Source organism: Vairimorpha necatrix, chromosome 6, assembly GCF_036630325.1.
Source record: "Vairimorpha necatrix chromosome 6, complete sequence".
In the NCBI taxonomy this organism is placed as follows: domain Eukaryota; kingdom Fungi; phylum Microsporidia; family Nosematidae; genus Vairimorpha; species Vairimorpha necatrix.
Window position 1 is genome coordinate 878,012 of NC_088821.1, and position 288,358 is coordinate 1,166,369.

At 27.2% G+C, this 288,358-nt stretch overlaps 68 protein-coding genes and 1 non-coding gene across 75 annotated transcripts in view; 36 read left to right on the forward strand and 33 right to left on the reverse strand.

Moving 5' to 3' along the window:
* Positions 1 to 30,082: 30,082 nt before the first annotated feature.
* VNE69_06153 (uncharacterized protein) lies at positions 30,083 to 30,904 on the reverse strand (the record flags this gene model as incomplete). Its single annotated transcript, XM_065473907.1, has 1 exon — positions 30,083 to 30,904. The coding sequence occupies one exon, from the start codon at positions 30,902 to 30,904 to the stop codon at positions 30,083 to 30,085; it is 822 nt and encodes a 273-aa protein (XP_065329979.1).
* Positions 30,905 to 32,190: 1,286 nt separating this feature from the next.
* Positions 32,191 to 33,027, reverse strand: VNE69_06154 (uncharacterized protein; the record flags this gene model as incomplete). Its single annotated transcript, XM_065473908.1, has 1 exon — positions 32,191 to 33,027. The coding sequence occupies one exon, from the start codon at positions 33,025 to 33,027 to the stop codon at positions 32,191 to 32,193; it is 837 nt and encodes a 278-aa protein (XP_065329980.1).
* A 6,410-nt stretch (positions 33,028 to 39,437) lies between these two features.
* Positions 39,438 to 39,848, reverse strand: VNE69_06155 (uncharacterized protein; the record flags this gene model as incomplete). Its single annotated transcript, XM_065473909.1, has 1 exon — positions 39,438 to 39,848. One exon carries the CDS (start codon positions 39,846 to 39,848, stop codon positions 39,438 to 39,440), a length of 411 nt encoding a protein of 136 aa, XP_065329981.1.
* Positions 39,849 to 43,863: 4,015 nt separating this feature from the next.
* VNE69_06905 lies at positions 43,864 to 43,935 on the reverse strand. Its single transcript has one exon. It is a non-coding gene; the product is annotated as a tRNA-Cys (tRNA).
* Positions 43,936 to 44,226: 291 nt separating this feature from the next.
* On the forward strand, positions 44,227 to 45,528 carry VNE69_06156 (translation initiation factor 2 subunit gamma; the record flags this gene model as incomplete). Its single annotated transcript, XM_065473910.1, has 1 exon — positions 44,227 to 45,528. One exon carries the CDS (start codon positions 44,227 to 44,229, stop codon positions 45,526 to 45,528), a length of 1,302 nt encoding a protein of 433 aa, XP_065329982.1.
* Positions 45,529 to 45,618: 90 nt separating this feature from the next.
* VNE69_06157 (uncharacterized protein) lies at positions 45,619 to 46,353 on the forward strand (the record flags this gene model as incomplete). Its single annotated transcript, XM_065473911.1, has 1 exon — positions 45,619 to 46,353. One exon carries the CDS (start codon positions 45,619 to 45,621, stop codon positions 46,351 to 46,353), a length of 735 nt encoding a protein of 244 aa, XP_065329983.1.
* Positions 46,354 to 46,635: 282 nt separating this feature from the next.
* On the forward strand, positions 46,636 to 47,160 carry VNE69_06158 (ADP-ribosylation factor-like protein; the record flags this gene model as incomplete). Its single annotated transcript, XM_065473912.1, has 1 exon — positions 46,636 to 47,160. The coding sequence occupies one exon, from the start codon at positions 46,636 to 46,638 to the stop codon at positions 47,158 to 47,160; it is 525 nt and encodes a 174-aa protein (XP_065329984.1).
* Positions 47,161 to 55,743: 8,583 nt separating this feature from the next.
* Positions 55,744 to 56,337, forward strand: VNE69_06159 (reverse transcriptase; the record flags this gene model as incomplete). Its single annotated transcript, XM_065473913.1, has 1 exon — positions 55,744 to 56,337. The coding sequence occupies one exon, from the start codon at positions 55,744 to 55,746 to the stop codon at positions 56,335 to 56,337; it is 594 nt and encodes a 197-aa protein (XP_065329985.1).
* Positions 56,338 to 57,073: 736 nt separating this feature from the next.
* On the forward strand, positions 57,074 to 58,327 carry VNE69_06160 (general transcription and DNA repair factor IIH subunit TFB2; the record flags this gene model as incomplete). The annotated part of the gene is made up of 1 exon (XM_065473914.1): positions 57,074 to 58,327. One exon carries the CDS (start codon positions 57,074 to 57,076, stop codon positions 58,325 to 58,327), a length of 1,254 nt encoding a protein of 417 aa, XP_065329986.1.
* A 722-nt stretch (positions 58,328 to 59,049) lies between these two features.
* On the reverse strand, positions 59,050 to 59,313 carry VNE69_06161 (thioredoxin reductase; the record flags this gene model as incomplete). Its single annotated transcript, XM_065473915.1, has 1 exon — positions 59,050 to 59,313. One exon carries the CDS (start codon positions 59,311 to 59,313, stop codon positions 59,050 to 59,052), a length of 264 nt encoding a protein of 87 aa, XP_065329987.1.
* Positions 59,314 to 67,056: 7,743 nt separating this feature from the next.
* On the reverse strand, positions 67,057 to 67,848 carry VNE69_06162 (uncharacterized protein; the record flags this gene model as incomplete). Its single annotated transcript, XM_065473916.1, has 1 exon — positions 67,057 to 67,848. The coding sequence occupies one exon, from the start codon at positions 67,846 to 67,848 to the stop codon at positions 67,057 to 67,059; it is 792 nt and encodes a 263-aa protein (XP_065329988.1).
* Positions 67,849 to 73,320: 5,472 nt separating this feature from the next.
* On the reverse strand, positions 73,321 to 74,112 carry VNE69_06163 (uncharacterized protein; the record flags this gene model as incomplete). The annotated part of the gene is made up of 1 exon (XM_065473917.1): positions 73,321 to 74,112. The coding sequence occupies one exon, from the start codon at positions 74,110 to 74,112 to the stop codon at positions 73,321 to 73,323; it is 792 nt and encodes a 263-aa protein (XP_065329989.1).
* A 4,858-nt stretch (positions 74,113 to 78,970) lies between these two features.
* VNE69_06164 (uncharacterized protein) lies at positions 78,971 to 79,762 on the reverse strand (the record flags this gene model as incomplete). The annotated part of the gene is made up of 1 exon (XM_065473918.1): positions 78,971 to 79,762. One exon carries the CDS (start codon positions 79,760 to 79,762, stop codon positions 78,971 to 78,973), a length of 792 nt encoding a protein of 263 aa, XP_065329990.1.
* Positions 79,763 to 83,429: 3,667 nt separating this feature from the next.
* VNE69_06165 (uncharacterized protein) lies at positions 83,430 to 84,221 on the reverse strand (the record flags this gene model as incomplete). Its single annotated transcript, XM_065473919.1, has 1 exon — positions 83,430 to 84,221. One exon carries the CDS (start codon positions 84,219 to 84,221, stop codon positions 83,430 to 83,432), a length of 792 nt encoding a protein of 263 aa, XP_065329991.1.
* Positions 84,222 to 89,321: 5,100 nt separating this feature from the next.
* Positions 89,322 to 89,822, reverse strand: VNE69_06166 (thioredoxin reductase; the record flags this gene model as incomplete). Its single annotated transcript, XM_065473920.1, has 1 exon — positions 89,322 to 89,822. One exon carries the CDS (start codon positions 89,820 to 89,822, stop codon positions 89,322 to 89,324), a length of 501 nt encoding a protein of 166 aa, XP_065329992.1.
* Positions 89,823 to 89,920: 98 nt separating this feature from the next.
* Positions 89,921 to 90,367, reverse strand: VNE69_06167 (thioredoxin; the record flags this gene model as incomplete). The annotated part of the gene is made up of 1 exon (XM_065473921.1): positions 89,921 to 90,367. One exon carries the CDS (start codon positions 90,365 to 90,367, stop codon positions 89,921 to 89,923), a length of 447 nt encoding a protein of 148 aa, XP_065329993.1.
* Positions 90,368 to 91,573: 1,206 nt separating this feature from the next.
* Positions 91,574 to 91,882, reverse strand: VNE69_06168 (putative leptin receptor; the record flags this gene model as incomplete). Its single annotated transcript, XM_065473922.1, has 1 exon — positions 91,574 to 91,882. One exon carries the CDS (start codon positions 91,880 to 91,882, stop codon positions 91,574 to 91,576), a length of 309 nt encoding a protein of 102 aa, XP_065329994.1.
* A 473-nt stretch (positions 91,883 to 92,355) lies between these two features.
* VNE69_06169 (putative SP-containing protein) lies at positions 92,356 to 92,592 on the reverse strand (the record flags this gene model as incomplete). Its single annotated transcript, XM_065473923.1, has 1 exon — positions 92,356 to 92,592. One exon carries the CDS (start codon positions 92,590 to 92,592, stop codon positions 92,356 to 92,358), a length of 237 nt encoding a protein of 78 aa, XP_065329995.1.
* An 888-nt stretch (positions 92,593 to 93,480) lies between these two features.
* Positions 93,481 to 93,927, forward strand: VNE69_06170 (putative SP-containing membrane protein; the record flags this gene model as incomplete). The annotated part of the gene is made up of 1 exon (XM_065473924.1): positions 93,481 to 93,927. The coding sequence occupies one exon, from the start codon at positions 93,481 to 93,483 to the stop codon at positions 93,925 to 93,927; it is 447 nt and encodes a 148-aa protein (XP_065329996.1).
* Positions 93,928 to 94,400: 473 nt separating this feature from the next.
* On the forward strand, positions 94,401 to 96,491 carry VNE69_06171 (cleavage and polyadenylation specificity factor subunit; the record flags this gene model as incomplete). The annotated part of the gene is made up of 1 exon (XM_065473925.1): positions 94,401 to 96,491. The coding sequence occupies one exon, from the start codon at positions 94,401 to 94,403 to the stop codon at positions 96,489 to 96,491; it is 2,091 nt and encodes a 696-aa protein (XP_065329997.1).
* A 557-nt stretch (positions 96,492 to 97,048) lies between these two features.
* On the forward strand, positions 97,049 to 97,480 carry VNE69_06172 (uncharacterized protein; the record flags this gene model as incomplete). The annotated part of the gene is made up of 1 exon (XM_065473926.1): positions 97,049 to 97,480. The coding sequence occupies one exon, from the start codon at positions 97,049 to 97,051 to the stop codon at positions 97,478 to 97,480; it is 432 nt and encodes a 143-aa protein (XP_065329998.1).
* Positions 97,481 to 97,643: 163 nt separating this feature from the next.
* Positions 97,644 to 98,564, reverse strand: VNE69_06173 (uncharacterized protein; the record flags this gene model as incomplete). Its single annotated transcript, XM_065473927.1, has 1 exon — positions 97,644 to 98,564. One exon carries the CDS (start codon positions 98,562 to 98,564, stop codon positions 97,644 to 97,646), a length of 921 nt encoding a protein of 306 aa, XP_065329999.1.
* Positions 98,565 to 103,303: 4,739 nt separating this feature from the next.
* Positions 103,304 to 105,475, reverse strand: VNE69_06174 (uncharacterized protein; the record flags this gene model as incomplete). Of its 3 annotated transcripts, none has more annotated exons than XM_065473930.1 (2): positions 103,396 to 103,400; positions 103,432 to 105,475. In XM_065473930.1, the coding sequence occupies 2 exons, from the start codon at positions 105,473 to 105,475 to the stop codon at positions 103,396 to 103,398; spliced, it is 2,049 nt and encodes a 682-aa protein (XP_065330001.1). The 3 variants fall into 3 exon arrangements, with proteins under 3 accessions (XP_065330000.1, XP_065330001.1, XP_065330002.1); XM_065473929.1 differs by lacking the exon at positions 103,396 to 103,400 and having other exon boundaries at positions 103,479 to 103,505; positions 103,577 to 105,475; XM_065473928.1 differs by having other exon boundaries at positions 103,304 to 105,475.
* Positions 105,476 to 106,838: 1,363 nt separating this feature from the next.
* VNE69_06175 (MULE domain-containing protein) lies at positions 106,839 to 107,414 on the reverse strand (the record flags this gene model as incomplete). Its single annotated transcript, XM_065473931.1, has 1 exon — positions 106,839 to 107,414. The coding sequence occupies one exon, from the start codon at positions 107,412 to 107,414 to the stop codon at positions 106,839 to 106,841; it is 576 nt and encodes a 191-aa protein (XP_065330003.1).
* An 89-nt stretch (positions 107,415 to 107,503) lies between these two features.
* On the reverse strand, positions 107,504 to 107,818 carry VNE69_06176 (FLYWCH-type domain-containing protein; the record flags this gene model as incomplete). The annotated part of the gene is made up of 1 exon (XM_065473932.1): positions 107,504 to 107,818. One exon carries the CDS (start codon positions 107,816 to 107,818, stop codon positions 107,504 to 107,506), a length of 315 nt encoding a protein of 104 aa, XP_065330004.1.
* A 2,540-nt stretch (positions 107,819 to 110,358) lies between these two features.
* Positions 110,359 to 111,413, reverse strand: VNE69_06177 (uncharacterized protein; the record flags this gene model as incomplete). Its single annotated transcript, XM_065473933.1, has 2 exons — positions 110,359 to 110,494; positions 111,376 to 111,413. The coding sequence occupies 2 exons, from the start codon at positions 111,411 to 111,413 to the stop codon at positions 110,359 to 110,361; spliced, it is 174 nt and encodes a 57-aa protein (XP_065330005.1).
* A 2,723-nt stretch (positions 111,414 to 114,136) lies between these two features.
* Positions 114,137 to 116,020, forward strand: VNE69_06178 (uncharacterized protein; the record flags this gene model as incomplete). Its single annotated transcript, XM_065473934.1, has 2 exons — positions 114,137 to 115,052; positions 115,347 to 116,020. 2 exons carry the CDS (start codon positions 114,137 to 114,139, stop codon positions 116,018 to 116,020), a joined length of 1,590 nt encoding a protein of 529 aa, XP_065330006.1.
* A 2,530-nt stretch (positions 116,021 to 118,550) lies between these two features.
* Positions 118,551 to 119,039, forward strand: VNE69_06179 (uncharacterized protein; the record flags this gene model as incomplete). Its single annotated transcript, XM_065473935.1, has 1 exon — positions 118,551 to 119,039. The coding sequence occupies one exon, from the start codon at positions 118,551 to 118,553 to the stop codon at positions 119,037 to 119,039; it is 489 nt and encodes a 162-aa protein (XP_065330007.1).
* A 3,521-nt stretch (positions 119,040 to 122,560) lies between these two features.
* Positions 122,561 to 129,493, forward strand: VNE69_06180 (uncharacterized protein; the record flags this gene model as incomplete). Of its 3 annotated transcripts, XM_065473938.1 has the most annotated exons (2): positions 122,561 to 125,357; positions 126,255 to 129,493. In XM_065473938.1, 2 exons carry the CDS (start codon positions 122,561 to 122,563, stop codon positions 129,491 to 129,493), a joined length of 6,036 nt encoding a protein of 2,011 aa, XP_065330008.1. The 3 variants fall into 3 exon arrangements, with proteins under 3 accessions (XP_065330008.1, XP_065330009.1, XP_065330010.1); XM_065473937.1 differs by lacking the exon at positions 122,561 to 125,357 and having other exon boundaries at positions 126,308 to 129,493; XM_065473936.1 differs by lacking the exon at positions 122,561 to 125,357 and having other exon boundaries at positions 126,458 to 129,493.
* A 35-nt stretch (positions 129,494 to 129,528) lies between these two features.
* Positions 129,529 to 129,756, forward strand: VNE69_06181 (uncharacterized protein; the record flags this gene model as incomplete). Its single annotated transcript, XM_065473939.1, has 1 exon — positions 129,529 to 129,756. One exon carries the CDS (start codon positions 129,529 to 129,531, stop codon positions 129,754 to 129,756), a length of 228 nt encoding a protein of 75 aa, XP_065330011.1.
* A 99-nt stretch (positions 129,757 to 129,855) lies between these two features.
* VNE69_06182 (putative SP-containing membrane protein) lies at positions 129,856 to 130,356 on the reverse strand (the record flags this gene model as incomplete). The annotated part of the gene is made up of 1 exon (XM_065473940.1): positions 129,856 to 130,356. The coding sequence occupies one exon, from the start codon at positions 130,354 to 130,356 to the stop codon at positions 129,856 to 129,858; it is 501 nt and encodes a 166-aa protein (XP_065330012.1).
* A 2,892-nt stretch (positions 130,357 to 133,248) lies between these two features.
* On the forward strand, positions 133,249 to 133,788 carry VNE69_06183 (putative SP-containing membrane protein; the record flags this gene model as incomplete). The annotated part of the gene is made up of 1 exon (XM_065473941.1): positions 133,249 to 133,788. One exon carries the CDS (start codon positions 133,249 to 133,251, stop codon positions 133,786 to 133,788), a length of 540 nt encoding a protein of 179 aa, XP_065330013.1.
* Positions 133,789 to 134,118: 330 nt separating this feature from the next.
* Positions 134,119 to 134,610, forward strand: VNE69_06184 (ribosomal RNA small subunit methyltransferase (EMG1); the record flags this gene model as incomplete). The annotated part of the gene is made up of 1 exon (XM_065473942.1): positions 134,119 to 134,610. The coding sequence occupies one exon, from the start codon at positions 134,119 to 134,121 to the stop codon at positions 134,608 to 134,610; it is 492 nt and encodes a 163-aa protein (XP_065330014.1).
* Positions 134,611 to 138,852: 4,242 nt separating this feature from the next.
* VNE69_06185 (uncharacterized protein) lies at positions 138,853 to 139,752 on the reverse strand (the record flags this gene model as incomplete). Its single annotated transcript, XM_065473943.1, has 1 exon — positions 138,853 to 139,752. The coding sequence occupies one exon, from the start codon at positions 139,750 to 139,752 to the stop codon at positions 138,853 to 138,855; it is 900 nt and encodes a 299-aa protein (XP_065330015.1).
* A 984-nt stretch (positions 139,753 to 140,736) lies between these two features.
* On the forward strand, positions 140,737 to 144,187 carry VNE69_06186 (uncharacterized protein; the record flags this gene model as incomplete). 2 transcript variants are annotated; one of them, XM_065473945.1, is made up of 8 exons in its annotated part: positions 140,737 to 140,997; positions 141,048 to 141,182; positions 141,222 to 141,323; positions 141,531 to 141,746; positions 141,793 to 142,178; positions 142,241 to 142,755; positions 143,130 to 143,421; positions 143,674 to 144,187. In XM_065473945.1, 8 exons carry the CDS (start codon positions 140,737 to 140,739, stop codon positions 144,185 to 144,187), a joined length of 2,421 nt encoding a protein of 806 aa, XP_065330016.1. The 2 variants fall into 2 exon arrangements, with proteins under 2 accessions (XP_065330016.1, XP_065330017.1); XM_065473944.1 differs by lacking the exons at positions 141,222 to 141,323; positions 141,531 to 141,746; positions 141,793 to 142,178; ... (1 more) ...; positions 143,130 to 143,421; positions 143,674 to 144,187 and having other exon boundaries at positions 141,048 to 141,209.
* A 468-nt stretch (positions 144,188 to 144,655) lies between these two features.
* Positions 144,656 to 145,534, reverse strand: VNE69_06187 (uncharacterized protein; the record flags this gene model as incomplete). 2 transcript variants are annotated; one of them, XM_065473947.1, is made up of 1 exon in its annotated part: positions 144,656 to 145,534. In XM_065473947.1, the coding sequence occupies one exon, from the start codon at positions 145,532 to 145,534 to the stop codon at positions 144,656 to 144,658; it is 879 nt and encodes a 292-aa protein (XP_065330018.1). The 2 variants fall into 2 exon arrangements, with proteins under 2 accessions (XP_065330018.1, XP_065330019.1); XM_065473946.1 differs by having other exon boundaries at positions 144,656 to 145,417.
* An 8,025-nt stretch (positions 145,535 to 153,559) lies between these two features.
* On the forward strand, positions 153,560 to 154,819 carry VNE69_06188 (putative SP-containing membrane protein; the record flags this gene model as incomplete). The annotated part of the gene is made up of 1 exon (XM_065473948.1): positions 153,560 to 154,819. The coding sequence occupies one exon, from the start codon at positions 153,560 to 153,562 to the stop codon at positions 154,817 to 154,819; it is 1,260 nt and encodes a 419-aa protein (XP_065330020.1).
* Positions 154,820 to 156,095: 1,276 nt separating this feature from the next.
* Positions 156,096 to 156,989, reverse strand: VNE69_06189 (uncharacterized protein; the record flags this gene model as incomplete). The annotated part of the gene is made up of 1 exon (XM_065473949.1): positions 156,096 to 156,989. The coding sequence occupies one exon, from the start codon at positions 156,987 to 156,989 to the stop codon at positions 156,096 to 156,098; it is 894 nt and encodes a 297-aa protein (XP_065330021.1).
* Positions 156,990 to 161,804: 4,815 nt separating this feature from the next.
* VNE69_06190 (forkhead box protein) lies at positions 161,805 to 162,395 on the reverse strand (the record flags this gene model as incomplete). Its single annotated transcript, XM_065473950.1, has 1 exon — positions 161,805 to 162,395. One exon carries the CDS (start codon positions 162,393 to 162,395, stop codon positions 161,805 to 161,807), a length of 591 nt encoding a protein of 196 aa, XP_065330022.1.
* A 910-nt stretch (positions 162,396 to 163,305) lies between these two features.
* Positions 163,306 to 164,433, reverse strand: VNE69_06191 (actin; the record flags this gene model as incomplete). Its single annotated transcript, XM_065473951.1, has 1 exon — positions 163,306 to 164,433. One exon carries the CDS (start codon positions 164,431 to 164,433, stop codon positions 163,306 to 163,308), a length of 1,128 nt encoding a protein of 375 aa, XP_065330023.1.
* A 3,195-nt stretch (positions 164,434 to 167,628) lies between these two features.
* Positions 167,629 to 168,129, forward strand: VNE69_06192 (putative SP-containing membrane protein; the record flags this gene model as incomplete). Its single annotated transcript, XM_065473952.1, has 1 exon — positions 167,629 to 168,129. The coding sequence occupies one exon, from the start codon at positions 167,629 to 167,631 to the stop codon at positions 168,127 to 168,129; it is 501 nt and encodes a 166-aa protein (XP_065330024.1).
* A 167-nt stretch (positions 168,130 to 168,296) lies between these two features.
* VNE69_06193 (putative SP-containing protein) lies at positions 168,297 to 169,154 on the forward strand (the record flags this gene model as incomplete). Its single annotated transcript, XM_065473953.1, has 1 exon — positions 168,297 to 169,154. The coding sequence occupies one exon, from the start codon at positions 168,297 to 168,299 to the stop codon at positions 169,152 to 169,154; it is 858 nt and encodes a 285-aa protein (XP_065330025.1).
* A 178-nt stretch (positions 169,155 to 169,332) lies between these two features.
* On the forward strand, positions 169,333 to 169,740 carry VNE69_06194 (uncharacterized protein; the record flags this gene model as incomplete). Its single annotated transcript, XM_065473954.1, has 1 exon — positions 169,333 to 169,740. One exon carries the CDS (start codon positions 169,333 to 169,335, stop codon positions 169,738 to 169,740), a length of 408 nt encoding a protein of 135 aa, XP_065330026.1.
* A 105-nt stretch (positions 169,741 to 169,845) lies between these two features.
* On the forward strand, positions 169,846 to 170,682 carry VNE69_06195 (cell differentiation protein RCD1-like protein; the record flags this gene model as incomplete). The annotated part of the gene is made up of 1 exon (XM_065473955.1): positions 169,846 to 170,682. The coding sequence occupies one exon, from the start codon at positions 169,846 to 169,848 to the stop codon at positions 170,680 to 170,682; it is 837 nt and encodes a 278-aa protein (XP_065330027.1).
* A 183-nt stretch (positions 170,683 to 170,865) lies between these two features.
* Positions 170,866 to 171,732, forward strand: VNE69_06196 (zuotin (ZUO1); the record flags this gene model as incomplete). Its single annotated transcript, XM_065473956.1, has 1 exon — positions 170,866 to 171,732. One exon carries the CDS (start codon positions 170,866 to 170,868, stop codon positions 171,730 to 171,732), a length of 867 nt encoding a protein of 288 aa, XP_065330028.1.
* Positions 171,733 to 171,894: 162 nt separating this feature from the next.
* Positions 171,895 to 172,368, reverse strand: VNE69_06197 (cleavage and polyadenylation specificity factor subunit 4 (CPFS4); the record flags this gene model as incomplete). The annotated part of the gene is made up of 1 exon (XM_065473957.1): positions 171,895 to 172,368. The coding sequence occupies one exon, from the start codon at positions 172,366 to 172,368 to the stop codon at positions 171,895 to 171,897; it is 474 nt and encodes a 157-aa protein (XP_065330029.1).
* Positions 172,369 to 172,629: 261 nt separating this feature from the next.
* On the forward strand, positions 172,630 to 173,070 carry VNE69_06198 (putative SP-containing protein; the record flags this gene model as incomplete). Its single annotated transcript, XM_065473958.1, has 1 exon — positions 172,630 to 173,070. The coding sequence occupies one exon, from the start codon at positions 172,630 to 172,632 to the stop codon at positions 173,068 to 173,070; it is 441 nt and encodes a 146-aa protein (XP_065330030.1).
* A 12,430-nt stretch (positions 173,071 to 185,500) lies between these two features.
* On the reverse strand, positions 185,501 to 186,457 carry VNE69_06199 (uncharacterized protein; the record flags this gene model as incomplete). The annotated part of the gene is made up of 1 exon (XM_065473959.1): positions 185,501 to 186,457. The coding sequence occupies one exon, from the start codon at positions 186,455 to 186,457 to the stop codon at positions 185,501 to 185,503; it is 957 nt and encodes a 318-aa protein (XP_065330031.1).
* Positions 186,458 to 192,857: 6,400 nt separating this feature from the next.
* Positions 192,858 to 193,959, reverse strand: VNE69_06200 (uncharacterized protein; the record flags this gene model as incomplete). The annotated part of the gene is made up of 2 exons (XM_065473960.1): positions 192,858 to 192,874; positions 193,524 to 193,959. The coding sequence occupies 2 exons, from the start codon at positions 193,957 to 193,959 to the stop codon at positions 192,858 to 192,860; spliced, it is 453 nt and encodes a 150-aa protein (XP_065330032.1).
* A 9,022-nt stretch (positions 193,960 to 202,981) lies between these two features.
* Positions 202,982 to 203,950, reverse strand: VNE69_06201 (uncharacterized protein; the record flags this gene model as incomplete). Its single annotated transcript, XM_065473961.1, has 1 exon — positions 202,982 to 203,950. One exon carries the CDS (start codon positions 203,948 to 203,950, stop codon positions 202,982 to 202,984), a length of 969 nt encoding a protein of 322 aa, XP_065330033.1.
* A 5,033-nt stretch (positions 203,951 to 208,983) lies between these two features.
* On the reverse strand, positions 208,984 to 209,949 carry VNE69_06202 (uncharacterized protein; the record flags this gene model as incomplete). Its single annotated transcript, XM_065473962.1, has 1 exon — positions 208,984 to 209,949. The coding sequence occupies one exon, from the start codon at positions 209,947 to 209,949 to the stop codon at positions 208,984 to 208,986; it is 966 nt and encodes a 321-aa protein (XP_065330034.1).
* Positions 209,950 to 213,973: 4,024 nt separating this feature from the next.
* On the forward strand, positions 213,974 to 214,555 carry VNE69_06203 (putative SP-containing protein; the record flags this gene model as incomplete). Its single annotated transcript, XM_065473963.1, has 1 exon — positions 213,974 to 214,555. The coding sequence occupies one exon, from the start codon at positions 213,974 to 213,976 to the stop codon at positions 214,553 to 214,555; it is 582 nt and encodes a 193-aa protein (XP_065330035.1).
* Positions 214,556 to 219,441: 4,886 nt separating this feature from the next.
* On the forward strand, positions 219,442 to 220,587 carry VNE69_06204 (putative SP-containing membrane protein; the record flags this gene model as incomplete). Its single annotated transcript, XM_065473964.1, has 2 exons — positions 219,442 to 220,370; positions 220,575 to 220,587. The coding sequence occupies 2 exons, from the start codon at positions 219,442 to 219,444 to the stop codon at positions 220,585 to 220,587; spliced, it is 942 nt and encodes a 313-aa protein (XP_065330036.1).
* A 3,503-nt stretch (positions 220,588 to 224,090) lies between these two features.
* Positions 224,091 to 224,663, forward strand: VNE69_06205 (uncharacterized protein; the record flags this gene model as incomplete). Its single annotated transcript, XM_065473965.1, has 1 exon — positions 224,091 to 224,663. One exon carries the CDS (start codon positions 224,091 to 224,093, stop codon positions 224,661 to 224,663), a length of 573 nt encoding a protein of 190 aa, XP_065330037.1.
* Positions 224,664 to 225,463: 800 nt separating this feature from the next.
* On the reverse strand, positions 225,464 to 228,277 carry VNE69_06206 (putative guanine nucleotide exchange factor; the record flags this gene model as incomplete). The annotated part of the gene is made up of 1 exon (XM_065473966.1): positions 225,464 to 228,277. One exon carries the CDS (start codon positions 228,275 to 228,277, stop codon positions 225,464 to 225,466), a length of 2,814 nt encoding a protein of 937 aa, XP_065330038.1.
* Positions 228,278 to 228,697: 420 nt separating this feature from the next.
* Positions 228,698 to 229,114, forward strand: VNE69_06207 (iron-sulfur cluster assembly protein 1 (ISU1); the record flags this gene model as incomplete). Its single annotated transcript, XM_065473967.1, has 1 exon — positions 228,698 to 229,114. The coding sequence occupies one exon, from the start codon at positions 228,698 to 228,700 to the stop codon at positions 229,112 to 229,114; it is 417 nt and encodes a 138-aa protein (XP_065330039.1).
* Positions 229,115 to 229,318: 204 nt separating this feature from the next.
* Positions 229,319 to 229,816, forward strand: VNE69_06208 (mediator of RNA polymerase II transcription subunit 6 (MED6); the record flags this gene model as incomplete). The annotated part of the gene is made up of 1 exon (XM_065473968.1): positions 229,319 to 229,816. The coding sequence occupies one exon, from the start codon at positions 229,319 to 229,321 to the stop codon at positions 229,814 to 229,816; it is 498 nt and encodes a 165-aa protein (XP_065330040.1).
* Positions 229,817 to 236,357: 6,541 nt separating this feature from the next.
* On the reverse strand, positions 236,358 to 237,617 carry VNE69_06209 (uncharacterized protein; the record flags this gene model as incomplete). The annotated part of the gene is made up of 1 exon (XM_065473969.1): positions 236,358 to 237,617. One exon carries the CDS (start codon positions 237,615 to 237,617, stop codon positions 236,358 to 236,360), a length of 1,260 nt encoding a protein of 419 aa, XP_065330041.1.
* A 7,597-nt stretch (positions 237,618 to 245,214) lies between these two features.
* Positions 245,215 to 246,477, reverse strand: VNE69_06210 (uncharacterized protein; the record flags this gene model as incomplete). The annotated part of the gene is made up of 1 exon (XM_065473970.1): positions 245,215 to 246,477. One exon carries the CDS (start codon positions 246,475 to 246,477, stop codon positions 245,215 to 245,217), a length of 1,263 nt encoding a protein of 420 aa, XP_065330042.1.
* A 5,225-nt stretch (positions 246,478 to 251,702) lies between these two features.
* On the forward strand, positions 251,703 to 252,803 carry VNE69_06211 (uncharacterized protein; the record flags this gene model as incomplete). Its single annotated transcript, XM_065473971.1, has 1 exon — positions 251,703 to 252,803. The coding sequence occupies one exon, from the start codon at positions 251,703 to 251,705 to the stop codon at positions 252,801 to 252,803; it is 1,101 nt and encodes a 366-aa protein (XP_065330043.1).
* A 994-nt stretch (positions 252,804 to 253,797) lies between these two features.
* On the forward strand, positions 253,798 to 255,897 carry VNE69_06212 (coiled-coil domain-containing protein; the record flags this gene model as incomplete). The annotated part of the gene is made up of 1 exon (XM_065473972.1): positions 253,798 to 255,897. One exon carries the CDS (start codon positions 253,798 to 253,800, stop codon positions 255,895 to 255,897), a length of 2,100 nt encoding a protein of 699 aa, XP_065330044.1.
* A 78-nt stretch (positions 255,898 to 255,975) lies between these two features.
* Positions 255,976 to 256,665, forward strand: VNE69_06213 (spore wall protein 12 (SWP12); the record flags this gene model as incomplete). The annotated part of the gene is made up of 1 exon (XM_065473973.1): positions 255,976 to 256,665. The coding sequence occupies one exon, from the start codon at positions 255,976 to 255,978 to the stop codon at positions 256,663 to 256,665; it is 690 nt and encodes a 229-aa protein (XP_065330045.1).
* A 251-nt stretch (positions 256,666 to 256,916) lies between these two features.
* On the forward strand, positions 256,917 to 257,522 carry VNE69_06214 (ribosome biogenesis protein BRX1; the record flags this gene model as incomplete). Its single annotated transcript, XM_065473974.1, has 1 exon — positions 256,917 to 257,522. One exon carries the CDS (start codon positions 256,917 to 256,919, stop codon positions 257,520 to 257,522), a length of 606 nt encoding a protein of 201 aa, XP_065330046.1.
* Positions 257,523 to 257,958: 436 nt separating this feature from the next.
* On the forward strand, positions 257,959 to 261,777 carry VNE69_06215 (chromatin-remodeling complex ATPase-like protein; the record flags this gene model as incomplete). Its single annotated transcript, XM_065473975.1, has 1 exon — positions 257,959 to 261,777. The coding sequence occupies one exon, from the start codon at positions 257,959 to 257,961 to the stop codon at positions 261,775 to 261,777; it is 3,819 nt and encodes a 1,272-aa protein (XP_065330047.1).
* Positions 261,778 to 264,755: 2,978 nt separating this feature from the next.
* On the forward strand, positions 264,756 to 265,742 carry VNE69_06216 (uncharacterized protein; the record flags this gene model as incomplete). The annotated part of the gene is made up of 1 exon (XM_065473976.1): positions 264,756 to 265,742. One exon carries the CDS (start codon positions 264,756 to 264,758, stop codon positions 265,740 to 265,742), a length of 987 nt encoding a protein of 328 aa, XP_065330048.1.
* Positions 265,743 to 267,854: 2,112 nt separating this feature from the next.
* VNE69_06217 (uncharacterized protein) lies at positions 267,855 to 268,508 on the forward strand (the record flags this gene model as incomplete). The annotated part of the gene is made up of 1 exon (XM_065473977.1): positions 267,855 to 268,508. The coding sequence occupies one exon, from the start codon at positions 267,855 to 267,857 to the stop codon at positions 268,506 to 268,508; it is 654 nt and encodes a 217-aa protein (XP_065330049.1).
* Positions 268,509 to 270,172: 1,664 nt separating this feature from the next.
* VNE69_06218 (uncharacterized protein) lies at positions 270,173 to 271,168 on the forward strand (the record flags this gene model as incomplete). Its single annotated transcript, XM_065473978.1, has 1 exon — positions 270,173 to 271,168. The coding sequence occupies one exon, from the start codon at positions 270,173 to 270,175 to the stop codon at positions 271,166 to 271,168; it is 996 nt and encodes a 331-aa protein (XP_065330050.1).
* A 10,586-nt stretch (positions 271,169 to 281,754) lies between these two features.
* Positions 281,755 to 282,585, forward strand: VNE69_06219 (uncharacterized protein; the record flags this gene model as incomplete). Its single annotated transcript, XM_065473979.1, has 1 exon — positions 281,755 to 282,585. The coding sequence occupies one exon, from the start codon at positions 281,755 to 281,757 to the stop codon at positions 282,583 to 282,585; it is 831 nt and encodes a 276-aa protein (XP_065330051.1).
* Positions 282,586 to 287,926: 5,341 nt separating this feature from the next.
* Positions 287,927 to 288,358, reverse strand: part of VNE69_06220 (uncharacterized protein) — a gene marked incomplete at both ends in the record, with an annotated part of 1,184 nt that continues 752 nt past the window's right edge. The window contains one exon of the mRNA XM_065473980.1: positions 287,927 to 288,358. This exon is cut by the window's right edge and continues 45 nt beyond it. Within this exon, the coding sequence (XP_065330052.1) occupies positions 287,927 to 288,358 (432 nt within the window).

The window sequence follows — 288,358 nt, forward strand, 5'->3', positions numbered from 1 at the left end:
TAGACAATAATCAAAGTACTAGAAGGCTTCCTCTATACGAACATTTGGATGTCGATGTATATATTGTAATGGATATACTTCAATTTAATAAAGTAAAGTTATCTAAAGAAGCTGATCCATTGGTTATTATAGAAGAAATTTACACTAGAGATCTAAGATTGCTTGATAACGAATAAATTTTTTAAAAAGTTGTTTATTTTATTTTTTTATTTCTTTTCCCTCCAAATTTATATAAAATTACTCGAAATATACCCCATAATATAATTAGGACAAATTTAGAACCGTCTCAAAAAAGTCGTTCATTGTGATTGTATTCCTTCGAGAAGTCCCAAGTTCGATTCCCACGGGGGTCTTTTTTAATAAATTTTTTTAGGGTTCCCTCTACTAACTGGTTCCACCAACTAACTGTGACAAACAATAATTACAGACAGTCGTCTAGAAATATATCTAATCCCCTTCCCCTGAGGATAATGTTAAAAGTATTTATTAAGAAACAGCAGGCCCAGAAACGATAGAAGCGACGAGGAATGAAAAAAGATTGATAATTATATATATAAAATGAATTAGAACTTTATAGAAAAATAAAAAAGATATCCTATTAATGTGATGCAACAATAAAATAAGCATAATAGAAATACTTATTTGAGAAAAACAATTTTCTTCCTAGATCTTATTTTTATATATTCAATTTATATAGAAAATTTGACATCGTATCTATATTGCTAAGTATTTTAACCGAACTGACCTGTAATGTTCAAAACTATGATTTTTGACATGTATAAATTAGAATATAATCTAACAATGCATTTATTAAATCTTTGGCGCTATTAGGAAAATCGCCCCCTTAAAAAAATAATTATTTTTTATTTAGAAAATTTTATTTGATAACTATGCATTTTTGTTATTGTTGAGCAAATGCACGAGGAATTGAATATTTTTTCTATATTGGCAATGTCTCTTACGCCAAAAAAATTCTTCCAAAAATTTAGCGATACGGTCATGATTTAATCCACTTCTTTTTCTATAATCGTGTTTATAGTGGGACCATAAATTGTCAATCTGATTTATATGTCCTCCCTCGTTGTTTACAAACCCAATGCTATGATTTACTATCTCATGCTCAGATCCAAAATTGGCCACTGCTTTGGGGTATGATGGGTATCCATCAGTAACAAGAATAGTTCCAGGAAGTAAATGTTTTAAAACGCTTCTAGTAAAGTTTCATGCTTTCTGTTAGGAATTAATGAAACAAAAAAATTAGTTCCATAACCTTCTACAACTCCTCCAAGTATCCACTGTATATTAGGAGTATCGTCGTGTAGAGATGACGGAATATCAATCACCAAGCCATTGCATATTGCAGTTTCATCGACTTGTACCCTTATATTTTCTCTCCTATCTGTGCTATATCGAAAGGAGTCTCGCTTATAATGTCCATTAGAATGTTTTTAAATTCAATGTATGGGGATTCGGCTATTTTACAAAAATTGATAGCTTGATAATTTGAGTAAGAAAAGATCCAACAATATAAACACCTCAAATGTTATTTATATTCTATAGTCAATTTTATTAAATTTTGTGCTTTTTTTCAAACTATATTTTCTTTTGCACCTTTTTATTGTACATCTGTACCCCTTCCCATCAATAAAGGAAGAAACACTAGCAATTGACATGTTTCCATGACATGATTTTGAGACACATGGAATGGTAGGCTTTATTATTCCCAATTCTACCAGAAGGGCAATTGCGAGATCATTATCTTGGAATATAGGATTCCAAGGGTCAAGTTCTCCTACCTTTTCCAGTATTCTTCCTAACATGAAGAGCAAGAAAAATGTGAAAGAAAAGTGAAAAAAGACCATTGCTTTGAAAATCGCACCCCTAGTAAAAAATTTGCAAGAAAGTACAAAATCGAGAGATTTTTTTTATTTTAAAGAAATAATAATTTTTTTTTCTATGCATGTTTTAGTAAGGGGGGATGCGATTTTCCTAGTAACGCCAAAAAGTTAAAGTTTTTTATGAAAATTTAATCGTGTTGAATTAGACTTTGACCGAAGATAGACTTTTTGATACGTTCAGAATGTACAAATAAATTAAAGTCAATGTTTCATTTTTAATAACGTAAAAAAACCGTAGGTATTTCATGACTAAATTAATCATTGATGTTCATTGAATCAAGCAAAGCAGAGAGAATTGGGGACCTCGGTATATTTTTAGAGAGATGGAGAACACAAATGTTCTTTTGAATATTTTATCCAATCGTCTACGTGTTTGGGTGGAATATACCTAGTTTACATTATTAGTTATTGATTTGGAAATATTTATTATATAAAGTAACTTTTCGATATAGATAGAGGCTTCTTTTTATGCTAAATATTTGAATAGAGATGTAATTTTTGGATTAAGAAGAATGCTTAAAGTTAATAATTTCTTTTAAGTAAATTATAGTACAGATATGATCCGATCCATTCTATATATTGCATAGTTTATTGTACTGTATTTATCAAAACAAAAACGTTGATCAAATTAGATACTTTTATTTATAAAATAAGACCCAAATTTGAAACGATTTATAAATTGCGCAGATTTTAAATAAAGAACCAAAATTTTATTCTTTTTTTTTATGGGGGGCTTAAAAATATTTTTATATTTATTAGTTTGCATCATTTACTTTTCGTTGTCTGTCTATGTATATGAGGCTTAATATATCTACTCGTGAATATTCACGAATTAATAAAATTGATGTTAATTCTCGTTAAAGCAAACTTATCACAAAATTAAAGTATATATTTATACGAGTTAAAAATAAATATTTACTGAATGTGTAGACCTTTAGCTGAGCATTTCAAAAAAGAATAAAATCTGATGATTTATATTTACAAGATGATCGAAAGTATAAATATAGATTATAAGCCACCGTATATTATAAATGCTTATACAACTGCGGATGTTCCATGAGTATTTCTGCGTTTGTTTATTTTTCTAATTATATTTGTTCTTATTAAGAAAAATATAACTATAAAAGTATAACTAACTTCTAATAGAAATATCAGAATCAATTGATATACCTTATAAAAGCACACCAATACGATTAACATGGACAATCCAAAGATCCACATAGATACTATCACAACATAAGAAAAAATATAAATATTTTCTCTTTTAAAATGGCTCTTAGAAACAAAATAATTAATTGTTAAACATGTCAAATTTATGATGTGATATGTATAATATTCGAGCTCTTCTTTTGTAAAAATATCTTGCAATGCATAGAAAAATTCCCAAATTAACGTTACTTTTACACTTGTATCAATCAGTTCCTCGACAATATATAGCTTAAATTCTAAATAATCGATACTGGCCCGTTTATTGTACAAATGGAAGACTTCATCATTATCTTCATTCATTGTAAGTGCTAAAAAAATCATTGTTATACAATCAATCACAATTCCAATTATAACCTCTGCGTTCCATTCATTTATTATACCCAAACAAATAACAAATAACAAAGAAATCCCTCTACAAAGCAAAACTTGCAATCTAAAAGCAATACTTTTTATAAAGTAAAATCCGGAATAAAATGCCATTTCCAAAATAAATAAAATTTTTGTGAATATTAATAGGTATTTTGACAATAATATCTCAGAATTGTTATGTAATTGAGTATGATTTAGAATGTAATTGCTGATAAACATGTCTAAAATTATGCTCGCAAAATATAGAGTCAGATAAATCATATGCTCTAAAAATTTCATTTTTGGGGATATTCCAAGTGAAATTATTTGTTAGTAATATAAACAAAAAAAGCAGACCATTATGCATTTAATTCAATTAATTTAATGATTATTTTATAAAATACGATTCGTTTATATTATACGCCTACTACAGAATCAACTCAGCTAAATGTTATTTTGGGTCATATTGATATTAAAAGTTTAGAAAACGTGAGATAATTTTTACAAATGGTCTATGACGCAACGCCGATACATTTACGTTGAAAGAAGTGACATTTCTCGCGTAAATTATAGGATAAGCGTTTGTAACATTAAATGATTTTTAGTGAATTTTTTTTTATGCAAACTGAACTTCATTTTCACATGGGCGAATATTAGTTGCAAATCTAAAATAATTAATATCTTTTTCATAAAATTTTACTTTATAATTTACACATGCTGTTGACCCTATTTTTTCAAGACTTAGTTCTAAGATATTTCAATGCTTAAAATTCGTCTAATTGATTCTTGTGCGTATCATGTCAATTATGTAAGCATGAACTATTTAATATTAAGAAACATTGACAAAAATTATAAGTTTTAATTTACTACAACTTATAGAATCTTATTATAGATATCTGTTGATTATTTGTACATAATTTTTTAATGTAAAAATAAAGTTGTTGAAAACTCCTTTCTCAATTAATGTTATATTTTACACCATTGTTTATGTATCTTTAACTATAGTCTGTCCATAAAAGTGATTTTTATTTCTATTTCTAAGTATTTTGAAATTTTATTTTTTTTTATTATCATTGCGTAAATGTAAGGTGATGAGTTCTTGGTATGAATATATATATGCCACAAATTAATAAGCGTTAGTTTGTTTGAAATTTTACGATGCTTATTTTCAAATCTTATAACGATTAGTATTTTAGTGTATTATGTGTACAAAATTATCATAATTTTCATTGTGATTGGTTAATTTTAAATCTTAAATTAGCATCATTATTTTCATTTATCGAAGTAGAAAATAAGAATTATAAGGTGAGAGAAGAGTTTCAAAAGAGCACAAATAGCTAATACAAAAAAGATAAACACCGCGTTGTAAAAATAACAACCTACTAAAAATTCTTAAATATTGTTTATAATCATAATTGTTAAAGGCAATTGTAAGTTAAGGGGTAAATTTATTAAATCTATATTCTCAACACTCCCGCGCTAAATTTAGAATTAAGCGATAAAATTATCTACTACTTCCTACGCCTACTACTTGGCTCTCAAAATAAAAGTGCAAAATTATGTAAACTGACCATGGGCTGCGCTTTACTTTACCGCGTCTTACAATACCTTCTAGTACTGGTCTGCGAGGTACTTTCATTCCCTGTTTTAAAACATAAAGTCCATGGGCATGTGATTATTCTTTACACATGTCTTTCCAACAATGAAATCGGTTTTTTCCGTCTATCTCATTCTTCGACTATAACACAGTTTCTTTTTTATTTTCTTCTCTTTTTATATCTCTCTGTATTTTTGAACACTATTTGTTCAGCTATCTTGCCACGATAGCCTATATGTGAATAGTGGAATTACCACTATACTCAATCTCGACAAACCTTATGCCAGATCTTATTACAGTCAATACTGTTTCTCCATAGCTCTTCATAGCTACTTAAGTCTTCACCTATCCGAATCCATAGACTGATGCAAGCCATCAACTTCTTTTCTGTTAAACAACCAACCATTTCCTTTCTAACCTAGACTGCATTTTTTACGTCTTATGCCTCGACAGAACTTACGACCTCTTCTTTTGTTTTTATTTGGGTTCAATAATTTTTTTTCTCCACCATGTTAAAGACAATTGTAAGTTAAGGGTTAAATTTATTAAATATATATTCTCAACAATAATAATGAACTTAATTGATAAAATATAAATAAATTGGATAGTGTGATTTTTTTTAACTTTAAATAATATCATATTTTGTCTAAAACTATTATTTATATAACAGAAAAAAATTAGAATAATTAATTGACAACACAACTATATATAAATTAGAAATCTATATTTAAAACTAACATTCACTTGGCATTTGAAGAGAACTATTAATCTCATTACGTTCTTTTATTTGAGTAGTTATGTTTAATCTGATTAAAAAAATACTGCTATCAATGTGAAACAAAATTCCAATAAAAACACAATGATCAAACTTATTACATTAAAAAAAATAAAAATAATATCAATGCTGACACCCTAGTAATCCATATGACACAAAAATAATATAAGAAAAGTAAAAAATGTTTTTTCTATCAATTCTGCTATTACAAAGAAAATAATCTTGTCAAGACCTATAAAATTAAAAATATGAAATAATTGTAGTTCGTTTTGTTCATGTAAACAAATATCACGCATTATTAAAAATGTTGCACATATCAAGCTTGCTTTTTTGCCTGTGTCTATCATTTTGTCAATAATGTATAGCTTAAATTTTTTTAATCTACACCTGCTCTATTGTTATAAAAAGCACGTCATTGGCTTGATTCATTGAAAGCATCAAAAAAATCAAAGTAACACAATGTAATATTATGGAAATTACGATTTTCGAAAAGGCTTTGATTAAGATACCAATAAAAATTACAACTATCAATGAAAACACCTACAGACCATAATTTGAAGTCTGTATGTAATTTTTCTTATAAATAAAATTTCGAACAAAGGCAATCTCCAAAGTAAATAAAATTTTTGTTAATGACAATAGATACTTAGACATTAAAAATCTACATTCTTTGTTTTTACATAGCAGAAATTGAGTAAGTGCGGAAGTTGTTATTGACATATCCAAAAATAAATTCGCAAAATGCAAGCCAATATAAATAATATGTTTTGAATACTTCATTTATGGGTATTAAAAAATCGGTTTTATATTTGTTTTGTTGATATTAAATGTATGTTTGTATTGATAAAATATTTTTAAAAACAATTATTAATTTAAAAATAATAAGAATAAATTTTACATATAAACAAAAAGTTTTAGGGTATATATATAATTTTTTCTCAAAACAAAAGTTTAAGGAGTTTGTTCAGTATTTTTTTTAGTATTGATCTATAAATATTATGAAAATATATTATTTTCCTGTAAAAACTGTTATAATTTGATCATGCATGATTGACAGGTAATAGAAGTAACATTAAGAACAAACAATTAAACATTGAAATATTTTTTTGACAGAAAAATTTATAGCCTTAGAGTATGAGGTGTAAAAGATTATTAAGAAATATGTAAATAGTTAGTACAAACCGATTAATAATTATTTAAAGGCTTTACACATAATTTGCATCTATATGTTTCGAAATGCAGACGCTTTATGAATAGGAAGAAGTATGTTTCGAAAAAAACAAAACTTATAAAACTTATAGTCTGTGTGTAGTTTGTGATTGGAGAATAAAAATTAGTTAAACATTAAATTGTGACATAGTTTATAATATTAAACAAGAAAGAGACTTTCATAAGCAACATGTATACAATAAATAATGACTTATGAGGTTGGAGAGAATTATTTAACACATATCAAAATAAATTCGTCTTACTAAATTTTAAAAAAATTAGGAAAACAATTAATATGTGTATTTAGGGGACCAAGAAAAATCTTTTCTTTTTTTATGGCATAAATGCTCGAATTTAACAAAAAAACAAAATTATTATGAATATAGCTAAAGGATAGCAAAGTAAAATTCTAAGAATTTTTTATAAGAATAATTAAAAAACCCGACAAAATCACATACTTTAATTTCGTTAGTATGAATATAGTTTGTATTGTTACTGTTTATTGGTTTTTTCATCTTCACATCCTTCGGGGCATGTTTCCACATGTGTATGTAATTTGGGGAGTCGCGTATATTTCTTTAAAACATAGCAGGCAAAAATGGAGAATACATATTTACAGTGTTTTCTAGTCTCCAGTGCAATCTTAATACCGTTAGAGATATTTTTCTTAACAATATATATTTGAAAAATTTATTTCTAAAAGTGATAATTCTTACAACATTTATTTTTTCTTTTTTTATTCAGACGAGTTTAAACTAAAATTGGCCATAATTTATAATTGAAATTGATTTAAATATTTAAGTAATTGATTGAATAAAAACAAAAAAAAATTTAAGCATAAACTTAAACAAAATATTAGTTTAACATTAAAAACTAAATACAATAATAATAATGCGATGCATTTTCAATTGTCAACTAAGTAATTCACTTTTTTTATAAATATTATATATCCATTCACTTCAAGACAATATAAATAGCAGAAAATTATCATAAAAACATAAAAACACCATAATAAATTATCTTTTCATTAATTCGTTTAACATAAATTTCATTAGTCAATTTTTCGATTAAATGTTTAAAAATAACGTTATATTTTTTTTGTAGAATTTTTGTAATATATCATTTTGCTGGTTTTTATAAAGTAATCTCCAAGTTTATCATTTCTGTTTAATATATTCTATACTTTGACAATTAATTAATAAATTTTCACCTCTTCATAAATTCGTTGATTTATAAAGTGAACTGTTTCGTAAGTACAATAATTTTGTAATATTCAATTTTAACTGTTTTTTAAAATTTTTTTTTATTTTTGTGGTACTTTGATTCTATGCAATCACATGTAAGTATATATCGAATAATCTCAGTATTGCAATCAAGGCTTAAACTGAGGTGATATATAAATACTTTTTGTCTGTAAATTTTTTAAATATTAATTGTATGTTTTTGTATCTACAATTATATCTATAAAATTCTTATGTCTTTTTGCTAGTTTTATTTTCACTATAGCATTTTTGTGGTGCACAGATTTAATCAAAGCACATCTTGGCTTTTATAAAAACCAATACAAAATATAATTTTTTATACCAATCTAAAACGTTCACAAAGTCTATAGCTACCAAAACTACATTTATGCAAATTAAAGACTATTAAAGTATAGATACCTTAAGGATATCAATGTAAAGAGTACTATAGACAAAATTTCGTACCGTTGGAAAAAGAACTAAAATACGGAAAAAAGCTACGAAAAAGTTTGCAGGTCTAACTTGTTTTTCATAGTTTAAACTTGTGTTATCCATTAATAAACTGAAAAAGACAGTAAAATTCGAAAAAATATTAAATTCACTTAAGATGATTGAAAATATATTTTTTAATTTTCTTAATAAATGTTTATAAAAAAGTACTCAAAATTATTAAAAAAACAAAACAAGTTTACTTAAAATTACTAGAATGATTAGATTCTTTAGGTACTATTAATACGCCATCAATCTTGTTTACACATTTTTCTTCCATTTGAATGGATCCTCTATTATTACAACATGCATCAAAAAATAATAAGCCAAGTTTTAACGTTAGAATTACTGTAAATATAAATGGTGACCGGAATTTTCGTCCCGGTGGTAGGGGTTAAAAAAATAAAAAAATAAAAAATCTCGGTTTTTTTATTTTTTTATTTTTTTAACCCCTACCACCGGGACGAAAATTCCGAAAAAAATTTAAAAATAAAACTTTAATATTTCAATAATTTCAAAGACAAAATCTAAACCAAACCCTTCATCCACAGTTTTATTCAAAAAATCAGCTAGCCGAATCTCTTTTTCAATGTATTTTTGTTTACGTTCAAAAACATGATTTAAAATTGTTTGTTGGATTATCTTGATTCGCACTATATCTTCTTCATCCTTTAATTTGCTCACTAATAGATAAAAACTGTATCTACTTGTACCAAATGTGTTTTTAAAGGTATTATGCCAACCTTCAATCGCATTATTAGTTCTTGGAAAATCTATATCCATATTATTTCTCGTATGCCACAAATTCGGCGGAAAACGACATCCTAAATCAATATAATTTGTAAAGAAATAGGCATATAACTCAGTCAAGCATTCAGGGAAATTTCTGTCTTGTTTTAATTCCAAAAAAGTAGACAATATTTCGTCATATTCAACATATGCAAGTGCCGTAAGAGACAAAACAAATTTTTTCACCATAGGTGAACATGTGTAAACAGAAGAAAGTCCTGAACTTTTAACACGTCTATCAATAGCCTTGGCCAAGTGAAAAAGACAACCCGAAATTTGACAATCCGGGAAAATTATTGAAAATGCTCTTATCGCAGCATACTCAAAATCGGTTTTTATCAACCTTGGGTTGAGCTCTGGAAACCTTCTCTTTAACATTTGAAACAAAAAAAAATAGGTTTCGAAACTTTTATCTTTTAAAATTGCAAATATAATCGGAAATACATGCGCTTCACGGATAAAACTAATTGTGTAAAGTTGATAATATGGAATTGGAACCACCGTAAAGGTCCCATCCATCGCCCACATGTCATATAGAGCCAGTTTTTCCATGGCCGAATCTGTATAAAAAACTATTATACTGTCATTGGGTTTATCACTCCCGTAATTTTCAGGCCCATATCGATACCATTGTTCGCCTGTATGACTGATTAATAAATCAGCACATAAACCCAATGTTTGGTTGGCGTATGGTTTTGGATTAAAGAAATTTAGCCTAGCTTTCCTTAATATTCTCGTAATAGGCTCAATAGGGCCTATTGCGGCGATTGTTTCTTCACCAGCTCCTCTTAAGGAAGAAAAAAAAATGTTTCTAGGAGAATCTTTGCCAGAGATAATTTCCCGTTTCATTTTATCTATTTTATTCTTCCTACAGACCTGTTCAGGATTTGGTTCATGATTATGAGGCGAAGAAATAATAAAGGATTCGAGATTATTGACGTAAACAATACTACTAATGGCCTTGGCATTACAGCTTCGTACAATGCAGCGCCACTTTATAGTAGTATTGTTGATTCTTTTTTTCTCGTAAATATATAGATTTTCATCTATTATTTGGTCCATATTTCTTTTGCTTTTGATTATCCTTTTTGTCCCGGTCATAGGGGTAAAAAATTAAAAAATAAAAAAGTTCGTTTTTTTTATTTTTTAATTTTTTTAACCCCTATGACCGGGACGAAAAGACCGGGTACCGTGCTAGCACAAATAATTTGTATAAAGGACGATATAATGCATGATTTATATATACTCCACGATATATTACTTTTCAATATAGTAAATATTTTGATATGATGTCTAATATAAATATAAGTTGATATTTATCCTTATTAAAACAAAAAAATAAATCTTGTTCTCAATAATTATAAAATAAGATTTAATTTATTAAAATATTAAAATTTCCGCGTTAATTCAGACTTGAGTATTGTAATTGTCTTTTTATTTTCTACACCTACTTATTGGCTCATAAAATAAAAGTGCAACTCTTATGTTACTGACCATGAGCTGCGCTTTATTCTTTCGCGACTATATATCCCTTCTTGTATTAGTCTGCGGTGCATTCAGACCCAGTTCTAATACAAAAAGTCTATGAGAATGGGAATTTCTTTACACATGTCTTCCCAACAATTAAACCGGATTTTATAGGTCTATCTTATTTAAAAACTACAACACAATTTCTTTTTGATTGTATCTCTTTTTAAATCTCTCTGAATTTTGTATACTTGTGGTTAAGATATATTGCCACGATAGCATAGATGTAAATAGTGGATTCTACCCCCAAACTCTATCTGCACATCTCTTGTGCCAGATCTTATTATATTGAATACTGTTTCTTTGCTACTCTCCATAGCTCCTAAACGTCTTCACCTATCCGTGATTTTGACCGATGCAATCCTTACCATCTCTTCTATAAGAGTATTAACCATCCCAATTCTAACCTATACTGGATTTTTTTTCCATCTCATGTCTCAACAGAACTTACAACTCTTCTTTTGTTTATGTTTAAGTTCGATCATTTTTTACTTTCAACCATGTATAAGATAATGGTAAGTTATGAGTTAAATTCATAAAATGTATATTCTCAACAACAGTAATTTGTAATCTATCATATTATTGACATAAAAATGGAGCAATTTTTTAAACGTACACTAAGTCTTTGATTTACATAAAAATTTTACAATTTTTTTATATTCATTAGTCAAAAAATATATTCAGATCCTCTGTATCAACTTCAGACAATCTAAATTCGTCACGATTTTTTATTTTGTTAATATTTTTGATTTTACTATATAAAATAATACTATTAAAGAATAACAAGCTTTCAAAACAAATAACAGACTCTTACAAATGAAATCATAGAAGAAGGAAATGACGACTATTGCAGACAATCCTTAACACCACATAAATATGAATATTTTAAAGGAATAGAAGTTATAATTTTTCTTTATTGATTTTCATATTATAAAAAATATAATCCAAAGACAACACTAGAAAATTTAAAAGATACAAAATAAAACTCTTGCTTATTTTGTGCGCATATATCGTTGACAGCTAAAAAACATAACCATATCAATGTTGTTTTTGCTCGTACTTATCATTTCATCAAAAATAAAACGATTAATTTTTAAAAATATAAGTTATGTTCTTTTATTATATGCATAATGCAATATATCTTTATGCTGATTTGTAGTTATCGATATAAAAACTAATTTTATACAATGTAATATAATAGATTATACAATTTTTATAATAGATTAACACATCAATCCCATAAAAACTATAAATATAAGAGAAAAAGGCTAAAAATTCTATAATTGGAACGATGTTATTTCTTTTTATAAAATAAAATTACATTTTCATGATGTAAAATTTTTTGTGAATGTCAATAAATATTTTGACATTTCCAATTTGCTTTCAGCTCTTTCACATGGGTATAATTTGCCTATTAAGATTTTGTAATCAATATACTTAAAATTAAACTTAAGGTATAAAATGAAATATATGTTTATTTGTAAATTTTTCTGCCGTGTTTACCGGAGATCTTGCCAGTTTCAAGAAAGCATTCAGTTTGCTACGGTTTGGGGTGCCGTGTTTACCGAAGTTTAGATAGATAGAAGGAATAAATTGTTCTTGTTATAAATAAAATTTGGTTTATTTGAATCATAGAAGGAAATGTTTGTTAGTGTTCGGATGCTGTACCATATCGTTGATGTATTTTCTTTATTTATATTACATAGTAACTAATAGAAGGAAATTAGATGGTCAACCACAACCGATCGTTCCGAAGAACAACAGCATTTTGTTTTTATGGTTATTTATAGATCACGTGGGATGATCCATTATACCGCAATATTATTTTTGGGATAATAAAAAAAAGTTTATCAGTGTAAATTGAAATCATTAATAGTAAAGAAAATCATAATTGATTTAAAATATATTATTCACAATCAGAGTGATATGCCCCTATATTAAACAAAGACGATATATAAACAAAGAAAATCATATTTATTATAAACACAGAATGATAAAATAAATAAATCATAACAAATTGATAAATTTCAAGTTATTAAAAGTTTTAAATATCGGTCTAATATTAAATGAGCACAGTTTCACATTAAAGTCACGATTTTCAAAGCTTTTGCATATCTCGTATTTGATTATCACCCTTAATGCCGTAAGAGGTGCCCTTAGATCAGTGGTAGAAGGCAATGCTTCCATTTAGCAATGGCTGGGTTCGATTCTCAGGGGCACCAAAATTGTTTCTACTTTCTATGGTGCAGTTGGAACAACTCAGATGATAAAAATGTCCACGATAATCATTAAGTTAATTCAATGAACCTCATGTGTGTACAGCCACAAAGGGATTAGCATCTAATGTAGAAACGCACCTCAAAGTTAAAAAGCAGTATAACCCTTGTGGGTTACTTAATGATACATAAAAGTATCTAATGGGTACTGCCTAGTTGGAACCCATGGCTGGTGCTCTCTGGGGTGGAATCTCAGAGCTAACTATGAGCCTAGACGAAGCAGGGCAATGGAAGGTCAAGTGGTCCCTATCCTATAAGATTCTGTAAAGCGCTGGCCGAAACTAGTGGGAGACTGTGGTCAACGCAACCCAACAAAAACGCCGGGCTGATGATGTGGTCGTGTAAGGTATCGTGTGTGCAATAAAGATGATTGTAGGGACCTTTGAGACAGTACGATGATGTCTCTCCTCGGGTTTTTTATAACCATGCCCGTTAAGTATATCCGCTGTGAGTTCACCCTGGACGCGATTTGAGGTATAAATGGGAAGTGTTCTCCTGGAGCCAAAGTCTAATTAAAACGGCGGAGCTTGGTGCGCCGGTAAGTTGTATGGAGGGAGTTAAAGTGAGTAAGAATCTCACAGTGCCAGTTGGATGAGGCTCACACAAATCCCTCTGGTCCCTATGTAAGGTTTCTCCCTACCTCTTACTTGCAAGAAAAAAACACTTTATGCCGTGGGCTTCTATATGTTTTTTTTGCTTCAACTATTTTTTATTTCAAAATTTACATTTTTTAAGCATCAGTGTTAGTAGTTATATAATTTCCAGTTTTTATATAATATTTTGATACAAGCATCTAACAGGCTATGTCTTCAGAATTTATAAAAATAAAACTAGAATTGTTCTAAAATATACATAGATTACCTTATATGACAAAAAAATCTTCTAATTTTTATTATTTATATACTAATTAATTATTTTTAATGAATTTCATATTTAATTGTTTTAATATAAATTTACAAAAAATCAATTTCTATGTAAAATTGGTCATGACCTATTAAACCGCTTTGAAAATTTGAAAGGACTCCTAAAAAATGACAATGTTGGTAAGAAAAAAATTTGTCCCAAATAAAAAACTTTTTTATAAACAAATTTAAGTTCATTTTAGAAAAAAAAAATAAATAATGCATAACAATTGTGTGCCTTACTTGTTCTGTGTTTAGTAGAAATGCGGCAATTCTCCTTGAGGAATTACAATATGTATCACTAGTTCTAAGGTAATCATTATCATTGGTTGCATATGATGCTGCACTAGACAAGTCACCGGTAAGAGTACAGGATTGTAAGTCACGTCATCAACGTAGTGACTATCACGATCCTAGATAACAATACCATACAAATTATAAGAATTAGGGTTCTTTCCAAGAAAATTATCGGCCCAGACATGAAACAAGCCAGGACAACACAATGAGTACCCTTTAATGTTCCTCTTGTCTTTTTAAATTTATGAAAATCGACCCATATATCATCATCTTTATTTATCTAAAATAAAATACCAAGTTTTTTTTTACAATTTTTTATAAGATTGATGATTATCTAAACCCGTTCCAAACGGTCATGTATCGTAAAATTCTATATTTGCTTAAGATAATTGATTCGAAGCATTGTTATTCACCAAAAACCTTTTAAAGTTAACTAGAAAGGGGCCATTGGTACGACGTATTTGGAGCTATTATTACTTAAAAAACTAATGTGATCAGATTAAACAATGTTTGAACCTTGAGTCTTTTATTTATTATAATTATAAAAATAATTACATATAAACTTTACAAAAATCTAAATTTAAAAAATCTACATTTCTAATATATAAATTTCAAAAAATTTGTTAAAACCATAATTTATTTTTAAAGGTTTAATATTAGTAATTGTAACGGACTAGCGTTGACCCCCTATGATTTCGTCCCCCCAAGCAGGATTGATACTCTAGGAATTTTATTCACTTGCAACATTGATACTTTAAGTATTTCAAGACCATGCAAGCACGACCCCTAGGAATTTTCATTCCAGTGCAGGCATTGAACTTCAAGTTTTAATTAAAAAGAACCAACTGCATCAAAATATAATAAAATATGAAAATCATACAAACTGAATTAGAACTAACGAGCTAAGCGCAGGGAACTCATGGGCACACCACTTCAATATGCATACTAAAAAGATTAATCTATATCTAAAGAAATATTTGCATGCTGAATTAAATAGATAAAATGATTTTACCTTTCAAAAATCTATTTGATCACAATAATTTAGCATTAATTAAAAACCTTGGGCTTACGTAATTATTTAAGAAAAGCAACAAAAAAAGTTAAAAATTCTAGCAATTATCTTCGTATGTAGATTACAATATATTAAATAATTAACCCAATGTAAAAAACAAAGGGTTTTCATAGTGAACAGCTTACGTCAACGGAGGTTGAATGTGGAGCTTTATCAACCTCATAATAGAGTATTAACAGCTTTGAATAATCAGGCAATAGTCCTCCTTAAAATCTTTGGACACTTAAGAAATGTCGTCTCCGAATGAATCACATATTATAATCGCAACCTTTTAAAAATGTACACAGTCAGTATTTCGGTTTTTAAAGTTGGAGCAAATTTTAAATGGTTAAATTATTATACGCGTATAAAAGTTTAAAATTGAGTTTAAAGGATTTTAACAATCATAAATGTGCATTCTAATTTCGTTTGAGCCTTTTTATAAAAAATTAAAACAGGAGAGAGGCTACAAAAAACCTAAAATTTTTATTTACAATATAAAAGGTCCCCATACATCTTCAAATGTTTGATAAATAACATTTAATCCAAGTATAAATATTCATGTGTATAATTTGTTGTTGTTAAACATAGTAGACCGCGTCATCCTCGGTATACAGACAAATATTAAGATTTTAAGAAACTTTAACCTGAACAATACAAAAACTTTTCTCTAAAGAAATTAAATATTAGCCTTTAAATTTTTGAACCGAATTTGAAAATGAACAGCATTTTACTTCTTTATACAAATTTTTAAACTGTAATTGTTCCAAACATTATGCGACAAAGAGGTAATATTTAACTTATTTTTTAAAATATAATGATCATATTTTGTTTTTACAGTATATAAGGATAATTCTTAATTGAATATATGAAAAAATTAAAATTATACTTGAAAAAAAAATTTGTTGCGTCGATTAGTGTTTTTAAGAAAAAACTTTTTCTGATATTGTTGATTATAATTACCTTGCAAGAATAGATTGCCATTCTTTAGTCAATGTTTCATGTTTTACTTTTAAAATTGGTGACGGTTTCATTAAGCTACAGATTTTATTAATAATATTAAAAGAATTAAACTAAATCTTCTATTTTAGTATATCTGTTCGATCACAGAAATTCTCTCAATATAGTGAAATGTAAAACTGAAAAAACAAAACATAATTTCTCTATGTCTAGGCTAAATAACCTTTAAGATTTAAGAGCAAATTATAAAAATTAGGTTGTATTCCTTTATTTTGCATTTTTTACGATAAAGAAATTGGATGCAACGTTTTCGCGCCACAATTATTACTTACATTATTTCTAAGCATAATTTAGAGATTTTTTTATTTAAATTACAAAATTTAGATCGTAATTATATTTTTTTTGTTATTTTGAAGATAAATGCACAGAAATCATCATTGTATAAGTTTAAAAAGAGCATATTTTAAAATATGTTAACTTCGCAATAAAATTTAACCTATATATTGACGAACAGATTATCAAATTTGTTTTGTATAACAACCAAACAACTTTATAACTTTGTACAATTGTTTTAAGACTTAATCTCTGTTCTAGTGAATGTCTCACTTGTTTTATTCAAAAAAAAAATTTGAAATTGTTTTTTATGCCTCAATAATTCTATCGACAAAATACATACTAGTAATAAAACAATCAAACTTAAAAAAATAAACAGACAAATATTTTTTGATTGTATCATCTAAAATTCAATTGTCCAAAATTATGAGCATACAAATTTAAAGTCTAACAACTAATTTAAAAATCTATTTTTATTATAAGAATTAATAACATTTTATTTAGTTAAAGATGATTAGAAAAGAATTACACTATTATATTCTCTAAATATCTGGGATTTACTATTTATATTCAGGTTAATATCTCTCCTTTGAAAGATCTCGATCACTTAATTGCAACATCTGAGCATTAACCGCGGAGAATGCTATAACATTGCTAAGTAAACTTCTATTGGATAAGCCACATCTATTATAATCTATTTTTGGCAACCATATAAAAGTTTATTATCTTCAATTTACCTCAACTGCCGTGCACTATTAGAGGTCACTTACGATCTAGCTAACTCTACTATGTTCTTAGTTCCAAGCCTTCCTCGGCGAGTCCCTGTCATTGTCCAAAGAAGATGCTCTCTTGTGTCTTCTTTATAATTCATATTTGTATGTAATCTTTGGCAATAGTCGATAGGCCGATAGCATTTATATAATTGTTATGGTAATGTCTTAATTGGATAAGCCACAAATATATATATAACACTTGTGAATACTAGCTACCCCCCTTATGACGATTTTTGTTCGTAGGATTATGAAGCTTTTTATTTTGTGGTTTTTAACACTAACAGCCCACTTAAAATGTTAAACCAAATACAATTTGTCAAAATCAAAAATCGGCCTGTAGATGTAATTTTAATAAAAGTCAGTAATAAACATTGTAATACTTCAAGTAATAGACATTTTGTATTTAATCTTGAGCTACAATTTTAAATCGCAACTCTTAGTCAAAAAATCATCGATAGGTGTCATATAACTGTATAGTCAGTTAAAAATCGTTCTTTATCTAACGATACAGCATCTATTTAATAACCATGCATCTTTGTTGGGATTGATCATAGTATAAACGACAAATTTTGAACCTCTTACGTATTTTAAAACAAATATTTCTTTTCGTAGACAGAATGGAAATCTTTTTATTTCGTCGTTCTTAAATCTTTCAATTTCTATTTTTTTCATTCAAAGTAAACATGAAAGAAACAGCTTACACTTATAAAGACTTTATCTATGTAATGATGAATATTGTCTATACGTGTTTTGTTCTTACAGTAAAAAATATTCAAAGCATAATTTAGACGTATATGTAGAAAAATACACTCAAAAATCATATTTGACATATCAAAGTTAAGGATTATTTTTTTATTTATCATTTTTATGAGTTAAATAATCAAATAGATGTTCTGATGCATTGTGAGTATATTATAGCAAGTTGTTCTAAAACACTCTGTAGAACAATTTTTACGTTTTCCTGGAGCTTATGATGCCGATTTGAAGTGATTAAACTATTTTTAAGACATAAAACATAATAAATAAAAATAATTATCTGGTTATTCACTAAAATATAATATTGACGATACCAGGAAAAAAATGAAGATTCTTTAAAATATATACGTCCCTGTTCCCGTGACTAAGTAAAAAATTTTGACACATTCTGCTCTGTGGATACTCAATTACTTTTCGGTCCTCAAAAATTGCTTATAATTGCTAATTTACATATTTAATTTTCAAAATATTGTTTTTTTTTGATTTTTCAATAAAAAAATTCTTAAGAGCTTAAAGGGGGTTTAATTTCCAAAGCGCCCTTTATAAAATATTACATTTGAGTCCAATTATATTTTTTGTTATATGTTCTAAAAAGTTTTTTACGTATTGTATCATATTATCTACTACACATCATTGGTTGTTTGCTGGTTAAATTTTATTGCAACAAATTCGATAATTTAACAAGATAATAAATTTCTTTTTCAAAAATTTGAATATTATAAATCTTAAAACACACCTTATATAACTTTATATCAAGATGAATTAATTTTAAAGAAAAAAAGACTTTTAATCAAAAAATACATTAAGTCTTTCTGTATTTACGCGCGATATATCAAATTTATCGCGATTTTTGATTTTATGTGTTATTATAACTCTAACTACATAAAACAGTATTAATAATGAGTAGCAAGCTTCGAGTATTAACAACAGACTAGCAAGAAGAAAACTATAAATGAATGTAAATACTATTATGGCAGCTAATCCTAAGCACCACAAAACCAACAATAAAATAAAAGAGATATTATCATATTTACCTTTAAAGTGTGTCATACTAGAAAAGATATGGTCTAAAAATAAGGCTAAAAAATTTATAAAATTATAAATGCTAAAATATTTCTTATTTTTTGCAAATAAATCTTCTATAACTAGAAAGCCTAACCATACCAAAGTGCCCTTTTTACCCGAACTTATCATTTCGTCAAATACATAACGATTAATAAATAAAAAATCAAGACCAACTCTTCTATTGTACAAATGATACAATACATCGTTATTTTGATTAGTTGTAATCAACAAAAACACTAAAGTTATACAATGTATTATAATAGAGATTATTACTTTAGTATTAAACTCATCTATAATACCTATGTAGATTATGAAAACTAACGAAAAAATTTTAACGATTCTGAGAGTAGTTCTGTAGCCCAAGCCTTTTATAAAGTAAAATCCAGTGTAAAATACGATTTCCATAATAAGTAAAATTTTTGAAAATGTTAACAAATATTTTGCAATTAATAATTTATGGTCTGTTTTTTCAAGTGCTTTAAAACGACTCAGTACGGATCTCGTAACCAGAATGTCTATGATCAAACTTGAGAAATACAGTAGCATAAAAATAAGATGTTGTAAATTTTTCATTTTAGGGACCTAAAAAATAAAGTTTATCTTGAAATTATTGATTCATATAACCATTATATGAGTCAAACATAAGATTTATTATATTTTACTCAAGAGAAGCTTATATTTTTTGATACATTTTTAATATGACGAAAATAATTCACTTTTGAATACACAATACTACTTACTATTTAATTGTTTTTCCAATAATTTTGAAGATAAAAGGTAAAAAAGAAGTAGATAAAGATCTTATATTTTATTTAACTTTATGTACAACCAATAATTCCAAAAAATTTCTCTATGTAAAATCTATGACATATATTTTGACAGAAATGACTCAATTTTTTTTAAAAAAATATTAAGTCAAGAAGGTATGCAAAAAATATAAATAAGAAATAAACAAATATAATAATTAAATATACAAAACTTACAAAATATTTATTTTTGGATAAAAAGTAATATAGTACGTAATAAAAATGGTGCGTATAACCCCCCAGAAAATTTTGATAAATCCCACATTTTATTACTATCATTGTTCATGTTATTGTTTTTCAGTAGTGTAAAGATTACTGCGACTAAATACAACACTATATTTTTTCTCATTCCTAAATGATGTTTTAACGGAAGTATATTATTTTTTCGACCAAAAACTTAAAAGTATTAATTTAAATTTGTATAAAGAAGATAGATAAATATATGGTTAGCGAAAACTATTCATAGGTAGTTAGACACTCATCAGTCTACAGCAATGATAGATATGTAAAGATTGAAAGTTATTCGCACAAATGTATCAAAAAGATGAAGTATCATGACGGAAAATTATGTCTTAAAGCAAGAATAGATTAAGCTCCCCTATATTCTTAAAAGAGTAATACATGCATAGAAATTTTTATCATCGTAGTAAGTTTCAAATAAGCTATTTTCGTTTATTTTGCATAAAGTTGTAAAAAAACAAATTAGCATCAAAAACATTATTATCTAATCGACTTTTAACTTATATAAAGCGTATTTTTTAGTAATTAGGTTTGTCTTACTCTTGTATCAATTTTTCTTCAAAATGTCTAAACTTGCACTAAATCATAGTCAATGTAAACATTTGAGTTTGAGAAAACTTATTTTACAGCAATTAATGTTCATGAAAATAATTTTTTTCCATTTTTTTAATCTCAGCTGTAAATCTGAAATAAAAATAAGATTTTAAATCGATTTTGCAAAATCTAACAACAAAAAATGCTTTTATTATGCATTATTTTTAATAAATGAAATAATTCTGCTAAAAATGTTACTTTAATTTGTGCATATATAAATATAAATTTTACGTTCTATAGTCTGAGAACGGAATTCTAGGATTACGAAAAATGCAAACGTTGTTTGTTATTTCTAATATAGTCTGTTCATTACACTGATACACAAAAATTATAATTTGTACCTGAAAATTTGATTTTACAATAAATATATTTGTTTTTCTTATTTTGTAAGTATAAAATTATAAGTTAAACAAATTGAATTCTTACGAACGAACGAGGCTTAATATATTGCATCTTACCCGAAAAATTTTATAGTAATCACTAGGGAGGTATGATGAAAAGTTTCACAAATCATATACCACAAGACATGAAATCATTATAAAGTCAGAAGAGTACATCTAGATTATCTCGCTGAAGAAGAGTAAAAAACATATCTCTTGATTGCCGAAGGCTAGAAGACGAAGACAATCTGTAAAGAACTATGGAGCGTAGAAGCTACCTACAAGCAAGAGTCGCTAAGCAGAATCTAACCTTGTTAAGCTAGAAATATAAACTACATTAGGCATGCACCAATTAAATTAATTTTTATTGATACATATACAACAATCATGTAATTCTTTCGTGGCGCTAGCGGGAAAATCGCCTCCCTCTCAAAAGCGTATAAAAATAAAATATTACATCTTTAAAATCAAAAAATCTCTCGATGTTCGTCTACCTTGTATGTTTTTTTTAGGGGGGAGGGTTTTCCAAGCCAAAGACCTTTTGTCTTTTCTTCCATATTTGTCTTACCTTTCATGCTAGGAATTATGGAAAAGGTAGGAGAACTTATCCATGGAATCCTTATTTCAAGACGATGATCTCGCAATTACACTTTTGGCAGAACTAGGTGTAATAAAGCCTACTATTCCATGTGTCCAAAGTCAAGCCATGGGAACATGTATATCGCTAGAGTTTCTCCCTTATTGATGGGAAAGTGTACAGTTGTGCCGTAAAAAAATGCGAAAAAAAATGTAGTATATAAAACAATAAAAATATTATAAAATGACCATCGAATTAAAAAAGATTTGAGGTGTTATTATTGTTAGATCTTTTTTTATTCAAATTATCAAGCTATCAATTTTTGCAGAATGGCTGAATCCACATACATTGAATTTAAAAATATTTAATGGACATTGCAAGCGAGAAACCTTCGGCTATAGAAAAGATATGGGGAGGAAATTTAAGGGGTCAAGTCGACGAAACTGCCATATTCAATGTCTAAGTAATTAATATTCCGTCATCTTTACACGACGATACTCCTAATATACAATAAATACTTGGAGGAGTTGTAAAAAGTGGTGGAACGAATTTTTTTTGTTTATTTAATTTTTAATAGAAAACATGAAGCTTTGAAGAAGAATTTAAAAAACATTTAATCCCTTATAACAATTATTATTACCGATGGATAAATATCTTACACTAAAGCTGTGACTAATTTTGGATCTGAGCATGAGATAGTAAATCATATAAAAGGATTTGTAAACATCGAGGGTGGACACACAATACAGATTATAATCTTTGGTCTTACCTAAAACACGATTATAGAAAAATAAGTGTATTAAGCCATGACCGCATTGCTAAATTTTTAGAATAATTTTCTTGGCGTAAAAATCATTGCCAATATAGAAAAAAAAACTCCATTTCTCATGCTTTGTGTGGTATCTTTGTGCAGCACAGATCCACAAGAAGAATTGTTTGTTTGTTTACACAACAAACATATAAAACTATAAATATAATTTCAGCCCTTACCCATACATAAACAACAACAACGATGAACACCAGACGAACTAAACAGAAAACAATCACAGGGAAGAACCCTATATCTAACAACATAAATAAAAAAATTGTAAATAAAAATATTTTAGAGACATACTTCGAATTAGGATATGTCACTTTGCTTTACTTTTACGAAAATACGAGGTTATTTAATAAATATTTCAAAAATTTTAGTAATTTTTTTTTCGAGGGGGTGCGATTTTTATAGTAGCGCCTAATTCATTGGAAATATTATCAAACGATGTGTTTTGTAGCGTTTCTGCATTTTTTTGTAGAAATAATTTTAATAAGTACTCTGATGTTTCTTATAAATGATAAAACTTTTTATTTTGCAATCAAAACAATGAATTTATAGTATTTATTTTAAATTTTGCAAAAACAAAGGTCTGCTTTGTGATAATTATTTCATATTTTTCATTGCATAATAAATAATAAAAGAATGTGACTTATAACAACTTTTAGGAATTAAAGAATTAGAAAAAATGAATAGAAGCGTACTTATAAATACGATAAAATATATTAACAACTTTTGAACATATTGTAAATTACTATCATCTGACATTTTGCTTGATTTTGATACTGAATGTTACATGAATAAAATTGACCTCAATAATGAGACAATGTATGCTATTAACAATATATAATAAATCTTATTTAAAAAAAGTTTTTTAAATGCTTTAATTTTAATTAGGTAAAAAAAATTTATTATATTTATTTACCAAGAAATAATTAACCATCATATCGATATCTTGTAAATTATATAATGATATATACTGAAAATACTAAGAAAATAATATCAATGTATACAGGACAGAATTAAATAAAGTCGATGATATTTTCATTAATAAAAATCAAATGATTTAATGTTAGAAAACAATGATAATAAATTAGAAAGGGTTAATAAAATCATCAAAATGTAATTAGCGTTAATTGTTGTAAAAATAACGTAAAAAAATAACAACTAGATTGTTTAAATGATAAATACAAAGATAAAAAAATAAATTACATTAATTACTTAAAAAATATTTTAAGGCAAAAATTTTAGAAAACTCCAGAAAATAAACAGCATCTTTTTTATAAAAGCTTTGAAAAAATTTACAGTGGAAACACATAATAAACATTTAAGAATTTGTAATAAAAAAATGCTAACTAAATTCTTAAATAAGAAGATGGATTGAGGAATAAATTAGGCAAATTATTTTTGACTATTACATTGAGCTGAAAGAGTTAGAATATATGGTGAATATTATAGACGAAAATTTAATGGCAAGTACAAAAGTAGAGAGATAATACATTTCGCTATTTTAAAAAAATGAATGCGAAGGAAAATGTTATGAATAATAAAAAATGATATTGAACATATGCTGTAGAGTATATACCCAAAAGTGAGTTTCGAATTAGTGTAATCATTAAAAATAAATGAAAAATATTCCTTAATATTCAAATTATGTTTGACTGTATTGAATTTAGTGAAGTTTTAAACAAAGAACTAAGAGTAAATATTCATGACGAAAACATACAAAATTTATGAAACTAAATATATTAAAAAATAAATAAATAACAACTTTAATTTACATAATATATCATATTATCAGCATCTTCTAATTTAGAATATTTTTATTTGCTTTATCATAATAACAATCTGATATTACTTCAATATAAATTATAAGCTAGGACGAATTTCAATTATTTGCAAAATAAAAACAATAATGTTTGATTAAGGTAAAGTATGCTTGTCTTAATTTAAAGTATAATTCTAAAATTTTTTATACCTTTATAGATAAACTTTAAAATCTTGTAGAATAAAAATTGCAACTTAAAATATATAAAAGACAAGTTTATTTTCACAATAAAGATACTTATGCATTGTTTTAATTTTTTTAATGATTCGGATATACAAATCTTCAACCGTCAATTCTAAACAAACTGAAAGCATCAACAGATATTTTACTGTAAAAAAAAACATTATGTTTTTGATTATTATACATTCGCCATGAAATAGATAAAACATGTCTGTTGATGACTTAATGAAGATTGCAGCGATGCCGAAAGGCTTATAAAGTTAGAGATAGAACGCAGTGTCTTTTGATTTGTCCTAACAAAAAGCCTTAATTTAGCTGTGTTAAGTGATTTTTTACTTATAATTTCTTTCCGAAGGTATGAATTACGTATTACTTATAAATATATATATTACGTTATAAATGTAATAAACATAAAATGAAACGTTTTATACTGATTAATATCCAATTATAAAATTTTTTTGCAGGATTTTATTTAATTGTTAATTACTATCATGCATGAAAAATATTTTTTTTTCATTAATTTTGCATTAAAAAAAATTTACTTATACAATATGTGGTATCAGTAGCTTAAAATACTGAAACAACATTGTTTATGTTGGTGTTGAAAAAAATTAAAGAAAAAAAATTTCTAATAATACGAGGTAATAATAAAAATGTATTTATAAGGGAGCTTTATTAATATATTATGTTGAAGGAGTTTACAAGCATATGGGGGTTTTTTATTAAATATTATAAAGATACCAACAAATTATAATATATAAAGATCCGAAAATTTTGACAAAATTGTTTTAGTTACATAGCTTTTGAAAAAAAATTTAAAATATCAATGAAGATAGGAATTAGCAAACTTAACTAAGTATAATAATGATAGCAAATAAAGCTTAAACTGTACACCATGTAAATTAAGATAATCTCTTTGAGCAAAAACCTACTAAAAAGTAATTCTATGCATAAAACGTTTATGTTTAAACAAAACAATGTTTTAATAAGAAGTTTTAGCGAAAGAATATGGGCCAAATGTACAATGTATTTGAAAACCTTAAGAAAATAATAAGAAACAAAAAAATACTGTCATTAAAGTATTTTAACCCTTGTTAGTCTGATGTAATTGTTATTGCTCTAATTATAAATTTTTACCTAAAATCGACCATAAGGAACATGGAAATTTCAAAATTTTTTTCATATAATTTTTAACGTAGTTATTTAAGATTTAAACCGAAGATAAAATTTCTATAGTATGAAATTTTTAAAACAAATATAAGTCAACCTTAATTTTTATTAGCTTGAAATCTTTGTAGGTATTATATGACTAAATTAATAATTGATGCATATAGAACCGAGCAAAGAAGGGGTAAAATGAGGTCTCGGTTTATTTTTAAAGAATCAAAATACATAAATCAATTTTAAAGTTTATTAATACAATCGTCGTCGTGTTTGTGAAAAGTATGGCTAATGTTACATTACAAGTTTTCACTTTCGGAATACAAATTTATATAGTGATTTTCAAAATTTTAAACTTCTATAATACAATAATTTAGTATAGAAAAACTTTTAGAATAAAAAAAGAACGTTCGCGTAAATTTACAATTTTATAGAATGTAGGGTTTAGAACCCTTAATAAATAAATGGTTAACATGGCGAACACAAGGATGAACAGGGAAACAAGAGAGTCCCGTAGTCAAGAGACTAGAACATTAGAGAAAGAAACAATTAGGATAGATAAGAGACTAAAGTTAATATTGAAAGTTGAGTGGAAAGATGTTATGGATTTGGCATCTGCGAACTTGCAGGATTATATTTTTGAAAATTTTTGTGACGGAAGGAGCAGTTGGGAGGAAATTTATAAAGGCTTACAAAAATGAGCAGAATTTGAGAGAGAGTCAGAAGAAAGACAAGAAATGATTAAAGAGATTATGGATAAAGTGTTGAAAGAGTTTAGGGAAGAAAGAAAAGAAAATCTTAGGATGTATAGGAAAAGAAGAGAAATCAGAGAAACTACAAAATGTTTTATATGTAAGAAAGAAGGGCATTACGCTAGAGAATGTCATGAAAGTGTAGCTGGTAGGGAAAAATATAAAATTAAAAAGGAACAAGTTTTACAGAAAGAACCAATTATCAACAATGAAGGGAAAAGATGTAAAACAGTAAATAAGTTAGAAAATTTAATTGAAAAGTATCCGGAAGTTTTTAAAGAATCAGAAGAAAAGATAAAATATCTCACAGGAGAGAAGTGTCCAATAAATACTAAGCAAGGTGAAAAGGTTGTGAAAAGAGGGCAGAATGTGCCATACTACCTTAGGGTGAAATTTGAGGAGTACTTGAATAAGTTGGAAAATAGAGGGGTTATAAGACGTTCCAAAAGTGAGTGGAGGAGTCCAATAAGAGCACTTGAAAAACCAAATGGGGACGTAAGATTGGTAAGCAATTTGATGGCGTTAAACGATTTGGTTGACAAGGACCCGTACTCACTACCGTTAATTAAGGATATTATGAGAGCCACACAGGGGTCAAAAGTATTTACGGTTATCGACTTAAAAGAAGGGTTTTATCATATTGAGATTGAGGAGCACCATAAGCACAAAACAGCATTGGAAGTGAATGGTCGAGTATACGAATGGAATAGTATGGTTATGGGGTTTAAGAATTCGCCTCATATAATGCAGAGAGTAATGAACAGAGTTTTAGATGAATTCAGAGGTAAAGGCGTGGAAGTATATATGGATGATATAGTTATTCATGGTAAAGACGTAAGAGTGCATGACGAGTTACTAGAGAGGGTAATTAAAAAGTTTAAAGAGTGTGGGTTGAGAATAAACCAAACAAAGATACAATACAAAAAAGATGAGGTGATGTTGCTGGGAGTAACAATTAATGGGGAGGTCATGGGACCGAATGAGATTAAAAAGCAGGAGACATTGGAATATAGAAAACCTGAGAATGTTAGAGAGTTAAGAAGATTTTTAGGACTAACTGGTTGGTTTAGAGACTTTATTCCCAACTATGCGTATAGAACAGTAAGGCTTACTGAGGCTTTAAAGAAAGATGTTAAGTGGAATTGGACGGAGGATATGGAAAGAGCTTTTGAGGATATGAAGCAAGGCTTGAGAGATATGAAAAAGTTGAAGATTCCGGACGGAAAAAAGCTATTTAGAGTAAGAACTGATGCGTGTGATACGGGGATCGGAGCAATTCTATTACAAGAAAATAAAGAGGGTGAGTGGATTCCGATACAATGGGCATCGAAAATGTTGACTCCTACCGAGCGAAGATATACGATAAGTGAGAAGGAGATGTTGGCGGTGTTTTTTTGGAATAAAGAAGTTTGAAAGTGATTTGAGAGGAAGGAAATTTCATTTGATGACGGATCATAAAGCATTAGCAGAGATCAGAAATAAGCCATACTTCAATAATAACAGAATAAACAGATGGGTAGAACAGATACAAGAGTTTGACTTTACAATAGAGTATGTGAAAGGGGAGTTGATGACAGATGCAGATGCGTTAAGTAGGCAGTATGATCAGGTAGAAGTTTCGGATGAACAAAAAGAAAAGGACAACAAGAGAAAAGAAGTGATCGAAAAACAAATTTTGGGAAAAAAGCAGAAACATATTAAAGAAAAGGACGGTAAACAGTATTGGGAATTTTCCACAGGTGAGGTGAAAGAGATATTGAGCCTAGATAGTAGAGAACATGAAATAACAAGAGTACATGAGGAGTTAAACCATAGAGGTGTCAAAGGCACTTATTATAACATTAAACAAAGATGGTATTGGCCTGGTATGAAAGATCATATTAATAAGGTAATTAAGAATTGTGAAATATGTGGGATTAACAATAGGAAAAACACAGGAGGATGTGATTTCGTAGTAACTAGAAAGAAATTGGAGAAAGTGGCGTTGGATTTAATGGACATAGGTGGAGAGAATAGGTATGTGTTACTGGGTATTGATTACTTTACTAGAAGGTTATGGGGTTCGAATTTGAGATGTAAAGAGAGTAGTGAAGTTATAGAGGTATTACAAAAGTGGATAAGGGAAGATGGATTTCCAGAGGAATATGTGACAGACAACGGAAAAGAGTTTGTAAGTAATAGATTTAAAGAATGGTGTAGTATTAATGATATTAAACATAGGAAAGTGGGCTTAGAAGCTCATAGGAGTAATGGTAGAATCGAGAGATGCATCAGAACTATAAGAGAGACATTGATAAAGCAAAATGATGGGAATATTTCTGAAAAGATAGAAAGAGCAATCAAAGGATATAATAATACACTACATACAGCAATAAAATGTACGCCGATGGAAGCGTGGAGAGATCAAACTGCTGAAGTTATAATTGAAAATGATGAAAATGGAAAATATGCTGGTCGGTTCAAGAGAAGACACAGAGAGACATTTACAGTAGGCCAAGAGGTAAGAATCGCTAGGAGAGAAAATTTAGGTACACGTGCGAAAACAGACAAGGGAAGATTCACGGGTCGCGGAAGGATCGTAGCTATAAGTGAAAATGATTCATATATTGTGAGACTACTGGATGGTAAAATTGTATAAAGAGGCATTATGATTTGAAAGAGATAAGGAAGAGTTGTTTAGAAGATGGAGAGACTACCCGTCTGGAGGGGGAATGTAGGGTTTAGAACCCTTAATAAATAAATGGTTAACATAGAATAAGATATAGTAAAAAATTTAATCTGAACCATTTAATATATTGTAAATGTTCCCAGCGGACTATATTTTTTAATACAAAAACGTATCAAATTAGATACTATATACGTTGCAAAATAAGCCTCAAATCCCGAAACTATAGATAAATTGTGCAGATTTTAATAAAGAAACCAAGTTTGTGTTAAATAAATATGGCGTAAAAAAAATGTTTCTATTTACTAGTTTATACCTTTCATTTTTCGTTGCCAGTCTATGTATAAAGACTAAAATATTCTTTTAGTGAAGATATACAACATTACAAAAATCGTGAAATTTAATTCTTTTTATGAACAAACCAATAACGAATAATACAGTATAAGTATATAGAATCAATTTATAAAAATGTACTTAATGTAAAGATCTTTAATTTTTTCGTTTCAAAAAAAAAAATAAAATCTAATGATTTTTATTTACAAAATGATCGAAAGTATAAATATAAATTTTAAGCCACCGTATATTCTGAATGCTTATACAACTTCGGATGTTCCATTAATTATTCTGCGTTTTTTTATTTTTCTGATAATATTTGTTCTAATTAAGAAAAATATTACTATTAAAGTATAACTAACTTCTAATAGATAAATTAGAATCAATCGGTATACCTTATAAAAGCATAATAATACGATAATCGTAGACAATCCAAAGATCCACACAGATGCTATCACAATATAGGAAAAAATAAAAGAATTTTCTCTTTTGATATGGCTCTTTGAAACAAAATAATCAATTGTTAAGAATGCCAAATTTATAATATGAAATGTATAAAATTCTAGCTCTTCTTTTGTAAAAAAATCTTGCATCGCATAGAAAAATTCCCAAATTAACGTTACTTTCTTGCTTGTATTAATCAACTCTTCGACAATATATAGTTTAAATTCTAAATAATCAGTACTAGCTCGTTTATTATACAAATGAAAAACTACATCATTATCTTCATTCATTGTAAGTGCCAAAAAAACAATTGTTATACAATCAACCACGATTCCTAATATAATTTCTGCGTTCCATTCATTTATTATACCTAAACAAATAACAAATAACAGGGAAAATCCTCTACAAAGCAAAATTTGCAATCTAAAAGCAATACTTTTTATAAAGTAAAATCCCGAATAAAATGCCATTTCAAAAATAAATAAAATTTTCGTGAAAATTAATAAGTATTTTGACAATAATATCTCAGAACCGTTTTGTTGTTGAGTATGATTTAACGAATAATTGGTGATAAACATGTCTAAAATAATGCTCGTAAAATACAGTGTCAGATAAATCATATGCTCTATAAATTTCATTTTTGGGGATATTTTAAAATAAATCGTTTGTAAGTAATATAAACAAAATAAAATGGCCATTATGCTTTCAATTCTATTTATTCAACGATTTTTTCATAATATACAATTCGTTTATAATATTTAATTTCTACACAATCATACCAGCGTAATATTAATTTGGGCCAAGTTTACAAATAAAAAATTTAAAAAGTGAGATGATCTTTACAAATGGTCCATGACGACACGCCGACGTGTTGCGCGTTGAAATAAGTGACATTTCCGAACAAAATTTAGAATCAGCCTTGAAAACATTCTATGGATTCAGGAGTCTTATTTTGAATTTATATGAACATGTATTACTATTGGGAAATTTTCAGGTGTTTACTTTCTCAAAATGTTTTCTCTTTCAGAAATTGTACTTTATAATTTACACATAACGTTTACCCCATATTTTTTCAAAACTTATATCGAATGTGATTCCAATGCATTAAATTCGTCTAATTGATTCTTGTGCATATTATTTCAATTTCTAAAAATTAACTATAAAATATTCGGAAGCATTGATAAAAATTTAGTCGTATAAATTTACTTGAGCGTATAGAATTTCAAATAACTATATTTGTTTATTATTTGTATATAATTTTTTGTAAACAGAAAAAAATCATAATTAAAAAATTTTTTCTATAAAATATTTAAATTTTATATTATTGTTTATCAATCTCAACTTTTGCCTGTACATGAAAAATAATCTACATTGCTTTTCGCTAGGAGTGTTAAGTTTATTTATATTATTGATTGTAGTTCGCGTGAAAATGTAAGAGAATAAGTTTTTTATGTGGTATATTAATGCCACAAATTAATAGGCATTGATTTATCTGTAATATTACAAGCAGTTATATTTTAATATAATAATATTAGTAATTTGATATAATGCAGTGTACAAAATTTCCATAATTTATTTTTAGATTTAAAAATTTCAAATCTCATTTGAGTTTCTTTAAATAAAAAATTAGAATTTCAATAATAATTAGAAGATAAAATAGAAGAGTTTTAAAAAGGCACAAATAGCTAATACGAAAAAAAATAAGCACATACATGTAAAAATAAAAACTTACTAAAAATCCCTAGAATATTGTTCAAAATCATAATATTGTTCTTGACAAGTATAATATAACTAAATTTAATTAGTTATATTTTTTTACGTTTTTAATGTCATATATTGTCTAAAACTTTTATTTACGTATAAAAAAATTTATAAAGATGAGTTGACAACACAATTATATATCTATTATAATATGTATTTAATATTAACATTCACTCGGCATTTGAAGAGAATTGTTAATCTCATTACGTTCTTTTATTTGAGTAGTTATATTTAATCTGATTAAAAAAAATACCATTATCAATGTAAAACAAAATTCCATTAAAAACACAATTATCAAACTTATTACATTAAAAAAAAATAAAAATAATATCAATGCTGACACCCCAGTAATCCATATGACACCTAAAATAATATAAGAAAAGTAATAAATGTTTTTTCTATCTATTCTACTATTACAAAGAAAATAATCTACAACTAGACCTATAAAATTAAAAATATGAAATAATTGTAGTTCGTTTTGTTCATGTAAACAAATATCACGCATAATTAAAAATGTTGCACATATCAAGCTTGTTTTTTTGCCTGTGTTTATCATTTCGTCAATAATGTATAGCTTGAATTCTAGAAAATCTACTCCTGCTCTTTTGTTATATAAATGATAAAGCACGTCATTGGCTTGATTCATTGAAAGCATCAAAAAAATCAAAGTAACACAATGTAATATTATTGAAATTACGATTTTCGTAACGTCTTTGATTAAGATACCAATAAAAATTACAAATATCAATGAAAAACACCTACAGACCATAATTTGAAGTCTGTATGTAATTTTTCTTATAAAATAAAATCCCGAATAAAAGCCAATCTCCATAATTAATAAAATTTTTGTTAATGACAATAGATACTTAGACATTAAAAATCTACATTCTTTGTTTTTACATGGCCGAAATTGAGTAAGTGCGGATTTTGTTATTGACATATCCAAAAATAAATTCGCAAAATACAAGCCAATATAAATAATATGCTTTGAATACTTCATTTATGGGTATTGAAAAATCGGTTTTTATAAATGTTTGTGTTTATATTGAATGTATGTTTGATTGAAAAAATATTTTTTAAAACAATTATTATTAATTTAAAAATAATAAGAATAAATTTTACAGATAAACAAAAAGTATTAGAATTAATATATAATTTTTTCTCAAAGCAAAAGCTTAAGGAGTTTGTTTAGAATATATATTAGTATTAATCAATAAATATTGTGAAAATATATTATTTTCCTGTAAAAACTTTTATAATTTGATCATGCATGATTGACAGGTGATAGAAGTAACATATACAACAAACAATTAAATATTGAACTATTTTTTTGACAGAAAAATTTATAGCTTGTGAGTATGACGCATAAAAGACTATTAAGAAATTTGTAAATAATTAGTACAAACCGATTGATAATTATTTTAAGGCTTTACACATAATTTGCATCTATATGTTTTCAAAATGCAAACGCTTTATGCAATAGGAAGAAGTATGTTTACAAAATACAATAGCTCTTAAAACTTATAGTCTGTGTGAGTTTGTGATTGGAGAATAAAAATTAGTTAAACATTAAATTGCGACAAAGTTTATAATATTAAACAAGAAAGAGACTTTTTTAAGCAATATGTTCATATTAAATAAAGACTTGTGGGTTGGCGAGAATTTAAAAACATATATCAAAATGAATTTTGTCATACAAAAATTATAAAAAGTTTATGAAACAATTAATAAGAGTATTTAGAAGATAAAGGGAAATCTTTTCTTTTTTATGGCATAAATGCTTGAATTCAACTTAAAAACTAGGGCATTATGAAAATAGCTACAGGTCAGCAAAGTGAAATGTCAAGAATTTTTATATAAGAAATAATTAGAAAAATTTGTTATATCGTGGAATTTGGTTTCATTAGTCTGAAAAGAGTCTGAGATATACATAGCATTTAAATTTCTTCATCTTCATATCCTTAGTGGCATATTATCTCATGTGTATGTAATTGAGAAAGTCCAGTATATTTCCCTAAAACATAGCAGGCAAAAGAGGAGAATATTTATTTACAGTGTTTTCTAGTCTCCGGGGCAATCTTAATACCGTTAGAGATCTTTTCTTCAACAATATATATTTGAAAGCTTTATTTTAAAAAGTGATAAATCTTACAACATTTATTTTTTTTAATTCAAACGAGTTTTAACTATAATTGGCCATAATTCGAAATTGATATTGAATAAAATATTTAATTAATTGATTGAATAAAAACACAAAATATTTAAGCATAAACTTAAACAAAATATTAGTTTAACATTAAAAACTAAATACAATAATAATAATGCGATTCATTTCCGGTTGTTAATTATGTAATTCACTTTTTGTATGAATATTATATATCTCTATCACTTCTTGACAGTGATAAATATTAGAATACTATCATAAAAAACAAAAACACCATTAAAAGATTATCTTTTCGTTGATTCCTTAAACATAAACTTATTTAATCAATTTTTTTATGAATGCATAAAAACAATGCTAAACTTTTTTTGTAGAACTTTTGTTTATAATAATTTTTCTGGTTTTTTTAAAGTTATCTATAAGTTTATCATTTTTCTTTATAATATTCTCTACTTTAGCGATATGCATTTATAAAAGTTCACCTCTTCATAAATTCATTTTTTTATAAAGTGAACAGTTTTGTAAGTAAACAAATTTTTGTAAGATTAAATTTTAACTGTTGTTTGAGAAGTTTTTTTTATTTTTGTGGTCTTTTGATTCTATGAAATCACATGTAATATATATTGAATACTCTCAGTCTTGCAACCATGGCTTAAACAGAGGTAATACTCAAAACTATTTTTTCTATTTTAAAATATTTATTGTAATATAAAGAAGATCTACTATTATAACTATAATTGTTTAATGACTTCAGATCTATAAAAAATATATCTTTTGCAAAGTCTATCTAATTAAAGTCTTATTGTGGTACACAGACGTACATCAAAGTACATATTGCCTATTATAAAAAGCAAGTTAAATTTATAATTTTGTTATACCAATCTAAAACGTTTCAGAGTCTATAGTTACATTGATCAGTTATGTATTTCTCTTTAGATCAAAGAAAAGGATAAGACCTTGAAATATAATTTGAAGAAAGCAATATTAAAAATAAACTGTTTTGTCATTAAATAAAAGTAAAAGACGAAAAATAAAGAAGAAAGCTTGTTTTTTACTGGTCTATTACGTGATTCGAAGTTTAAAACTAGTGATGGCCCACTGAGATTTAAAAGAAGTAAACTCAAAAAAAAAAATATGAAATGCACTTTCTGTTTGATTACATACATTTTTATTGTCTTTTAAATGTTTATAAATAGTACTCAAAAATATCAAAAAAACAAAACAAGTTTACTTAAAATTAATTGATTCATTAGTTTCTTTAGGTACTATTAATAACACGTCAATCTTGGTGTCACATTTTTCTTCCATTTAAATGGATTCTCTCTCATTGTAATATTCATCAAAAAATAATAGGCCAAGTTTGAATGTAAAAAATGTTAAGATTATAAACACTAAAATGTTTAAAATAAGAAAGACAGAATCTAAAAACTCATTATAATTTTGAATAGGCTGTAGGTATGTATAATTTTTCGGATCACTCATACCCCTGAAAACTTATTTTTTTTATATAGCATAAATTTTAATTAAAAGTAAAACTAGTCTGTAAAGCATTTAGTATAACTTTATTCGTCTCTGATAAAATTAAGATGTCCTGTATTTTATTTCAATTTTGACATGCATCACAAAATATTTTTTAAAAAACTTTGAAAAAAAATTTACAATAAAAAATGCTTTTCCTCTAAAGTGATAAAAACAAGACTTCTTATCGCCTGAATAATAAGTATTACGTTCTTTGGCCGTCCATGAGACAACATGCTAGCTTTTTCTTGATTAGCAAGTATTATAGTTTTTGTAATAGTACACAAAGTTTTGAATTTTATAATATTAGTAAAATCGAAGTAATTTAAAAAGCTTCTTTATTTGAATACCTAGTCTACATAACATTTTTATAGATTCATAAACTCCTAAAAAAATATCTATTCTAGTCTTTATTGACACAAAAATGCGGACATAAAACAAAAACATATATTAAAGATCGCATAATGACATATAGGTGGATGCTGAAGCATTAGAAAGAACCTTGTTACCACTTGCATATGCACAATTAATTTGTATATAAGGAGATATAACGCATTATTAATACATACTTCGTAAAAAATCTTGATTAATCAAGTAAATGTATTAATTTTATACTCAATATAAGTATAAGCTAGTATTTATACTTTTTAGAAAAAAATTACATTAATTTGTAATTTATCATATTATTGAAAAAATAGCAATTTTTTTAAAACGTACACTAACCTTTGATTTTACATAAAAATTTGGCTAAAGTAAACATTAGCTACAAAAATCGATATAAGGGGTTTTTTGTTATTTTTTTGATCCTTTTTTCGAAAATGGAGGAAAGAAAATGTTAAGGAAAAATTAAAAATAAAAAAAATTAAATAAATATGTATCAATACAACATACGGTAAAAAAGAATTTTTATAAACATCTTATACTCCATAAACATTCTGTTTTATATTTTCTAAATGACAATAGTAGTACTTAGTTCAATATTTTCGAACGTTTAGTAAAATATCTTATTTGATTAGAGAAGAAAATAAATATAAATCATTTGAATATTATTAAAATTCTATTTAATTCACAACTATACCAAAAGTGATAAACCAGTCAAAATTTAAGGTGTTTGTTAATTCTGTATAAATAATCATAACCCTTAAAAAAGTGCAATTATCAAATTAAATATTGTACACTTTGTTACGTTTTAGACTAAAGAATTATTTAATTGGAGTTTTCTAATTCTTCTCTTTTCCAAATTTTTTCCTCCGTTTTTATTAAAAGCGGCAAAAAAGAACAACTAAACCCATATATCGATTTTTTATAGCTTATGTTTACTTTAGCCAAAAATTTAAATAAAATTTTTATTCATTAGTCAAAAAATATGTTCAGTCCCTCTGTATCAACTTGAGACAATTTAAATTCGTCACGATTTTTAATTTTGTTGGTTATTTTGATTTTTACTATATAAAATAATACTATTAATGAATAACAAGCTTCCAAAATAAACAACAAACTCGTACAAATGAAATCATAGAAGAAGGAAAAGACGATTATAGCAGACAATCCTAAACACCACATGAATATGAATATTATAAAAGAATAAAAGTTATATTTTTCTTTGTTGATTTTCATATTACAAAAAATATAATCCAAAGACAATACTATAAAATTTAAAAGATGAAAAATATAAAATTCTTGCTTGTTTTGTGCAAATATATCTTTGACAACTAAAAAACTTAACCATATCAATGTTGCCTTTTTGCCTGTACTTATCATTTCATCAAAAATAAAACGATTAATTTCTAAAAAATCAAGACCGGCTCTTTTATTATATGCATGATACAATATATCGTTATTCTGATTTGTAGTTATCGATATAAAAACTAAAGTTACACAATGTAATATAATAGATAAATTAATTTTTATGGTGAATTTACAAATTAATCCCATAAAAACTATAAAAACAAGAGAAAATGTTTTACAAATTCTAAGATTGGAACGATATCCTATTCTTTTTATGAAATGAAATCCTGAATAAAATCCCATTTCCATGATATAAAAAATTTTTGTGAATGTTAATAAATATTTTGACATTAACAACTTGCATTCAGCTCTCCCACATGGATGTAATTTGCCTATTGAGGATTTTGTGATTAACATATCTAAAATTAAACTAAATGTATATAATGAAATATAAATTAAATGTTGTATATATTTCATTTTAGGGATACGTAAAAATCTATTTTATTAATATAAATTAAAATTAATTTTAATATTGATAAATTTGTGTTAATTTCTAAATATATTATATCTATAATCAGAGTGATATGGACATATCAAAAACAAAAACGTCATATGTAAACAAAGATAGTCATATTTATTATATACGCGATATGATTAAACAAAAAAATAATATCAAATTGATAAATATTCATTTAATAAATCGTAAAAAATATTGTTCTAACGTAAATTAAAGTGCAAATAAACATTAAAGGAACTGTCTACAAAGCTTTTAGACTATTTGTATCTGATTGTTACCATTTATGCTGTGATCTGCGTAGTTGTCCTATATTTTTTGTTTCAAATAGGTTTTTGTTCCAGATCTATAATCAATAACTATTCCTATTTTAAATTAGATTTTCTAATGTGTTTTATTAACATCATTGTATTCAAGCATTCTACCAGACAATGTTCCTGCATTTTTGATTAATAAAATCAAAATTGTATAAAATATGTAAAAATTGCTTATATGAAAAAAATAATTTTATTTATATTTTAGTCGTTTTAAAATGATTATATATTTTTTAGAATTTTTATATCTAATCGTAGATAAATTTCTTAAAAGACGGAAATTTTTTATGAAAAAGTCTAGATATTCGCTTAAGCAAAGTTTATTGAAAGTATAATAATGCATCAAAAAAAATTTCTAAAGAGTTACAAGAAAGCACCATCAGTATAACGTATTTAAAAAGCTTATATTTACTTGAAAAAATATGGAATTAGATAAAGCACTGGTTTAGACCTTGGGTCTAACCATTTTATGAATTTACTTGTAAATAACCACATAAAGACTTTAAATATCTCAATTCTAAAAAAATAAATCTAAAAAATCAAAAAACATTCTATAACTCTTATAAAAACTAAAGTTTATACTTTTGAAATTTGAAATGCAAAAATATGATGAAAAAGTTTAGTTTATAAATATTGGTGAAAACTTCAGCATTTTTTAAAGTATCGTTCAAACTATAATCATTTTTTTAATAAAAACTCAGCAAATATATTTTTTTTCCTTAGAATAGATATGATACAACGAATTCGAGTGTTCATTAATTTTTTTCGTTAAAAATTCATTGCTTACGTCGGACATCGTTAAATAATAGTCTAAAAATATGTTACAACAAAATAAAAAAACATTTAAGTTTTTCAAAATGATATTTGACTTCATTTCTTTTTTTTTAATATTAAATGATTATTTTGGTGTTTTTTTGTATGTAATCATTTAATATTTTCATATATCGGTGAAAAAATTGCTACATCTATTGCCTTTTAATTATAAATCTATAAGAGTTTTGTTGTAATGGAGTATTATGATTTAAGCTCTAGTGGCCCATCTAAGGCTTTTTTTATAGCGCTATTCTTAAACATTCATTTTTTTAGAAACATAGCTTATATTAATCATTAATTTTATTTATAAAATTTTTTTAAGTATTTTTCTAATATTAAATATGTTATTTATTTGTCTAACCTCACATTCCATATTTATCGCATCCATCTAAATACTTCTCCCAAGTTTTTTTTATATCTTTTTTAATTTCAATTATCTTTTTTATATAAACATCACTTCTCAATTTTTCACCAGCATTCTTCATTTTATTCATAAAATATTCAATACTTTTTTTATGTGGTAGTTTTAACTCTTTAGCCAATTTCTTCACATTAGATTTATTAAATTTCAATCCTCTTAAGATAAATTCTCTTTCTAATAGTTCGACTTCATCTTTAGCTAAGGTTGAATATTTTGGTTTTTTTTGTACATGTGGCACGGGTTTGTGCATTGTGTTATTATAAGTTTCTAGTAAAAAATCTAGATTTTGTTCGTTTTGGATGTCATCATCTGAGTCATATAGAGCATTTTTGTAGAAAGGGAAAGTGTCCATGGGATTATCAAAACAATGTTATGATTTATTTATGTTTCATGAGTCATAGATAAGAAAATAAAATAAAGTATATTAATTAAATTGTAAAGTTTATAATACAAATATGTTAATGAGTAATTTATATTTACTTAAATTATTTATTAGATGTTTAATATAATTAAGATGCTTATTATTAATATTATAAATTAAAAAATGAAAATAAGGTAAGCTTAAAACTAAAAAAAGATTGTTTTATAAAATCTTTGATTAAAATCAGAATGTTTTAAGAAATAATTGGGGATTGTTTTTAACATGATTAAATTTCAAATTATAAAAAATTCAATCTATCTAAAATGATTTAATCAATAAACGAATTAGTTATTAATAAACTTAAAAAATGGGTTTATATAAGGGAAACGCACAAATTACTCGTCTAACAAGCATTAAAAAGTGTTATAAGATTATGATAAACCTTATAATTTCTTTTAATTAACAAATCATTTGAAAACTTAAGAAAGATGCTGCATATTAATTTAGCCCCTTAAAAAGAGAAGATAATTTTTCAATTTTTGCCCCGATTTGTAGTAGTCAAAATGGAAAAAAGTGAAGCAAAAAAAACTTTTTTAGGTTATATGACAGAGTAATCGAAAACAGATGTTTTATTTTTTTTTCGATTTTTAATTATTTCCTTCGTCTTATTGCTTGATTTTATCATTATACTTCATAGAAAAGCTAATAAAGATATATCTCTGTATAATGAGTCCATTTTAAGATTATAAAGATATTTTGTAAGAAATAAAAAAGAACTTTTAACTTTAAAGGTAAAAATGCCATAGATTATGAGATTGATGTCTTATATGATTTAAGAATGTTATATAAAACTTTTGTATTATGACATTTGTCTTTGAAGACTAATGCAATTCTAAAAAAGACAAATTTATTTAGAGATTGTAAAGTATAATTTGTAAAGCAAAAAAAGTATGAAAAAATGTTAAAAATAGCAAAATTAATTTTTTTACGAAACAAAAAAAAATATTGCGTTTTTCGTAATATGGTCTAATTAGATAATAATGCAACTGTTTCAAACTATTAAGATCTTTGTCTTTATTCTACATTTTTTACGAGGCTTTAGGCCAGTGGTCGAAAACAGAGCTTGCGATTGAGCATGACTGGGTTCTCATGCAGGGCCGCCAAGTTTTGTATTTTCTAATTTCCAGTTTAAGAGTTCAGATGATGAAAATGTTCACGATAATCATTAAATTGTTTAATAAACTTGTGTGGATTCAACCATAAGGGTTGATTAGTATCTAGTATAAAACGCATATATATTTAAAATAATATATCCTCCGTGGAGAATTTTCGGTGCATTAAACTTAATCATAGTCGAAAAATACTTTGGGCGAGATCCCTGCGTTTATAAAGAGACAGAAACAATATTTATGATATAAGATCTCGTGGACCATATCCTATAGGATTCTGCGCCATGATGGCAGAAATAAGTTGGAGACATAGTGATCGACGCAGTTCATTTGCCGATGGTTTGGCGGTATAAGGAGCCGTGTGTGCGACACAGATGATTGTAGGGACCTTTGGACTAGCACAAGTATGTCTTTTCTTAGGACATTTAAACCTTGTTTGTTGTTTTTATCTCTTATGTGATTATTCTAGGTTTTATTTGAGAAATAGATGTCAAAATGTTATCCCTTAGCCAAAGTCCAATGGTAAATAGGAACTTGCTGCACGGCGAGTTCCATAGAGGGAGTTTATAAATGTGTTAATCTCATTAACCAGTTGAACAAGTATCACACCCAAATCCACGCGGTTTCAATGTAAGGTTTCTCCTTAACTCTTCCTTACAAAGAAACCTTTCTACATTTTAAATTTTTGGTTATAAATTGGATATATAAAATTCTGTTATTATATTTTCTGGGTATGTAAAGTGAAATTTTTAGAAATCAAAAACTGAATTTTAGATTCAAGTAATCCACCTTGTATTATTATGTTTAAATTTTTTAGTAAATTGTTTTCTTGGGCTTTATAAAACTCAAAGTGCTAACATGTATTAATTTCTGCTGTGGATGATATATACTGGATGGTACCCGGTCTTTTCGTCCCGGTCATAGGGGTTAAAAAAATTAAAAAATAAAAAAAACGAACTTTTTTATTTTTTAATTTTTTACCCCTATGACCGGGACAAAAAGGATAATCAAAAGCAAAAGAAATATGGACCAAATAATAGATGAAAATCTATATATTTACGAGAAAAAAAGAATCAACAATACTACTATAAAGTGGCGCTGCATTGTACGAAGCTGTAATGCCAAGGCCATTAGTAGTATTGTTTACGTCAATAATCTCGAATCCTTTATTATTTCTTCGCCTCATAATCATGAACCAAATCCTGAACAGGTCTGTAGGAAGAATAAAATAGATAAAATGAAACGGGAAATTATCTCTGGCAAAGATTCTCCTAGAAACATTTTTTTTTCTTCCTTAAGAGGAGCTGGTGAAGAAACAATCGCCGCAATAGGCCCTATTGAGCCTATTACGAGAATATTAAGGAAAGCTAGGCTAAATTTCTTTAATCCAAAACCATACGCCAACCAAACATTGGGTTTATGTGCTGATTTATTAATCAGTCATACAGGCGAACAATGGTATCGATATGGGCCTGAAAATTACGGGAGTGATAAACCCAATGACAGTATAATAGTTTTTTATACAGATTCGGCCATGGAAAAACTGGCTCTATATGACATGTGGGCGATGGATGGGACCTTTACGGTGGTTCCAATTCCATATTATCAACTTTACACAATTAGTTTTATCCGTGAAGCGCATGTATTTCCGATTATATTTGCAATTTTAAAAGATAAAAGTTTCGAAACCTATTTTTTTTTGTTTCAAATGTTAAAGAGAAGGTTTCCAGAGCTCAACCCAAGGTTGATAAAAACCGATTTTGAGTATGCTGCGATAAGAGCATTTTCAATAATTTTCCCGGATTGTCAAATTTCGGGTTGTCTTTTTCACTTGGCCCAGGCTATTGATAGACGTGTTAAAAGTTCAGGACTTTCTTCTGTTTACACATGTTCACCTATGGTGAAAAAATTTGTTTTGTCTCTTACGGCACTTGCATATGTTGAATATGACGAAATATTGTCTACTTTTTTGGAATTAAAACAAGACAGAAATTTCCCTGAATGCTTGACTGAGTTATATGCCTATTTCTTTACAAATTATATTGATTTAGGATGTCGTTTTCCGCCGAATTTGTGGCATACGAGAAATAATATGGATATAGATTTTCCAAGAACTAATAATGCGATTGAAGGTTGGCATAATACCTTTAAAAACACATTTGGTACAAGTAGATACAGTTTTTATCTATTAGTGAGCAAATTAAAGGATGAAGAAGATATAGTGCGAATCAAGATAATCCAACAAACAATTTTAAATCATGTTTTTGAACGTAAACAAAAATACATTGAAAAAGAGATTCGGCTAGCTGATTTTTTGAATAAAACTGTGGATGAAGGGTTTGGTTTAGATTTTGTCTTTGAAATTATTGAAATATTAAAGTTTTATTTTTAAATTTTTTTCGGAATTTTCGTCCCGGTGGTAGGGGTTAAAAAAATAAAAAAATAAAAAAACCGAGATTTTTTATTTTTTTATTTTTTTAACCCCTACCACCGGGACGAAAATTCCGGTCACCATACTGGATTATACGAGTATAACTTAATAATGTACATTTTAAACTAAAAGTAATTGCACAAAAAAATATACAATTTTATAAAATGATAATTCATATCGCTATGAGTTTTTTTGCTTATTTTCTTGTATACTTATATATAATTTGATAATTTCGTCTCTAGGTTTCCTTTTTATAATAATGTCAAAATCTGTATACTTCTGGCTTTGCTCCAGTCAAATTTCTTGTAATTCTTGCTATTCCGCTCATGCATTTTGTTAAATAAGCACTTTCTCCTTGCCTGCATGCCATTTCAATGAGAACAAATATCTCGATTTTCATAAAAATAGGGCCCAGCAGGGATTGAACCTGCGACCTACCGCTTTGCAGGCGACTGTTCTACCACTGAACTATGGACCCTTAAAAGATGAAATTTATTTGTTCTATTATGTTTATCTAAAATATTTATGGCTCATTTATGTCTATTTCCTTGAAAGTGGATTTTTATTTCACAGAATGCAATTTCTATTTACAGAGTTAATTGCTGTGTGATATAAATTTGTAAGATAAAAATAAAGACAGTGTATGTCAATAATTACTTAATATCAAAATTTATTTCTATAAGTAATAAAAATATATCTTAAATTCTGACAAATTATAAAAACAATTCCCTTTTCATTTCTCCTTATAAAATATTTTAAATCTCCCCCTATGAAAAATGATCTTGAAATTATTAAAAATCAAGCTACTATAAATATTGGCACTATTGGTCATGTGGCCCATGGTAAATCCACTATAGTAAGAGCTATTAGTGGTATTAGTACTATAAAATTCAAGGCCGAATTAGAAAGGAATATTACTATAAAACTGGGCTACGCTAATGCCAAGATTTATAAATGTCAAGGCACTTGTAAAAGGCCTGACTGTTATCAAGCTTTTAATTCTAGTACTCCTCCTGAATTAAAATGTACTATTTGTCATGGCAATTTGCTTTTAATTCGTCATGTGTCATTTGTAGATTGTCCTGGACATGATGTCCTCATGGCCACTATGCTAAGTGGTACTGCCATTATGGACGCGGCTCTGCTTCTCATTGCTGCTAATGAGCCCTGTCCCCAGCCCCAGACTACTGAGCACTTGTGCGCAGTGGAAGTTATGAATCTTAAGAAAATTATAGTTGTACAGAATAAAATAGACTTGATTTCTAGAGAACAAGCTTTAGAACAATATGACCAGATACAAGACTTCTTAAAGAAATCTAATGCTTCTGGGCCTATCATCCCGACTGCCGCCCAATTAGGGGTAAATATAAATGCAATATTAGATTATATAGTAAATTACATACCAGTACCAGAAAGAGAAGAAGATATAAAACCGAAAATGATAATAATAAGGAGTTTTGATATAAACAGGCCTGGTGCGACTTTGGATAGTCTTAGTGGTGGGGTTATAGGAGGAAGTTTAATACAAGGCAATATTAAAAATGGAGATGAAGTAGAAGTCAGGCCTGGTTTGATAATAAAAAAAGGAAATAAGTTCGTCTGTCGTCCATTTGTGACTAAAGTGAAATCTCTTAAGGCCGAAAATAACATCTTAGAAAAAGCTTACCCTGGGGGATTAATAGGAGTAGGCACAGAAATAGACCCAAGTTTCTGTAAATCTGATCGACTAGTCGGCCAAGTCATGGGCCTAAAAGGCTCTTTGCCTCCAATTCGTCTAAATATTTCTATAAATTACGAGTTATTTCAGAAGACGATCGCCCACGATAAACAAGACTTGAAAATTAAAGAACATGTCCAATTGAATATTGGCAGTACAATAACAGGAGGACAAATTAAGAATGTAGTACGAGATCAAGTATTTATAGAATTAATTAAGCCTACATGCTGTGATATAAATGAGAGAATAGCTATAAGTAGAAAAATTAATAATCATTGGAGATTAATAGGGCATGGGTTAATAATAGAAGGGGATGAGATTGAGCCGACATATTTTAAAAATTTTTTATTTTAATAAATATAAAACTCTTTTAGCTTTGCTTTTTTACTCTTTTATATATGATAATACATACATTTGTAATATTCTTTTTTGTTGATCGCCCTTATGTTTGATCATAAAAAAATCCAAGCTGTAATTTTTCCTGATACAAAAGGCCTAGAAGATCCAATTTCTTCTTCAAATATAAATACATTTTTAGACTATTTAAATCTACCAAATCTCAACTTAGAAGGCGACGAGACGGAAATACTCAAAAAAATCAAAGAAATAATGAAAGACGAGTCACTTTCCTTACCAAATAGTCAAATTACAGAAATAGATGAATTAATAGAAGAAAATAAAAATATAAAAAAATTTAAAGATCTAGAAAAAGAATCCGACATTTTAGAAATCTCCCTTACAAATTACAAAGTCGAATTATCAGAAATCCAAGATTTAAAATCCAGGAATTTAGAAGAAGATCTCAATCTTCTAAATATTGATTTTAATGATAAACAGTTTGAAATACAAAATGAATATTTGTTAAATCAAGCTTATGATTTTTTAGACCAAAAACCGGTCAGTAAAAATTTTTTAAATATTTTTCAATATTTGAAAAAAATGAAAAATTTTGATTTATTTTTGGAGAAAGAGAAATTAGTAGAAGAAATAAGTAAGAATGAGAATATATTAGGTAAGATATTTATAGATTTGATGGAGAATAATCAAATTAATGTACAGGAGTTAGAAAAGAAATATGGACTTGAGAGGGTTTTAGTATTGAAGATTGTGTATGGGATGATTAATAATGGGATAGTAACATTTGATAAAGAACGAGGAAACATAAGCATGAGGAAATAAAAAATAGATAAATAATATTTTTATATAAACTTAGTTAAAAGTTTATATAAAAACTTAGTAGTTATTTGATTTTAAACTTATAAAAATAAATAATTTTAGTTATTTGATTTTATTTTATTGCTTATTATTGCATTATTAAGAAACATATGACTTTTTATTATAAATGTACATTTTCGCTTTTTTTATTTATAAATGTATATTTTTGCTCTTTTTTTATAAATATTATGATTTTTATTAAATATTTTTTTTTTGTTAAGTTTGTTTATTTTTTTCTACCCTAAAATGGGAAATATTTGTTCGTGTTGTTCTTCTGACATGCCTAAATTTATAATCTCTGTGGTCGGCTTAGAAGAAGACATAAAAAATGTCTTAAAATACATCGTCCCAGACTTCAATGATACCCAGAAACTTATGAATTTCACTGAATACATCTTCTCTTACTATAATGCTGAACTTATCATCCATGCACACATTATTACTGAGCTTAATAAAAATCTAATAAGTTTACATTCTACTGTGGAATCAGCAGTCATTTATTCTGTAGAAGCAGACAGGCCGGAATCAATCAAATTTGTAAAAGAATTAGTAGAAGAAAGTAATGTAAAAAATAATATTGATATAGTGACAGTATTGTGTAGAGGGAAATATTTAGACCACCCTGAACTTGATGAACTAAAGATCTTGTTAAATGAAAATATTCATAATCATTTCGAGTTTGTAAAGTTTAATCCTGAGGAATCAGAAAATCAAGCGAGGAAAGCAATTGAGAAGATTTATAAAATATTACTAGGAAGAATAAATAACTGATTAGTAATTTGAAATAAAAAAAAATAAGTAAAAAAAAATATAAAAAATTTTATATGTTATTACATTTTATTTGTGCAACTCTAAGCAATTTACTAATTATTTAATTTAAAAAATATATTAATTTGTACTAATAGTGCAAGTTTGGGCTAAAAACAGTGTGTATGAAATATTTACTGCCTATTAGTATATATTGAAGCTATAATAATTGGTACTATTATTTTAGTATATAGAAATTTGATACATACTAAAAAAACCTTTTTCAAGACTTAATGAACATTTTTATAGGCCAGGAATGTAAACTTGCCTAATTACACGATGATATAAAAAACAATGAAGATATTATGAAATCTGAATCTAAAAAAAATTTATTGAAATTTTTATTACAAGATATTAGAATTTGTCCTATGTAATCACATAATATTTTGAACTTTATATTTAAAACACAGCAGAAATGTCTTATAAATATTTTAAATTAGTAATAAAAATCTAGAGGAATATCATTAAGATTGAGAATATTCATATTATATATGGAAGGGATAAGTTAAAACATTCATGTCTTACGAATATATAAAATTTGCATCAAGAAATTACACTATTTATTTGGTCTTTATCTTTTACATAAATGACCATTCGTCGCGCAAAGCGATTTTGACTCAATAAATATTTTTAAAAATATTAAAAAAATGTCGAAAACATAATGTATGAGCAGCGTATTAATTAAATTTTTTTCTGTATAAGTTCAAAATATGAATTATATCTTCAGCTGAAACATGATCTCGAAAGATACATTATATTTTAATAAGACAATAAAAAAATATTTCAACCTATAACTCATAATCACATAAATCCTAGAAATGTTATATTTTTAAGATTGATATTTGTTTATCGAAGATATACAGAAAATAAATCTAATTCATTCTACAAATATCAAGAAAGAACTAGAAAATATATATCTTCTTATAAAAAAATGTAAACCTCAAAATTGTTCAATAAAAAGTCATTGTATGAAATTCACTATTAGAAAACTTGCTATCGTTTAGTGTACATATAAATAATATCTGAAACTATGCATTTATATATTTGTAAGTCGCATCATTATTTTTGGTTATTTAGGGCACTATTAAAAGTTATATCAAGCATTAATTTTGAAAAAAATTTAAAATTGTTAATAAGTGTATAGTACAAAATATTAAAAAAACAAAACTATCCGCCTAAAATTTTTGTTATATAAAAAACATAATAATTTACAAATATTAATTATGAAAGCTTTATTAATTCGAACCACGAAATACGTCGTTTGGTGTAGTCCCTCTCTTAAATAACTTGTAAATATTTCCTTTCTTAGCATGAAAATTGAATTCAAGTCGACGGATATCTTTTTGGAATGCTTCAGTCTTTTTTTCTCTTACATCGAGAGGAAGTATGTATTCCGGCTCATAAAACGGGTAGTATAATAAAAAGAATATAAACAATAGAACAAAGAATAAGAAAACAAAAAGGAAAGAATAACTAATGAGAATACTGTCTGAAAATAAGTAGTGTATAAATTGTAAAAATATGTTGGGCTTGGGATAAAAATTTGCAACTTCGTTCATATTGGGGTGATAGTTATTAAAAAAAAATTATTAAAAGCAGCATTAAAAACAATGTAGTGTAAATTATGTCATTATATCAAGTTAATTTTCAAAAAAAAATATAGATTAATATATTTGGAGGCGTCAAAAATCTCAATGAAACCATAATAACGAATATTTACTGGTATGATTTATAGATAATTTATTTTTTATAATGTCAAATTTTAATAACTAAATCTGCTAAGTGACTTTTGCATAAGAGAAAAAACGAAATAAGATACCTTCAAATTCGCCAAAGCCAAAATAAGATACATAAGAGTGTAAAATTATCATTGGAGGTGGTTATTATCTGACACCTTCTAAGTGTGTACGTTCAAAAAATTTTAGCCCAAAAATTTCTCGATCACTTATTATGGAAAAAACCGCAATAAAAATATATTTGAATATTTTGAATTGTAAATTCTATTATTGCCATCATTCTGTCCAATAAGACAATAGTTTATCCAATGAGTTTGTTTATAATTTGATGTGTTTTACTTATTTATAACAAGATTGATGCTGTAAAACTTTTTCTAAAATAAGTAAATGTTAAAAGGATCAGATAATATAAAACAAATGTTACACACTCTATAATTATTTATAACTATAAGAAAAATTCATATAGTTGTTTTTAAGATAAGAATAATAATCATAGGTGTAGTTTAAAATAAAATTATATTCAAATATATTTAATATTTTAATGTTTTAATTATTCATTAATAATTTCTCTCTGCTTAACCATCTTTTTTTTTGTAAATATTTTCAAAGATAAAAAATTTTTAACATCACTTAATGGCGGTCGAATAATGCCCTTTCACATTTTTACTGCATTCTTGATTGAAAATTGAGCAGTTTTCTAATAATAAAAATGAATATTTTTGCAAAAAAAATTTATAAAAAATTCAGAATCAAAAAAAGAGAATCATAAAAAAAAATACATGAATTATAAAGGTTTTATTCAAAACGACATTTGGAAAATCTTATGAGTATTTGGATGAGAAGAAAAATTCAAATAGCAAAAGATACATGCTTGAATGTAATTTGTGCAAAGTAAATTATTCATGAAACAGGATCATAGAATTATGCTAAGACTATCTACAGGATCTTTTTATATAGATAAATTATATGATTGTGCTGTCGTTTTAAAAAAAAATTTAAGGGATTATAACGAATATTTGATATTAGAAAACTAAAGATATTAAAATAATGGAAAAAAAACATCATATTATAAGTATATCAAAGAAACAAAACATATTTTATATTTTATGATAGAAACTCTTGTTTTAAACAAAGATTTTATATAAATAAAAAAAATACCGAATGAATATTAGAAACTAAACAAACATATTCAGTCTAGATCTACCGATGGGTAATAATTGTAATAAAGAATAAGAAAAAATGTACGGTCAAAAGCATTTTTGAGAATTTATACAGGTAAATAATTATATAGTTATATTGATGACTTATAATGTATGCGTTTATAAATTCAAAGACACTGATAAGAAAAATTAAGACTAGAACTTACTGTGGATGATACATCAAAGAAAAAGATGCATAATATTTTTGTACTAAAAAAAAATTTCAATTAATATAAATCACTTTTGCAAAAAATTACGTAAATTTAGCTAATCAATCGATACTAATAAAGATAAAAGTGAATGTGTAGTGAAAATTTTTTGACATATTGAAAATAAAAGCAACAAAAAGGCAATAGATAAATTAGTAATACCACCCAACATCGAAATGTCGTGGTAAAATACAAAGAAGCCTGCAAGAAAACTAAATGTATATATAGGATATCATGTATTATAGTTGTTGGGATAAAAACATGGGTTTAATTATTATAAAATATTTAAAGAAACAACATGTCAAATATGTCAAAACAATGACACCATATATTTGACATGTGTAGCACTTCCTACAATAGTTTTTTAATAAATAGCAAAAAAAACTTTAATTACGCTAAAAAATTCTAAATATGCGGGACAAAGTCGGAACTAGCTTACATAAAGAATTTAAAAAATCAAATTCTGTTTTTTATAATCTAAGACGACATTTTTAATGAAATAACTTATATTGATACACAAAAGTATCATGAGGATCATAATCGAAAGAAAAATTTTGACGACATTGAAAAATTTCTTTTTAGTTTAATCAGATCAAGATGCATGGTAGTTATTTTAAAATGTAACCTTTGGAGACAGAAAAAAAACATGATGGTAATAAGATGAAGTTTTTAAGTAATCCAGAAAACAATTTTTTGAGTTTTTATAGATACAATACAACAATGAACATAAATTAACTGATATTTTGATCTACATAGTAAAACACTAAAAAATAACATAACATTCGTATAAAATTAATAGAAGTTTGAAGGCTTACCACAACGAATAATACAAATTGTTTCTTTGTTTTATATTACTACTATAAAAAAGCAGCCATTTTATTACAACATTTTATTAGTTTTATGAAGTATGAAAAATAAGATATGCACGCAAAAGTTCTTTTTTCAAATGAAAGAAAAATAAACTCAAACATAAAAATAAATTCACTGTACTTTAAAGTATTTTTTTATAACAAAAATATACATTCCATGTCAAAGTAAGATCTTTTCTTAAGCAAAAAAACCGAAAAGAAAATTAAGTCATAGATTAGCACCTAAGAAAACTATCGATGCAATGTAAAATATAGACGTATACCACATAAACTTAAGGCGGGGGGGGCTTGGTCTAGAATGAAAATTGTAGAATCTTAAGTTAATCAGATTTAAAATCTTTAATGATCATTCGTAAATATAAATATGATCAATTTTTATTGGGAAATTTCAACTTGAAATAATGTGAAGATCTTAAACAATAAAGCTTACAATGGGATGCAAAAAATACTCTACAAATTGTATAAAATTTACGGCAACACACAATATTTATATAATTTAATTCAAATTGGTATAAATATGCATGTATTAAGTTTAACCACGAAGTAAAGGGACCTAATCCTCCAAAAATCTTTGTTCTAATATTTTCCCCTCTTTATTCATCTGCTTCCGTGTTGCCGTCTAGCAACTAATTATAGTAAGACTTTAAAGTTTTTTAAGTATTTAGCATTAAATATTTACTTCATTTTTATTTTTATTGTTTTAAAACGTTTCTACAGTGTCAATTAAATTAGTAAATACTACTCTAAAGAAATTATGTACGAATCAGCTAAAAGTGTATTTATATATAGAATATGTACGGTTTACTAAGAGATTGACAATAGTTTGCATCTATTTACATAGTTCTAAGTTGATACGGCGGTTAAATTAATTTCCTACAATTATTTTCTTTTCATTAATATTTTCTACGTGCATATATCAGGATTTTTAGGCATTAATTTACTGTAATCTGTGTCCTAGTGTCTTTCTTAATTTCTACATTTTAATAACAATAAATAAGCATCAATAAATTTATCTTTCGGCCGTAAATGCATCATTTAATTTTGTAATAGGGACAATCAACTAATAAAAAATATGTATATGGTATTAGTAACCAATAATTTTGGATTCTGTACTAAAAAATCGTCAAAATTACGAATTAAAACCAAGGTGGTATTTAAATATAAAGAACAAAAAAATATTTATAATAAAACAATTTTTAACAGGATAGCTTTATTAACCTCTAAGCGCGTCTTTTATTGTTGATCCTTTTTTGTAGAACCTAAAGGAATTGCATTTATGCAAGTGGTATGACATTTCAAGGTCGTAAAGTTCTTTTTTAAATTCTTCAGTTTGTTTTATTTTTTCGCCTATAGGAAGAATGTACTTTTTTTTTGATGCGACAAATCTCAATGGAATTGCTATTAAACATAGAAAAAGTGTTATTAATACAAAAAAGGGAAAGTAACGCACGACAAAACTATTATTAAGGAAATTTTTAAATATTTCATAAATTAAATCTGATGGTAAATAATCAGTTGAAATATTGCTCATATAAAGGGGATCAATTATAAAAATATATATAATAGTTGTATACTAGATTAACAACTTTAAAAGATCACAGACATCTATATAATCGTAAAATATAATCTTTTTGAAATTGATTTTCTTAATTTATTTAATTTCGTACATCTTTAGAAATGTAAAAAATGATAAAATTTCAAAACTTCGATGACGTCACGAACCTGGAAATATATATTGAATATAAAAATGCAAATAGTTTAACTTTCACATTATGAGGAATTTATAGGGCAGATGAAAAACAAAATTATTGCATTATATAAAACTAAGTGGAAAGATTTTTATAAACACTGTTCTCGGAAAAAAATATTTTCGATGTTCATTTAATACATTCTAAATCAACAATATATAATTTTTTTGGGTATAATATTCGGCTTATTAATTACTTTTCACAAGATACGCTTACAGTCTCATCTGGCAGTTCCAGGACTTCCTTCTGAGATTCACTCATTGGGCTCTCGAAGACCCCTTCCTGATCTGTATCAAGCCCATGTCTGGCTGACATAGTTAGGCTTTCTAAAGTCATTTTAAAGACTCTTGACTGTATATATGCTTCCGTTCTGGGTTCTAATCTGAGCACTTTGATATGCGTACGGTGAAAATTAGTTACTATTCAATCCCACGTCATCACATAAAAAATAATTTTCGGCTTGTATTTGTAGAGAGAAGCCACATGATTTGCGAGCAAGTCGTATTTATTGTTCTTTTCTGTTTCTACTGCATGGAGGTTGTTAAAACTAAGTGAATCCAACTTATACAACGATCACTTCTTTCCTCAACTTGTCTATAATTAGTATATCAGGCTTGTTATACTTTATTTTAATACTTGAATGTATCCTACTGTCGACTCGTATCTCAACATACTCATTAGCTACACGTTCCTGGACTGAATGATTTCTAATTCTTTTGGCATGGGATAGACCATACGTCTTACACAACTGCAGGCGGATGCATCGCAGTGCCTCAATGTGCCGTCTCATGTAATCATGTGAAAGCATACGATCACATTGGGTGGCCATATGATCTACTGTCTTTGCATATTCATGGCAGTGTGGGCATTTTATCTGTTTCTCTAAGAAAATATTTCGGTCCTGTAATGCACATAAATTGCCTTTCTCTCTCGGGCTTATATTTCCTTTTGTAGCCACGTGGCAGCCTGTTTTATATCAATAAGTGGATCGTCTCTTGGTCTAAATAGCTTTGAATGGTTTGTTTATAACACGTATATTATATTTTATACTAAAAGAATAAAATCACAGAATTTTGAAAGGCTTTTCTTACTCTATAATAAAACATACACAAAATGATCCTAACTTTTTATTTATATACGTTAACATATAGATGTTGAAAGAAGAATTAATAGTTTAATTGCACAACATCGGGCAAATTAAGTCGACAAATATATTGTTGCATTCGAAAGATGACTGTGCCAGTTACAAACTTAATAATTGTAGATCCAAAGGAAATTTTAATTATTGTGTTTGCAACTTAAATTTTCCAAATGTTACGAGCCAAAAGAATAACATGCCACAATTAAACATTTTATTATCCTTTGATTTTGATTCTCTTTATGTTAGTTGTTACATGTTTTAAAATGCTGAATAATTTAGATTTATTAAGCATTACTCGATAATTGTAATCTATATTTTTTTAGTTTTTTTCTTAGGATTTTGCAAATTTTTTCATTGAGTTGTTTTTTATACACTAAACTACTGTCGATCTAATTCCCTTGGTTCATTCTAACCTTATGAATATTTATTTTTACTTTCAAGAATATTTATGGCGATTAACAATTTTCATCTTAAGTAATAAAAACCACCACTTTGTTTGAATATAATACAAAGTGCAAGCTATCTAATCTATATTTAATCAGCTTCAAGTATATAATACGAATTATGGTAACTTACTTTTAATACAGGATAAAATTAGAAAATATTGAATCAAAATATGATTTAATTTAAATCGTACTTATAAAATCGAATTCTTAGTGGTGCAATTTGCAATTTTTCATTTGTCTCTTGGTAAAGCTGACTTTAAGCAATATGAACCCGGCCAATAATTACGTATATTAAGTAACTAAGGTTTCTCGAAAAAAACATTTAATGGGCTTAAAATTTTTTTAAACATAGTGTTTTTAAAATTTACTAAATAAAAGGCTTTGTGTACTTTAATCGTTCAAATATTAATTTTTGATTTAATTCTCACTTAAATAATAATAGTGGTTTAGTATTTAATTTCATTACATATTTAAATTAGAGAAAGAAAAAATTCTTTTTAGTAATTAAAGTTTACTTCTGCCAAAAAGAATACAATTGCAATGTAAGCTTTGATTAATAAATAAATTTTTTTTAAAAAAATATTATACAAAGATGTTAAGTACTGCATAGAAGATCATTGAGGAAGTATAAACTCGCCAAAAGGAATTCCTTTGGGCCCCGATCCCGATCTTTGCTTCTATTTTCTAACATTCCAGCGAATGCATTCAAAATTTTTCTTATTGTATATGAGATGCCTTTATCATTTTTAGAACTTATTTAGTGATTTTATAACAAACATACACAAAGAAATTAGGCAAAATACTAAAAGACCCATCGTGCTTGGCATATTAATTTTTTTACCCACAAAAAATAATTTACAGGCGCAGGAGAAAGACCAAGAGTTCTAACCCCTTTTAACAAAAAAAATTAATAATCAATAATATTATAACGATGTTTAAGGAAACAATCAGGCTAGATCCGAAGCAATTTACTGCTTCCTACAGGATAGAAATATCTTCTGTGGACAAGAGGGACAATGTCCCCATTTTGGATCTCATAGGAAGACCGTGGATCATTTAGCTACCAAGAGTGATCAAATGCTGTGTTTTAATTATATAAAAAGACACAACGAGGTAGTTAGATGCATTCATCTCTTACTATGTATTAAATATGGGTTAAGAAGACAAAGAAAATACGTGGATACTTAGTACAAGAGATCATGGAAAATGATCGTGCTGAAATAAGAGTAGATACGAGAATATCCACTAATATAAAGGTAACCCATAATAAGCCTGATATTCTTGTTTTTGACAAGAAGAAGAAAGAAATTTTAATAGTTGAAGTCGGTATAACCAACCAGGATCGACTTACTATAGTTGAGAATGAAAAACTAAGAAAATTTGACCTTCTTGCAAATGAACTGGGACTAATACATAAATCCCATACAAGAATAGTTCCTTATGTAATGACATGGGATGGAGTGGTGACCAAATATCACAGAAAGTACATCAGGGAGCTAGAAATCCAACCCTACCTGGAAGCATATATCCAGTCTATTGTGATGAAGAAGACTCTAGAGTCCATCTCTTTGGAAAGACGACGAGGATACGATCAGGAGGATGCAGAAGAAGAAGTGGCTAGAGCTGTAAGCGCACTAGCGAATATGGTGACCGTTAAAGAAGTGGTGTCGGCAAAGGGGAATGAAGCTGCTAAAGTGAAGTTGGAAAACATTAATAATTTCACAGAAACCAAAGTCTGTGAAGAGCTGAATCCCATGAGCGATACCGGGGAAAGCTGTGCTATGAATATCTAATCTTAATGATAAATTAACTCAATAAATCTTTTATATTTATAACGATGCTATTTGATAAGATAATCGAGGAATTTTTTTTTGTATACCATCTTATAAATATTTAAAATTTAGAATGTATGATATATGTTATAATGTCATAATTTTATCTCATTGTTTTATACTTTCCTAAGTAATGTATAATTTATTGTTAATTTCATTATTGATAAGATTTCAAAGTTCCAATGCTTGATGGATTATTACAGGAATTTTAGTTTATTTTAAAGAAAGAAAATAACGTAAATCTATTTCTAAAATACGAAAGCATAGAAAATTATAAAGCTTATGTTTAGAATTGCTAGTAATAATCACATTAAAATTATGTTTTACTTGCACATGGTAATTTTGTATTTTTAATATTAAAAGTGGTTGGTAATTCTTGCTCCTCCTTTTTTTGCATTCATTTTAGGGTTTAGAAAATTATAAACAAAGGTTCGACGATTGTTGGAAGTTTGTATTTACTAAATAAAAGACTTTGGTAATTCTTACCAGACTATAACATTTGGAAAGATACACCCAGAGCTGGGGAAAATGGATTAGAATTTTGCTCATAAAATTCTTTTTTGGGTTAATTTTCATGTCCATCTTCTTTTCTTAACAATATAAATGTAGTAATCAATTTTTGGCCTTAGTTTCACTCTCCAATTTACAATTGTAGTTTTCTTTTGGGGTTTATTTTTTTTACTAAAATATGTAGCCCATGGTAAATCTAAATATTATAATAGACTACATAAGAAAATTATCACAAGATGACAAAGACACGCTTTACTCATCTCAAATATTCACAGTTTCAATACTTAAGATATTTGATGATTCTACTATAAGACTAATATTTGATTTATTACTGACGGCCCCATCAATAAAATCTCTACAGAAAAATGAAGAAATCAAAAATTCTCTTAAAATTTTATTGCGTCTTCAACTTATAGTCAAAAGAGGGGCTAATATTTATCTTAATGATAAATTTAGAGATTCTTTTTTCCAAGGTATAGAAAATCCAAATATTAAAGAATATTTTGAGAAAGTTGAGAAAATATCAAATAATGACTTAATTTTTGATTGTAATAAATTTGATGATATTTTAAATTTTTTAGTTAGCAAAGAAAATATAAATTTAAATAATAACATTATAGATGTTTTAATACAGAGTAAACTTATAAATGATCATAAAGACATTACAAATAATGGATTTGAATTTCTACTTAAGCCAAAATATGAACAATATTGGTATCTGGTAATTTCTGCCTTAAAATATTATTGTAACGATGAAAAAAAGCAGATAAAAAATTTTATGAGTCTAATGGAACTTTCAAATTTATCATCAGAATTTGTTTATAAATTTATAAACCAAGTCGATAAAAATTTTTATACATTTTTAAATGAACTAGGTATCATTTATTCAATATCTGAAAAATTTTTAAAACAAGATAAATTTGTTCTAGAAAATCTTTTTGTGATAAAACATAATTTGTTTGTGAAACATGACACAGAAAAATCAAGATATATTTTAATAGAGACAAATTTCAAAGTATACGCTTATACATCTTCAACATATGAGAAGTCTATAATTCAATTATTTACAGAAATACATCAAACACTACCAAATCTAATAAAAGGCAATTTGACCGAAGAAAGTTTATCAAATGCCTTTTCAAAAGGAGTGACTAGTCAACAAATTATAAATTTTATAAAAACTTATTCTTTATTTGGAGATATACCTGATACAGTCATAAATCAAATAGAAATTTGGGAGTCAAAGCGAAAAAGAATAAAAATTTTACCAGGATATTTATATTCAAATTTTTTAAATTTGGTAGATTATCAGAAATTCGTGAAATTTTGTGCATCAAAAGATTGTATAATTGATAGAGACGATGAAAGAAGAATGGTCATTATAAAAACAGAATATAATGAAATAGTAAAAGAATATACAAAAAAACAAATTAGCAAATAAAACATTTAAAATTCTTTAAAAACATTATAATTTGATATGAAATCGATATAAAGTATATTTTTTTATTTAGGTTTTTTCTTAAACTTCGTTGCATTGCTCCATCAAAATACAGGTTTTTTTTTTGTAATAACTCACTAATTTTCTTTCCCAATAAAATCTCAAATGCACTCAAGGATTTTTATGAGAAATTAATAAAAGTGTGGATTGAAGATTTGTTTTTTTTATATGTCAAGGAAAGGATCTCCAGAGGTCCTAAAATTGTCCTGGAGACCAGAGAATATTATTTTATAAGTTTTCTCCTCCTTTCCGACAGTCATAAAAAAATTCATGCCCAAAACTTATGAAGGATTATAAAAAACATAGTTTTAAACATTCTTGGCTTGTGAGAAACAGACAGGCCACAAATAACATACAAAAAAATGCATTAAAAACTTATTAATGCTTCAATTTTATAGGAAATTTATCATATTAAAACAATTTTATTTTTTTATTTAACTTTTGATCTGTTATTCTTATCTTTATTTATTACATTGTATTTACTAAAATATTTTCTAACTTCAAATGACAATTTACACCCATTCCCTAATAATTCTATAGCTTCATTTGTTTTATTTTAATCAGTACGAAATAAGCCTTCAATTCTGCTTCTTCTCGATTAGAAATCAGAGATTTACTATAATATATTCCATTTTCAGTTTCTAATTCAAACAAATCTTCTTCTTCTATTTTTTTATATTTTTAATTTCTTCTTTTATAATTGGAACTTTCAAATTTTTCGTCTGTTGACGCATTCTTTCCAGTAAGTCGGCTTGGTCTTTGATATTTATAACTCCTTCGACTTTATCAAAGCCTTCGAAATTTAGATTGTCTGGTTCATTTATATTAATAACTAATTGTTTATAATTAGAAGTTTGTAGATAAATGCTTGCCATGTACATGGAAAGATTATCTCCAATTAAAATAATGTTATATTTGTTGCTATTCATAAATGGATAGAAAATTTACAAATTGATAAATTTTACAATTTCTGTATAAATCGACCAAAAATTATAAAACATCGAAAAAACAACATTTTTTACAATGAAAAGTCATAAAAGATTGTGCTTCGTAAATTGTAATAAGATTATATACGTGTTCTAGCACTATTTATTTTATTATATATGAATGCCTTGTATCCAATGTTTTACTGATACTTTCATAAAAATCTCGACTTTTAAATTTTGTTCTCATTTATAGCTTCTCTTTTTAAATATACTCACTTGTGGCAGCGCAAAAATTTGTACGTTTATTTAATAAAAGCTGATACTTAATGTTGTTCTTATTTATTTGAATTAAATTGTTTGATTAGTACTTAAGCTCGCTTTTTTCGACTCATTTAACAATAAATGATCCGATCAACAGACAGAAAACGTTTTTTTCTGTTTTGCAGAGGTCCATAAAAAATGTTAAACGTTTATTTTTCCATAAAAACAACAGAATTTGTTAACTTTACACGTTTGAAGAAGCATGTCTTATCCGTTACTTAAATGCTTTTCATATAAACTAAACCTCAAAAAAGACCCTGTTGAAAAAAAAAATTATATTTTTGATGTACACAACAACTTCTATAAAATTATAAATCTCTTACCGTCATGATTATTCATTCTTATGTTCATATATTATTTTAAATAATTATACCGTATTAAGATGGTACTATTTTACTTAATTTATAAAAAGCCAATTTTTTTATATTAATAAATTCGGGGTTAGAAGAAAAAAATCTTTTTTTACACTATTTGATTCAACACCATGTTAGTAGATCTATTGGTCTTTAATACAATTGATTTTTTAAGTTTTATAAATTTTAACTATAATATTATATAATTTCATTTTGCAAAATAATGGTCTTAATTAAAGATATCCATTATTTAGTTTTAAATTTTATTTTTTAAATTATAATGTGAATTATTTTTTTTGTCTCAATAGAAAAAAAAGAGATATGAAGTTTCTTACAGTTTAAAATAACTATGTCATATTTTTTTATTAAACACCAATGTAAAAGTACATATAATATTTATGAATGCTGTATGCAAGTATGTCAACCCCTGTATAGTTTTTATTATAAATTGTAGATTTTAACAACATATTTTACCATTAACTATTCTTATTAATTTTTTATAATTAGAGTGTCGACATTGATATAGTTCGACATCTATAATTCTTTAATATGTGTTTATATACTGAACATATAGTTTAATCATTTAATGAATCTTGTATTTTTTGGTATTATAAAGTTGTGTTACAATATTTTTATATTATACATTTTTTTTTCCATTATTTGGAGACAAGGGGGGGGGTTGCTATTTTTATACATTCTAAATCAATGAACGCCCAATAGGTATAAAAGGTATTTTTGCTAAACGTAGTACACAAGAAAACATTTCGGTGAGTAAATAACACATGAAAATGGTTTTACAAATAGTAAGATGAATATTGTTTTTGTTCCTGTTTTGTCTCTGTTCCTTATTGTCTTTTTGTTATATTGACCCTTCCAAATGAAAATTCAATTTTTTATAAAAATGAGAAAATTGACACTATGTAGAGATACAGCCTAAAACAGGAAAAAATCATGAATTCAGATTAGTTATAGCATCGAAACTTGGTTAGAATTACATTGTACGAATTATAAAAGTTTAATAAAATTTTTAAAAATATATTACATTTATTACGTATCCTTTAATCTTGATAATAGAAAAATTTATTTTAGTATCCAAATTAAATACATTTTAACCAGAAAAGCGTCTACCATAAAATATAGAGGAACTAACTAATTAACAAAAAAATTAGTTAACATGAAGTGGAAATCTATGTAGCGGGGGGAAAGTAAAATTAAATCTAGTTGGAAATAATGATTTAAATAAATCGCTACCGATACATCCAAATGCGTTCATCTTATTTTTATTGTAGGTCGATGGATTCGTACATGTAGAAAAATGCACGTAAAATACAACAATAGAGGCCCTGCAAAAATTTTCTAAATCGATAAAGTGACAGATGTACAACTTGAGCTATTCTTGTTCAAGAAAAACACACTTCTATATTTAGCAACAATACACGAGGTTTATAAAGATAAACCAAAGAAAAAGCGTAGTCTGTAAGCAAAACAATATAGGTAATAATTATAATAGAAGTACGAACAAGGTGCCTACATTGCCACAAAGCTTCAAAGAAAAATATGGCTACCCGATGTGATCGTATACTTGTACATGTTTAAAGGCGTCGAAATGAGGCACTGCATTTGTCCACAGTTTGTAAGACGTATGGATTGCCCATTATAGAATTAGAACTTTTAGGCTTACAATTGTATAGCTAACAAGCATGTTGGTGCATGTGTATCAGTAGATATCCTCGATTATTAAATAAAGCATAATAAGCTGAGCATACTAATTTTGTATAAAAATAAAAAAGGAATAAATATTGTAGTGGTATAAATTACAATTTACCAAAACTCCCTTGGTTAGATAAAAAAGAATAGATTTACGTTTGATAGCGAACAATATAGCTTCTTATGGTAAGAAAATTTAAGAATATTATAACTAGAATTTCTTTGCTGGCAATAGAACTAAGTTTACCGCCCACGCCACCTCAGATCTTTGATTAGAACACGTATGTAAGCATATATATAAATATAGATAGACAAATATCTTAAAACAATAGCAACAAGCTAACTGAGGTATGATCTCTAACTGATTTTTGTTCGCAAAGATAACTATAAAAAAACAAATAAGAGTATGTTGAGAGAATTTAAGAGTTAGACACTAGAGAAGCATGCGTTTCGCAAAAAGATTTAGAAAACTATGATCTAAAACAGCCAAACTTTACAAAACCTTTCTTATAATCTAGTTATTTCAGATCTTATCACGAACAATTACTTAATCTTGGAATAGAAGATAAGAATATTTTTTTAGCATTTTTGTCTTTTTAAGGTTGTTAAATAAATTTAGTCGATTTAATGAATCAAACTAGATTTATATTACATAATTTTTATATTACATAATTTTTATATTACATAATTTTTATATTACATAATTTTTATATTACATAATTTTTATATTACATAATTTTTATATTACATAATTTTTATATTACATAATTTTTATATTACATAATTTTTATATTACATAATTTTTATATTACATAATTTTTATATTACATAATTTTTATATTACATAATTTTTATATTACATAATTTTTATATTACATAATTTTTATATTACATGTATTTATTTATCATAATGAGGGTAAAAATTATCAAAATATATAACATCCCCCCTCCAAGACGGTTAGTCTCACTTTATCCTTAACCCAAGCAGACTTTTTAGATCATAGTGCCTTTTCTTTACATATCTTCCATTTACTAACTTAACTATATAAGAATCATTGCCACATCTCTCTATAATTTTCCCACTCTCTAAAAACCTACCTTTCGAATATTTATCCGCACCTTTCAAGTTTTCCTTCTTAGCTACTCTCACGTACTCACCTACTTTAAATTTTTCCCGTTTCCCCCTGTTAAACAGTTTTCCATATTTCCCCTGTGGGCTATTTTCAATCATTACATGTCCAGTTTTATCCTCTGTCGCTTCTATTGGTGTACATTTTAGTGCCGTGTGGTAACTCATATTATATTTTTCAATGCTTCCCATGACCTTCTCTGCAAATGTACCTTCTTTAGTCTTCAGAATGCTCTCTCGCAGCGTACCTATAACCCTCTCGACTCTGCCATTACTCCTGTGTGATTCGACACTTACTTTCCTATGTTTAATTTCTAGTCTGTTACACAACTCTCTAAACCCCTCATTGATAAATTCTCGCCCATTATCCGTTATAATCTCTTCGGGCTTTTTTCCTTGTTCACACAACTTACTTAAAAATTCAGTCACATTCTTTCCAGTCTTGTTCTCCATTACCGTGCCCCATACTCTTCGAGTGTAATAATCTATCGCAACCAATACGTATTTACCTGCGTCTCTAAAATCAATGAGATCCAAAGCAACCTTTTCTAAATAACGTGTAGTATCTACAAACTCACATCCACCGAGTCTTTTTCTATTATATATTTGACATTGTACACACTTTCGAATTGTCTCATTTATGTCCTTCTTTATTCCGGGCCAATAAAATCTTTCCCGCATCGCGTAATATACACTTGTCATACATCTATGTCCAACTTTTTCGTGGTATTCCTGCATCAAACTTTCCCTTGACTCTTCTGGTGGTATCTCGACTTTCCGTCCTGAATCAAATCTCCAATATTTTTTTCCTTCTGCGTCATCGACGTGCGCTTTCCATTTACCCTCTATCTGCTTGGCGGTCCTTTCTCTGATTTTCTTTTTCTTTTCATCGTCTTCCATATGTATCCTGCTTAACGCGTCAGCCACCACCATTTCTTCTGGTTTCTTATATTCTATGGTGAAGTCAAATTCCTGGATCTTTTCAATCCATCTATTTATTCTATTGTTATTAAAACACGGTTTATTTCTAATCTCAACCAAGGCTTTATGGTCCGTCTCGATTTTAAACTTCCTACCGCGCAACTCGTATTCAAATCTTTTTATCCCCCAAAATACCGCGTACATTTCTTTCTCCGATATAGTATATCTGGTCTCTGTAGGTGTTAACTTTTTTGAACTCCATTGGATTGCTACCCATTCATCTTTATCGTTCTTCTGAAGTAACACGGCTCCTATCCCTACATTGCTCGCGTCCGTTCTCAATATAAATTCCTTCCTATAATCAGGCAATCTAAGTTTCCCCATCGCTCTCAAAACTTCTTTCAGCTCTAAAAACTCTCTATTCATTTCAACCGTCCATTCCCACTTCTTATCTTTACCTCTCAAGCTATCTGTCAGATGAATAGTTAATCCCGCGTAATTCTTTATAAAGTTCCTAAACCATCCTGTCATTCCTAGGAATCTTCGTGTTTCACTTACACTTGTCGGCTGCGGGAATTCCAACGCCTCGTTCTTCTTTATTTCATTCGCTTCAATATCTGTACCATTCAATGTGACTCCTAAGAGCTTAACTAACTGTTGGCTAAACTGTATCTTCTCAATATTCAATCTCATTTTATGTCTTTTTAATCTTTCCAATGCTTCTATAACTAGCTTGTCATGCCTTCTTTTAGTTCTAGCGTGTATAACGATGTCGTCCATATATACCTCCACTCCTTCTCCTTGTAAATCTTCAAATATTTGGTTCATTATTCGTTGTAAAATCTGAGGGGAATTTTTATATCCCATTACCATACTGTTCCATTCATATACCTTTCTGTTAAATTCAAAGTCCGTTTTGTGCTTATCCTCTTCTTCAATCTCTACGTGGTAAAAGCCTTCCTTCAGATCTATAACGGTAAACCATTTAGACCCCTGTGTGGCTCTAACGATGTCCCTAATATTTGACAACTCATACGGATCTTTTTCAACTAAGTCATTTAAACTCATTAGATTACTTACAAGCCTTACTCCTCCGTTAGGTTTTACTATAGCTCTAATTGGGTTCCTCCACTCGGATGTTGATCTTCTTATAATCTTTCTTTCTTCCAAACTTTTTATATATTTTTCAGTTTTTTCCATCAACGCCTGTGGGATAGTTTGTCCTCTTTTAACTACTTTTTTCCCTGGTGGCGTCTCAATTTTACATTTCTCTATCTTACAGTGTACGATCTCTTCCTGCTGCAAGTCAAAAATTTCTCTAAACTTCGCTTTTATATCTTCAATGACAAGGCCCTCTTCTATTCTATCCTCTCTCATTCCTCTCCTTTTTGAATTTTGTTTACGTTTTGCTTCTCCGCATTTCCTATATTCTTGTGCGCTAAGTTCTGTGCTTGTAGATCCACTCTCTTCATGAACAATTAAATACTTGTTAAAATGTTTATTTTTATTATCTTCTTCTTTCCTCTTCCTTACGAAGCAATCTCTTGCCATGTGCCCAAATCTACCACAGTAAAAACAATCTCTACTTCTTACTCTCGTAGTTTCTTCCCTTATTTTTCCTAATGCTCCTCTATTTGCCAGCTCCTCTCGAACTGTTCCTCTAACCGACTCTGCAATTATTTCCATCATCTTACTTTTGTCTTCTTCTTCCTTCTTTTTTAATTCGTCCTTTCTAACCTCCTTTTCCATTTCTTCAATAATTAAGGACCAACTATCTTCTTTTTTAATTCTTTCTACCATAAAGTTCTTTACTTCTTCCGAACCCATTTCATAAATTCTTGCCTTCCATAGAGACTCATCTACTCCATCCAACTCTAGCTTATAAACTATTCTTTTAATTTCTTGTAACATTATTCTGGCCCCTTGACCACAGCCATCACTTGTTGACTCTCGATTTGGTATCGCCCCCATGTATTTATTTATCATAATGAGGGTAAAAATTATCAAAATATATAACATTACATAATTTTTATATTACATAATTTTTATATTTATATAAAAAAGTCATCAAAGGACATTTTAGTAGTTGTTATACGTGTTGCTCAAGAAAATAGAGGTTAATTTTACAGGAAAATATAGAATAACAGAATTTAAATGACTCTATGGACTTATCATTTCTCTTCATAATACCCAAATTTTTTTCAGCAAAAGTTTGTAAAATTTCACATGGTTAACACAAACCATTGTCTTAGACGAATATATAAAAGAAAAAAGTTTACGATAAATATGCAATTTCATCAGACTCATCTCGCTTTTCTAATAATACCCTGCAAATATAAATTGCTTATTTTACGCACTAATTTGGAAATTATTTCATATAGTTACGTTATTCGGCAAATAATAAAACAATACAAACTAGCGAAAAGAACATAAAAGATTTTACAAAATTCTTTTCTCATGGAATAATTGCCTAATAATACACTTGAGAGTACTTCAATGCTTTTTCGGAATAGAGAAGTTTTAAATTAGAACGATAACAGAAAAGAGAATTGGAACAGTCGTCCAAAACTCAATTGTTTTATTTAGATTTTCAGTTATTTTACAAAAATAAAACTTTAAGAAATATATAAAAAACTTCTACCTTATGGGATAGTAAATATGCAGTAAAATTTCAACTGATTTTAGTAAAAAATCTATTTAATGGCTCATGTCTTCAAAAAAATTTCTACATTTTATTTTGTTTTCTTTTCTATTTAAGACGAATTATTTGAATAGTTTTATAAAAAAGCGCAAAGTTTATACTAAAAAGTTTGAATTTACAAATGTATATTCCATCATTTTAAATGAAAACTATATAAAAATTTCCTAGTTTTGTATATAGAATTAAAGTCAATATTGCATAACTCACGTCATTAGAACAATTTGAAGTCTTATAATTGATTCAATACTTTTTTGCACATTGCAGTAGTTTTTTCAAAAATATGGAACAAATTCAATTTTTCGAACCGTAAAAAAAGCTAAATGTTTCTTATAAACATAAAAATATTCAAATGGTCTATGTAAAACGAGGACTTATTATTTGATCCGTTTGATGAATTAAAAAGTAAAAAAAAAGTAACGGATTCTTCTAGTTTTTTCCATTACATTCGAATCTACATAGCATCATATAAAAATCAGAAATAATAATGTTCATTGACGTACAAACACTGCGAATGAAAAAAACATAAAACTAACATACCCTTAATATATTGTTTATTGAAAAATACTTTTTAAAATTTTTTCATAAATATCATCAGGAACTCTTTTTGAATATCGTTATTCAATAGTCTGTGAATTAACTTTTCCATAATCAATGGTTTGCAACACATTTCCGTTATTATAAACATTTTGTTTATGTTGATTGAGCCTATTAATATTATTTTCATTTTTACGGGACGTTATATTTCGTCTTATTTTTTTTGCAATAAATAAATAGTCTGCATTGACAAACACATTTTGAAATATATAGTTTTTCTTCTTTTCCATTTCTACTGTCAAATGTTTATCAATATATAATTTTAAATCATTTGAAGTAAGGCTTTTAGTATTGAAATTAATACATAAAAGTGTAGCATATATATTTCTAGTTTTTTCTGCAAAAGATTTTGTAAATTCAAATATTTCTCCTTTCCTCTTACCATAATAGATTTTATGTAGATTTTCATTTCTTAGTATTGCATAGTATAAATTAAAGTTAATGTCTTCCCTACCAATGTTATATTGCAAATAAACTGGTATAAAATCTTGAACATTTTTTATGGGGAAATTAATGTTATCCAGAACCAAATTAAACAATATTCTTGATATTTTTTCTGCTTCGTATTCGACAAATTCAGTCATCAGAAATGTATGAGCCGTTTGATGAAGTAAATGACAGCAGTCTCTAATCTCATTTTTTAAATTGTTTCTTTCTTTTGACTTTGAAGAGTTCTTGATCACCTTTTTTTCTGTGGTTTCTGTTTGTGTATGAACATTCATACTGGAATGCCTTAATCTTGTTTCTGTTTCACTGCTACTTATTGATTGATATATGTGTAAAAACAATTTTAAGCTCAGAAAAAACATCATAGGGGGCTACCCACTATTTTATTTATAGTTTTTAATTACTAAATAAAAATTATTGTTTTAAATATCAATCGTTTTATTGTGATTTATATTTAATTCTTTAGAAAATATAAATTAAAGATTTTATTTAATTTGAAATTAATTAAAATGATAAATCAAAATTTAATGAAATTTTTATAAATAATTTGGTATTTTAATATTTCTTCATTTTTTGTCTTTGGAATCATCATATTAAAACAAATTATTAGTTTAATATTAATCATTTAGAAAATGTAAGTTAACGATCAAAATTTATAACATTATTAATTTTTCATAAATATGCTTACTGATTAAAAACGATTTAGGTGGTAAAATTATCAGAGTTGCAAATTAATAAAAATGGTATTTATGGAAAGAAGTTATCAAAAAAAAAAACTAAAAAAAATCTATATAAACATTAATACCTAGAATGTGTTTTAGTGGCAAAAACGCACAAATATTAAATCCATGATTTATTGTGGTGTAAGTACCAAATTGCGAACAAAGGTTTTCATTGGAAAAAAATTATGTTTTGTCCATATAAAACCACATTCAACATTTAAGATAAAAATTGAATATAGCAATGTTCCCTTATATGATTTAATATGTAGTATTTTAGGATACGGTAAAATACCAGCTTGACAATAGATAAGCTTAATGGATTAAAGATTTAATAAAAGCACTTAAAATCTATACAATGGGTATGGAACTTTATAATCCATAAAATCAATTTAAAATAAAGATAAAATTTTATACAATCCAAGAATTTTTTTGAGGGTTGGTTATTCAAATGGGGAGCAAACTTAAGTAAAATATTTTTTTGCATTAGAGATGAATGACCAATTTTATTCTTTTTCATTTAGTTAGATGCAATATTTTTATATTATTCATTTGATCTTAAGCAGCTCAAAGTAAAAAATAAATTTTAAATAAAGAAAACAGCGATATAAACAACGATCTTTTCTTTCTAAAAAAATAATGATTTTCATACTATACACAAGAAGACGCATTTAAGGTCTAAAGCTATTATAGTAATATATGCATTGTAATTTCACAACTCTGGCGCAATTGTTTGGCCACGACCTTCACTATTTTTTTATGTTCTAAAATCGGCCCAATACCGTAAAGTGGAAAACTTTTTTGAATTAAATAGCCATAAGATGAAAATTTACAGATTTGCCTTAATATTATCTAAATTAATATTCCTTGAGTTACAAATCTTTTTATATTTTTTAAAAGCAATTTTACACATAAGTCGTTTCTGGGGACTCGTAATGACATTTCAAAAACATTCAAAGACTATATGAGAAATTATGAAGGCTAGTAGATGAAAAAACAATTTAGTTAACGAAATTATCGGGATTAGAGGCATTAACCTTCGAAAGGGTATAAAATTGATGGATACAAATATTAATATAAAGAAAAGACTGGATTGAAAATTTCATTTCAATGTTTGGTAAAACCTTTTTTTTCCTTCTTTCATATACCTATTCTTAATGATTTGTATATTCTATATCTATTTACTTATAAACTGTTCATATTTAATACTAACAAAACTTCTCAGGGGTCGGCTTTTAATTCTTTAGGGCCAAAGGTTAATTTACGAAACACCGAAAAATGAAAAAAACAAACATAAAAAATAGGAAGGGATGAAGAAGTGACACAGATCAAATAAAGTTTTGCGTAGCGGAAAATTTATGCATATAATCATGGGGAATTTTTGAGATTGTTAAAATCTGTATTTAACAGGGAAAATAAATTGGCTTACTTTCAAACTATGAATTCAATAGTGGGCAAATATACTATTTCTACCAGATACAAAATTTAGAAATATATATAAAAAAGAAGAATTTTTATGACTGATTGACATCAATCTCATCCCAAAGCAATCAGTTCAATCAACGGGAAATACCGCGTTATTAATCACGACGGAAACTTTAAAAATAAGTGTTTGAAGACTACTAATTAAAAAAAAAAGAGGGTTTCAAATTTTAATTATATTTTTGAATTATTAAAGAAATAAAAATAGCCTTATATTTTATTTTTTGAAAAATAAATCGAATAATTATGCATTTTCTAAGATTCTTTAAGATTCTTTTTAATTTTTTTCTTCAGAAAAACTAAACTTATAATTTTATTTTTCTAGTTTCTCTTTTGGAGAGAAAAAAGAAAGCGTCTGTGGCTTTGTTTAAGAGCTTAAATGATTAGAAATTTTTTTTTATTTTAAAAATTTGCTTTAATAATTTTTTTCGTCCTGCTATCTCTATTTAAGTTTTTTACATTATTTGTCAAAATATTTATAACTTCAAATGATAATCTACACCCGCTCCCTATAAGATTCTTGAGTTTCCCTAAAAATACTATTTTTATTAGTACGAAATCGTACTTCAATTATGCTTTTTTTAGAAATTAAGATTTACTATGAGATACTTATTTCGGCCTCTGATTTATACAAATTCAATCCCCAGACATTTGTCTTCTTATTTTTATATTTTTTGTTGTTTCTTTTATGATTGAATCTTTTTGTCATTTTTGCCTGATGGCGCATTCATTCTGGCAAGCCAACCTCGTCTTTGACATTTATTACTCCTGCTAATGCTAATTTATCAAAGCCTTAAATTTTGTATCGCCTGGTTCATTTATATTAATGAATATTGTTTATAATCATAATTTCGTATATAAAAGCTGGCTATGTACATAAAAGAGTATCTCTAATTGAAATAATGTCCTAGTTATTGTTATTCATCAAGGGATAGAAAAATTTGCAAAATGGACAATTTTTAAATTATTGTATTAAGAGACCATAAATTAATTATACATCAAAAACAACAATTAACAAAGAAAAAAGTACCGAAAGATTGTCCTTAAAATCGTAAAAAGCGAAATATATGTTCTTATATTTATTCATTATACTACATATGAATACCTTGTATACGATGTTTTATGTCTATTATAAATAATTTATATTTTTTATTTTTACATCATATAAAGCGTTTTCTTCTTATATTTATTCAATTTTACATAGCTTCAATTTTTTTACGCTTTCATCTAATAAGGGATTTAATTGACGTTGTTCTGGTCTATTTTAATGCATTTGTTTGCTTAATACTTAATCAAACTTCGACCGACTCAGCAAACAATTGAATTTTATTACCAATAGACAGAAAACTTTTTTTGGTTCAGAGGTCCATGAAAAAAGAGTTAAAAATGCTTTTACTATGATAACTAAAAGATTTGTAATCCATTGCGATTTTTAAAGATCACGTCTTATTCGTTTTTCATAGCGCTTTACTTATAGATTCTGATCTCAAAAGGTCCTTTTGAGAAAAATATTATTTTTCGATGTAAATAACAACTTCTATTGTATTTATAGGCTTTCAACTTTAAATAATTTAAACTTTATATAGATAATTTTCTGATATTTTCTACCGTTTTAATATCATATTATCTTGTGTTAATTTATGACGTCCTTTTTAAATATATTTTTTTCTTCTTAGTAAAAAATCATTTTTTGGACTTAGCCGTTTTAGTTCCATGTTAAGTCATGACAAGACTTGGAACAAGTTCTTTTATGATAAACTAATGTTTTTTTTTGTAAAAAAAACTAGAAAAATTAAATTTTCTTTCGAAGTACTATGTATTTTACTCGTGATCACTAATATTCATTTTTATTATGAGATTATACTTCTTAATTAACAAGATATATTTTCCCCTACAATTATATAAAAAGCATTTGTGCTTTTTTTACAGTCTTTACAGCATTTTATGAAATATGATTCAAAACCTTTAATATTAGATTTTAAAACCCCAATTGTGTCAAGTACTTATAATCTTAATTTTAAGACATACAAGAATTATAAATACGACTTTTTGGTAAACACTATGCCTTTTTTACAATAGAAGCGATAAAAAAAATCTCTAAAATATGAATTGTGACAGAAAATGATCAATTAAAAAAGCAGACATATAAAATTTACTATCAGACGCGGACAAAAGTATATATACAAAATAATCCCTTTACATGGCTTATAAATAGTGACACTTTCAAGCAGATATGGGTTTGATACTGACCAGAAAAGGCTAATTGAATATATAATAAAATTTTTCTGAAAGAATACGTGTCGATAACCGAGAAAATTTAGCATAGTGTTTAAAATATTAGGTATTGCTCCTAGATTTATTTTTTATATCTTTTAAACTTTATTCTTTTCGCCTTTATAAGATTTTAGCGTTTTTTCCTATCTATATACGAATTCTAAAATTCATCTAATCATTTATGAAAAATGTGATTTATTTTATTTTGATTAAACAAGTTTTCAACATTTTTTACAAAACCATATTTATAGACTCCTATTTATAAAGATATATACTGATATTATACTCAAAAATCAAAGGTAAACAAAAAATATACTATAAAAATTAGCATAACTCCAAATAAAAAATTATCATTACGTTATGAGATAAAATTAAACACGAAAAACACTTGGCTTGTCATAAAATCAATTCAGAAATTTTCTTTGTAAGCAGGAAGTGAATACTGATAAAGTACCAAGAAAATATTGGAAAGTACCTAGAGGATTTCTTTTCTTTTTTATGCAATAGATATGTTTAATAATACATACAAGGGTTGTCGTTTATTTTGTTCTTATATATGTATATATAATTTTAATGCAAAATTCGACTTGAATTTTTTTCTTTGCAACTCTGGTCGTTATACGACATCTTCATTGTCAATATTGACGAACCTTAAATATAGCAATTAACTCGATTTTTTAGATACATTCCTTTTTTTAATTCTAAATAATTTCATTCAAAATACAGCTCGAATGCTTATATATATAAAGAATAGTTTTGAACATTTATTTATTGACTCTTGTTTATAACAAAGACTTATAAATTTTGAGAAGAAAATGCAATAATAGAAAAAATATGAACTTGTAAATTTAAACTGACATACAAACATACAAAAGGTGTATAAAAAAGTTTAAATTGGTTTTATAATAAAACATTAAACCTTGTCGGGGAATCACATTGTAACAAAAATTTTATATTTCATAAATTCAATTATTTTTTTGGCATAGAATAAATTTTTTTTTTATAATTTAAAAAGCCAATTTTTTTAGAACATAAAAATGAAAAAGACTATTTTTAAAAAAATAAATGATAGATGCCTTAATGTATGCAAAATAAATATAATTTTCAAAACTTGGACCTACTTAATATTCGATGTATCAAACAAGTACTAAATCACTGAAAACCAAACCATTTTAGGATATTTAAATCCCTTATCTGCATTTTTATTAAATATTGTTATTAGGAACATGAATTAGCCCAACAATACTTTTTATATACTATTTTACATGTAAAAAAATAGATAATAAATTACCCTTAATATTTCATTTATTGCCAAATAATTAACTTACTAATAATATCATCGGGAACTCTTATTGAATAATATCATATAGATACAGATAATCTGTATCTTTCATAACTAATTGGGTCCATCACTTTTCCGTTAGCATATCCTAAATTTTTATCTTGATTGAGCCTACTAAAATATAAATCATTTTTAAATGGTAAAATATAATGTTTTATATTTTTTGCAATTAAATAATCATCAGAAACAAACACTTTTTTGACAATATATTTTTTCCTTTTTCCCATTTTAATTGTCATATGTTTGTCGATATACAAAGATATTTCGGCCATTGAAAGCCGAAAAACATTAAAATCAATACAAAGAAGTGTCTCATACATATTTCTGGTTTCTTTAGCTAAAGATCTTGTAAATTTAAATATCTCGTCTTTTTCTTCCCCATCATGAATTATTTGTGAATTTTCATTTCTTAGTAAAGCATAATATAATTCATAATTTATGTCTTTTTTATGAATGAAGTATTTTGAATCCATTGACAAAATTTCTTTAGTATTCTTCCTTATAGGAAAATTAATGTTATCCATAACTAAATTAAACAAATTTTTTGCTATCTCTTTTGCTTCATAATCAAAAAATTCCGTCATCTGAAACATAGGAAATTTTTGATGAAGTAAATAGCAGCAATCTGTAATTTCCTTCTTTATACTGTTTAATTTTTTTAATTTTTTCGACTTTTTTTTAGCAGCTGATTTTTTGATTGTTTCAGGCTGTGTATAAACTTTTATAATGGGATGTCTTAATCTTGTTTCTGTATCACTACTACTTAAGGATTTATATATATGTAAAATAAATGTAAGGTACACAAAAAACATCTTTGGGGTTTAATTAATAATTTTATTTATAGTTTTTATTTATTACAGAATATATTAAATTACAATAAAGCTCTTATATCTAAATTTAATTATATTTAACTCTTAAAGAAAATATAATTTAGAGGTTTATTTAAATTGGATAATTAAATTAAATGATAAATAAAAGCTTAATAAAATTTCCAAAAATTATTGATATTTACACTTAATGTGTTTTTATCTTTTATTACATTATTATCAAAACAAATTAGTTAGTTCAATATAAAATATTTATAAAATATAAGTTTAAGATCAGCTCTGAAAGTAATTTCGATTTTCTATTTATATATTTTTTTGCAAGTTATAGCGAAAAAAATCGAAAATCTTATGTTAGATAAAAGGTATACGTGTCGTATAATTGAACGATTTATATTTTACGCCACTATACACATATGTAAATACTGGTTTTCTATTTTTAACTCTTAGAAACAAAAACTGAAGCGAAAAATGTTAAAAAAACGAACTAGAATTTGCTATATACGAGAACTTAACGTTGTCCTGTTTGACTAAAAAATACTAAAAACAAAATAATGTCCCCCTATAACTTATGTCCATAATCAACCTTTAATCAACTTCTGATATTGTATAAATATTTAAAATATAATAAAAATATCGTTATATTCTATGTTTATAATATCAAACTTTACATTTGTTTATAATTTTGTTGAAGTTTTGGTACAGTTTTTGGAATAATCAAAAATATTTTACAATATATTAATTTTTTTTTACTTCTTTTGTTTTTATAGACATATAAAAAAGAAAAAAAGTAAAATTCTTTTAAAAGCTTATTGAGACAAAACAACATCTTTTTTATAATTTTGATTCAATTGGGGGTTATGGGTATTTTCTTGTATTTGTTAATTATATATTTCATGCAAATCCCATAATTTATGTCATTGGTGACCACAAAAAGTCTCATTATATTCATATTAGTATGATATGAGAAGATTTAAACAATAATAGTGGAAAATAATACATCATAGGTAACTAATTATCGACTCTCTTAATTGTACTATGTTAGGATACCAAAGAGTAGCCAATCAAACTAACTTTCAAAGTAGGCAGATAGGCCCATAAAGTATAAATTGATAACCATTTTCTATTTCCGACGACCTCAAACTCCACGAAGCTTATGAATAAAGAAACCAGTTATATTCCTGTGGATTAGATATTTACAAAAGTACGTAATAATTAACTGTAAATAATGCGACGATGAGAAAGAGATGCCAACGCGCACACAAAATGTTAAATGAAAAAAAATCCTAAGCCCCCTTTTTGCCCAAATGAGGACTTTGAAAATATGAACCAAATATTTTATAAGGGCAGAAGGGGTGCAAGACTCCTTTAATGGAGTAAATTTGAGTTGTGCAAAAAGAACGTATATTATAGAAAGAGATTTATGATTATTTGTTTAGAGGAAGTGATATACTATAAAGGTCTAGAGCATATATATATATTGACATACAATTTTATGTATAAAAACAATTTACAGCTTGCTTGTAATGAAGACTATCCAATCTTGATTTAAATTATGATAAGATCCAAATTATTGATGATAGAAATAAAAACTCGTGTTAAGTATTTACTATTAATTTAAAAAAGATAAAAATAAATTTCAAAAATCTGCAATTCTAAATGTAAAAAAAAACAAATTCAAATTAATTGCAATAAAATAGCAGCATAGAATACAAAATAACTTTTAGGATATATAATAGCAAAAGGCATAGGCTTACAACTGCAAATAAAACAGAACAAACGATAAAAGGTTTTTAAAAAACAGAAAATGAGTTTTAAGGCGTCGGCTTTTGACTAGGTATAAGATATTATATTATGCTATTTCTGGTTATTATAACTCCCGAAACGGTAGAACATGTTTTAAAAACAAAAGAGTGGATAAGCATTTGTAAAAAATTTTAGATTCTGATATCGAATCATATACAATGTCTAATTAAAAGTTTCTTATGGTTATATGAATATACACGAAACGCACATAACATATATCTAATCTTATAACTTATAAAACGTGCCCAAAAAGTAAAAATAAACATGAGCACTCTGTACAGAATAATTTATAAACCTTTTAAGCAAACAAAAAATCTATAAAGATAAACCACAAATGCCATAAACTAAATATTTGAAGAGAATGAAAGAGAGATCTAAATAATAAAAATTGCAGAAATTGAAAGGTTAAATACAAAGCCAAGAATTAAAATCAAAGAAACTTGATTTCCTAGAACACGAAATAGTCCTAATAAATAAATCCGTTACAAATAATTGTGGTGCGCGAGCGTTGACCCCGTAAAAAAAATATTAAAAAAACACGAATGAATCTTTTATATAGATTGTTTTGAATTAGAGTTTTTTAAGCATAACAAAGATTAATTTTGGGTACTTTCTCAAGTTCTGCGTTGTACTCTGTTATTTATAAATTTTCTGTAATCTCTTATTCCTTAGAGAAAAAGTATATAGCTTTTCTTTTTATTGTTTCATTTTTATTATCAAATTACTTAACTACAATGACGCTGTCACCAATTTAAAAATATATTTGGGATTTGAACCAATATGACACTCTATTCTTGCGAGATAATTCCGATTAACAGAAAAAATATAAGAAATTACGTTCAACTACACTAATTGACACATCTCTTTTATTTTTTGTCTCAAGTAATATTTCAATTTTTTTTCATATATCATTTGAAAACACGTTTCATTCTGAGTACACAAAAGAATTATCTGCTGAAATCTTTATTAATTATAGAATGGAACCTCTTTTGTTGCACTATGTTCGGTTTAATTGTAGTTGTAAAAGACTTTATAAAATAGTTTTAGTTATTACTATTCATCTTCGGTCATAGAATTTTAAATACAATTAAACTCATTTACGTACACATTATTAGATAGGACTTAATGTTTGGTTAGCCCTTTCCATTTGCCCCTTTGAATGAATATGGCGCGGCCTACTATGTTTTTAAATATTTTAAAATTCATTACAATGCTTAATTAGAAAGATTACAGAATTTATTTAAATTTTCTTTTTGTAACATCTTGGGTAGAACAGTCAACTTGTGGGATTAAAATCCTACTTTTTTTTTATACCTCTTATCTTGTTTTCCTTGTTAATGAAAGGCCCTGGCAAACTTAGAATAAACTCCTGAAATTGTTGGTCAAACAATACTTATTTTTAAAGTTTTTATAACGCGATTCATTGATATAAAGGATCATAATTCGTCATTGACTTCAGGATATAACATAAACTTTCCGTTCTTTTTTCTTAACCTGAGATTATTGTCTAAGATATGAATTCTAAGACAACATAAATAAAATATTCGTAGGAATTTGAAAATATATTGCCTGATGCTAAAATTCGTTAACACGTTTATAATAAAGTTAATGAAATGCTCTACATGTAACTACCATAGCTCCGAAGTGTTTATTATAAAAAAAACATTCAAAGGGTTTACATTTGCCCTTCGTTTAATATAATGCACCAGCTATAAGAAGGCAATTACATGTCTTTTAACTTTTTTGTTGTTTTAAAAAACGACCTTTTTATTGCAAACTATTTAATGCAATAATATTGAAATCAACAGCATTTCTGGGAGAAAGAATCTTAATATAAAGGATAAAAAAATTATTATTCAACAATTGTCACTATACAAGTAATTTTTTATTAGTGTGTCATAGTATATGGTGTGCTATTTAGTTACATAATACAGGCAGAAGTTCAATCCGTTCAAGAGATCATTTTTTTATTAAATTATAAAAAAAAATCTATACAAGGTCTTGCGTGTGAAACCCTAGAGAACAACGCTTGTACGGAACGGAATCGTTGGCAACCACAAAAATTACTAAAAAAATTATAGTTCTCTGTCACAAAATAACAAAAAAGTACATTGGGGAGATATAACTAAGTTTTTATTGAAGTTACGTCAATCTATGCTCTGAAGAAAAGACGAAGATATATCTCTTAAATTTCAAGGTCGATGTCAAACATATGATCTGAAGAAGAAGTGGCTAGAGCTTCTAAGATATCTAGCTGTGAGTTAACTGTCATAGAAATATGTGTATAGAAGATAGAGGTATCTATAACAATAGAGCTAAAAATTATAAATGAAATTGCAACGTCTAAAATATGTAAAGTGTAATCTCTTAAGCTATACTTTTCAATCATTTAAAATATAATCTTATATCAACATAAAAAACTCAATTCATAGAAAACAATTCCTATAGACCACTTTAAGATTAATGATTAATTTTTTAGATAAAGTACAGAAGAAGAGCATATTTGAATACCGAGAATGCGGACGTAGAATGCAGGCGAAAAATAATACCTCTTATCGAGTTAATCTTTTGTTACATTATAACACAAATTTTTACAATCCCCAAAAGTACATTTGACATATAATTAGCAAAAAAAAAATTCTTTTGAACTCAATTTTAAGCTTTTAAAGGTATTTTTTTTCAAAACCCATATCATGTTAACATGATTTTCAAGGGCATGACATAGTGTAGAGTTTCTAATGCAATAAACATATTAAAGAAATAATTTTGTTTTCTATACAAAATATAAGCGATACAATTCAGGTATAAAGCCCTACAATTTATGTAATATAGGTAATTTATAGGTAAAAAATTTACATTATTGCAAATTATATAAAAAAGTTTTTTATAATGCAATCTTAATATATATATATATACATTGAATATAAAAGAAATATTTAGAATAATAATCGATCAGGATAAACAACTTTTACTATAATTATATTTAAAGATGGTAATGTAATTTTTAAACCTTTTACTTATATCAATCGATAAAAATGTATTAAAGCAATAATGGTAATATGAATAGACTATCTTTTGTTATATTCTTTACTTTACCATCGTCATATATACTTTTTTTATATTGATTAAATCTTTCAAAATTAATCATACTATTATGTTCCAAAATACCGTAGAGTATATTTTTGTATATAGAGAAATATTCTTCAAGATCAAATACTTTTTTTACTTGATAATTTAGCTTTGTCCCCATTTTGATTTTCATATATTTATCAATGTACAGTCTTATGGCATTTGGAGATAGGTTTTGTACGTTAAAATTGATACATAAAAGTGTTGCAAACATTTTTCTAGTATGTTCCGCAAGAGATTCTGTAAATTTGAAATTTTCTTTTTCTTTGATACTATAATTTTTATTTGGATAATTATTTCTTAATAATTTATAGTATAATCGAAATTTAACATCTCTCTTATTAATTGTATATTCTCTATAAACTTTCAAAACATCTTTTGTTTTATTCTTTATCGGGAAATTTATATTATCCAGAACTAAATTAAATAACGTTCTTGATATCTCATCTGTTTCTTCTTCTATAAATTTTGTCATTGGAAATTTATGAATTTTTTGAAAAAATAATAAACAACATTCTTCTACTTGATTTTTTATAATATTTGTTTGTTCTTGATTCAATTTTTCTCGTATAACAACTGGATTTTGGCTAAAACTAGATTGTATTTTCATACCTACTATTTGTAATTTTGATTTTGTCTCTGTTTCATTGATACCTATTGATTGATGTGTGTTATAAATGAACAATGTACAAACCAAAAACATTTAGGGTTAAGCCCCCAAATTTATATGTACATTGTTTATTTTTTATTTACTAAATATCAAATCAATCTATATATTTTGTTTAATTCAATTTTATTTTTAACAAAAACAGAAGTGCTGAAAACATTTATCTTGGTAAGTTGAATTAAAATCAACAATTAATCAAATTAAAAGAACTCATCAATATGTTTACATTAAGTAAAACCGTTGCTTTATATTTTTAACCTCGACTTTTATTGATTTTAGATATAAATTAAATTATTTAAAAAATGCCTTTTTAGAATCTATTAAAATTGAAAAAAAAATTTAAATTTTAATTTTTATAAATTATAAAAGCAGAACAAAATTACAAAATAACAACACACAACGTATAATAAAAAAAACAAGTTCAATCGATTCATATAATTTTTTTTTGATGAACGCATTCAATGTTTTTTGTGTGAAAGAAATACATTTTAAAGATGTTTTGTTAACAAAGTTTAATATAACATAATCAGCCCCTAAAAGTGCATTTGAAATTTAAAATTTTCTTATATAATATTTATAAGAGATTTTCTATTAACAAAATATACATCTAAGTCACGACGCATCTTTTCAAGTACGCTATATAAATTCTACCTATTTTCAATTAATTTATTCCATAAACTTTTCGATAAAATCAAAAAGATTCATACCAAAATAATATCTAAATATTATAAATATTAATTATTTTTAATCCGCATTGTATAATTTTTAAGATAAAATTACAACGTATATTTACTTTTTAAAGTCATTTTATCGACTATAAATCAATAGACCCTTTATTATATTATGATATTTTTAGAATAAAATATTCATGAAGACAACAGAAATTTTTGTGGATTTAAAAAACAAATTTAAATTAAATATAATCACTATAAAACTTATTTTTTAGTCGTAATAAGTATCAAATATTGTAAAAACTTATGTTTGTAATATTAGACACAATAGGAGTAAAAAATCTCTGACCAAATTGAAGAGTGTATAACTCTTGTATGTTCAAGAATTCTCCCAATCTCATTGCTAGACTTAAGCCTCCGGAAAAGAGAAGGTGTGATCCGGAAAGAAGCTTTATTGATACAAAATTATTTTTTATAGTTTTTTTCTAGCAATACTAAAATATCGAAAACATTGCCTCCAAATTAAATCGTTTTTTTCATTTTATGTGTTACATATCAGACAAATACAATAGTACTATATAATTATTCAAAAATACCAAATTTCACAATAAAGGTTTATAAAGACTATTTGAATATAATTAGTTAATTATTTTAAAAAAAAGCATCAAAAACGCATCTAGATATTTAATTGTACTTTTATGTTTTACTCATTTGCATTTTAAAAAATGGGGTTATATGAAATTCGCTGGTAAAAGTTTATGGATGTAAACATTCGTTTCTTATGAATCTAGAACTCTGTTTATTTTAACGTATAATATTTTTTCAAACATTTTCGTAATGCAAAAGCGTTTAGTAGTCAGTTTGACATATATTTGACATTTATATCAATTATTAAAATCGAATATAAACAATTTCGAACCGATTATTCATAGTTAATTGTATATATAAGATGTTTGTATAGATTATATTATAACTGCGTATGTAGTACTAAATTATAATGGCGCAAAAAACGCTCGCATAACTACGAATTGCGAAAGTACATACTGCGAACTACTAATAAGAGTATTTTGTTTATTAATTTATATCAGAGAAGAAAAACAATGCGCAATACACAAGAAACATTTTTAAAAAATTCATAGCGCAATTTTAATAGAATATATAACAGAAGAATTGTCAAAAGTGTTTTTAAACGATCGATTTACAAATTATTTACAAGTTTAATGTATTGATTTTCATAAAAAAAAAATAAGAATATAGAATAAATGGAAGCATAAATGTCCGCTGTTGGTTTTTAAATTTTTTTATATCGTACATTTAATAATAAATAATATACAATCTTATTATGTTTTGTTTAGCCAAAATTAAATGATGAAATTTTGTAAATTCAATGCATGTAGAATTTTTTTCATGTTCTAAAGTAGACTATAGAATCTATCTCTCTGCATCGAAGTTGAGGATAAGACTAAATAGACACTAAAGAAGAAGGGGTATCGATGTAAGTGGACTATCTGGAAAGAATTGACAAATCAATGGTCGTATGATAGTAGAAATTTTTACTTAAAATAAGCTAAAAAAAATTATTAATACCATATGTTCTATAGATCATGGAGAGGCTAATCTATTTGGCGACAAATAATTAAAGTGCTTTTATTGAACATCTGAAAGTTTATCGTAATATACATTCTAAAGAAAATCTTATCTTGTTAAAATAATACATTTATACAATATTAACGTAAAAAATTGATTCATGTTTATGCATAAAATCAAATCAAGTTTTTGCTTCATGTATTATATCTTAAAACTTATTTGAGACATGTAACTTGGAGTTTAACTTATTAGTGTATTTTTTTTTGTTATACTAAAAATAAAAAAGCTTTCGTTATTTAATAGACTATGAAAATATTTGTAGTTTTTTTTGTATAAAATAAATTCTAGAATATTTTAAATATTATAGTAGAGAAAATTAAAAAGACGCTGATGATTTTTATTGACAGAAACTACCAACAAGTAGGAGTAAAAAATATTCATAGCAATTCAACACGAGATTATAAAAGAATCAACACTCTTATTAATCTATGTATGTACTAAAAATAATAAATATACAAAGCTGACAAAACCTTCGACTTAGAACAAAATTCACTGCATAATATTGGTAAAATAATCCACTACCACTAATAAAACCTTTTATTATTTCAAAGATTTTAAGCCATAAGGATTTCCATTTAATATCACTATTAATTTTTTTCTTTTACAAAAGTTTCGTCTGTTCCATGTAATTTAAAAATTATAGAACGTTACAAGTTATTTACTTTTAAATCATATAATAAATCTTTTTTTTTTTTGCAAAATTAGGTTCTAGTTATACTTAGCCTATTATCGTAAATTTTGATTAAATTTTATATACACTCCCCCTCAAGCATGGATGTTAATTTTTTGTTCATATTTGACCTAAAATCTTTATTGATTCAACGTAAAAATGCAGAAACAAAATTAAAACAATTGACATACGCTACTATTTATACAAAAGACAAATTAAAAGACTGTTGGCTTTATTAATAAAACATGATTCGAACGAGCATCTTGATATTTAGCAAACATATAGTTTCAATGTAATTTAATTTGTTGTTTCATTATAAAAAACTACTAAAAACACAGAAAAGGTTCATTTTTTGAGACTCGATAAAGTAAAAGTTATAAATCGAACACTAAAAACATTATTCAAGGGTTGTAGATGCCGTGTAATTTTAACAGATATAATAGTGTTAAGTATTAAATATATTTTCTTGTTTTTATAAAAAGACGGAAATGAGCAATAATATATACATTTTAGATTTAATTACCTTTTATCACATATAGTCATTTATACACTTTTTTTGAAAAAAATTACGTATAAATAACTCATTATGTGCATAGAATTAAACATAGCGGGAAAAATCGCATATACTTTTTATATAGATCAAAAGAAAAGTTTATGAGATTATTTACTAGAAAATAAATATTTCAAAATATTATAAAAACTCTTTTTAATTTTACTATTCGATTGAAGGTAATCTTATATGAGTATGGTCATGATAATCTATCACTTTCCCATTATCATATACATTCTGTTTATTTTGATTAAATCTTGAAAAATTAATTTCATTCTTATGTTTCATTGTAAAATACTGTAAATTTGCGCCAATCGAGTGATAATTATCAGAATCGAATACTTTTTTGATCTTATAATTAAGCTTTGTACCCATTTTAATGTTCATATGTTTCCCTATATACAGTTTTATTTCATTTGGATTAATAATGCGGATGTTGAAATTTATACACAAAAGTGTTGCAAACATTTTCCTAGTTTGTTGCGCAAGAGATTCCGTAAATTTATATATTTCCCTCTCATCAATCCGATAAATTTCATCTGGAAAAATATTTCTAAGTAAATTATAATATAAATTATACCTAATATCTTTCCTATTAATTGTATATTTTCTACCCAATGGTATTGTATCTTGAATGTTTCCAATAATAGGAAAATTAATATTATCGAGAACAAAGTTGAATAGCGTTCTTGATATCTCATCAGATTCGGATTCGAAAAATATAGTCATTGGAAAATTATGAAAATTCTTAGAGAATAATTGACAACAGTCTTCTATTTCAAATTTTATATTATTGGTTTCTTCATAATTTAATTGTTTTTTTTTATTAACTGGTTTTTTAGTGTTATTAGGTTGCTCATTCACACTTTTATTTGGAATTCTTAACATGGTTTCTGTTTCATTACTACCTATTGCTTGATGCATATTCATAATATATGTTAAGTAGACAAAAAGCATTAAGGGGCTATATAAATATTCAATTTAGAGTTTTTTTAGATTAAAATTTAAAAAAAAAAAAATTAAAACTATAATGGTTCTTACTAAAATCTATAAAAAAATATTATCTAATAATGTAAAACAAAGTTTTTAATTATAAATTTTTTATAAAAATAATAATTGTTAAAAGTTAATGGAATTTCTAAAAACATTAGACTTACTATAAACCGTTTTTTGACCTGCATTTTTATAAAAAAACGGAGCATTTTCACTATAGGCCCCTACCAATTAAAATACTACATTTTTTATTTTTAGCTTCAGTTTTCGAAAGTCGAAGCGGAAAAAATGTAAAGCAGAAAATATGAAAATAAATAAAATTATCAAAAAATAACATAAATACCAAAAATACATAAATTATTTTTTTTGTTTTTTTTCAATTTTTTAAAAATTTTCTTCTTACACTTATTGATCGAGACATATCTTTGTTTTGCATTTTATGTTAAAAAGATAATTTTTGAACAATCTATATTAAAACAACATCATAGAAGATAATCACAATGTTGGAAACGATATTTTTTTAAAAAAACAATTATACTATAATTTTTTTAATAAAGCTATTATTAAGTTTATTTTTTCTTCAATTTACCTCCACTGCAACGCACTCTATCTGATCACACCGCCTTCTAGCTACCGTTACTATGTTCTTGGCTCCAGATCCTCTCTAACATGACCCTGCCGGCGTTCAAAGCAGATGCTCTCTTGTGTCTTCTTTATAATTCTCATTTGGATGTTAGTTGCGTTAATAATCGTTAGGCCAATGCATTGCCTTAATTGCTGTAGTATTTTGTCACAATTTTTTTAATTATATAAATATATGATATTTTTTATATCAAAAATATAACATATCTAATAGAATAAATGTTGATTCCGATTCAAGAATATTTAAAAGATCAAAAATATTACATATTACTACATAGTTTAACTATAACTATAATGAAATAGTAAAAAATACCAAATCAATCTATATACAAAAAATAAAGATTTATAAATTTAGAATTTGTTTATAACAACAAAAGCTGATTGAAAATGTTAAATTAAGCTGTTTTTTGACTTTCATAATATTTTTAGAAAGGTAAAATATTTATTTATTATTATAGTAAATATTTTACAGTAGATACCTTGGGTAAGTATCTACAATAAGTAATTACAGAATCTTTTCAGTAACTAGATTATCATCCTGTAACAGAAAACATGTTTAATAACAAGATAAATATATTTTTAATACTTAAATAATAAAAAATATTAGAAGAGATTTGAAAATTTAAACTTCTTATAAACAGTGTTTACGTGAAAACATGGATAAAACGGATTTAAAATAATGTTTTAGATTAATAATGATCAATAAAATCTTAATAAAACCATTTTTGTACGTTATAAATTTTTTAAAACCTTTCTGTGTTTAATGCATTGACTTTCGTTAATACGGGGCTTTAAAATAAAAAATTTTGTATTTCGCTGGTAAGGGGGAAGGCCAAAGTTAAAATTAGCCATTTTTTTAAAATCAAAATGTTTTATTGCGCCGTATAGGATATTCAAATGCTTTACATTGTACCTTCCAACATGTTTCTACTTATTTCCTATTTCATTTTTGTGTAAGTTTTCATGTACCTTTTGTAACATTCAAATCTGTCCATTTGTAGGGATATGATTAGTCAGTATTTGATCGGCCACGACAGTACCATCTAGTACTACTTATGTGCGAAAATTGTCATATATGTTTGCTGTACGTAAATAATACTTGTATGGTTATGCAAGAATAAAAATATTTATTTTCTTATGTAAAAATATCAAACAATTTATTATTTGGTAAAAGTACGCAATTTTAAAATTCATGATAAAATCACAAAAAAAATTGAATCAGACTACCCCAAGTTATATTTCTATTACTTTAAAATTATCCACGTTTTTATAGTATAAATAGCAGGAAAATATTGAGATTGTCATTTTTAGTTTTCTATTTGTGAAAATTAAAATTGTAATATATAGTGATAATTTAAAACCTGTTTTTTGAAATGGTATATCTATGAATCTTATAATTATTTTTTGATTTTACATTCTTTGTTTAGTGCATTTTTATTTTTTACCCTTTTATGTTTAAAGAATTAAGAGATTTGGAATCAAGACTGAAGAATTATAAGAATGGGGTTATAAATGTTTCCGATGATCCAGTCCTGTCTATTGTCTGTCCTAAATATTTTTGTAGAGATGAATATGTAGAACTTATTGAATAAAATTTTTTGTTTTGTTATTGTTGGATTTATTGCCTAAATAAATATTTGACAAGCATTTATAATGTGGCTAACAATAATAGTAAATTATAAGGATTCATAACGCTTATTATCAGATAAAATTTCAGATATGTGTGATAAATGAAAAACCCCATTTTTTATATTGTCAAGAATGAATTTGGTTTATAAGTACAACAGTGAATAATTTAACACTGATAGCATATTTACAGCTTAAAAAGATCATCATTAAAACAGCAAAACTACATTTAAATAACATATAAGATTGATTTTATCTATCAAAAAATTCACAAAAAATGGCTAATCTGACAATTGTGGTTTTATGAAAAGTTGTAATTAAGATTTACAATTTTAAAATATATTTAGCAAATTTTAGTCAAAATTTTAAGTTTAATTTTTTAGTAAAAAAAAACTATAAAAATTTACCCCGCGGAAAGTCTTCAAAAATTGATATAATGACAATCCATGTTATGTACTGTCATCGTTCGGAGCGGACGCCAGGGAAAATGCTACACGAGAAGGGCAAAAAAATAAACAAAAAACATGGTATTTAATTGTAATTCGTGTATAAAAATTCTTTAATATTAAAGGCATGAAAATAAAATTGAAAACAATGAAAAACAAGGAGTTTTTGTCTTTTTATAGATTGATAATGTTCCAACAAGGTTGGTAGAAAAACAAGAAAGAGATGCTTTTATGAAAAAGCAAAAAAAATTATCCTTTTTGAAGATGTGATTGACGGCATCACAGAGCTCACGGTGCGATTAAATGTAGGTCTATATAGATCATTAAGATTCTTTAACACCAACAAGCAACGATTCAAAATCGATTATATAAAATTGTTCCATGGATCAAATGGGCATGCGAGATGGAACGGATTGTTTCCATTATTGCAAACAAAGTCTACGACGCAACACAAAAAGATATCCAGAGAGTATTAGATAGCTGTAATATATGTCAAATAAAGAGAAATCTAGTAACTAGACCAGTTATTAGACCAATTGTAGCAAAATATCCAAGGGAAAGATATGTTGCAGACTTGATTGATCTCCGGCCATATCACGAACTCAATGAAGGCTATAAATGGTTATTGTAGATTATTTTACCAAATTTTGTTGGACGGTATTACTGCTTGATAAAACAAGTATTAGTGTGGGGAATGCCTTTGAAACATTGTTTAGAATGTTTGGTTCTTGTTCTATACTACATACTAATAATACTAATAACGGCAGAAAATTTGTAAATCAAGTACTCGTCGAATTATGTCGGAAATATGAAATAAGACCTGTAAGGGGAAGAACTAGACGTCCATGGATACAAGAACAGATATAACGATGCAATCGTACAATAAATTAGATGATTGCATCTATTCACAGGACAAAAATTTTTGGGGGCAATGGACCAAGGTAAGAGAAGAAGTTACCTGGTTATATAATAATTTAAGACACTCTACTACGAGACAAACACCATTCTCTCTGATATTTGGTAGACCCATTGGGGACATAATGGACGTGTCTAGAATCACGGGCATTATAGATTCGATTAATAGCAAAAACCACGAACAAGAGTACGGGGACGAAGAACACACTGAAGAAAGTTTATAAGTTGTCTTAATTGCAATACTAATGAAGAAATACAGCAACTATTTGCTCTGAATAGCACAAACCTTTTTTTAAATGAAATTTATCATGATGCAGCTAGAATTCATACACAAACTGCTGCAAATAGAATGGTACAAAGAAGTATGTGAGAAATGTTTTATTAGAATTTTTAATAGCAGTAAGACTCATCATAAGACCTTATTAAAAAAACGTCAATACTAGAAGACATTCTCTTTATAAACATTTAGATGCCGAGGTCTATGTTGTAACCGACATAATACAATTTAATAAAGTAAAATTATGCAGAGAAGATGATAATGGAATTAATATAGATGAAATAAGTACTAAAGGTCTAAGATTGCTTGGAAATGAATATAGTACTAGAAATTTTGTTTATTTTTCTCCTTTTTTCATTATTCCCTCCTATTATTATAAAAAAGAAGCAAAATTTAACCTATCAAAAAATCGATACAAATTTTATGTAGTCATTAAAATCGAACATTTATTTGTTCATATTACTAGTTCGCCCCTAACTAAAGAGATTTTTTTATTTTTACCCTTTTCGTCCGCCCGATTTTTGACAAACTATAATTCTAAATTACTAAAAAATTCATCGGCCATGTAAACACGCTTACATATTAGAAAATAATCAAACATTGCAAAAATTCAATTCTGAAATTTTTTTTTATAATTTTCTTCACTTACAATAATGTAATGGGGATTTTTACGCAACACAATATTTATAAATTGATAAAAATTATTCATTTGTGCTGAAGATGCAATTTATTTGTTTTATTTTGAATTGATAAAAAGTACTAATACTAGTTAACAAGTATAAATTGTAATAAACATATCTTTGTGAATGTAATTAACTATTAAATTAAGTAAATAATAAGATGTGTTAAATTTCAAATAAGATTAAATGCAGTTAATATTACAGGAAGGTGTTTTTTAAAATTTATTAAAAAATTATGTCGCCAATATAGATCAAAAAATCAGTTGTACATATAGAGCGACGTACAAAAAAGCATACTTGCTATTAGCTGCACTTAAAAAAAGCTATGAAAGGAATCATTTATATTTTCACTTGTGCATCCTTCCGAACTGCAAAATAAATACACCGACAAAATGAGTTTAATTTTTTACAAAAGAATAAATTTAGCTCGTGTCGAAACATTAAATAATTATACACTCAAATACCAAAAAATTATTTTTTATTTAACTTTTGATCTGTTATCCTTATCTTTATTTATAACATTGTATTTACTAAAATATTCCCTAACTTCAAATGACAATTTACACCCATTCCCCAATAATTCTATGGCTTCATTTGTTTTATTTTTATCAGTACGAAATAAGCCTTCAATTTCTGCTTCTTCTCGATTAGAAATCAGAGATTTACTATAATATATTCCATTTTCAGTTTCTATTTCAAAAATATCTTCTTCTTCTATTTTTTTTATATTTTTAATTTCTTCTTTTATAATTGGAACTTTCAAATTTTTAGTCTGTTGACGCATCCTTTCAAGTAAGTCGGCTTGGTCTTTGACATTTATTACTCCTGCGACTTTATCAAAGCCTTCAAAATTTAGATTGTCTGGTTCATTTATATTAATAACTAACTGTTTATAATTAGAAGTTTGTAGATAAATACTTGCCATGTACAATGAAATATTATCTCCAATTAGAATAATGTCATATTTGCTTTTATTCATAAAGGGATAGAAAAAACAAAGAATTTTTTTAACAAAAATTTTTACACTATAGCCAGAATAAAATTTAAGTATGTATTTTACTTTAATTATTATGTTTTTTATTTTATATATGATACTGGTTTGTAAATATTACTATCTCGTATCTTATTCCTCAATTTCTCAGGATTAAACCTTTCGTCTCCCATTCCTTCAAACCCGACAATTTGGTCTACAAAAAACCCATTTTTAAAAAAGCCCAAAAATGGTAAAATTTTTATTTCCAGTTTATTTGTTACAATGGGACAAATATCAGCTTTTATTTTATAAAAGCTGATATTTTCAAAATCTTTATAAATTTTATTTAATTCTTTGTTCATGATTTTACATGTCTCGAATGTGTCATCATAAAAGTGTACAATCATCGTCTCATGTTGTGTGAGTTTTATTAATTCGTTTTCTGTTACGATTTCTGGGATTTCTTTTAATAATTCTTTTATACGTTGAGATTTATATTTTTCATATATTTCGTCTTCAACTAGAAGATCTTCTTCATTATGAAAAGTCATGGGGTAAAGAAATCAAATAATAAAAAAAGGAAGAAAAACTTGCACATAAATTATTCTAAGATGGCATAGTGACATGTATTATTGCAAGACACAGAAAAAAAATCTAGAAATTTTGAACACCAAAAAGGATTTACGAGAATCACACTAGACTAAAGCAAGGCCTTCGAACAAGCTTATCATTCCTTACTGGTGTTTTAAAAATAATAAGTTTTGCTTATAATCCTTTGTTAAAACATTTTACTTTTAAAATTAACTCACGAGAAAACAATTGTTTAGAGGACTTTCTGTCAAGAATTTTAAACAACAGCAACAAACACAAAGAAAACTCAAATTAGAGATATAGTAAAATGCATTCAGACATTCTTTATGGGATCTCTAATATTTATCAAAACTTTTCTTTGCTTGACCAGTTGGGCTTTACAACGAAATCTCAAGAATTCTTCTGTACATGTTTCAATTTACGACTTCGATCGAGACTTTCAAGTGTGTGGACGGTGAAATTAATTCCGATACTTTTTTCATTTAAAAATTTTTGGGCTGTAATTTGATTAGACATTTCGTGCTCATGGACGCAAGTCAAAGATAAACCTAGACTTGCTACAGTGATTGCCTTGATTTTTTTTGGCTGAATGTAGGACAGAGCTCTCTTGTATGTAAAACTTAATGGATTTTGATTGATTTGCATCAGCAGTCATTATGTATGACTTTTTATTTTAGACTTAGTAAGCAAATATATTCAAATTTAACTATGTTTGTTTCTTAAAATTTAACATGTGTATTTAAATCTTGTTTTATAACGTGTAGTCCATTCTAATGCAGCAATATGAAGTTCTCATAACATATTATTCGATTTTAAAGTAAAATAAATAATTTTAATTAAATTTTTTTATCAACGTGGAAAAAGCCTACAAAAAAAAATAAAACTTTTAAGAAAATATATAAATTTATACTTAAAATAAATTGTGTTTTTATGTACTTTGACTAATTCATAGTAAAATCTTACTTATTTATCTATTAAATTAATTTGCCATCAATATAATTTTTTGTTTCTTTTAATTATCAATATTGTTTTATTTTGTATATAATATCTATAACTTATCTTAAAGGTCTTCCTTTTGTCTAAATTTAAATAATAAATTGCCTTTTAAAACTTACTTAACTTTCTTAAAAATAATACATTTTTTTTAATATTAAAATTTTTTTTATTTATACGAAAATATCATCATAATAGTAAAACATTATACTAGACACTATAAGTAGAATATAACTACTTCCCCAAAATATAAAATCGGAGTTAGTGTTTACTCCCATAAAACTACAAAGATAATACAAATGAAATACAACGAAAATCAAATTACTAAAAGATTTTAAATCGAATTCTAAATCTAATAATGGATTTAATCCTAATAAAATGCACAGTATTCCAGATATAAACATGAGTACTGTTATAATTACTGATGTGGTGGTCCATTTCTTCTTTCTGAAAGTTATATTTACTCTACTACCTTCTGACATATTTGTTATTTATAAATGTAAATTAAAAAATATAAGTAAAACAAAATTTGAAACACAAAAAATAAACATAATCCAATAAAAAACAGATCAGAAAAAATTTATACAGTGAATAAATGCTACTATATCAAAGTATAAATCTGTGTGTTGAGTTAATTTTGATATTCGTAGCACAGCTGTCTTTAAATCGCATATGGGATATTACTTTTTACAGACTATAGTTTCTGTGTATTTATTTTCTTTTTTAATTCCAATTTTTAGCTTCATTGTCAACGACACTTAACTAACACTTATACAAATACTACTAATAATAAAATACTCTTATAAATTTATAATATAATGAATACTTTAAGTAAATATAAACAAACATTCATTTTATAATTTATATTTTAATAATATAATACAAGTAAACATATTTAAAATAATAATATAATTAATATTGAAGGTAAAAAAAGTTGCAATTTTATATACTACATTTATTTCAACAGTACTGTAACTAAACACGCCGCACACACTGTAAATAATGATACTGAAGACATGCATCCATTTGTAGACTTTTTAGATGAATGTTTTTTTTTAGACGAGGATCCACCGCTCTTTTCATTTGTGTTAGTTGCATCTTCTTCGTCGTCATCTTTAGAATTATTCTTGTTTGAATTTGCAGCTGCAATTATTTGGAGGAGAGAAGCTAGTATTAAAAAAACTTTCTGCATTGGGGGTGGGGTAAATTTCTCTATTTATAGTTTTTTCATTTAGTTTGTTGGTATACAAACAAATAAATTGAAAGAAGAGGCGACTGAAAAAATGATATAAATTAAAATGTCTAGAAAAAATTAATTTTTATGTTTTTTACTGGTTATAAATGAAAACAATGACGTGTTTTATGATATAATAGTAAACAAGTAATATTTAGGAATATAATAAGTCTTTTATAAATATAAATCTCAGTTTTATAATATCTATCTGACATTATCTGATCGAATATTTAAAAAATTATATAACAAGTAAATTGTTTTTGATGTTGCAATATAGCTATACATATAATTGTATTATATTCAGAAGATCTTATATAATCATAGAACGTATGATATTTTAAAATGATATATTTTCAAAAAATAAAAAGTGCATATAATATGTTTACATTTTTTAAACTCTTATATTTAGTTAAAATATCGAATTTGTTTTCTATTATTTTTTATACAAAAATTTATAAATAAAAAAATCTTTAAAAATTATATTAGAACTTGAAAATTAAATAAATTATTATTTCTGAATATTTATCAGTATGTAAAATATTTTTCAGGTTTTAAAACGGCTCCTTTTGTTTTATGAAAACATATCATAGTGACATTTGAATGTAAACAAAAAACCTAAAATTCATAGTCTTGCCTTTTTAATCTTGGACATCACTAAAAAATAAAATCTTGATTGAAGGCACTCGTCACCAACTTGTAGTTGATATTCTTCTTCACATATCTTTGCTCTTAATCTTGTTCAATATTATATTATTAATGTCCATTTGGATTTTACTATCAATTCAAGTTGCTTTTTGTTCAATTATGACGTGTTATCTTTTTTCATATTTATTGTCTTATCCCTTTATGATTTCTTTACTATTATCTAACTTAGTTCTCTGCTCAGTTAGAATATTTAATACTAAAATGGATGAAGCCTCTCTTCTTCTAAATCACTCTGGTTTCCCATACACTCTAATTCTCGAATATCCTGACGGCGTTGCCTTTGACCAGAATATTATCAAAGATTCTAAAATTATCCAAGTAGATGAACAAAGACGAGTCTACAGGACATTATTAAAGATAAACAAGAAGACAATTATTAAATATAAGAAGTATCTGAATAAGTCTTATCAATATGACTTGTATTATGAGAAAGGAATAAGATTAAGATTCTGGATTATAAGAAATAATAAAGTAGAATATGGTGAATTATTAGACTGGGCGCCTATACCAGACCTGTCTATGATATTTGTAGGGAGTTTAAGCCTGGGGATTGTATTGAGCGTAATATTAAAGGTAATTAAAATGTAATATATAAAATTGAATAGACTAAAGTCTACTTAAGATCATTATAATAATGTTATTCAATCTACTAAAAGTTTTAAATTTGTAAAAAAGATTTCAAATTTGCTAAAAACATTTCAAATTTGTAAAAACATTTCAAATTTGTAAAAAACATTTCAAATTTGTTAAATGTTACTTAAACTGGGGCATTAATCAAAGGCCCATTTTGCACATTAGAAAAGGAATATGAGGCATCTTTATTCTTATGGATTTATCATAAATGACAATATATAAGTACTTATGATTTTATAATCTACTCTCCTTGGTAGATTTTTGTCATTTTTTATAAATTTTAAAACTGTCCCCAAAATGCTCTAAAGTTTATTCTTTGTCAATTTTTTTAAATAAAAAGAAGTTTGTACAAATTTAAATAATTTCTGTTAACTTAGATTTTATTAAACTGTCCTTGTTGATTTTGTTAATCTTTTTTCCCCCTTAAGATGAAAAACAATATCACTTTTCAGCCTCTAATTTCTCCTAGTATTTATTGTCATTTACTCTCTATAAATAACACTAAAATTCTTATTAATTCTGGTGGAAATGAATCTTTTTATACCCAAGAAATATTAAATATTATAAACTCCTGTGACTGTATTCTTATAACTTCTTTTGATCTAGAATGTATAAATTCCTTATTTCTAATTTTAAACCAAGGCTTTTTTAAGCCTGTTTACATGTCTGTACCCGTCAAAGAATTCTTTTTAATATTCCATGAAAAAGAATATAAAAATATTTATGACGTCAAATATCTCCAACCGTTTAACGTCAATGACGTACAAATATGCGCATTTAATGCTGGTAATTCACTAGGCGCTTCTCTTTACAAAATAACTTCTAACAGAGAAAATATTTACATTGGGTATAATATAAACCACAGGAAAGAAAATCATTTAAATGGAGTCGACTTAAAGAAAATAACTGACAGTTATGTATTCATTACTAATAGTAAATATTGTTATAAAGAAAATATTAATCATAATATTAGAAATGATCAATTTATTTCTTTAATTAAAAACGTCTTTAATACTAAATCTAAAAAATTAATAATTTATATTTCTTATACAAGATTTCATGAATTAGGTATAATTCTTAATAATATTAAAGATAAAAAAATTATAATTTTTGATAAATTTATTGAAAAGTTTATTAATAAATCTAAGAATATGGTAGAATGGAGTAATAGTAAACTTATAGAAGAAAATGATGTATATGAATATTCTAATTTAGAAAGAGTAGAATATTTTACGAAATTGGGAGTATTTGATATTTGTGTGGTATTAAATGATGATATAACTATACTTGATAAATATAATAATGAGAATTTGAGTGTTTTATTTATAGATAAGAAGATTGATATTAAAAATATGCCTGTATATGAATATAAAGGGATTTATGAGATACAAGAAGAAAATGAGAGTGAAGAATTATTATCTGAGAGTAGTGATGAAGAAATAATAAAGCATTGGAGTGAAGAAAAGCATGAGATAAGATTTTATGACTCAGAAACAAATGTCTTAGATAAAAATAGTTATAATATGACAGATAATATAACTGATAAAATAAGTTATAATATGACTAATAATATAACTGATAAAAACGACGAAAAAAGAAGTTATAATATGTTTGATAAACAAAATAATAATATAACTGAAAGTTATAATATGTCTGATAATATAACTGAAAATTATAATAAGCAAAAATATTTTAATAAGCGAAAATATTTTAATGATTATAATTCATTATTTCAGGAAACTTACAAATATTTTTATGATTCAGAAAATTCTGAAAATTTTTTACCTAAAAAATTTTTCAAAATCCAAAATTTTTTAAAATTCCCAACTAAAAAAAAGATTCGTAATTTCGACAATTACGGCGAATACGTCGACCAATTTAAGTTCCAAATAAAACTCCCGAAACTTATTATCAAAGAAGACACAACACCAGTCAAAATTTACAAAGAATCAAAAACACTTTTTAAATTAGGTATAACTCCCAAATTTAAAATTTTAAATTTCAATTTACAAGGATCCAGTGATCTAAAAAATATAAAAGTCGTTTTACAAAATACAGAAAGTAAAAAGATTTTGATAGTAGAAGATGATTTCTTATGTAGTAAATTTATGTATAATAATCTTCTTTGTTCTGTAAAAAATGTACAAATTTGTAATAAGTTAGTAAATTTGAGTAGTAGTACGAATATTAATATTTTTAATGTATCAGATATTATAAATAATATAAGTAAAGTAGTTAAATTAGAAAATATGAATATATTTAGGTTTATAGGGAGGAAAGAAGAAAAGAATATTAAGTTTATTAAAGAAGCAGAGAAAATTAGTGCGTGTGATTTTAATGATTTAAGGAAGAAGATTGTTGGAGTAAATTTGAAAATTGAGAGAATTGGAGACAGTTTTGTTGTACAAGACAAAGTTGTAATAAAATTGGAAAATGAGAAGATTCTATTAGAAGGAGAAGAAGGGGAAGTTTATAATTATATGAGGGATTTATTATATGAGAATATTCTCCAACTTTAAAAACAATATTAAATTTTTAATATATATATATTTCTTTATGTATTAAACTTACTTATGTATCAAACTTACTTATGTATCAAACTTACTTATATTCTTGTCTTACTTATGTTTAATATATTATGTAACATATGTCACTTCCCTTTATTAATATTTTATCAAGTTTCTCTTTTTTAATTTCTACTTCTTTTAAGAATAAATTACTGTTCTTGTCTATTTTCATGATTTGTCCTTCTACTACCAAATTTTCCTTAGTGAAGATTTTGACTTTTTTATTTTTCAAATTTTTAATCAGCATAAAGAGGAAGAAAAAAAAAGAAAATATTTAAAATAAAGATATAAGATATAATTAATTAGATATTGAAAAAGATATTTAAAGAACCATTTTTTAAGAAAGATATATTTAAAGAAAGAAACTTAAAAAGATATTTAAAAAAGATGTTTAAAAAGATATTTAACCAATATCTTAAAGAAATATTTTTCGAACTGTGTTACACACGCCAATATCAGACTAAAACTTCTCATTATATAAATAAAATCTACTACATAAAAGGGTCGAGATGGAGAGAAATATTGTAGATGTTTTATATTTGGACTATGCCTTGTATAAAATAGTAGAGATTTATAACAAGTCGCTCTACAAGAGACTTAGAAATAAACAAGACAATATTCCAAATATAAATAAATCAGACATGAGATTTTATAAGAATATTACAAATCTAATAAAAAGCAGTCTGGAAGTGGAATATGATGACGAAATTATTAAGAAGATCATGTATGTGAAGATACTGCAGATTCTGGACAGTAGTCAGAAATCTGAAGGGGAAGCCTTGGCCAAAGTCAAGGAATATCTCAAGATTGTAGAGAATAAAATGGAGAACTTTGATATATTCAGAGGGGAGACAGTAGAGGAACTTTTAGACTGGGTAGATGAAATTTATAAGTCTTTTTCACTGCCCTATTTATATGAGGAATGTATTAAATTAATATAACTTATTAAAATATGTCTTATACAGCATATTAATAAGACATAATAAACTAGACAATCTTTATTATTAATATAAGTTTTTTAAACATAAATAAAACTAGTATATAAATAAGACATAATAAATTATACAAATATATATAAATATATGTTTTTTAAATATATGCTTTTTAATTTACTAGAGTGTAATCTATTCCTTCATAAGGAATATGCTCCCCTTCTATTCCAATCTTGTAAATCTCCCCTTGATTATGCGCATAATCTCCAACTTCCAAATTTAAACTCAAAATAAAATCCAGGAAATCCAAACTGACGTCATTCTTAAAATCCACATCTTTAATTTTTACACTCTGTTTATCAAATACTGCCAGATAATTCTTATCACAATCTAATCCATTAAAATATCTCATAATCTTATTATTACTCTTAAAACAAGATGAAGAAAAAATTACTAAATTATATCCTTTATATTTATACCATCTCTCTTCTGTGCTTTTATATTCCTTACAAATCTCTTCATAAGACATTTCTAAATATTCATAAACATTTATAGACTTAAAATAAGAATCTTCAAAAAAAATATTATTATGTTTTAAAATCTTAAAATGAACAAAAATATTAGGCATGTGGACTTTAGTGAGGATACTATCTTTGAGAAAGATAGTATCCTCTTTATTTTGGTGATAAACTAACTTATTAAACAAATCTAAATATAAATCAATACCCTTCTTGAGGACATGGAAATTAATGATCTCTTTGTAGGAAGACACCACATCATGGAGATCTGGATTTTGGGAATTTGTTTGTTTTTTGTCTGGTGAATTTGTTTGTTTTACAAATTTATTATCAAAAAAAGATTTATCTCTGCATAAATTTACTATATCAAAAAAATCTCTATTGAGTCTTTTTTTAATTTTGGTAGGAAATGAAACCTCATGGAAATCGCTCTGTCTTGGTATGGAATTATCCCCAATAAATAAACAAGAATTGGGATAATAAGCATATGATAAGGTAGATATTTGAGATGGGAATTTTGAAGAAGGAGAAATTTCTCCTTCTTCTGAAGATGAAGAACATAACGTGTATTCCATTGAAGGGTAAAGAAAAACAAAATACTACTAAAAAAAGGATAAAAAGTATATGTTTTGATAATGTGAAGATACAAAAGGGAATTTCAGTTTTATGAGAGCATATATCTAAAGATTTATTGTAAAACATTTTGGATTAATTATAAGAAATCTACATGAAAATTATTTAAAGTCATAAAGAAGAACATTTTAGAAGTGTAAAAACAAACAACAAGAATTATTTTGATTTTGATGCAGAAATAAATAGTCGGAGTAGAATATTAAATCTGGGCGTAAATATAAGCCGTCAGCTCAAAATCCAATATAATTTTAAAGAAAAAAAACTTGGAGTTGGTACAGAAATCGCCATGAAATAAGAATGCATTGCAAGATACAACGTCACTCCCAGATCTAATCAGATAAAATGGCTATAACAGTATTTTTTATAACAAATACACAATAAGAACTAAGGCAAATTACTATATAGAAAATAAAGTCCGAGAGAGTCCCAAGACGCGATATGATATAAATAGATAAAAGTCACTGGTTAAATTAAATGTACACGGCGGAATTTACCTCATGTCCAGAATAAATTATAATGAGTAAGAATCTCACAGTACTAGTTAGATTAGAAGCACAAACCAAATTACAAAATTTGCATGTGAGGTTTCTGCTACATTCTACAAACAATAAAAAGAATGTATATATATTTACTAAAGACGTAAGTAAAACTCCAACTTATACCAGAATTGTATCTACAAGTCTCGTGTATAAAAATTGAAATTCCAGAGTGCAGTACAATAACAAAAAATTATAACTTTCTATTAAATTGATAAATATTTTTTTTGTGCGGCGTGTTACTGTAATGAATCAAAAAATTCCCAAAGTTAATTTATTACGAAACATAAATATGTGCAATCGGACGACAATGCAAAATGCCCAGCTAAGTTTGTTTGTAAAAAACTTAATTTTCTGTTTTATGTATTGCAGCCAAAAGCTGCCAACCATGAAAAATTAGCTAAAATTTTTTATTCTATGATAAATTTTACTCTTGATAAAATACAGAAAAATGATAATCTTTGTAGTCGATTATACATAATTCCAAGAAGAAGTTATATAAAATTTATAAAGAAAATATTAAATTGTTACAAGAAACATTTATTTCTAATTCTAATCTTTCGCATTAATTTCCCTGTCACGGCCGATATAACGCATTCTTCGTCTAACATTACTTTATTTATTGTAAAATAGTGTACAATAGAAGCTTTAAGATCCAAAGATTCATTCAATGTTTATATTAATTGACTATGCAAGGCTTAAGAAGAACCAAATAACATAATATAAACTTTATTTTTTTACTACTATTTTGCTGTACTATTTTCAGCAGTTTGTGCGAAAGGTTTCACCTTTTTGTGTAAAATTTTTCAAAGAAGTCTTTGGTTTGATAATATAATTTAAAATTATTGGCATATTCTTAATGTATAATTCATTTTATAAGTTAAGTTAATATAATTTTTGTTTGAATTTCGCCATGTTATCATTGAAAAAAAAGATAGAACACCAATGACTACAGACTCACACAAAAGTCCATAAAGATTCATGAAACATGATAATAAAATTGTAGATGGGCTGGTTATGTGTCATAAACTATGTGTGAACAAGTTATATATTTGCGCAGGCGGGGCATTGTCCTATAAGTTCTTTCCAAAACATAGTAGATTTAATCATCTATTTGATTAAAAATTTTTATCTATTCCTGTATCAAAAAGCATTTATTGAAATCTATTACAATTCTTATTATATATTTATGACTAAAATCGGCAAATAATCAGTTGTTGATGCTTGATGTTGTCAGTGAGAAGTATATAACTCGCGCAAATGCTCTAAATATGTTTCAAACAAATCAGGAAATATTAATATCTGTATTATCACGCAATGCTATAGTACAACAAAATTTAATTGAAGAATTGCAGCATGTAATTTCTTTTCGTGTCTTATATTTGGTTTATGATTATTGATAGACGCTTACGTCATATATATATATATATATATATATTTTTTCCTTGATGATTTGTTATGGATTAAATATCCGAATCTGTAACTAGCTATATTTTGAGGTGTAAAATTCCGCAACAATAAATAACTCTGGAAACTTCATATTGTTCGTGGCAAAAACTTTTTTGTTACTAATCATATAAATGTGTCCCATTCCAAAAATTCATTTGAGATATGTACTAATTTATATAAATTGGTCTTCGAACGCTCTTCATTAGTTGTAAAAAATCTTCACTATGTATAAAGACTGAATTTTAATCTCACTATTTTTTTTTGCGTTACCATCAATTGCTCTAACATATTTAAAATTCGTCTAGTTTTTATTTATAAACATTAATTTAATATCTTTTAACCATCATTTAGCAATAATAACATCTTATTAATAAATTTATAAATTTTTTCGCTCTTATTGTTAGTGGTTTTTACTTTCATATACTATTCATCTCAAAAATATATAATTTTTTTTAAGAAAAAAATTTTTTTTGATTAAGCTAAAAAGTATTTAAACAAAAGTCTTTCTAGACCTTTTTAGATGTTTCTCTTCACAGATATGTAGGTTATCTAATGTGCACCTTTTCGATGGCAAAAGTAATTTAAAAAAATGCAATGAATAAAAAATAATGTGTAAAAAGGATTAAAAACGCTATCGCAATTCTTTTATGATAATCCAAAACAGTGCGAAATATAAAATTTTAGAAATAATTGGCGAAGTAGCAAATAAAAAAGACCTTTGACTCGAGATATCTAAAATAATATGAAATCTGTAGAACCCTAAAAGACACTCTAAATAAAGTACATGCTATAAAATTAGTACTACTAACTATATTAACACAAAAATGTGAAATTTAGAGAGTTATAAAACATGACCTATGGTCTCTAATTTGAGTCAAAAGATTTGATCCATACTTGAAAAAAGTAATAAAAATGCGATAAAATCATGTTTTATTAGTTTTTAATTTGTTAGAAAACTACAACTATTGTATTTAGCAAATAAAATTATATTATGTAAGCATCCATAGATTACTATTGTGGTTCAAACACTTTTTAATTTGATTTCTATATATTTTTAGAGAAATAAATACACTTTAGTAGACATTTTAATTATTGATAAAAAAGTTAATCTATTGAAACTTAATTTGGAACATTTAAAAAAATGTTTTAAATACTTCTAAGAGTCCCATTAAAAAATTAGTCGTTATTAAATCAAAGACAAAATACACAAAATTTCAAGCCACGTGTAAACGAATGCTTTATACCTCAAAATTTTGATTTAGACTTATAAACAGCTTATGATTTTATAAATTAATTCTGAGACTTACAAATATAAAAATTAGGCAAGAGAACCAGAAATTGAGTTTAAATAAGCCTTAAATGTCAGCTAATTGTGTTTTTAATATGGCGATAACATAAAAATGGCTTTATGACAAAATTTATCGAATTAATAATCGTACTAATATGATTAAAGACCCTATCAACCGATCGATTGTGTAATTATAGTATGATATTAACTATGTACTAATAATTAACATTAACAGGGCATGAAGATCTCTGTACATATATGGGTGGAATTTTCATCATATTGAAAACACCAATAGAATTTTTTCGGCATTCTTTTAATTTTAATTCAAATGACGAACTTTTGTATAGTATAAAAAACATAGTTAACAGCTACAACACACTTTTATGTTAACAATTATAATTCTTGTTGGGAATAATTATTTTATTGGCTGACATACTAAATTTTGTTTAGGTCAAAATTGTTGTAGTTATACTATAACAATTTCCAGGATTCGGTTTACGAAAGCACTTTTAATCTAAAACTGGTTCTTCGGCTGCAGATCTCTTAGTTGTTTTTAAACAAAGATAGATCACCTAACTAGAAAATGGTTACAACTTGTTTTAAGGTAGTTTTGTTGGGTCGAAAACTTATATACGAGCTAACCTCAAGAAAATTACCTATAAATATGTCAAATGAAGTACTGAAATATTAAAGTGATAATCGAACTCTGAAAATCATAATTGTTTACTTATAACTAGATATTTTACCTTATCAAATTGATAGGAAAGTTAGTGTGCATGTGAGTTATTTCACGATATTTTGTAATTCATAGTAAAATAAATTTATAAAGTCGCCCTATAGCTCATATGATTCGGCATGTCGATGCGACGATGTAAAAAGTCTCGTCTGAGAATTGTATAGATTAAAGGTAGCTTTTCAAGGGGTGCGTCAAATTTTTGTTAACTCGCCCGGGTTGATTTATTACATATTCTGAAAAAAAATTTTAACGAATTATACAACCTTCAACTGTTTTGTATAATGCATTATTCTATGTGTTGAGCTATAGCTACTTAATAACAACTCAACATGTTACTTGTTGATTATTGATCACATTCCAAGCTTCGCCGAATCGCAAGTAAGAAAATCAAAGCTTTTTTGTAAAAAAAACTTGTTTAAATTTATATATAACCTAAAAATTAGAATAGAATGAAAAGGGCTTACGTTTTTTAGAAGGATTCTTCTTAAAGTTCATTAATAATAAACTGCTATAAAATTAGTTAAACCTTTATATATCCAGAGCAATTTATATGGATTCATGCTTTGTATTTTTGTAACCCAATCCTTTGAATAATACAATAAGCTTATTAAGAGAGTTTTCATGAATAAAGTAATTCGAAAAATTTACAAGTTTATTTTTGCATTATTTTTTTTATTGTTTCCCCTTGTCTTTTAACGCCTTTATCAAATCATCGTGTAATTTTCCAGCAAAACTATTATAAACTTTAATAAAATGCTGTTCATTTAAGCTTGATCGAATATAAGCTAAATTTTTTTCACAAATTGATTTTGCGTGTTTATCATTGTTGATTTCATTTTTTAGCAAGTTAATAAGGCCCTGATGTAAATATCTCCTACGATTATTTTTTATATTTTCTGTTGTATAATATTTTATTGCCATGTGATAATTTTTTTTTGTTTCAACTATTAAGTAGTCTTTTAATTCTTTATTCATTCTATCAAATTTTTTAATTTCATTAAATGTTTTGTCAATAAAATCTGTTGCCATGTCAATCAACTTAGTCACAATGTTCTCAATTAAAAGTTCATCCTGTAAAATTCCAATATCTGTATTTAAAGCCTTTTTTAGTATCTCATTTAAAGTTTTCTTGGAAGGATGTTTTTTTAAAATTTGCATTGCGTACATAATTTCATCTTTCTTTTTAGTTCTTATACATTCATATTTTTTATCTTCTTGTATGTTTTTTAATAACTTAGATCTAATACTTTCAACGTAATTTTTAACTTCTGTTTTATCAAGTTTTAGATATCTAATAATGTTTTTTTCGGATAATACACTTTTATCATGTTTAAAAAATATATCTGTATTTAATCTAGAAAATAATGATGCTATAGAACAAATTTTCATTATAATTTTAGCTTTATATTTAATAAAATGATCAAAATAATGACTTGCTAATAGATCTATTGTTTTAAATAAATTCATATTTCTTGTAGTACTTTTTTTCGAATCTAGAAGATTATAGATATCTTTGAAATTTTTGAATATAAAATCTTCGTCTATATTATTTTCGTTCATGTATCGTTCCGCCTCAATCAATAAACAAATTTGAATCAAATATAATCTTGTCCCATGAGTTGTAGCTAAGTGCTCATAAACAAGGTTTAATAGCTTAGTCCGAGTACTCTCATGATAGTTATTTTTTAACAACAAACTGGAAAGTATTTTTTCGTCTATTTTTTCATTATGTAAAAACAAAAGAAATAACATATGTAATGCCGACCCCCTTCTATTTATTATATTAAAAATTAGTGTATTTATTTTGTCATTATATTTTAATAAATTGTACACTAATTTAACTCCTTTTATATTTTCGTGGCTATTCATACTAGAGAAGATTTTAAATATTTCCATCATTTCTACAAAAAATGCATCCGACATACCATTTTTCCTTTCAACACTATGTATATAATATTCTTCATCGTTATGATTTAAAAATATTCTGTCTGATTCAATTTCTACTTTAAGGTACAGATCATCATCAAATATTTCGATAAAATCTTTTGTACTTTTGATCGGCAAAGTATGTGGCTTCATATAAAGACTATTGAAATTATCATGTGATTTTTCACTCAACTCAGTAAATTTTTTTAAAATGTCAATTTCAACTTTTTTATCGGAGACAATTTCTGTATCTACAATGTTAAAAAGGTCTTCAATATACAACCTGAAAAGGTAGTAATTATTTTCTGAATGAATGTGAAATTTCATATAATGCATAGGTTTATCAATCCCTTTTAAAATTACCTCAATATATGATTTTGCACTTTTCAACTTATTATTATAAATTTCACCTAAGAATAGTGTTTCTTCAAATAACGAATTTATAGTAAAAATATTTTCATAATAAATTTCATAACCATCTTTTCGTTTGGCATTTATTTCTTTAATATGATTTATAACATCGCCGAAAGTAAAAGATTTATCGTTATTTATATATGTATCTATTTCACTTTCCTCATACAATAATAAAATTAGGTGATTATTTGGAAAATCAAATTGTGTTTTTATTTTAATTTCAATTTCTTCTCTAATGTCATTTATAGATTTATTCTCACAATAAATATATAAAGGAGGTATGGTATTCTGTACATTCCAAATCGACATTCTAACTTTTATAAAATCTTTATCATATTCATTTTTATTTTTAAAAATATATACGTAGTTATATTTTTTCGTAGAATCAATTGAAAAATAGTCTCTAGTTTCGATTTTATGCATAATTTTATCCTTTATTACATTTAATAAACAGGAATTAGCACGCACTACTAAAATCATAAAAAAAAAATTCATGAAAAACATTGGGGTAAAAAAAATTTTCATTAATCAAAATAAACAAAATCAATAATTTCTAAAAGTAAATATTTAATAATATTATTATGTGTTACATTTTAATGAAGAAATAACTAGGTTTTAGAATTCTAAATGAAAATTAAAATGTATTTATAATATTAAAGTAAGTTCAAAACTTAAGATGATAAAGATATTCTGTGAACATATTTTTGTTAAAACCAATTCTAATAATATGACAATATATATACATATCAACGACAACATGAATTTTTTTTTAAAAATTAATATTCTATATTACGGGTCCTACGCCTAATGTGTTTATCAATGCAAAGTACAATGGAAAATACGGTCTAAATAATGGTATAAATTGAAATAGATTGCTACAATAAGTACAGATATTTTTTTTGCATGGGAATATAAGCTTTGAGGGCGTGGACATTGCTAAATTTTTTTAAGTTCCGACTCAACACGGCCCGTAAATCAGCAAATCTGTTTTTGAGAAATACATCGACAAAGTCGAATTTTTCAGATTTGTAATTTATTAGTAAAAATTTGTTTAATATTCTATAAACTTTCTGTTTTTGGATTTTAAAGTAATTTGCGTTTGTGTTAATAGTTCAATAAAGGCAAAATACAAACCCAATAAATTTGACTCCCTTTTTAAAAATTTACAGACTAGTGGAAATTAATTTTAGTACGATGCAACGATAATAAAATTGTGACGGGGAATGGGAAAATATAAGATATATTTTGTGATATCCGGTAACCGTAAATTCGCCTGTAGGCGAATTTACGGTTTTCCGCCAAAAATTAAAATTTGCTCGTTTTTTCGCCAAAAAAAATACAAAAAAAAATTTATTGGTATTAAGAAAAATTAAAAGATTTTAAAAGCTTTATTATAATTTAAATTAAATTTTATTGGTTATTTAAAAAGCATTTATAATAAAAATAGGTTTATTGAATTTACTTATTCGCATTTAAAATTTACGTGTTGCAGTAAAGCATTCATGTACTCTTCACGAGAATAATGTTTATAATTTTTAACGATTGTTCTAATTTTTTCCTCCGCTTTTTTGGATTTTGGCTTCAAATAATCCTTTTTCATAACGTTTTAGAGTATATATATCCATTCATCAAAATTGAGTATTTTTGAAAAAAAAACGATTTTGGATTTCTTGTCTCATCCTCTTGTTGATGGTTCTATTCCAGTTTTCTGCATTGTTAGAAGTCCGAGGAATTTCATTTTTTACCCTATCAAATACATTCCAAAAATTTATATTGGCGATAGCTCTCCCACCATTATCTTCTCTTGTTACATAGAAAACTAAATAATTATTTTCAAAGTACAACTGAAAGTTAACTGTGGTTGTAATTAATTATTTTGTATAAATTTCTTAATATCTTTATAAAAAACCGGAACATCTCGTATTGGCACAAAAGCTAATCGAAGAATCTTTTTGAATACTAGATTATAGTTAGAATCGTTTTTAAACTTTTCTATGTCCCTCATTGCCCCGACTCTTTCATAGGCTGCCTGCCCATGATGAAACAAGCATCCATTATAGTTTGCTTCAGGGAAAGATATTCGTAATGCATTGACCAATCCTCTCTCAAAATCAGTCACAAAGTTCTCAACATTCATAGTAACTAATTCTTTGCATTTATCGAAGGCTCTAGAATATGACCTTTCACTTTTTCCCTTGAGTAAAATATAAATGTATGGAAAACTTTTGCCAAATATATGTCCATGAAAGACGACAATTTGGTAAAATCCTTGAGGAGAAGATTTAAACGTTCCATCGACAACGAACGTGTCTATTTTTTCAATCATACTTTTATTGAATTCTAAAAAAAATATTATAAATCTATCATTATCCTGCATACCACTATCAAATCTAAGATAACGATTTTTTTTAGAATCTACTTGCAAGACTTCGGGTATATCCATAATGCAACCAGTTATAAATCCGAGTCTTGAATTTCTTGTTCGTTATATTGTATCTCTTAAATATTCTATGGAAGGCATTTTAGTAATATCTAAGCTGGTTGACAATGCTGGGAGTTGTTTTTTATAATTTCTAGGAAGTTTTCATTAATTGTAGCAACTTGTTCTTTTATTTTTTTGATAGTTCTTTTAAACATGCATTTCTCAGGTACTAATTCATGTGAATGAATAACTTTTTTAACGATTTCGTTTTGTTCATTCATTATAATACCACCCCTACAAGACCTATTACTGCACCTCCATCGCCTAGTGCCGTCCTTATTGTAGTCTAAAGTGTATATCTGATCTTCATAGATAAGATTTTGCCCTCCACGTTGACCTAGAAAAATTTCAAAGTTGTCGTTCATTTTTTTAAGGGTAGATTTTCGGCGAAAAAAAGGAAAAATTTTATGGGCAAAATTTTTGGCGAATTTACGGGTACCCAAGGATATCCTTATCAATTTAATAAATATAGTTAGGGTATGCTTAGTGCAGTTTATACTTATAATTTAACAAGGGTAGGTTCCGCGTTAGCCTCGTCTGCTTGTGGGTAGTTTCCGTGTTCATAATCATTTCCAAATAGGCTTCGTCTCCTTTGGTAGTCAAGAAAAATGCCTTCTAGCAACTTCTTTTGCGTGATTATCTGGATGTACGCTTCTATCTTCTTAAGAATTTCAAGTCTTGTGGTATGATATCCTAATATCAATAAAATATTTATAAATATTTCCCACAATAATTATTTAATTATTTTACCCGATAAGGGGTATTGATAAACAGAGAGTGTAACAATAAAAATATATTTAATACATTCCTGAGTGTTGGGACCACACTTATATAGGTTAAATAAAAGTTTAAATGTAGAATAATGTATGTTGAGAAATTATTTATTTTTTTAGTCTTAATTCATTTAAATGTCCTAAATAACTACACATAACTGATTGAAAAGCTTATATTTTTTATATAACATCTAACTATTTTAATTTTAAAAAGGGTTTTTGCAAGTTTAAACAATTCAATGAATCAAAAACTTATTAGCAATAAAAAAATATCCATATAAGACATGTCATTAAAGGCGAAACGTTTGTTTGAGTGTAAAATTTGTTAAATCTTTATGAAAATATGTTTATACAATAAAAAATTGCATTTACGGTATCTCGAGCGGATCTAAGTAAAAAACCAATAAAGAGATAGTTTGCATCCATAATGAAACCACGACGAAAATTCTATGCATATTGAAAAATAGTTTGTCTTGCGGTGGTTATGGTAATTTTATTAGGTCGAAAAGTAAAATATTATCAAGTTATGTGATAATTGATTAAAGCAGTTTAAAAATAGCCGAAGGCGGAGTATAAATATTTTATCTGTTTCCTTGCCTGATAATATAAAAATACATTGCCTTGTCATATTGATAATATCATACTTGAAATTAAACATGATAGGAAAAAATTATATAAGTAATTAAGATCATTTTTATAAAAATCATTTATTGTCAAATAAACTATGTTTTAGTTCATTGTTGAGGAGCTAATTTATAACAAAAAGTCTGGTTTCGCACGCTACGCCAACATTTATACAAGCCCCTCAGAGGACATATAGAACCTTGTTATACAATCTAAAACACAACATGATCAAGATATTTAATGAAAACAAATGTATTTGCGCCGTATTTTCTTTTTGTCGTAATCTTGATATTCTAACACACTTACCAAATCTTTATGTTTTTCTTCAGATAGGTTATTAAAATTATAAATTAATGTTTGTTTCTTCATGATTGATCGAATATAATTAATATTTATTCACATGTTGTAGTTATTATTTTATCACTATTAAATTTCATTTCTAATAAGTTTATAAAACACCGTAGAAAAAATTCTTTGTAATTGTTTCTTGTTTTTTTTGAAATACAACATTTGATAAATGAACGATAATCCCTTTTGTTTTGGTCTTCAAAATTTTTTTTTATTCTTCACTTATTTTTGATTTTCATCACTAAATCAGAAAACCCACTACCGTTCAAATCCATTGATGTATCTATAAGATTTTTTACACACTGTTAAGAAGTATTTTATCAAATGAATTTATACTATTTTTTTTGCAGTTGTTTTAGGCACTGCATCGAATTTTCTCTTAGAAGGATGATTTATCAAAATTTGTATTGCTTTTTTAGTTTCATCTTTTTTTATATTATTGTTTTCGTATTTAATATCTTTCTTAGTATTTTTTGTAATTTAATTTGATTATTTTCAATTGTATGATTTACCTTCATTTTGTTAGTTTTTAGATATTAAATAATATCATCTTTTAATAAATGTCTTTGGTCGAGATTAAAATAAATGTTTTTGCATAATCCAGAAAATAATGATACGCTCAGAGATTTTTTTCAACTTTTTTCATATAGTTTTTAATTTGATCAAAATAAAACATACATAATTCTTATATTGTTCTAAATAATTACGCCTTTTTATTGAAATGTTTGTTGAATCAATAAGATTAAAAATATCATTTAAATTTTTGAAATTGAGATCTTCACTTGCGTCATTTTCATTGATATATCTCTCTGCTTCAATTTACGAACAAATTTGAATTATATAAAATGTAGGTCTACATACCATACATAAATTTTTGTAAGCGGTTTTTATTATCTCAATCTTGTTTTTCTCATTTAGTTCTTCCTTGTTTTCAACAGATTATATACTTTTTTTTACCAATCTCAATATAAAATAATAACAAAATAAATATCATATTTAAAGCTGATTTAAACCTCTCAATAATTCTTGTGGTCAATATATTTATTTTGTTATTATTCTTCAGTAAATCATACACCGCTTAAAGAACTTTTTTTTAGATTTATTCATTTCATAAAAAGTTTAAAATTTTTTGGAATTCTTTAACAAAATTATCTTCAATATTATATCCTCCCTTTCGGTAAGTAAATCAATACTATATTCTGATTCATTCTGATAAAAACATATTTATTTAATTCTATCTCCACCTTGAAGTACAAATCGTCGTCCACTATTTTGATATAAATTGGTGTACTATTACTGAAAAGTTTTAAACTTTCATATATAATAATATAAATTATCATATGATAATTTACTTAACTCAACAAATTTTTTTAGTATTTCAATTTTAACATTAATTAGTAAGCATGTCCGTATCTACAATTTCAATTAAATCTTGAATACAAAACCTAAAGAAATATGATTACTTTCCGCTAGGATTTAATATTAATTAAAAGAACTGGCTTGTGTATGTATTTAAACAAAATTTCAATGTTAGAATTAAGTTTTGAAACTTGATTATTGATAACTCTATCACTATATATAATTCCCTTAAATAAGGAATTAATCATATATATCTTTTCATAAAAAAATTCATATCCCTCTTTTCTTTTTTCATTTTCTTCTAATAACAATTTTACAACATCGCCCATTGTAATTGATTTAGAGTTGTTTAAAAAGGCGTTTAATTCACTTTCTTCAAACAATAAAATGACTGCAAATCTCCCTTTATATCTAAATTGACATATATATTATCTTCATTCTCTTCATTTATTTTTTGCAAATTTTGTTCATACAATCTACAAAAAAAAATATGGGTTATCTCACTTTTCTTGTTCCAGAGATACATTGAACTTTTAATGCATTTTTTTTTAATTTTCTGCCTTATTCTTGGAAATATAAACGAAATATAGTTTTTTGTGTAATCAAACGATAAATATTCATTACAATCAATTGTATAATTAATTTTATTTAATAAAGTGGAATTGCTTGCATTACTAAAATATATAATAAAAAATTATAGAAATTTATTTCTGGTTAAAAATTTAAAATAGAATGATTAAAATTTTAAATCTATATAAAAATAGATTTTTGATTTATCGGTCTATTTGGATTTAATAGCTCAACAATAACATTTATACAGTTTATATGGATTTAAATTTGTTAACCATTTTATCATAATGCTTTTCAAGTTATAGTTAGTAAATAGTTTTTGGCAAGTTCGGCACTAAATAATTATAAAGAAGGGGTTTTTTACTTTGATCAAATCATTCTGGATTATAATGCTAATATACGACATAAACGATTGCTTGGTGACAAAAATTGAGCATAAAAATATGATGTTTAGAGACAAATATAAAACATGATGTTATGCAGGGGTAATTCCTGTTTGTATTTTAATTATTTACATTGGTAGTGCTTTCAATTGTGTATATTATTATTGGTTTTGCAATATTACTAAACTTTTTACAGATTGATGAATATTTTCAGGGCAAAGTTTTTTGTTTCTTAAGATATTAATAAACAAATATAATTGAGTCTTGCGATTTGATTTTTGCATTACAAATAAAATATTATGTTTCCTGTATCAAATGTTGTTACAACTTACAATAATACTAGTGCACCGAAAAATGATACATCTGCGGTAAAAATAGAACGAGAAAAATATCTATGATAAAAATTTTTCGAATTTAAATATAAAAAGACAACGAAAATTATAAATTAGGGGGAAAACATATTCTCTTCGCCCTCTATTAAAAAAAATTAAAAGCGTTTAAACATATATCATCAATGTAATCTTTGCAATTATATAATAATTATATTTTTAAATGCATATTTAATATATTTTTGTTGAGTGTTTTATGTATAAGTTGTATTAAAGATGTATCTTCAGTATTAAAGAGTTATTTTGGTACATGACCGTTTGGAACTCGCTTTGGGGAATTGAACTGCATTGGGAAAATGAACCCGCTTTGGGAAAATAAACCCGCTTTGAAAAATTCAAAAAAGGGAAAAATAAAAAAAAGTTATAAAAAAAAAAACTTGATGATTTATTTTAAATAATGACAGAAGACAATTAATCCGTTAATTTTTGGGAATTTGAAAAGCCTAGTGAAACTGTAAAAGGTACTCATAGTGTTCTTCTTTGTTTATGTTAAGATCAAATATCTCTTATATGAATGAGCCGAAACCAACTAAATTATATAATATTGTGACTCAGAATCGCTAGAGGGTACGGCATTTATGGAGTGATTCTTAGTACTGTGCTCCATCCCTTTGCTTATCTAATGTGACATCATATGCTATCCATTGATTAGAGATCATATAGAAACAGGTTATACATTTTCTTGTATCACCTCAAGGAAAAAGCAGTATTCTACTAGTTACAGAAACGAGCAAGGCGCACGCCGATTTAGCATTAAATGTTTCCAAAATAAACTTTTCTTTATATTCACCGTATAAATACATTACATCACTAAAAACCTCATCTGCCTCAACAAACATTGTTTTTGCCAATTTTGCCATTTTTTTAAAGGGGGGTCCTTTAAAATTTCAATGCGGGTTTATTTTCCCAAAGCGGGTTCATTTTCCCAATGCGGGTTCCAAACGGTCATGTACCGTTATTTTACGTTTCCAAATGATTATAAAATCAAATATTTTTTTATAAGTACATAAGAATAATATTTATATATCTAACAGCATTTTTTAGGCACTGAAGAGTCCACAGATCTAGATAAAAAAAATATTTTACGAGTGACAGCTTAACTTTGACAAAACAATTTAATCAAAAAATTCAACTAAAGGCCATTTGAAAATTACAATAGCGTTAAATATATGTCACAGAATACTTTTTTTTGTCTGTTTAGACCATAAGAAAATCTGGCTTGATATCAAATTGATGTAGTTGAAAGGGCGTTAGAAATTATACATTAAATCTCACTAATTTATCAAGTGAAAAATCATCACAAAAAACATATCCAACACTTGGTATTTTATGATCTTTTTAATTTAAATCGATCACGAGCCATGATATCTTCAGACATGTTACAACTACAAAAATCGATTATGCAAATAACATTCCTCCGTAAAAAATAGTTCTTTTGCAAGGAAAGCTCAAACTCGATGTCACAGAAAACCAAAATATTATCTAATAACAATGTTTGCTGATTTAAATTACAAAATAATGATTTTTACTCGGGCGATTTATTTTTATCTACAATACGCGATATTATCAGATAACAATTTTATCTCTGAATAACCTAATTTATTTTATAAAAATCAATAAAAAAAAAATATTTACGAAGAAAAATTAGTATAAGTTATTATATATTTGCACATATATTTTATGCGTTGTTTATGAGATTTGGATCTTTACATATAACCAATACTGGTTTCTTATTTGTGCCTTATTGTTCTTATAGAAAACAATTCTCTCCTTCTGCACGAACTATTTATTGGAAAAACCTTCGAGCTAGTTAATTAAAGCCTATCCTCTTCATTCACTCCAAAGTCTTCTTGATCGCATCCTCGTTTTAGATCCGTAAAGGCTGCTTCAATAGTCTTTTTTAACACAATAAATTAGGTGTATTCTTCAATAAAGAATTTATTTGCAACTAATAAAATAAAATTCTATATACATTAAATTCTACGCTCAATCAATAGTCTTGAGAAACTTATAAACGTACCTTTAAGTTTTATAGGAACTTTGGGATTTGAAATAGCGAGGTAAGACGATTATAGAAACGAATTTAATAATCATTATGGTTCTTAAATGTACTTACCATGAGTTACGATTAGCTTCATAATATACGTTTTTATAAGAATTTTCTTTTATTTACATTAATTGATTTACAAAAACAATGAAAATTTTATTTTTTATTGGTGCTATTTTTTTGCCCATAAATGATCCTCATAATTTTTTTTTCTATATTTTTAGTAGTACAACCTAATATTGCTGTATTTAATGAAATAAAAGATACGATGATCAGGAAAATAAAATGTAAAGATTATTTATCCTTTGATCCTGACAAGAAATATAATTTAGTAAGTATTTCTAAGAATAAAAATGAAAAAACAGAAAACATGATAAGAATTATATTATCAATCGGGAACGTACAACCCGCCCTAAACTATACCTTCTATGTTTATTGTGATGATAAATCTATAAACGTAATAATAGATGAAATGGAGATTAGTCTGAAAAGATTATTAAATTTCCCATATAGTAACGCAATAATATTGATGTATGAGGAAGGTGAAATGAAAACATTTATAAATAACGACAAGTCCATAACTATTGGCGATGTTATAGAATATATGAAACAAGCAAATAATATCAGAAAAGATGGATATGAAATATATTATGAAAATATTTATTTGATGAATTCTCTATTAGCTAAAACTATTCATAAAAAAGAGATCTATGATGATAAAGATAATACAATGGGAGCTTGCCTTGATATCATTTTTAAATACACAGACAAGCCTATGTACTTTATTAAATTTTATGTCCAAACAAAATATAATTATAATTTATTTGATATCTGTATTGAAAATCCTTTTAAAATCGTAGATTTGGATATGGTTCCTTATGACACAAATGAAATTGAAATCATTCAAAAACTTGTTGAACTGAATAAATTATCACATGATAATTTTGAAAGACTCTATTTGAAAGCGTATATTATACCAATTTATAGTACATCGAATATAATTGAAATACTTTATAAAGGTCTATATTTTAAAATAGAACTAGATTCCGAAAAAATACGTCTTAAATATAATGATATAGAATGTTTTATATATTTGGAAGATGGATGTAAAATTAATTCCATTGATCATAATTGCTTTACAGAATTCCAGCAAATTATAAAAATTTTTTAACTATGAATAATTCTGATGATATTAGAACAGTTAAATTGTTTTATCACTTATTAGAGGATAATGACAAGTTAGAGCTACTTATAAAGAGAATTATAATAAAAAAAGAATCTGCTATATTTATTTTATTTCATTTGTTAATGTTTAAAGAAGTCATAGATCAAGAATTTCTAGATTTTTAATATAAGAGAAGAAATAAATGAAATTGTAATGACGGAAATATACAGTATAGTTTGCAGACATGTATCTAAGTTAAATGACCCAAGCTTATATTTAATTCAAATTTGTGTATTACTTGAAGCAGAAAGCTATGTTAATGAAACTAACGTAAGTGAGGATTCCATATACAAAAATTTAAAAGACATTTATAACCTTATCGAAACAAAGAAAAATATTCAAAAAAATATAGATTTAATTAAAACAATGAAGGAATTAGCAGGGGGTCATTTTGATAATTTTAAAAAGTATAAAGAAAATGTTTACATAGAAATATGTGCAATAGCATCATTATTTTGTGGATTGAATAAAAATACTTTTTTCAAGCATGATACACGTTTATTATCAAAAAGTGACATTTGTAGTAGCCTAAATCTCGATGAAAATGAGATACAAAAAAACATTGAAAGTATTAGATCTAAGTTAAGAGAAAATTACAATGAAGATATTAAATATGAAAATCTAAGAAATAAAAAGAAAACCGAATTGAAAGAAGCAGCAGAAACATTAGAAAAGCATCCTCTAAATGAAAAATTAAAGGAAATATTGAAAAAAGCTCATAATACAAATCTTATTAATAATGATATGCCCATTGAAGATTTTGAGAGCAAATTAGTGAATAAGTCCATTAAGATTATTGATAAAATAATCTATGACCCCGTAATTATAGAAAAAATTGATGAAGAATAAGAAATTACTTAGCATGTAAAACAAAAAATGAAGTTCTAATATATATAAATCAATGTATACGTGAAAATATAAAAAACCATTGTAAGGTGTATTTACATCCGTGTCTAAAAAACTCATTAGAAAATGAATTGCATGATCATCACATAAATACAGTGTGTAACAAAAATTTAAATTATATTCGATCAAGCTTGGGTGAAAAAACATTTATTAGTATTTTTAGTGAGAATTCCGAGGAATTACATGACTTTTTGTTAAAAGTTTTAGAAGATCAAAATATAAATTGAATAAATTATTACATATTATTTTATGAAAACTTTTTTATTGTATATTTGTTTTTTATTTTAAAGACATTAAAGAAATGGTTTATGAATAAATAATATTGAAATTAAAATTTACAAGGAATACGAGCTAATAGGCAATTGACGAGCTCTTCGAAACGGTTAAATAATACAAAGATTTAGGCTTGTATAAAATTACGAACTCACACGCCCTATAATTTTTTTTTATGAACTTAAAAATTAAAGAAAAGTAAAACTCTATCTATGTCCACTTCAAGAAATTATTGCTGTCAGTATACAATTTAATTTATAGTTACTGAAACTTTAGATTGTTATTGATCTTGTACTTTTTGTAGGAATAAGAAAAAACTTATCTAAAATACATCATACACATTTGGACCATGTAATTTAAATAAAAATATAAGTGCAGAAAACCGCTTAAAATTTTTTCAAATCAAAGAATTTTAATTTTTGCAATAATAGAAACAAGAAGCTTCTTACAATGTTAAATATGTACATGTGATTTTTAAAAGCAGAATATGAACGAAAGTAATACACTCAACTTATCAAAAAATAAAACGTGACAAACAAGGTTATATTTAAGCGAAGACTAAACCTTTAAAAGTATTGTCTTTGGTTGCAAAAATTTACAAATCTGTAAATTCGTCATTTATAAGGCAATCTTGATATGTTCCCCTCGGTATCAGACAACTATATAAATGTATCACTAGGATTTTATAATATTTGAAGAATTATTGTTAGAATGTCTCTTAATGTTCTTCAAATCATAGATACAACAATATGTGATTTTATTGGCATATATGTATGACTGGACCATTAGTTTTTATAGATAATCATTTTTATTATTGAGCATTAATTGTAGTTTCTTTTGTATGCATATTTGTAAAATGTTAAATCGCCTTATGTATAAAAAATGTTTTAACATGTCTAACATTAAAATTTTTGTCTAAAACGAAGTTGTAGATGATTTTAATAATCTGTTTTTTAGGTGTTAGTAAGTGCGAAAAGGTTAACATAAATAAAGGATAATATGATAAAAAATTTAACTTCGCTAAGACAATAATAATTTTTTTGTTATTTTTAATTATGCTTACACGTCGTTGCGCTTATAAACACGTAGACTTGGTGATCTTCTATTTTTTATCTTAATTTGAGTTTTTCAAATAACTTACAAAATTTATTTATTATTTTTGACGGTCGAAATATAGATAATACACCGATTAAAAACAAACTCATCTATATTTGATCATTTGCGATCATTTTGTATTGCTTAAAACACCATAGAGAAAGGCCTTGTTTAAATAGGCTCTTTAAAAAACAATGACCGGTTTTTTTCTCCTCGCGACCATATTCCAGAGAGATGCTGCCAAGAGATTTACTAATAAAAAAAAATCTATGATTGTGCATTTAAAATTTAACTTTTTACACTTTCTTGCTATTGCTTTTTATGAACAAATAAAAACAAACTCCTTTATTGTATAGCATTAGGAGAAATTTATTTATTTTGTTACAATTTAAGTATGAAATTTATGTTTTTTTTTAGTATAATAAAGTTTTAATTGTAAATTATCGAATTTAAATTATACAATAAAATGTATTCTATTGTATAAGGTAAAAATTATCTATGTACAAATATTAGATATAAAGATATAATTTTTTAAATTTCGAATTTAAACTATAACGAAAAATTTTAGTTTTTCTTACCTAAATACATCCAATAATAAAAGGATAAATATATGAACGCATATACTTGTTTTAGACTCATCATAATATTTTATACATCGATGTCTTAAATATAATTTTATTTCCCTAATTCTAACACATATTCTACTTTCTCCTGATGACTACTTTTTATAATTTTTTTTGTAAATCTATTCTAACGATTCTATTCGTCAATATGAATTAGATCACACACGTCAGAATTTTTAAAATTCCAACTCCCTAAACTTTCTTTATTATCATAGAATGTATTTAATATTCTCCTATTTATTGTTTTTTTTATTTATATATGTTTTCAATTAATATAGGGTATGAAATTATCCAGGTACTCGCCTAATAGCAGGAAACCAAAAATTCTTTTAACGATATTAACAGCAACATTAATTTTACAATTCTTTATTAAGATAAACTTGCTCTGTGCAGCAGCTAGTATAATTATCTTTACGATAATAAAAAAATTCAAATTTTTATGTTTTATCATGATTTTTATAGTTTACAGTTACAAACTCGGTATGATATATTTCACGCCATCTAATCCGTTTGTTAAAATGTATGCATTTTGTATCGAGAATTATAATCCTTCTCCTGATAAAAATGATAGTAATGGTGACAAAGAGAATAAACCAGTTATTGAAAAAGATGACAAAAGTAATATTCAGAATAATCCATCTATTAAAAAAAATGACAGTGATGATAATATGAAGAATAATTCTGTTAATAAAAAAGAGAACAGTGATGATAATATAAAAAACAAAGCAGTTATTAAAAAAAATGACAAACGTAATAAAAAGAAGAATTCAGCTACTAAAAAAGATAATAGTAATAATAATATTAATAGTAAGTCGTTTTATAATGGGAATCCTTTAGGATTACAAAAAGCTGACCTTAGTAAAGAAGATGAAGGTGAACGATTGTTTGAAAATGTGCCGATAAAACTTACAAAAAGTAGTGTATCGCAAAAATTTGCAAGATGGTTAACTAGTGGAAGATCATTATGGTAAAATTAAACATAAATTTAGTTTTTAGAGAGTAAAACTACAGATTTACGATTCAAATAATAAATTCAAAATATTTTAGAAAGTATAAAAAACTCGTTTTTATTATATATATTTGTTTATTAAAAAAAGTAATACATATAAAATTTTATAATTCAAAGTATGTGCTTTACATAAACCATTAATATCTAGACCTAGTCCCCAAAATATTCTTTGTGTTCGTTCAAATTATCTACAAAATATATGATCTTCAATACCCAAATGTAATCGAACAGTCTTCTTTTTTAAATAAATTATACGAAATATTATATAAATGGTTTATATATAAATATATATTATTTGGTTGGCTTTAATAAACATCTCCAGCAAGAATTTTGGTATTTAGTTAATCTACATTAGTTTTATCAGCACAATAGTTTGTGCTTAGAAAAAGTATTTAAGGTAACACAAAATACTGACATGAACAAGAAAAGGGAGTTTTTTTGATCAAATTTCTGTAATGTTCTTTTATATTAAAAAGATTATAATTTCAAGATTATTTATTTATTTCAAATAACTAAATTATAAACAAGTATATGATTTACAGATATATAGTTGTTTTCATTAATAACTATCTATATGTATATTTTGCATAGGATAAGAGTTAATATAAGTCTCAAACAAGTACACTATGGTTGTTTTGTATACATGTAAATCATATTTCTTGTTCTTAAAATTAAAGATTTCATATATACTTAAAAAAAATCTTGTTTTAACTAAGATTTTATATTCAACAAAGTAATTAAATTAATTCAATTTTTTTAGTAAAAATATCATATAACGGCCTATATCTAGAACATTGGATATGATTTATACAATAGAAATTGTTTCTACTATTAAAATAAACATTACAACTATTACTAAATAAAATAGTTTTAAAAGGTATGATTTTTTTAGTTTATAAAAATAATAGAAAATTAGTTTTTTATATTAGTACTGTCAATTGTTTTATTTGAATTTTCCATCTCCTTTTTTGAAAATGATTTGAAATAGTTTAAGTAGCTAATCAAATACATCCATTTGTCGAAAGATGATTGGTCGGACTACGACAAGAATTGTGTCTTTTTTTACATTAATGAATTCAACTATAACAAAAAACTTTAATTTATACCTAAATACATTTAATATTAAAAGAAAATATTTAATCTCGTATACTCGTATCATTATATTTTCTATGTTGATGATTAAATTATTCTTTTTTTACTTGATTCTGACTCATATTCTACTTTACTCCTGATGACTAAATTTTACATATTTCTCTTATAAATCTAATGATTCTATTCGTCAATATGAATTGGATCACCACACGTCAGTATTTTTAAACTTCCCAGCACCAAAAACTATCTTTATTATCATATAATGTATTTAAATTTTCCTCCTATTTTTTCTTTATATATAGTTTCAAATTTTGAATAGGGTATGAACTTACTAAGTTACTCATCTTATATGTTAATCTCACAATTTTTTTTAATGGTATTAACAGCTACATTAATTATACAACTTTTTATTAAGATAAACTTTTACTGTGTAGCGACTAGTATAATTATCTTAACGATCATAAAAAAATTCAAATTTTTATGTATTATTATGGTTTTTGTAGTTTACAGTTACAAACTTGGTATGATAAATTGTATGCCATCTAATCCGTTTAATAATATATATGTATTTTGTAAAGAGATCTATAATGAATCTATTAAAAAAATATTACAATAGTAATATAAAGAATAAACCAGTTATCGAAAATGATAATAGTAATAATAATAGTAAGTTGTTTTATAATGCAAATCCTTTATGATTACAAAAAGCTGACCTTAGTAAAGAAGATGAAGGTGAACGGTTGTTTTAGAATGTGCCGAAAAAACTTACAAAAATTTGCGAGATGGATAATTAGTGGAAGATTATTATGGTATAATAAATTATAAATTTAATATTAAGTGAATATTACTACAGATTTAAATCCAAATAATAATTTCAAATTTTTATAAAAAGTATAAGAAACTCGTTTCTATTAAAAAATTTTATTATTAAAAGTTTTATATAAAATACATTTTAAATTTTGAGATAAATGCCTCGACCTAACCCACTAATATGTAGATAAAGCACCAAAATATGCTTTATATTGGTTGAAAATGACCAACAAATACCTCTAAATATATGATCCTCAGCCCCAAATACCTAGATAAAAACCTTTCTTCTTTGCCATATAAACCATACGAAATGTGACTTAAAAGATTTATACTTTATATAAATATTATTTGGTTTTCTTTCATAATCTTTTTTTTATAAAAATAAATTAATGTATTAAATCAAATTGATCTATCAGTTTTTTATTAAAAATAAGTATTGAAAACAATACAAAATTCTAATTTTACAAGAGAAGAGGTTTTTATGATTTAGATGTTAGCAATGCTATTTTATAAATAAAAAGATTAAAATGTCAAGATTATATTTTTAACGAAAAAATAAATCATAAGACAAGTATAAAATTCACAGATGTGTAAGTGTAGGCAATAAATATTAAATAAATTTATCTTTAACACATGGTGTATAAAATTTAATGGGTCTTAAATAACCGCATTGGGGGTATTTTTGATACATGTTGTAGGAATAGCTACACATGTCAAATATATGGTGTCATTGTTTTGACATATTTGACATGCTGTTTCTTTAAATATTTTATAATAATTAAACCGATGTTTTTATCCCAACACATGTAAAATGATATTATTTTTTTCTAAAAATTTTAGGTTTTATTTTTATAAATGGAAAAAAATCTTGTATTAATTATAAGCATTACTGACAGTTGTAATTGAATTAATTTAATTTTTTTTACAATTCATAATTTAGAGAATCATGATGTGATTGTTTGCATCCAAATTTGTTTCTACTATTAAAATAAAAAGTACAACTGTTACTAAATAAAATTCTTCAAAAAGGTATAATTAGTTTTTTATAATATCGCAATTTTTATCTGATCAAATATATTTCGTTTTTTTCTTAATTGGTTGACTATTATAGACAGTCTTATAATATTAAATTACAGATTATATTAAAATGACAGTTTGATCTAAAGTATTAGTTACTTGACAGGTAACTTTAAAGTAATAGCAAAATATTTTTTCAGATACTTTACAAGTTTTTAAATTTAATATTCGCTGTCATAGTCTTTTAAAAGATCATAGGGCGAATATATTACAATACTATAAATAGTTATATAAGTCGCACATGTTTTTTTTATCTTTTAAAAATAACACAACAGTAAGAGACTTCATTTCTTCTAAGAAGACTGCTTTTAATCCCGTAATTCCTAAGTCTTACGGGTTACTTAGATGAATAATTTATTTTAAAATAGCGGCTTCGTTTGCTCTATAACATTCCCATTTACAAGGGACAATTTTTTTATCTCTTAGATTTTTTTTTCTTTTGGGTTTGTTTACACTAAACATAAGTTATACTATATATATATTCCTTTTATATCCCCTTTTATAATGGGTAATACTTCTTCTAAGATTCCTACTCTCCAAATATTAAAAGTCACAGAGAACAGTGTATCTCATAGATTTAATATTTTGCCTTACATGCACACCATCTTACAAATTAATAACAAGCCCGTCAGTGAAGCCACTGACGGACTAGAAATAGTAAGACAGTGGGAAGAAGGAGATTTAGATCTTCTTATTAGAGATCTAAGAATTAATACTAATATTAATATTATAGTACCCAAGAAAGAGTCTGACTCCAGACTTGGTATGAGTGTAAATTACAGTGAAGATATAGTCAATTTATTTACAATAAAAATCTTGAAGATTATTGACGGGTCTCCTGCTCAACAGTGTGGCCTGTTGATTTATGACTATATCTTGGGTGTAGAAGGGGAGCCTATAGAGAATGAGAACATGTTACTGAAATATATAGAAAAGAAGAAGAAGACAGGAATGACACTCTTAGTATTCAATGAGAAGATGAATTTTATAAGGAGAGTAAACTTTATAGTGAAAAGTGGACTGAGTCTCTTTGGGTGTAAAATAGGCATGGGAATATTGTACGGGATACCAAATGATAAGAGAGAAATAAAGACAGAATATGATGAAGAAAAGATAAGAAAGAAGATAGAGGAATTTAAAGAGCAACATGGGGAAGATATAAGTGACGACGAGAGATCTAAAGAACCAGATACAAATACTAAAGAAGATATAAGTAAGAAAGAAGATATAAGTCAAATATTTGATCAAGGAGATATTAATGAAGAATTTACAATACGAGATATAAACAGGAGTGAGGAGAAAGGCCAAGATATCAAGGAAAACAAGAGCGAAAAATCAAACAAAGAAATATCTAGCGAAGTAAGTCAAAAACATGTAGATACTAATATTAAGAAAGAATTAGAGACAGAAGACAAAGAAGAAACTAAAAGCGAAACAAGTGAAAAACCAAAGAGCCAACTCAAAGAACATGTAGATAGTGAAATTAAGGAAGAGATAAAGACAGAAAATAAAGAAGAAACTAAGAGCGAATTAAAAGATGAACCAAAGACAGAAAATAAAGAAGAAACTAAGAGCGAAATAAGCGAAAAACCAAAGAGAGAACTGAAAGAACATGTAGATAGTGAAAACAAGGAAGAGATAAAGACAGAAGCCAAAGAAGAAACTAAGAGCGAAATTAAGGAGCCATCGAAGACTAAAATTAGCGAGGAACCAAAGACAGAAGCAAAAGAAAAATCAAAGAGCGAAATAAGTCAAAAACATGTAGATAGTGAAATTAAGAACGAACCAAGAGCAGAAATCAAGAAAGAAACGCCCAAGACAGAAACAAGCGAAAAATCAAACAAAGAAATATCTAGCGAAGTAAGTCAAAAACATGTAGATAGTAAAATTAAAGAAGAATTAGAGACAGAAGCCAAAGAAGAAATAAATAGCGAAATTAAGGAAGAGTCAAAGAACGAACTGAAAGAAAATGTAGATAGTAAAATTAAAGACGAACCAAGGGCAGAAGCCAAAGAAGAAATAAATAGCGCATTTAAGGGAGAGTCAAAGACAGAAAATAAAGAAGGAATTAAGAGCGAAACTGAAGATGAACAAAAGACAAGCGAAATAAGTCAAGAAAATGTAGATAGTGAAAACAAGGAAGAACTAAAGACAGAAATCAAGAAAGAATTAAAGACAGAAAATAAAGAAGAATTTAAGAGCGAAATTAAGGAAGAGTCAAAGAGCGAACTGAAAGAACATGTAGATAATGAAAACAAGGAAGAACCAAAGGCAGAAGCCAAAGAAAAAAAGAGCGAAATTAAGGAAGAGTCAAAGACAGAAAATAAAGAAGAAACTAAGAGCGAAACTGAAGATGAACAAAAGACAAGCGAAATAAGTCAAGAAAATGTAGATATTGAAAACAAGGAAGAACCAAAGGCAGAAATCAAGGAAGAAACGTCTAACGCAGAAATAAGCGAAAAATCAAAGAGCGAACTGAAAGAAACGCCCTTGGCAGAAAAAGATAAAACTGAAATAAAAGAAGAGTCAAAGAGTGAGATAAAAGATGTTTCTACGGAAAAGGACAAAGACGAAAAAACTGAGAAAAGGGAAATAAGTAAAAAACATGTAGATAGTAAAATTAAGGAAGAACCAAAGAACGAAAATAAAGAAGGAATAAATAGCGAAGTTGAAGATGTTTCTGCGGAAATTCTCAAAAAAGAAAAGACTGAGATAAAGGAAAAGCCAAAGAGCGAAATTGAAGATTCTCTAGAGACCAAAATTGAAGGTGAACCAATTACAGAAGCTAAAGAAGAAACAAAAAGCAAATTCAAAGAACAAACAAAGACAGAAATTAAGGAAGAATCAAAGGGCGAATTCAAAGAAGCGTCCTTGGAAATGCGCAATGAAGAATCCCTAGAGACAAAGGAAAGATCTAGCGGACTGAAAGAACATGTAGATAATGAAATCACGATAGTAACAAAGGCAGAAATAGACAAGGATAAAAAAGATGAGAAAAACTTAAAGTCTGAAGGTCTAGAGAGCAAGATTAAAAACAACATAAGTGAAAAGTCAAAGACAGAAATTAGTAACAAATCTGCTACAGTTCAAGCGTATGAAAAATCAGAAAGCCAAACAAATGAAAAGTCAAAGACAGAACTAAAAAGCAAGGAAATGCCAAATAAGTCAATAAAAGAAAAACAAAAGACAGAACCTGAGAATGATGAACAATCAAAGAGCAAAATAAGTGAAGAACTAATTGACCACCCCAATGAAGAAAATATTGGAAAATCAAAGTCAGAAATAGGCGAAGAATTGTCCAGTGAAAAAACAAAGGGCGAGATTAAAGAAACCTCGGAGCATTTTCACTTTATCCCCCCCCTTACCAATATAAATTGAGAATTTTTAAAAAATATCCCCTTTTTTCGAAATTCGAAGCGGAAAAAATGTGAAGGAGCAAAAGTCAAAAAAATAAAGTTGTAATAAAATAGCATATTTACCAAAAATAAAACAATTGTTTTTTCGTTTTTTTTTTTTCAATTTTTTAAAAGTTTCCTTCTTCCAATTATTGATCAAGATTTATCTTTATTGTACATTGCAATGTATAACAACGAAATCTCTATATAAATAATATTTATAAGGTTCATTTGCTGTTATAAATGAATATTTTTCAAGAATTAAAGAATTTCCCAAACATGTAATGTTTTACTTTTGGAGCTAAAATATAACATATCTTATTAAATTGACATTCTATGCGATTCAATAATTCTTAAAAGAGCATAAATATAACATTATTTTTACTTTGTTTGTCTAGAAAAACCAATAAAAACCTAAAAAACAAGACTAATAAATATACTACCAAACTAAGAATAACCTAACCTAGAATCTGTTTTAAACAACATAAACTGTGTATAAACATGTTTATCTTTGGCAAAAATTAAATGTAATGACAAAAGAAAGCAATAGGTTAAAACATATTTTTACAAATTTAGACTTCTATTTAACTCATAGTTTATTAGAAAACATTATTAAATTGGTTTAAATAATATATTTTTTATAAATTATGTTCAAATTAGATATTTATAAGACCATTTTTTTACTTATGTAAATTTTTCTCTGTTCCTTTCCGCTCTGGACGCTTCGACTTTTGAAAAACAGGGCTAAAAATAAAAAATTCTGTATTTATATTGGTAAGGGGGGGGGATAAAGTGAAAATTAGCCGAAACCTCGACAACTTTAAAGAGCGAAATTTCAGAAGCTGAAAAGAGCGAAATGACAAAAACAAAAATTTTAGAAGCTGAAAAGAGCGAAATGACAAAAACAAAAATTTTAGAAGCTGAAAAGAGCGAAATTTTAAAACCTGAAAAGAGCGAAATGCCAAAAACTGAAAAGAGCGAAATTTTAGAAGCTGAAAAGAGCAAAATGTCAAAAACTGAAAAGGGCGAAAATCCTGAGATAATTAAAAATGAGGAATCCAGTGAAAAAACTAACTATGAGATTAATGAAAAGTCAAATCCCGAAGATAAAGACAAATTAAAAGAAGAAATGAAAAATGTTAAATCTAGTGGAATGAATATGAGCACTTTAATGAGTGATATTATTGATTTTTACAGTGATAGTGAAATGAAATCAAAGAGCAAAATAAAAGAAGAGTCAAAGTCAAATGAAGATTTAAATGAAAAACCTGGGACAGAAATTCATAAAAGCGAATTAACAACCTTACTAAGCGAAAAATCAGAAAGCAAAATTACCGAAGAGCGAAAACCAAAATTGAACAAAGATGTAGAATCAAAATTGAATGAAAAATCAAAGGGCGACGTAAGTCAAAAACATGAAGAAAACGAAAACAAAGAAATTTCGACAACTTCAGAGAGCGAAAAATCTAAGCCTGAAAAATCTAAGTATGAATTAAAAGAAAGGTCAAAAGAAGATATAAATGAAGAAAAAATTGAAACAACAGAAGAGAAATCAAAAAGTATGACAACTCAATTTCACGACGACAACGAAAACAAAGGCCAGTCGACAACTCTCACGAGCGAAAAATCTAAGCCTGAAATTTCAGACGAACAAAAGTCGGAAATTATCGAAAAGTCAGAGACCGAAACAAGTCTAAAATCTAAAGAAAACGATCTTGCATCAGAAATAAAAGAACAATCAAAAGAAGAAATGAGCACAAAAGAAAATTATGAGAAACAAATAACAGACATGTTAAGTGAAATATCGAAAGAAGAACCTGAAATTCATGAAAAGATTGAGACTAGTAGAATAAGCCAAAAATCTGAAGCTTCCAAAATACAAGGAAATTCGTCAACTTTAAAGAGCCTAAAAATAATCCCCGAAGAGTCAAAGCAAGAAATCGACTCAAAAATAAATGAAAATTTAAGTAGCGAAATAAGCCAAAAATCTGAAACTAGTAAAATTGAAGAAAAATCAAAAAGCGAAGAACTCAAGACAAAAGGCGATAAGCCAGAGGAAGAAATAAAAGACGAACAACATTCTGAAAAGAACACATTAAAAAGCGAAATAAGCCAAAAATCTGACGGCCTTGAAATAAAAGAAAAATCATCATTTTTGACGAGCAGAATGTCAAAGACGAAAGAATCTGAATCAGAGAGCAAAGAGCCAGTGACAGAATCAAAGGAAGAAATAAAAGAAGAACAACATTCTGAAAAAAGCTTAAAATCTGAAGGTAGCAAAATCAAAGAAAATTCACCAAATTTAAAGAGCGAAGAATTTAAAACGAAATCAGAAGAGTTAAAAAGTGAAAGCACAGAAGAACAACATTCTGAAATTCATAGAAAAACAGAGATTGGTTCAATAAGTCAAAAATCCAAAGATCTCGAAGATAAACAAGAATCTGAAAGGTCCAAGGGCGAAGAACAAAGGAAAAAATCAAGTGAAAGCACAGAAGAACAACATTCTGAAAAGACAGAGATTAGTAAAAATCCAAAGAGTGAAATCCAAGATCATCTCCAATCAGAACTAATTGAAAGCGAAAAACAAGAGAGCAAACCAGAATTAAATGGTACTGAAAAGTCAAAGAGTGAAAATAAAGAAGAAAACATTTCTCAAATTTCAAATGAGAGTAAAATGTCAGAAGAATTTAAGACCGAAATAAAAAACGAATCTAAGCGCGAAATTAAAGTAGATGTATTTTCTAAGAGTGAAATAAGTCACAAGGAAATAAAAGACGAACTAATTTCAAATTCGTCCAGTGAAGAATCAAGCACATATCAAAAGAGTGAAACATCCGAGCAAGAAGCAGAAATAAACTTAGAATCAAAATCAAGTAAAACTTTCAAAAGCGAGGCAAGTCTAAAAAACATGGAAAACCATAAAAGAGAAGCAAGTCTAAAAAACATGGAAAACCATAAAAGAGAAGCGAGTCTAAAAAACATGGAAACCCATAAAAGAGAAGCGAGTCTAAAAAACATGGACAGTGAAACCTCCAAAAGAGAAGCAAGTCTAAAAAACATGGAAACCCATAAAAGAGAAGCGAGTCTAAAAAACATGGACAGTGAAACCTCCAAAAGAGAAGCAAGTCTAAAAAACATGGAAACCCATAAAACCGAAGCGAGTCTAAAAAACATGGAAACCCATAAAAGCGAAGCAAGTCTAAATCTCCCTGACAATAAATCCCAGGCAGATTTTTTAAATAGTTCGTCAAATATTTCTGAACAGAGATCAGAAATATTTGACGAATTTAAGGGCTCAATGAATGACCAGTCAAATTCGGAGTCTAAAGACGAGTCTAAGAAGTTTAATGTTAGTAAAATCAAAGAAGTTTTATATTCAGAAATTCTCAGTGAAAATAACTCAGGAGATACTAAATCTTCATTAGTCTCAGGAGATAATAAATCAACATTAGTCTCAGGAGATAATAAATCTGAAGAAAGTTTCTATAAAAATCTAATCCAGAAAGATCTCGATCTTCTCCCTGAAAACATAAACAAAGAAGAAGAAAAGACACAAGAAGATAAGAGTAAAGAAGATTACAAGAATCTACATGTAACAGAAAAGAGTCAAGAAGAAAAGAGTAAAGAAGACACCCTAAAATATTCTGATCTCATATTTGAAGAGTCCTCTGAGGGAGGATACAATGACATCGCCCGCGTATTAAATGAGCCTTCTCCTCAAGGAATCAGCCTTGAGCACTCCACTAAATTCCAAGAAGACAGTGAATTGAAAAGTCCCATAGAAGAAAATATGATGAAAAGTCCCATAGAAGAAAATATAATAAAAAGTCATGTAGAAGAAAATATGATGAAAAGTCATGTAGAAGAAAATATGATGAAAAGTCATGTAGAAGAAGACACTGAGGCAAGTGGATGGAAGACGGCATTTGACAATATGACTGAACTTAATGAATATGAAGAAGATAGTAAAAAGAAGACTTTTATAAGCATCTTAAAAGAAGATGACACAGATTTCGATCTGGAGGACATGAGGAAAATATAAAATAAATTTATGCTTTATTTTCTTACCCCTTTTTTATGCTGCATAATTCCAGTGAATTTGACTGCTCTTATCTCAAGATAAGCCCCAAAATAACCACAAATAAGGATAAAAAGATCAAGAAAGATCTAAAAGACAAGAATGTGAAACAGTCTCTCTCTGTAGAAGAAAGGAATAAAGTGTATGAGATAAGTAACAGAGATTTACTAGGGAGTAAATGTGAGAAAGTAGACTTAAAAGAATATTATCTAGGGAAATATATTTAAACTACATTTGTATAGTAATTTAAATTTCATTTGTTCTAATATAATTTAAATTATATAATAAATCTATTTCTCAATAAATCTTTTATAATTGTTTATTTGTTATATTTGACTCCCCCCACTAAAAAATATTAGTACTATACTGATCACCATAAATACTAGTAATAAGATCCCCACATTATCAAATATTCCTTCTTCTTTCCTCCCTTCTTCTTTCTTCTTCTCTTCTTTCTTATGTTCTTCTTTCTTCTTCCCAGACATCTTCTTCTTATAGTCCTTCTCTACAACTTTATACCCTCCCTTCGTGTACTCAAAGGGCTGACAAAACGAGTAAAACTCTTTAGTCCGCAGGCGGAAAGTGTAAAACAACTTAAAACTCCCAGTCTTAGGCAACTCTACTGACACAGCAGACACACTGTCTTCATACAAGTACATGTCTCTCCATCCTTCTTGATTATCTAAATCTTTATTGTAACATAAGGCTAATTCATATTTCCCGGGATAATTAATTAATAAATTTACATAAGGAATATTATCAATATAACTAATATCAACTAACTCTAAAGGATAAGAATAAGAAACAGAGAAAAAGAACAGTATCATTGGGGATAAGAAGGAGAAAAAAAATATAGAAAGATATATCAAAAAAAACAAAAAAAAAAAAGATATAGTACTCAAAAGGGAGTAAGAATTTGTTTGTTTAATATCAGGCATGTAAACAAAATATAATAACCTCTAAAAAGAAAAATGTATAAAAAGAAAAATATATGTATTAGATATATTTTAGATATATTTGAAAATATATATTTATAATATTATTAAAAATATAGTAAACTTTATTTCTAATATAACCAGATAAAAAACTATATTAAATTGTTACCGGCTGTGTTGCACACGCCAATAATCAGACTAAAACTTAAAGATGAAACAGTTGATAATGATCTGAAACCATCTAGGTTTCAGATCCGAAACTAAAACTATTTAAGAAATCTTAAATAGACTAAATATGCCAAATAAATATAGTTCTTCTTCTAATAAAAAGCCTTCTTCAATAACCAGCTCTCCTTCTGGTAACACTGGCGACAACTATTCGAAATCCAACGAATTGGGCCACCTACTAGAAAAATTAGGGATATCTACTAACACAATGGTGAAATTCAACGGTACCCAAGGCGAGAACGCATGGGTCTGGATTAATCAATTTAAATACCTCGAGGGAGAATGGAATGATATAAAACTGCTCAACTACATTAAGAGATACTTAGGGGAATCAGCTCTCCTATGGTATGAGGCTGTAATTGAAGACGAGGTGGAAGGATATATGGAATTCAAACAGAAATTTCTAACAAAATATGGGAAAGAAGAATTCCGGGAGGGAATTAATCCCATTAAAATGCTTTATAAGAGACTATACTCTGGACCTGTAAATATGAAAATTGAAAACTTTATATACGAACTAATGAAGCTTAACAAGAAAGCAGGAGTTAGCGTGTCTGAAATTACGGAGGAGTTGGCTAGATATTTCCCACCGTCACTTAAAGAAAAGGTGGAAGAGGCAACGTCATGGGACGTTGTACTAAAGATTTATGAGAGAAATCATAAATTTATTGAGAGTTCAAGGCAGAGACCTGAACAGAATAGGCCAAGGGAAGCAAGGACTTCAAGGCCATATACTACAAGGACAAGAGAGAGTCCAAGAAAGTTAGTATGTTATAAGTGTGGGGGCGAACACTTATTTAAAGACTGCGAGAAACACGAAGGGAAAAAGGTGTTTTTAATCGAGGCAGATCCAGTGTCAAAAGACACGAACGATACTACGATCTCAGGGTCCATCGACCGCGACGTAGTAAGAACGCGTTTGGACTCGGGGGAGTCCAACCCATTTATCGAAAGCAATTTTGTTGGCAGAAAGAAACTAAGAAAGGTAAAAGAAGTACATTTTAATCAAACTATTCCACAGAGTATAGATATAACAATGTCTATACAAGAAGATGGGCGGATTAAAAAGTGGGCAAGTGCAGAAACAGCTCAGACGTCGCTTCTGTATGGAAGTTTGAGGTTTTCCGAGACGAGTACTTCGATTAACAAGCAATTCGATGGCCAGCAAAATAACTTTCTCGAGAATGATAGAAAAAATCTAAACATTGAACGAGCAAATAAAAGCGTGGAGAGTGACGAATATACGAGCACCAAGGACGCACATAGTTCGATCGAAAAGGAAAGAGACGATGGTGTGCGCCTATACAATGAACTCACAAAAGTAAAGGAAACACGGACTAAAGAAGTAGGTCAATCCCCCGTGATTAAAGAATGTTCTACATACTTAAGTGTAGCGAAATTGAACCATCAACTCGACCCGGGAAAACGATACTATCTAACTCTTCTGGAAAAGAAATTTACGAGCACGAAGTGAAGAAACAAACATTTTTATGTGTGAATAAAAGCGTGGTGAGCGAGGAAGTAGCGATCGTGCAGATCGTGCTTATCGAAATAATATCTAAAATAGATGAAGGTATGAGGCCAATACTGACCTGGAAGTTACTATTTATGGTTCTGCACTGTGAGTTGAATAACATTAGAATAAAACTCAAAAGAATAATATTTAATATATTTAAGAAGCCGCGTAATAAGTTCATAATGTCTTACTATACATTATATAGAAATGAAAGATTGGATAATCAGAGCAGGAACATGCTCAGTAAAGATTCTATGAAAAACGAACACATAAAACCAAGTTGTCCTCTTGCTAATATGCATAAAATGGAAATCTTAGTCGCAACTGAATATAGGAACATGAAGAGACCTTTCAATAAAAAGAACATAGGATCATTCATTAATATAAAAAGAACATCTAGAAGAACCTTTGAAACCCTAAGTCTTGTGAATGAAAAGTTCTACGATAAATTGGTGAACGTTGCATCTTCCCAGGAAGTGAAGCCTTGTTCTAAGGAGGGGAGAGTGTTACCGGCTGTGTTGCACACGCCAATAATCAGACTAAAACTTAAAGATGAAACAGTTGATAATGATCTGAAACCATCTAGGTTTCAGATCCGAAACTAAAACTATTTAAGAAATCTTAAATAGACTAAATATGCCAAATAAATATAGTTCTTCTTCTAATAAAAAGCCTTCTTCAATAACCAGCTCTCCTTCTGGTAACATAAATAATGTATAAATAAGAAAAATATATATTAGATATATTTGAAAATAGAAAACTTTATTTCCAATATAACCTTATTATATATAATATAATATTATATAAGATTCATATTTACATATTGGAGAGGTAAATTTAAAGTAAACTTTATTTCTAATATAACCTAATTTAATATATTAAAAACATAGTCTAGAACTATATTAAAAACATAGTCTAAAATATATTAAAAACATAGCCTAGAACTATATTAAATTCTAAATTAGATTTATATGGGAGATTTACGATTTTGTTTACTACAAACAATACCAAACAAACAAAATCACAATAAACTCCCCTAAATGCTTATATTACTAATAATCTCTATAATCAAAGGAACAGTAACTGGTTTTATCAGAGAAAAGAAAAAACAATTTCTAGAAATAAAAACTACCCAAAAATTCACTAATATAAAAAAATCATTTTTATTTGAGTCTTTTAAAAATCAACAAGTAATGATAAAAGATATGAAAAACAATACTAGATTTATACAAAACGAAGATGAATATAAAGAATTTAAAAATAAAAAAGAAGAAAAAAATAAAAAAAATTTAGACTCTGACTCTGAAGATGAAATACAAGTATTTGATGAATTATTCGTTGATTTATCTGTTGTACCAAAAGTTAAAGGAAAACTTTATGGTATGAAAATTGATTGTACAAAAAAAAATGGTAAAGTTTTTACTGTGTGGAGTAGAACTTTCTCATATTCTTATAAACAAAAAGAATGGGTTATGGATAAAGTAGATGAAGATGATGAGGATAGTGTGTATTGGACTTATGGAGGGATAGCTGTGGCAGTGATGTGTTTAGTGTTTTTGGGAGCATATTTCATGTCATAAAAAAAAAATAAAAATTTTTTGTATATAGAAAATATGGTATGAAATATTGTGGTATTTTATCAAGACAAGATTTTAAATTTTTGTTTACTACTCAAGATAGCCTTTAAAACAAAAAAAAATTTATAAATTTGTGAGTCAACTTAGATTTTTATATATTTATTAATAGTACTTTATTATAAGTATACAAAATTATAATAAACCTATATTGTATTACAGTATTTATATTAATATTTTTTAAATATAAACTAACTTATTACATTTTAATGTTGTTTGACTTCAAGTATATCCATTAAAAACAAACCGTTAATTTTTTAATTATTTTTTTCACCCATGGATAATTACAAACCACTAAACATCATTTTCTCTAATACAAACATATCTGATTTATCCAAACTTCACATCTCTCTTTTAGTATTACAACAGAGTACTCTAAACATAACCAACAAACTAAAAATCTTCATTAAAACTCAAAAAAATGTTTTAATCCAAATACACCATCAACTAGAGATCCCACTTTCTTTAAACGACTTCACTAGTATGATGACTTATTTACTGGAAAAAATGAAAATTAAAGACGACAAGGGAACAGTGTTGATGTCAGTTATAAAAAACAGGATAGGGGAATATTTGCCGCCTAACACTTACAAAATGAGACTAGATGTTGCGGGGAAGATGGTTAGTAAAGATGAAGGAAAAACATATGCTATATTTATAAATGAAAATGATGGTGAAGAAGATATGGAGACAGTGAGAGTTAGTGACTATAAAATGGATAGTATAGGAATAAGTAACCAGATTACAAATATATTTAGTGACTTATAAAAAATAAATTACAGGGGTTTCCAGATTGATTTATAACAAGTATATGAACGTGTTTGACATGGTTAATATTTGTACAAAAATAATTTGAATTTTGTATAAAATATGATTTTAAATATATGTCACAGTGTAGTAATGGTTTTTATTAGGTATATATCTTGTTGTGTAAGAATGCATATTCTCTCAGTCTATGTGGATTTTTTATTTACATGCTCTCTTTATAGATATATTTTTTAGAGCAATAAGCAAGAAAACTTCCTTTATGGAACTTACCTACGTCGTCATACAATGAGATCATTAAAGGCTAATCTCGATACATTAAATTTGCTTTAAGGTGCCCTTAGCACAAGGGAGAATGCAATGCTTCCATTGAGCAATGGCTAAATTCGATTTCCAAGGGCACCAAAATTGTTTATATTTTCTATGATGCAGTTGGAACAACTTAGATGATGAAAATGTCCGCGATAATCATATAGTTGATTTAATGAAACTTGTTGTGTGTCCAGCCACAGGGGAATTAGCACTAGTGTAGAAACACACCTCAAAGCCAAAAAACAGTATCACCCTTGTGGTGACTTAATGATACATAAAAGTATCTAATGGATACGGCCTAGTTGGAACCCATGGCTGGTGCACTCTAGAGTGGGATCCTGGAGCTAACTAAGAGACTAGACGAAGTAGGGCAATAGAAGGTCTCGTGGGCTTTATCCTACATGATTCTGTAACACGGTGGCCGAAACTAGTAGGAAAATGGTGGTCACCGCAGCCCAATAAAAAAACGCCGGGCTGGGGATGTGGTCGTGTAAGGAGCCGTGTGTGCAATACGGATGATTGTAGAGACCTTTGAGTCAGTACGATGATGTATCTCCTCGTGTTATAGATAACCATACCCGTTAAGTTATCCGCTGTGGGGTCACTCTGGACGCGATTTGAGGTATAAATGGAAAGTGTTCTCCCGGAGCCAAAGTCCAATGGATACGGCGGAGCTTGCTGCACCGGCAAGTGTATGGGGGGAGTTTTAGTGAGTAAGAATCTCACAGTACCAGTTAGACGAGGATCACACCCAAATCCCTCTGGTCCCTATGTAAGGTTTCTCCCTACCTCTTACTTGCAAGAAAAAAAAATTAAATTTGCTTTGTATGCAATCAATATTAAATAAAATCTGGCCCATTAAAATATCATAAGAACCTTATATATCGCGCCAAATAAGTTATACAGAGATATAAATAACGAGCATGTTTAAATATAGTTAGGCTCTATTAAATATATAATGTCTACAGCAAAGTGCACATATTAACTTAATTTAATAAGCTGCACAGACCAGTTGTCTTTCACGAATTTCGGCCAATATGCGGCAGAAATCTACCAATGGAATCCAAGAGGTCTTATTGATTTGTTTAGCTTATCAGCTTGTGCTGGCAATTACATCTACACACACCAACTAATAGCCCTTGTGACCTGCATGTCTAATATACATCGAATTGGAACTGAACATATATTATTTATGATCTTAAAAACATTCCTACTGAGTATACTCTTTTGTGACTAAACTATATACAAGTTTTAAAAATCAACTTATCGATTAAATTCCTAATTATATATTTTGAGATGGTTATGCATTATATAAATACAAACAAGCCTAGTCATAAGGATTATGATTGAATATAAAATGTATTAAACCAACGCATTTTCTTAAACTACAAGCACTAAGATAATAGGTACATGACCGTTTGGAACCCGCTCTGGGAAAATGAACCCGCTTTGGGAAAATGAACCCGCTTTGGGAAAATGAACTCGCTTTGAAATTTTAAAAGACCCCCTATAAAAAATGACATAATTGGCAAAACAATGTTTGTTGAGGCAGATGAGGTTTTTAGTGATGTAATGTTTTTATACGTGGAATTTAAATAAAGTTTATTTTGGAAACATTTGATGCTGATTCGGCGTGCGCCTTGCTCGTTTCTGTAACTAGTAGAAATACTGCTTTTTCCTTAAGGTAATACAAGAAAATGTATAACCTGTTTCTATTTTGATCTCTAATCAATGGGTAGCATATGATGCCAAATTAGCTAAGCAAAGGAATGGAGCACAGTACTAAGAATCACTCCATAAGTGCTGTAACCTCTAGCGATTCTGAGTCACAATACCATATAATTTAGTTGGTTTGGCTCATTTCTATAAGAGATATTTGATCTTAACATAAACAAAGAAGAACACTATGAGTACCTTTTACAGTTTCACTAGGCTTTTCAAATTCCCAAAAACCACCGGACAAATTGTCTTCTGTCATTATTTAAAATAAATCATCAAGTCCTTTTTTTTATAACTTTTTTTATTTTTCCCTTTTTTGAATTTTTCAAAGCGTCTTCATTTTCCCAAAGCGGGTTCCAAACGGTCATGTACCAGATAATATTGTAAGATATATAGGTAATAAAACCCTAATTATATTAGAATAAAATTTTTTTGCAGCGGTAGAAGTTAGAAATAATAATATCATAAAAAGAATAAAATATTCATTTATTCTTTATTTAGCCATTTTAGTAAATTTTATCTATTATTGAGCTTAAAATCAAATCCATATCTAGCAAGTTAACTGCCTTAGAATATGTAAAAACTTAAAATATGAATCAATATTCGAATTTTTATTGTGAAGCATATTATTAGAGCCTATTTTGCCAGGAAAAGTTTCACAACGTTCTAGTTTAATATCATGACAAATCTATTGTTCAAAAAGGGCAATCCGAATCCTTTCAGACCTTAATAATTGGTTTAATGTAATAATAATAGCTTTTTATTGAGGCATTAGATGAATCCTTAAGTGTGTCTCAATTTCAACTAGTCTTGGAGTTGACCTAATCGACTTATAAGCAAAAGTCACGCTGTTGTACATCGATGTTACACATTATATCTAACATTATGTTAATTTTTTGGAGATTGATCGTCCTTCTGTAGTATTGAAAATTAGTGATCTTGGGTGTAGATAATTTATTAAACGCTGAATGTCGACGAAAGACAGCGTCGCTTGATACTCAAGGTTATTAGATTCGTATAGCTACTGCGCTGATTTTTAAATGAGTTTTTATAGTCGACAAAGACAGCCTTAAAAAACCATTTACACTAAATTCATACAGTTATTGTAGAAGTCAATTAACTTTTTAAAATTTTTAATTTGTAAGATGAGATGGCAATTTTTAGTTGACACAACAAATTGTCATAGTTTAAAGAAATTTTTAAATTCTTTACATTGATTTTTACCAAAAATCTACTTCGAATGAAGAACAAAGAATAGTAACATGTCGGAAAGCTTTTTTTATGGCGCGTAAATAGAAAATGTTTGCCACGTTATATAACAAGCTTTATGACTCGACTACAAGCCCTGGTAGAGCTTGGTCTGATACAATTTAACATTGTCGCTAAGTATGTAAAATATCTTCAAAAATTATATAAATTTTTTATTAGCAGACCTATATGATATTCCGGCGATGATATGCGATATGTTGAGATTAGAAAGGCAAAGGTTATGTCAATTTCAGTTAGTTTATCGTTGTAAATATAATTTATATATTATAGTAAGTATGTTTTTCAATAAAGTTTAGAATGCAAATAATTTTCTTCTTTTAATTAAAATTACCCGATGATCCACGTAGTGGTAAATAAATTCGCAATACATTGGAAAAATTTACACTAATAAATTATATTTATGATAAGCTAGTACATATAAATGAATCTCGATTTTAATTTTTGCTTTTTGTACAAAGTGTTGTTTTCACTCAGAGGATAGAAAACATATAGACTAATAATTTAAACCAGGCGTTGCAATCTTTTCTGTATCTTGTTGGCAGCGTTTTCGTTTGATATCATTGTAAGCGTTGTATTTTTGATACACGACGTCATTACATTCAAATTTTGGAATGTAATATGTGAATTTTTGATATACAACAAATTTTGCCAAAAACAAAAGATTTAACCAACGTAAATTGAGCATGAAAACAAAAAACTATCAATAAAACTTTTATTTTGGGCATCTAAATTAAAATTTTTGATGATATAATTTTTATATCAAAAATTCAATACTTTATATTTCCAAAATATTTCTGTTCAATAAAAATGTTTACATAATAACTAGTAGCCGTAAAATATCGATACATCAAAGACATGCAATTAGGAGAGTAACACAATTAAATGAGAGAATTAGTTCTTTAAATTAATTTCAATTTAAATTTTTGTACATTTGTCAAAAAATCCTCAGTAACGAATAAACATTTCTTTAAAAATTAAGTTTTGCAATCTATTGATAATTATCGAGCAATATCCTTGCAGAAATTTTATATTATCAAATAATTGCTTTAGGTTTATATAAATATCACAAAAAGCGTTTTCTAGCAATTTTTTTTCGTTGCTCTCGAAACTGATAAAATACTGATGTTCAAAAAACATTTTAAACGCTTCAAATCTGTCTAATACCTGGTATTCATCTTTAATAATGTTTAACCTATATGGTAAAGTATTATAATGATATAAAATTTTGAAACTATCTTTCTTGTAAAAATATTGTTTAGCAGAGGAACACTTCTTCAAATAAAAGAAAATCATTTCAAAGAATATCAATTGTTTTTTCATATCATTTATGTATTCATCGGGAGCAATGTTTTCCATTACTGTCCTTATCACATTAAGATGCTTATTTAAAGAGTTTTGTAATTCTTCAAACTTACGTTGTATGTTATATTTAGCTCCTTTCATGTCGTTTATTATATTTTTATCAATATCTGAAATTATAAACTCTTCCAATTCTTTGCTATTATCATCTTTATTCCAAACAAAAATTTGATTAATTAACTTTTCCTTGAGAAATTTATAATCCAAAACATTCTGTAAACTGTTTAAATCCAAAACCATTACTTTTTGTTGATTATTAATATAATGTATGTACAATTTTTTTTCAATACTTGAAGAAGAAGATGCAGAACAATGATCATCTTCCTTTTCAATATGATCTAAACGTGTATAAAAATCTTCAGCATGAGCATCTAATCGTCTTTTTCTCGTATTATTTGGAACATAGATAGTTTTTGGAAAGAAGTTTAACACATCCGTATTTGATGTGATCACAGAGCATATCACTAAAAAAATATATTGTAACATTTGTGGGTTTATCCCAATAAAAAATAAGTGATGTAAGTATATATTTATTTTTAGATTTATAATCTTTGTTTTGATTCAGTTTTACATTAACAAAACATTCACATAATCTATTGAAAATTCACAAAATAAACGTCATTTTAAGAGCTCTTTTTTTTTATAATATCGTCCCTTCTTCAGTACATAAGTTCAATTTATAAAACTTTTTTTAAATTAAATTGATCGCACATATCTTTACATGCTTAGAATTATTATAGGCTCTTTTATATGCTTAAGAAATGCCACTCATTGTCTTAAACATTGTTATAACGCCACATACTTTGTCTTACGTATAACAAGAGATTGTTATCTACGCTTTCTAAGTTCCCTGTTTAGACTTTTTTGCACTTTTAATTGAAGTATTAGTGATATTAATGATACATAAGTAACGCGAGTCTAATAATTAACATTAGCTATGCGTATATAAATTTGCATTGCGCGGAAGATTTTAAAGTATCTATATAACTTGAAAATGTTATCATATGTTAAAGGCATTTCAAAAATTAAAACGCCAATTACTATCGCCATCGTATGAGATGTTAATTTAGCATATTTTTATTGTTGTATATATAAATATAAAAGTCCGAAATGATAACTTATGCTGTCCTAAAATTTTTTCTTATTGATAAGGTTCTTAATAAGTAGTAACAAAGCATAAACGTAATATGCGGATGATCAGTAGGATTGGAGTGACTTTTAAGCAACTAAAAAAATAATTTATTTTTTGTAAGTTTTTACACTCGAGCATTAACTCAGTAAATTTTTTTTGTTAGTTTTAGCACCACTCTTAAAACTTCTCTTATGTACATAATCTTTAGTAAAATGAAAAAATCACATAAAATGTTAATCCAATCAATTGTGAGCATAAAACAGAAATTTTAGTAAAGTTGCTTTTGTACTATTGATAACCTATTACAAGTTTAAAAATCAAAGTATATATTTTATTAAATGAAGGGTAAAAATGAAGAAGAAGGAGCTGAACTAAAAATAGCTAAAACAACACTAGCAGCACCGAACAACCAAAAAACACACGATATAAACTCAGTATCATTATGTACAGAACCAGGAAGACCCAAGAGGTCTAACAAGTTGGATTCTCTAATGGCCGTTCTCAGAAAAGTTGAGGGCGCCAAGTATGATTGGCCTAGGAAGTCTTTCCAAGCCATTTTAAGTAGATGGAATCAGATGCCAAAGGGAGGATGGAACAAAGTACTAGAGTTCTATTGTGCAAAATTTAAGGAAAAAATATCTATTGTTAGAATAAAGAAAATGGCGCAAAAGCACTTGAAAATGAAGCAGGGACGCTTACAAGAGTAAGAGAGTTTAAAGAGGAGAATACAACTAAAAGAAGAAAGACTTTGGACGAGATTGCAAGAGTATGCTCCCTAAAAGATGTAGAGCGACAAAATGAAATAGATTAAAGATTTAAAGAGATGTTGACTAAAATTAAAGATACAGACGTTTGCTCTGTACAAGGAACAAGAAAGATATCTTCTAAAAAAGCTTATTATGAAATTATAGAATCTTTAAATTTAGTGTTTGGAAATTTTGTTTACTAAAGAATAAAGTCAATAATATGAATGATATTGTCAAAATTATCCAAACTGCACAATGGGTGTATCAAGAGATAACATGTAAAGAAATTAAGAAAAGTGTTTAAAAAGAAAGTATTGAAGATAAAATAAACGCAATGGAACAAAAAAAAGCGCTTTTTGATACAATTTAAGTTAGAGAAAGATAAGATAACTGAGGAAGAGAAAAAAGCCCTAAGAAAATGCATGAGGGAAAGAAACTTAATACTTTCAAAAGCAAATGATGTTATTAAAATGGAATTATATCTTAAGGAGAGGATCTTGGTATACAAGAAGAAGATAGAAGTTCACGAGAAGAGAAAAGCATATAGAAATGGAAATACAAAATTTGAACTTTACCGTGGAAGATACTACCGAGACCTAAATGTAGAGGAGAAGAATGATCATAAAGTTGGGAAAAAAGAGATTGAAGATTTCTGGTCGAAAATGTGGGAAAATGCAGAACAAGAAACTTCAAAATGAAGAAGAATACCTATGGAAATACAAAATAGAACAGCCCAACATCAATGCTTTCCCGACAGAAGAAGAGTTTAAAAATATAATAGGATGGCTGCCCAACTGGAAAGCAGCAGGTCTAGATAGAGTCTATAATTTCTTTATGAAGAAAATGTCTAGCCTACATGGATCTCTTTACAAAGTAATTAAGAAAATATGCCTGGAGAGTTATACGGAAGAAGAATGGTTTTACAGAGGAATTACTTATCTGATACCTAAAGGGCAACCAGTGGAAGGAAAAGACTTTAGACCCATTACATGTATGTCTAACTTGTACAAATTACAACAAAATATATTACATACGTACTCCAGGAACATGTGGAATCAAACTCTCTTTTAGCAGATAACCAGATGAGAACAAAGAGGAAAGTGCAGGGAGCTAAAGAACAGGCAATGACAAATAACATGCTGAATAGAGAATATAATTATAAAATCAAAACGGCCTGGATAGATGTTAAGAAGGCGTACGACTCAGTAAGACATGACTATTTAATAAAATGCATTAAAGCTCTGGGACTACTAGAGTGGATATGTAAGACAATAGAAATACTAGCCAGCAAGTGGAATCTAGAAATATTTGAAGGAAATGAGAAGATCATGGGAAAGAAGGTCAGAAGAGGAATATTACAAGGAGATAGTTTGTCCCCGCTATTGTTTGTGCTGTGTATAGACCCGCTAAGTCGGAAATTGAATAGTATATACCCCAAGTTAAGCATCCCGTTGGGAGAACAAGCATTTGTAACTAACCATTTGTTGTTTATTGACGATTTAAAATTACTTGCAGAAAATGAGGAAGTAATGAAAGAGATGATAGATGAGACAAGAAAATTCTTTAATACTGAAGGTCTAGAAATCAACGCGGAAAAATCGGCTACAAATAGTATATAGTGTAAAGATGAAGGCAAGTTGCTAGAGGGGCATGGGGGTATAAATATCTAGGCATTACAGAAAGCCACGAAGGTAAGATAATGAAGGAAATAAAGGAAAAAATATGGAAGGCCATCTTATTAAGAATCTAAAAGTTATGTAAGACTAAGCTGAATGCGAAACATTTGTTTAAAGCAATCAATGAACATGGAATAAGCCTAAAAAATTACTATATAGGAAAAATAGATGCCGAACCAGAAGAATACAAGATCATAGACGACAACATCAGAAAATTATTGATTAAATATCACGTCCATCAACAACCTGCAACTAAAGAAAGATTATATCTCTCCAGAGCCGAACTTGGAAGAGAGCATTAATGCGTAGAACATAAAAGTGAAAGAATGCTTTTACAACTAGCCAAAGAATTTGAAAGCACGAAAGAATCTGTTCTAAGACGCAAGGCGATTTTCCACTCCGAGAAAACTGGCTACACATATCTATCCACCATAGAAGAATATATAAAAGAGAAATATAAACTTAAGGAAAACGTAACAGCTAAAATATTAATAGAGGCTCAAACTGAATCTCTTTATAGCGATATAAAAATAAAAACAAACCATTCAAAGCTATTTAGACCAAGAGATGATCCACTTATTGATATAAAACAGGCTGCCACGTGGCTCACAAAAGGAAATATAAGCCCGAGAGAGGAAGGCAATTTATGTGCATTACAGGACTGAAATATTTTCTTAGAGAAACAGATAAAATTCCCACACTGCCATGAATATGCAAAGACAGTAGATCATATGGCCACCCAATGTGATCGTATGCTTTCACATGATTACATGAGACGGCACAATGAGGCACTGCGATGCATCCACCTGCAGTTGTGTAAGACGTATGGTCTATCCCATGCCAAAAGAAATAGAAATCATTCAGTCCAGGAATGTGTAGCTAATGAGTATGTTGAGATACGAGTCGACAGTTGGATACATTCAAGTATTAAAATAAAGTATAACAAGCCTGATATACTAATTGTAGACAAGTTGAGGAAAGAAGTGATCGTTGTAGAAGTTGGAATCACAAGTTTTAACAACATCCATGCAGTAGAAACAGAAAAGAAACATAAATACGACTTGCTCGCAAATCATGTGGCTTCTCTCTACAAATACAAGCCGAAAATTATTCCTTATGTGATGACGTGGGATGGAATAGTAACTAATTTTCACCGTACGCATATCAAAGTGCTCAGATTAGAACCCAGAACGGAAGCATATATACAGTCAAGAGTCCTTAAAATGACTTTAGAAAGCCTAACTATGTCAGCCAGACATGGGCTTGATACAGAATTGGAAGGGGCCTTCGAGAGCCCAATGAGTGAATCTCAGAAGGAAGTCCTGGAACTGCCAGATGAGACTGTAAGCGTATCTTGTGAAAAGTAATTAATAAGCCGAATATTATACCCAAATAAATTATATATATTTTATTAATAATGGGGGGTTATTTTATTAAAACGTTATCTTTACTAAATTTTACTGATAATAAAAAAATACATTAATTTGATTGTCTATTATATATATAATAAATTGTATAATTTTGATAACCCCCAACGGAAACATATATACAGACAAAGTCCTGTTAATACCCTTGATAAATTTTACTGTATCAAGTAGACAGAGGCATAATATATCGTGAAGGGCGGGTTAACCCTAATGAAAGGATGTACGACGAAACCCTAAGAGCTAACTACTGGGCGAGTAAAAGTATTTTTCAAAATCTAAGGAAGAATGAAAAATATGATATAAATATAATTTTTAATGCGTTTGATACAAAAAACAGGGTTTAACTTGCTTAAATATATACAATACTTCAAAAAAATTTATATTTTATAAAATATATTATATGACTTATTACATATAAATAAGATTTTCCAAAACATTAATAATAAACAAACATTCCTCGCATAGATTTATAAGATCTTCATTAAAAAATTGGATATTTTTATCGATTTCATCAAACGAATGTTGAATTTTGTTTTTATCTGTTTCATTAGTATTGATAGGATATGCATATTCATAAAAATTTTTAAATGTCTTAAATCTATCTACTATCTGGAATTCATTCATAAGAATGTTCATTCTAAGTGGCAAAGCGCCATAATAATTTATCATTGTATAACCATCCGATTTATAATTAAAATATGAACCAGTGATATAAAATTTAAAAAACTCAAAAAATGATTCAAAAAAATTCAATTGATCTTCAATATCATTTGTATATTCATCTTGAGCAATAATTTTTGCAGCCATCTTGATTGTATTTATATTTTCCTGATAAACAGTGTATACCTTTTCGAACTTGCGTCGTATTGAAAGTTTTGTTTTTCTAAAAACAATTTGTTCATTTTCTTCCATATTTTTATAAGAATATTTTCGTCTTTTCGGTCTAGAATCTTCTAACTTCCACATACTAATGTGTTCATCTAATTTTTTTTTCAATAATTTATAATCTAAAATGTTTTGTAAGTAGTTTACATCCAAAATTATTACCTTTTCTTTTTTGTTGATATATCGTAAATGCAAATCATTTTTATAATCATAAATAGAGGGATGCTTATAATTATTAATTTCTTCAGAATAATTTATACGCTCATACAAAACTTCGCAGTCCATGTCAAGTTTTCGTTTTCTTTTGTTATCTGATTTGTAGATATATTTGGGGAATAACTCGATTTGATGATACTTCGTATCGACATCAGTGCTAATAACAAAAAACATATATTGTAGCATCTATGGGTTATTGTTAAAAATATTCATATATATAAAAGAATTGTATTTGAATTTGCCCTCTTTATTGTGTGTTTGAAATCAGTAAACATTACGTTTAGTGCTTTTTATGTAAAAACAATATCAATTATAAATTTCAAACTAAAATTTAATAATTTTAAGTGCGTATGCCTTATGTTAATACATTTTAATTAAAAATATTATTTTTTAAAAACAAGTTTTAAAATGTGATGGTAAGGACCACATCACAATAACGTATGTCATAAATATCATCCGTCAAATGTTTACAATGACAGCCATGCGTCAATAAAAAAACAAACAAAAGAATACTTTAGCAATAGGTTTATTAATGCAAAGTATTATTTTTTGATAAAATTGACTGTCAATTCTTAGATTAAAAATAGAATATAATAAGAAGTTTGTCTTTGGAGGGCATGTAATATAAGAGAAATGATGAAATCATCATTAAAAATATTTATCTTAACAGTTATTTAAAAAGCTATTTTTACATGTCAAAGTCCAAATAATACAGGACATAGAATATCGTCAGAATAGTTTTAAAATAAATAACCCTTTCAAAAAAAAATTGTAAAAACGTTTAGACATCGAAAATTTATTCTCTAAGTCTTAAAAATTGAGCTTATTTAGTTTTCAAAGTTACCTTATCAAATTTGCAAGTGTTTTTAATTTCATTTCATTTTTTATTCGTTATTTATAAATTGTATTTAAAATCAAAACAATAACTTAATAAATTCTTTCTTCCTAAATGAAATTTATAAAAAATTAAGGATGTACATAGCATAAAACATAATCTATATATCCCGTTTTCATAGCAAGAAAGCTTTAGCTAGGATTTCATAAAATTCAAACATATTTAATTTTGCAATTACTTGGTGGTTTGCAAACTTTTTATTTTGTTCAGTCCCATATAAGTTGGTAAATTGATTATCGAAAGATAACATTACTTAGTGGTGTTCCGAATTATTTTAATGCTCCAAATATTATTTTCGAAATAGAATTCGTCGATAAAAAGATCAAAACAGCTTAATTAACATATTATTGCTGGAGATATTATTTCTATAAAGTCGTATCGTAAGTGCATTAGATTCACGGAATTTGTATGAATTGACTTAGAGTTTATATGAATGTAAAACTTTCTATCGGTATTGAGATTGCCATAACATATTGTATTTGTGTACTCTATGTGTTGACTTTTAAAAAAATATGCAATTTAATTTTTTTTCAAAAAGAGTTTAGTAACTAAAAAGCATAATATTCGGTGTCGAGTAAATTCAAGCAAGCAATAAAACAATATCTTTAAACAAGTTTCTCTGGTTTGGGGTACATGACCGTTTAGAAAATGAACCCGCTTTAGAGAAATAAACCGATTTAAAAATTTAATAATATGCGAAAAATAAAAAAAATGTAAAAAAAGACTTGGCAATTTATATTAGATAATAAATATGAAGATTTATAGGTCGTTTTAAGTTATTTGATAAAACCAGAGGAGCAGTAAAGGTACACATTGTGTTGTCCTGGGTTATTCCATGTCTATACTGCATATTTTATTGGAAAAAACCAAACCCCTCAATTTGTTGGTATTGTGGCCCGGGATCGTTAAAGTTTACAATTTTATGACGGGATTACTCCTGTGTTCCATCCCAATGATTTGTTTAATGCGGCGTCATATGCTACCATTGATAATGATCACAATATAATGTTGATACAATTGTATCCTCCAAGGAGAATAGCCGCATTTCTACTATACACAGGTCAAGTAAGACACACGCCAGTCATGCTTTATTAGATTTTTTTAAAATGAACTTTATTTTTTCCATGTTTAAAAACACTCTATTTTTAACTAATTTTGTTCTTACCAGTTCGACTTTTTTTATAAGGGGGTTTTCAAATTTTAAACGGGTCTTAAACGGTCATGTACCAGAATTAGATTTAATGCTTAACACTATTAAAATTCGTTATAAGACAGAGAAATCTTAATTTTATTCAAACAAGCGTATGGTTATTGTAGGAGCGCTGATATTAATAATATGTCGGAATAGGCAATAGAGTTTTTAAATATAAAATATTTAGCGATGAGAAAGTGTAATATAGAATTGTTCAACGCCAATAAGGAGACCTGTGGAAATAGCATTCGATGATGCTCCTCCCTGCAATATTATTTCGATTATTATTATTATTTATTTTTAATGTTTGTTTTCAGAGACTCCTCTTTTTGTCCTTTCATTTCTATCTTAAGGTAGGGGTAAAATTGAAGGAAAATATTTATAGTAAAATATTTTCTAAAAAATTCATTTGGAAAGAAATTAAATAAAAACAAAATAACGTGTTAAATAATACCACAAAAATATATTTTGTAATCCTGAAGAAGAAATTTATTTTTGTTATTGCTGTATAAATATAACTGACTTAAAGATTTAATTGTGGAACCTATAGAAGGTCTAAAATAGCTTGGCCCTTACTTCACGTTAATATAAGAGTTGTGCCGTCTTATTTTAATCACAAAATGTTCATTTTTTATATCTCTTTACAGAAATCAAACAATGTTGAAGCAATTGTTTTCCATTGTTTTTCTACTCGATAACGGTTAAATTTAAACCTATGATAAACTCATTGATAGATAAGGTATTGTGCGGAAAATGTTAAGAGGGTTCACTTAAGTAAGACATGTATTTATTTGCATTGAGAGTATTTAAAAAATAATATTTTGGATTATTATTTTTCTTGTATAGCTTTTTCCATTTTTGATTATAAAAAAATACATTTTTAGCATAATTTTCATTAATTTTACAAATATGCGAACCAAATTTTAATATTTCTTATAAGCTGTTTGTATTATAGTTTTATCGATTGTATCGAAAATGGTTAGAAATTTATAATCAAAAAAAGTTAGAAAAATTTAACTTCTAAGAGCTAAGAATTTTTTTTTAGAATACTCCTTCTAATAGGCGATGTATCACAAAAATCAATTATTTTATAGCTTTTATCCTTCTAACGAAAATTTTTAATGGCAGTATATTTTTTTAAACCTTAAAAACAAATTCAAAAGAATCTTATTGGTCTTTTATAATTGTCAGAATACTGTTTTTGGTTATTGGAAATTTCCCTTACTTCGATTGTTTTAGGATATGCCTTAAGATATGGAAAATAATTTTTAAATATGGTTGTATGGCCTTTTGCACTGTACAATCAAAATTTCTTTTTTACTTGTCTTTAATATAATTTTAATTTTATCTCTGTTATTGTCTCTGAATCCCAAGTTTAAAATTGTGTATTTATTTTTATTAATAATTGTGATATATTTGTATAATTTCTATCCCCCATTATGATAAATAAAGACATGGGGGCGATACCGAATCGTCAGTTTACAAGTGTGGACTGTGGTCTAGAGGCCAAAAAGTTATTAAAAGAAGTTAGAAGAATAATGTATAGGTTGGAGATGGAGGAAATAGAAATCAGTTTGTGGAAGCAGAGAATATTTATGGAAGGAAGTGAAGAAATAAAAAATTTCATGGTAGAAAGAATTAGTAAAGAGGACGAATATTATAAAATAATTGAGAAATTAGAGGAGGAAATATGTAGAGAAGAAAGAACTAAAAAAGAAGAAGGAAATAGGAGAGAACTTATGGAGGTCATAGCTGAGAATGTTAGAGAAACTGTGAGAAAAGAAATTCAAGAGAAAGATTTAGTTTTAAGGAATACAGTACAAGAAATAAGAAATAATAGGAATTGTTTTAATTGTGGTAAATTTGGCCATATGGCTAGGAACTGCTATTTAGGGAGGAACAATAATCAGGAAAATAATAAAAAGTTTAATAAGTACTTAAATTTAGACGAAAACCAAAGTTGTAGTAGCAGTAATGATAATAAAGAATATAAACCAAGTGGAAAGACAAAACGAGTTAAGTTAAAGGAATGTAATAATAGTGATAGAAGACATAAAGAAAGAATATATGCGAGCAATAAAGAGACGAAAAGAAGATTACTGAAGAGGGCATTTACGTTGGAAGATCTCAAAGCGGAATATGAAGAAGTTTTTAAACAAGGAGATGAGGTTATAAGTTATTGTACATTAGAGAAGTGTAAGATAGATACTCCAGAGGGTAAGAAGATAGTCAGAAAGGGACAGACGATCCCACAGGCTTTGATCAAACAGACTGAGGAATATATTAATGATTTAGAAAATAGAAAAATTATAAGAAGATCGTCTTCGGAATGGCGAAACCCAATAAGAGCGATACTTAAACCAAGTGGTGAAGTAAGAGTAGTTAGTAATTTTATAGGGTTGAATGATTTAGTCGAGAAAGACCCGTATGAGCTAACGAATATGAGAGAAATAATAAGAGCTACGCAAGGGTCGATAATATTTACTGTTGTTGATTGCAAAGAAGCATTTTACCATTTTGAAATCGAAGAAAAAGATAAACATAAGACGGCGTTTGAATTTAATAAAAAAGTTTACGAATGGAATAGTATGGTGATGGGATACAAAAATTCCCCACAGATACTACAGAGAACGATGAATATGATTTTTGAAGATTTGCGGGGAAATGGTGTTGAGGTATACATGGACGATATAGTAATACATGCCAACAATAAACGTAAACACGATGAATTAGTAATAGAAGTTATAGAAAGAATTAAGAGAAATAAAATGAAATTAAATATTGGGAAAATACAGTTTAGACAAGCGGAAGTAAAATTATTAGGTGTGACGCTGAATGGAATAGACATGACGGCCGACGAAATAAAGAAAAATGAAGCCTTGGAGTATCCGGATCCAAAAACTTTGACGGAATTGAGGAGGTTTCTAGGATTGACTGGATGGTTCAGACCATTTATAAAAGATTATGCCGGGCTGACGTTGAAAATGACAGATAGTTTGAAGAAAAATGGCAATTCGTGGAAATTTACGGAAGAGATGAAAGAGGAATTTACTAAAATGAAAAATGTGTTAAGAAATATGGGAAGACTAAGATTACCGGACTATAATAAGGAGTTCATACTAAGAACAGACGCTAGCAATTTGAGATTGGGTGCGGTGTTACTTCAGAAGAATGAGAATGGGGAATGGGTTGCTATACAATGGGCATCTAAAAAGCTAACACCTACCGAAATAAGATATGGAATATCAGAAAAGGAAATGCTTGCGATATATTGGGGCATTGATAAATTTAAATACGAGTTAAGAGGTAGGAAATTCAAGATAGAAACGGATCACAAAGCACTGGTGGAGATAAGAAATAAACCGTTTTTTAATAATAACAGAATAAATCGCTTAATCGAGAAGATACAGGAATATGATTTTATCGTGGAATATAAAAAACCTGATGAGATGGTGGTAGCAGATGCGTTGAGTCGAATAAATATGGAAGAGGATATTAAAGAAATGAAAAATAAAGAGCGAACAATCAAGCAAACAGAAGGTAAATGGAAAGCACATGTTTTTTCCGAGAATGGAAAGCAATATTGGCAATTTGACTCAGGACGTAAAGTTGAAATACCACCTGAGAATATAAGGAGACAATTAATCCAAGAATATCATGAAAAAGTAGGCCACAGATGCATGACAAGTGTTTATTATGCAATGAGAGAAGAATACTATTGGCCAGGAGTAAAGAAAGAAATAAACGAGGTTATAAAACAGTGTCAGAAATGTCAGATATATAACAGGAAAAATATGGGTGGTTGTGAATTTGTAGATACGTCGAGATACTTAGAGAAGGTTGCATTAGATTTGATAGACTTTAGAAATGAGAAGAAATATGTTTTAGTTGCTATTGATTATTTTACACGTAGAGTATGGGGAGTAGTTATAAATAACAAGTCAAGTAATAATGTTGTTGGATTTTTGAAAAGATTATGTGAGCAAGGGAAGAAACCAGAAGAAATTATTACAGATAACGGGAAAGAGTTTATTAACGTGGAATTTAGAAAATTTTGTAGAGATCTCGATATAATACACCGACAAGTAAGTATAGAAGCGCATAGAAGTAACGGAAGAGTAGAGCGTGTTATAGGAACTTTGAGAGAAAGTATTTTAAAGTCGGATGCGAAAACTTTTGAAGGCAAAGTGTATAAAAGTATCGATATATATAATCAGAGCTATCATACGGGAATAAAATGTACACCATTAGAAGCGACTGAAGATAAAACTGGAGACGTAATGCTTGAAAATAGCCCTATGGGGAAATATTGTAATAGGTTTGGAAAGGGAAAGATCGAAAAATATAGTAAATGTCAATTGGTAAGAATAGCTAAACGAGAAAATTTGGCAGGTGTTAATAAGTATGAAAAAGGAAGATTTTTGGATACAGGGAAAATTGTTGAAAAGTGTGGAAAAGATTCTTATATTGTAAAACTTAGTAATGGTAGGCTTGTGAAGAAGAGACATTATGATCTGAAGGGTATGCTTGGGGTAGATGTGAAAATTAGATGAGACTAACCGTCTTGAGGGGGGGATGTGATATATTTGTATAATTTCTATCCCCCATTATGATAAATAAAGACAATAATGATTATTAATCTAAAATGTTTAAGAATACTTTAGATAAAAAATGATTATATTTTTTTCGTCAAAAATATACTGCAAATATAAATATTTGTTCAAAACTGAACTTTAAGTTAAGGAATATAATTTTTAAATTTTTTGCTATATTTGTAGGTCCATACAAATCTTCATTATTGATATATTTTTTCGTAGTTTTCTGGTATATGTACATATTCTAGATATACTTCAAGTTAAGTTATTTTTTTAAAGTTTTACACAAATTATGTATGAAATTCTTTTATCTATATGATATGGAAGTAGAAAAATTGAATTTTTTACAATAAAAATTTCTTATGACATGGATCAAATTTATAAATTTTTATACACTGATAAAGTTAAGAATTGATTCTTATTAAATATAAACTTTGTCCATATTTAAATACACAAAAGGTAATAAACTTAAACAAACATTAATATATGCACTTTTGAAAGACGAAGTATGCAATAAATCGCAAAGATTAAACCAATAGGCATTATTTAATACATGGCTCCATAAAACTACGGGGGATGTTTTTTTCTCAAGATTACAAAAATAATAAATTTCGTTTATTTTGAAAAAAAATGTAACGAGTCTATGTTTAAAGCAAACTAATATCCCAAATACATTGTTTAAGATATTATATTGCTAATTTCAAATAAATTTTAACACAAAAGGCACTTTAGAGCATTAGATCACTTGCAAAAACCAAAGAATACAACAGAGAATGCGAAATGGCTTTTTTTCTTGTGCATCAAATATATTTATTTGAAAACATGTCTACAAATATAAAATCTATAATTAAAGTATTTAGAATGTTTGAAAAGTTTAATATACGCTTGCAACCCGATTTCTTTGAAACACATTATAATAGTCAAAATATCCTACTTCAATAACACTTGTAAAAGATGTATTCTCACAAGCAATAATCTTTAGATGACTAAAATAAAAAGCGTAGGAGTATAAATATGATTGTTTAATAAAATAAAATAAGCTCTTAAATTCGGGTTATATTAATTTTACTAGTAAGCGAATTTTGCTGATTTAGATGTTTTACTCTGTTGTTTTTTCAAACTATCCTTTATGTTGAAATTATATTTGAAGTTTCGATTTGTAAAGTGATTAACAAATAGCAAAGATCTTAAATAGTAATATAGATGTAGTTATTACCAAGTTTCGTCCCTTATATTCAATTTATTAATAATTTCAATAACAAGATAGAAGTGTTAATTGCGCAAACCTCTTCCTATTAGATAATTTGTTTTGGTTATAATAATTATGTTTTTTTATAAATTTATATTATACATTGAGCTAAAATAAACTGTCGAGTTTCTCTATTTATCGATAATTATACTTACATAAATAAATGTAAATTAATTTATCAAAAATATATAATATTTTCTTTAAAGTAAATTGAATGTAAATGTTTACAAAAAAACTGTTTTAATATATATTTATGATAAAAAATACATACCCCTTTGTTATGACGACAATACTTTATTTCATCCAGTTATTTTCGCTACGATTTATATCAATAAAATCTAGCAACGATCAGATATTTGAAATAAACAATATTATGAGGATCGAAGATGATCAGCTTTGCGATATATTAGTAAACTATACAAAAAATACCAACTTACTTATCGATGCCGTCTTTAATTTTGCTGAATTGGTGTGGTTTAATTTGATAAATCATAATATATTTTGCGATATACTAAAAAGAAACAATTTAGTATATATCTTTGAGAAAAGAAGAGCTGTGTTAAAGAATGATTATTTAGAGAAAGTGTTTAGAAAATTTGGTATTGGTCGAGATGTCAATCTAAAATTAACTCCGCTTACATTCATTGAAGACAAGTTTATTGAGAACATTGTTCAAGAAACGCTAAATATTTATAAATCGATACACCTTTGTTATAAAGATATTATTAATAGATTTAATCCTATTATCGATACAATCCAAATTATTATTGATCAAAAATTATGTTTTAAATCTAACAATATAAGTGAGTATCCTTTTGCTATTTTTAAGGTATGTAAAGGCATCTTGACAAGATATGATAAATGTATTGATAAAGAAGAAAAATGGTATGTTGTAAAAATGATGAAAAAATATCAAAGAAATATGGAAAACGCAGAATGCGCAGATAATCTTAGTTTTATTAATACAACCTTCAGTTATCATAAAAATTTAGACAATTCAAGTTACAGTATTTTTGAAAATTTTACTAATCCAACTTACAATGTTTCTGAAGACTTAACCAATACAACTTTTAATACTTTTGAAGTTTTAACGGATACAACTTTAGATACAATTGATAATTATACCAATACACCTTCTGTTGCTTATGATAATTATCCCACTCCAACTTTAAATAAAATCGATGATTCCACAAATACACCTTCCAGTGCTTATGATGACAATAATACTTCAAGTTTAAATACATTTAATGATCCTGCCGATAATTCAACTACTGTTTTTGAGGAATTAACTTATTCAACATCAAGTTACAGTAATCTAACTGAAAAATCAAATACAACTCTAAAAAGTAATAATTATGACACGTCAATAGGTTTTAATCAAAACTGGATGCTACTATTGATAGTAATAATTTTATCTATTATTGCATTGGTATGTATAATCTACACTGTATATAAGCTCTCACCTTGGTGTAAAAAATATAAGGTAGAAAGATTTGAAAATAATCATTTTTATGAAACATTAAAATTAAGAGATCTTTAAGTTTATAATAGTAAACATAATCTAGTTTGGGGGGTTTGAGGAAACCCCCTTGTATTTAATTAAATTAAAGTATAAAATTCCATTTAAATTTTTTAGGGTCCTATATATTTATTTTAAACCCTTTTCTTAATATCTAAATGTCAAAACCTCTGGTCATTGCATTTGTTGTAACTCTAGTTACCAATCGTTGCTCTCTATCAGATATCAAACTGTTTGATCACAGACTGGTCTAATCCAAGATGATTTTTACAATCATTGTTTCAAACACAAATATAAAAAGAAAAATTCTCAACAAACATGATATTTCATTCAGACTAATTTACGTTTTCAACAACACTTTTTTATTTGAATTTTAAAATTTGAATGTTTGAAATTAGTATATAAATCTCGAAACATCTATAAATTAAAAAAAATTTATAGATAATAAACATCTGATCAATTAGAATTTTTATTTGGTGCGTTATAATCACTACAATAAGATCAATAAAAAAAATAATTAATGTATAATTTTTTAACAGAAGCTCTATGTCTATATTTTTTTAAAATACATTCAAGATTTCTGCAATATATTTACCATTATTCACAAAATGTTTCCTGTTCTATTTTATAAATAATTGTTGCATATGATAATACTTGAAGATACTCAATACTAATTATTATATTTAATACGATGTTAAAGGTATCAACGCATATTTTTATTTTCTTATGTGATAAGAGAAAAGTTATAAAAACAGAGTTAATGGATAATTAAGGTAACTTTACACTTTAATAATTCAGGATTATTGCATAAAGTATGCTCATTCAAAAAAAACGTTCGGAAAAGGCGAGGCCAATTTATTTGGAGCCTACGAGCATAAATATTTACATAGTATTTAAGAACTGTGAATAGCTTATATTTAAATTTAAGACAGGGAATGTTTGTATTCCACGTCTAAAATAAACGTAGAGCGACGAATTGAATTAATTTTTCTATGTCATTGTCTATTTTACACCTATAAGTTTAAAGGTTACTTTGTTAGTTTATCCTCACATGTTTATCGTGAATGTTTAAAAATTTCCCGCTATTTCTAATAACATATCCAGTGTTCTGTTTTTTATCAAAATACTCTCATATTGTTCTTAGAATTCAATGTTTGTAAATATATCTTTTTCTAGGTTTTAAGTTTGATCTTATTTTGTTGTTATTACACCAAACAACCTTTACGATTTAATTTTGTTTATAAAATAAAAAGACATCTGCACTGATATTAAAAAACATAAAATGTTTTTATTTACATTACGATTCATTATCTGTTATGACTTTTTCTAAATTTTCAATAATTATCAAGCAATTTTCACATATCTTATTAAGTTTTTCAAATAAATTGTCCAAATTTTTGTAAATTTTATACAGCGCGTTTTGTAATTTATTTTTATCATTTTCATTGAATTTAATAAAATATTTATACTCGATAAAAATTTTAAATATTTCAAATCTTTCAACTACATAATAAACATCTTTAAAAACATTGAACCTAATAGGCAAAGTACTATAAAAATCGATTATTTTGTAACTATCTAATTTACAATAGAGTTTTTTATTAAAACTCGTTTTTAAAAAATAAAATATTGAATCAAAAAAATCAATTTGATCTTTTAAATTGTCTGAATATTCGTCACTGGCAACAATAGATATCGCCGTTTTAACTGTATTGATATATTTTTGATAAGACGTATAAAATATTTGGAACCTGCGTTGGATATAAAGTTTTGCTTTTCTAAAGATTTTTATTTCATTTGTTTCAATGTCCTTTAAAACACATTTAATTTCAATCTTGTTATTATCTTCTTGATCCCACGCATCAATTTGATCATGCAATTTTTTTTTCAGTGATTTATAGTCTAAAAAATTTTGTAGTTCGTTCATATCCAAGATAAGTATTTTTCTACCTTTATTAATGTATTCTAAATACAAATTGTTCGAATTTCCTGAATTAGAAGGCAAATACTTATAATTGTAAATTTTTTCAATTGGGGTTATGCGTTCATAGAAATTATCAGATTCATCGGAATTATCTAACTTTCTTTTTCTTGTTTCATCTGGTTTATATATTGTACATGGAAAATAATCGGTCTCAAGTGTCGAGCTTCTAATGACCGAATAAATAGTCAATAGAATGTTTTGTATCATATATGGGCTTTTTGTAGATTCATTACATTTATATATTAAAAACAGTATTTAATTCCACGTCATATTAAAAATGTTATTATATTAATTTTTAAACCTTAAAATTGAATGTAAACATTAAACAAAAAGTATGGAAAATCCAATTTATATGACTTCGTACAAAACTTATTGTTTATGTATCTGTAATAATGGACTGTCTATTTGTAATAAAAAAAAGATATAAACAGGAACTGGTTTGATAGAATTTGCTTCTTTGTCAACAAAATAATAATCAAAGTTATTGTTTATTATTGACATTGAATAAATAACATTGTAATTAAATAAAAACAAATCTAAAAATGTTTGACATGCAATAAAGTTTTTTGTTATTTTCAAAGCAATAATGCTTTTATACTATAAATTAAAAAATTAAAACTGGAAATTTTGATTGTCGATAAAAAACTAATTTAATTTTTCTAACATGTGTAAGGGAGGATAAGACCGTACAAATGCACCTTTTAGCTTAGCTCACAATTTCCCTTACCTAACGTTAAGCTATTGCTCTCGACTCTTCTAGAAATGTATTAAAAATACAATATTAATTTTTAATGGGTAAAAAAGTTTGATTTTTTTGTTTATGTAAACGAACTAGGCTGAGTAGCCTTTCTATTTCAGTTTCTCTCTTCATAAAACATTTTATTTTTTCTCTCTTTCTATAGACTCTATGTATTTGCTCTAGGTGCCCTTGGCCGAGTGGTCGAAGGGATGTTCTCATTGACCAATGGGCTGGGTTCGAGTCCCAGGGGCACCAAATTGTTTCTACTTTCTATGATGCAGTTGGAACAACTCAGATGATGAAAATGTCCACGGTAATCATTAAGTTGATTCAATGAAACTTGTGTGTGTCCAGCCACAAGGGGATTAGCATCTAGTGTAGAAACGCACCTCAAGGCCTGAAAAACAGTATCACCCTTTGGTGACTTAATGATACATAAAAGTATCTAATGGGTACGACCTAGTTGGAGCCCATGGCTGGTGCACTCTAGAGTGGGATCCTAGAGCTAACTAAGAGGCTAGACGAAGTAGGGCAACAGAAGGTCTCGTGGACCCTATCCTACATGATTCTGTAACACGGTGGCCGAAACTAGTGGGAGACTGGTGGTCAACGCAGTCCAATAAAAATGCCGGGCTGGGGATGTGGTCGTGTAAGGAGCCGTGTGTGCGATACAGATGATTGTAGGGACCTTTGAGTCAGTACGATGATGTCTCTCCTCGGGTTATAGATAACCATGCTCGTTAAGTATATCCGCTGTGAGGTCACTCTGGACGCGATTTGAGGTATAAATGGAAAGTGTTCTCCTGGAGCCAAAGTCCCAATGGATACGGCGGAGCTTGCTGCACCGGCAAGTTATACGGAGGGAGTTTTAGTGAGTAAGAATCTCACAGTACCAGTTGGAAAAGGATCACACTCAAATCCCTCTGGTCCCTATGTAAGGTTTCTCCCTACCTCTTACTTGCAAAGAAAAAAAAAAAAAAAATGTATTTGCTCTCTTGCGTTTTCTTTGTGTAATCGATTGAATCATGTATTCTGAATTTCTTTTGTGCTATACTATAAAATCTGAAAATACTGCACCTAGCCATATATAATTTAAAGATATTTTATTTACTTATACATTCAAAGTCAAATTGTTGAGTAAATATTGGAGAGGCTAAAATATGTGTTTTTATAATAATCCAAATAATTCATCTACTTCTATTGACGTTTTGTAATTTTTAAAAGATAAAATAGCAAGAGTCATCTGAGTTTATTTTTTTATTATGCAGATTTTTAAAACGTAATGTCGAACTCGTTTAATGAACCCTTTTGTTTTAAACCCTCTAAATATTGAGCAACGTGGCAATAAACCTTGTTATTTATGTTACAAATTCATTTGGAAATTTGCTCTCTGAGAATGTTTAATAATAAAATTGGACCATATATGCGGGAATATTAATCCAAAGAAATTATTTCCTTCATACCAGCCCAGTTTTTTTCTTACAGGAGTGTCAAATCGTTATAGTCCCATGTTTATATTTCTCTAGTGTTATATGTGAATTTCTATATTCCTTGTTAAAATTTCTATAGTGCCATGCTCGAATTTGATATTCGCATGCAAAATTAAATTTCAAGTTCAATAAAAAGTTTATTAAATAAAGTTTCTCTTGCTTTGGACTTTTTTTAGCCAGCCTATAATATTTATGTAAAACCTTTGAAATTCACGCCTATAATTTAAACCCAAAACAATATCAAGAATTGTTGCAACTGGACTTTATGTATAATGAAAAGATGTAAATTTTGTTTAAAGCAACAAAAAAAAATCTTTTACAAGATTTAAATGTGGAGAATAAGGAAACAAAATTTTATGATTGGCGGCTAGATTATTAAATTTTTGTAAAACTATCCGCGAATAAATAAACTAGCATTATCTATTATAAAAACTTTGCTAGGTTTTTTCAGAAAGAGCATAGATAATTTCTTTCTCGACAAAGTTCATAAACCCTTCAGAGTTACACGCTCCACGTTTAACTAAAAAGGCAATAATCCATTATTGTAATTACACACATGTAACTAATATTTTAGCTATATTGCTGGCATATTCTATCTGGCTCTAAAGTTTTTTTCTGAGTATCCGCAACTAAGTGTCATTGAGCGTTTAACCCAGTTTCCTCATCCACTAGGTTTTCGACTGAGTACTAATTAAAAGTAAAAACATCTTTTTATTTAGGTTGTAACGGACTTACATTCGGGTAGCGATTAAAGAAGGCCTTTTCTTGTATAAGATTTTTTATTGTTTTTCGATATTGAAGATATAAAAAATTTACATTTGTGCGTGTTTTTAACTCGTTTAAAATTTTTTGTAGAACATATCGTTGACACAATGTATTATATTTCTAATAACACAGCTCTATTGTGATTTTCGCTTTAAACCGACTGCGGAGTAGGCTACACTTTGATTAACCTGATTTCTATATAATAAATGCAACGGTTTACGATGTGAATTAACCATATTCGATATTTCGGCTTTGGATCGTTTTTAGTCTTTGCCAACTCAAAAAAGATGTTTCTTAATTAGTAGTTATGGGTTTTCTTTCTTTTCTTACGAAAAAGAGGAAGAAAAACACAAATTTTTATGGCACTATAACGATTCAACTCTTGTTAAAGAATGAAAATTTTTGAAAATACTTACGAATTATTCTAGTTGTCTTGAAAGCGGGTCTGCATATGCATTTCCACATAGCAATTGTAACTAAAGATTTTATATTAATTAATTGATTATTGAAATTTTTTGCGAAAAGCTTGTTCCATTGGCAGTATTCTAATTTTTAATACATAATTAGTTGACAATAGTGAACTTGTGTAATAATAATACAAACAAATAGGGATTTTTTGATATTGCTAGTGTAAAAAAAAAATCTTTAATATACAGCTCGAGTTGTTGCTCTAAAAAATAATAATAATTTTTTAGCATTAAATTTCTAGAATCGTAATTATGCCTATTTATTGCGATAGTTCGTGTAAATTGTTATGCGAAATTAACCGTATAAACAGAGGCAGGCACGATAATTTCGTGCCTTAAAAGTATTTGTTCTTCATATCTGGAGATATTTAATTATTAAAATTTACTAGAGACTGCTTAGAATAACTTTTGAAGGACAAAAAGGATTTAAATTCCGTCGGAACAAAAAAAAACATTCTAATTAAAAGTTTATTAAAAATAAAAAAGAACAAACCTAGGTATCTTTGCATACGATAAAAAAACGCAATCTTTCCTTGTAAAATAGTATGTTTATCTATACCCCCTTTTCTCCATTACAATCTTTGGTATGTTGCCCCTGCGACGTACATATAATGATAAAAGACATGTATGTATTAATTTCATTTAAATTAAAAGAAAATGCAAAAACAAGAAACCCGCTCCTGGATAATATAATGTATACTATTTCAAAAAAATTTATCGTAACATCACAAATGAAATTATTAGTAGAAATATTCTGCATGATTTCAGCGCTCGGGTTAATGTCCTTTTTATGGTTTTTATTATTAATACCGTAATCCTTTTATTTTTTTCTTACAATACATAAAGATTTATTGATTTCACGCACTGTCATTACTTACCCGAATAGATTCGTAAATTTTATTCTATCTGTTTGGTTTTTAATGCCTCTTTTTTGGACATAATATTGTTCTTTCGTTTGAATAGCAAAATTGTTAGAAATAACTGTCTAGAATTTACTAAATTTAATGTAAAAATTGTTACCCAATTCATTTAAAATTTAAAAAACTTTTGCGCAAAAAAATCTTAATTTTTTTTGAACTGTGTTTCATTTTATTTTTTTACATTTCTTTTACAATATGTTTACTTGTTTCTATATTAATATCGTTTATCAGTGACTCAAAGTTTTTTTTTGATTTTTCACTATTAGGCCAAAAGTATGCCCATGTTATTCTTTTAATGTCATTATAAACTACCCCATTGGAAGATCAATCTTCGATTATATGTTTGTCGCTTTTGTTTATCTGAATCAGATTTTTATCTTCATCTTTTAGCTAGTTAGAAATCCATTTTTTTGTCTTTTATTAGTTAAAACTTAGATTATCAATTAAGTATTTTTTTCAAAGATTAAAATAGTTAAGTATTCATTTTGATCATAAAATTGAGTCTTGACTTTTAAATATGTGGTCGTATTATTAATATATATAAACAAATAAATATATTATGTTACTTTTTAAACTTATATAAATTACATTAAATAAAAAATTATAGTAAAAATTTTTAAGTAGTTATATTAACAGTCTATTTATTTCTTAAATGAGAATATATTATTCGCATTCCTAGATTCTAAATGTGTTTCATTTGTCTCTACATTCTCATATAATGATGCCAAATTCCCATCAAATACTGATGTTATATTAGATTTACTAATCATCTCTGTAACACCAATATTCTCTAGAAATCCTTGTTGTGACATAAATCCATCAGAATTCATTTTACTACATGTTCTACTAGACAATCTCTTAGCTCTATATCCTTGTTTATGTGTAGCAAATTCATAATTAATTTTCCAATAAGATCCTTTACCAGGATTCCCCATTCCTCTTGGAACTTTATAAAATGCTTTATTTAGACTTAAATTGTGTCTAATACTATTTTGCCATCCTGTTTTATTCATATTGAAATATGGATAATGATGTGATATGTAATAATAAATTTCTTTGAGAGTTAACATTCCAAGCTCAGATCTTTCTAATGCTTCGCTGATAAGTTCGGCGTAGCTGATGCTGGGTTTTCTTTGAGATCTTATTTGTGTAGGTTTGGGTAATCTCGTGGGTGTGGAATAGATGTCTAGGAAGTTTGTGTCAGTACTTTCCCCCTCGTCCTTGAAAAACATGTAAACAAAGAAATAAATCTTTTTAATGTTAGATGTTTTGATTAAACACACTTTGTTTGTTATACAAACAAAGTGTAAATGAAAACTATAAATATAAAAAATTTAGCATAAATTTATTAGTAGTTAATTTAAATGTTAAATTTAAAAAAGAGTTATGCAAATATAAAGGACATTTAAAAGTGATAGAATTGTCAGATGAGATTATTTTTAACTCTACTAGAAGAGAAAAGTACACGCAACAATTTAACCTTAAAAATGTTTATAAAGATTATTGTATGAAAAAAAACTGTATAAATAAGCATAGTCTTATTTTATTTATGCTAAAATTATATATAAATAGCATGAAAAATATTATGTAAATAAGCATGGTTTTATTTATGCTAATAATATGTATAAATAGAATAATAAAGATAGAATTTAGCGTGGTCTAATTTTATTCATGCTTAAATTGAATATAAAAAAAGTATAGCATATTAATATGATATAAATTAATCAAGACTCTATTCTATTTATGCTAATATTATAAAATAGAAGTACTATATAAATATGCATAGATTTATTAATTTATGCTAATATTAAATAACCAAACAAATAAAGAATTATGATCTTCTTGCAATACTATTTAAATCTCAAGATAATTATAAGTCGATGAATGTTGACATGAGATGGAGTGGTGACCAAATATCATAGAAAGTACATCAAATAAGACGGAGTATACATTTAGTCTATTGTGCCGCGAAGACTAAATTACTACCAGGAGAATATTGGCCATGGAAGTGGACTGGCCAGGATACACTGCTAAAAGCTGAAGATAAATACATATATAAGAGAAGATATACATATATTATAGATAGGCATAAACAAAATAAGATATTATGTTATAAATATAAGGGTTCACTTAATTCTTTAATTAGAAGCATTTTCTGTGGACAATAAATGGTCCATGTTCTTGATAATCTTGCTTAGATACCCACATTTCTTGGAATGTAGAAAGAGATGCCACAATAGATCCCCCTATCCAGACACTGTACTTCCTCTCAGCAGGAGATACGACATTAATCTTCACTGAGCTTGGCGCCAAGTTTCTAATTTCTTTATCAAGTCTCACATTTATTCCCGGGAATAAGGTCGACCCTCCACTTAGTACGATATTAGCGTATAAATCTTTCCTGATGTCTACGTCACAGGCCTTTATAGAGTCGAATATGGTGTCATGAATGCTCATTATTTCGTATCCTCTTAGATGAGGCTTGAATAATAATTCTGGGGCTCTGAATCTTTCATTTCCTATAGAAATTATCTGTCCATCAGGCATCTCATAATTCTTAGTTATACTTGACAAGAGACTATTGTTCTTTACATCTTCCTCGTAGTCAGCAGAGACATAGCACAATTTCTCTTTTATATCTCTGACTATCTCCTTCTCTGCAGTAGTACTGAAGTTATTTCCTCTTTCTGTGAGGATTACTTGTAAATATTCAGTCAAGTCTCTTCCCGCTAGATTGAGTCTTCTTATGGCCATAGGCAAGGAATACCCTTCGTAAATTGGCACTACATGGGATACACCATCACCAGAGTCAAATACAATACCAGTAGTCCTTCCACTAGCGTATAATGAAAGTACTGCTTGTATAGAAATATAGAAATGAGGAGCATTAAATGTCTCAAACATGATTTGAGTCATTTTCTCTCTGTTCTGGTTAGGATTCAAAGGTGCTTCAGTAAGAAGAATAGGATGTTCTTCGGGGGCGACTCTGAGTTCATTGTAAAAAGTATGATGCCAGATCTTCTCCATATTATCCCAGTTTGTTACAATACCATGACTGATAGGGTACTGAATTTCTAAGACTCCTCTTTTAGACTGGGCTTCATCTCCTACATAGGCGTCTTTCTGGCCCATTCCTACCATGACACCTTTGTGTCTTGGTACTCCTACTATACTAGGGAATACTGCTCTTGGGGCGTCATCACCGGCAAATCCTCCTTTTAACATTCCTGATCCATTATCAATAACAAGAGCTTGAGCGATCTTCTCCATTTGGGGCAAAAAAAATGGCCTTTTTATTTAGAAAAAAAATAATAAACAAGAAAAAAGGCGGGAAAATGGAGAGAAAAAAAGACAAAATTATAAAATCAAAGAAACATAAATTTAAGAGAAAATTATGAGACGAAAGTTTTTTTGACATGTTAAAAAATCTTCCTCTGTCTAGTTTTTACAAATGAATTTTTATATAACTCCTAGTGCTTTATAATGCCATTTTCTAGTATTTTCAAATAGCTCTGTTTCATTTTTTTTCAAATGACATTTGTCTTTTGTTCGTAAATTTTTAGTAATTGATCATATGAGAATTTTTTATTTACTGACTAAAAGTCAAGAATGTTTTGTTTTATGACTAATTTGTTATTAATACAACTAATTATAAATAAAAAGAAAGAAGTTTTTTGATAGGTCAGGAAGAAATATAAATATCCTATAGGCATTTTATTAAGATTCTGAATATTCAAAGTTGTTTCTGACAAAAGACTCCTAAATATAAATATGGATCATAGATTATTATAAAGAACCCCCGAGCTATGGGAAATATTGTAAGATAATTGATACAAAAATGTTTAGTCTTTGGATTATTACAGAAAAATCTAGATGGGGAGGTAATTATTTGTAATATTATATTCTTTATTATCTAAATAATAAATCTATACTAAAAAGATGATTTAAATACTGCCATAAAGAACTTTACAAGTCTATAAATTTATAATAGATTAAAACATCAAATAGACACATTTTTATTTGATAATTAAAAGTCGAATATTCAAAAGAGACTTGGATATGGACAAGTAGATCTATCTTATGTTAAAATGTCATAAAATATGGACTTGGTTTATTGTCAGACTTATAAGGTGAAAAACATCAAAGACTGGACGAGTTTATATAAACATACATTTTACATAATAGAGTAAGAAGAGCTACAATAAAATAGCACTGTGAAAGGAATATTTCGAGCTGTTTAAAGAGACTAGACGAACACAATTACAAATCAAAATTAAAAAATAAAATGTATTTGAAAAAGATACGACAACTTGATAAAGCTTTAGATAAGCGAATAAAATTGTAAGAATGGATATTATGTGTCTTCTATGCTGGACTACACAGTAGTTCCACAACTAACATGTTGTGTAAAGATTGAGGTAAATGTTATCCATAACAAAACTTTTGGGATGATAGAAGTCTTTATAAAACAAGAGAAGACGATTTATTAACTCTAGTAGAAACAAAATCTTCATTACTGTGACTCAGATCTACTTCATTAAAGTAGAAAAAATAAATTAGAACATAAATAGGTATTTAAATCAAAACACTAAAAAGATATGAGAGAGCATTTTCTTGAGAATTATAAAGGAGACCGGAGAGGATACCACCATGCTAGACAATAAAATCTTCCTTACTGAGATAGGGCATAAGGATAAGCTGCAATTGCGATATAGAATCGGAGTTATAAATATACACATCAAACCATGAATAGAAGTCTGGAACCATGATCTACATTTGTTAAATCAAGATACTATGTATTATCTTTATGAATAAGCTTTATACATGACACTTTTATTATTGATGCCTAGAAAACTTTGCACAAAAAAACCAAGGTAACAATTTACATAAAACGCTTGAAGATTGAAGAAAGATTACTCACGATAAAGTTTAGTGGGTCGAGATTGCTTGTATTCAAGCCATATTTGTAAGCTAATTTCTATGATAACAAACTAAAAAAAAAAATAGATGAGATAAAACACTCAGAATTGATTAAAATGAGATTTAATTTCGCGAACATGTATTGTAAACATTCTAAAAATGATAATGTCCCTGTGATCTTGAATTTAAGGAAAGTTTATCTTACAGCAATGAAAAGTAATATTTGATTTGAGTCTTGTCCATTAATGTTAAGATAGGTAAAAAAATATTTTAAAAACAAATATAAAAATTTTCTAATATCTATAGCGGATATAAATGGAGAAATCGATCATAGACTGAAAATTCTATATAATTCAACAGGCCACGGTGTCCAAATAAAGAAAGAATGATTGTCATACCTACTTGACTGAGGCTTATATTTAGTTGGCATTTTAAAGAAAATATTTCGAGAAGATATTATGGAATTAAAAAGGCGCGTTTGTTTTATGGAAAATAGCAACGTATGCGAAGAAATACAATACTAGGGAAGTATGTTATATAAGAAGAACTATTTTTTTTGAAGATTGCACAATTTATTTTATTTACATAGTTGATTTAAATACAAAAAAGTTTGAAAACTTAACATATATTTGCTCCCATATATAGCCTGTGTTCCTTCAAATTTAAAACGGTTCTGTATTTTATGCTCTTAATAAGCTGTAAAAGTACTTGTTTTTTATTAAATATATTCCAAATTAAAAGCAATTTAATTTTCAACCATCATCATAGGAGTAAACTCATAGATAAAACATATGTTGTTTTTAAAATATACATTTTAACCTCTATATTAACGTATGAAATAAAAAGAATTGAAATAAAAGTATTTGAAACTAATGTTGACATAAATATGAGCAAATCATTAAAAAAAGTTGATTTTTTTCTCGGTATTTCTAAACTACTTAAAATTGGTCGTATTGGTTTGTAGAGTTTAAAAAAATCTTTAATAATGTAAAGCACAAAAAATATCAAAAATTTACTTTATTATTACTTAATATGATTTTTTTATTATGAATTTATGCATATTATATAGTTCTTAAAAAGATATTATCAGGGTTTTAATGTCAAAAAAAAACATTAATGATTGATCTATAATGAGAATTCTTTATATAAGTTCAACTAATAATATGTAAAAGATGTAGAACTCTGGGCCGTTTTAATTGCAGTATATCTTATGATTTTTTTAAAATAATATTTAATAACAATATAGCAGTTTAGTTTTACACTTGTAATGTAATAAACTATGATTCTTTTTTACTAATCGAACAAAGCAACAATTGAAGACAATTTCATATGGATTTGTTGTTGCCTTTTAAAGATACATTTTTATGTTTATTAATATCAAAAATTTAATATTTAAAAAAAAAATTCTTATTTAAATAATTAATAGAGACCTGCTTCTTAGTTATATTATTTTAAATTGTTTATATGTAATTTTTTTAATTTGTTTGTATATATACGTCATCAGTTAAACTTAAAAAAACATACCTCTAAAAAAAACAATATAAAATGAGAATATTTTTTTATTTCGCCGTTTTCTTTTGTTCAACACCTCTCAATTCACCATTCTTCAAAAAAAGAAATGGTATTCACTACGCGGAATTACCATTTTCCCGTACTGTCGATCTCAAAAGTTACGAAATCATGGTAGGAAAACTAGACGCCAAAGAAAATGACTACATATCTGTCGATAAAAGACGAGACCAATCAGGAATGCGTGATGGTGTTCGTGTAAAACTTGACTCTGTCAAAAATAAAAATAATAAACAATTGTATTCTATTTGTATAGAAGAAATGTTAAATAAAAAAGCTAAAAAATGGTATTCTGAACCATTTAGATTTGATAGTAGAAACAAACGATGGGTACTTGATAGAGTTTATGAAGAAGATCCTTGGTATGTTGAGTATCAAGGATATGTTATTGGTGCTTCTGTACTTGCAGGTTTGGGATTGATAGCTATGATTATAAAGAGATATATTAGAAACAAAAATGAAGAAGAATATTTGTAAATAAAAAAATTTTCTAAAAATTAATATAAAAAATTAATTGTTTTAAGGTAAATTGTGACACTTTTTGATGTGATTATTACATTTTCGAACTTCAAGATATTTTTTAATACAATGTTTCAGACTGTAACAATACAAACATAAACGAATTGTATAAACTAAGTAATCAAATGTACTTGCTGTTAACACTCATAATCCACATTTCAGCTAGTGGACAATACGGTACTAATAACACGACTCCCTTTACAGAAAGTGTAATTGACGCATTGTGCAATGACCAGAAACAAAGAGAGTTAATACAATGCCAACCTTCTTATACTACGAATGTAAGACCGATAGCGTGGACTACCCCGCCTGTACAAAATCAAAATATAGTACCTAGTAACACTACGCAATTTGTAAGTACACCTGTAAATCCTGTCCAAAATATCGCACCAATTCCCACAGCACCACCAGTTATACAACCAGCATACGTACCAAGACCTGTTCCACCACAAAACACTACAGTTACTTTATCTTCCACTCCCATACCAAATCTCCATCTCACAGGAACAGGCGCAGGCGCGAAATTATCAGCTGTTTTAAGCGAAAATCCTCTTGCCAAAACTCAATTAATAAACTTTTTGGAGTATAACGGCGTACCTCCACCATGGGATCAACTATTAGATTTCGAGACGACACAGCATCATCAACTCCCAGATCCAGATAATTTATTTAGAAAGATTCGTAAACAATTATTAACTTTTGAGAATGTAAAAACATGTATTGTTGAAGGATTAATAGTTGTTGAGAAGTATATTAATAGAGGAAAGGCGTATCTTGCTGAAGATCTGAAAGATCTTTGCCGAGATAAAACAGTTTTAAAAAATATATTGAAGAGATTAAAGACGAAACCAGCTTATGAATTTAGAAGTGAATTGTTTAAAAGATATGCAGAAGTTAAAAGTAGAAGTTTTGCTACACAAAAATCTTTCTACAAGCTACGTGATTGGTTGATGAAGATTAAGAGATTATTCGCTACTTTGTGAATAAAATGACAACTTTTAATATGAAAAACTACACAAAATAAATGAAAACTATTTATTAAAATAAAGATTATTATTGACAAAATATTTATTAAGTTTCTTTAGATTTACAATTATTCAAAAATGCTTTATACTTGTGCTTTGAAAAGTTTCATTGTTTTTGGTGTCGCCCTTTTTAAAAATGAAAGACCATGGCTATGAATTTATTAAAGATCCAGAGACAGATGAATACATCCCAGAAGTGGAAAAATATGTCGATCTCATAAAAAATGTAGACAATTTAAGATCCAAAAGAGAATCCATAATAAATAGACATTTTTATGAATTATATAATTACAACATAGATAAACTTGAAGATCGAGATGGTCGTATTTCAAGAATAATAGGGAAAACTTTTACTTATCCAAATTCATTTTTGGCAAGTTCGCTGGGATTTAACCGAACTACATGGGCAAAAAAATACGAAGAAATTTTAGGCAAATTTGACTTATCGAAGAAACTTCAGTACCAAACATTAAGAAATATGGTGTTATTTGAGAAATTAAAATTATTAATTATCAAATATAATGATATTCAAAGAAAAGAATAATTTTATATATTAAAAATAACGGTATTAATTTTTAAATTAAAAATAAATGAAATTTGTTTGATGTTTATTATTTTAATATAAATGTTGTTTTTTATACCCTTGTTTATGAATAAGAAGAAAGACATTGTTTACCAGAAAAAAGATCCGATTTATCAGGAAATTGTAGAAACTTGTTCTAATAGTATTAAAGACAGTAATAAAAAAATATATTTAGAAAAAATTCTCAAATATTTATCGGACAATATCTCACCAATGTTTATTTGGGAGCAAAATGGTATTTCTTTACTCATTTTACAGGAAATAATTGAACCTTATACAAGTTTACAATCTCTTTCTAAAGAAATGTCAGATAATTTAGTGGTAGTCTTAAAAATTTTACATTTTTTAGTGGCGGACGACGAAATCAAAAGAGCTTTCGTAGACGCGAGACTTCATTTTTATTTGTTCAGATACGTGGCACTTATCGACACAGGAGAAAATTATGAAATCTTAAGAATTTGGGTATTAAAAATTTTTAGCGTGCTTGTAACAGATCAATATGTCCAGACAAATATAAAAAATACAGAAATAATACCAATAATCTTGAAAAATATTGATTTAGGATCTAATGAAGTCAAATATCTTAGTGTCCAGACCTTTTATAATCTTATTAGTGGCGAAGATGGGTTAAATTATGTAACTCAGACATTTGATAGATTTAGCGCAGTGAACCAAGTATTTAATTCTATTAGTAGACTTGTAGCTAAAAACAAGTTGTTTAATATTTTAAAATTAATACTGAGTGTTTATATAAGATTGTGTAATAAAATACATATTAGACAATCATTGAATAATAGAGTACCGGAAAATGTTGTAAATGAAGATATGAAGAAAATTGTGGAGGCGGATTCTTGTTGTAATGAATTGTATAATAATTTGTTGTGTTTAATAAACAAAAATTAATATTAATAAAATACTGTCGATCTAAATTTTTGACATGTCAAATTTCTTTTTTTAACTGACAACGTGTCAAAATTAAATATACTTTTTAGAAAGATATGATGTCACAACGCATGTTCTTTTTGCTTATAATTTTCTCTATAATTTTTTTTTTAATTTTTTAATATTTTTTTTCGACCGTTAAAAATGAATAACGAACTTTCTAAATATTCCAAAAATTCTGATGATGATCAGAAAAAAATCAGAAAAGACTACGCTGCATCAAGAAATATCTTAAATGTCTACACCAAAGAGCAATTAAGTAAAATTAGTAATATTGATTTATATTTAATGATGGATTTAGATAATTACAGAAATAAAGAAATTCCGCCATCTATTTTAGCACATGTAACAAGAGTTAAGAAGCGACAATATCATCCAGATGTCTCTAAAGGAGCCAGAGAAGCTTTTTTACTAGTAGAACTTGCTAATAAAATTTTAGGAGATAAAAGATTGAGAAATATTTATGACTCGTCTTTTTTCCACGTAGAAATGCCAGAAGATCGCATTTATCAAGCCGAAGAATTCAAAGAAGTTTTCGGTAAAATTTTTAAAGAATATTCCCGTTTTACAAATAATGCTCCGTCTCTCGATGATGACGCTACTAAGTTTTATGATTTCTGGCGTAATTATAAATCAAATCGTGTTTACATACCAATAGATGAATATATTAATTTAAGTCCTGATGATCGACTAAATTACACAAGACAGCATGCTGAATATTTGACTAAATTAAAAAATGAAGATATTAAAAAACTTAAAGAGATAGTACAAATTTGTTATAAAAGAGATCCAAGATTAAGATCTATTAGTGATCAAATAAGAGATTTAAGGATAGAGAAAGAAAATGAGTGGTCAGTATTAGAAATTAATACGTTAAAGAGGTTATTAATTTTATTTGGAAAGACAAAAAAAAATAAATTTGAAATTATAACTGACAAATTGATTAATACTAGTAAAATCAAAAGGAGTGTTAAAGAAGTGATCAAGAAAAGTGAAGAGTTAAAAAAATAAAAAAAAAATAAATTTTTTCAAAATATTTCTAATTAGTTTTAAAAAATTTAAAAATATTTCTACTTAGTCTATAAGAAATTTAGATAAATTTTTATTTAGTATATAAGAAATTTAGATAAATTTTTAAAAATCTCATGTTTTTATTTCTATTTTGTTTTTTTTCTATTGTATTCTAAAGAGATACGATTTGGGATGACCAAATTCACAAAGTGGTCCTTTAATACAAAACCCTAAGAAATAATTATAACACATTTTCTTTCTAACATGTCGATTTTTACATAAAGATCCATGTCTACAGAATCCTCTGTTGTACCAAGAACATTCTTTTCTTTTATTCACAGAGTGAAGATAAAAACACTCTGGATTTGTACACTCGCCAAGTTTACCAAAGAAGTAGCACTGGGGCATTTTCTTAAGATCGTATTCGTGAATAAATTCACATTTCTTTCCTTTTTTACACAGTCCCCTGAGCCAGTGCTTACAAATCACAGATGTGGCTAATTTAATGTGTTGCTTGTCACAGTTGGGATTGTAACATGAATTTGTCTGGTATGCGTCACAGTAGATGTCTTCTTCTTCTTTAAGACCAAGTTGGTTCTCAACATAATCTTCGAAATCAAATTTAAGATTATTCATTGGGGCACAAGAAAAAAGAAGATCTTATTGAAAAGAAAGAATAATTAAATGGTAAATTAAAGAGAAAGATCTTTTAAAATGGTACATTGAAAAAGAAAACACAATTCGATTTTAAATTGAAAGATTAATTGAATGGTAAATTATAAATATTTTTTAAATGGTAAATTGAAAGATCTTTTTTAAATGGTAAATAAATTGTAAAATGAATTTTATAATTTTTTGCTGGTTTATTTTTATCCTCTTTTTTTACCCCCAATTTTGATGTTATTCTTGGCAATTTTTTATTTGATAAACTGTACTGATCTTCCTGTTCCTGCTCCAGAGACGCAATTACAGAAATTTACTAATATCGCTAAAAATGCCTACGAAGATGCTCTCAGTCGTGGTAAAATTTATTTAGAAATATTACAAGATAAATGTAAACAAGCTAAAGATTTCATATTTGAAAAAGTGAAAAATATTAGCAAGAGAGGAGAACCAGTCTTTGTAACAGAAGATGAGAATCAAGAACTGGAAGAAAAAGATGAAAAAGACCCTCTACAAGATTTATCAGAAGATAAATTAAAAGAATTAATTGATAATCTTTTTAAAGACTTTAAATTTGACCCAGCTGACTTTAAGGACAAGAAAGAAGAGGAATTACAAGTAAAAGACGAAGAAGAAGAACTTGAAGAGGAAGAAAAGGAAGAGAAAGCTTTATAAATAAACTTTTATTTGTTTAATACGACAATAATATTGTAAATATAGAAAAATATAAGACAAGAAAAAGGCCTCTAAGTTTTATAGAGCATTTTTAATTATTAGACTTCAAAGAAAAAGATTATGAGAATCTCTTTCTTAAAAATTACATTACAATATTTATATAAAATCTAGTTTATTTCAGAATATTTTTAACAACAAAATAATATCAAATTTAGACTGCATGCTACAATTTAATATTTATAAAGAGACATCCTCATGTTCTAAATTCAATTACTGTTTTATGTAAACCTGGTTCTAAATTTCGTCAGAATTGGTTTTTGGAATTAATTTAACCTTTTTCAAAAAAATTGCAAAGACATTCGAGCCAAAAACTGCGTATAATAAATTATAAAAATAATTTTCAAACAACTGGAAGTTACCAAATTAAAAAACAATGACTTGATACAATTCTATTTTCGAGTTTTGCTAAGGAAATTTTAACCATAGTTATTAAGAATAATAAATCCTTCATAGTAAATTCTTTACAAAACGTAATCTAAATTTAAATAATAACAAATCTTGTTAACTCATTTTTAAATGTGAAAGCTATACCTAGTTTTGTATAAAAATCAAGATGCATATAAAATAATAATTAAATATTAAAGCTCATCTCATCAATGTCTTATAAACATTTTAATTTATAGTATTTTTTACATCGAAATTAATATTTGTCATTATAGTGTCAGCAATTCGATAAGGGGCTTGTTAAGTTCCTATAATAATATCACTATCTACATTAAATGCAATGTTCAACATTAAACAATGTTTTAAAAGTTTGTGTTCTTTTTTATTAAATTAATTAGTTAAATGATAGAACATTTAAAATATCGTACGACGTTTGTGAATATGTTTCTTACATATGCTTTCTATGTTAAAATATTTAGAAGCCAAAAAACTCGCGTCAATTATCTTACAATGTACAGATTAATAATTACTTGTCACTCTTAGTAGATATAATAGACTAACCTACTACTTAATCCACAAAGATGCAATAAACTTGTAAAAACAATTTTAAAGACTAAAACTTCTAGGAATCATACTTGTGCTTTGAGAACAATAACGATGATAATATTGTATTAACAATATTTTTGAATTAATTGTTTCTGTTCATTAGGTTAGTTGAAGTTATTTTTGTAAGGTACAATCATAAAAGAAAACTTTTTTCGTAAAAAAGTTTTAAACCTTGCTATTTTTGATTTCTGAACTGTATTAAACATGTCTTCGATGTAAGTTATAGTTCCGCAATTTATTAAATTTATAATTTCATATCAATTTACATGTAGATAGAAAACCCTATACCTTCTAGATCCAAATGATGACTTTTACTGTAAAGAATGAGGTTTAACATAAGGATATCGTCGAGACTTGTTCCATACTACTTTAAACCTTTTGTTTTTATGTATAAATTAAAATTCAAATCAAGCGCAATAATAATTTTATTTTATATTTATTCATAAAGATACTAGCAAAAGATTATAAAACAAACAAAAACATTAGATGCTTGTTGATATATAATATTGAAAAAAATAAAATTTACAATATAATATTAGATGGGATATAATAAAACCTAAAAATACTATCAATATACGTTCTCGGAATTTATAATTTTTTATAGAAAAAATTTGTTCAATAAATTGGTTGAGCAAACAATAATTTAACCCTTTTTGCATATTAAAAATAGATATACGTGTATTTATTTAAAAATTAATATAATGACAACTTACGCTGTATCGAGATCTTATGTGTAAGTATACACAAGACAAATTATTTTGTCTATTTTTTGATGTGTTTTGCTTGTTTTCTAAAAATATTTATCGACAATCCTAGAAAAAAGCAAAACATATAAATAATAAAGTGAAGCAGAGTTGTTATTGATATTTTTTTGCAAAGAAATTGATATAGATTTTTAAAAAATGCCTCGTAAAAGTAAAAAAAGAATCACATTCGTATAAACACAATAAACAGACATCTACATTGTAAAATTATTCATAGGTCAAAAAAATATTGAATGCCGATCTAATAATATGCAAGATAAGTTTTAACAATTTGAACATAAGATAATATTCAAAACTAAAGTCTCGGCATGTATTGTTTGTATTTTTAACTTAAAAGATAAGAATGTTTGTCCTCTTCTTGCGCTTTTTTTCAGGTTTAAAAATAAACATTACCAAACACGTGATATTGTAAATGATATAAATAATAGTACTTTCTTTGTTTCTTCTACCAAAATGAACCCATTTTTGAATAATATTTATTTTTAAACGGCTCAAAATAACAATATGACTTTTCCTTGTTTGGAAAAAGTTATATTGTTATTAAAAAGTTTACAAAATAGTGCTCCGAATTATTACTAACATACATCAGAACTTTCTCGCTTTTTCTGGTTGCCTGATAATTATAATATTGGTCAATGCGATGGATAACTTGAACAGCAAATTACGATATTCTAATCAGCTTATATTATGCATTTGTGTATCTTACAATTATAAACAGTAACTCATTTAGTCTATATAATTTAAAAAGCATTTTCACAGCCGCTACAAATTATTATACTCTTATTGTTATTGTACCTCTAAACACTGAGACATTTAAAACATAGTCGACGCACAATAAAAGTTAAAACATGCGATAAAATAAAATTTTTTATACCGTATAAGTCAAAATAAATATTTCTAAAAAATTATGTCGCATCAAAAACAGATAATAAATCGCAACAATTTCTTATTTTCAATATAAAATGTTATATATTTTGATAATTTTTACCCCCATTATGATAAATAAATACATGGGGGCGATACCAAATCGAGAGTCAACAAGTGATGGCTGTGGTCAAGAGGCCAGAATAATGTTACAAGAAATTAAAAGAATAGTTTATAAGCTAGAGTTGGATGGAGTAGATGAGTCTCTATGGAAGGCAAGAATTTATGAAATGGGTTCGGAAGAAGTAAAGAACTTTATGGTAGAAAGAATTAAAAAAGAAGATAGTTGGTCCTTAATTATTGAAGAAATGGAAAAGGAGGTTAGAAAAGACGAATTAAAAAAGAAGGAAGAAGAAGACAAAAGTAAGATGATGGAAATAATTGCAGAGTCGGTTAGAGGAACAGTTCGAGAGGAGCTGGCAAATAGAGGAGCATTAGGAAAAATAAGGGAAGAAACTTCGGGAGTAAGAAGTAGAGATTGTTTTTACTGTGGTAGATTTAGGCACATGGCAAGAGATTGCTTCGTAAGGAAGAGGAAAGAAGAAGATAATAAAAATAAACATTTTAACAAGTATTTAATTGTTCATGAAGAGAGTGGATCTACAAGCACAGAACTTAGCGCACAAGAATATAGGAAATGCGGAGAAGCAAAACGTAAACAAAATTCAAAAAGGAGAGGAATGAGAGAGGATAGAATAGAAGAGGGCCTTGTCATTGAAGATATAAAAGCGAAGTTTAGAGAAATTTTTGACTTGCAGCAGGAAGAGATCGTACACTGTAAGATAGAGAAATGTAAAATTGAGACGCCACCAGGGAAAAAAGTAGTTAAAAGAGGACAAACTATCCCACAGGCGTTGATGGAAAAAACTGAAAAATATATAAAAAGTTTGGAAGAAAGAAAGATTATAAGAAGATCAACATCCGAGTGGAGGAACCCAATTAGAGCTATAGTAAAACCTAACGGAGGAGTAAGGCTTGTAAGTAATCTAATGAGTTTAAATGACTTAGTTGAAAAAGATCCGTATGAGTTGTCAAATATTAGGGACATCGTTAGAGCCACACAGGGGTCTAAATGGTTTACCGTTATAGATCTGAAGGAAGGCTTTTACCACGTAGAGATTGAAGAAGAGGATAAGCACAAAACGGCCTTTGAATTTAACAGAAAGGTATATGAATGGAACAGTATGGTAATGGGATATAAAAATTCCCCGCAGATTTTACAACGAATAATGAACCAAATATTTGAAGATTTACAAGGAGAAGGAGTGGAGGTATATATGGACGACATCGTTATACACGCTAGAACTAAAAGAAGGCATGACAAGCTAGTTATAGAAGCATTGGAAAGATTAAAAAGACATAAAATGAGATTGAATATTGAGAAGATACAGTTTAGCCAACAGTTAGTTAAGCTCTTAGGAGTCACATTGAATGGTACAGATATTGAAGCGAATGAAATAAAGAAGAACGAGGCGTTGGAATTCCCGCAGCCGACAAGTGTAAGTGAAACACGAAGATTCCTAGGAATGACAGGATGGTTTAGGAACTTTATAAAGAATTACGCGGGATTAACTATTCATCTGACAGATAGCTTGAGAGGTAAAGATAAGAAGTGGGAATGGACGGTTGAAATGAATAGAGAGTTTTTAGAGCTGAAAGAAGTTTTGAGAGCGATGGGGAAACTTAGATTGCCTGATTATAGGAAGGAATTTATATTGAGAACGGACGCGAGCAATGTAGGGATAGGAGCCGTGTTACTTCAGAAGAACGATAAAGATGAATGGGTAGCAATCCAATGGAGTTCAAAAAAGTTAACACCTACAGAGACCAGATATACTATATCGGAGAAAGAAATGTACGCGGTATTTTGGGGGATAAAAAGATTTGAATACGAGTTGCGCGGTAGGAAGTTTAAAATCGAGACGGACCATAAAGCCTTGGTTGAGATTAGAAATAAACCGTGTTTTAATAACAATAGAATAAATAGATGGATTGAAAAGATCCAGGAATTTGACTTCACCATAGAATATAAGAAACCAGAAGAAATGGTGGTGGCTGACGCGTTAAGCAGGATACATATGGAAGACGATGAAAAGAAAAAGAAAATCAGAGAAAGGACCGCCAAGCAGATAGAGGGTAAATGGAAAGCGCACGTCGATGACGCAGAAGGAAAAAAATATTGGAGATTTGATTCAGGACGGAAAGTCGAGATACCACCAGAAGAGTCGAGGGAAAGTTTGATGCAGGAATACCACGAAAAAGTTGGACATAGATGTATGACAAGTGTATATTACGCGATGCGGGAAAGATTTTATTGGCCCGGAATAAAGAAAGACATAAATGAGACAATACGAAAGTGTGTACAATGTCAAATATATAATAGAAAAAGACTCGGTGGATGTGAGTTTGTAGATACTACACGTTATTTAGAAAAGGTTGCTTTGGATCTCATTGATTTTAGAGACGCAGGTAAATACGTATTGGTTGCGATAGATTATTACACTCGAAGAGTATGGGGCACGGTAATGGAGAACAAGACTGGAAAGAATGTGACAGAATTTTTAAGTAAGTTGTGTGAACAAGGAAAAAAGCCCGAAGAGATTATAACGGATAATGGGCGAGAATTTATCAATGAGGGGTTTAGAGAGTTGTGTAACAGACTAGAAATTAAACATAGGAAAGTAAGTGTCGAATCACACAGGAGTAATGGCAGAGTCGAGAGGGTTATAGGTACGCTGCGAGAGAGCATTCTGAAGACTAAAGAAGGTACATTTGCAGAGAAGGTCATGGGAAGCATTGAAAAATATAATATGAGTTACCACACGGCACTAAAATGTACACCAATAGAAGCGACAGAGGATAAAACTGGACATGTAATGATTGAAAATAGCCCACAGGGGAAATATGGAAAACTGTTTAACAGGGGGAAACGGGAAAAATTTAAAGTAGGTGAGTACGTGAGAGTAGCTAAGAAGGAAAACTTGAAAGGTGCGGATAAATATTCGAAAGGTAGGTTTTTAGAGAGTGGGAAAATTATAGAGAGATGTGGCAATGATTCTTATATAGTTAAGTTAGTAAATGGAAGATATGTAAAGAAAAGGCACTATGATCTAAAAAGTCTGCTTGGGTTAAGGATAAAGTGAGACTAACCGTCTTGGAGGGGGGATGTTATATATTTTGATAATTTTTACCCCCATTATGATAAATAAATACATAAAATAATTTTTGGGGGTTTTATAGAAAAAATCTCTTTTTTTTTCAAATACCAAGATTTTTTAATATTAATTTTTATTGGAATATTTTTTATACGATTTTAACAGTAGAACCTTTTTAAGTAAACTTGTAAAAAATCTGTTCTAGATACATTTAATCTATAAAGCTAAAAAAATTTTTGTTTGCTAATTCAACTTTATTCCATATTGATTTCTAAGTATTTGAAGATCCGATATGATTGCCGAACAATAATAGCCAATTCTTTTCAATCTCCCAAATATAAATTTCAATCTCTTTCTTATTAGTCTTAACGCATATGTTTCATCAAAAGCTAATTTATATCCACATCCTCTTTTAAAATTCAATGCGAAAATATCAAACTTCGTGATTATTTTGTATTGTTTATCTAAAATTTCAAGTCTTTCATATAATTTGACGTATATTGACATTAATATATGACTCGTGTATTTGTAACGTTGTTGGTTAGGCAACATATCATTTATATAATCAATACAAAGTTTAAAAAGATTAAATTGCACACATAACGATTTCTTAGACTTTCTTTTATCAGGAAAATTATTTATGACATTATTAATTTTATCCAAGTTTACAAACAATTCATATTTAAACCGGAAAAAAATGTCAGTAATCACATGTCGATTTTTAAGATATCTTTTTAGTATTTTTGATGAACCATCGCAAATTAGTTTCATGACATGCAATTTAATTTGTTTATCTTCTAAATCCCAGTTACCAATTTGAACCTGAAGTTTCTCCAATACAGATTCCCATTCTGTTTTTATTGTCTCTTTTTTTTTAATATTTTTGTCATGATTTGATTTCTCATTCTGTATTTTCGTATTCTCACATACGCGTTTAGGGCTAGTGATAGAATAATCTTTTGTATGAGCAATTACAGATTTCAAACGACAACTCTGTGTTGATGCCGACACATTATTAGAATTTGGTATATTACAAGATAATTTTCTTTTTTTAAAAGGAAGTGTTTGTTCATCTGGATTTGCAATAGGTATTGTTTGTTTTTTGTTAAATTGTAATGACAGATCAACTTGTAATGGATTTGATTCATATGATTTATTTATAATTTCAGCGCATGTTACTAAAAAAAGGTATACAAGCATAATAGGGTTAATAATATTTTATATATTAAAAATAATGAATATGTTTAATTATATTATAAAATTAAATAACATCTTTTCAAAAAGTCAAAATATACATGGTCGATTTTTTTTTGAATGTCAAAACATAGAACTCTAAAACTAACTTTTTAGAATCTGTCCTTTACCATATGTATTTAGTAAGGGAATTGGATAAATTCAGCCCTCATTGAAATTTTATACGTCGATTTAAGGCAAACACAATTTAAAATGTGCAATTTATACATATTGCACTATAAAATTTATTTAGAACTATATTTAATATTCTTATATTAAAACACATTTATTTCTTTACGTAAATCATTATTCCATCTTAAGTTAAAATTACAATTTAAACACGTATCCCTTCATGTACATTCTTTTTGATTGTTAGTAAAATAATTTTTTAAACTTTATATAGTAAAAATAAAATAATTAAATACTTATACAAGTACAATCGTTCTATTTTCATATGTTTTGATATTTATTTAAAACTCACAAATACAATTAAACTATTGAAACTATTATCGGAGTTATTTCCTTCAATTTATCTCCACTGCCTCGAACTCGAGCTGGTCACATTACCTTCGCGCTAACTCTACTATCTTTTTGGTTAGATCCTACCTCGGCGAGTCCCTGCCGGTGTACAAGGATATCTTTTCTGTCTTCTTTATAATTCTCATTTGGATGTAAGCTTCAGTACTAGACGACAGGCTTATGGCATTGACACAATTGCTGTGGTATTTTTTCATAATTCCGTCCTATGTCACGATTTATGGTATTATTTAACCATTGCTTTGTACATTAGGCCTAATTCAATGCTAAGATATCGTACTTTCTGTAAATTATATTGGAAAGTTTTCCTATTCGATTAGTGTTATTTTTTTCTTGCCAGTACATAAATATCAGCTTATTAAATTGTATCTTTTTATCAGTGTTGATCCTTGTGCCTACTAGAATTTCTGCGTTATCATTAGCTATTATTTATTGCACGCTGTGGTTTCGTATTTTCTTAGATGATTTTAGTCCATACTTTTTAGACATAGTTGGATGAGAATGCATCTAACTGCTTCATTATGCCTTATAGTATAATTATATTATAGCATATGATCACATCTTGTTGGTAGGTTATCTACCGTCTTTCCCTTTTTACAATAACAATTCAATGATTCTCCAAGAAGAATATTTCTGTCTTTCACAAAGCATAAAGCCCCCTCTTCTGTTGCTCTAGTATTTCCTCTTCTTAACCATAGAGAACTTTCCTTTAAAAACACATTAAGATTTAAATTTTCAATTAATCTCTTATGGTATATTTCGTTTTCATTATCGTCATTCTGTCTGCTTTTTTGGTTTTCGTATAACATTTTCGCATCGATTACTTGGTCTTTTAATTCCACTTTTCCTTAAGATAGGGCAGCCATTTTATATAATGATTTATTTATTTTACTTTATAGAAAACATTTTTGGTATTGTTTTGTTACATTATTTTCTGCATCTTTTTTAAAATATAATTAATCTACTAAAAAAATTTGAACGATGAGATTAATTTTTTCTGAACATTTGAACATAGCATAATCTCGATACTTCGATCATATGATTTCTGCAACCTTCCTTACTAACTGTAAAAAATTTAAATTTCACTGGGTTATTGATCTAAGTATATTTACTAAAAATACTGTAAAATTGAAATATATTACATTTATAAACTTAATTATGTTCTAAGTTACACTCATAGCGTCTTTAAAATCTTATAGTCTATACATAAAGACTTCATAATCTTCTTATCCTCGGGTTCATCAGACGTTCAAAATATCCATTTTTCTCACTAAGATATCAATTTTAAAATATTCTTGTTTCTTTTGATTCATAAATTTTTTTTCAAAAAATTATTTAACTTTTATAGCAAATATTTTGTACTGTAAATTTTGTAAAAAATCGCGGAAAACACAAGCGAAGACAAATCTAGAAAACTAGATTATCATCGTGAAACAGCTTTAACATCTTTTAATTTTAATTATATCCCATGAAATCGACTTTGTTTTCCGAACATTTTTTTGATATAAAAAAATACTATATGATTATAAATTAAAAGACAGTTCTAAAAATTTTAAATTCCCCGAATTTGCCATATATACTTCATTATTTGTGTTATTTATTTGTCAAATGATACAATTAGTTACAACCGTCATAGTTATTCATTTATATGCACATTGTCATCATTAATATTATTATATATAAGTACGCACTATAATTAAAAATAAATTTTTACGAAAATAGAGAAACCCCTTACATTAATTTACTTTGTTTTTTAACATCTAAATGAGCAATATTTCGTCTCTTTTTAGACCCTATTTTAAATTTAATTATAAAATAGTTACTAATCGGAAAAGTTAATTTGAGGCATGACTTTGCTCTTCAATGCTCCAATTTAAAAACAATACTTGTCGCAGTTAGTAGAGGGAACCCTAAAAAAGAGCTCTGTGGGGATCGAACCCAGGACCTCTCGAAGAAAAACAAAATTTACTAAAAAAGGAAAAAAAATATTATTAAGAAAATACAGTAACATTATCCTTCAATTTTTAGTAAATAATTTTTTGTTTTGTGGGGTTATGAGAATAAAAATGGACAATGATAAAAGACAAGAAGTTTATAATTTTTTATTATATGATCAGCTGCCACCAACGTTGTTGGACAAAGTTGATCGTAAAAATTTTAAAAGAAAAGCTAAACGTTTCATGTTGTTTGAAGAAAACAACAATGGAAGTTTTGAACTAACTGTGAGGTTTAAAGTAGATCAATATAGATCATTGAGATTCTTTACAACCAATGAGCAGCGTTTCAAACTGGATTTCATCAAACTGATTCATGTTTCTAATGGACATCCTGGGCGTGACAGATTGTATCCATTGTTACAATCAAAAGTATACGACGTTACTCAAAACGAAGTACTGAGAGTTTTGAAAAGTTGTGATATTTGTCAAGCAAGAAGAAACCTAATAACTAGGCCAGTTATTAGACCAATCATTTCAAAATATCCTAGAGAAAGGTATATTGCTGATTTGATTGACCTTCGATTGTATCACGAACTCAATGATGGGTATAAATGGTTACTTAACGTAGTGGATTCATTTACCAAGTTCTGTTGGACGGTTCCATTGCGTGACAAAACTGGCATTAGTGTGCGTGATGCCTTTGAAACACTATTCAATACGTTTGGATCTTGTTTTATACTTCATACCGACAACGGTAGAGAATTTGTTAATCAATATATCGTGAATTTATGTGAAAAGTATGAAATAAGACATGTAAGAGGATGAGCTAGATGTCCTTGGATACAAGGACAGATAGAACGATGCAATCAAACAATAAAATGGATGATTGCATCTACTCTGAGGTCGAAGAATATCTTAGGGCAATGGTCCATAGTACGCCAAGAAGTTACCTTCGCATATAACAACTTAAGGCATTCAACAACTAAACAAACTCCATTCAGTTTAATGTTTGGTAAGCCCATTAAAGACATAATGCAAGAATCTAGAATCACTGATATAATAGATTCGGTTGCAAATAACAACGAAGTTGAAAATGAGGAAGAAGAACGAAGAGAAGAATTTGTTTTTGAAGAAAATAACGTCGTAAATTACGAAGAACTATATGCTTTAAACAATGAAAATCTTTTTTTAAATGAAATTTACCACGAATCTGCACGGTTTAATACTCAAAATGCTGCTAATAGAATGATTGAAAGAAGTATGTGGAGAAATGACTTTTATGAATATAAATTGGGAGATAGGGTTCTTATAAGACCATATTTAGACAATAATCAAAGTACTAGAAGGCTTCCTCTATACGAACATTTGGATGTCGATGTATATATTGTAATGGATATACTTCAATTTAATAAAGTAAAGTTATCTAAAGAAGCTGATCCATTGGTTATTATAGAAGAAATTTACACTAGAGATCTAAGATTGCTTGATAACGAATAAATTTTTTAAAAAAGTTGATTATTTTATTTTTTAATTTCTTTTCCCTCCAAATTTATATAAAATTACTCGAAATATACCCCATATTATAATTAGGACAAATTTAGAACCGTCTCAAAAAAGTCGTTCATTGTGATTGTATTCCTTCGAGAAGTCCCAAGTTCGATTCCCACGGGGTCTTTTTTATAAATTTTTTTAGGGCTCCCTCTACTAACTGGTTCCACCAACTAACTGTGACAATACTTTCTATAGATTAAAATTTTAAATTTAAAGTAAATGGGTTCTAGCTATAAATTTTTTTAGAAAATAGTGAATTGCATCAAATACAACAAAAATACCTTCAACTATATCAAATACAATGTTTCTTTGGTGCATATCCTTTGGAACTTGCATTGGGAAAATGAACGCGCAATGAAAATAAAAAAGGGAAAAATGAATTTTTTTAAAAAAAAGAGACTTAAGAATTTAATTTGAATAAAAAAAGAAGATAATTTATACGTCGATTTTTTTTGGTATTGTTAAGACCAGAGGAAATGTAAAAGGCACTTATAGAGTTCGTCCTGGTTTTTTATTGTTTATACCAAATATCTCTCTTGGAAAGAAACTATAATCTTACAATTTGTTTGGTATTGTGTCTCTAAATCGTTAAAGTCTACGAAATTGAATGAGTGATTAACAATCCTGTGCTTCATCCCTGCGATTTATCTATACGTAATCACATGCTCTTCTAGGTCAGTAATGCAATAGAACTATCTAATACATTATCTTGTATTACCCCATGAAGTATATCCGCATTTCTACTATCCACAGGACAAGTAAGCCACACGCTATTCTGCATGAGTAAATATTTTTGTTACCAAAGGAGAGCTGGTTATTGAAGAAGGCTTTTTATTAGAAGAAGAACTATATTTATTTGGCATATTTCTTATATAGTTTTAGTTTCGGATCTGAAACAAGTATGTTTCAGATCATTATCATTTGTTTCATCTTTCAGTTTTAGTCTAATTATTGGTGAGTGAAACACGGCCGGTAACAAATTTTAAAATAAAATTTAATTTTATTTTCATATTCAAAAAAATTGTTCTTGATAATTTTGTCGTTTTTATATAAAGGGTCTTTTCAAATTTTCATTACGGGTTACAAACAGCCATGCATCTTCTCTTTGTAAAATAGAGATTGACAAGGATATACCCTATCTTTAATTGCTGTATACAAAAATAGGGTATAAGTGGGTAAAAATACTTACGTTTAAAAAAACACAAGCAGATAAAAAAACTAAAGACATATATCGTATTATTTTAAATATAATTTTCTAATATGGTAACTTGAATACTATTTATTTTGACCAATAATGATTTTTTTCATTTTCTGTTCTTACATCTTCAAGATTTGACACGATTATTTTACAATCTTTTCTGAGTTTCTTCAAATACCGATATAAACTTTTTATTTTTATTTCTATCTTTCTTAATGGCTTTATTTCATGATTTTGCGATGAGTTAATACATCTCATTTGCAATATATTATTCAAAATTCCAATCTTTTTGATTAAATTAAATTCTGTATATAAGAAGTCGAGTCGTTCATACATTTTTCCGTAAATTGAAATTAAAAATGAAGTATGATATAGGTATTGTACTTTGGTAGATGACGCCATATTTGATATGTAGTCAATGCAAAGTTTAAAAAAATGAATTTGGTCGTATAACAATTTTTCTTCTTTTTTTATATTTTGTTGGTTTTCTATAAAATTCTTGATTTCAATGTATTCATCCTCTGATTTAATATTAAATTTATGAAAATACCCTGCAATTTTTATTCTGGTTGATTTATAAATAGCTAGTTCCTTTGGTACAGTGGCATTAACAATTTTAAAATTGTCCCTTTTTACCTTTCCGTCTTCATCATTCCATTCTTTAATTTTTCTTTCTAATGTCTGAACTAACAATTTCCAATCATCACCAGTCCTCGGATTTTTTTCATTATCATTATTTATATTTTGACTTGTGTCTTTACACTTTACTTTTATATTCTCACAATCTCTTTCGGAAAAATTATCTTTAGTGTCATTATTTTCTAAAAATATTGGTTTTGAATGACAACTTTCTGTTGTCTTCCAGAAAACATATAATCCCTTTCTTTTTTTAAATGGTAGATTTTTATCATCCATTAATGTGTATGTTGACGTTCTCTTTTGATTATATTGTGCCAAACTATCTGATTGCGCAATTTGTGATTCGTCTGTTTGATTAAAAGATTTGGTACATATCGTTAAAAAGATATATTGAAACATATTAGGGGTGCAAATTTTTTATATAGTATTTATCAAAAGAATTTTTTGAAAAGCAAAAATTTTACAAAACTGCTTTTATGTTAAATATACGTGTTTGAATAACAACTATAAAAATTAAAAAACGTCCATATGTCAAATCTCAAACAATGTATGTCAAATATCTCACACAATGTATGTCAAATCTCGTGCAAATCAGGCCAAATATCTTGTTCGCGCATGTCAATATCAAGTGCGCTCGTGTCAAATCTAGGCTTACAAAGTAACAAAAGAATATTTATAAGTATGTCAAGTATTAAGATAGTATCATTTGAAAAAATTATTGTTATATATTCCGATTTTATATATATAAAAATAAACTTGTAAAAGGTGAAGGGAAACATAAGATGAAAGAAGAAACACCATTGAAAGTCAGTGTAAAGGCCAACAATAAATATTAAAATAACGCTAAAACATTAATTTAGTAGAAATTTTTATTTCAAGAATAGCAACTCCAACGATACAGGACATTATGTTTGTAAATTATCGATAAATTTTTAATATAACCCTTAAAAAATTTTAAATCGCATACTATCTAAAGCTTTAGTGGGTTTAATGAAAAAAACTCATTGTATGCAATGGTTTTATTTTTTGATCCTCCTTTTTTAAATAAAGTAAAAGGAGAAAGTACTTTTTTTACCAAATACAGAACAATTTTTTATAAATGATAAGACTCAACGCTCTCAGCCCTTACCTTCCCTATTTTTTTGTGTACTAAATCTGGTCTCAGACCGTAAAGTGGGGAAATGTTTTTACGAAGCATATACCCAGAAGTCAGAATTTTAAAAATTTCTTTTAAATCCATCAAAATTGTTTTGGTTTTTAGATGATTTTTTACAAAAACTTGCATCCTTATGGTATACTTTGACTGATCGACAATAGGTCAAAAATTCAGGAACCCTATGAGGTAATATATTGGCTAGTGAGCGAAGCTTAAAAAAACGATAGAATTACTAATTATCTCCCTACAATATTATTGACACGAGACAATTCGTTCAAGGTTGGCACGGGGGGAGTTTGGAAAAAAGACGGGGTATGGAACATCAACTGGGCTTTTAAAACTTTATTTTCTGATCCCGAATACATATGCATAATATTTTGTATGTTCTACATTCATTGACTTTATAATAATCAGCACTAAATTTAACCAAAAATTTCTGACCAGCCTCCATCTCTCAGGACTAAAAAAAAATTTATCAAGCCATGAAAAAAAATTCTCAAACACCAAAAAATAGGGGGTTGAAAGAAGCGACACAGACGACTAAACTTTTATAGTAAAAAGAAAATTTATCAAATCTTCATCGGAAAGACATGGCACAGATTAAAATACAAGGTTGGTAAGGACAATTGATTAGCAAGTATAGAATTTTATAGTACCTGATCTGAATATATAAGACGAACAAACTTTGTAAAATATATAAAAAACGAAACGATTGTTATAACTTATAACCATTATTCCTTATCACAAAGCAGTCGAATTAAACCAACACGAACATCGAGTTGTATTTCATAATGTAGACCTAAAAAAGAAGCAAAGAGACCAAAAATTATATAAAAGGAGTTTGGTCACATCTAAAAAGTTTTATAAAAACTAGAAAGGTATATGCTGATGTGGAGAATTCGGATTTTCGGAAAAATATTAGCGGTAAAGAAGATGCGAATTAAATAAAACATTAAGAGTTACAAAGAACCATTGATGAATTTATTAAGTTCTCAAAGAATAAAATGCTAACATGATTTATGTTTTTTTCGTTTCTCTCTAAGAGCCATCCTTTAAAGAAAAAAAAGGTCCAGCTCAGATCGTTGCCCAAAATATAAATTTAACTTTTGAAATTTTAAAATTACATAGACGCCCATTTAAGCAACATTATTTACAATCCTAGAAGCTTATTTTCGTCCCGCGAAAGAAAATCATATAAATTATTCTTTATAGTTAATCAGATGATTTTACATGTTTACCTTAAGACTATTGTTGCATATAATCGTATCTGCAAAAAAAAATATTTAAGTTCGGAAAATTTGTGAGTTTCTTCTATATTTATCTAAAAATTTTTTTAGATAAAATGGAATATAATAAAAAAGATAACCTTTTTTTTAATTAATCCACATAGTACTACAAGACGAAATAACTCACAATAAATCAAAATCATTTTTTTTCATGTATTAATAGATATATGATCTTATATATAAGTAACCTGCAAGTAAAGACTATACCTACCTAGATCTAAAATTGGAGAGGCCTCATAAGCACTGAAGATAGAAACGAAAGTATGCTTCTAAATATATGTAAAAAATTATATTGGTCTAAAAATAGCATATTAAGACGTGCAACGATACTTAAAGTAGAAGCGGAGAGTAAAGCAGCTCGTTTACAAGCAACGAGTATCTATGGATTAGGTATAGCTTAGTAGGAGAAATGGTCCAGAAGATACTAATAAAATTCTAGAAAGAAGATTTTACGTCAAATAAGGACAAACCATGGAAAGTATTTAAAGCTGAGAATAGTTATTTAGTAAGCATTGGGGACTCTTTTACCTGGCTGGTCAGAGGAAACAATCAGGCAGATTCGAAGCAGTTTATTGCTTCTTACAGGATAAAAATATTTTCTCTGGATAAAAAAGTTAATGCTATCAATGTTGATCACATAAGTGCCGTGAATCATCTAGTTCCCAAGTGTGGTCGAATGTTGAGTTTATATTATATGAAAAACAAGGCTAATTTTCACTTTATCCCCCCTTACCAATATAAATTAAGAATTTTTAAAAAATATCCCTTTTTTCAAAAGTCAAAGTGTCCAGAGCGGAAAGGAACAAAGAAAAATTTACATAAGTAAAAAAATGGTCTTAGAAATATCTAATTTGAACATAGTTTATAAAAAATATATTATTTAAACCAATTTAATAATGTTTTCTAAAAAAATATGAGTTAAATAGAAGTCTAGAATTGTAAAAATATGTTTTAACCTATTGCTTTTATTTGTCATTACAATTAATTTTTGCCATTGATAAACTTGTTTATACTTCAGTTTATGTTGTTTAAAACAAATTTTAGGTTTGGTTATTCTTAGTTTGGTAGTATATTTATTAGTCTTGTTTTTTAGGTTTTCATTGGTTTTTCTAGACAAACAGAGAAAAAATAATATTATATTTATGCTCTTTAAAAAATTATTGAATCGTATATAATGTCAGTTTAATAAGAAATGTTATATTTTAGCTCCAAAAGTAATTTATCACATGCTTGGAAAATTCTTTAATTCTTAAAAAATATTCATTTATAACAGCAAATGAACCTTATATAATATTGTTTATGTCGTAGCCCATCAAAAACTAGCCAATCATCTTTCGACAAATGTAAGTATTTGATTGGCCACTAAAACTATTTAAAAACATTTCCAAAAGAGGGGATGGAAAATTATAATAAACAGTTTGACAGTTTATATAAAGATTTTCGTTGTTATACATTGCAATGTACAATAAAGATAAATCTTGATCAATAAGTGGAAGAAGGAAATTTTTAAAAAATTGAAAAAAAAACGAAAAAACAATTGTTTTATTTTTGGTAAATATGCTATTTTATTACAACTTTATTTTTTTGACTTTTGCTCCTTCACATTTTTTCCGCTTCGAATTTCGAAAAAAAGGGATATTTTTTAAAAATTCTTAATTTATATTGGTAAGGGGGGGAAAAAATAAAAAAGCTCCAAAAACAGACGAGATAATTAGACGCGGCCATCTCTTACTATGTAAAAGTATGGATTCAAGAAGGGCAAGAAAAATAAGTGACACTCACTACAGAGATCACGGAAAATGTTTGCGCGGAAAAAAGAATAGAACGAGGGTTATCACTAAACAAAAGAATGAACCATAATAAGTTGACATTGTTTTGACAAGAAAAAAGAAATTTGCAAGTTAAAGTTGGTATAGCTAACCAGGTCCGACTCACTATAGTAAATATAGATAAACTAAGAATATGATTTCCTTGCAAATGAAATGGGACTAATACATAAATTCCGCACATAAACAGTTCAAATGTAATGACATGGTTTGGAATGGTGAAAGAACACACAGAAACTATATTAGGGAGTAGAAATTCAATTCTACCTTGAAGCGTACATCCAGTTCTCTGTGCTTAATAAGACTCTAGAGCTTTTCTCTTTGTAACGACGACGAGAATATGAACGAGAAGATGTCAGTTAGGGATGTAAATTCATTAACAAATATTACGTCTGTTACAGAAGTAGCGGACTAAAATTCCACTTGTGGCGGTTTGTACTATAAATATTTTATTAAAAAACACCTTTTTTGAAAAGTCAAAACGACAAAAAGGAAGAAAAAATAAATCTTTATTATTTGTAAATAAATCACTTTGAAGTTTATCTTAACGCGATTCTTATCAATATATCAATAACCATGTTCTTGTTCTGGGCCTTGCTGAAGTGTCATTTTAACTTTACGCCAATTTCTCTTAATGTTTAGTTTGGCAGTTATTGGAATTTTTTACAAATTCTAGTAAATGATTAACAGTCATATGTTCAGCAAAATAGTGTTTTAATTTAATGTAAAACTTAAAGCAGTTACTGTGTTTTATTTATCAATAGTAAACAAAATTTTTTAGTTCTTCTAGAGTGTTAGCTTTTTTTAGTATCGAATAAAATAATTGCTATCTTTCTTTTGGCGTTTAAAAACCATTTCAAACAAATCATTAAACACGAAAAGGCGCATTCTGTGGAATTTAACTTCATAAAATTTGTTTTTATCAATGTCTACTATATTTCCTGTTCTTGCTATTTTAATAATAAATTATGAACTTTGTTTACACTTAGAAATTTTTTTTACTATATGTCTAAAAGAAATGAACAATATTAAGACATTCAATTATGGCAATATGTTTAACTTTCCAAGACCACGCTTTTACACTGATAAATTATTTAAAATACTTGTGTTTTTTATGTTAAAGTGGGGGTGTCTTTGGATAATCCCACTTTGATACTACAAGCTTACAAAGTATATGGCGGTAAATTTATTTTTTGTAGTTGTTTTACAATTAGCATCGCATCTTAAACACTTACAGTCTTATTTTTGATTGCTGTTGTAAAAAAAAATTTATAAATCCTCTTCTTTTCTTTCCGTTTTTTAGTAATAAGATGACAAATTTGTTTCTATAATATTTTTTGAACACATGGTAGAAAGCTCCGAGGTGGCGTCTTTAAGGAGATGAACCTGAAAATTAGGAGTTGAAAAACAAAAAATAAACTTTGCAGAAACTATAGTATGTAAAGGCCGAATTCATCAACGATGCCGAACAAGCTGTGCCTCATACATCTAAACAAAAAAATCGACATGATTAATTATATGTTTTTGTTTAGATGAAAATTTGAAGCTTTCCCACTTTAGTCCCCCCCCTTACATATATAAATACAAATTTTCAAAAAATATCCCTGATTTTTGAAAATCGAAACGGACAGAACGGGAAGGAGAAAAATACAAAAAAAAATCTAATAAAACAACATAATAACCAAAAATAAACAAATTATTTTTTTTATTTTTTCAATTTCCTTAATATTTCATTATAGTTCTGACTTGATCAAATCCTCTACTTATTATACATAAATTTGTATAATAAAAAGATATATTATTGAATATGTATAATAAATAATAACATAACTATGTTATAATGTAATAATAAAAAATCAATAAGAATTTTTTTTCTATATTAATAAATTAAATTAATCTTATAGCAGTTTATCTTTAAAATTCATAATTTTAATCTTATATAATATATATGAATGATTAAAAATACATAAATATGAAAATTTTCCTCTTCATTTGTTTATAAAAAACAATCAATTACCTAAAATACTAATATTTTATATAAATATTTAAAATAATAAGAACCAAACCTAAAATCTGTATTAAACATCATAAATGGATGAAAAACATAAGTTTTAACACGGAAATATGATAATAATGACAGAAGAAAATAATTTTCTTTTTATGTAATTAGACATCTATTTAATCATAATTTTGATAAAATAATTATAATAATTGTTTTATTATTATGTTTTACATGGAATATGATCAAAATAGAACTTATTATAACTATTATATACTACTTTATAAATTTTATATTTTCTCCTTCCCGTTCTGTCCGTTTCGATTTTCAAAAATCAGGGATATTTTTTGAAAATTTGTATTTATATATGTAAGGGGGGGACTAAAGTGGTTTTTGGCCTGAAAATTTTTAATTTTTCAAATAAAATCATCCATTATAAAATAGCTATACAAAATAGGGACTCATAAAATATGTAATATATGCCTTTAAATTATAATGACAATTTTCTCTGTATATATAGTGTTTTACAAGGTCATTTCATATCTTTAACTACTGTACACAGAAACAGTGGTCAAGTGGTAAAAATATTTACATTTAAAAAGCACAAGCAATTAAAATAAACTAAAGGAATAAACTAATTTTTTAGTGAAATTAAGCAATATTGAAACCTTTATACTATTTATTTAGTCAACTAATTTTTTTTCTTTTTTTGTTCTCATTACTTCAAGATTTGACACAATTCGCTTACAATCTTCTTCGAGTCTTTCCAAATACCGATATAAAGAATTTAATTTTTTTTCTATCTTTCTTAATGGCTTTATTTCATGATTTAGCGATACATTCAGACATCTCATTTGCAATAATTTGTTCAAAATTTCAATCTTTTCAATTAGATTAAATTCTTTATATAAGAAGTCGAGTCGTTCATACATTTTCCCGTAAACTGAAATTAAAAATGAAGTATTGTGGCGGTATTTTACTTGGGTTGATGACGCCATATTGATTATGTAGTCAATGCAAAGTTTAAAAAAAAGAATTTGGTCGTATAACAATTTTTTTTTCATTTTCATGTTTTGATAGTTTTTTATGAATTTCTTGATTTCAATGTATTCATTGTTTAAATTTTTATAAAATTTATAAAAATAGTTATAAATTGATTTTTTGGTTGATTTATAAATAGCAAGTTCCTTTGGTGCACTTGCATTCACTTTTATAAAATTGTTATCTTTTACCTTATTGTCTTCGTCATTCCATTCTTTAATTTTTCTTTCTAGTGTCTGAACTAACAATTTCCAATCATCCCCAGAGTTATGAATTTTTTCATTATTATTATTATTAATTTGACTTGTGTCTTTAGACTTTATTCTTTTATTCCCAGAATCTACTTCGGGAAGATTATCTTTAGTGTCATTGGATTCTAAGAATACTGGTTTTAAATGACAACTTTGTGTTGCCTTACATAAAACATATAATTTCTTTCTTTTTTTAAATGGTAAATTTTTATCATCCATTAATGTGTATGTTGACGTTTTGTTTTGATTATATTGTGCCAAACTATCTGATTGCGCAATTTGTGATTCGTCTGTCTGATTAAAAGATCTAGTACATATCGTTAAAAAAATATATTGAAACATATTAGGGGTGCAAATTTTTTAATAATATATCAAAAGAATTTTTTGAAAATCAAAAAAATTACAAAACTGCTTTTATGTTAAATATACGTGTTGGCATCACAACTATAAAAATTAAAAAACGTCCATATGTCAAATCTCAAACAAAGCATGTCAAATATCACATACAATGTATGTCAAATCTCGTGCAAATCAGGTCAAACATCTTGTTCGCGCTGTCAACTATCAAGTGCGCTCGTGTCAAATCTCAACTAAAAAGGAAAAAAAAGAATATTTATAAATATGTTCCAAGTATAAAGATACTATCATTTGAAAAAATTATTGTTATATAGTCCAATTTTATAAAATATAAAAATAAACTTGTAAAAGGAGAAGGGAAACATAGGATGAAAGAAGAAACACCATTGAAAGGCAGTGTAGAGGCCATCAGTAACAATTAAAATAAAAATTAATTTTAACATAGCAGCCCTAAAGATACAGGACATTATGTTTGTAAATTATTGATAAGTTGTTAATTTCGATATTAGTAACCCTTAAAAAAAAATTTAAATCGCATATTATATAAAGATTTCAGGTTTTTAATTGCAAAACCTATTGTAGCCAATGGTTATATTTATTTAATCCGACTTTTTAAATAAGTATAAGGTAAAAGTAACTATTTTTACCAATATAAAACAATTTTTTATAAATGATTTAGGCTTAACGCTCTCAGCCCGTACTTTCCCTATTTTTTTTGCGCACTAAATCTGGGCTCAGACAGTAAAGTGGGGAAATGTTTTTACGAATCATATACCCAGAAGTCGAAATTTTAAAAATTTCACTTTTAAATTATAAATTTGAATAGTTTTCTAAGATCTTTACAAAAACGTGCACCCTTATGGTATATTTTGACTGATCGACAATAATTCATAAATTCAGAGAACCATATGAGGTAATATATTGGCTAGTGAGCGAATCTAGAAAAAAACGATATAATTACTGAATTATTTTAGTACAATTTTATTGACACGAGACGACCAGTGCAAGGTTGACACGGGTTGAGTTTGGAAAAAGACGAGGTATCGAACATCAATTTAAGGTTTTGATCTTCCATACATATATAATTTATTTGGGTATAATATTCGGCTTATTCATTACTTTTCACAAGATACGCTTACAGTCTCGTCTGGCAGTTCCAGGACTTCCTTCTGAGATTCACTCATTGGGCTCTCGAAGACCCTTCCTGATCTGTATCAAGCCCATGCCTGGCTGACATAGTTAGGCTTTCTAAAGTCATTTTAAGGACTCTTGACTGCATATATGCTTCCGTTCTGGGTTCTTATATGAGCACTTTGATATGCGTAGAGTGAAAATTAGTTACTATTCCATCCCACGTCATCACATAAGGAATAATTTTCGGCTTGTATTTGTAGAGAGAAGCCACATGATTTGCGAGCAAGTCGTATTTATGTTTCTTTTCTGTTTTACTTATATACATATATATATAATTATGTATGTATTTTGTATTTTTTTAAGAGAGACTTTTGAAAAAGTAAGAAATGAGATCTACAGAGAGTTGAAAAACTGTGCAAGACTCAATTAAATGTAAGAATATATTTCGAGCTATAAACTTGCATGCAATATCAGTAATACTTCTTGTAGGACTATTATAATTAGAACCAATAGATTTCAAAGTCTCGATTTTGATATCCGACAGGTGCTTATCAAGTACCAGGTTCATCTACAGCCAGCCTGCAAAGAAATACTATACCTACCTAAATCATAAATTGGTAGAGGCCTTATAAGCATCGAAGATAGAAGTGAAAGTATGCTTCTGAATAGTATAAAACATTAGATGAGTCAAAAATGGCTCACTAAGGCGGGCAAAGATACTTAAAGTAGATGCAGAGAGCAAATCAACTTGTTTACGATTAACGAGTATCTGAGAATTAGGTATAGCTTTGTAGGAGAGATAACCCAGAAGATGCTAATAGAATTCCAAAAAAAAATTGAAATAAGAACAAACCATGGAAAGTTGTTTAAAGATAGAGACAATGATTTAGTAACCATCAGAGCCTCTTCTACCTGGCTAGTTAAAGGGAATAATCAGGCTAGAACCAAAGCAATTTACTGCTATCTACGGGATAGAAATATTTTCTGTGGACAAGAGGGACAATGTCCCCATTGTGGATCTCATAGGATGACCGTGGATCATTTAGCTACCAAGTGTGATCGAATGTTGGGTTTTGATTATATGAAAAGACAAAACGAGGTAGTAAGATGCATTCATCTCTTACTATGTATTAAATAAGGGATAATGAAGACAAAGAAAATACGTGGACACTCAGTACAAGAGATCATGGAAAATGATCGTACAGAAATAAGAGTAGATATGAGAATATCCACAAATATAAAGAGGACCCATAATAAGCCTAATATTCTTGTGTTTGACAAGAAGAAGAAAGAAATTTTAATAGTTGAAGTTGGTATAACCAATCATTATCGACTTACTATAGTCGAGAACGAAAAACTAAGAAAATATGACCTTAGCAAATTAACTGGGACTAATACATAAATCTCGGACAAGAACAGTTCCTTTTGTAAGACATGGGATGGAGTGGTGACCAAATATCATAGAAAGTGGATCAGGAAGCTGGAAATCTAACTCTACCTGGAAGCATACATCCAGTATGTTGTGATGAAGAAGACTCTAGAGTTCATCTAGTTGGAACGACGACGAGGATACGATCAGGAGGATGCAGAAGAAGAAGTGGCTAGAGCTGTATGCGCACTAGAGAATATGGTGACTGTATAAGAAGTGGTGTTGGCAAAGGGGAATGAAGCAAAAAAGTGAAGTTGGAAAATATTAATAATCTCGCAGAAACCAAAGTTTGTGAAGAGCTGAATCCCATGAGCAATACCAGGGGAAGATGTGCTATGAATATCTAAGCTCAATGATAAATTAGCTCAATTAATCTTTTGATTTTTTATAACTAGTATTATATTTTATGGGCCAAAAAAACATTTTAGACTAAAATTGGCCTCTTAGAAAAGCATAAATTATCATATATATATATATATATATATATATATGAAAGATCATATTTCTCTTACTTTATTCTAAAGAATAATTTTGATTTATTGTTAGTTTTGAGAATATATATATTCAATAAATTTAACCCTTAACTTACATGTATCATTAACATGTGGAGAGTAAAAAAAATTTTTAAACACCAAAAAAATAGGGGGTTTAAAGAAACGACACAGAAGACGAAATGGTTATAGTAAAAAGGAAATTTATCAAATCTTCGTCGGAAAAATGTGGCACAGTTTTTAATACAAGGTTGGTGGGGACAATGGACGAGCAAGCATAGAATTATATTGATAAAGTACCTGATCTGAATATTTATATACTAAGACAATTTTTTTTAAATATATAAAAAACAAACGACTGTTATAACTTATAACCATAATTTCTTTCACAAAGCAGTCGAATTTATCAACGACGAACATTGAGTTGTATTTCATAATGTAGACCTAAAAACGAAGCAAAGATACAAAAATTTAATATAAAGAGTGCAGTCACATCTGTGGTTAAGTTTAGATGGTACCCCCCCCCCCACTTTAAAAAATAAAAAAAAAAAGACAAAACATAAATTTATTCAATTAATTCAAAATCAAATTTAGGCGCTAAATCGCAATTTAAAAATGTATGTTATTAATTTCAAAAAAGCTTAACATTTTTTCAAGCAGTTATTCTCTATAAATTAACTTAAAACGAGCTATATAAAGTTTTCATAGTAGATTAATTAAAAACCATGGCAAGTTCGATCTTTGCGCAATTCCCTTAATATAACAGACCACATTCCCTCAATTGTTTGGGCGTGGGCGTCTGTTGTTGAATTTATAAAATTTTGGCTATGATTTACAGTTACATGCAAATAGTTATAATCCGGACATAGTTCCGAAAACCCTTCATAACCCCGCCAACAATCAGTAATAATTGCAGAACCGGGTGCAATTTTTCGTTTTATTAAATCGACAAGAGTATTTCTTGATCGATTTTCAACAAATTCGAAAAAAAAGAATTGCTGTCTCCACTTACTACTCCACCAACAGCCCAAACTTGGTATTGAAGGATTATACCGTTATGTTTTTTACTTATAACAAGCAATGTCTCGTCTATTTCAAATACGCAATTTAAACCACCTAGGGTTTTGTTTTTTATGTAGTTGAAATAGGATAAGAATACAGCGTTATTAAAACGCGTAAACCAGCGAGATACGGTACTACTATCTATATCCAATTCGATAGTATCCGAAACATTGCTTACACCTTTAACCTATTCACACAGCAAAATTAAAAGATCTTCGATATCTAATCTAGAACTCTTAAAAATGCTTTGTTTGTAAATGTTACCTTCGTTTGAACATTTTCACCCATTTCGTCGTAAGTAACAATGATATTTGTCCAAATTATTTTTAATTTTGGTCATGGGTTTCATGCACTTGCTGCACGTCGGTACCTTTATTATATTTCTTTCAAGAAGAAAAAAAAATAATTCCTCTTTTTTATATATTAATTTTCTAAAATTCTTGATGTTCATTTTAGGGGTATAATTTTATTTCTTTTTATTTTTTTCCCTTTTTTTTATTTTTTTAGGGGTTGGGGTTGGGGGGGGGGGGTAACATTGCAACTTAACATCTGTAAAGTTATATAATATCTAGAAAGGAATTAATATGAGGCGATTATGGATTTTCGGAATAATATAAACAAAAAAAGAGTCGAATTAATAAAAACATCAAGAGTTACAAAGCACCCTTGATGAATTACAAAGTTCTCAAAGAATAAAATGCCAACATGATTTTTTTTTATGTTTCATTCTAAGAGCCATTCTGAAAAGAAAAAAGAAAGTCCAGGCAGAACCGTTGCCCAAAATATACATTATACTTGAAAAATTTTAAAATTACATGGTGACCATTTATGTAACATTATTTGCAATCCTAGAATCTTATTTCCAGTCAAAGAAGAAACTCATATATATATATATTCTTTTTTTTTTTCTATGCAATTAAGAGTCAAGGGGAAACCTTACATAGGGACCAGAGCGATTTGAGAGTGATCTTCATATTTGATACTGTCAAATTCTAACTCACCAAAACTCCTCCATACAACTTGCCGGTGCAGCAAGCTCCGCCGTATCCATTGACATTGGCTCCAGGAGAACACTTTTCATTTATACCTCAAATCGCGTCCAGAGTGACCTCACGGCGGATATACTTAACGAGCATAGTTATCGTTAACCCGAGGAGAGACATCATCGTACTGACTCAAAGGTCATTACAATCATCTGTATTGCACACACGGCTCTTTACACGACCACATTTTAGCCCGCCGGTTTTATTGGGCTGCGTTGACCACCATTCTCCCACTAGTTTCGGCCACCGTGTTACAGAATCATGTAGGATAGGGTCCACGAGACCTTTTATTACCCCACTTCGTCTAGTCTCTTAGTTAGCTCTAGGATCCCACTCTAGAGTGCACCAGCCATGGGCTCCAACTATGCCGTACCCATTAGATACTTTTATGTATCATTATATCACCACAAGGGTGATACTGCTTTTTTTGGCTTTGAGGTGCGTTTCTACATTAGATGCTAATCTCTTTGTGGCTGGACACACACAAGTTTCATTGAATCAATTTAATGATTATCGTGGACATTTTCATCATCTGAGTTGTTCCAACTGCATAATATTAAGTAGAAACCATTTTTGTGCCCCTGGGAATCGAACACAGCATTTGCTCAATTGAAGCATTGCCTTCTACCACTGGGCTAAGGGCACCTTGTGTAATCATTTTGATTAGTCAAAACATATCACAAAAATAGAGATGAACACTTGAAGAATATTAAATTATGATTAGTTACAGATTTTTAAAAAAAAATAAGAGTAAATTCTAAAGGATTTGTAAATAAGGAGCATTTCACTTTATTTCCCCTTTACAATATAAATATAGAATTTTATATTTTTATCCCCAATTTTCAAAATATAAAATGGAAAAAACGAGAAGGAGAAAAACTCAAAAAAAAAGTCTCAATAAAAGTTAATTACATTTCAAAAAAAGAATTGTATGTATTTATTTTGTCTCTAAACATTAATATTTTATATTTATAACTTTAAAACCTTTCTTTTTGAGTAAAAATTTAAATTTATCAAATCCCTTATTATAGTTTTAAATTTAATTTTTTAAGTTTTATACAAGATTTGAAAAAACAAAGTTTCATAATTATCGTGTTTACTATCTATCTATTATATAAATGCTCTTTGAAACGCCCTACTTATGTTATTCGGCGATGAAATTATTAATTTATACGAAGCAATGAAATGCAAACTACTTCAAAAACCATTAAGTAAATGTTTTTATCCAATAAAACTTAGGATAAACAAGAAAAATCAGTAAAATGCATAAATAAAAAATGCCAAAAGGAAAGAAGTCTTTTAAAAATTCAGTTTTTGCCAAAACGCACCTAGACCATATCTTAATGATAAAGATCCTAAACTTATAGATGACAAAAATTTCGCCGATACTTATCGCCAAGTTGTTATACATCAACCCATGTGATGTTACTAGATGTCTTCGTCAATACAAACTGAATCTAGCTAATTTCAAATACATAAAAAAGCAACAACTCTAGTCGGTGGTCTGAATATAGCAGTCGAAATCGATGAAAGTAAATTTGAAAGCGGAAATATAACGTAGGTCATAAATTTGAAGGAGTCTGGATTTTTGGAATGGTTGAAAAGATACTAGAAAGTAAATTAATTTTACTTCCTGTTCCAAATAGATCGAAAGAAATACTTTAAAAGTTAATAATGTTATATATTAATAAGGACTCCACAGTGCACCCTGACATGTGGAAAGGGTACTTTAAAATGGAAGAGTACATCAAGAAACATGCTACTGTAAACCATAGCAAATTTTTCAAATACCCTATAACTAAGCTACTCACTAATACAATATAAGGAAATTGGGCAGCAATTAAACATCAAACTCATGTTAGATGTAGGACTAAGAATCTAATTTTGCCATATTTGTTGAGATATATGCTTTTAAGAAATTTTAAAGAAGATTATTTAACATATTTAACAAATTTTTTTTAAATATTATTTCGAGTTTTTCTCCTTATCGTATTTTCCATTTTAAATTTCGAAAATCAGGGATAAAAATAAAAAATACTATATTTATATTGGTAAGGGGAGGGGATAAAGTGAAAATTAGCCGTAAATAATAGAAAAATACATAAATTTGTCAAACTATAATGTAAAAATTTAACGTATCAGTCAGAAAGAGGCAGTTCATTATATTACTTTTTGATGCCAAAAAACTAATAAATATTTGAAATGAATCTGTCTATATTTTATTAACCAGAGAAGACTGTTCTAAGACGAGAAACAGTTACAAAGTTCTCTATAACCACTGTGATCTACATTTTCGAATTTCACTTTACAATTCCAACCTAATATAGAAAAACAAGTATAACATTTTTATCCATAATTTAACGAAAGTCGAAGTGAACAAGCGGCAAGTAGTTAATAAAGATTAGCTAGTATAAAAATGCCTCATTTAGATAATATTCGAGCATGTATCACAAAAATATAATTATAAAAAAAAAATCACTTTTATATTTAATAGAATTAGTGCTTAATAGATGGCTATTATCTCTCAATAATTTAGATATTATTATTTTATAGACAGAGAATATGTATTTTTGGTTAATTTAACCATTTATGTTGCATTTAATTATTTATAATCTGTTTTTAGGTTTGCTGATTACTATTATATTATATGAACAAAAATTAATCTTTAAATTAATTCATTTATTACATGGGATTGTAAATTACGAAAATATTATTTTGTTGCTTTTATAAATTTTTTTAGTCATAATCTACATCAATAAGCAACTATAAAGTATTTCTTAAGTAAAAAAGTAATCTTTTTACATAATTATCTACTGCTTATGTATTTTTATTTTGCACTTTACTTAAAACTATTTTATTGCAATCATATTGAGCATGATTTCTCTAACTGTACATTAAAATTATATTTTGATGAAATTTTATGACCAAGTCAAAGCATTTAAATTTTCTATTGTAGGAAGTGTAACATATGTTAAATCCAGCAGGGCCCATTCTGAGATATTTGACATGTCGTTCTTTAAATATTTTATAATAAATAAACGCATATTTATATTCCAACACCTATTTCTGTAAACATTGTTTATTTTTATTTAATATCTATTTTATTGTAACCTTTATTTTTTATTTTTTTCCCCAAGTCTCATCGTTTAGACTTTAAAAATTATTTATAATATAATGAATAAAATCAGCATTTATGTAATGAGTCTTTAAGTGGAAAAACTTCAGCATCTTTCTTAAATATGCTAAAAATAAACCTTTAGTTTTTTCAGCATTTTTTCTTTTATAATATTATGTAACAAAGTAAGTATGTCTAATAAAATCAATATCGTCCTTAATGTAATAAAAAATGCAATGATTAAATCTTAAACTGGTTAGAAAGTCAATAATTAATTTTCATTGCGCCTTTTTGCACTATATATATTATGTAAGACTTACTACGATTATATAAAAAACTAACAATAATAAATAATTTGAACGGTGCTTTTTTAATGATAACTATGTTTCGGTCATAAATTTTTCTTATAATATTACAATTCAATTAAAATTTATAGAATTAAAATCGAATCAGAAAATCGAACTAAAGAGTGGTTAGATATGAATCTATACTATGACATAATAGTTTAACTATATAAACCAGCCCGAAGTCAAATTTTCGTAAAAAATTCGTTGAAGTTAACAATGTCACGTTATGAAGAAGGAATTTCATTGAACTATTCGAAATAAAACATTGAAAATACTTAAAAAATACTATCCTAAACAAGAATACAACATAAAATATTTTTTGAGAAAGTTACGGTATGTTTATTGTGACATAAAATCTACAATATTTGCAGATTAATTCAAGATATTTATTTTTTTATTATTTTAAATTGTTTTTTATATTTTTCTCTTAGTATTGTAAGATTCAATACAATAGCATCACAACATTCTCGAATATTTTCCAAGTTTTTGAATAAATAATTCAGTTTTTCTTCTACGTGGTTTATTGCAGATAGTTTATCAGCTTTTAATTTATTAATGCTAAATGTTTTCAAATTGTAAACTAATATTTCAAAATTTTGAATTAAGTTAAATGTATTATACAAAATATATAGACGTTTATATATTTTGTTAAATCTAAAAATTAAAAAATAACTTCGGGTACTGTACTTTTCGCCTTTAGGTAATATGTCAATTATATATTCGATGCCTATTATTAAAAATAGAAATTGATCAGATAATATTTTTTTTTGGTTTTCATCTATAGAAAAGTCGTAAACCACTTCCTCGATTTTATCCAAATTTTCTTTTAAAAAATTTTTAAATGAATAAAATTTGTTTGATACACTTGTTCTATTTTTGTCATAAATTCTTATTTCTTCTGAATCCTTATATTTACTTAAATTTAAAGAATCACCTTTAATTTCCTTATCTTCCTTTTGCCAATCGTTAATTTTTTCAATAAGTATTTCTTTACTTAATTTTTTATCTAAAAAAATTGCCTGGCATTCTCCTTTATTTTTATTTTTTTTTGTTTCATTGGACTGTATTTTTTCATCCTTACATGCATGTTTATATGTTGGATTAAAATCATCATTAGATTCTAATGGTAAAACTAATTGGGGACAACTGTGTATCGCCGCTGATATTTTAGATAACTTTTCTGTGTTTGTTGATATTTTCCTCTTTTTAATTGGAAGATTTTTCTCATCAATCGCTGTGCTAGGTGCCTGTTTTTTTTGATTATATTTAAATAAATTAGTATGTTTTTTTAGTTGTAATTCTTCCGCTTGGCTTGAAACATTAAAATATAAAATCAAAAAATAATATTGAAACATATTGTGGGTTTATTTTCTATAAATAAAAAATAACATATAAAAAACGATGAAAATTATAAAATTAGCAAAAAAGTTTTGTTAAAATTATAAAAACAACATATTCTATTTTTAATAAGCGGTGTTCAAAAAATGTATAAATTTTACGAAACGTTAATTTAAAAAAAAGAGTTCTATAGCAACAAAGGAATTTTGAGATTAACTTGTATTGTGTAATTCAAAAAAACTTAAGAAATTGGAATGTACCCATTTTTTTCAAACAAATCATTTATCAATATAAAAAAAACTTTAATAAAAAATTAAATAATATTAAACCACAAATCAAATTTGTTCTATCTTTCAAATTTTTTTTTTTCAATCATGTCGATTATTAATTTTAAATTCTAGAGGTATATACACAATTATCATCTTCGAATTTTGTAAAACCTATGTTATCTTTTTTAGTATCGTAAATATATAATTTTGTACAATTATTACATGTTTTTTATTCAATAAAAGATAATGTACAATATCATTATTTTTAATCTATACAGTTGTTTTCTAAATTAATTTATACTCGAGTTTATAAACAACTTCGCATGTTTTTAAATTCCACTGTATTTTTTTCCTACATCCAGCTCACCTACTGCATTGTTTACGTGTCGTACTTCTAGTGAATTCAGATCAATTGTTTTATTCTAAACTCAGTATAGACTTCGTTTCGGCTATTCTGTTATCACTCGCCTTTATGATATCGGTAATGATATGTAATTGCAATCATTTCAACACATACGCATTTAATTGTGACTTATTTCATACATATAAGCTGTATGATCTTTAAAGTCCTAATTATGCTTCATTTTCGTTTTTTATATATATAAGTATCAATAAGAAAATTACAACCTCTAAAGTGATTATTATTTAACATTATTTTATTATACTTTTACGAAGATAATTATAGTTAGGTTTTTTATAATTTTATAAATAGTATTGTATCATTGCAATGATTTTTTTGTATATTTATATAAATTTAAGTAAATATATTATTCAAAAAACACTTCATATATTATAAGTAAACAGAATTCTAATAATAAGTTTAAAATGACGATCTTTTGAGATGATATATGAATAACCGGACAACAATTTGTTACAGGATTTCGAATTACAAGGACCTTTTACTCCAATATTGACTTTTTTATGTAATGTCTATTGGAGTTTTTGCGGTTGTAATTTCGATTGAGAAAAAATACAGAAGATTTTACGATTTACTTAAATCGTTTTTTATCAAAAAAATCAATTGTTTTGAAGAGAATAATGTAACGTGAGGTTTAATTGTTGATGTACCAATAGTAAGAATCGCACATCATCAGTTAGATAATTGTAAATGCTATAAATCTCTTTGATACACACGTAATAAGCATACTATCTCGTACTTCCAGTATTAAAAAATATTCGATTTACTTGTTGAAAAAAGTAAACACATTTTAACTCCTTAACTTACTATAATTCTCTGTATAAAAATATATACTTATGAGTTTCACTTAATCGAAAACATGCACAGTCATTGTAAAAAATTAAAAATTTGGATGTTTTCCCGAGAATATCTGTAAAAATGATTAGAAAAAATATATAAAGGTAATAATGAAAAGGGAAATTTGTGTATTAACTTTATTAAAAAAATCGCTTCAGGATTTGGCTAGTATTAATATAATTTGCGTTAATAAAAAACTATAAACTATTGTAATAGTTATCTCTTGTAAATTATTCCACTCATATCAAATATTTTACTTGCCATTTGTATTTTTCCATACAACTTATATTAAGTAATCTTTTACATTAGTTTATAACATCTCATTTTTTGTGTTGTAGTACTTAAACTTGCTATTTATTTTAGCTTTAAAACCATAATCTTGTTTAACATTTTTATTTGAATATGAAATGATCTTTTTTAAAACCAAAAACCTACCTGTAGACCAACTTTCAAGGTCATTTTTTTAAAGACAAATTGAATTACTACGATAATATATATCATTTGATAGATAGAGGGCGTTTTTTATAATTTCGATGTTTAAAAATAATAAAAGACTGGTTCTCATGTTAGATAAGAGGATCTAGCACTTTTCTAGGCTTTTTTTAAAAAAATTACTATTAATTCTTGATGTTTCTTGTCTTTCAAGTAAAAAAAATCCAATGTATAATAAATATCGCGAACAAGTTAGTATACAGGAGGACTGGTTTGTTATAAGCTTCTTGTTTTTAGATCCTTTTTTAGTTCTATGTTTTATATTTATATAATTTTTTTCAAAAAAATCTTTTATCAGTAGCTAAATTACAGATTTTTTTATTTTTGCACTAATTTTTACGTATATATGGCCCAAACCAAATGTTCGCAGGACAAAACAAAAAGATTACGCACTGAGACAAATAGCTTAGTAGTTAAAAAAAGAAGATATAATTCAACTTCAACTTTTAAAAAGTTTTTTGATATCTTAATGAAAGGGTTCAAAACTCAAAAGAATATACAATCCTTGTTAGAATAGTGCAAAAATATAATTTAAATTCAATCATCGACAAACAAGTGCGAAAGGCTGTAAAAAAATAGCTATAAATTTTATTTTTGTAAATAATTTAAATTTTCTGAAGGATTTTCCTGTCTTGTACAAAGGATAGTAAAGAGACAATGATACAGTTCATAAAAGTGAAAATACAAACTCTACACAGTTAATACTACTACGGACACAATCTTTCATATGAGTGCTCTGGCAATTTTACTTCAACCCAAAAAAATTTATGTAAGAGGTTTGCAAAGAGCGCAATGTTTGTATACAGGCACAACTTTTATAAACAACGAAAACCTACAAGTATATATAGTGCAAAGAGCCTTTGAGCAGTTATAGCCAACCTAGTAGACAAGGATTCTATTCTTACAAAAAAAAAAAAGAAATTGTTGATTACTTACAATTAACTTCGTATTCTAACTTTGAATTTAAGACGGTTTCGAAAGTTAATTACATTTGAAGCACATATCAAATCGTATGGGTTTCCCAGTTACCCTTAGTGTGAGAATTGTAAAAAATTTGAAATTTCATATATCCAAATTTTGCGAGCAGAATAAAAGTTTGCTAGTTCTCGGCAGACACGGCCATCCCCAGAGTCAAAGTCGGGTTAAGAGATAAAGTCAAACTCTTACTAGAAACTTGCAAAATATCTAAAAGTGAATTTGATCCGAGAATAAAAACTAGGTATTATTTTATGACACAATTGTTTATCAATACAACATCGCTGTACATTCTTGTCCTAGATTGTACTTTGAAACATGTCAATTTTCTCATTTTTATTAAAACTAATTTTTAGAAAATTATTTGCTACTATTAATTTTTAAAAAAAGGCAAAAGGACGATGAAGAAAACAAAATAAGGAGTTTCAGGTATAAGAACCTTGTAGTCATGAGAGAATCCAAAGAGGCATTTAAAAATAAATTTCAATATATCTAATCATCTTAGAGTGGTACTTTATCAATGGGAAGGTTTTCCTGGGATGCCACAATATAAAACAAAAAAGATCATTATTGGTATTATTTTTTTAAAGAAAAGATATAAAACTTGTAAAAAGCAGTAACGACAATTTAAAAAAATCAACGCTATAGTCTTTAATTTAAAGTTTATCGTTAAAAATTTATAGTAGACGAAAAATATCCTTAAAAAATTGTTAAAAAAACGTTTTTTATAAGTAATCATGTTAAATTCGATAAAATAATCTTATAAATAATTTTTGATACTGATATAAAACAAAAGGTTAACATTATGATTTTTTTTCGAACCAAAAGAAGTGATGAAATTTTATCTAATAATCAAGAAATATTGGTGTTAATTGATTCTGAAAATGTGTCAATGAATTCAGTGAATAATACATAAGCTTTGATAAATTGAGTTGTTTTTTTTAAAATTTATTTTAAATTTAAACTTGAGTTTTTTCTCTATACGTTTTAAAATTTTTAATGAGTTAATTTCATTTAATAGAAACAAAGATGTACAATTAGCACATCAAATCTAGGACAATCTATTGAATGTTTTGTAGATTGTTCTATTTATTATAGTACAATTATTTTGATAAAAAAGATGTATAACCTCGGTTTATGTTTTTCTAGACCACTCCTAATGTTAACAAATTTATTAAGTAAATTATGTTTTTTACTTTTTGAAATATACAAAATATCCTAAAATATCACTGAGAATATAAAAAGTACGTGTAAATAATTGTAAACAAAAAATTATGGTATTACTAGTGAAATACTAGTATGTAATCTATTAACAAACAACTTATAAGATGAGATATTTTCAACAAAATGAGAAGTATTTAAATAAATATCATGCCGACATATAGTTCTTTCAAAAATACGTGGAATTTTATAATTCTGTAAACTAAATAGAAGACAAAATTTATAAAAGTGGATGGAATTTTCTGGAAATTCGATCATTTTAGGCATAAAGATATTTATTTAATTTTAAATCATAATAAAAAATTGAGTGTTATCAAAAAGTGAATTTGTCGATACCTTGTTAAAAAATCTTCGCAGATGATTTTAATACCTTCTTTTAAGCATGATGTAAAAATGAAATAACTTTTTTTAGCCAATCCGGCATGAAGAAAACACCCTTACTTGCGCTATCAAATAATTTGACGGTGCTAATATTTTTTGTTATTACTCTTTCGATCATATATTGTTCTTATAAGATACATTTTAATTAAAATTTTAAAAATTAAAATCGAATCAGAAAATCGAATGTTAGAGTGGTTCGAAATAAATCTATACTTTAACATGATAGTTATAATATAAAAATTATCACAAGTGTCATATTTTACTAAAAAACGTTGTTGAAGTAACCTTGGCATTATATGAAAAAGTATAACTCGAATTACCGCCAATCAAATATTAAATGTTATGAAAATTCGTAAAAAATACTTTTCTAAATAAAAAAAATATTTAATATAACAGAAAATCACTATAAGTGTTTTACATCCAAACACAATTAATTTTACAGATTAATTCAAGATATTTATTTTTTTTTTATTTTAAATTGTTTTTTATATTTTTTTCTTAGTATTGTAAGATTCGATACAATACCATCACAACATTTTCGAATGTTTTCCAAGTTTTTGTAAATTAAGTCTAGTTTCTTTTCTACGTGATATATTGCAGATAGTTTATCCCCTTTTAATTCATAATTGCTAAATGTTTTTAGATTGTAAATTAATATTTCAAAATTTCCAATTAAGTTATACGTATTGCACAAAATATAGAGACGCTCATATAATTTGTCAAATATAAAAATCAAAAAATAACTTGAGGTATTGTATTGTTTTCTTTTTGGCAATATACCAATTATATATTCAATGCTTATAATCAAAAAGAGAAATTGGTCAGATAATATTTTTTTTTGGTTTCTAACTATAGAAATGCTGTCTAAAACTTCCTCGATTTTGTCCAAATTTTCTTTTAAATTATTTTTAAATATATAAAATATATTTGCTATGCTTCTTCTATTTTTATAATAAATTTCTATTTCTTTTGAGTTCAAATATTCAGTTAAATTAATAAGATCACTTTCAATTGCATTATCCTCCTTTTGCCAATCTTCGATTTTTTCTATTAATATTTCCAGACTCGATTTATCATCAGAAATATTTGCCTGTTTTTCTTCTTTATCATAATTTTTTTTTGTTTCATTGGACTGTATTTTTTCATCCTTACATGAGCGTATATATCGTAAATTAGAATCATCATTAGATTCTAATATTAAAAATAACAGAGGATATTTTTGTGTCTCTTCTGGCATACTAGAAAAAAAATCTGTGTTTGTTGATATTTTTCTTTTTTTACTTAAAGTATCTTTCACATCCATTGGTTTACTTGTGGTCTGTTTATCTTGATTTTCAAAAAATTTACTATCTTTATTTACTTGTAATTCTTCTGTTTGGCTCGAAACTTTAAAATATATTGTCAAAAAATAATATTGAAACATAAAGGGGGGGTTTAATTTTTTATAAATATTAAATAAATAAAACGAAAAAAATTAAAATATCTAAAAGTTATGTTAAATTTATAAAAACAACATTCTCGCCTTTGATTACTCGTATATATTTGTAACAATGTATTAAATTTTCAAAACGTTAATAATTAAAAAAAAAGTTCGAAATGACATCGATGGTATCCAGAAAATTTGCTTGCATTGTGGAACTTTATAAAAACATAGGAAAAAATTATCCTTTTTGAACAAATCATGTATCAATATAAAAAAACCTTAAATCAGACGTTTAATATTTTTAAAACACAAATCAAATTCGTGCTATCTTATCATATTATGGTTGTCAACTCATTTTATTTTTTTAAGATTATGTAAAGTTATGCATTATATCTTTTGCAATTTTTATAAGGTCAATATTCGTTTCTTTTTTAATATTTTAAATCTATAATTTAATGGAACTTTATAAATGTTTTTATTCAAAGAGAGACAAAGTACAACATAATCAAATGGCTAAACGGGCTAATAAACCCCCCCTCTGAGGGTGTTCATTTTATTTTTTCGAACCCCAAAATTGAAGTGCAAAATAAAGGAGGAGCAAAACATAGACAAAAATTACTAAGCACTTATGGCATTAAAAACAAGAAATAAACATACGTATATGTACACAATTATAGTTTAATTTAAGTTTGTATATTCATATAAATTGATAAGCATTTTTTGCCCTTCTGATTTATTGGAATTTGGGACCAAAATGCTCCCCTCTGAGGGTGTTCACTTTATTATTTTAAACCCCCAAAACCGAAGTGCAAAATAAAGGAGGTGCAATCATTAGCACTCAAATTACTTGCATCTTTAAACAGTAAAAATACCAAATAATAATATATTTGTATACGAAATTTAATTTAAAAAAAGAATATAACCATAAAACTATATAATTCTAAATAACTTTTCATATTTTAAATTAAATTTTTTGATTTAACAATCTGTATAGATCGTTGAACATTTATTTAAATCTTCTTTTATAAGTAATATTTATAATTTTATTTGTTGGTTTATTATAAAATTAGATTTTTGAAGAAAATCTCTTTTTATAATAAACCAAAAATTAAAAAAAATTGAAAAAATATTGAGGGCAAAAGAGATACAACACTTTAAATGATAATTATAACTACATTTAAAAGTAATTTTTGTATACAAGCATATATTTATTTGTTATTTTTAATGTCATAAGTGCTTAGTAATTTTTGTCTCTTCTTTGCTCCTCCTTTATTTTGCACTTCAATTTTGGGGTTCTAAAAAATAAAGTGAACACCCTCAGAGGGGGGGATCTTTCGGATCCCAGCTCCTATCAAATTTAAACCATGCAATTGGTATCTTATTGTCATTATACATAACCTACTACTGTACTTTGCCTATTTTTTCGATTCCATTGTATTTTTTTTCAATATACAGCCCACCTTTTGCATTTGTTTACGTTCGTATTTCTAGTTAATTTCTAGATCTATTTATCTATTCTAAACTAAGTATAGACTTCTTTTCAGCTGACTTTTATTAACTCACTTTGATGATTCGGTAATATGTAACCGCAATCATTTAACCACATACGGATTTAATTTAGACTTGTTGTAATATATATATATATAAGCTGTATGTTACAATGTTGTACCTAATTATGATTCTTTTGTGCTTCTATATTCATAGTATCTAATACGAAAATCACAACCCTAACTATGATTATTATAACATTAATTTTCTTATACATTTAGGTATAAGATTTTTGTTGGATTATATTAAACTTATTTATAATAGTATTTTTTTAATTGCTATAAAAATTTTTTGATTTTATTTTTTTAATTTCTTTTTTTGTAAGTATAAATACAAAAAAAAGAATGAATTTTCGCAAAATAAAAATAAAAAATAATAAACAAACACTAATAGCAAGTTAATGTTTTATGTTAATTTCGTGATTTGTGAAATTTTTTTCTAATTTTTTTCGCGATTTTCACAACAGATTAAATGTCTATAAACAGTTTGACACTTTTGTATTGCTTATTAATTTTTTTTTGCAGGTATTTCTTTTAGGTTTTTGAAATAAATCTTATCGCTCGGTTAAATTAATCTAGATTCAAAAATCAATCATATAGCAATGCTTGGTTTAATAGCAGGTTTCATATTTGGAGTACTATTAGTAAGAATCTCACATAATAAGACTTTAATTTTTGACGTCTTGAGTCTCGTTGATACACACGTAATGAGTATACTTTCTCGTTCCAAGATTAAAAAAATGGTTTGCTTGTAAAAAGATTTTACCTTATTAAGCCGTTTATTATATCAACATTTTTATAAATTTTATAATATTGAGAGTTATGGAAGTCTGAAACAGGTAAAGCTATTATAAGAAAAGTATGAAGCTAAATAAAATTGTTTTCTTGAAATATATACAAAAATGACCTTAAAATAAATAATAAAGAGGGGAATTTGTGAGTTACAATTAAAAAGTGTTGCTTAAATTTAGCTAATATTTATTTTTTCGCGTTGATTTTAAAAACTATAGATCATCGTTTATGTTATTCAAAATAATCTGCGCAATATCAATACTTGAAATTGGCAAATATATTTTTTATATAAAAAAAATTTATATGTCATCCTTGTTATTGGCGTGTGACATCTTTTTTATATGTACTATAGAACTTAACACTCTCATATTAAGCATTTGTTTTAGAATCATAAATTCGTTAACATGATATTTTGAACATACTAACTTCTTCCGAAATCTAATATACCACCTGTTGCGAATATTTTCCTGGATAAATTTTTTTTTTTAAGATAAATAAACTTGCTTCACAAGATATAAATCATTGCACTTTGATAGAGTTTTTTTTGATTCCGAGATTAAAGAATTTGAGAAAATTTGTTTTATATGGTTCCTTGTGTGAATTTATAATAATTTTTTAAATTTTATTTTTTGGATTCATTATTGGTTCTTTGTCTGTCAATTTGTCTTTCTTCCAGTTATACTTATATGTAATAAAATACTATATAATTCTAAAATTTTTATATGTATAATAATTTCTAAACATTCATACTTGGTATAATATAAATATAAAGATCAAAATGATGATTTCAAACTCCCCCAACAATGTTTTGAAATTAAAATCCTATTAGGTTACCTTTACAAATTTATTTGCTCATAAATAATGTAATATCAAAACAAATTACACTTTAGGACTTATTCGACTTCTGTTATAGTCAATTATATCGTCATTATCTATAGTTGATACATAATAGCATTTAAAATTTTATTTGTTTGTAGTATCACTTCAATGTTCCTAGAGTCATCTTACACTCAAAGATATTAAATGCTCAGATTTTTCTAAAATACTAAGTTAACTGATAAAAAAAATAAGAAATTGACAACAAGTTTAATACTTTAATAAAATAAGTAATATAAAGTTTGTATATTGTTTTTCTGGCAAGTATTACAATGTATTAATTTCATGAATTATTAAGTAATTTTGTAAAACAAACCGAAAACACATATAATTGCTATAAATAATTAAATCAAATCGAAATAAAATGATAGTATTTTATTATTGTAAATTAATATTTTTTGTTGCATAGACATTAATCCTTTTTTTAATTTTTTATGAATATTTGACATGCAAAACATGCTTAATATCAATATAATTATGACGTTTTTAGAAATTTGACAGCCGCTTTTAATGTACTATATACTATCTGTTGGAAAAAAAAGTTAATCAAATTTAACTTGAATATGTCAATTAATAAGTTGGAGTATTAGATGATAGAACAAGACATCATATTTTATTTGAAATTTTCCGTTTGGACAAATATTAGAAAAACCATATTAAAGTCAAATATATCATTGAGGAAGAATAGTTCGTTTATACATAAATTGCACCAAGATCAGCAATTTTTTTTCTTGATTGATTTATTAATTTAAATTAAGAAATTTTTAAAATTTAAAATTATGTATAAAAATAAATGAATAACGGTCCCCATGATTTTTCCTTTGATGAATTTGTTAGGAATTTTTTGTAGTGATTATATTTTTATTGATCCAAAAGACGATCAACATTCTAATGTCTACATATCGTTAAACAATCTTGAAATTGTAGCGAATCTAGAAATATATATTATTAGCAAACATCATAATAAAATTGAAAAGAAAACTGGAGAATTTTTTTATTATTATACACCGCTAATTGAAAAAGAACAACATGGTCTTATAACATCGTTGGAAGACTTTGATTTTAGAAACGATGAAGATTTAGAAATGATAAAAAATTTTTATGATAATGAATATATGTTTAAAACAACTTACGATCGGAATGAGGATAATATAAACTGCATTGAAGGATTGTTTATTAGTAAAGATCCAACAAAATATTTTTATAAAACAAGTCCTATTGATACATTAAATGATGAAAGAAATATACAAGAATTAGATTTTAGGTTTCTTTGTAACAGCAATAGTCAAGGGTGTGCGTTAAAGATTAATGTATTGGATCTTGGCAATTATTTTACGCCCGAAGAATTTAAATGGAAAGGGAATAAGCGACAATTGGCTTTCAATCAATAAATAATGAGCACTAAATGCTAGGAATACTTAAAATGCCTAAAATGATACATAATAGTCCGTAATAATGATAAAGAGGGTGATAAACCTAATAATATATATCCAGAGGATATAATTCGAATTGAATAGCACAGAAGAAAGTTTTTACCAATGATGCTGATGAATTTATTACCAATAAATCCAAACTAGCAAAGAGTAATCGAATTCAACAAATATTAAAGATCAAGACAAAACTCAAAGTTTCTCAACAAATAATAATAACCTACCATAAAAAAGGCAAAAATAAAGAAGATGAGAAAAAACGCAAATCCCGGGCAGGATGACTTCGAAAATAACTCTAATTTCTTTCGTAACTTTTAACGTATACAATTATCGGTATTTTAATATTTAGCATTTTTATAATAAAATATTTGATTTGAATGGACAAAATATTTTTTAGCAATATTATTTATCACTTTTTCGCCTTAAATAATAGTTATAATTATGTATTTTCGTTCATTAATGATATTTATAAGCCATAGTCAGTTTTATATAATATTTTCAATATAAATGTTTTTTTTATTACCAATGTTAAAAATTGAATTTTAAGAAAAAAATTTAAAACCATTAAAACCATTCTTAAATGGAGTGTACCTTTTCTACATAATAAAAATTTGTTTTTTTTGATTTATACGTTAAAATTTAAAAAAAGGGTTTGATTTTTTTATGTTATAATATTTAATAAAAAATATTTTTTTCACTGTTTTTCTTTGGTGTTGGATACAATAATATACATTCGAGTCGTCTCTATAGGATCTAATATGTTATATTTTTATACTGTAGAACTATTTACGTTTTCTTTTACGTCGTCGACCAATTTATTAGACTATAAATTATTTTGCTGGACAATAAATGAACGTTGGAGCGTAAAATGTTGAATAATAGTTTATAAGTGTTTTTAGGATGTTTTATCCCATCTACATATTATAGTATCATATATCGCCCTTTTGCGTCCGGTATCTTGTTCTGATTACAATAATTTTATTTTCGTAACTTTTTCTTATCGCAATTTAGGTGCATACTAGTAGGTAAGTGCAACTTCCGATACGAATATAACTCTTTTAATATTTCAAAAAAACATCAACCATAAAATGGTTATTTTTTTTGAACCTTCGGATGCCTACCAATATTAAAGTTCGATCATTTCCACAATCTCTGTACTAAGTGATTACGTATCATTTTAAGATTTTTAGAAACATATTTACTTGGTTTTAAATTTCTATATTCCCATGTTTGTATTTAATAGTGCCATAAAATTTGAAAAATAAAATAAAAAGATTATCGAATAAAATCTTCTCTCACTTTTACCATCTAACCCGGCTACCATATTTCTGTAAAACCAGGACACTCACAGCTAAAATCATAATCTAATAAAAATCAAGACTTGCTCCAATTGGACTTTTTGCAGGATAATAAGATAAAAATCTTGCCTTGAGAATCGAAAAAAATTCTTCGATGGTATTTTATTGTGGAGAATAAGAAATCAGAAACATGATAGGCAGGTTAGAAGAGGCAATATTGATAGAAGACTTTATTTAATAAACTTTTTCTATATTTAAAAATCTCAAATTTTAAAAATAAAGAAATTTAAACATGGGAATATAGAATTTTAAACATGGAAATTTAGAAATCAAACATGGGAAAATAGAAATTCAAACATGGGAATATAATTCAAACAGGGCACTATAGAAATCTAAACAGAGCACTATAACATTTTATCCCCCATAGTACATAATAAAAGCTGAATATACCTAACTAATTAATTGTCATTTATGTAATAAAAACTAAACATTGCATTTCTCTTTTTATCCAAATAAATGCAGTAACAATATCCACATTTTTTACTATATACTTAAATAAATTTATGCCTTATTGTTTCGGATATATCTGTTGTATAATTGAACTTTATTGTAATTTATAAGAATCTTCAATGCTTTCTGTTTTCTTTTTTAAAATTTAAACGACTTTCATTTTTCTTTCTTGCTTATAATTGAAGTAAAGTCCGTCGTTTAGGCTTTTACTAGCCTTCTAACAGGTGCAGAATACATTAATATAATTATTAAATTGTGACTTGTCTTCAAAAAACCTGTCTAGTTATATTTATCATAAAAATACCGTTGCTATAGTTCCAGAAGACTCGGGTAAAAATGATAATTGTAATATATCGAAAGATTGTGTTGATGCATAAAGAATGCGATTTCACCCCTGGCTAGCTATAAAAATTTTATTATTAGTGTGTATAGATTTTATTGATGTTAAAATATTCATAAGCTAATAGTTAGTAAAATTTATAATTTTTTTCATCGTCCATACACGCAGATATTTACAGTTTAGGGGGATACAACGTTATTCCCTAAGACATAAAATATGAATACAAGATTAACATGATTGTACATAAATTACTATAAGATTTTAAATTTTAGTTTACTAAGCACCATTGGATGCGTTTCTTCGCGCTAAATTATGGTGCTTCAAGTAATAGAACAATTTTCATCGATCTTATCATACAGTATTTTCTAAAAGTGCACAGAACATGTGAAAGAATATTAATTAACGTAGCGTAGCATACTAAGTGGTGGATTAAGATGTTCTTTTAAAGCATATGACTTTAAGCTGATGCCTCTAAGTGAGCCGATGTAATATTAAAATTATAATATGAAAAAAAATGAAATTTATTTGAGTATAATGTAATTATATATCTTGCTAATTACTTTTCACAAAAAAAATTTACAATATTTTGGACAACACCAAGAGTACTTTCCAAAATACACATATACGGCTCTCGAATACCCCTTCCTGCACAGTATCAAGCCCATGTCTTATTGACATAGTTAGGCTTTCTAAAGTCATTTTAAAACTCTTGTCTGTATATATGCTTCCGTTCTGGGTTCTAATTTGAGCTCTTTGATATGCGATCGGTGGGAATTAGTTATTATTCTTACTTCAAGTCATCACATGACGAATAATTTTCGGCTTATATTTATAAAGAGAAGCCACACGATTGCAAGCAAGTCGTAATAATGTTTATTTTTCTACAACATGAACGTTGTTAAAGCTTGTGATTCTAACTCCAACGACGATCACTATTTCTCAACTTGCCCACAATTAGTATATCAGGCTTGTTATTTATATTTTAATACTTGAATGTATCCTAGTGTCAACTCGTATCTCAAAAAATTGGCTACACATTCCTGGACTATATAGTTTCTAATTCTTTTAGCAGGGATAATCTATACGTCTTACATAACTGAAGAGGTATGCATCGCAGAGCCCCTTGTGCCGTCTTATGTAATCATGTAAAAGCATACGATCATATAAAGTGGTCATATAATCTACCGTCTTTTGCATTTTCGTGACAGTGTGGGCATTTTATCTGTTATTCTAAGAAAATATTTCAGTTCTTTAATGCACATTAATTACTTTCATAGCTTGGGTCTAAATCCCCCTTTGTAAGCCACTTAGTAGTTTGTTTTATAAAAATAAGTGGATTGTCTCGGGATATAAATGGCTTTATATGGTTTATTTGTTTCTATATCGCAATAAAAGTTTCGTTTTATGTCTCTATTAATGTTTTAACTGTGACATTTTCCTTAAGTTTATATTTCTCTTTTGTATATCCTTCTGTGGTTGACTGTATGTGTAGCCAGTTTTCCTCGGAGTTGAACATTGCTTTGCGTCTTAGAACAGATTCTGTCGTGCTTTCAAATTCTTTGGCTAATCTAAAAGTATTTTATACTTGTATGTTTTTGTATTTGAAGCAACTTTTAACTTCAGCTCTAGAGAGATAACATCTTTCCTTAGTTGCAGGCTGTTAGTGGGCGTTAATTTGGTAAATAATTTTCTAATGTTGTCGTCTATGATCTTGTATTCTTCCGGCTCAGCATCTATCCCTATGGGACGTAAATTAAAGTTATTCCATTTATAATTGTTTTGAACAATAGTTTCGCATTCGGCTTAGTATTACATAACTTTTAATATTTATAAGATGGCTCCCATATTTTTTTTTTGTTTTCTTCATTAGCTTACCTTCGTAACTTTCTGTGATGCCTAGATATCTATACCCTCATGCTCTTTTAGCAGCTTACCTTTCCTTTTAACATCATACTAGTTGTAGCCGATTTTCTGCATTGGTTTATAAACTTACTTAATAAAGTTTGTGTTTTAACTTCATATCTTTCAATATTTTTCCATTCCTGCAAGTAAGTTTAAATCAAAATAAACAACAGATGGTTAGTTAAAAATGCTTGTTATACAGAGAGATGCTTACCTTTGGATAAATATCGCTCAATTCCGAACAAGCGGGTCCTTACATTGAACAAACAAAAGCGGGGACAGATTATCTCCGTGTAATACTTCTCTTCTAGCATTTTTCTTCATGATCTTCTCATAAATAATTTTATTTAAATATTTTTTATTGTTAAGTGGATATGGACTAATATATCAACATTATTCCTATTTTCAAGTTTTTATAAAAATTTGACATGTAAAATATGCTAAATATTAATATAATTATGACGCCCTTGAAATTTACGACAGCATTTTTTAATGTATAATCCACAAATGTTGATCTAAAAACAATCAAACTAATCTTAGATATGACAAATCCAACTTTGGCATATATACGGTAGAACAAGACATAATAGCATTATTTGAAATTTTCCGTTTGGACATTTTTAGAAAAAACCATCTTAAAAATACTCAATGTCAAATATATCTTTGATACAAAACAGTAGGTTATATCATAATTCGAATCATGAATAACAATTTTTTTCTTGATTGATTTATTAATTTAAATTAAGAAATTTTTAAAATTTAAAATTATATATAAAAATAAATTAATAACGGTCCCTATGATTTTTCCTTTGATTAATTTGTTAGGAATATTTTGCGGTGATTATGCTTTTATTGATCCAAAAGATGATAAATATTCTAATGTCTACATGTCGTTAAATAATCTGGAAACTGTAGAGAATCTTGAAATAACTATCATTAGCAAACGTTATAATAAAAAAGAAATTGAAGGAATTATTTATTACTTTGAGACATTAAATATTAAAGAACAAGAAGACCTTATAACATCGTTGGAAGAATTTGATTTTAGAAACGATGAAGAATTAGAAATGATAAAAAATTTTTATGATAATAAATTTATATTAAAAACAACAGTAGATCGTAAAAAAGAAAATGTAAATCGGGTTAGGGGATTGTTTATTAGTATCGATCCAAAGAAATCTTTTTATAAAACAAGTCCTATTTATATGTTTAATGATGAAAAAAATATACAAGAATTAGATTTTAGGTTTCTTTGTAACAGCAATAGTCAAGACTGCGAGGAAAAAATTACAACATTGGCTCTCGACAATCTGTTTACAGTCGAAGATTTCAAATGGAAGGTCAAAAAGCAACCTCTAGTGTTTCAACCAATAAAGAACGAGTCAATAAATGCAAGGAATGATGAGCCTATACAAAAAAAAGCCATAATGGTCCGTGATTATGATAAAGAAGATAAAATAAATGATAATTTGTTGTCAGAGAATATAACTGGGAATAAACAAGTACAGAAGAAAATTTTAAAAAAAGATATTAATAATAAAAATCCCAATAAATCTGAACTAGCAAAAAATAATCCGAATTCAACAAATAATGGAGATCAAGACAAAGACCAAAGTTTTACTTCGAACAATAATAAACCTAAATCTAAGAAAGACGAAAATAATGAAAATGCAAAAAAATCAAATCCCGAACATGATGATTCCGATTGTAACACTAATTTTTTACAGTCACTGTTGTTGTATACGATTATGTTTATTTTTATTATTATCTTGATCTTATATTTAGCATTAAAGAAATAAATTATTTACTTTTAAGAAGTCAAAAAAAAAAATTCCTAATTGTTTCTTAGTTTTACTTCTCTTGTAAAATATCAAGTTTCTATGCGTTTTCATAAAATTTTTTTCAAAAACTACCTAAATAAGACATCAAGGTTCTATAAATAAATTTTGACTTTCTAATGAGAATTGTGGAGGTTTTATTTTGAAAAGTTGAAATTGTTACATCTTAAAAATATTTGAAAAGGAAGTGTAACTTTCCAATATGTATTTTGTTTTAATTTTGAGGTATTTTATTTAAAAAACAGCGATTTATCTGGGATAATGTTAGGTTAAAATATTTAAATAACTTTTTTTTATATTTTTTTAATTTAATATTAAGTACCAACAGAACACATTTTCGGGGGCTCGTCAAAGGAACGGCAATAACAGACTTTGCGTACTGTAATACTATTTGTATTTTCAAATCTAGATGTGTAAGAAATTCTCACTTCAACAGACATAATTATAGTGTTTTTCGGATGATGAACTTTTATCTCTATCTATTTCTTCTTCTCGGTCATCTTCTTGACAATCTTCGTCGTCGAATGACAAAAAAAGACTCTAATTATTCTTCGTTACAATAACTGAACATATCTTATTGAAAGATTAAGATTATAGCTCTTAACAAAGTTTCTTGCAATGTTTCGTCAAAACTACGCGTTATAATATCATATATTAATTTTTTGTCCGATTTATTGATATATTTGCAAGAAAAATATTCCCATAAATTTCTTCTCATCTTGTTTAGGCTGGTCGGTTATGGCTCTGATATTAATATTTTTTTTATTTAGTTTAAAAAAAAATTTAGCGTCTTAACTTGTTTCATTTACTATTTTAAATCATTAAACGCCCACTCTTATTCTAGCTCCTTAATATTTCATAATCTCTGTAATGTGTCCACAATAATTTGAGACTATTAAAAACATATTTAAAAAAGATAAAAGGTCAATACATATAAATAACGCGTTGTCTTTTCATATAATCCATAACTTTTTTTACATCACACTTACCATCTAAGCGAACCACACTATTCAATGAGATCTCTTAAACACATATCTTTCTTGTCCAGAAATATCTCTTTCCTATAGATGCAAAAAATTGCTTAAATTTATGGCTTATTGTCCACATTGACCAATTCTGTAGTATAAAAAATTGATGCTTGATCTCATATTGAACTATAAACGACATTCGTATTTTTATAATAACTAATTTGCTGTAGAAATTCCTTTTTAGCATCTAAATATAGCTAATACATACATATAGTTGTTTAAAATTGTGTTTTTCCATTAGAAAATATGTTTGAGCAAATTTACCATTAAAAATTATTGTTGAGTTTTAGGGGACTTGACGTACAAAACATAGTTATAGCTAAACGAAAATATTGTGTTGATCCAAAAAGAAATGTTGTTTGATTAATATCGAGAACAACAAAATTTTTTTTACTAGCATGTATTAGATTTTTTGTACTGATATATTTTAGCGGTAATAGTTCTTTAAAAAAAATTATCATCCAAAGACGACGATATTTACATATATTGGATAATAAAACCTATAACAAAGTCAAAAGAAATAAATTTTTAAAACATTAACGTAATTAAAATTCTTTAATATTATAAAAGCTTCATTACTGCTATTTTCTGGTACTTTGAATGTTATATATATGAGACTAAGAGAATAGTGCGAGGTTTCTATGTATCTAATTATAAATTCTATAATAGTAGACAGAACATGAGCAAGACAAGTGATTAAAGCAAACTTAAAAAACAAGGTTGATGAAATGTTGATGTAAAGAGTTTGCGAAGAGCAGATTCTTGTAAGTTCTCATGTATTATTAAAGCGATATTATTTTTTTAAATCATAACATGTAAACATATTTTTATTTTGAATAGCAAATTGCGAACAAGAAAAGACCACAACGGTAAACGATTCTCATAAACAAAAATCAAAAATACGTCAGAGTTTATTATGCATTCAAGTTTTATAGTAAATTTGATGAAAAATTGTTTACAAGCCCAGTAAGATTATATAATTTCTTTTATGAGTCCGTTTGATTTTAATTTGAATTTTTCGGTTTCGTAATTAGAAAAAAAAATTATTTTTTATCGATTATTTTTCTTAAAATTATCCGGACCGATGACAACGTTTCTATATTTAATGATAATATTCAGGTTTTTTGACTCTCTATTTATTATCTTTAATTTTTTTTGTCTCTTTTACGAGTTATTTTCTTTAATCTATAAATTTTTGCAATATCAACGCTACACAATATAGAGGCTTCGCTTGATTAAACATAAGAACTAACTACCCATATATATTTTTTACACGGGACTACAAATTGCCTTTGTGGTGATATATCAGAGTTCTGAATTGTATATTGAATTGAAGTGTTTACATTGTTAATTTTTAAAATACACCTCTATAAAGGACACGCAAATGCTTTACCCCACGCAAATTATGGATAACATGAACTAAAATCCCTTATAAGTCTGGAAAAAATACAGCTCCTAATCGACGCCTAATAGATTTCGATACGACTCAACTATGAAATTTTTTTGCCGATCATAATGTCTAATCTAACAATTTTAACATTTTAGTGTGGTGTTAGCACCAGGGAGGCGGCCTGTTTGTAAATAGCACTCTATGGTGCTCCTCCCTGCAATATAACGTTGATTGTTATTATAATTATTTTTATTGTTTGGTTTAATTGACTCCTTGTTTTCTCTTCTCAGTTTCATCCTTATGTGTATTGGGTAAAATAAAAGGAAAATATTTATAGTAAAATATTTTCTAGAAAATTCATTTGGAGGGAAAAATAAAATATTAAAATAATGTGGTAAATAATACCACATTTAGATTTTTCCGTTTGATTTTTAAACGCTTACTCACGTTTACAGACCCAACATTCTTGACAAATATTCTCAGCTTTTGTAAAATATGCTTTGATAGAAGATTAAAATTAAATTATAACGAACGATTAATACGATTTTAACCCAATGCTACTTTTATGTAAATTTTTTTAGATGCTAAAAAAATCATGTCAATCGGCTTTAGAAGCTTGACACGTTAACTTAAGTCAGCATGCTTTAAAATAAATCATGTAAGTCTACAATAAAATACAGGTTTTATTCACATCAAAAGTTTCCGCCGAAAATTTTATAGGTATATACCCTGATAGGTTTTAAGTACAGATACTTTTCTTATAGCAAATTAATAATTTACTTGCAATTCAAAAATTTTTTATCAAAATTTAAAAATATTTAAAATTTAGATTCTTATCGTTGGCTATATACACACGATATTTTTTTACTTAAATTGCATTTATTTTTTAAAGTTATCAAATCTTTATAATAATCAGTAGATCTCTTTATTCTTTTACACACTTTTAAATCAATGTTTTTAACTAGGTAAAAATTATATTTAACTATATTTTTCTATAAAAATATTATTGTGTATAGTTTAAAACTATTTTTGAAATTTTCATTAATTTTTATTACAATGTGTAATCTTTTTTTTTTTACCCTACCTATTTTAATAAATGTCAAATATATCATAAAACGTTCATTATCTCAATGCATTTTACTATCAAATTTATCTTTTTATTCTACAAAAATCAATTTTAAACTCACCCCATGATTTTTCCTTCTTTAAATTTGTTTACAGCCTTTTGTTCAGATTACCTTTTAATAATCCCATCCACCAGTACTGATTTCAATATCTACTTATCTCTAAACAACTTAGATAATATATCTTATTTATCGATATTAATCGCCGAATGTCATCCTTTAGAACATTACAACGAGATTACAAATATTTTTTCCAGTAATTCTCATAAATCATTGTATAGATTTAACCCTATAACTTCAAATGAACTCAATGATTTATTAAAATTCAAAATTTATGAAGATTTAGAAATGATAAATTTATTTTACAATAATAAATTTATATTAAAAACGACATTGTCACTTGTAAGAAATAGGTCTTATTATATCACAGGAATGTTTTTTTACAATAATAATAATAGTAATTGTTTCTATAAAACAAGCAAGAGGAATATATTTTTTAGCAATAAAATGTTACAAGAAATTAAATGGGGATTTTGTGGGTATAGTGAGATTAATAAAGAGAGAGTTGATGTTTCTAAGTTGTGTGAAGAAGAATATTTCAAGCCTGAAGATTTTACTGACACTATAAACAGTCTCTAGTGTTTACAAGAATAAAAAGCAATAATATAAGCTTATACTCGAAAAAAAAGATAAAACGAGGACGAAAATGGGTAACTTAAGAATAATAATCAAGCTTTACTTAGTAAGCAATAATTAATTATTGACTGATTTTTCAAGAATATAATCTTAAAAGAATAATGAATATGTGAATAAATCATTAATTAATGACCTACCTAAATGTTTTTATCTATGTATAAAATATTCTTTTTAAATAATAAAGGCCGTAAAAAGCCATAATTATATGAATCATTTTTTTTAGATTTATATCGTATCTTTCTCACCAGTTCCTAAAAAAAATAACCTCTTTAGCATTTACTTCAAGACTTGCAATTAACCATAGAAATCTCTGTTTTTTCCTGCCCAATTAGAAAAATTTCATATCTGTAAGATAGCTTTTTCAATTTTATAAAAATTTTATTTTTTATCAATATGACTTATATAGTTTCTAAAGTTCTACCTCATATTATATTTGTTTAATAATGTAGTTTTGTGTTTCTTCTGTCTTTAAACTTAAACCTTTATTTATATTTTTTCAATATATATTAATAAAAAACAAATATACTAAATTTAATTTGATTTATTTGCATTTTGTTTGTTTTAAATATGTTCTTAAAATTTACTCATAGTATAATAAATTTTTTTTAATCTCATACATATTATATTTAAAATGTCGTGTTAAGATATGTCTTAATTCTAGTATAAGACACAATAATGGTAAAATATAAAATGTTGTTTTTTTCATATCATTTTATTTTCCTTTATAAATGTTACATACCATTTTAATTATCAATCCTCTCTAGTTTTTCTCTCTTATATTTATACCAGAATTCCATATCTTCCATACTTGTTATATTATTGTCTACTATCCTGCTTATAAATAATTCTATATCTTCTATCTTGTCATACTGACACTCACAGCACAGTGGAAGTCCCGAGACTACTTTCTTCAGTCTACTAATAAATATCTTTATTATACTTATTTTCATAGAGCTCTTCTTTAATATGTTTATATTTCTATTAAAGAAGTCTATGAATATTGGTATACTCGTAGAGAGTAGATTTATAATCCACAGAGAGTAGTTTACTACTTCTTTATTGTTTAGTTCTTCGCTCTTTAAAATTAAATATATTAGTCTATTGTCTAAGTTGGAGACAGTGACTAAGTCACTGTCTCTTAGACATTTACCAGTAGAAATATGCCTTTTTATGACTGCCTGGTTTAGAATGAATTTTGAGGATGAGTAGAAATGGAATAATTTAGTAGTGTCATTTATAGAATATTTCTCAATATAATGAACTTTATAGTCCTTAATATTTAACACGTTATTATCTGATGCATTATTTCTTGATACATTTTTCTTTTTTTCATCATCTTTGCTATCTGTTAGATTATTCGTATTTATATTTAACTTATCTAAATCTTCTTCAATTTTATCTAATCCAATTTCAATTTCATCTGATTTTGTTTCGGTTTTGTTTATTTGTACTGTATAATTAAACATATCTTCTTCTTTCTGTATACTTATCATCGTATAGAATGAGTCTTCACTCCTGTCATCTATCTCTTTAAATAAGTCTATTACTTCTCTATTTATATATCTCGGGTTTGTTCCTAATACTTCTCTTAATATCTTGATTTTATATTGACTCTTTCTCAATAATCCTATATTAATCTTCTTACTCATCAAATATACTTGTCTTTCATATTCTAAATTATTAATACTACTAATATTCTCTATATTATTCTCTATCATCTGAAATATTACGTCATTCTTATCTTCGGGGTACAGTACTTGTAGTATCTCCAGATTCTCTGTACTTAATTTCTTCTTTATAATCTCATTCAGAATATTCTTATATTTCTTAGTCTTCATATTTAGGAATATTCTGTATATTTCTATGTCTCCCTTATGTGATAAATAATATCTGAAGATATTTAAGAATCTGTAAGAATCAGACTTGTTATATTTGAGATATAGAGGGAGATAATCAAATGAGGAATATCTACACAAGTCTAAGAACTTCTCATGAGAGATATTCAATAAAGAATCTGAAGATACTAGAGATTTATCCATAAGATAAATATTAATATTATTATTACTAGTCTGTATTTCTAATTTATCTTCTTGATTTATAAGGGTCAATATCTTAGTGTAAATCTCATAATTAAAAAGAGATGTCTCATTTTTCTCTGGGAATTTGATCTTACTTGATTTTATACTATTGTAAAGATCTTGCATTTTTATATCTTCTGGTATTTCTGACACATCGAAATCTGACAAATATTCCTCAAAAGAGGGTTTACTTTTAATATGCGGATTATACATTTTAGTATTCAGGAGAAGAAGAGAGAAACAGAGATTTAAGATAAATTTGGGCTCATAAGAAGAAAATGAGACAAAATGAGCAGTGAATATCTCCAGTACCCTGTGGACTATCTGGGACTCGCCTACTAAATAAAAGCCACTTAGGTATAGTCGAAGGGCCACGAGAACATTCATATTTGTGAAATCGAAAGTGGAAGTGAATTCTTTAAGAAAATCAATGTTTTTGAGACTACAGAGAAATTCGCCCAAAATTCTGAGATTTGTAAGGGGGTGGTATCTTAAAATTAGCCAGGATGTCTTCCCGTATATTTTATATAACCCAGATATGTCTCGTGTGTCATTAAATAATTCCACATAAGAAATATCTAATTTATAATCTTTTTCTTTAATATTTTCTAGGCTATTTGATTTTTCTATTTCTTTTTTGGATTTGTAATATTGAATTTTACAATTCTCATCCATGTAAATATTGGATCTGTAGTTTATATTAGACTTATAATCTAGGTTGGAGTCTGTGTTAGAGTCATCTTTGATTTTATTCTGGTTCTTCTTAAATTCTGATATTATCTCTGAGTAATTCAACTCACTGAAATATTTAAAACACAAGTCACTGTAAATCTCGTCTCTATCAAAATTATAATACAAAAATCCCAATATATTCTCATCTAAACTTCTAATATACCACTTAGGGATCTCATCATAAAACCCTTGTAACAAATACTTACTCTTACTATTCTCTAATAACAAACATGACACATCTTTAATCATAAACACATATTTAACATTACACTCATCTAAAACAAGTCTATATTTCATATTATCATCTTTCAAATTATAAATCGCCCTATCAAGAAACTCAGGATAGAAAACTAAGAATTTCTGGAAATATTTGAATATTTCATTACTAATGGCATAAGAAAACATAGAACTATTCAGAAGAATAATAAATCTCTCAAAAAGTGGATAACTAATATCTGGATAAGTACTTTTTGTAAGTACTTGGAAATATTTGAGAATGACTTGGTCTGTGTCTTTTTCCCCTGGGAAGAACTTCAAGTTGACTATTAAGTGCAATATGTCCAGATCTTCGTGTTCTGACAATTCGTAAATTGACAGAAAATTGAACATGTCTGTGTTTGTGTATGCGTTTATGCTGAAAATTTGTTTAAATAGTTTTTTTTCTGAGTTTGTTTGTTTGTATAAAATATCAAGAAATTCCTTATTTTGGGATTTTAGATCGTGTAATAAGATTTTAAGTTTGTTCATGGGGTAAAAATCCAAAAAAAATATAAATAATAATATCTAATGTCTTAATAATATTAAGTATGTATAAAGTAATTTGCTGTTGTAATTTTTATACTAGTGTTATTTTTTATTTTTTTAAATTTGCTAAATTTAGCCAATCTTTGTTTTTTAAAATTTTGCTTTTTTTTATTTTTTTAAATTTGCTAAATTTAGCCAATCTTTGTTTTTTAAAATTTTGCTTTTTTATTATTTTTTTAAATTTGCTAAATTTAGCCAGTCTTTGTTTTTATAGAATTTTGCTTTTTTTTAGTTTTTTTAAATTTTGCTTTTTTTTCTAAATTTTGCGCAATGTCCATACAAGTAATATTTGCTTACAAGTAATATTTGCTTACAAATAATGTGCTTCTTTTTAGTTAATTAATTTATTTTTTATCCCTCTAAATGTCCTTTATAAATAAATTAACTAACATCACTTCAAAATATCACTCATCAGTCATGGATCACTTTAATAATCCCAGAAATATAGGCTCTCTAGACAAGAAAGACTCTTCTGTCGGCACTGGGATAGTAGGAGCCCCTGCTTGTGGAGATGTCATGAAATTACAAATAAAAGTCAATAAAGACAATGTCATAGAAGATGCTAAGTTTAAGACATTTGGCTGTGGGTCGGCCATAGCCTCAAGTAGCTTGGCCACTGAGTGGATCAAAGGGAAATCTATTGACGAGTCATTGAAGATTACAAACAGGGAGATAGCTAGTAAACTGAATCTGCCTCCTATAAAACTGCATTGTTCAATGTTAGCAGAAGAAGCGATAAAAGGCGCTATAAAGGATTATCATGAGAAAAATAAAAGATGAATAAATAATAACATTACTTGGAATGAATAAATATTTTCTATTAGTTTATAATTTTTATTTTGAATTTGTTTATTAAAATACAAATTACAAAACAATACATATCTAAGTTACCTACGAGCTTATTACACTAAGAGCCCATTATATTATTAAAAACTCATAGTAAACATTTTTTTAAAAATCATAATTTTTTTATATCCCTTTGTAATGGACAATATCTTCTATGTAGACCATATTTTTATTTCTAATCATCAACTCACTCCTCAAAACATCATCACCTATTTCTCTACATCGCCATTTTACGATAAATCGTCAATTAACGAAATATTAAAAATGCAAAACCAATACAGAGGAATAGATATTTCAAACGAAGAAGTAACAAAATATAAGGGAATGTATTACATTCTGGAATCTAATACGCCTGATAACACATTATTTGTAATAAAACAAGCACTAAACGAAAAAGATCAAAATATTAATTTGTCTTTTTACTACGTGATACACGGGTTTATTTATAAAGCGCCTAGTAATCATAAAATTTATAATACGAGAATAAACGATATATATTTCTATTTAAATGAAATTATGGATTTTTACTTTAAAAAACTGTTTATAGAAGAAAAATGTGAAGAAAAACGGGATGAAAAGGATAATGATGAAGTAAATCGAGATGTTATTATAAAATTTAATAAAATGTATGAATGATAAAAAAAATTTAGAAATTTTTTAACAACACTTTTTTTAGACTAATAATGAGATTAAAATTTTTATTATTTAAAAAATTAAAAAAACATTTAAAAATATCTATTTAAGTTTTAATAATATTTTTAGACCAGGCGCATTAGATTTTAGGACTTGTATTTAAATTATTATTTGCTTGATCTTCATTTAAGTTTTTTTTCTAAAAGATTTGCTATATTCTTAATTATGAGCTAATATTCAGCTGTATATTCAAACTTTGCCTTTTGGTTTAATAATTTAAAAATAGACATTTTTTAATATAAAATTTGTTATAAAAAAGCAAATGAAACTTGAAAATAAAACTTATAGTCAGCTATTTGCAAATCCTAAAGCTGATTCTTGAATAATTGCTAAAATAACTTACTATTTGCAAGTACTCTTTTTATCTATCGCGTCATCATAAGTATTTTCCTTTATAAATATTCATCTAAAAAAACGTATCATATTCATAAAACCCCAAATATTTGTTTTTATTTAAATCAAAGTATTATTGTTTTTTTATAATTTTTGATCATAGAATAAATATCAAAAATCAGTCTAAAGGTCGCTTTATTACTTTTTTTCCTGGGGTTTTAGTTAAAAATCTAAATTAATTTCTGTAGCTAAATTATTTTTTATGTTTAAGGAAAAATGTTTTTATAAAAATTATTATAGATGCGTACAACAAGACATATGGTTATTAGATACAGACCAGTGGTTATTTGAAGCTCTTTTTTAAAAATTGTTAATTAATTTTATCGAAATCTTCGTTATTAAGGCAAGTTATTGAATTTTATTGAGAATTCGTATTTGGATATTTTTTGCTCAATTCATTTATAAATTTTTGTGAAATTTATTATTCTATGTATTTAGTTTGAATGATGCAGCCAAATATAGCATAGTTACAAGATAATTCAAGAAAAATATAATATGGGAAGAGTTTTTTTATACATTAAAAGGTTGCAAAAAAGTACTTTATTTCTCAATTATTTTGAATGAGATTAAAACAATAAAGAATGTATTTATTTATCATAATGGGGGTAAAAATTATCAAAATATATAACATCCCCCCTCCAAGACGGTTAGTCTCACTTTATCCTTAACCCAAGCAGACTTTTTAGATCATAGTGCCTTTTCTTTACATATCTTCCATTTACTAACTTAACTATATAAGAATCATTGCCACATCTCTCTATAATTTTCCCACTCTCTAAAAACCTACCTTTCGAATATTTATCCGCACCTTTCAAGTTTTCCTTCTTAGCTACTCTCACATACTCACCTACTTTAAATTTTTCCCGTTTCCCCCTGTTAAACAGTTTTCCATATTTCCCTTGTGGGCTATTTTCAATCATTACATGTCCAGTTTTATCCTCTGTCGCTTCTATTGGTGTACATTTTAGTGCCGTGTGGTAACTCATATTATATTTTTCAATGCTTCCCATGACCTTCTCTGCAAATGTACCTTCTTTAGTCTTCAGAATGCTCTCTCGCAGCGTACCTATAACCCTCTCGACTCTGCCATTACTCCTGTGTGATTCGACACTTACTTTCCTATGTTTAATTTCTAGTCTGTTACACAACTCTCTAAACCCCTCATTGATAAATTCTCGCCCATTATCCGTTATAATCTCTTCGGGCTTTTTTCCTTGTTCACACAACTTACTTAAAAATTCTGTCACATTCTTTCCAGTCTTGTTCTCCATTACCGTGCCCCATACTCTTCGAGTGTAATAATCTATCGCAACCAATACGTATTTACCTGCGTCTCTAAAATCAATGAGATCCAAAGCAACCTTTTCTAAATAACGTGTAGTATCTACAAACTCACATCCACCGAGTCTTTTTCTATTATATATTTGACATTGTACACACTTTCGAATTGTCTCATTTATGTCCTTCTTTATTCCGGGCCAATAAAATCTTTCCCGCATCGCGTAATATACACTTGTCATACATCTATGTCCAACTTTTTCGTGGTATTCCTGCATCAAACTTTCCCTTGACCCTTCTGGTGGTATCTCGACTTTCCGTCCTGAATCAAATCTCCAATATTTTTTTCCTTCTGCGTCATCGACGTGCGCTTTCCATTTACCCTCTATCTGCTTGGCGGTCCTTTCTCTGATTTTCTTTTTCTTTTCATCGTCTTCCATATGTATCCTGCTTAACGCGTCAGCCACCACCATTTCTTCTGGTTTCTTATATTCTATGGTGAAGTCAAATTCCTGGATCTTTTCAATCCATCTATTTATTCTATTGTTATTAAAACACGGTTTATTTCTAATCTCAACCAAGGCTTTATGGTCCGTCTCGATTTTAAACTTCCTACCGCGCAACTCGTATTCAAATCTTTTTATCCCCCAAAATACCGCGTACATTTCTTTCTCCGATATAGTATATCTGGTCTCTGTAGGTGTTAACTTTTTTGAACTCCATTGGATTGCTACCCATTCATCTTTATCGTTCTTCTGAAGTAACACGGCTCCTATCCCTACATTGCTCGCGTCCGTTCTCAATATAAATTCCTTCCTATAATCAGGCAATCTAAGTTTCCCCATCGCTCTCAAAACTTCTTTCAGCTCTAAAAACTCTCTATTCATTTCAACCGTCCATTCCCACCTCTTATCTTTACCTCTCAAGCTATCTGTCAGATGAATAGTTAATCCCGCGTAATTCTTTATAAAGTTCCTAAACCATCCTGTCATTCCTAGGAATCTTCGTGTTTCACTTACACTTGTCGGCTGCGGGAATTCCAACGCCTCGTTCTTCTTTATTTCATTCGCTTCAATATCTGTACCATTCAATGTGACTCCTAAGAGCTTAACTAACTGTTGGCTAAACTGTATCTTCTCAATATTCAATCTCATTTTATGTCTTTTTAATCTTTCCAATGCTTCTATAACTAGCTTGTCATGCCTTCTTTTAGTTCTAGCGTGTATAACGATGTCGTCCATATATACCTCCACTCCTTCTCCTTGTAAATCTTCAAATATTTGGTTCATTATTCGTTGTAAAATCTGCGGGGAATTTTCATATCCCATTACCATACTGTTCCATTCATATACCTTTCTGTTAAATTCAAAGGCCGTTTTGTGCTTATCCTCTTCTTCAATCTCTACGTGGTAAAAGCCTTCCTTCAGATCTATAACGGTAAACCATTTAGACCCCTGTGTGGCTCTAACAATGTCCCTAATATTTGACAACTCATACGGATCTTTTTCAACTAAGTCATTTAAACTCATTAGATTACTTACAAGCCTTACTCCTCCGTTAGGTTTTACTATAGCTCTAATTGGGTTCCTCCACTCGGATGTTGATCTTCTTATAATCTTTCTTTCTTCCAAACTTTTTATATATTTTTCAGTTTTTTTCATCAACGCCTGTGGGATAGTTTGTCCTCTTTTAACTACTTTTTTCCCTGGTGGCGTCTCAATTTTACATTTCTCTATCTTACAGTGTACGATCTCTTCCTGCTGTAAGTCGAAAATTTCTCTAAACTTCGCTTTTATATCTTCAATGACAAGGCCCTCTTCTATTCTATCCTCTCTCATTCCTCTCCTTTTTGAATTTTGTTTACGTTTTGCTTCTCCGCATTTCCTATATTCTTGTGCGCTAAGTTCTGTGCTTGTAGATCCACTCTCTTCATAAACAATTCTATACTTGTTAAAATGTTTATTTTTATTATCTTCTTCTTTCCTCTTCCTTACGAAGCAATCTCTTGCCATGTGCCCAAATCTACCACAGTAAAAACAATCTCTACTTCTTACTCTCGTAGTTTCTTCCCTTATTTTTCCTAATGCTCCTCTATTTGCCAGCTCCTCTCGAACTGTTCCTCTAACCGACTCTGCAATTATTTCCATCATCTTACTTTTGTCTTCTTCTTCCTTCTTTTTTAATTCGTCCTTTCTAACCTCCTTTTCCATTTCTTCAATAATTAAGGACCAACTATCTTCTTTTTTAATTCTTTCTACAATAAAGTTCTTTACTTCTTCCGAACCCATTTCATAAATTCTTGCCTTCCATAGAGACTCATCTACTCCATCCAACTCTAGCTTATAAACTATTCTTTTAATTTCTTGTAACATTATTCTGGCCTCTTGACCACAGCCATCACTTGTTGACTCTCGATTTGGTATCGCCCCCATGTATTTATTTATCATAATGGGGGTAAAAATTATCAAAATATATAACAAAGAATATATTCTAGTATGTCATGTTTTTGGAATGTTTTTTTGGCAAATTAAAATAAAATTTCAGTGTGGAAAAAAATAGTTAATTAAATAATTTTTAGAGTTTTAAAATGTTAAAAACATGTAACAAAAAAAAAGAATACGAAACATAACAAAAAGCTATCGGATTGTAATGAACCTAATATTTAACTTGTAAGGTAATTGATAAACATTTGTCAATCGTTGTATTGACGTTTAGATATCTAAATCTATATTTATAATGGTGTAAAAATTTTCGAAATAGAATTATACAACAGCGGCTTGTTTATTTTCATATAGATTTTTGATCTTAGGTTATAAATTAAGTTTGGACGAAAGGATTTCGAAAAAAATTGGAAATTCTTTGCTTCTTTTTTTCTGCGATGCTACGTGTTAAAAAGTACTACACTAAATATGCATGCGTAATGTAATTGATTGGCTAAAATGATAAGTACAATTTTTTACAAGCACAGAACTAATGTGAATTGTTATTTTTTTATTAAACCTGAAATATATATATCTTTAAAGTGTTAAAAATTAACTATAAAAAAACTATTTATCTGCTTCTTGGGCTATAATATTTTTTTTACTTAATTACTTTTTTCTGCATAATTGAAACGACTATAATTTGTGCTATTGCTAGTGCACATCATCCTGATCCTTCTATTTCCGATAAAATCATGCTGTCAAGAATTTTCTTACGAATGAGAATTTAATCTACTCAGTATAAATAATAGTATATTTCTATATTTTTTTGTGGAACCTTAGATTAACTAAAAAAACCTATGAAAATATATATAGTACAGCACAGATGATATTATTTTCTGTTTTAAAGTTACTTTTAATCATACACTTTCAGATTTTTGTGTAAAACTCCTATTCGTAAGCAATCTGTTTATTGTATACAACATAATATGAAGTGGTACTTCCTCGAATAAAAAAAAAGCTTTGCTGTAAGTTATGAAACTTAATATTACTTACAATATGGTACTAGTAGAAAATTTTTATTTTATCTCTGAAATCTAAAAAAAAAACAATTAGTATTAAATTTACAACATATAAAAGGTCTTAATAGTATGTGTAATTTCGGTATGGTGATTACATAGACACCCCTTTTGGAATCTTTTATTTTTTAATATTCAAAATTAAATTTCAGAATGGGAGAACAAGAATAAGACGATCATTATAGAGCACTTGTATTATTAAAAATCTAATCGGAACTTTTAATCATGTCATGTAACTAAATAATAGCACATGCACTTATTTGACCTGATATTATAAATTTTTTGTCGACTCAAACAATTTGTAAATGTGAAGTATATGTATAACTCTTCTACTTAAGACCGTATTCTTTTAAAATTTTCTTTAAATTAAAAATGCATTATTAGCAAAAAAAAAACCATAAATAATGGAAAAAATTAGATCAATAAAGCCATAGGCCATGTATTTAATAAGAGTCTCGACATGGGCCATAAGTGACTGTATTCTATAGTAATCATATGATAAAAACTTAGTTGGTAATTCTCATCCCACCTTGCGTCCAATTTTTACAACTTTAATTTTTAGATTACAAAAAAATAAACATCTCCACAATTGTTTATTAGCATCCCTACCCTTGGAAAACTTTATAAGAGTACGATAGTAGGTAATTTAATACTAACAAAATTTATGTTTGTTTATATATATCTTTTGGCGTGTAAATTGCGCCGATTCCGTTCATATTTGTAACGTTTTAAAAACACCATTGAGTGAAATTAAGTATTCGAATAAAATGCCGCTTTTATTATAGGTTTGTTTCAATATTTATTCAGCTGTGCTTGTGTGTATCAACTTTGTAAATTTAATTTTAATTAAAACTAAGTATTTTTAAATAAAATGCTGTTTTTATCTTACCAAGAACATAGCATTTCTTCCCTCGATGTAATATTAACTGTTGCGGTCTATGATAAGCAATCACTTTGAAATTATTAATATTCTTCTTAAATTCAACATTTTCAATTTTACTACTATCATATGTTAATATTAGACTACAAAAAGCACTTTTGTTACTTTTTGCATAATTTTTTAGCATCAACAATGTTAATTGCGTTTATTGTGTATTTTAATACTATTTTCTGCATGGACGTGGCAGAAGTTTTATGACGATTGTCTTTAATTGTATAATATTATGAACATCCGCAATAACATAATTGCGTCTGTTAAAATACTTTTCGATCACAAAATTAACATTAGATTCAACCGTTTTTTTACAAACCGTTTAAAGATCTAGGTAACGTTTCAAAAAATACTCATATAAACTTTAAAATTTATTAAAAACTTTATTGAGGGCAATAACTATAATGCTTGTAATGTCTCATTTTATAGAATCCCTTGTCAATATAATTATTACCAAATCTTTTTTTTGACTCATTAACCTCGCTATTATTTATTTTGTTGTTTTCGCTCTTCGAACTAGATTTCAATTTTGATATGTAATCGGCTTTGTTTGTTTGATCTTCGCCATGTTTATTTGCATAAATCTTTTCTTCCGATTTTGGGACCTCTTCTTTAAATTTTTCATTATTTTCTTCCAAAGTTTTTTCGCTCATCTTATCTTCATCCAAATATGTTTTCTCTTCATATTCTTCAAACGATTCTGCATATTCGCTAGAGTCTTGATTTTCCCATGAATCTCCTTCTTCATAGTCGGCTTCAAGATTATCTAACAAATCTTCATATTCAAAAATAGCTTTTTGTTCTTCTTCTTTTTTCGTTTTGTCAGATTTGAAAAAATCAACACATTTTTTACCTACAAAATTCGTTATGTAACTTATGAATTTTGAAAATCTATGATTACATAGATAATTAAAAACTGGCAAAATCGCCATTGATGCATATGTATGAGATCGCATTGCAAGTCCTACCACCGAATGCGTAATCAATAATTCTGATTCCTCATTTTTTTTAATATTTGCGAGAAATTCATTTTCATTTGCGTCTTTCTCTCTTTCTTCTTTTCTAATGGCCTTTTCAATTTCTCTTTGGATTTTCGTATTATAAAAAGTTCGCCATCTAGAATCAAACATTTTATAGATACAAACCCCATCAAGTATCTTTTTTTTTCTGTATTCTGGTATATATGGCAGTATTTCCGACTCTTTTTTGTATTTGAGAGCACATAATAAGTCTTCTTGAATATGTTCAAAATCCGCTTCAAATTTTTCTATTTTGTCTTTTTTCATCGAAAATAAAAATCCTAATATAGGATGTGTTGAATTTATTAATTTTAAAAGGAAACAACGGGGAGAAAAATTTAATTCGTGGCCATTGTACATAAATATACAACCATTCATCCATTCCCTCTTTATTCCTTCTTCAGTTAACTCTGGGTCTTTCTCTAATTCCTTTTTAATAATTCTATCAAAATCCTTATTCTTACGGAAAGTTGTCCAAATTGGATTGTAAAACGAATAATAATTCTCATGTATTTTTGAGTTAGTATAATATCTTCTTTCTGTAGTTTGTCCTGGTACATCGCTATTTAATTGAAATGATAAAACGATAAATGTCGTAATTATAATATTATTTAATAAATTCATTTCAGTGGGGTGAGAGTAAATTTTTTTAAAATATTTTAAAAATTTATTAAAATAACGAAATCATTTACTTCAAATAGATATTTAAAAACAATACTAATTGATAATATTTAATTTACAAGTTGATTTAATTAATCTACTTCAATATAACCACGACACATACATCACTTAACACAAGCAAATGATAATTTTTAGTAATAAAATGTTTTTAAGCACAAATTTATTTTTTTATGATTTGTTTCTTACTCTATCTAAGTATTTATCTTTAAATGCTGTACATAAAATATATTGGCTTTTTAATAAAAATTCTAATCAGTGATAATGACTAAAGCAAAGAGTTGATCAAAGAAAAAGAAATACGATATGTGTCATAATTATCTAGAAAAGTATTAAAGCAAACTATAAAGAGGAGAGTTTCGCTTTGTCTCACATGTTATTAATGTCCTTTTGCAAACATATATAGATATATTTTAACAACTGTGAAAAATTTTGCCGAAACATATTTGTAGTTCTCAACAAAGTCTAAGAATTTCAAAGTAGAAAATTTTAAATGAATCAAATAAAATTTAACTACAATGTTTAGCTATTACGATTGGCTTTTTAGTTATAAATGTTATTAATGTTTTGTTGTGTTTCCGGTTAACTACAAGTGGGCCTTGATGATAGGTTTAATGGCCATACATTGAATAATCACATTATTTGATGTTCTTATTTCTAAGACCTTGAATATAATGATATAAAATTGCAAGCTATGAAGACTTCAGATAATCTAGAAAAAACAATATTAAAACATAACATAGCAAAAACTATCTAATATCTCATATTTTATTATAAAAAATATCATATTAGTTCTTATCACACTTTTTTTTATTTAAAAAGTGCATATCTTAGTTTCATCTTATTATGTTAAAATAATATCAAATATAAATTAATGTTAGAATTGTTCATTTTAGCGCGTTAAATTTGCTAATACTTTTATTTTACTTTCAATATATAAAACCAAGTTACAAATTATCGTCAGAATCGTTTTTCAGAAAAAATTAAATATTTGCCGTAAAGTTGTAAAAACCTTATAAAATGAAAAATTAACTAAACAAGTTGTAAGAAGTGTGATACATGTCAAATCCGATAGTATCCATCTTGAGACATTAGGCTGTCTGTCTTTATATATTTTATAATAAATGAACTTATGGGTTTTGTACTCAAACAAATTGGCGATAAGGACAAAACTTCTTTTTTTAGAAATGAAAAGAAAAATGTTTCACAGAAGTTTTAGAGGATTTCCTAGGGGTATCGAGGTTAAGCTTATAAACCTTTTTGAGATGGTTCATAAAGAAGATTCAAGGGACTGGATAAATTCACAACCAATAGGACTTTGGCTGGATAATTGATTATATCATTTAAAGAAAGATTTTTTTAGTATAATGCAGATAAAAATATATCGTAAACTTTCTGCTTATTGATACCTTGGGGCTCGTTTTTAATTATCTGGATAAGATGGTGGAACTAACACGCAAAGGTAATGTTCCTGGAAGTATATTTATTGCTTTTGAGTTAAAGGGGCACCCAATGATTTACAAATATTGTTCTAGTAAATAATAATGAGAATAATCTTGGGGTTACATTTACAGAGCTTTGAGTAATATGAAGCTCGAGAATGTTCGTAAATATACAGAAGTGGTGCGAGGAGACTCTCGGAGGTATATGCCCACAAAAGAAAGGTCTTGCAGAAAAATGACGAATAAACAGAAATGAATGGAAAATTTTTGTTGTTTTTTTGTTGTAAAGGGGGTCAGATAGTTGCAAAATTAAAATTAAATACCTTCCGTAAGAAATATTAGAGCCGCGAAACAGGCCACAGAGAAGAAGGAAGATCATTAGAAAAACAATTCTAATAAATTTTTTTATATTTAATCCGTGTCGAACCTTAATGACATAAGAACAACGCTTATAGCCGCATCATAAAGCAATTTAAAAATAAAATTCAATGTAATTTTTATACAAAAGCCGATTTAAATCCGATTAGACTTCAACTGTTGCAGAATGAAAATGTTGTTAATATTTCGAAACTTAGCTCTGAGCATCAAATGAATCAAAGATAAAAACCATTGTGGAAACGATAGCTAAAATCATAATCGAAGAGATGGTAATAAAAGATAGTTTATTTTAACAAGAGATATCACAATACCATGATCATAGGACATGCGCTACTCGATAAATACAAAATAAGTTTAAGATTTGGGGATAATAGAATCTTGACAAATGGCAAAGGGTAAAGACATAGACTACAATGAAATTATCACAAAAGATGATAAACCAATACTATCACAGTTATACAAGCTGGGTAGCAAAAAAGAAACATAGCATCGAAAATGATAAAAGCATTGTCCGAGCTTTGGAATTATCAGCCCTAGTGAAAGTGCATGGAGATGTCCAGTAATTTCTGCTCAAAAAAATGAAGATAACACGCTATGCGTGGATTATAGAAGACTGACTGACTCAACGACCGGAGACGCATATTCAATGCCTCAAGTATAGAATTTAAATGGCTTATAAGCCGCTACATTCTTACAAAAATGAACACTGAATCGGGATTTCATCAAATTAATGTAGCGCCGTGTGATATAAAACGCTATTTTTTATTTTTATGGTTTTTAAAAAAAAGTACCTGAAAACCGAGAAAAGCAAAAATTTATGATATGTGATATATTTGTATAATTTCTATCCCCCATTATGATAAATAAAGACATGGGGGCGATACCGAATCGTCAGTTTACAAGTGTGGACTGTGGTCTAGAGGCCAAAAAGTTAATAAAGGAAGTTAGAAGAATAATGTATAGGTTGGAGATGGAGGAAGTAGAAATCAGTTTGTGGAAGCAGAGAATATTTATGGAAGGAAGTGAAAAAATAAAAAATTTCATGGTAGAAAGAATTAGTAAAGAGGACGAATATTATAAAATAATTGAGAAATTAGAGGAGGAAATATGTAGAGAAGAAAGAACTAAAAAAGAAGAAGAAAATAGGAGAGAACTTATGGAGGTCATAGCTGAGAATGTTAGAGAAACTGTGAGAAAAGAAATTCAAGAGAAAGATTTAGTTTTAAGGAATACAGTACAAGAAATAAGAAATAATAGGAATTGTTTTAATTGTGGTAAATTTGGCCATATGGCTAGGAACTGCTATTTAGGAAGGAACAATAATCAGAAAAATAATAAAAAGTTTAATAAGTACTTAAATTTAGACGAAAACCAAAGTTGTAGTAGCAGTAATGATAATAAAGAATATAAACCAAGTGGAAAGACAAAACGAGTTAAGTTAAAGGAATGTAATAATAGTGATAGAAGACATAAAGAAAGAATATATGCGAGCAATAAAGAGACGAAAAGAAGATTACTGAAGAGGGAATTTACGTTGGAAGATCTCAAAGCGGAATATGAAGAAGTTTTTAAACAAGGAGATGAGGTTATAAGTTATTGTACATTAGAGAAGTGTAAGATAGATACTCCAGAGGGTAAGAAGATAGTCAGAAAGGGACAGACGATCCCACAGGCTTTGATCAAACAGACTGAGGAATATATTAATGATTTAGAAAATAGAAAAATTATAAGAAGATGTCTTCGGAATGGAGAAACCCAATAAGAGCGATACTTAAACCAAGTGGTGAAGTAAGAGTAGTTAGTAATTTTATAGGGTTGAATGATTTAGTCGAGAAAGACCCGTATGAGCTAACGAATATGAAAGAAATAATAAGAGCTACGCAAGGGTCGATAATATTTACTGTTGTTGATTGCAAAGAAGCATTTTACCATTTTGAAATCGAAGAAAAAGATAAACATAAGACGGCGTTTGAATTTAATAAAAAAGTTTACGAATGGAATAGTATGGTGATGGGATACAAAAATTCCCCACAGATACTACAGCGAACGATGAATAAGATTTTTGAAGATTTGCGAGGAAATGGTGTTGATGTATACATGGACGATATAGTAATACATGCCAACAATAAACGTAAACACGATGAATTAGTAATAGAGGTTTTAGAAAGAATTAAGAGAAATAAAATGAAATTAAATATTGGGAAAATACAGTTTAGATAAGCGGAAGTAAAATTATTAGGTGTGACGCTGAATGGAATAGACATGACGGCCGACGAAATAAAGAAAAACGAAGCCTTGGAGTATCCGGATCCAAAAACTTTGACTGAATTGAGGAGGTTTCTAGGATTGACTGGATGGTTCAGACCATTTATAAAAGATTATGCCGGGCTGACGTTGAAAATGACAGATAGTTTGAAGAAAAATGGCAATTCGTGGAAATTTACGGAAGAGATGAAAGAGGAATTTACTAAAATGAAAAATGTGTTAAGAAATATGGGAAGACTAAGGTTACCGGACTATAATAAGGAGTTCATACTAAGAACAGACGCTAGCAATTTGAGATTGGGTGCGGTGTTACTTCAGAAGAATGAGAATGGGGAATGGGTTGCTATACAATGGGCATCTAAAAAGCTAACACCTACCGAAATAAGATATGGAATACCAGAAAAGGAAATGCTTGCGATATATTGGGGCATTGATAAATTTAAATACGAGTTAAGAGGTAGGAGATTCAAGATAGAAACGGATCACAAAGCACTGGTGGAGATAAGAAATAAACCGTTTTTCAATAATAACAGAATAAATCGTTTAATCGAGAAGATACAGGAATATGATTTTATCGTTGAATATAAAAAACCTGATGAGATGGTGGTAGCAGATGCGTTGAGTCGAATAAATATGGAAGAGGATATTAAAGAAATGAAAAATAAAGAGCGAACAATCAAGCAAACAGAAGGTAAATGGAAAGCACATGTTTCTTCCGAGAATGGAAAGCAATATTGGCAATTTGACTCAGGACGTAAAGTTGAAATACCACCTGAGAATATAAGGAGACAATTAATCCAAGAATATCATGAAAAAGTAGGCCACAGATGCATGACAAGTGTTTATTATGCAATGAGAGAAGAATACTATTGGCCAGGAGTAAAGAAAGAAATAAACGAGGTTATAAAACAGTGTCAGAAATGTCAGATATATAACAGGAAAAATATGGGTGGTTGTGAATTTGTAGATACGTCGAGATACTTAAAGAAGGTTGCATTAGATTTGATAGACTTTAGAAATGAGAAGAAATATGTTTTAGTTGCTATCGATTATTTTACACGTAGAGTATGGGGAGTAGTTATAAATAACAAGTCAAGTAATAATGTTGTTGGATTTTTGAAAAGATTATGTGAGCAAGGGAAGAAACCAGAAGAAATTATTACAGATAACGGGAAAGAGTTTATTAACGTGGAATTTAGAAAATTTTGTAGAGATCTCGATATAATACACCGACAAGTAAGTATAGAAGCGCATAGAAGTAACGGAAGAGTAGAGCGTGTTATAGGAACTTTGAGAGAAAGTATTTTAAAGTCGGATGCGAAAACTTTTGAAGGTAAAGTGTATAAAAGTATCGATATATATAATCAGAGCTATCATACGGGAATAAAATGTACACCATTAGAAGCGACTGAAGATAAAACTGGAGACGTAATGCTTGAAAATAGCCCTATAGGGAAATATTGTAATAGGTTTGGAAAGGGAAAGATCGAAAAATTTAATAAAGGTCAATTGGTAAGAATAGCTAAACGAGAAAATTTAGCAGGTATTAATAAGTATGAAAAAGGAAGATTTTTGGATACAGGAAAAATTGTTGAAAAGTGTGGAAAGGATTCTTATATTGTAAAACTTAGTAATGGTAGGCCTGTGAAGAAGAGACATTATGACCTGAAGGGTATGCTTGGGGTAGATGTGAAAATTAGATGAGACTAACCGTCTTGAGGGGGGGGATGTGATATATTTGTATAATTTCTATCCCCCATTATGATAAATAAAGACATGATATTTTAAAAAAACCCCAAAACGACAAAAAAAATCTTTAAATTTTAGGCATCCTTTGTTTTCTAGCCTTGCCTAGTATAAGACTACAAAAATAAAACTGGAGTTTTTTTACTGTACTGGACGGCGTTGCTCTTGTGATTTTGTTGGAGCAAAGCTATATAATATGGAAAAAGTAAAGGAAAGATTAGTATATAGTTGTATAAAACGAAAATGGAGGGCAAAAAACAGATTTTTTTGACATTAAGTTATTGCAGAAATTTATTTTTTGTTTTGCTCTCGATTCTTTGTCTAGCAAATAAAGATTAATTTTTAGTCTAACGGGTATGACAAATCTAATATTTTATAAATAAGCATAAAAAAAAGGAAACATATTGGAAAGACACTGGAAAATAGTTAAAAAATCGGCCGATTAAAGAATCAAAATTAAGTTGATACGATTGTATTGAGCAGAAGAATAAATTTTAGAGCTTCATCTAGAGCTGATGATGAAATTAAAGATACTGTTTGGATTTTGGGGTTGTTAGAAGTAGTAAATAAAAAAATTGTATAGTTCAAGTCTTAGATCGGAAGAAAAACATTTGATAAGAATAAAAGAAGATATAGTCTTAAAAGCCAGTTCTTATTTCTGATTGCTATCTGAGTTAACCTGGTGTAGCAGCAAATCTTAATCTTAAACACATTTTTAAAAATTATTTAATGGAATTTACTCTATAAGAGCAGATAATACCAAAAACATTGAAAATTTTTGGTATGATTAGAAATTATTAATTGGTCCGGAGTAAAACGGTGGATTTCGATATAGATTTTAGATTTTACTATAAGAAAAAATAAATAAAATATGTAAGTAATAACATGGAGCCCGATATTTTATATTTTTATTAAATTATTTTTGATATTTTTCTTCAATTGTTGCTGGTTCATTTTTTGGAAACCGTAAAACAGAGAATCTTCGATAAAACAGTATTTAAATAATCTTCACACTTTCTATTATGACACATTTCAATATTTTTTTAGCTGTGCACGTCTGTATAACCTTTGTAAATTTGATTGTAGTAAAAACTATTTCTTTCTTTCTTGAGGCGTTTATATCTTTCACAGAGGATAGAATGTTCTCTAGGCGTAATGTTAACTATTGGGGCTATAATAGCGGTTAACTCTAATATAATTAATAACAGTCTCGAGTTAACTACTCTAAATCGAAAAATTCTCTTAGATCTCAAAATTAGACTGCACAAGACACTTAATTAACTTTTAAATAATTCTTTTAGCCAAAAAAAATGTTTTTTGTATTTTTTATTTATATTTTAATACTATTTTATTTGAGGCTTCTGGCTTTTTATATAAATTATCTTGTGTTTTATAGTGTATAGACCCCTACAATACCATATTTTTTTTCTGTTGAAATACTTTCCGATCTAAAAAATTCAAAACTCGATTCTGCCATTTTAAAAAACGATCGAAGATCTATGTAATATTTCTAAAAAATTTTATAGATACTAAATGCTTTTTCAAATCAAAATAATTATGTAAATTTAGTGATGTTTTTTTAAATTTTATAGATAAAATACATGCTTTTTCAAATCAATATAATTATGTAAATTTAGTTATTTTTTTTCAAATTTTTTAGATAAATATATGCTTTTTCAAATCAAAATAATAATGTAAATTTAGTGATTTTTTTAAAAAAATTTTTTAGGGCAATAACGATGACGCCTGTAACATCTCATCTTGTAGAATCCATTGTCGATATAATCATTATCAAATCTTCTTCCTGACTCGCCAATCTCGCTATTTTTTCTTTTGTCTTTCTTACTAATCGAACTAAATCTCAATTTTGATTTAAAATCAGCTTCGTAGGCTTGAGTTTTAACATCTGTATTTTTATCAATATTTTCTTGTGATATTAGACGGTATTTTTCATTTTTTTGATTATTTTCTTCAAAAGAACTTTCGCTCATTATCTCTTCATTCAAAAATCTTTTCTCTTCATATTCTTCAAACGATTCCGCATATTCGCTAGAATCTTGCTTTTCCCAAGAATCTCTTTCTTCATATTCGACTTCGAGATTGTCTAACATATCTTCATATTTAAAAATAGCTTTTTGTGCTTCTTGTTTTTTCTTTTTGTCAGATTTGAAAAAATAAATACATTTTTCATATACAAAATTTGTTATGTAATTTATAAATTTTGAAAATCCATGATTACATAAATAATTAAAAACTGGGAATATAGCTATCGATGCATATGTATGAGATCGCATTGCAAGGAGCACTACCGAATGCGTAATCAATAATTCCGATTCCTCATTTTTTTTTATATTTTCGAGGATTTCATTTGCATTTTCCTCTCTTGCCTTTTTTCTTCTGGCTTTTTCCATTTCTTCAAGGTTTTTTGTACAATAAAATGTTCGCCATCCAAAAGGAACAGTATTATATAGATTAATCCCTTCAAGTATCTTGGATTTTCTGTCATTTGGTATATATGGCAACACTTCTGATCCTTTACTGTATTTAAGAGCACATAATAAATCAAATTTTATATAACTAAAATCCGCTTTGAATTTTTCTTTTTTGTATTTTTTCGTCAAAAACAAAGATGCTAATATAGGACTTGTTGATGTAATTAATTCTAAAAGAATAAATCGAGGAGTAAAACCCAATTCTATATTCATAGCCAAACGTAAACAACCCAATATCCATTCCCGTTTTATTCCTTCTTCTGTTAGCTCTTGCTCTTTTTCTAATTCCTTTTTGATAATTCTATCAAAATCTTTATTTTTACGTAAAGCTGTCCAAATTGGAGAGCAAAACAAATAATAATCTTCATTAATTTTTTTCTTAGCAAAATTTCTTCTTTCTGTGAGATTTTCTTGTTCAATGGTATTCAATTGGAATGATGTGATGATAAATGTCGTAATTATAATATAATCAAATAAATTCATTCCAATGGGGTGCAAATAAATTTTTTTTAAATATTTCGAAAAATTTTATCAATATACCAACACCCTATTTTTTAAATTTTTGGTTAAAAAACGAAGTCATATAATAATATTTAAATTACAGGTTTGATTTTAATTAATCTACTATAATATAACCGCGGAATTATAGACGCTCAGTTCAAGCAAATACTGATTTTTTTATAAGAATGATTGATAGCATAAATTTCATTGAACGATTTGTTTCTATCTTTAGCTGAATATTTCTCATCATAATGCTAGTACAAAAAAAGGCTTTAAATCGAAAAATTTTTATGAAAAAATGACAATGATTAAAACAAAGAGTTGATCAAAGAGAAAGGAAAATGAGATCCGTCATAATTATCAGAGAAGTATTGAAGCACATCATAAAGAGGAATGTTTCACTTCGCCTCACGTGTTTTTTTGTTGCAAACATATATTTAAAATTTTTAACAACTAAGAAGAAACAAGTCATAACTTTTTCGTTTGTCGTCAAAATCAAAAGAAAATTTACTAGTAGGTTTTTTATATAAAAAATTATAAGACAGATTACATTTTCAGGTATGCGATGATGATTGTTATGTCAAGAATATACCTTTATTTTTTCGTGATTTGTTGTCCGTGTAAATAAAAAGTGACTTTTAACAATTATTTTTTGACTATCCGACGAAATAATCACATTAGACGTTATTTTTTTCTTTATTTTCGTAAAATCTGGACACAACGAGATAAAATTGCAAGATAGAAAGTACACTTTAATTGCATGGTAGAAAAACAATATCAAACATCTTATTAAAAAAGTAAATCTAATTCACATCATCTGTAAAGATAATACGTGAATCGGTCTCGGAATTCAATTTCCAAATAGACTCTATTTTACGTTTTTTGATCGATAATAAAGATAAAACAACTTACTAGTATATAAATGCCTTAACAATGTCAAAATTGCAAGTCATATAGTTGCAAATGCAAATTAGATTCTTAATAAAAATGCTAGTGAAATGAAATAAATATAATAGGAGAAAAAAGAATAGAGACCTGGAATTTTTGCTTCAATTATTGTAATTAAAGAGCATTGATAATAGAACTAGTCTAATAAGTTGTGTTAAGTGGGCTACAAACTAAATATAAGGGCTGATTTACACAGGACCAGATGCATATTCATAAAACCAGAGTTATTACCAGATCAGGCTCGTATTAGTATTTTGAAAACAGCTTAGAAAAGCTATATAATTTAAGTTAATATTGATGAAGAACAGTATAAAAGATACAATTCTAAAATAATTGTAATTAATATGCGCTGATACAATGAGAGCCATTGAGACTTATGGAAATAGAACATTTATTTCTTGCAAAGCAAAATTATATAAAATCAGAGAACGATGTAACTGAAATTGAACCTGGATAAATGGGGAAGGTTAAGGATCTGGGTTATTATATTATCACAAGAACAAAAAAATTACTTTTTTAATGAAAAATAAGTTGAACCAAAGATGATATCTCGTCTAAAATTATAAAACACGTAAACGCGGAATTATAAAATCAAGTGAAAGCCAAGAAGAGTCCGACAATAATAGCTTTAACAAAGAATAGATGTCACAAGTTATGTTGTCGATTATTGAAAATTAAAAGATGCTGCGGTTAAAGACGCATATGTAATGGTTTGCCATCAGAGCTGATTTATACATTAGAAGCAGCCACCCATTTGACTAATTTGGATGCTGAACTGGGACATCTCTGTTAGATACGGCGCATGTATTATTCATAGACAGCCTTTATCTATAAAAAGTATGATTTTAATTTATATACATCATTTTATTGTTTTACAAATTGTATGCACAGGAGCTCGCGTTGATAAATTTTAAGAGAATTTTTTTTAAAATTGTTCATGTATACATATATAATGCACCTATATGATGTAAAACAAAAGAAGATCATAAAAAAGATGTAAAAGAGTATAGGAAAAACTTAAACCAGCAGAATTAAAACCTAACTACGAGAGTTGTGAATTCATAATAAACTTGAAAAGTTTTAACCAATGCAATAATTTGGAAGAAATAAGAGTACACGAAGAAAAAGTTAGGAATAATCAACAGCTACCAATTACTAAAGGTAAAAAGAAACCACAATATTTGTTGGTCTTGTATGGTTTTTGTATTAAATTGATATAAATTGTCACAAAGTAGTTAGACCTCTATTTGATATAATCGGGCTCAAGAATGAGGATGCATTAGTTTTTTGCAAAGTTAAGTAAAAAAAATTTGCAAGGTAATTGAGGCAGCAAAATAGGCCACGAAGAGAACGGCATTACCGACATACTCAATTGAAAAGATATAATTATTTTATCGGCGTACAATTAACTGGAAGGATGTAGTATCTCTAGCCATGTGAATACAAATAAATAAACATGTTTTATCTTTAAATCTCCTATATCTTCAATAGTATGAAACTATCGCGCGTACATTCAAAATTGTTGGTTATAGTGTATTATATCTAACACCTCGAAGAATATTTCTACACAGAATGAATTTAACTTAATAACACAAATTTAGGAGGTTAAAATTTTTACTAGTATAGAAATATTAAAGCCTTTTTATCTAAATTGTCGTTAATGGTACAGAAATACGATTTTAATATCGAATAAACCATAAAGTTTTTATAAATCATACAGATTTAAAAAACATTATTTAAAAAAAATATAGATCAGTTTTTTTTAAAACAAAAAAGTTTTTCGAATGTAAGATGTTGGTACAATAAAATTTTAAAAAACTTAAAAAGAATATAAAGTATATTATTGATCAAAAATACAATTAAATTTTATAATAAGAAACACATAAAATTATGTTTATTATTATATTAGGTTAAAAGAAACCTCTCTGGGTGCTATTTCAGACATTTTACTTTAGACGCAAAAAAAAATAGTGAAGTTTTGATATGGGCATGTAAATCTCTGCGATGGAGCGATTAAGAATTAAAAAATATATTAATTCAGTTTTTTTCTAAAAAATATAAAACTTATTGCCGATTTATGAAAAAAAATACGAATACGTTTTTTTTGTATAAAAACATATAGTCAGGAAATAGTATGTGTAGATTCTTTTTATTTGATAATGGCAAAGAATATAAAAAATTGTTTATCACGTGCAAGACAAACATTTTTACATTGATTAAAGACATTTCTAATATCTACGCAAATGTTTCTGGTGTAAAGATTATATATAACGATTGGCATAAATCGACAAAATTACCTTAATTATAGGATTGATAAGCAAAGGAACCTATCGATAAAAGCCTATAGTATTTGTTTATTTGGCCAAAAGATGTGCTCTAGAGAATTATAACGGACTTAGTGTTAAATAGTATGTTTTATAGAAAAGATTGCCGCTAGCAAAAAATTATAATGAGTTAATGATAAAGAACATACGGAATTGGAAGCTTATAAACGTGAAAAGAAAGTTAAAAATTAAAAACCACATAAAGATGGTAGAAAGAGACTGTTATTATTATATTCTATTAATAAGACGAAATCTCTGGCCTAAACGAAAACTAACAGTAGAGAAAGCATTAAGTTTTTAAAAGTCTTGTTAGTTAGTTAAAAGGCTGTGGCTGCAGTCCAAATTATGTCGGTTTTTAAAGATAGAGTTTTGTGAGAGGCAACGCAGCTTTAAAATATGTTAAGATTATCTTAAGCAATTTTTGAACAGCCGATAATCAAATTATACAATAAATAAACGCTTTTTCCAGATACACTAATGATATGACCTTCCTTTATTGTATGTTGATAATTAAACATATTTATGTTTATAGATAGAATATAATATAGTGAGTCATGAGCAATTAGTTTCAAACATATTAAAGATTTAACATATTAAAAGATGATATATTTTTTGTTAAACCCGTGGCTAATGACGAATAATGTATAAACATAATATATCAATCATATAAAAATGTATTGGAGAACATAGATATTCTCCGTGATTCAATATATTTATAATATGAAAGACATAAGCATAATTCTGTGACTAGAATTAATGCTTTGACGTTTAAAAAATTCTTATTAAATTTTGATTGCAATAAATCCGGCGACAAACTAATTTAATTTGCTTTTACATCAAATCACTGACTTTTAATACAGACGACTAATATAAATATATTTTCTAAAAATCCCGCCAATTAAATAATATAAATCAATATCCATAAAAGACCTTGCATAGTAATAAATTATACTTATATGGATGAAATGGAATAAAAATAACAGATGCCCTATTCTTTATTGAGAAATGTGAATGAGAAAAAGTTTACTCAAAATCGGGGAGTTTTTTCGTAACGCAAAATAAACTAATATCTCAACACTCATTATTTTCATTAGAAAAAAAAAATTATGATAAAAAGCCAAGAGAAGTATACAATTCACGAATAGAACAGTTGCGACTTACTTCCCCAAAAATAGTTATCGATGAAAAATTTTATAAAAAAATGATACTTATACAAATCATTTTGTCGTAAATAGATCCATTCGAAAATTTATAAATTAATATAAATCCCCAAATCTATCCCATCGACCACATAAGCTAAATTAAAATCTCAATTGTATCTTTAATGTAAGCTACCTAAAAATTAATATTTTGTACGTAGATTATTGACAATCATGAATTTTAATTTTTATGTATATAGTTATCCTGGCTTAAAAATTTAAAGAATACAAAATCAAATTTTTTATTAGTTTTTAAAATTATCATAACGGTGAGAAACAAAATTATTTTGATTCATAGAGTACTATGGATATTTTTTTTTCTTTGAAAAATGTTCTGTGTCTATAAAAAAATATTATGTGTCAATATGACCGTTGTGTGATATATTTGACAGGAAGAAATATAAATTGTTATTACATAATCAACCGATAGTTTTAATTGTTCTGCTTTAAATAATATCAAAACATAAATTTTAGACACACAGCAATAAGATCAGTTTTTTGTTTATTACGATATGACGTTTTTGATTCATTAAAAATAATGAAACATCAATTGTATATTTTAGTAACATAAATTACACAATAGGCAGAATTATTATTTTTTAACAGGTTATTGACAAGTTTACACGCTATCACATTTTAAAGATTCCCAATTTCATTGAAAAAATTCACATCTTAATATTTTTTTAAATTACAAAATACAATTTGTATTTCTTAAACCAACTACCCTAAAATTTTAATGATATGGCTTTCTTATTTAATAAATATTTTTGCAAAATTTGACGAAGATACAGAATCAAATGATGAAACGTCATCTACAGAAGATAAAGAAGAAAGAATTGTTTTTGCAAAAACAAGAAAAGAAATTTTTGACGATTTATGGTCAAATTTTCATAAAAACAAAAGTTTTATTAGGATCAAAGAATTTCATATGGCTAAATTTAACGAGGAAAGTTTTAAAGATGATTATATAAAATGTCTGTCTTTAGTTATTAATAAAAAAGATATTTTTCCATCAATTTCTCCAATATTTTATGATTTGACGGTATCAACACATGAAATTTTATTTGAATTATTTACAAATTTTAGTATGAAATTAAAAAAATGTAAAAATGATTATCAACAAATTCTTGATGATATTACGAATGAACTTAAATGCGACAAGGGTACAATTAATTTGCCATTTATACCTGAACTAAAAAGAAAAAAACTTGTTCGTTGTTTAGAAATTTATAGAAGAAATATGTTTATAGTTAAATGGAGTAGAATTTATAAAAAAAATTATGATGAAGTAGAAGAAAAAGAAGCAGAAAAACAAGATATTGGTGAATTTAATACGACGGAAGTGGCGATGATTTCTTATTCATTGATGGGATTATGTTATGATTCGGAAATATATGGAACTTTTTCTTTATTGCCCTGTTTAAATTCAGCATTTAATTATGTATTTTCAGATTTTTTTAAATATGTTTTTGAAAAAAGTAAAAATTTTTTAAATTTTTTCTTGAAAAATAATGAAAGAGAAAATTTTGTTTATGAAGATTTATTAGATGATCTTAGTGTTGAAGAAAGTTCTTTATCCGATATGGAAATTTCTAGTGATGAAGATGGTAGCGAGGAATCGAGTTTAGAAAGCAATGAAGATTATGACGAAAGTGATTCAGAAGAAGAAGAAAGAGAAACTATATTTGGATTTTTGAGGAAATCTTGCCAAAAAAATAATCCCGATTTTGGTGACGCACCTACGTGGCTTAGAGACAGATTAAAGGGGGAAAGGTATATCGATAAAGGATTCTATAAAGAAAGGCATTATATAATGGGAATATTAAGTCCTGAATAAAAATTTTAAGATTTAAATATTTTTTTTATTTAACAATTTCCGAATACTTTATAGTTGTATTTCAATGTTACATTAGTAAAAATTTGTCACTGTCAAAATAAGCCTTCGTTGTCAGGAATTTTATTACAGCAACCTAATAAAGGAAGTTTGTGAATATGGTCCTTCTGAGTTTAAGTGGACTAATATGAGTGCGTTCATAAATCTCATGTTGCATTTGAATTTTAAAGCTATTCGCAGGTTTGTAGATTGCTAAAATATCGCAATATATTTTTTTGAAATTTTTTTATTTTCGCACTTACAATGTGTTCTTTTTATTAATATCGACATAGCCTTCAACGCGCTACAATAGGAGCCATGTTCAAATTCGGCATTACTAGTCTAATAATTTCAATAAAAAATTTTTAAAAATAAATTATTTTACACGATTAAAACCCAATTAATTTGCCTAAAATAGCAGATGATTTGTAAACAACTTTATTCATGACGAAAATACCAAAGATCCATAAATGCTGCCAAATAATTTTAACAATCGTGTTTTTTTTTCCATATAAAATATATTCAAATTTATATTTGTTTAAAAATAATAACACAACCCTTGTTATTATTCAATCTATATATCTTTGATCTATCAAATTCATTTCTAAATAAATTTTTACATTAAAAGTAAAAGTAATATAAAATAAAATATACATAATTTCACTTGCAAATTTCTTATTTATTTCCATACATTAAACACGTATTTAGGTTTATATATTGTTAAAGATAATTGTAAGTTAAGTGGTATTTATGTGTAAATCTATTTTTGAATCTTAGTTACCCAACATAAATATTTATAAAATGAATAATACGTGTCATTTTACTATTACATTCTTTTATTTTATAATATTATAAAACATGTAGTTTTTATTGTGCTTTTCCCAATTTGTTTATAAACAAACACACAAATTTCCCAGTTTATGCAAAAAAAATATTTAAAGACCCAAAAATTCCAAAAATGCATGATTATGAAAAAGTAAACAATGAAATCAAAGAATTCATAAACATGCCAGAAAACATTCCCCACACAATTTCCACTCCAGAATCATCAAAATGTAATTCCAAAAAAGACGTTATTAATTTATTAACTGAATTACTTGACATCTACAAAGAAATTCAATTATTATTAGAAACCAAAGATTTTGAAAATGTAAAAAACAAGATAATTAACAGTGATGTTAAAAATGCCTTAGTATGCGAAAATTTAATGAAAATATTAAAAGATGAATGCCTTGAAAAAGCAGAATTAAAAAAATCTTTGGAAAATGAAAAAATGAAATTTAAAGAATTAGATTTAAAAAAACAAGAATTAAATCTTAAAATTTCCAAATTAGAAAGTGATTTAGAATTTTCTAAAAGAACTAATCAAGAAATTAGTAGAGTTATTAAAGATCAAAAGAATTTATTAATAAGTACAAAAGATAAGTTTGAATTAGAAAAAAAACAAAGTGAAAGTATAAAAAATGTCAATGTTGAATTAGAAATTTTAAGAAATAAGGCGTATGAAAAAGTCAATATTTTAGAAAAAGAAATGAAAATTTTAAAAGATAAATTATTAGAAAAAGATAAAAATTTTAAAAATTTAAAAAATCAAATTAAAGAAATAGAAAATGAAAAAGAAATTTTAAATAAAAAGATTCTTAATCTTGAAAAGATTAATGAATCTTTTAAAAATAAATTTAGTATTAAAGAGAAGAATATAGAAATTTGTAATGAAGAATTAGCAAAGTTGATTAGTAAAGATAAGAAAAATGAAGAAATTTTAGAAGAAATTAAAGAGAAGTCTTCGTATTATGAGAGACTTTATAAAGCGACTAATAAGCAGAATGAATATTTGAATTCTCAATTAGCCCGATTAATAAATCATGATAATGTAGATAAATTAAAAGAAGATAAATTTGATTCTTCTTTGAGTTTATTGACTACAAGAAGTAAAGAAGAAGAGTATAAGAAGAGATTTAAGAAGTATAAAAAGAAATATAAAAATAATAAAGATAAAGAAGAAATAAATAAAAAAGAAGTGAAAGAGATTACTAAGATGATAGAAGATATTAAGTTAGAGAATAAGAAGTTGATTAGAGATAAGGATGAGATAGTAAAGAATAATGCGGAGATTTCGAAGACATTAATGGACAAGATAGAGATTTTATTAAAGCAGAATCGAGAGTATCAGAATCTTTTAGTAGATAAAAATAAGGTATACAATAAAAATGAGCTGGACAATATAAATGGACTAGATGATACAAATAATATTAGAAATATTAAACTTGACTCAGACATATTAAATGATAGTTTCAAGACAGTCAATGAAGATAATAAAATAGAGAATTTTAAGTATGAGAAAGATAATAAAATAGAGAATTTTAAGTATGAGAAAGATAATAAAATAGAGAATTTTAAGCATGAGAAAGAAGATATTTATGATGGTAGAGGATTTACAAAAATCAAAGGAGAAGAAGATGACACTTTATTTCTACATACTCCTGCCTACAGAAGACCTTTTAATTTAGACAATGACTACGAAGAAGACAAAGAAATCAACTATAAAACTCCTAAGGATAAAATGCCTTTTTCAAGGCAGAGAAGTTTTAAAGAAACAAAAAGTAAAGATGACAGAGCTAAACTCAATAAAGGTAATCTCTTTAAGAGAGACACGAATCTCGAATTAGAGGACAGAGTTACGCTCAATAAAGGTAATCTCTTTAAAAGAGACATAAGCTTTAAGAATAACATACGCCCAAATGAAGACATACGCTTAAATGAAGAAATACCAAATAAAGGCACGAAACATGAATTTGACTCATCAATTCTTCCCGCTCAAGATGATGTCAAATCTGTGGACAGTTCCAAGTCCGTGAAGACCACGTCTTCCCTGAAAGACATGCTTAAGAAGACTGAGACTCTTCAGAATAAGTTCAATGACCTTGAGAAGCAGCTAGAAGAAATAAATGACTCAGAAATGCCCACTAGTAAAAAGATCCAAGACCAGATACGAGCATACACAGATTATTATTATTCAGATTACTTAGATTTTACTAATGAGAATGATATTTTATAATTTTCATTTTATTTGTGCATTTTGTTTCTTCAAATTTTATTCGTCCCCGAAGAAATAAAAATGAAGTTTTTCTCCCCTATGAAAATGTCAGATTTAAAGAAGAAAATCCTCATGAAAGTCAGGAGAGTCGAGTACAAACATGTCAATTATCCAGAAGAATACAAAGAGACAGAAATAAAATATAAAAAATTGAGAGATAATCTCAATAATGTCTCTGCCAGTATAGCGAATCTTATGAATTATGAGCACGGGGGCAAGGCCCAGAAGAAATTATATCAGGGACTGAGTATCATCTCCAGTGTCTCAAAATTGGACTATTTTAAAAGCCACGATGTCTTCGAGTCTATTGGCTCAGTGTGTTCAGATTTCTCAAAGGACGATGACCAAGTAAGCAGTGAGAATGAGAAGATGTCTAAGGGATATTTCAGAGTATCAGAAATGAAGAAGAAATTTAATGAGAAATTACAGAATGAGATGGAAATATTAAAAGATATAAAAAAGAAGACTGACCAGATTAATAAAGAAAGAGATAATGCTAAAGTTTACAGGTATGACTTAGAGATGGCCAAGGAGAACGAGAGCCATGAGAATAGACAAGAAGTGGACAGATACGAGGAATTATTTGATAAGGCGTGTATGCAGGCCTTGTCTATGATGAATGATTTTATAGGGGATGATGGGGTACAAGGAGTACTTAAGAGAGTCTTGGGGTACAACATAGAATTCTTTAAGAAAAGTCTAGAAGAATTAGAGAAAGTAAATAAATAAAAGGAAATCTTTATTATGTATAAGTTTATTAAAGAATGTTTAAATATATTAGTAATATTAATTTTAAATACTAAATATATTTTGAAGTTTGAGACTTAATATATTTTGAAGTTTGAGACTTAATATATTTTTCATCCAATACTAAATATATTTTAAAGTTGGGCTTATTTTAGAGTTTTGATTTTTTTCTAATACTAAACATATTATACAGTTGGGCTTTTTTTAAAGTTGGGCTTTTTTTGCCCTTTCTTATGACTGTTTTAATTCTATCAAGTAGAGGATCTTCAGCACAGACAAGATATTTAGTAAAAGACATCTGTAAATTTATAAAATGCGAGGAAGAATCAAAATACGACATAAAACAGAATATTAGATCTCTAGTAGACTTGATGGATCTACACACTTGTAAATCCATCATTTACTTCGAAACAACAAAAAGAAATCAAAGAGTCTGGTTTGGACTCAGAAATGGCATTTCTATAAAATTCAATGTCTTGAATATTTACACTATGAGAAATCTGAAATTCGCTGTAAACTGCTTTAAAGATTGTGGACACATTTTAATGTTCACAGAAGAATTCGATAAAATAGATTATTTAATATCAATTAAGAAAGTATTCAGTGAGATATTTGACAGTAATGAAGTCAAAGACAGAGCACTGTGTTTTTATTGGGTAGATGAAAAGATATGGATAAGGAATTATGTCATAGAAGATAAAGATATGAAAGAAATAGGACCGAGAATGGTATTGGAAGTAGAGAAGATACTTGAGGAATGCTTTAGTGGACCAGTGATGTATTCAAGAAAAGTAGAAGAAGCGAGACAAGAACTTAAAGAAACAATAAATCAAAAATAAAACACTCATTTTATGATATATTTTAAAAACAAACAAAATGATATGAAATTTATACTATAATTATATATCTCAAAATGATATATTATAAATATATAATATATTATAAATATTTCATATATTATAAATATATAATATATTATAAATTTATGATATCATAGTAAATTATAATTCTGTGTCACTTTATCATTTATTTCTGGGTAAACAAACAAATAATAAAAAAACAAACAAAGTCATTTACTATACCACTTCCAACATATCATTAGAATTATTATACAATTTTAAACATATTGACAAAATATCAACTAAAAATAAATTTTTTAATTTATTTTTAAATTAAAACATTTTTATATACCAAATTAGTCTAAAAGTCTCAAAAAACTATAAAAAAAAATCCAGACGGATTTTCTTTTATAAAATAAAAATTTTAGAAACCCCTATGAGTTCAATTTCTGAAATTTCCGAATCTTCAACTGACAGCACTAGTAGTGAAGAACAAGTTATTAGAAGAAGAGGCAGACCAAAGAAATGGGATGCGCAAATTGCTAAACAACCTGTAAGAAGCAATAATGTACTGTATGAAGCACCACTGGGCTATTATTATGTACAACCGCAAGGGAATAAAGTACTTTATGTTAATCCACTAGTACAAAGGGGCTTTTATAACACTTTTAATGTACCACCATCACAAGCTCTAAATATAAATAGCATGTCAAATATAAGCTTCTATCAGAATATACAATCTTCAAATATGTTTGTACAACCAAAACAATATCCAAAACAAGTAAAACCAAAAAGAGAAGAAAGATATAATTATGTACCAGAAAAAAGAACAAAGAGAGCAGCAGCGACTACGGCCATAAGCGCAGGAAGAAGAGATGATATAAATAATGACGACTGGGAACCAGAAATAGAATATGAAGAAGAAGACGCTATAGAGAAATTATTGAAATTTGATGAAGAGACAAATTCTTACTTAGTTAAGTTCAGGTATAAAAGTTATTTACACTGCGACTACGTAAAAAAAGAAGAAATTTGTAAAACAAAAGGAGGAGCAATAAAAGTCAAGAGATTTGTTCCGCCTTTGGAACCTTTTGACCCGGAATTTATAAAAGTAGACCGAGTTTTACATGAAGATTTTAGAAATGGGAAAATTTATATTGTAAAATGGAAGAAACTTCCTTACGAATTGAGCACTGAAGAATACGCTGAAGATTTACTTAAATGCGAAGGATTTGAAGAAGAATTAAAAAAATATAGAGATAGAAAAAAAATCAGAGTCATGAGATATGGCCTGGATTGGAGACCACCAAGGGAATTACAAGTGAAATTTGAAGAGAGTCCAGTTTATAAAGGAAATAATAAACTAAGAGCTTACCAATTAGAAGGGTTAAATTGGCTACTAAATCGATGGTATCATAAAATTAGTTGTATAATGGCGGACGAAATGGGACTGGGTAAAACTGTCCAATCTGTCGTATTTGTCAATAGCCTTTTTACTAAATTTGAATACAATGGGCCTGTGCTCATTGTGGCGCCTTTGAGCACTTTGGTCCACTGGGAAAGGGAATTTTTAGCTTGGACAGATTTGAGAGTCTTGATTTATCACGGAAGTATACAAGGCAGGAGTATGATAGCAGAATACGAATTCTTTATAAAAGGCGGGTCTAATAAAGTAGGCTTATTTGATATAATGATCACTACTTACGAAATGGTAATGGCTGGTTTTGATCACATTTCTCAATTTAACTGGTCGGCTGGAATATTCGACGAGGCGCACAGATTGAAAAATGCCTCGTCAAAAGCGGCGTCAACTCTGAGAAATATAAATTTTAATCATAAAGTACTCCTAAGTGGTACGCCTTTACAGAACAATATAAGTGAATTGTGGGCTTTATTAAACTTTATAAATCCTGTAGAGTACAATGATAGTGCGAGATTCCTGGCTTCTCATAAATTGGAAGATATCGCAGACGTAGAGAAACTTCAAGCTTTGTTGCGTCCTCTGATGTTACGAAGAATGAAAGAAGATGTAGAAAAAACTATACCTATGAAAGAAGAAACAATCGTGGAAGTAGAACTGACAATGATCCAGAAAAGATATTACAGGGCGATCTTGGAAAAAAATTTAGATTTTTTGACAAAAGGTCATAAAGATTCTGCGCCTAATCTACTGAATGCTATGATGGAACTAAGGAAATGTTGTATACATCCTTACTTAATAAACGGAGCAGAAGAGAAAATTATAGGAGATTTCTTAAAAAGAAAGAAAAAAGAAAATGTCGAATCTCCTGTAGTCGAGACTGGAGATCTTTCTGATTTAAATATTCCTGTAATTTCTAATACTCAGAAAATCGTCATAGGTAATGATCTCATTACTGATATTGACGAATATTATAAAATTCTTATACAAAGTTCAGGGAAACTCGTCTTACTAGACAAATTACTAAATAAACTTTATGGTCATCATAAAGTACTCATTTTTTCGCAGATGACGAAATGTCTCGATTTATTGAGCGAGTACCTCGCTTATAAAAAATATAAATTTGAAAGAATCGACGGAGGAGTCAGAGGAGACCACAGACAAGCCGCTATAGACAGATTTAGTGACGTAAATAGTGATGGATTCGTATTTCTACTTTGTACTAGAGCAGGAGGAGTTGGTATAAATTTGACTGCTGCTGATACAGTCATAATTTTCGACTCGGATTGGAATCCACAAAACGACTTACAAGCTCAAGCGAGATGTCACAGAATTGGTCAAACTAACGAAGTAAAGATTTATAGACTTGTAACAAGAAACACTTACGAAAGAGAAATGTTCGATAAAGCAGGTATGAAATTGGGACTAGATCGGGCAATATTACAAAAAATGACATTTGAAGGACAAAAGAACGAAAAAGTAAAGAAAAAAGATGCAATCGAAATGTTATTGCGTAAAGGTGCGTATGGCGTCTTAATGGAAACTGACGAAGCAAGTAAAAAATTTTGCGAAGAAGATATTGATCAAATTTTAGAAAGACGAACTAAAGTCATAAAACATTCTGACGGAGGAAATGCATTTTCTAAAGCATCTTTTCAAGTTGATGAAGAAATTGATGATCCATTTTTCTGGGAAAATTTATTAAGTAAAAAACGAAACGAAGAAAATGAAGGCAGAGTAAAAAGACAAATGCGAAGAATTGCTAGAGATGAAACATTAAATGAGGAACAAATCAAAGATGTAGAAAAATATTCTAATTTGCGACTTGAAAATGAAGAAGAATTTTCTGAATTTTTAATTTTAAAAATTTTTATAATTTGTCTGGCCGATGGATTGGGCCCACTTGGGCTGAGTTTTAATGGACCAAATTTGGAATTAAAAAAGTCTATGACTGCAAATTTACTACTAAAAGATAATTTGTCTCATAATTTAGGACCTAAAGATTTAGAAGATCTAAAAAACAAGGACATTTTACTACATTTTAAATATTTAGTAAAATATCTAGTAGATCAAATAATAAATCAGAAATTGAGATCTGATTTCTCATATTGTCTTGATCAAGTACTAGATGAGAACTATGACCCGAGTTTATTTGACAAGTATAAAGATTTTTATACAAAATATAATGAAAAATGCTTGTTAAGAATACAAATTTTATTTTTAACAAATTTATTACTGCAGACAGAGACAATAAACGTGGAAAAGACAAGAGGATGGAGTTTAGAAGACGATAAGAAACTGGTAGAATGTTTATTTACTAATGGATATGGTAAATATCCAGAGAAAATTAAAAATAAGTCAGACGACGAATGCAATCAAAGATTAAGAAAAATTATTAGTACATTAAACAGAATGAGAGAAATGGCAGAGGCGGATAGTGTGAACTATAAAGCTATAATGAAATTTGGTAGGGTGACTGAGCATAACGAAGACAATGTCTTGAAATATTTAGGAGACAGAGATTTAAATTCTTTAAGAGAAAATATTACGAATATTTTGAACACGACAAGGAGGACGAGATCGCAGAGCGACACGGAATGTTATGAACGAATAATGTTTTTTGATAGATTGTCTGAAGTAGGCGACATATCAAACATAAGAAAAGTCAATTTACCGCGAGGGTGGACTAAAGAAAAAGACTCAATGTTGAAAGAACATTTATTGGAAAAAGGATTAGTAAATGTAGAAGAAGAATTTGGTATGACAGAAGAAGCCTGCATTAAAAGGTGTGAGACGATTATAAAAAGCCTAAAAGAGAAATCGGTGGAAGAATAAAAATATTAAAAAAAAAATTATTTTTAATATAAAAATTTTATAGGCATATTTTTAATTAATTCCTAATAGGAAGGAATATTTTTAAAATTGCTTGTTCTAAAAGTCTAAGCGACATCTTTACTACAATTTATTTATCAGACACATTTTTAAATTTATTATGTTAAGCATTATATGAGAAATTGTAAATTAAAATTTATATAATTAAGATAACGTCAAAATCTTCATTTTGTATAAAAATTCGCAATAGAAATTATAATATCTATATAGTATGTTGGGTAATAGAACTATGTTCACATTTATTATTCTTCAAAAAAACCAAAGTCTCTACTTGTAAGAGTTGAGTTTTTAGACAAGATGGTTGTATAACGATATATCGTTATACGAGAAAAGGAAAGGCCTGTAAGCCAGAACAAATCTAGAGAAATCTAGAAGAAAAAAACACACTTTTACCTGGGGGAGGCATGGCAAGCTGCTGGTGCCGTAGCATTTACGTTGAACATGTTAGGTTCTTAACTGACGAGTGGGTCAGACGTGTTATTCTCTTAGAACATTGCTGAACGCAGGTCACAGATAGGAATGTTTGTGGTTCTAATCCTAAGGGATACTTTTTCTTATGCAGGCAAGGCCTTTATGGTATGCTGGTGTGTATCACAAGTTATTGGCTGTTGAAGTTTTTATTTGCTGGGTGGCTTTTCTTTAATAACAACAAAAGTTTTTAAGTTTTTTTTTTTTCAAAAAAACCAACAATACATCGTCGCTTGTATGAAAACATTTAGACTTTTATATAATTTTTGCTAACAAATGTATCTTAATTAGTTGTGAAATATCTCTACGTCGTAGTAAGCTTTAATTAAAAAAGTACAAAACTTAACTAAGGTTTATCTAACTATATTTTACTTTGTATCAATTGTGCCTTTACTTCTTCTATAGACCAATTTTTTAAACTTATGTGTCTATTATTTTTTTTTGTCTAAAAACCTATAACAAATAAAATATGTGATAATTTAATTGTAAAAAGATATTTATTTTGTTGTCTGTTAAAATATATTATTGTTGGTAAAAACAAACCAAACAATTAAAACAATCCATAAAAAACAATAATTTTTTTCTACATTAAAAAAAAATTTGTATAGAACAATAATATGATTTTATAACAAAAAAATCAAAAGGCAAAAGAGTCTAACTTTCTAAAATAGGACATTATAACTAAAAAGAATTTTGAAGATTTGAATTGGATGGAACTGTAAAAGAACTATTAAAAACTAGCTTTTAACGAAGAGGCGTGTTTGAGAAATAAATCTTTATATGTTTTAAACAAAAACATTATCAAAAAATAAAAAATATGTGAAAAATTGACGTATTTCTAGAATTCATGATTACTTAAAATATACTAATCATCAAAATTATACTTTATAGAATCAAAAATTAAAAACATGCTAATGAGAATTTACATGATTGATAAGATATCAAGTTTAAGCATCAAAAGAAAAAAATTTTGGTGCTTCTTTGGTATGCGATCGGACACCAAGACCCCCCCTTGTAATGAAAAAAATGTTAAAAAATACTAGAAATTTGATTTAATTGAGTAAATTATATAAACAATCAACATAACAGTCGTAAAACTCCTCTAAATTGTCCTCTTTACAAAAACTTTTCCTAAATATAAATTCATTGGGCGATGAATCAATTTTCTTACGCTTGACTCCATGTTCTTTGGTCATTTCAGATTTTAGCTGCGACCATACATTCTCAATGTTATTGGTATATGTACCATCTGCAGATTTAACCCCAATAGAGTGGTTTACTACCTTATGTAAGACAAAGATTTTGGGCTACACTTAGATAACTCGGATGACCATCACTAAGTAAAATCGAACCAACACCTATTTTACCTTCTAACAACTGTTAAACACTTGACTTTCCTATTATCCACCACTGTAATGTAAAAGTTCGTAGGATTAGATGCTTCTACTATGCCTAGTATCCAAACAGTATCAGTAATTATATCATCACAACTGGTTGCATTTCTTATTTTACCTCTTCTACAATTTACAGACTCATCAACTTTGACAATTTTTCCTGGTCCACCAACAATAAGCCTCTTGGTCATTTTTTACAGATTTCTCTAATTATTTTTGCATCGGAAACTGTCGATGATGAAACTCCTAGTTTTGCCTCATAAGTAAAATAACTACTCCTACACAAAAACAAAAAATTTAATTTACAAACATTATATAAAGGTAAATTGCATCATTTGTTAATTGATTCTTTAGCAAAGCATTTATAATTAGCACGCCCGTATACCACTCTTTTAACCTCTTTCTCCTTAAATAATACAACATTCAAAATCTCATTGCATTTAAAGCACGTCTTTTACTCTTTCAAGACTTCTAACTCAAGTAATGAGTTTAAACAGTCACAATACCATAGAAAAGCCTTTGTATTGCCTTTATTTTGATTTTCGTGCTTTTCTTTGGTATGCGATCAGAAATTTTAAAGTCATTATTTTTCATTTTTAGGAGGTCAGAATTTTTTTTAAAATAAAATTCTGGTCGCATTCAAAGAAGCTCCGATTTTTTTATTTTTGTCATGTATCCATGGGACATGGCTATTTTTAGAATAGTTATAATGTAATTATATTCATTAGTGATTTTAATCTTTCTTTTAGCTTCTTTTCCTTCAAAGACAGACTTTCTTTTATATGTTATTTTTAATTTTTTCTTGTTGTCAACATAAACATTGGCGTACTTACGAATGTACTAACGACCATGCAGCTTTAGTTTGTTTTTTTGTATGACTTATCTTGACAGGCTACTTGAGATGGTTAACATGTCTATGGAAATATATGACAGGCGGCGTTTATTAATTTGTCCATGTGATGTAGCAATGTTCATCACAATTTTTTAAATGCTTAAAATTTTGCATTTGTATGATATGTTAAATTAAATAAAAAAAAATTTTTATTATATACCCCTAAAATGCATTTTCTCTTTAATTTTATAAAGTGTACACAATATAAATACGACGAAAACATTGTAGAAAATGTCATTATGCAAAAATCCGAAGATCACTTGAACTTTTTTACAACAAACGAAAATTCCAATCTTATTTATAATTTTGATAAAAATTTATCAAGTCAAAATTTAGAGCATTTTGACTATGACTGTGATGATCCAACCTATTTAAAAAAAGATGTATTATTAGGGCAAAAGCTGAATGATGATCGTACTATTAAAAATCAATCTAACCAAAGTATTGGCGAGGTTTTTTTAAATATGGATTTAGAAACTGGAGAACTAGAAGAACTTTTTTGTTTTGAAACGAATATAAATCAATTAGAAGAGAGCAATACTTTAACGAACAATGAAAACATCAATCCATTTGCAAAATTATTAGAATGTAAAATCCAAATAAAAAATTTTATAGAACGACAAAGATTAATATTAAGTAAAAAATCACAAGCTTATCCTATAATTAGAATGACTCCTGAAAAAGAAGCTCTTATTCGGAATTACAATCGATTAATATATTGTTTCAAAAAAGATTTTATTTATAATTTAAACAATAGAAAACTGACAAAATTAAGTAAAATAATAAAAAATATAAATGTATCTGATGAAACAAAGAAAATCATTATAGAGTTTTTAGATGTATTTAAATTATTTGTTTCGGCTTATGATAAGAGAAAAAACTTTTTACAACGCAAATTTTTAATTATAAAAAATTTGGTAGAAATAATTCGTTACAATATAGAGATAATGTCAATATTTAATTATATACCAATAATTGAAACTTTTGAAAATATTGATAAACATGTAAGATTAAAAGAATATGAAAGTGACAAAAACAAAGAAGAAGTAATATCTATTTTAAATTCTATCAAAACTTCGTTGCACATTTTATGTGATAAATCGTGCGAAATAAAAAAAGTCTATGAGAAATGCATTGAAATACTTTTAGAATAACATGTTTTATACAACTCCATTAAATGTTGTAATCATAGAAAGAAATTTAACGTGATTAAATTATTTATTTTATTTTAAGAGTACGGAAAAATATAAAAAATACAACAATCATTTAATGGCATATGTTTTCAAACCAGATATAAGAACTAGGATAAAATAAGGATCTCTGAAAACATTGATTAAATTATTTTTACAATAATTGATACTACTAGAAATGTAAAAAGACATAGCGTATGTTAGAGTTAAAGGAATCTAATTTAAGTTAATGATGGGATGCAAATACATCACAATCCTGAGCAGAATATCAGAATAGCTTTTTTTCTAGTTTCTTTTCTCAGGTTGTGATTTTTCTACAAATCATAAGAACGACAACAAAAAGATTGTTCGAAAATTACTGATATATGCTTGGTATCAGGTCTGAAAAAAAAAACTTCTAAAAGTTTTCGATGGATAAATATGTCAGATAAACATAAGACATTTTAAAAATGTCTTATTTTATTTGTTATAGTATTAAAAGGCTTTTTTAAATATTTTTATTTAGTGATAATAACCAACTAAGATAAATATAATAAAATTGAAAAAAAAACTAATTTAAGAGTTATAAAAATATTTTATCGCCCATATCTTGTATATTTAACTAAATTATATTTTTAAAAACGATTTAGCCATATATTTATAGATGGGACAAGTTTATGAAATTTGATGACGTTGATACCTTAGGAATTTCAAAAAATTTCTTGTTCATCCGCTCACGCTCTTTTTAAATTATCTGAAGATAAAAATACTCAAAAAAAATTTTTGAAACCAAAAAGCATATTACAAATAGCATACAAAAAAAATTCTCATGTTTTTACAAAATAAATTTCCTTTTATGAAATCGAACCCCAAAAATTATCATCTTCAAATTAAAAACTGAACCCCGATTGTCCCGTTAATTTTATAAAATTTATGCAGAAAAATAACGAAAAAGTGTACACATATAAATGGATGACGCTGGAATGAACAAAAACTTATCTGTAACTTTTATATAATATATAAAGACATGACAGTCAACGTGTTAATTGTAAAATTTAGCGACTTTTTCATTCTTCGTTTATAAAAAATTTTTAATTACTACATATAAATTCATTAAAAACTTAATTATAAAACAAGGCCAGATCGACTCCACTATTGTCATATATATTTTCCGAATAGTAATCACATCTATTAATAATAAATCCAAGAATTATATAAAAAATAAGAAATTTACAATAATAAATAAAATTTCTGTTGTACTTTTCTTGTTTAATAAATTAAAACTTGAGACATGTTTTTTTTTCACAAAAATTTATATTTAGCCAATTATTAATCTTAATTGTTTGTTCATATTTTTTTTCAAAGCATTAAACTTTTTTGAGTCTTTGATAAAAATAAATTTTGCCTTTTTTTATATTGTTTTATTTTTATACTTAAAAAAAGATTCATTTACGTAACTATCAAATAAATTTTTCTAAGAATACTAGAAAAATTAAACTTTGTTTTAAAAAAACTAGTAAATCTGAGGTTTTTTTTATTTGTACAAAAAAAAATAAAAAATTGACATGTTTTACAAAAATAATAAAATTTTTGATGATTCCACTAAATCAAGCAAATATAAAGTAATTAATATTAAATTTTTTATCCCATTTACCCTTTTTGACTGATTTTTATATCAAATTTTACCTCTTGTAGAATTAAGTTTGTCAATTAGGAATTAGTTTAAAGTAATACTGGGTTCTATACGTCATGAACAAAGTTGTTGTGGAATCCCCCTCAAAATAAATTCAAAAAAAATATTTTTTGAATACTTTTTGTGTTTAATAGTTTAATAAATCCAAATATTATGTAATACAATTAATAAATTAATAAATATATTTCGCTCCCTTTAAAACTCTAAATATATGATAAACGCCATTTTGGGCTAATTTAACTCCATATACTCGAAAAAATATTTATAAATTTTTTTTTATCGCCCCTAAAATGATTTTTATATTTATATTTTTACTTTGTACGCAATTTGATGTCGATGAAAAAGATAAAGAGAATAAAAATAGGGAATATACGTTAAAAATTGTAGCAACTTAAGAGGATAAAATGCATGATTACGTGGATTACAATGAAAATTTTATATATAAAGTTAAAGAGTATAATGAACATGAAATTTTTGGTCCGAAGGACTTGAAAAATGAAATTATTATTAATAAAAAAACTCAAAATGACATTTTTTTACAAGATGAAACACAAAGTAATTGTGATGATCCAGTCAAAAATCTTGATTTAGAAACAAGTGATTTAAAAAAAATTCATTGGTTTGAAGAGGACATAGACCAATTGCAAGAGAGTAATACCGCAAATGATAGACCAATTGAGACTTCTGAACGAAAATTGCTGAAAGAATTAAAAAACGAAATAGAAAAATTTAGGAAAGAGAGGATATTTAATTTAGTTACAGAAAAAGGACCGCGTAATAAAAATATTGTGAATAAAAAAACAAAAGGGCTCATAAAAAAAAAGAATTGTGACATTCTCGAGTTCAAAAAAGATTTTATATACAACTTGAAGAATAAAGAATTAAAGAAACTGCGCAAATTGATTTTACACGCCTATATTCCTGCCGATGTTAAGATCGTACTTTTAGAAATTATTGAAGTTTTTAAATCTTTCATTGGGGGTTACAAAAATAGAAAAAATCTTTTAACCAAAAAAAAAAATAAACAGGACAAACATGGTACTTATGATACGTTTTAATATAGAAATAATGTCCATTTTTGATTATATACCAATATTTGAAATTTTTTCTAAAATAAGAGATATAATTATCCAAAGAAATTATGAAAATCACACAATCAAACACAACGTAGTCAAATTTTTTATTAAGATTTTTAAACATTTACAAGAATTGCATAAAAAGTCAAAAGATATAATAAAAACATATGAGGAATGTATTGAGCTATATGAGAAAAAAACAGATATTATAAATAGAAATATACAAAAAAACTTTAACACATCAAGATTCTTTTATTTTAGACTAGACAATGCCTATCTGTTTTAAAGACGGGATTTATATATTTTTAGATATGTTACTCTTTTATTTTATTAGTTTCTATTTTGGAATTGTGAAATGTAAAAGAAGAAATTATGTTGAAAAAAAATAAAATATTTCTCAAGATGTCAATAGTAGCGAATTATGTAAAAAACGGTTATTATTGCCGTGTCGAGTTAGTCTCGGGACAATAATTAGTGAACTTGTTAGAAGAAGGTGAATTTTGAGTTAATAGTTTATTACTCTTTGTACCCTTCTTAGGGTATTTTGCTTATTTACTTTTACTAGGCGTTTCCTTCTAATTAAAGCATTTTTACGGAAAATAAGTAGAACTAAAGTCTTAGAAAAATGTGTAAAACACACAATTGTAACATGTTATTTGGAATTCCCTAAGACGATAAATATCTCATTCGTTCCAAACAAATACAGAATTCATTATTACTGGAAATTCTTAGAGTCACGTAGGTTTACCACATGACAGGTTTTCTATGTTTTTTAAAAAGCACTAAACCTACTTTGACTTTTCTAAGAAATAAAATTTGCATTATGCTTGAGAAATGTTTTATTTGAATAATTAAGTGGTATTATTTACCATATTATTTTTATCCCTCCGAATGAATTTTTTAGATTAAATTTTACTATAACTTTTTCTGTTTATTTTATCCTAATTAAAATGTCTAGAAAAGCAGAGGAGTACAAGCAACAGCAAGACAAATCACTGTTTCCTTTGAGGAGGGAAAATAATCCTCACGGAGGCTACTACAATAAAACTAATATAATTAAACACAATATTCTAGCACCGAGAGAAGCATCATAGAATGCTATCTGAGGAATGAATAACTGCCGGGCAATGCCTCAAAATTAAACAAAGATTTGTTTGATCATCTATCAAAATCTATTTTTTAGTGAATAAAAAAAATTTTACTAAATGAAAAACTTGTAAATCTGAGTTTTGATCATTGTATAATTTGAACAAATTAAAAAAATAATAAATTTTTGATGTTTCGCAAACAGCAAAATTAAAAAAATTGATTATTCATTTTTTTAACTCTTTTTTATTAATTATCTTTTTAAATTTACATAGACTAAAATTAAATTTGTCAATTAGGAGTTTCTTTCAGAAAGAATTTGTTTTTACTCTATTAAACAGAGTTTTTTTAGAACAAACCACAAAATTAATTTAAAAAATATTTCTATATAATATGAATATGCTTTTTATTTATATAAATAAAAATTTAATGGTATACAACATCTATATTATAAAAAAGGATTGCATTCTTAAAAAATTTTTAAAATATTATTATTGCCATTTAGAGCTAATTATGGCCGATACCCTCGAAAAGTTATTTGGATTTTTTACGCCCCTAAAATGATTTTTAATTTGTTATTTTTATTTTGTACGGAAGTTGATGTCAATAATAAAGATAATAAAAATAGAGAATACACGTCAGAATTTGTAACAATTGAAGAGGATAAAATGTTTGATTACGTTGATTACAATGAAAATCTATCTTATAAAACTAATGAGTGTAATGAATATGAGAATAGTGTTCCGATGGAATTGAGAAATGATATACTTTTAAATCAAAATTCACTTCATACCATCTTTTTACAAGATACAACACAAAGCAATTGTGATTATATAGTTTTAAGTGTTGATTTAGAAACAAGCGATTTAGAAGAAATTTATCAGTTTGAGATGGACATAGACCAATCGCAAGAGAGTATTATGACAACAAATATTCACTGTGAAACTTCTGAACAATTTTTGCTAGCAGAATTAAAAAAGAAAATTGAAGAATTTATAAAACAGAAAAAATTTGAATTAGACAAAAAAAATGCACCGCTTGAAAAAATTTATCTGAATGAAAAAGCACAAAAGCTTGTAAAAAATTATAACGACACAATACTTGAGTTTAAAAAAAATTTTACTTACAGATTGAAAAAATTAAAATTGAATAAACTGCGCGAAATAATCGCTTACTCGAAAATTCCTGCTGATGTTAAGACCGTACTTCATAAAATTATTGAAGTTTTTAAACTTTTAATTAAGAGTTACGACAATAGGAAAAATTTTATAACTTTTAAAAATATAACAAATCAAAAAATGATACTTATGCTACGTAATAATATAGAAATTATGTCCATATTAAATTATATACCAATATTAAAAACTTTTAAAGAAATAAAAGAGAAAACATTGCTAAGAAATTATGACACTATAGAAATTGAAAACAAAATAAAAGATTTTTACGAAAATCTTTTTATATATTTACAGGAATTGTATAATAAGTCAGTAGAAATAATAGAAACATATGAAAAATGTATTATTTTATATGAAAAAAAAACCAGATATAATAACTAGAAATAAACAAAAAACCTCAACACTTCAAGATTCTTTTAATATAAACCAGACGATGCTTTTTTGTTTCAAAGGCGGTATTACAATATTTTTTTATATGTTACTCTTTTATATTTTATTAAATCCACTTTTCGGGAATGAGGATTAAAAAAAACAACTTATGTTGCTAAATAAATTTTTTTATTAATATCAATAAAACCAAAATATGTTAAAAACATTTATTATTTTTAATGAAAATATTGTAAAATTATTAAGCTTGATTTTGACACTTACTTTACAAAATGTTCGACACTGAAGTTAATTATAATTTTTTGTGGAAAGGCTAAATAAATTCTAAAAAACGATTTAAACGATATTTTAAAAATTACGCAAGCAAACTATAATTTATGTATACAATATAGAGCCGAAATTTTTCAAATTTTTTTTTGAAAACTTGTTTTTTGATATTTATAATTTTATTGAATTTAAATAAGTGATGTAGAGATTTTCAGCCAAATTAGAGAAGGTAAAAGTAAAACAAATTTCTTGGTTTTTTGATTAATAAAGTTTATGCTTATTAATTTAGATATTTTAAATTGTTGGTAATCTCGGAGACTATATAGGAAATCATTTTTAAGGCGAAAAGTAAAATTAGAAAGAGTCTTTGTTTTTCAAAGCAGTCGTGTGTTGTTTTAATGCGATGTCACTAGATTAAAATCCCATAGGACTACCTTTTTATTCCAATAAAAAAAAATCCATAGAACAATATTAGTTTTTTATTATGGGTCTACAGTAAATTTTTTGTTTTATTACATGATAATGTATGATTTTTTTGGTAGTTTTTTTTAAGCATAAAAAAGAAATATATTTGAGATGTATACAAATTTTATTTTAATTATTTTTTATTAATTTTTAAATTCTGAGCTTTACAGGAGCCAATTAAAAGTTTTTCGTTCAGTTTTAATTTCTTTTTTTTCATATTTCTTATATTAGTTTTGTTGTCGAGAAGAATCATTATCGGTCTCTGTTTTTTCATCTTGGGTGGTCAGATTTCTCATAAGTTATACATGTGTATCGTAACCACTAAGATGCTATTTACAAGACTTCCAATAATTTTTGCAACAACTCTTTGCTTCAATCCTTTAAATATTGTAGTTTTAATATGCAATTCATTCGTTATATATTGCCAAATTTTTAGTTATATAGCAGGAAGAATATGCCCACTTAGATCCATAAGAATTTACCTTTAAAATGGCCAAATAGATATTAAAATGTCCATACAACCTTTTAATAAAAACAAATATAAATAAATGCTTTCGTATTTATTCGAATTATATGCAAATATAAGTAAAAATCACATATTTATTTCTACTTATAAAATCATTTCTCCCGTACAGTAAATATGGAATAGATAGTAACTAATTTTTTAAAACTAAAAAAATTATAGTAATCTAAAAGAATACAGGATTCATCGATAAGTAAAAAAGAGCTATACTTCAAAAAACAAAATTATATAACTAAATTAAAATAATTGTAAAATATCAGAACATTTTTTTGACCAATTATATAAATCTAATATTATTATATAATTATGAAGCACCTTTAAAATACATAAATCGAATTTATTAAGTCTTTTCTATTTAATAACAAGTTTAGCTTTGTACGCAAAAAACTTTAAAAAAACAATATCAATATCCCTTTATGTTTTTATGTGAATTTCTTTAGTTTATGAAAATTATTGAACACGATAAAAAGTTTGAAATAAATTTTATTTTGAGGCCAAAGAATTTAAGAATATTTTTAATGCAGATTAAATGAAATATCCATTGCTAAAACATTGATGTTCTAACTTTAAAATATAATGTGATAAGTCAATCACATTAAAACATTATGTTTTTGAAATAATTTCGTAAGAAAAGATTTTATTTTACAATATAGAACATTTTTTTTCCTGCTTACAAAGCTGAAAACGTTGATTTAGAACAAGTAGATAGAATTTTTTTATGTTTATAACTGACGTAGAAAATTTATATGAAAAAAATATTGTGGTAGATAATGAAATTTTAATTTTTTTTCAAGTTGCTTAGGGCAATTTATAAAAATAAAGAACTTAAAAATACAAAGCGGAAAAAAATTTCTGAAAATAAAATTAAGGTCATAACAGATCCATTAAACAAATCTCTTTAAAAGTAAAAATTTTGTCGGGAAAATTTCAACAGAATAGTCTGGTTTAGAACTGAATAAAACAAAAAAATGAAGCAATAGAAAAGAAGGATTTTTTATATGTGTTTTTGAGCATAAAGTATTTTTTCTCTCACGCAAACTGCAAATACTGATTAGAAGTGGAAAGATACCAAAATAATGTTTATAAATAAACGTGTACTAGCACAAATGACAATTAAAAGGATAAGATGACTTTTGTTGTCAGTTCTACTTAAAATGTTTAATGAAGTTAAAATACTTGTAATGTTGGATGTCTTAACTAAAATATAATGTAAACATGGGATAATGAGAATAGTGTGTTAATATAAGTTGTATTTATTTATCATAATGGGGGTAAAAATTATCAAAATATATAACATCCCCCCTCCAAGACGGTTAGTCTCACTTTATCCTTAACCCAAGCAGACTTTTTAGATCATAGTGCCTTTTCTTTACATATCTTCCATTTACTAACTTAACTATATAAGAATCATTGCCACATCTCTCTATAATTTTCCCACTCTCTAAAAACCTACCTTTCGAATATTTATCCGCACCTTTCAAGTTTTCCTTCTTAGCTACTCTCACGTACTCACCTACTTTAAATTTTTCCCTTTTCCCCCTGTTAAACAGTTTTCCATATTTCCCTTGTGGGCTATTTTCAATCATTACATGTCCAGTTTTATCCTCTGTCGCTTCTATTGGTGTACATTTTAGTGCCGTGTGGTAACTCATATTATATTTTTCAATGCTTCCCATGACCTTCTCTGCAAATGTACCTTCTTTAGTCTTCAGAATGCTCTCTCGCAGCGTACCTATAACCCTCTCGACTCTGCCATTACTCCTGTGTGATTCGACACTTACTTTCCTATGTTTAATTTCTAGTCTGTTACACAACTCTCTAAACCCCTCATTGATAAATTCTCGCCCATTATCCGTTATAATCTCTTCGGGCTTTTTTCCTTGTTCACACAACTTACTTAAAAATTCTGTCACATTCTTTCCAGTCTTGTTCTCCATTACCGTGCCCCATACTCTTCGAGTGTAATAATCTATCGCAACCAATACGTATTTACCTGCGTCTCTAAAATCAATGAGATCCAAAGCAACCTTTTCTAAATAACGTGTAGTATCTACAAACTCACATCCACCGAGTCTTTTTCTATTATATATTTGACATTGTACACACTTTCGAATTGTCTCATTTATGTCTTTCTTTATTCCGGGCCAATAAAATCTTTCCCGCATCGCGTAATATACACTTGTCATACATCTATGTCCAACTTTTTCGTGGTATTCCTGCATCAAACTTTCCCTTGACTCTTCTGGTGGTATCTCGACTTTCCGTCCTGAATCAAATCTCCAATATTTTTTTCCTTCTGCGTCATCGACGTGCGCTTTCCATTTGCCCTCTATCTGCTTGGCGGTCCTTTCTCTGATTTTCTTTTTCCTTTCATCGTCTTCCATATGTATCCTGCTTAACGCGTCAGCCACCACCATTTCTTCTGGTTTCTTATATTCTATGGTGAAGTCAAATTCCTGGATCTTTTCAATCCATCTATTTATTCTATTGTTATTAAAACACGGTTTATTTCTAATCTCAACCAAGGCTTTATGGTCCGTCTCGATTTTAAACTTCCTACCGCGCAACTCGTATTCAAATCTTTTTATCCCCCAAAATACCGCGTACATTTCTTTCTCCGATATAGTATATCTGGTCTCTGTAGGTGTTAACTTTTTTGAACTCCATTGGATTGCTACCCATTCATCTTTATCGTTCTTCTGAAGTAACACGGCTCCTATCCCTACATTGCTCGCGTCCGTTCTCAATATAAATTCCTTCCTATAATCAGGCAATCTAAGTTTCCCCATCGCTCTCAAAACTTCTTTCAGCTCTAAAAACTCTCTATTCATTTCAACCGTCCATTCCCACTTCTTATCTTTACCTCTCAAGCTATCTGTCAGATGAATAGTTAATCCCGCGTAATTCTTTATAAAGTTCCTAAACCATCCTGTCATTCCTAGGAATCTTCGTGTTTCACTTACACTTGTCGGCTGCGGGAATTCTAACGCCTCGTTCTTCTTTATTTCATTCGCTTCAATATCTGTACCATTCAATGTGACTCCTAAGAGCTTAACTAACTGTTGGCTAAACTGTATCTTCTCAATATTCAATCTCATTTTATGTCTTTTTAATCTTTCCAATGCTTCTATAACTAGCTTGTCATGCCTTCTTTTAGTTCTAGCGTGTATAACGATGTCGTCCATATATACCTCCACTCCTTCTCCTTGTAAATCTTCAAATATTTGGTTCATTATTCGTTGTAATATCTGCGGGGAATTTTTATATCCCATTACCATACTGTTCCATTCATATACCTTTCTGTTAAATTCAAAGGCCGTTTTGTGCTTATCCTCTTCTTCAATCTCTACGTGGTAAAAGCCTTCCTTCAGATCTATAACGGTAAACCATTTAGACCCCTGTGTGGCTCTAACGATGTCCCTAATATTTGACAACTCATACGGATCTTTTTCAACTAAGTCATTTAAACTCATTAGATTACTTACAAGCCTTACTCCTCCGTTAGGTTTTACTATAGCTCTAATTGGGTTTCTCCACTCGGATGTTGATCTTCTTATAATCTTTCTTTCTTCCAAACTTTTTATATATTTTTCAGTTTTTTCCATCAACGCCTGTGGGATAGTTTGTCCTCTTTTAACTACTTTTTTTCCTGGTGGCGTCTCAATTTTACATTTCTCTATCTTACAGTGTACGATCTCTTCGTGCTGCAAGTCAAAAATTTCTCTAAACTTCGCTTTTATATCTTCAATGACAAGGCCCTCTTCTATTCTATCCTCTCTCATTCCTCTCCTTTTTGAATTTTGTTTACGTTTTGCTTCTCCGCATTTCCTATATTCTTGTGCGCTAAGTTCTGTGCTTGTTGATCCACTCTCTTCATGAACCCTTAAATACTTGTTAAAATGTTTATTTTTATTATCTTCTTCTTTCCTCTTCCTTACGAAGCAATCTCTTGCCATGTGCCCGAATCTACCACAGTAAAAACAATCTCTACTTCTTACTCTCGTAGTTTCTTCCCTTATTTTTCCTAATGCTCCTCTATTTGCCAGCTCCTCTCGAACTGTTCCTCTAACCGACTCTGCAATTATTTCCATCATCTTACTTTTGTCTTCTTCTTCCTTCTTTTTTAATTCGTCCTTTCTAACCTCCTTTTCCATTTCTTCAATAATTAAGGACCAACTATCTTCTTTTTTAATTCTTTCTACCATAAAGTTCTTTACTTCTTCCGAACCCATTTCATAAATTCTTGCCTTCCATAGAGACTCATCTACTCCATCCAACTCTAGCTTATAAACTATTCTTTTAATTTCTTGTAACATTATTCTGGCCTCTTGACCACAGCCATCACTTGTTGACTCTCGATTTGGTATCGCCCCCATGTATTTATTTATCATAATGGGGGTAAAAATTATCAAAATATATAACATAAGTTAATAAGATAAATAGCTTAGTAATAGGCTAATTCTTTTTTTCCCATTGACAATGTTGTATGCATGAGAAAATTAATTTTGTTGTCTTCGATATCGATATTATCATATTATCTGGTATTGTTATAAGTGATTATGAAAATATTCAAAACATAATGGATTACGCGTATGTAATAACATTAACTACGTTTTTGTTCGTTAATTTTTTAATTGCTTGTAAGTTATAAAATGTATTTCCAACTTTTGGTATGTATCCCTTACAAAAATCGAAAATACTGTCTGTTTTGAGTAAATTCCCCTTTTCTTTTAAAAAAGAACTTTTTAGCTAATTATTAAAAAATTAAATATATTATATTGAGTCGGTTTTTTAGGGCTAAGACATTTTGTATAAAGTTTTTTTGTGCCGTCTACATTTTTAAACTCTTCATGAACATAAAAATGACATGAAAAACTTTAAAAAAATTTACCTTGAAATGCAGATTATTTAAATATAATTAAAAAACAATCTGATAAATTATTTTTTTCTATATAATAATTTTTTATACAAAATATGAGAAAAAAAATTGAGTTGTGTTAAAATCCTATTACTTTTTTAAAAAAAATAAGAGTCTTGCCACTTTTTATAAAGAATTTCTATTTTAACAATAATCTCTTAATTTTTTATATCAAAATGTGAATGTATCTTAATGAATAAAAATCTACATCTAATTTTTATGGTTTCGTTATAGCTGCATTGTATGAATTTTAATATGTTAAGGTTTTTTTAGTTTAATACGCAACTTATCTAAAATGCACAAAAATAAAATATTATTCTAATTTGTGTAAATACAATTTCTTATAAAAAACGAAATATTTAATTCCTAAAATGATTTTTATGCTGAATTTTTACGTTCTTTACAATTAAATAATAATAAAAACATCACGAAGTTGTAAACAACTACAAATCCATGTACGCCACTTTTGTACCTGTAACGACTGAAAGACAGAACAAGTACAAACATAATATTAATTCTAAAGAAAGATTACTACAAAAAAATATTGAGTGTTCTAATTTTGACAAATACCTTAAAAATCCGGCCATCTTAAAAAAAGATGTATTTTTTTGTCAAAGTCCAACTCAATACTCTATTTTACATCATCAAATAACTGCTACGATAATATCATAGCTAAAACCTTTGATTTGGGCATAGACAAACCAGAAGAAATCTAATGATTTGAAATGGATATTGACTAATCTCAAGAAGACAGTGTCAACAAATACACAAATCTAAACTTCTGAACGAAAATTTTTCATAAAACATAGGAAAATATAATTAAACACTAATCCAATACCAAGTAAAAAAAAAAGATTAGTTTAAACAAAAAAAGATAATTTTGAATTATAATAAGTTATTTGCAAATTTTAGAAATAATGCATTTATAGGCTTAAGAAAGATTTTTTGCCTATTAAACTTGAACTTATGCACATAATGGATGCAACAAATGATATTAAATATATAATCAAAGAATTTATTTATATATTTTAATTGTTTATAAAAGTGCATGAAATGAGAGAGAAAATTCCATATACAAATCTATAGCTTTAGAAGATATACTTAACACAATTCGTAACGATATAGAAATAATGTCTATATGTATTATACTTCATATTAAAACTTTAATTGAAATAAAAAAAAGACATGTATTGAAAAAATATAAAAATCTTACAACAATTGAAAAAATATAAAAATCTTACAACAATTGAAAAAATAATAATTGTACTTAATCCCATCATAGAGAATTTACAAAACCATTTAAGAAATCAATAAATTAAGAAAAATGTATAAAGAGTGTTTCGAGATACTCAAAAACGTTAAATAATCATAAATTACAAAAGAAATATTCTTTTTTGAATAACACTAAAAATATTTTGTATTTATATAAAAAGAGATAATGAGTTAAATAGTCATTAGTCTTAAATAGTTAAAGCACAGGTTTCCTCGGTATCGCTCATAAGATTTGGCTCTTCGCAGACTTTGGTTTCTGTGGTTTTATCATGTTTTCAACTCCAACTTTTCAGTTTAATTTTCATTTATTAACACCGCCTCTTTAACAGTCGCCGTTCGTTAGTCGCTTACAGCTCTAGCCCGTTCTTCCTCTCCTACATTCTCCTGATCGTACCCTCGTCGTCGTTTGAAAAAAGAGATAGACTCTTGAGTCTTCTTCAGCACAATAGACTAGTTGTTTGCTTGAAGGTTGTTTTGTATTTGTAAAATTTAAAATTATTTATAATTTTATTTTTTATTTGCGGCACGGGTATTTTGAAACCTTACATATGAATTAGTGAAGTTTGGGTTTGATACTTAAACAATCGGTACTGTAAATTTTTACATGCTGTACTTACTTTCAAAAAACTTGAAAGTGTATAACCACGTCATATTACACATGTTTGTTCCAAATAAACAATTTCTATTTTATACTTTAGATCGTGTTTAGAGAATGTTCAAGCAATATACTTGTGGGATTTGGTCTTAATGGCCCGAAGTAGAACACATCTTACATCTTTCAATTGTCTCTACGTTATTCTCAACATACATACATTGATTACTACACCCTATTAGAAGCCCGCATTTTTTAGAAGCGATTATCACTTGTCTCACACCAGTTTAAGACACACTGTTTGATATTTCTGTAGAATAGGAATCACAGGCATACTATTGATTTAGTTCGTATGGTCTCTTGATCAATTCTAAGTCTAGCAAAGCGCACAGCCCATTAGCTCAAACTAGGCTATATTAAGCCAATACTTCACACACCTATAATTTACTACGAGGATATTGTTTGTGTCTTAGTTTCGTTTCTTTAAAAGATGTCTTAACACAGTATTACTAGATGAACACAAGTTTCATATATCAACTTAATACTTGTCATGTAGTTTTCATCATATAAATTGTTAAGCTACCATAAAAATCAATAACTTTTAGGTCTGAGCTCGAGCTCGGGCATGCAAAATAAACATTTCTGCTCTTGCCCTCGGAATACGAAAATACATAAATTTTTACTCAAAATTAAATATAAGAACATTTATATAATAAAAATACGTATTTATAAAAAGGCATTTTTAAAGCTCTTTTTGTTATAAGATCTAAATATAAAAAAGGTTTCAGCTAAGGTTCATTATAAAATAATCATTCAATAAATATATTATGAGTAGTTTAGGTTTTTTGGCTATGTAAGTATATGTTAAAAGTTTCTTCGAAAATACTTACATATCTTAGCGAAACACAATAACATTAATTTAAGATCGTTTAAACTTTAATATCAACATTTGATTTAGTTATAAATATTTCTTATTTTCATAATGGCAAATCTAAATACATGAACTTTAAATAATTAAATGTTCTTTTCAGAAAAAAAAAATTAAACTACTATCCGTAATAGCTTTTTTTTGATATGATATGTAAATAAACAATTAAGCATATTAATTTAACCAAAGAAATAAATTTATGTGCATCATATATAACCGACGTAAATCCCTAAGTTTTCGGTCCGCAGTACTTTTAGTACTTATTAACACCGATATTTTCCTCCGCAGATAAGTATTGCCTTTATAATACAAAGATAACCTAACCAAGGCCTTTTGCAAGAGTTTAAAATGAATAATAACCCTAATAATATTGGATATGCCGATAATTATGTTGTGTATGTCGCGTTTTTTTAATTATAAACTAAGCAACTACATGCAAAAAAAAAATTATGTTAACATCAAATCAAAGAACTTAAAATTAAACGAAAAGTAAGATTAATACAATAAATATTCTTATAATTGATAGTGAGTAATATATATTCGACTGTACTTAATGAAAAAATACATATAATTATGATTTATTTGTATGCCCTTCAACTTATTTTTGTGAATAAATAAAATTATAAAAAAAGCTAAATTTCAGAATTATGAAAATTTATTTAATCTTTTGCTCATAATTTGTTTTCGACTTCTTCTTTATAAAAGATTTTGTTTTTATCAGCAATACAATGTGTAATATCAGTAACTAAAAAAAAAAAATTTAAAGGTAACCTTTTGACTTAAAAATCCTGTTTAACATGTTAGAGCCCGTTGTTTGTATTATTTTCTCGTTATGGTCAACGTAACTCACCTTTAAAATGTAAATATAAATAGAAAACAATACAAAGTCTTTTTTTCGAAACAACCTTATACAACAAACTAAAATAAATCGTTTTTATTCTTTTATAATTTTTTCCTTAAAAAAGTTATCAACCAACAATTGCTATACCTAAGTTAAAAAATTTACAACCTAATCGCACTATTAGTTTTAAGTAATTTACAAAAAAGTAAAGTTTAAAGTAGGGGAACTGCCGTGATCAGGACAATTTCCGTCACTCATATATGTGACATGGAAGTCAACGTGTTAATACCATTATTAGCATATTTAACTAACAAGAACAAGGTACGTTTACAAAAATTAAAACATCATCAAACATGATCAAATAAACATCTAGGAATCATATATGGTGGGATAAAACAAAATATGAATAGATTAATAAGTAATTTAAAAAAGAGTGTCAACATATACATTAAAAGGTATATGTAAACAAGCTTTCAAATGTCCATTGATGCATATGTCTAATATATATATAACGAGAAATATTTAAATATACTTAGAAAAAGATAACAAATACTACAAAAGGTAACATGATAAGTTTAATGCTCATGATTCATGTTAGCTGGATTAAAGTATTTATCAAAGAATATATGTCTAATAAAAAAACTACTTTAATCTATTGTAAAAAATATATCATTGTCTGCTGTTGTAGCCGATCTAAATAATGATCAATCATATTTTTTAAAATAAATAAATTTGATTGGAAACTAAAATTTCATAATTTTTTTATAGGTGGGGATGGAAAATATCAATAAAATTATTAACAGTGATTTTCAAATCATCTTAAAAAGCGATGTATTTTTTTATCAAAGTTCAACACACGATACTATTACGCAGGATCAAAATATCTATTACGACAATGACATAATTAAAAATGTCGATTTGGGCATAGATAAACCAGAAGAAATCTTTTGGTTTGAAATGGACATAGATAAATTACAAAAAAGCAATCTGACAACAAGTAAACAAATCAAGGCCGAAAGTTTAAAGGTATTAATGGAATGTAAAAATAAGATTAAAAAAATTATAAACGAGACTGAATTAAAATTTAACAACGAATCAAGACCAAGTAGAAAAAATAAATTAGATCGTAGTAAAAAGCAGAAAATTGTCGATTCTAATAAATTTTTTTCGGGGTTCAGAAATAATTACATTTATAGACTTAAGAAAATATATTTGCCCAGAACATGCAGACTTATAGATATCATTGATGTATCAAATAATGTTAAGAATATAATTAAAGAATTTGTAAATATATTTAAATTTTTAATAACAGTACATGAGAAGAGAGAAAAAATTACGCATAACAGAAATATAACATTAGAAAATATTCTTAATACAGTGCATTACAATATAAAGTTAATGTCTATATATGATGACAAACAAATAATTGAAACATTAAGTAAAATAAAAGAAGATTTAAACCAACAAAATTACAAAAATTACTCAATCAAAGAAGAGATAATAATTTTGCTAAATTCAATAATTAATAACTTACATATCTTATTTGATAAATCGAAAAAATTAAAAGAAATATATGAAGAGTGTATTGAATCATTAAACAAATAATAAAAATACATATTGTGGTGTTTCCACCAGGGAGATGGCCATAATGTAAATAGCATTCAAGAATGCTTCTCCCTGCAATATTGTAAAGTATATTTTTATTTAAGTTATGTTTATTAAATTGCCCCTGTGGGCTTTCATAGTTCCTCATGTGAGGGGGTAGGGTGTAAGATACCCTCCCGTTATCGTTGTAGACTCTCTGTTCTCTTCTCATCTAAAAATCGATGGGTCAAAATAAAAGAAAATATTTATAGCAAAATATTTTCTAGAAAATTCACTTGGAGGGAAAATGAAATAAAAATAAGTAATGTGGTAAATAATACCACACATATGATTCCGAAATAATTTTCTTTATTACACACTCTAAAAAATAGATTTTTTATTGTGAAGTATATTCTATAAATTTTTATTAGGTCTGTCAATAAGTTTATTTATATTTTCTATCCCCTCTTTTGAAAATGTTTTTAAATAAATTGTAGCAGATCAAATCTGTCCATTTGTAAGAATATGATTGGCCAGTATTTGATCGCTACGACAAGGTTTATAGCCCAAATTGTATATTATCACATTAATAATAAAAGCATCTACGTATTGAATAAAAAAGCATGTAAAAAACAATGTTTTCCTATATGTAAATGTGTAAAATTACTTAAGCGAGTCAGTATTGTAAATAAGACATTGTAAACCACCATCATATAGAATTTATGAGTCCTAAAAGATAAATTTGCTATAAGTTTTCACAAAATATTTTTTCAACCATTTTATCACAAAAACATAATATTAAGTTAGCTTTTTTTAATATCAACAAAACTAAGTTACTAGTAGAAAATAAATTTTAGGAACATAGGAGTTTCTTTGAGATAATTTATCATTAAGACTAGATATTCATAGCACTTTTCCCCCGGTATCGGCAATGAAATTCAGCTCTTCACAGACTTTGGTTTCTGTGGAATTATTAATACTTTCCAACTTCACTTTTTCAGCTTCATTTTTCTTTACCGACACCACTTCTTTAACAGTCGCCATATTCACTAGTGTGCTTACAGCTCTAACCACTTATTCTCCTGCATCCTCCTGATCGTATCCTCGTCGTCGTTCCAAAAAGATGGACTCTAGAGTCTTCTTCATAACAATAGACTGGATATATGCTTCAAGGTAGGGTTGGATTTCCAGCCCTGTGTACTTTCTGTGATATTTGGTCACCACTCCATTCCTTGTCATTACTAAAGAACTATTATGTTCCAGGATTATGTATTAGTCCCAGTTCATTTGCAAGATGGTCATATTTTCTTAGTTTTTCATTCAAAACTATAATAAGTCGACCTTAGTGGTTCTACCAGCTTCAACTATTAAAATTTCTTTCTTCTCCTTGTAAACACAAGAATATCAGGCTTATTATGAGTCACCTTTTGATTTTATGATATCCTCGTATCTACTCTTATTTCCGCACGATCATTTTCTATGATTTCCTGATTGAGTGTCCACGTATTTTCTTTGTCTTCTCAACCCCATATTTAATACATAGTAAAAGATGAATGCATCTAACTACCTCGTTGTGTCTTTTCATATAATCAAAACCCAACATTCGATCACACTTGGTAGCTAAATGATCCACGGTCTTCCTATGAGATCCACAATGGGACATTGTCTCTCTTGTCCACATCAGATATTTCTAACCTGTAGGAAGCAGTAAATTGCTTCGGATCTAGCCCGATTGTTTCCTTTAACCAGACAGGTAGAAGAGTCCCCATGCTTACTAAATCGTTACCCCTAGCTTTAAACAACTTTCCATGATTTGTACTTATTTAAATTTTGTTGTAAAGCGCTTATTTTTGGGATTCTATCAGCATCTTCAAGGTAATCTCTCCTACAAAGCTATACCTAATCCTTAGACACTCGTTAATTGTAAACATGTGGGATTTGCTCTCTGCCTCTACCTTAAGTATCGCTTCCCGTTATAGTGAGCTATAATTAGACTCATCTAATGTTTTATAAATAGTCAGAAGCATACTTTCGCATCTATCTTTGATACTTTTGAGGCCTTTACCCAGTTTTGATCTAGGTAGGTATAGTCTTTCCTGCAAATAAATATCATAATATAATCTAAATTAAAATAATTTTTTTTATTCTAAACAGAAATTTATAAAAAAATTACTATTAGATTTCCTTTTATAAAATGTAGGTATTTGTATCAGCTCATTTATTTTTGCTTTAATTGTCTTAATAAATAAAAAAATATGAGATTAAGATGCTTAAGAAAAAATTTTATTCACTACTGCACTTAAATTAAAGCAATCAGAATGAATTTTTACTAGATAAAAAGGTCAGTAAATAGTCCCTTCAAAAAGACGAACAAATTTATTTTCGAATTAATATAATATTAATAAGGCGTTTATTTTGATGTCCTTTTCCTTAACGTTTTGTTTGATTTACAAAAAAACAAAAAAATTTAACAGTCAAATCTTACTATAGATTAGTTGTAATTTCGTACGCTCAGACAGAGCATTTATAATACTTCTTAAGTTCCATATGTTTTTATATATTTTGGCCTAATTTTATGGAAGGAGACAGACATGTAATCACGTTTACAACAATAATATTATTTAACCGTTTGAAAGTTTTTTCTTTCATATTGTTCTTCGTAATGAATCTATCTTACGGCGTAAACTACTAAAAAAAGATAAATCATCATGTAATTGCAGCTTTAAAAATAAACAAAGATTGAAATTGCACTATAAAAAAATTATGATATATATTTAGTAAAATAAATACACTACCACTATCAACATAGTAAATTATGAAAGGGTCGCAAAATAGGACATGATAGCAATTTGTCTGGGATAGGCATAAATGTACCACAAGATAGTTTTTTCTGTGATAACTTAAATTAAATGAACACCATTAGAGAACTAGAGCATAGACAGCAAATTTAAACTATTATTTATGCATAGATTTTTGTTATATTGTAAAAATTTTCTCATTTTTATAAGATGAAGAAGGAGAATATTATTGGAAGTTGCTAGGCAGTTATATAACAGTAGTTTTAGTTAACATCCGAAAAGACATTAGTTAAAGGAGACATGCTCACTGAAAAATAGCTACTATTTAAATATAGAAAAGGTGAATAAAAATATATCGAAATCGCACGCTACAAACCTTTATATCTCTCAAGTGTCTGTTCATGAATTTAGGTAGAATCAATATTAAGACAAAAAAAAAAACAAGATTATTTACAAAGATATATTAGAAAAAAAATTTTTTTTATTAAGACAAAAACGTATTTTACGTAATATGTACTTTAATTTTTGTTTATTAATACAAGTTTTGCACAAGTATTCTATATATAAAAATATTTTCATATTTTCTATTAGAATTTATTGTATACCTACTGGTTGTGCACAACTATGATTCAATGAATACGTTGTTTAAATGTGAGTAACTACGAATCTGATGGTTACATGTCCGATAAAGTGTTTGCATAGCCTAAAAATATCCTTTAAAAATAATATTTTAAAGACGTATAATTTATTTACAGAGTCTTATGATTCAACGACTCGATATTTTACATGATAAATTGCATGTCAAGTATTCAATCTATAGATGCTTAAAAAGAAAAAATTTTTGAGAAATTAAATGTCTTAATAAAAATAAAAAATAAATTAACAGATTTTCTTGTAGTTTGAGATGTATTTAAAATTGAAAAGAGTTAACTTTGTGCTAAACAAAGCGATATTAATAATTACATATATCATTTAAAAACAAAAAAGACAAAACTGATAAAAAATAATAGGCATTAACTCTAAATTTTAAAATATTAAATTTCGGGACAAAAACGATTAAAACAGTACGAACAATCCTACGAGTTTTAAGGAAAAACTTTTTACAAATGTATTGTACCTTTTTACATAAAGTGTAAAGTGATTTAGTGCAAAATTATGAGGTAAAAGATTGAAAATGTTGATCATTGTATCAGAATTTATAAAATTTATTTTCAAAAATGCAAATTGTAATTATAGTATAAAATTATTGCTTCTAAAAGCAAAAATTCAAGCATAAATAGATTATTTCTATATAATAAAATACAACATAAAAGAATTTTGTGTTGATCGCACAAGTTAGATATCATATTATGTATTAATATGACGAAATTATTAAATTTATATACGAAATTCCTTATAATATTTGTTTAAAATTTCTTTTTTTTACTTAATAAACGTTTTTTGATATCTTGAGCGAAAATTGACTCAATAATATGTGTATTGGTTTAATAAAATTCATGTAAAAAAATCCAGGCAAACAATAATATAAAAAAAACATATCGATATTCGAAAGGCTAATGATTGATATTAACATCATTAAAGACAATTTTTTAATAGGCAACCGCATGCCCCATTCTCGAATTATTAAAATCGGAATGCACAATTAGGAATTGTTTGCTTATAAAATATATTTTTATAATATTATTATGCAGTTAAAGGCGAAATAATTGCTGCTATTGTATTTGTTTCGCTGGATTTGTAAAATAAAAAAAAATGTAGGGATTTCGTGCTCTTTCATGCCAAAGCTTTATGAAATATTTTTATCCTTGGAAAATCTCAATATATAAGTTTTCAATTTAAAAAATAATGAGTATAATTACTTTATAAAAGGTTCACTTGAGATTGCAAGAATTGATCATATGTAGAGTTATTCGTCTTTTTTACAAAGTCAAGAATGTTTTTAATAACATGTAGATGGTTTATATGGTTTTTATACTGTTTATTCGATAAAAGTTTGTAGAGATGTCTTTTGTATTGTAAATATTTATAAATCACTTTATAAGGAAATTCAAGATAGGCCTGTAAGACTCTCATATAATCATGGAACCATTTATGAATATAGTTTTTACTTTTGTACTGAAAATTCATAAGTATCACGAGGTTTATAACAAACTACAAATTTTTATCTGAAGTTTATAGATTAAAAGCTAAGAATGACAGCAATTTAATCTACATTGAAATTTTAGAATATCAGTTATTTTTTCTTCTTCTTTATCTCTCACACAATGCTGTGATTCAATACGCACGCATATCCTTATGTTATTTTCTCGTATAACCTAAGAATTTTCAACAAAACTTTAACATACGCCAGGTATAATCGACGCTAGTAAATTATATAATTAGTGAATTACTTTTTTTGATAAATTATGAATGATTTTTTAATTCTGTATGGCTCACAAAAATCAAAGAGATTTGACATATATTCTGATAAGATTACTTATTGTACATTAAAAAATTTATAGGAAATATTAATATTAAAAATATATAGTAAAATATAAAACAATCAAAAAAATATTATGAAATTTTTATTCATTTGTTTTTTGAATTATTGCAATTAGCTCATGAAGTTTTTTCATACGGTCATACAACTTATATTTCTTCTCATAAAAATCTAAAAAATTTTTTTTTAGAGCGTTCACTTCATCTAATATTTGAATTATCCCGTTTTCTTCGCTTTGACTTTTATTATTAAAAAAATCATAAATTAATTGAAATAACTCTGGAATATTAAATGTGTTACAAACTGTATCTATTTTCCAACTTTCTAAGGAACAATAATGGTTTATTATCAAAGAATCTGTTTCTAGTTCATATTTTTTCCCCTTAAATATCATAAATTTGGTGATTTTAATGATCAAGTCTAACAAATCAATTACTATTTTATCATCATTAAATCCGAGACTATCGATAACTTGTTTTATAGCTAAAATGCGTCTAATTGTTATTTTTCTAAATTT